Below are 276,865 nucleotides of genomic sequence, written 5' to 3'. Positions count from 1 at the left end.
CCAAGGTGACCACCCTGGAAAGAGAACTGCCGTTTACACACTCGCCCTGAATTTGTCATAAATATATACCATTAACTCCATTATTCAGATGAGGAAACAGAGGCAGTTTCTCCCAGGCTGGTATAACCCTGCACTATTTCTCACCACAGCACATGACTTGGGATCAGCAAATACCACAGAGACCCCCAGCCCACCCAGCTGGCTCTGGGCCTGAGCTGGGGCTGAGGTTCACTGACCCCCAGGAGAGGTCACTAAAGGACCACCTCCAAATCAGAAGCGGCTTAAGTTAGTTTTTTTTTTTTATGAAGGAAAAATAATCACACACAATCAGGAGTAAGAGCTAGGACAGAAAAATTCGTACAATTTAAACAAAATCCCACAAATACCAGTTCTAGAATTGAGATCAGAAAAATGAGAAAAGTAAACAATTTTTAGCTTTAAAAATAGCCTCCTCCTGTAGTGCCTTCTGGGTGGAGATTCTTTATCTTTTCAAATTCTCTATTCTGATCACTGATGCCTTTTTATTAAGCAGCAGATTTTCTAGTCTAAGTTATTTACACAATTTGATAAGAATTTTTTTGGGTGGTGTGATGCTAGAATGAATACATGTTTTCTGCAGAACTCTCAGGAAGCACAAAAAGCCTGAAGAAAATAAAAGCTGCCCTAACCCACCCATGGTTACAATCTGACAGCGTGCCATTCCAAACTCCAAATCGTGTGCCTGCCCGGGTTGGAGGCTGAGGAGTGATCATTGAGATCAGGATGTACTCACCATTTCGCAGCTGCCTTGTCCCCCATGCAACATCTTTCTATGCCATTAACTATTCCACAGCCTGTTTTAATGCCTGATTAACATGCAATTCCTTCTTGAAGCTTAAAAACGCATTTGCAAAGGGAGGAAATCTCTAGTTTCTAGGGTCATTTCTCAGCACAGAAGGTGGCCAACCACTGTAAACCACCCCCAGTCCTTGTCTGGGGCCCTGAAGACTTGCCTTGCAGCTACAGGTGTCCCTTAGCTCCGTCTGAGGGTCACAGGAGGTGGGAACTTCGGCGTAAGGTCTGTCCTCAAGCAGGGGAGGAGGCCCTCCCAAGTCTCGTGGGGGCTGGGTGCTGTCCGGCCTCTGCCAGGTCAGGGCTACAGGCCGGCTGCCAGCTCGTGGGGGTTGGATGCCCGGTGATGCCCACCCACCCACCCCCAGAGGCTGCCCAGGGTGCCTCCCCCAACCAGACCCCCTAAGGGGGAAGCGCCAGCCCAGCTCCCTGCCATCTGCTCACTGTGCCCCTCGGGGCTCTGCTGGCAGCCACGTTACAGATGCCCCAGGGAAGCCAGGAAGCCATCGGCACAGCGAGACAAAGCCTCACGTGGGATTCGGGGAGGCGAGGGCAGGGTTGAGGGAGCAGCGGCAGAAAGGGAACAGTCTGATGCTCCATGCTGGGCTGCCTCAGTTTCCCTTTGTGTCCCATCTGCCCCACCCCAACTGCCATCCAGCTTACCTCTGACTCCCTTCAAATCCACCCCTTCCGTCTCTGCCCACTCCCTGGCTCAGCAGTCACCCCTCATCTGGACCATCTCTTGGCAGCCCCCTGAACGAGCTGTTCTCGCCCCAGGAGGTTGTCGCCATGCAAGCACTTGTGTGGACCCCAAATTGTGGACCCCTTTCTACATCCATTCCCTCAGCATATCCCATCCACCCTGCTTAAACCTCTACCCAGAATCCACTACTTCTAACCCCTCCCCTCCATGGTGACCCACCCGTCAGCTGGACCATTGCAGGGGCCGCCTCCTCATCCCCCTGCTGCTGCCCGTGTCCCCCTGCAGGCACTCCGCTGCTCACTGGCCTCTAATGGCTGTTCATCACAATTAAAACAAAACCCAAAATTCCTACCCTGGCTTACAAGGCCCTTCAGGATCTTGCCCTAGTCTACCCTGCAGCCCTTGTTATGGTATCTACTGCTGTGTAACAAACCACCCCAATACATGTGTGGTGCTTATGTGTCTGCCTGGGGCAGGGCTCGGCAGGGAAGGCCCGTCCCTGTTCCACGTGGTGTCAGGGGGGCCGCTCAACTGGGATAGGTGATGCATTTCCAAGATGGTGCATTCCCATGGCTGGCAACTTGGTGCTGGCTGGTCAGGGAGCCCAGCTGGGGCTGACAACTTGGGTGCCTCAATTCTTCTCCACCAGCTGTTTGGGCTTCCACACAGCATGGTGGCTGAGTTCTAAGAGCAACTATTAAAAAACGAAAAAACAACAACAAGAAACAACCCACACACAGGAAGTAGAAGCTGCCAGTCTCTTAAGGCCTGAGCCCAGCAACTGTCCTAATGTGAATTCCACTGTAGTCTATTGGTCGAGCAATCAAAGAGCCCGGGTTCAAGCAGCCAGGGGCACAGACTCCAGCTCTCCATGGGAAGAGTGTCACATACGTTTTTAAAACACCCCAGACCTCACCTCTGTCTCCATGTGGGCTTTAGCCACATGGGCCTCGCTGCAGCTCCACATGCCTGTCAAGAGCATTCCCACCCGACGGCCTTTGCACTTTCTCTTCCTTCCGAGGATTCCCGAGGGGCCCGCAGTCCTGCTCAGTGACTAGTCGAATGGTCCGCACCTCCTCTCAGCTCCTCTAACCCCGCCTCTCCGCAGCCACAGGGCTCCTTCTCAACACACACCACGTCAGCCTCTTCCCTGCCTATAACCCACCCTGGCTCCCCACTGCCCCCGAGACAACGTCTGCCTTCCTTAGTCCACCCTTCCACACCTTCCTGCCCCATCTCCACGGCCCAGGGGCTCATGCCACCCCTCCCCCACCTGTTCTCCTCTCAAACCCACAAATCCCCATCTTCCAGCTCCACCCCACATTCTGGGCCCTCTGCCTGCAAGGCCCTTCCCCTCATCTATCTGGCAAGTCCTACTCATCCTTTAAGAGCAAAAGCTGCCCCCTCCAGGAAGCACTCCCAGATCTCAGGCTGGATTAAACACCTTTCCGGTGCCTCCACAGGTGCCTACGTGCCTTTGGATCCCTGCAGTGGTCTGCATCTCCCCAGGGCAGAAGCTTCTATCTGGGTCCTAGCCCTGGATGGCCAAATCCTTAGACCTCAGCCTCCTTCCACACCAATTTGTGGGGGAAAAAGTCTTTATTGATAAATAGGTTACAGTGAAATAGAGTGATAGTTTTTAGGGGAATAAAAAAGTAGAATCTCAGTCTCTCTCCACCCCGCCTCTAGCTCTCGGCTTCTGCCTTCTTACTGGCCGCTTTGGATGATGAGGGCTTGGTGGGAATGCCAGGCTTTCTCGGGCCTTTAGGGGCCTCTGCCTTCCTGGCCAGTGGTACAGGCTCCATCTTGGACCCACTGCCCTTGGGAGGAACAGGGGCCTTGGCTTTAGGCCCCTCCCCGGCCCCCTGGGCAGCAGCCTTTTTAGGGACCTTGCTCCCCATCTTCTTTTTGGCTGGGGAAGCAGCAGCATTCTCGCCCTATAAGAAAGCAAACCAGGAGCAAAGGGGACAGAGCTGGGCAGGGCTGGGTGCACAGGTCAGAGCCCACGAGCTTAGGGTTGAAATCCCAGCTCTGGGTCACTTTTGACAAGTGACCTCACCTCTCTAAGGCTCAGCCTCTTATCTATAAAATGGGGATGGTGATCCTCAGAGCGCTGAAGGGCCGGGGAGGAGAGGAAAGGGCTCTGTACTTTGTAGGAAAATAAGTTGCCCCCTTCCTCGGCTGACCCCTCTGGGGCTGGGTGGGGATGCCTGAGCTCTGGTTGCTGGAGACCCGGAGCAGGAAGTCACCCAGGCACCTACCTTGGTGACCGTGGGTTTAGAACTCTGACTCCCAGGCTTTGTTTTCCTGTGGGCCTTGGTATCTGCTTGAAGAGGGGATGGCATGTGAGAAACACCCCTTTCAGGAGGAGCTGCTGCCGGGCAGGAAGGTTCAGGGGTCCCACAGCCCTCGTCCTGCCCAGGGCCCAGTCCTCACTCTGACACTTGCAGGCTGTGTGACCTGGAGCAAGTAGTTCAGCCTCTCTGAGTCTGGGTGCCCTAGTCTGCCAACTGAAGGTAGCAGCCTCTCTCCCACGGACAGTTGGAGGATTAACTGGATGGTGGATGACCAGCCCTCACTCCGTTCACAGCTCCACGCCTGCCCACACCAAAGGCCCCTGACAGGTGTATCTGCCTCTAGCCTTTAACCCATCTTCCACATGGTGGCCAGGATACATTTTTTAAAACACCTTGGGCCCTAGCTGTCCCCTGTTCAGAGTCTTTCTGTGGTTCCTCATCGTCCTCCAGATAAAGTCCAGCCTCCTGCTGCCCCTCACAACCTCCCCTTCCCCTCCCCCAGTGCACACAGACACAACTACTTGTACTTCTTCCACCTTCTTCATGCTTCCAGGTCTTTGCACAAGCTGTTCTGCCTGGGACACCTCCTCCAGGAAGCCTCCCCTGACCCGTCTCAGAGATGACCCCTCCTCCTCTCTCTGCGCCCTTCTCCCCCATACCCACCCCCACCAGCTACCATGCATTCTCTGTCTCTCTGAGTCAAGCCAAGTGCTCAGGGCACACTGGCTAGAAAACCCTCCTCCCCAGAGCTGGCCCCTCCATTCCAACTCATGTCCAGCGGCTGCCAGAAACCCCCTTCCATGCCCTCCTCTCACCCCGTTCACATCCATACCTTGGCTGCTCCTTCCACCTTTGACCTCTGACTTCCCGCCGGGCCCACTGGCAATGGGAGGGGCCTGTGTGGCCTTGTCTGGCTGTTGGGAGGACTTCTTGGCCTCACCCAGTCTTGCCTCTTGGTCCTTGGTCTGCTGGCCTTTCTTGGGGACCTTCTTGGCTGCACCTGGTTTGGAGGGAGCTGTCCTCCCCTCTCCCGGCTTCCTGGATCCTTTTTTCACATCTCCTGGGTTGGGTGGGTTCTTCTTTGACTCAGCTGGTTTCTTGGGGTCCTTTCCCTCAGCTTGACCAGGCCTCCTGGGCGCCGTCATGGTGGACGTCTTCCTGGGCTGGATTTTCCTTTTGTCTTTGGAAACTAACTGCAGGAGGAGAGAACGGCGTGGGATTGAGAGCAGAGGTTCTGGATATCTCACGCCCCTATACCCTACATGAGGCTCAGAGAAGACCCCATCCCAAAGGAGGGGGAGAAGAAGGCGGCCAAGGCCTTGCGGAGAGGACACAAAACGACCTCCTAAATGCCGGCTGCCAGCAATGCATTCCACCCATTCATGCACTGTGAGGAAGGGTGCTGCCATCAGGAGCTAAGGAACCCGAGTCTCCAAAACTCACCCAACCTTCTCCTACCCTCCCTGCACAGGTGGCGGGCACGCACCTCCCACCCCCGCACCTGGAAGCCTCAGAGCCAGGCTTCTGGGAGCAAGTCAGGCACACTGAGCCCTAATGGTATCTCTGAGATGCTAACCTATAATCTCCTTTGACCCCCCCAACACCATCCCACAGACTGCGGCTCGGACTCCCCACCTCCCCGCCTCACACCACCGCGTCCCCAAGTCTCCCTGCCTCTTCGCTTCTGTGTAGCTGGACACGGACATGGATCTCAGATGGCTGAGAGTTCATGGCTTCCTGGGGCCTCAACCCCAGCCCAAGTGCGACTCACCCAAGTCTTCTCCTCCCCCTCTGGCCTCAGTCTCCCCATCTTTACAATGGGGCCATCAGGGAGGGTACAAGCGGCAGGAGGATGCAAGCGTCCCTGGCAAACAGGCAGTCCCTGCCCCTCTAGAGCCCAGCTGATGATGCTGCTCCCCAGCATCCCTGGACCCTCACGGCTCCCCGTTACCCACCAAGACCAGAATCAACCCCCACTCTCTGCACACACACACTCCTGACTCCGTGGTACCCAAGACCACCTTCCCTGCCTCCCAGCCCCTTGGCCCACTTTCCTGTCTCCCAGTCACACGCACTCCCAGTGCCCTCTCTTGCTCCCCTGCACCCCACCCTGTGCCCCTGGCCTCGCCATGGCTGGTGTCCAAGCTCTGACCCACACACACCCAGAGTTCCAGGAGGGGGGATCCCCTGTGCTCAGCCACCTTATTTCCATAGAGATTGGAACGTGGAGGTTGAGAACGTTCCACCGTGTTCCATGGAGACTGTCAGAGGAACTGCTACTTGCTGGGGCACAGCAGTGACAAGACAGACCCCATGTCTGTGTCCCTGAGATTTCCCTGGTGGCAGCTGACAGTCACGATGCTGGGGCTTAATTCTGTGGCCAAATTTGCCCTTAGCTCTGGGTGACCCTCCCCTTTGAAAGAGGAGGATGCAGGGGCTCAGGGAGGCGTCAGCCCTGGTCTGGAGACCTCGGGTCTGGAGCCAGACAGCACGGGGAACAAACCCCATTTCTGTGATCCCATAGAGGCCAAGGTTGGGTCTGTGCCGCCCGTGGTAAGGAATTCCAGGAAGGGGTCACGGGCGCCAAGGACCCAGAAGTGAAACAGCTGAGATGGTCTCTGGTCACTCAACACACCCAACAGGGATGGAGGCGATGCAGCAGGGTGACCGGGGCCATGTGGGTGCTCAGGTTTCCCGGGGAGATGGGGGTCTTGGCAAAGACAGAGGAAGAACGAGAGGAGACAGAAGGAGAGAGGGAAGAGGGCAGGACCAGCACCCAGAGTCTGGGAAGAAAGAGCTGGAATTGGGCTTCAAGCCCTCGGGCAAGTCCACCTGCACCCTGGGGCCCCTCGCCACCCCCCACCCACTCCCAGCGGCTGACTTGGAAGCTGCCAGTGGCTCCCCGGGCCTTGGAGTTGACGGGCCTGACGAGGAGGCCGCGGTGTATGCCTGTGGCCAAGGCCTGCTTCAGCAGGTACTTGAGCCGGAGGACGTCCACCGTCGGGTACTTCTGCAGGATGTAAACCTTGATGGCCGCCACCGAGGTGCCCCGGCGCTGCTCCCCCGCCTGCAGCGCCTCCAGCACCATGCGCAGCACCGGAGGGTGGCGGCGGGGCTCTTGGACGCCGCTCCGGATCAGGCCTACGGACAGACAGCAGGACATCACCCGGGGCCCAGACCTCCCTCAGACCCCGCTGAGGACAAACACGCCTAGTGAAGCACCCACTAGGCGCTGGCCAGGCCCCACTGTGGGTGAGCAAGCGGCCGGGGGATCAAGTACACACCCCTCACCCCCACCCCAGGTCAGTGCCACTGCCCCCTGGCCTGGGAGCAGAGGCGGGGGGCGCTGCTTGGCCACCCGGGGTCTCCCGGTGCCCGCCGTGGGGCTGGGCATGCACCAGCCCTCCACGAAGGCTCATTAAAAGCATTAAAGGGTCCTTTAACAAACAAACCTACACCAGGTCAGTTGTCTAGCTCTAACTACCAGTTTACAGGAAATGCAAGGGCCACGGGCATGAAATCAGTAAAACCCAGACTGTGAGGAACTCTCCAGAACACACGGTCCGGTTTCTCCTACAAACAAGCAAGGAGGAAAAGAAAACGTGGGAAGGGCCCCAGAGAGGAGAGATCCTAAGAATCCCTTTAACCAAATGCAACATGGGGGCCTTGTTCAGACTCAGAACATGATTTGAACAATCCAACTGGAAAAAAAAAAAAAAAGGCAACTAGACAAATGTGAACACTGGAATATTTCATGATATTAAGGATGATATTGTTTCCAGTGTGCTGATGGTACTGCAATTATTTTAAGAGGTTCTTATCTTTTAAAGATAAATACTGAACTGGGACTTCCTCAGTGGCACAGTGGATGAGACTCCATACTCCCAGTATAGGAGGCCTGGGTTCGATCCTTGGTCAGAGAACTAGATTCCATATACATGCCACAACTAAGAGTTTGCATGCCACAACTAAGGAGCCCATGTGCCGCAACTAAGGAGCTGGTGAGCTGCAACAAAGGAGCCTGCCTGCCACAACTAAGACCCAGTGCAGCCAAATAAATAAATAAATAAATAAATAAAAGATAAATACTGAACTGTTTACAGATGAAATGATAAGTCTGGCATTTACTTTGAAATAATGCAGTAGGTGAAACAAGGGTAGCCACAAGCTGTTAGCTGTTCAAGTCGGGTGATGGCTGCCTGGGGTAGGGGCACAGGTCACTGTACCATTCAGTCTAATTTTGTGTCCGTTTAAAAGTTTTCATCATGGGACATCCCTGGTGGTGCAGTGTTTAAGAATCCGCCTGCCAATGCAGGAGATGCGTGTTCGATTCCTGGTCCGGGAAGATCCCACATGCCGCGGAACAACCAAATCCATGTGCCACATCTACTGAGCCTGTGCTCTAGAGCCCGTGAGCCACAACTGCTGAGCCTGCATGCCACAACTACTGAAGCCCACGCACCTAGAGCCCATGCTCCACAATAAGAGAAGCCACCGCAATGAAAAGCCCACACACCACAACAAAGAGTAGCCCCCGCTCACTGCAACTAGAGGAAGCCTGTGCGCAGCAATGAAGACCCAACACAGCCAAAAATAAAATATAAATAAATCAATTTATTTAAAAAAATGTTTTCATCATAAAAAGTAACAAAAGAATTTCACTCCTATGCCTAAGAGAAAAGAAAATATATATCCACACAAAAATGTGTACACAAATGTTCATAGCAGCATTATTTATAATAGCCCAAAAGTAGAAACAACCTCAAAGTCCATAAACTAATGAATGGATAAATAAAACGTGTTATAGCCGTAAAATGCAATGTCATCCAGGCAACAGGAGGAATGAAGTACTTGCCTGAAAACATTATGCAGAATGAAAGCAGCCAGTCACAAAAAATCATATTGTATGAGTTAGTTTATATGAAATGTCCAGAATGGGCAAATCAGAGCCAGAAAGTAGATCAGTGGTTGCCAGGGGCTGGGAGGTGGGCAGGGATGGGGAGTTGACAGCTAATGGGTACAGGTTTTCTTTAGAGGGGATGGAATTGACTAAAATTGACTGTGGAGATAGGTACACAACTGTGAATATACTAAAAGCCATTGTACACTATAAATGGGTGAATTGTATGGTATGTGAATTATTAAGATATCTCGATAAGCTGTTATTTTTAAAAAGTTGCAAAGGAGAGTAGGATCCAGGGGTGAGGAGGGAGACAGTGTGAGAAGTTGTCAGTCACTGTAAAGCACGTAAAAGTTGTTTAAATATGAAACCTGATTTAAACATGGTGATTAGAAATGTTGATTTCCAACCAATCTGCAAAAACTAAAGACTCAAAAAAGGAATCAAGTGGCTAAAATATATATATTTTTAAAAACCATATTTTAAAGTGGGAAAAAAAACCAACCTTGTACATATACAGACTGCTATATCAAAGCCATATGGGAACTACAAACCAAAAAACTACAATAGATACACACACAAAAAAGAAAAAGCAACCCAAACACAACACTAAAGATAGTCATCAAACCACAAGGGAAGAGAACAAAAGAAGGGAAGAAAGAAGAGCAACAAAAACAAATCCAAAACAATTAAGAAAATGGAAATAGGAACACATGTACTGATAACTACCTTAAATGTAAATGGATTAAATGCTCCAACCAAAAGACATAGACTGGCTGAATGGAACAAAAAAAGACCCATTTATATGCTGTCTACGAGAGACCCACTTCAGACCTAGGGACACATACAGGCTGAAAGTGAGGGGATGGAAAAAGATATTCCATGCAAATGGAAAACAAAGAAAGCTGGAATAGCAATACTCATATCAGATAAAATAGACTTTAAAATAAAGACTGTTACAAGAGACAAGGAAGGACACTACATAATGATTAGGGATCAATGCAAGACATAAATATTATAAATATGTATGCACCCAACGTACAAGCACCTCAATATATAAAGCAAATACTAACAGCCATAAAGGGAGAAATTGACAGTAACACAATAATAATGGAGGACTTTAACCCCCCACTGACACCAATGGACAGATCATCCAGACAGAAAATCAATAAGGAAACACAGGCCTTAAATGAAACTTTACACTAGATGGACTTAATTGATATTTATAGAACATTCCATCCAAAAGGAGAATACACATTCTTCTCAGGCGCACATGGAACATTCTCCAGGACTGACCACATGCTGGGCCACAAAGCTAGCCTCAGTAAATTCAAGAAAACTGAAGTCATATCAAGCATCTTTTCTGACCACAATGCTATGAGATTAGAAATAAAAAACACAGGGAAAAAAACCTGTAAAAAACACAAACTCATGGAGGGTAAACAATATGTTACTAAACAACAAATGGATCACTGAAGAAATCAAAGAGGAAATTAAGAGAGACAAATGAAAATAAAAACAACGATACAAGACCTATGGAATACAGCAAAAGCAGTTCTAAGAGGGAAGTTTATAGCAATACAATCTTACCTCAGGAAACAAGAAACATCTCAAATAAACAACCTAACCTTACACCTAAAGCAACTAGAGAAAGAAGAACAAACAAAACCCAAAGTTAACAGAAGGAAAGAAATCAAAGATCAGAGCAGAAATAAATGAAACAGAGATGAAGAAAACAATAGAAAAGATCAATGAAACTAAAGCCTGGTTGAAACTGGTAAACCTTTACTAGACTCATCAGAAAAAAAAGGGACAGGCTTCCCCTTTCAATAAAATTAGAAATGAAAAAGGAGACTACTACAAGCAACTATACACCAATAAAATGGACAACCTGGAAGAAATGGACAAACTCTTAGAAAGGTACAACCTTCCAAGACTGAACCAGGAAGAGATAGAAAATATGAACAGACCAATCATGAGTACTGAAATTGAAACTATGATTTAAAAACTTCCAACAAACAAAAGTCCAGGACCAGATGGCTTCACAGGCAAATTCTATCAAACATTTAGAGAAGAGCTAACACCTATCCTTCTGAAACTCTTTCCAAAAAAATTGCAGAGGGAGGAACACTCCCATTCTACAAGGCCACCATCACCCTGATACCAAAATCAGACAAATATACTACAAAAAAAAGAAAATTACAGGCCAATATCACTGATGAACATTGACACAAAAATCCTCAACAAAATACTACAAACCAAATCCAACAACATGTTAAAAGGATCATACACCATGATCAAGTGGGATTTATCCCAGGGATGCAAGGATTCTTCTATATCTGCAAATCAACCACTATGATATACCACGTCAACAAACTGAAGAATAAAAACCATATGATCATCTCAATAGATGCAGAAAAAGCTTCTGACAAAATTCAACACCCATTTATGATAAAAACTCTTCAAAAAGTGGGCACAGAGGGAACCTACCTCAACATAATAAAGGCCATATATGACAGACCCACAGGAAACATCTCAATGGTGAAAAAATGAAAGCATTTCCTCTAAGATCAGGAACAAGACAAGGAAGTCCACCCTCACGACTATTATTCAACATAATTTTGTTTTTTGTTTTTTGTTTTTTTTTTTTTGCTGTACACGGGCCTCTCACTGCTGTGGCCTCTCCCGTTGCGGAGCACAGGCTCCGGACACACAGGCTCCGCGGCCATGGCTCGCGGGCCCAGCCGCTCCGCGGCATGTGGGATCTTCCGGGATCGGGGCACGAACCCGTGTCCCCTGCATCGGCAGGCGGACTCTCAACCACTGCGCCACCAGGGAAGCCCTCAACATAATTTTGGAAGTCCTAGCTACAGTAATCACAGAAGAAAAAGAAATAAAAGGAATACAAATTGGAAAAGAAGAAGTAAAGCTGTCACTGTTTGCAGATGACATGATACTATACATAGAGAATCTTAAAGATGCCACCAGAAAACTACTAGAGCTCATTAATGAATTTGGTAAAGTTGCAGGATACGAAATTAATGCACAGAAATCTCTTGCATTCCTATACACTAACAATGAAAGATTAGAAAGAGAAATTAAGGAAACAATTCCATTTACCACTGCAACAAAAAGAATAAAATACCTAGGAGTAAACTTACCTAAGGAGGCAAAAGACCTGTACTCAGAAAAGAAAGAAATCAAAGATGACACAAACAGGGGGCCTCCCTGGTGGCGCAGTGGTTGAGAGTCCGCCTGCCGATGCAGGGGATACGGGTTCGTGCCCCGGTCTGGGAGGATCCCATATGCCGCGGAGCGGCTGGGCCCGTGAGCCATGGCCGCTGAGCCTGCGCGTCCGGAGCCTGTGCTCCGCAACGGGAGAGGCCACAACAGTGAGAGGCCCGCATACCGCAAAAAGAAAAAAAAAAAAAAAAAAAGATGACACAAACAGATGTTCTTAGATTGCAAGAATCAACATTGTGAAAATGACTATATTACCCAAAGCAATCTACAGATTCAGTGCAATCCCTACCAAGTTACCAATGGCATTTTTCACAGAACTAGAACAAAAAATTTTACAATTTGTATGGAAACACAAAAGACCCCAAATAGCCAAAGCTATCTTGAGAAAGAAAAACAGAGCTGCAGGAATCTGGCTCCCTGACTTCAGACTATATTAGAAAGCTACAGTAATCAAAACAGTTTCATTGCAGCACTATTTACACATGGAAGCAACCTAAATGTCCATGAACAGAGGACTGTAAAAAGAAGATGTGGGGACCTCCCTGGCAGTCCAGTGGTTAAGTCTCTGTGCTCCCAATGTAGGGGGCACGGGTTCGATCCCTGGTCAGGGAACTAAGATCCTGCATGCTGCAGCCAAAAGAAAAAAAAAAAGATGTGCTACATACATACAATGGAATATTACTCAGCCATAAAAAAGAATGAAATAATGCCATTTGCAGCAACATGGATAGACCTAGAGATTTTCATACTGAGTGAAGTAAATCAGAGAAAGACAAATATCATATGATATCACTTATATGTGGAATCTAAAAAAAGGGTACAAATCAACTGTTTACAAAACAGAAGGGTCACAGATATAGAAAACAAATTTAAGGGCTTCCCTGGTGGTGCAGTGGTTAACCATCTGCCTGCCAACGCAAGGGACATGGGTTTGAGCCCTGTTCTAGGAATATCCCACATGCTGCAGAGCAACTGAGCCTGTGTGCCACAACTACTGAGCCTGCATTCTAGAGCCTGCAAGCCACAACTACTGAAGCCCGCATGCCACAACTACTGAAGCCCATGCACCTAGAGCCTATGCTCTGCAACAAGAGATGCCACCACAATGAGAAGCCCAAGCACTACAACAAAGAGTAGCCCCCGCTGGCTGCAACTAAATAAAGCTCACACGCAGCAACGAAGACCCAACACAGTCAATAATAAATAAATAAATAAATAATTTTTAAAAAGAAAACAAATTTATGGTTACCAGGGGATAAGTGGGGGGAGGGATAAATTGGGAGGTTGGGATTGACATATACACACTACTATATATAAAATAAATAACTTATAAGAACCTGCTGTATAGCACAGGGAACTCTACTCAACAATCTGTAATGGCATATATGGGAAAAGAATCTTAAAAAAAAAAAAGAGTGGATATATGTATATGTATAACTGATTCACTTTGCTGTACACCTGAAACTAACACATTGTAAATCAACTATACTCCAATAAATTTTTTTTAATGAAACCCAATTAAACTTAAAACTTTTGCACAGAAAAAATAAACAAAACAAAAAGACAACCCATGAAATGGGAGAAAATATTTGCAAATGAAGTGACTGACAAGCGATTAATCTCCAAAACATATGAACAGCTCATGCAGTTCAATATCAAAAAAAACAAACAATGTAATCCAATCAAAAAATAGGCAGAAGATCTAACTAGACATTTCTCAAAAGAAATACAGATGACCAAAAAAGTTGAGCATGAAAAGATGCTCAACATCACTAATTATTAGAGAAATACATATCAAAACTACAATGAGGTATCACCTCATACCAGTCAGAATGGCCATCATCAAAAAGTCTACAAACAATAAATGATGGAGAGGGTATGGAGAAAAGGGAACTCTCCTATAGTGTGGGTGGGAATATAAATTGGTACAGCCACTGTGGAGAACAGTATGGAGGTTCCTTAAAAAACTAAACATAGAACTACCATATGATCCAGCAATCCCACTCCCAGGCATATATCCAGAGAAAACCATGATTCAAAAAGATACATGCACCCCAACTGCATCACTATTTATAATAGCCAAGACATGGAAGCAATCAACATGTCCATGGAAGGATGGATGAATAAAGAAGATGTGGTACATATATACAATATATACAATGGAATATTACTCAGCCATGAAAAAGAACGAAATAATGCTATTTGCAGCAACATGGATAGACCTAGAGATGATCATACTAAGTGAAGTCAGTCACACAGAGAAAGACACATATCATATGATATCACTCATATGTGGAAGCTAAAAAAAACAAGGTACAGATGAACTTATTTACAAAACAGAAATAGAGTCACAGATGTAGAAAACAAACTTACAGTTACTGGGGGGAAAGGGAGGAGGGATAAACTGGGAGATTGGGATTGACATTTACACACTACTATATATAAAACATATAACTACTAAGGACATAGTGTATAGCACAGGGAACTCTGCTCAATACTCTGTAATGACCTATATGGGAAAAGAATCTAACAAAGTGTGGATATATGTATACTGTACACCTGAAACCAACACAAAATTGTAAATCAACTATACTCCAATAAAAATTTTAAAAAATAAAAAATAAAATAAAGTGGGGAAAAAACCACCTGAAAACTCTAGATCTCAGCAAAAATTGTAAAGATGCTTAATCAAATTCACCCTCTATTGCCTCCTGGCCAGGAAGAGCCCAGTGTCTGAGAATATTCATTTTGGGGCCAGAGCCTGCAAATCAGTAGAGTCTGAGGTCAGTCAGGACCTCTGGAGTCTCACTCTCCTCTTGCAAATAAAAACTTCCCCATCTCCCGTGGTGGGGAGGGGGCCCTAAGGAGCTCTGAGCCCTCCCAACTGCAGTGTCAGAGGGTTTCTGGAGGGGTCTGGCCTGGTGTGACAGCTCTGAGACAGGCTGGGACCTGGGACCGTCTGCTGCAGTGCTTGCACCTGGACAGACATCTCCTCAAGCAACGACATACAAAGAAACTATAAGGGACTAAAAATAACTGCATGCATGCCCAGTGGGGCAAATTATGGACAGAAACACCAAAAACCCAACTGCTACTTCTGAAGAGCTGGGAGCAAAAGCAGGGCACTGCACATGCCCCCTGCACACAACACCCCCTAAGGGGTGGGCAGACCACCTAAGCACCCCCTCTGGCCCGACCCCTAGACACACTCTCACCCCCACACCATATGAGAGAGCAGTTTGCACGCCTCCCTCAGCAAGCGAGCAAGGGAAGCTGTAACTTGTTTTCGCTCCCCCCTGCTGCAGCAGGGGTCCCAATAAAGCCTTGCCTGAATTTTTTTTTTTTAATTTGTTTTTGGCTGCGTTGGGTCTTCGTTGCTGCGCATGGGCTCTCTCTAGTTGCGGCGAGCGGGGGCTACTCTTCATTGAGGTGCGTGGGCTTCCCACTGCGGTGGCTTCTCTTGTTGCAGAGCACGGGCTCTAGGCACGCGAGCCTCAGGAGTTGTGGCGCATGGGCTCAGTAGTTGTGGCTCGTGGGCTCTAGAGCACAGGCTCAGTAGTTGTGGTGCACGGGCTTAGTTGCTCCGCGGCATGTGGGATCTTCCCGGGTCAGGGCTCGAACCCGTGTCCCCTGCATTGGCAGGCGGATTCTCAACCACGGCGCCACCAGGCAAGTCCCTTTGCCTGAATTTCTTATCTGGCCACTGATCAATTTCTATTGATAAGGAGGCCAAGAAGCCTGTTCAGTAACATACTTTGTGGTGACACCACAAAGGGACAATTGTTCCCTTCCCAGAAGAGGATCTATGCACCTCTGGGACCACTGAACACAGCTTCCCCATGGGTGATAAGTGGCCAGCTGAACCTCTTGTTTCAGTGTCACCACATTTGGTAAGTCTGCCTTCCTGGCCCCTGGGGCCCTCATTCAGGCAACGCTTTCCCCTTACCCTTTGTCCTTTTTCCCTCCCCGCTTTCCCTTTGTCCCTTTTCCTCTCCTGAAATCTCTCTACTTCCCTCTCTGTCCTCTCCTACTTCCGTCCTATCTTTCCGAGAGAGTGGACGTCGGGCAGCTTCAGCATCACTCCTCTCAGCTTGTGAGACCTGCTCCCTCTGGCCGGCAACAGCTCACCTTGACAGGTGACAAGCAGAGGTGGGAGAGGCGAGCCTCACACAGTGCAGATCCTGGTCCCGCAGGCTCTCCTGACTGGAGATTTATGAGAATGATAGAGGTTCAAACTTCAACATGTGGCTGGAAGTACGATCATCCCAATATTCTCAACTTTATTTTCCTGCCGCCAAGAGAAGTCCCGTTGGACAATAAATGCTGGAGAGGGTGTGGAGAGAAGGGAACCCTCCTATACTTTTTGTGGGAATGTAAATTGGTACAGCCACTATGGAGAACAGTAGGGAGGTTCCTTAAAAAATTAAAAAGAGAGCTACCATATGATCCTGCAATCCCACTCCTGGGCATATATCCGGAGAAGAACATGGTCCGAAAGGATACATGCACCCCAGTGTTCATTGCAGCACTGTCTACAACAGCCAAGACATGGAAGCAACCTAAATGTCTATCGACGGAGGAGTAGATAAAGAAGACGTGGTACATATGTACAATGGAATACTACTCAGCCATAAAAAAAGAATGAAATAATGACATTTGCAGCAACATGGATGGACCTAGAGATTGTCATACTGAGTGAAGTAAGTCAGACAGAGAAAGAGAAATATTGCATGATGTCGCTTATATGCGGAATCTAAAAAAAAATGATACTGGACTTCCCTGGTGGCACAGTGGTTAGGAATCCATCTGCCAATGCAGGGGACATGGGTTCGAGCCCTGGTCCGGGAGGATCTTGCGTACCGCCTAGCAACTAGGCCCTGGCACCACAATTACTGAAGCCCGCGCACCTGGAGCCCGTGCTCCACAACAGAAGACACCCGCAGTGAGGGGCCCACATGCCGCAGTGAAGAGTGGCCCCACTCGCCACAACTAGAGTAAGCCCGTGCGTGGCAAGGAAGATTCAACACAGCCAAAAAATAATTAATTAAAGAAATAACTTTAAAAAGAAATGATACAAATGAACTTATTTACAAAACAGAAACAGACTCACAAACTTACAGAATGAATTTATGGTTAGCAGGGCGGAAGGGTTGGGGGAAGGGATAGTTAGGGAGTTTGGGCCTGACATGTACACACCGCAATATTTAAAATGGATAACCAACAAGTATCTACTGTACAGCACAGGGAACTCTGCTCAATATTATAAGATAACCTAAATGGGGAAAGAATTTGAAAAAGAATAGATACATGTATATGTATAACTGAATCAGCTTGCTGTACACCTGAAACTATCACAACACTGTTAATCAACAATACTCCAATAGAAAATTAAAAGTTTAAAAAAGAAAAAAGAGAAGTCCCATTGGAAATGGGCTAAAGCGGCAGTTTTCTCTATACTGGTGTATGCGTGGGTGAGAGTCCCACAGATGATGTACAACTGGCCGATTTCCGGGCTTGATCACTGCAACAGGCAGTGGATAGGGTCTTCCCTCCTACGCTGGCTCTTTCTGGAAGCACGCAGGTTGGTGCGTGAATAGATACCCACAGCGGGCGGGTTGAAAGGGCAATCTCTCTCTTTCTTTTTTTTTTTTTTTTTTTTTTTTGCGTTACGCGGGCCTCTCACCACTGTGGCCTCTCCCGCTGCAGAGCACAGGCTCTGGATGCGCAGGCCCAGTGGCCATGGCTCACGGGCCCAGCCTCTCCGCGACCTGTGGGATCCTCCTGGACCGGGGCACGAACCCGTGTCCCCTGCATCGGCAGGCAGACTCCCAACCACTGCGCCACCAGGGAAGCCCCTCTCTCTTTCTTTTTCAGTCTTTTCTTTCCCTCCTCCCTTCACCTGTCCCTTGGTTCTCAGCCCCGCACTCTCATCCCCTTAATCCTAAAGGTTTCTTGTTTGTGTGTTTAAGTTTTTGTCACTGGTGTCTTTGTATTTTGTAGTCTTGTCTGTCCAACTGCTCTTGCAAGTCTCTGCCGAAGCACAGTGGAGCATTTAAGCCTGAAGTAAAAACACACACAGCCACATCGCCTGAAACTCCAGTCATGGGTTACTTGGTGGGATTTTAAAGAACAACAACAAAAAAAAAAAAAAAAGAGAGAGAGAGGGGCTTGCATTTCTCTCCTCTGCCTTTGCAATGTAACTATTCTGCCTGAGCTCCAAGAATTACCTGATCCATCTGTAGTCCCCTCGTCTGAGGGAAAGAAAGAGGCCCTTTTAATTTCAAGAGGGAAAACTATGAGATCTCTGATTCTGTAGAAATTAACTTGTCTAACTTAAGCTTGTCAGTTTAATTAATACAGACCTGTCTTTAGACTCATCAGCTTTTTTTTTTTTTTTTTTTTTTTTTTTTGCGGTACGCGGGCCTCTCACTGTTGTGGCCTCTCCCGCTGTGGACCACAGGCTCCGGACGCACAGGCTCAGCGACCATGGCTCACGGGCCTAGCCACTCCGCAGCATGTGGGATCTTCCCGGACCGGGGCACGAACCCGTTTCCCCTGCATTGGCAGGTGGACTCTCAACCACTGCGCCACCAGGGAAGCCCCAAGTATAATATTTTATTTGTACCTAGGGTTACTGAAAGTCAATAAGTACATATTGTTTCTGTTTTAAAATCTGTCATCAAGGAGAATGACCTGATGTGATTAAACTTTTAAGTAAATTTAACTATGATAAGAGCTTTACGATAAACTCTATGGGAATAATTGTGTTTTGGAAACGTCCATCTAGAATAGTCCCTCTAAATTTTGGTAACTTAAAACTAAATTAAGTCAAATGATAGGAATCCATCGAGTATCCAGGCCATTTCAAATAAGATGAAATACTGGAACATTAATTGCTAAACAGGTCTCTATTTACCTACTTTTGTCTTCTCGTGAGAGGGAAACTAAAGATGTTTGGGTTTATTAGACACATGTCTTGCACATTAAGGAAAGAAATTGTGTTTTGGGAAGATACATGTTTCTAGATGTTATGGGATATTCCAATCAAGGAATGCTAAAGACAGTTCATGGTTGCTTAAGGAAAGTAGGATGTGTGTTTTCAGAAAAGAAGGTATGAGGGTGGCTTCCTTGGTGGCACAGTGGTTAAGAATCCTCCTGCCAATGCAGGGGACATGGGTTCAAGCCCTGGTCTGGGAAGATCCCACGTGCCGCGGAACAACTAAGCCCGTGCGCCACAACTATTGAGGCTGTGCTCTAGAGCCCATGAGCCACAACTACTGAGCCCGCAGGCCACAACTACTGAAGCCTGCATGCCTAGACCCCGTGCTCTGCAACAAGAGAAGCCACTGCAATTAGAAGCCCATGCACCGCAATGAAGAGTAGCCCCCGCTCGCCGCAACTAGAGAAAGCCCGCACACAGCAACAAATACCCAACGCAGCCAAAAAATAAATAAATGTTTAAAAAAATAAGATATGAGGAACTGAAATATATTTTATTAAAAGGAAAAAGTGACTTTTGTCCTAGGGCTGGTTATTTCTGAATGGAAAGAATAAGGGACAGGATAATATGGCTACACAAAGTTGCAGAAGGTTTGCAGAAAAGGATCATTGGAAAAAGAATTTTGTATGTGGTCAGGACTTTCTAAGGTTGGGTCAAATTTAATTAGGAAAATGGATTTTATTAAGAGCAGGCTGATACAAGACTGGATTTGGTGTCTCTCTCTAGGAGAACAAAATTGTCCTGGAGTGCTGCTTTTGATAAAAGATCCTGTATTTACTTTTGAAATCTTTTTTTCACCTTAGCTTAAGGAGTAAGTAAGTACTCTCACCTTATTCTATGTCCAAAAATCCCCTGTGGGAATAGTCTCACCTCTAGGCCCTCAGGTTCTGACCCCTGTGGCCTTTTCCATTGCGAATCTGTAAGGAGAGGTTTGGCAGCTTCTCAGAGAGCTCTGACAAGTTGAGGGACTAATTTTTCAGGCTGGGGTTGACATTCTCTCTCACCTGGCAGGACATCATGGTTATTCTGGCCCACTGTTGCACCCTGGATTAAAAGGAGCGCATACAGAGAAACGCCAGGGAACATGCAGATGGTCTGGTGGCCACCAATCCACACCACCAAATTTATCAGGTGGGTGGGGATGCAATCCTAGAAATGACCCCCACTGGGACTGTGAAGACTGTGCAGGCCAAGCTAGGATGAGACATTTTATTACTTGTCTATCAGAAGGAAGGAAAGGGTATATGGTGAAGCCTTTCAATTATGATAAGGTCTGAGAGGTTACACAGGAAAAAGATGAAAATGTGGCAGTCTTCCCGAGCCGGGCGACAGAGGCATTCAGGAAGGACACCAGTACAGACTCTGAGTCCACAGAAGGGAGGACACTGTTGACCATGCATTTTATCACCCAGGCTACTCCTGATATCAGGAGAAAATTACAAAAGCTTGAGGCCGGGCCCCTAACCCCATTGTCAATCTTGGTAGAGGAGGCCTTCAAGGTCTGTAACAACCAAGACTTACAGAGGAGACCAATAAGAATAAGAGGCTAATAAAGAAAATGCAGCTTTTGGCTGCTCTGATCCACCCACCACCTCGAGGGGATCCTGGAGGGTCAAGAAGGCTGGACAGACCGCCAAGAAGCTGCCTAGGCCAGAACCAGTGTGCCTTTTGTTGGAAGGGGGCACTGGAAGGGGGAATGTCCTGAGAGCCCTCCTGTGGGATGCCCTAGGGGCTACCCCGCCCCGCCCCAGTTCCTTGCGAATCTCTCAGATAACAGATTCCTGCACACCGACTGAGGGGGCTGGAGCGCCTGCTGGGCTCCAGATCCCACTCGATCCATCCTCATCACTCCAGCGGAGCCTTAGGTCACCCTTGACGTGGCAGGTAGGAGAACTGAATTTCTTGCAGACACTGGAGGCGCCTGTTCTGTTCCGATTTGGCCAGCCGGCCCCCTCTCCAACCGTGACTGTACTGTGACGGGAGTCTATGGACAGCCAAAGGTAAGACAATTTAGGTCTCCCCTTGCCTGTGGAATTGGGTCCTTTATTATTACTCACTCCTTTCTGTATATGCCAGAATGCCCTGTCCCCCTCCTCAGAAGAAATTTGCTAAATAAATTAGGAGCTAGTATATTCTTAGGACAGGGGAGTCCAAGGAGGTAAAGAATTCAAACAGAGAATGCATCTATTTGTAGCCCCAGATGGCCCACCTGCTGGTCATCAAAATGTTCCCCAACACATCCCCCAGGAAATTAGAGAACCGGTAGATCCTGTTTGAGACACCTCGGTGCCAGAAAGGGCAAAACTTGTTCCCCCAGTAAATATATGGTTAAGGCCTGGGGAAAAATACCCCTGGAAAAGACAATATCCTTTAGATGCCACATTCCTGGTTTTGTGCTGCTCGCTAGGGGTGTTGCCTTAGAGATCTGCATGGGCTGGGCTTGTGAAAGAATCAACATGCCTTTGGCTAGAGATTCCAAGATCCTTCCTTGGAAAGGAAAAGAAAAAACATAAAAAGAAATGGCTCGGGTCTTGCCTGGTGGCACAGTGGTTAAGACTCTGCCTGCCAATGCAGGTGACACGGGTTTGAGCCCTGGTCCAGGAAGATCCCACATGCCGCGGAGCAACTAAGCCTGTGCACCACAACTACTGAGCCTGTGCTCTAGAGCCCGTGCGCCACAACTACTGAGCCCGCGTGCCACAGCTGCTGAGCCTGAGTTCTAGAGCCTGCGAGCCACAACTACTGAAGCCCTCACGCCTAGAGCCCGTGCTCCACAACAAGAGACGCCACTGCAATGAGAAATGAGAAGCCCACATACAACAACGAAGAGTAGCCCCTGCTTGCTGCAGCTAGAGAAAGCCTGCGCGCAGCAATGAAGACCCAACACAGCCAAAAGTAAATAAATAAAATTAATTAATTAATAAAAAAAGAAACGGCTGGTTCAAAGCACAAATTCTTATTTTATGGATGTAAAATGTCCAGGTGGCTACAAGATTACCACGGTTTTCAGCTGTGCTCAGACAGTGGTGCTTCACGTAGGTTGTTCAACAGTGTTGTGCCAGCCAACAGGAGGAAAGGCCAGACCCACAGAAGGGTGTTCATTTAGAAGAAGGCAACATTAATGATCCACACAACTTCCTGAATTTGTGTTCTATCGTAGAAAGCCTTATCAGTTCAGTAATTCCAGTTAATCTACCAAGATAATGTAATTATGTTTAATTTTGTAAGGTATACAACAGCGTTCTCCTATTTGGGTGTCACTTTTTCAATCAAGTTTTGATTATGGGGGGAAAAACCCCCACAATATCCTTTAAAACCTGAAGCCCTGAGAGGAAGCGAACCACTGCTCATCAAATTCCTAAAACACAAACTCATTAGGCCCTGCCAGCCCCCTTGCAATACCCCAATCCTCCCCGTTCAGAAGCCTAACAGGGAGTATTGGTCTGTGCAAGGCTTACGAGCAGTGAATGAGGCCGTCATCCCTATTCACCCACTGGTGTCAAACCCATACCCCCTCCGCACCCAAGTGCCAGGGAGCACGCAGTATTTCTCTGGTTTGGACCTCACTGATGCATTTCTCTGTATTCCCCTCAATCCAGACTCTCCATACCTTTATGCCTTTGAGTGGAGGGACCCTGACACCCTGGAGGCTACCCAATACACCTGGACAGTACTTCCACAGGGTTTTCAGGACAGCCCCCATCTTTTTGGAAACACGTTAGCAAGGGAACCGAGGGAATTGAGCCTTGAGAAGGGAGCTCTGCTACAGTATGTTGATGATTTATTGGTAAGTAGTGAGACCAAATAAGACTCAGATAAAAATACTGTTAGGGTCCTAAATTTTCTGGCAAGAAGGGGATATAAAGTATCTTCAACCAATAGAAAGTATCTTCAACCAGCAACAGTTTCAATATTTAGGATTGGGTTAGACCCCAGGGGAACGAGCCCTTGCCATAGATTGAAAAACAGCAATTAATGCATTACTGTCTCCAACCACAAAAAGGCAACTCTGAGGCTTTCTCAGGATGGCCAGGTTCTGTCGTATCTGGATTCCAAATTATAGCCTTATAGAAAACCCCTATGTGAGGGTCTAAAGGGAGAAGAAAGGGAGCCCCTTCAACGGAATAAGGACCACCAGCAGGCCTTTGAGACTCTGAAGACCGGGGTGAATAGAGCAGCAGTGCTGGGGCTTCCAACGTTGCACGAGCCCCTCACCCGACACGTCCATGAGAGGTCCTGACCCAAAGCTGGTGCCGGGTCAGACACCAGTGGCTTACTTCTCAACACAATTGGACTCAGTGGCCCTGGGATGGTCAAGCTGCCGGCAGGCAGTAGCGGCCACATCCCTGTTGGTAAATGAGCTTCCAAGCCCACCCTGGGACAACACTTAGGTGTGCCAACCCCTCATCAGGTACAACTTGTGCTGGAAGTCAAAGGACAACATTGGTTGACTGGAGGAAGGTTAACAAGATATCAGGCCCTCCTACTGGACACCCCCGGCATTATCTTAGAGGTGTGCCAAAGCCTGAACCCAGCAACTCTGCTTCCAGCTGTCTAGAGTGGAGACTTCGTGCCTCAGCGTACAGAGACCATAGAACAAACTTGCTCCAGCAGGTCTGATCTAGATGAACCTCTTGACAGCCCTGAGGTCAAACAGTTTACTGACAGGAGCAGTTTTATAGAAATGGGAACCCAAAAGGCAGGGTATGCCAGTTAGTCTAGATGAACGGAATCGAAGCCAAGGCCCTGCCCCCGACAGACATCGGCCCAGAAAGCTGAACTAATTGCATTAATGAGAGATTTGCAATTAGGGACGGATAAGAAATTAAATATTTTTACTGACTGTAAATATGGGTTCCACGAGCTACATGCTCATGCTGCCATTTGGAAAGATCAATGTTCATCGCTACAAATTCCCCCATAAAATACAAAGATTTGATTCTGGCTCTTTTAGAAGCAGTGCAGCTCCTGACCCAGGTAACAGTAATCCGCTGCAGGGGCCATCAGAGGGATGGATCCCTTGTGAGCCAAGGCAACAGCAAAGCTGATCAAACTGCAAAACAGGCAGCTCAATTGCAAGAACCTGAGCAAATTATGGCCCTAGTGATTGGCCCCCCTGAACTCCCTAGCCTTCTCCTGTATTCCCCACAGGAACAAGAAAATGCTGAGAAATGGGGCTATGAGAAGAGAAGCACAAGCCGGTACAGAAAGGAGGATACGGTTCTAATTCCTGAGGCCCAGAAATGGAAACTCACTAAGAGCTTCCATGGTGCCACCCACTGCGGGAGGGATGACTACGGGACTAGATGCAAAAGGCTTTGTCAGGGAAGGGGCTTAAAAGAACAGTAAAACAAGCAACACCTGCCTGTGATTTATGTGCCCATAATAACCCACAGGCCCATCCAATCTCCCCTTCATTACTCGGGCCAATTCAATGCCGAGGGACATATCGGGGTGGGGGGGAAGACTGATAGTTAGATTTCACCCAAATGCCCCCACGGTCAGGGTATAAATATCTTATGGTGTTTGTCAATACTTTCACAGGATGGGCCGAAGCCTTCCCCATGTGATCTGAAAAGGCTGTGGAAGCCTTTTAAAAGAAGCCCTTTTAAAAGAAGCAGTTCCTCGGTTTAGACTTCCAAAGTCCCTCCACAGTGATAACGGGCCCTGTTTTATAGCCAGAATCACACAGGGGCTCACAATGGCCCTAGGGATAGACTACAAGCTACACACCTCTTGGCACCCCTAGGCTTCAGGGAAGGTAGAGAAAATGAACCATCCTTTAAAGAAAACCTTAGCAAAACTCTGCCAAGAGACTCATGCACCCTGGACCAACTTGCTTCCTATTGCACCCCTCAGGGTCCGTGTAGCCCCAGGAATGGTCTGAGGCTTAGCCCGTCTGAAATGACCTATGGGAGGTCTTTTCTTACTACTGACATTCTACTGGATGAGGAAGTGAACCAGGCCCTGAGATATATTATTAATCTAGGAAAAGTTCAGGAGGCAATCCAGGACTAGGCCCACAAGGCACTGCCAGCCCCCAGTAACACTACAGAGGAAGGAGCACGTCCTTCACAAATAAATCCCGGGGACCAGGTTCTTCTTAGAACTGGAAAGAGGGGTCCCCCAAAGACCAACTATTGCTAAAATGGAAGAGCCCCTATAAAGTAATTTTAACCACCCCTACTGCTGTCAGACTGCATGGGATATCTAGTTGGGTACATTTGTCCAGACTAAAGCTTTTACCTCCAGAAACTCCGCAGGTTCCAACAGAAGAACAATACACCTGTGAGCCAGTGGAAAATCTGAGACACCTATTCAAAGACAGGCACCATTGGGGCTTCCCTGGTGGCGCAGTGGTTGAGAGTCCACCTGCCGATGCAGGGGACATGGGTTCGTGCCCCAGTCCGGGAAGATCCCACATGCCGCGGAGCGGCTGGGCCAGTGAGCCATGGCCGCTGAGCCTGTGCTCCGCAACGGGAGAGGCCACGGCAGTGAGAGGCCCGTGTACCGCAAAAAAAAAAAAAAAAAAAAAAAAAAAAAGACAGGCACCATCAACAGATAAGTAAAATGATGTAGTGGACTGGACTCCTATTTGTCATTTTTGCTATTGTACTCAGCAGGAGCATACACAAGCATCTTGTTAAAAATGTTGTAGAGCTTTATATGCTGAATTATGAACATAAGGGTCTGCTGTCCCCTAATTTTTTTAAATTAATTAATTTATTTATTTTTGGCTGCATTGGGTCCTCATTGCTGCACACAGGCTTTCTCTGGTGGCAGCGAGCAGGGGCTACTCTTTGTTGCAGTGCGCGGACTTCTCATTGCAGTGGCTTCTCTTGTTGCGGAGCACGGGCTCTAGGCGCAAGGGCTTCACTAGCAGCATGTGGGCTCAGTAGTTGTGGCTCACGGGCTCTGTAGTATTGGCATGGGCTTAGTTGCTCCGTGGCATGTGGGATCCTCCTGGACCAGGGCTCAAATCTGTGTCCCCTGCGCTGGCAGGCAGATTCTATTTTTTTTTTTTTTTTTTTTTTTGCGGTATGTGGGCCTCTCACTGTTGTGGCCTCTCCCATTGCGGAGCACAGGCTCCAGATGCACAGGCTCAGCGGCCATGGCTCACGGGCCCAGCCGCTCTGCGGCATGTGGGACCCTCCCGGACCGGGGCACGAACCCCTGTCCCCTGCATCGGCAGGCGGACTCTCAACCACTGCACCACCAGGGAAGCCCTGGCAGACAGATTCTTAACCACTGCGCCACCAGGGAAGCCCTATCCCCTAATTTTTTAAGTACTAACAAGAGTTATGTCCTTCAGGGGCTGTCCTCTCTTAACAACCGTGAGACAGACATTCAGTTCTGCACCCCAGAAGTGTTTGTTTTTCCTCTGCGGACACCCAAACCATCAGATGTTATGGAATTATGGCCAGGCCCCTGTCCTTTTCCAACCAAGCTAGAGCGTATAAATGCACTGATAAAGTTCACTTCATAGGAGAGTGCACTCTAGGGACTATAGGGATAAGAGGGGTTTTTATCTGTAACAGGACCACTGCAGCTCATCAGCGAACCCAGAGAGCACTAGAAATTATCTTAACAGGGGCAGGGCTGGCGATAGGGCTGGCAGCTCCGTGGGGAGGCTTTACCTATCATGAAACAACACTGAGGAATCTCACTAGACAGCTTGGTTATATGATGGAACAGACAAGACAAGCCTTAACGGGACTTAAGATCTCTTGTTTCTTTGGCTAATGTAGTTCTTGACAATCGTCTAGCTCTTGATTACCTTCTGGCAGAACGAAGTAGAGTTTGTGCGATAATTAATACATCCTGCTTCACCTGGACCAATGCGACAGGACAGGTAGAATTTAATATTAAGGAAATATATGCCCAGGCAGAGCAGCTTCACCATTTTGGCAGGGGCGACATCGCCTCCACTGTCTGGTCAACAGTTAAGGAAGCCCTCCCAAAGTTAACCTGCTTACTTCCCTTTCTAGGGCCCTTTAATGGCTATTGTTCTTCTCCTTTAGGGCCCTTGTTTGTTTAACCTTCTGGTTAAGTTTGTGTCTTCCAGTCTCCAACAGTTTCAAGTAAAGACTCATGATGTCTCAAGGAATTCAACCCATTCCAGTGGAGAGTGGCCCAGGTCCATACAGGTCCTTGGAATAGTCAGCGAGGGACTTCTACACCACTAGGGTAGGCTAGGGTCTGCGGCCCCTGTCTAGCAGGAAGAAGGTTCAAAAGGAGAGACCTTTGGCCCCTTACCCTTTAAGAATAAGGGGTGTAGAATCCCTCAGTGGGGAATGAGACAGACTGGGACCTGGGACACTTTGCTGCAGTGCTTGCCCCTGGACAAATGTCTCCTTGATCAATGACATACAAAGAAACTATAAGGGACTTATGTATATGTAGAACTGGTTCACTTTGGTATAAAGCAGAAACTAACACACCATTGTAAAGCAATTATACTCCAATAAAGATGTTTAAAAAAAAGAAAGAAAGAAACCATAAGGGACTAAAAATAACTGCGTGCATGCCCAGTTGGGGCAAATTATAGACAACAAGATACAAAAAGACCAAGGAGCCCAACTGCTTCTTCTGAAGAGCCAGGAGCAAAAGCAGGGTACTGGGCATCATGCCCAGTGCACACAACACCACCACAGAGGTGGGCAAGCCTCCTAGGCCACCCCTCTGGCCTGACCCCTGGACACACCCCTACTCTCACCCCATAGAAGGAAAAAGTTTGCCTCCCACCTGTGTGCGCTAGCTAGCAAGGGAAACTGTTACTTGTTCTCGCTCCGCCCTGCTGCAGCAGGCGTCCTAATGAAGCCTTGCCTGAATTTTTTTGTTTGTTTGTTTGTATTTGGCTGCGTTGGGTCTTCATTGCTGCGTGCGGGCTCTCTCGAGTTGAGGCGAGCGGGGGCTACTCTTCATTGTGGTGCGTGGGCTTCCCACTGCAGTGGCTTCTCTTGTTGCAGAGCACGGGCTCTAGGCATGCAAGCCTCAGTAGTTGTGGCGCATGGGCTCAGTAGTTGTGGCTTGTGGGCTCTAGAGCACAGGCTCAGTAGTTGTGGTGCACGGGCTTAGTTGCTCCGCGGCATGTGAGATCTTCCCGGGTCAGGGCTCGAACCCGTGTCCCCTGAATTGGCTGGCGGATTCTCAACCACGGCGCCACCAGGCAAGTCCCTTTGCCTGAATTTCTTATCTGGCCACTGATCAACTTCTATTGATAAGGAGGCCAAGAACCCTGTTCAGTAACATACTTTGTGGTGACACCACAAAGGGACAATTGTTCCCTTCCCAGAAGAGGATCTATGCACCTCTGGGACCACTGAACACAGCTTCCCCATGGGTGATAAGTGGCCAGCTGAACCTCTTGTTTCAGTGTCACCACATTTGGTAAGTCTGCCTTCCTGGCCCCTGGGGGCCTCATTCAGGCAACGCTTTCCCCTTCCCCTTTGTCCTTTTTCCCTCCCGCTTTCCCTTTGTCCCTTTTCCTCTCCTGAAATCTCTCTACTTCCCTCTCTGTCCTCTCCTACTTCCGTCCTATCTTTCCGAGAGAGTGGACGTCGGGCAGCTTCAGCATCACTCCTCTCAGCTTGTGAGACCTGCTCCCTCTGGCCGGCAACAGCTCACCTTGACAGGTGACAAGCAGAGGTGGGAGAGGCGAGCCTCACACAGTGCAGATTCTGGTCCCGCAGGCTCTCCTGACTGGAGATTTATGAGAATGATAGAGGTTCAAGCCTCAACATGTGGCTGGAAGTACGATCATCCCAATATTCTCAACTTTATTTTCCTGCCGCCAAGAGAAGTCCCGTTGGACAATAAATGCTGGAGAGGGTGTGGAGAGAAGGGAACCCTCCTATACTTTTTGTGGGAATGTAAATTGGTACAGCCACTATGGAGAACAGTAGGGAGGTTCCTTAAAAAATTAAAAAGAGAGCTACCATATGATCCTGCAATCCCACTCCTGGGCATATATCCGGAGAAGAACATGGTCCGAAAGGATACATGCACCCCAGTGTTCATTGCAGCACTGTCTACAACAGCCAAGACATGGAAGCAACCTAAATGTCTATCGACGGAGGAGTAGATAAAGAAGACTTGGTACATATGTACAATGGAATACTACTCAGCCATAAAAAAAGAATGAAGGGCCTCCCTGGTGGCGCAAGTGGTTGAGAGTCCGCCTGCCGATGCAGGGGATACGGGTTCGTGCCCCGGTCTGGGAGGATCCCATATGCCGCGGAGCGGCTGGGCCCGTGAGCCATGGCCGCTGAGCCTGCGCGTCCGGAGCCTGCGCGTCCGGAGCCTGTGCTCCGCAACGGGGGAGGCCACAACAGTGAGAGGCCCGCATACCGCAAAAAAAAAAAAAAAAAAAAAAAAAAAGAATGAAATAATGACATTTGCAGCAACATGGATGGACCTAGAGATTGTCATACTGAGTGAAGTAAGTCAGACAGAGAAAGAGAAATATTGCATGATGTCGCTTATATGCGGAATCTAAAAAAAAATGATACTGGACTTCCCTGGTGGCACAGTGGTTAGGAATCCATCTGCCAATGCAGGGGACATGGGTTCGAGCCCTGGTCCGGGAGGATCTTGCGTACCGCCTAGTAACTAGGCCCTGGCACCACAATTACTGAGGCTCGCGCACCTGGAGCCCGTGCTCCACAACAGAAGACACCCGCAGTGAGGGGCCCACGTGCCGCAGCGAAGAGTGGCCCCACTCGCCACAACTAGAGAAAGCCCATGAGTGTCAAGGAAGATTCAACACAGCCAAAAAATAATTAATTAAAGAAATAACTTTAAAAAGAAATGATACAAATGAACTTATTTACAAAACAGAAACAGACTCACAAACTTAGAGAATGAATTTATGGTTAGCAGGGCGGAAGGGTTGGGGGAAGGGATAGTTAGGGAGTTTGGGCCTGACATGTACACACCGCAATATTTAAAATGGATAACCAACAAGTATCTACTGTACAGCACAGGGAACTCTGCTCAATGTTATAAGATAACCTAAATGGGGAAAGAATTTGAAAAAGAATAGATACATGTATATGTATAACTGAATCAGCTTGCTGTACACCTGAAACTATCACAACACTGTTAATCAACAATACTCCAATAGAAAATTAAAAGTTTAAAAAAGAAAAAAGAGAAGTCCCATTGGAAATGGGCTAAAGCGGCAGTTTTCTCTATACTGGTGTGTGCGTGGGTGAGAGTCCCACAGATGATGTACAACTGGTCGATTTCTGGGCTTGATCACCACAACGGGCAGTGGATAGGGTCTTCCCTCCTACGCTGGCTCTGGAAGCACGCAGACTGGTGCATGAGTAGATACCCACAGGGGGCAGGTTGAAAGGGCAATCTCTCTCTCTCTCTTTTTTTTTTTTTTTTGCGTTACGCGGGCCTCTCACCACTGCGGCCTCTCCCGGTGCAGAGCACAGGCTCTGGACACGCAGGCCCAGTGGCCATGGCTCACGGGCCCAGCCTCTCTGCGGCCTGTGGGATCCTCCTAGACCGGGGCACGAACCCGTGTCCCCTGCATCGGCAGGCAGACTCCCAACCACTGCGCCACCAGGGAAGCCCCTCTCTCTTTCTTTTTCAGTCTTTTCTTTCCCTCCTCCCTTCACCTGTCCCTTGGTTCTCAGCCCCGCACTCTCATCCCCTTAATCCTAAAGGTTTCTTGTTTGTGTGTTTAAGTTTTTGTCACTGGTGTCTTTGTATTTTGTAGTCTTGTCTGTCCAACTGCTCTTGCAAGTCTCTGCCGAAGCACAGTGGAGCATTTAAGCCTGAAGTAAAAACACACACAGCCACATCGCCTGAAACTCCAGTCATGGGTTACTTGGTGGGATTTTAAAGAACAACAACAAAAAAAAAAAAAAAAGAGAGAGAGGGGCTTGCATTTCTCTCCTCTGCCTTTGCAATGTAACTATTCTGCCTGAGCTCCGAGAATTACCTGATCCATCTGTAGTCCCCTAGTCTGAGGGAAAGAAAGAGGCCCTTTTAATTTCAAGAGGGAAAACTATGAGATCTCTGATTCTGTAGAAATTAACTTGTCTAACTTAAGCTTGTCAGTTTAATTAATACAGACCTGTCTTTAGACTCATCAGCTTTTTTTTTTTTTTTTTTTTTTTTTTTTTTGCGGTACGCGGGCCTCTCACTGTTGTGGCCTCTCCCGCTGTGGACCACAGGCTCCAAAGGCACAGGCTCAGCGACCATGGCTCACAGGCCTAGCCACTCCGTGGTATGTGGGATCTTCCCGGACCGGGGCACGAACCCGTGTCCCCTACATCGTCAAGCGGACTCTCAACCACTGCGCCACCAGGGAAGCCCCAAGTATAATATTTTATTTGTACCTAGGGTTACTGAAAGTCAATAAGTACATATTGTTTCTGTTTTAAAATCTGTCATCAAGGAGAATGACCTGATGTGATTAAACTTTTAAGTAAATTTAACTATGATAAGAGCTTTACGATAAACTCTATGGGAATAATTGTGTTTTGGAAACGTCCATCTAGAATAGTCCCTCTAAATTTTGGTAACTTAAAACTAAATTAAGTCAAATGATAGGAATCCATCGAGTATCCAGGCCATTTCAAATAAGATGAAATACTGGAACATTAATTGCTAAACAGGTCTCTATTTACCTACTTTTGTCTTCTCGTGAGAGGGAAACTAAAGATGTTTGGGTTTATTAGACACATGTCTTGCACATTAAGGAAAGAAATTGTGTTTTGGGAAGATACATGTTTCTAGATGTTATGGGATATTCCAATCAAGGAATGCTAAAGACAGTTCATGGTTGCTTAAGGAAAGTAGGATGTGTGTTTTCAGAAAAGAAGGTATGAGGGTGGCTTCCTTGGTGGCACAGTGGTTAAGAATCCTCCTGCCAATGCAGGGGACATGGGTTCAAGCCCTGGTCTGGGAAGATCCCACGTGCCGCGGAACAACTAAGCCCGTGCGCCACAACTATTGAGGCTGTGCTCTAGAGCCCATGAGCCACAACTACTGAGCCCGCAGGCCACAACTACTGAAGCCTGCATGCCTAGACCCCGTGCTCTGCAACAAGAGAAGCCACTGCAATTAGAAGCCCATGCACCGCAATGAAGAGTAGCCCCCGCTCGCCGCAACTAGAGAAAGCCCGCACACAGCAACAAATACCCAACGCAGCCAAAAAATAAATAAATGTTTAAAAAAATAAGATATGAGGAACTGAAATATATTTTATTAAAAGGAAAAAGTGACGTTTGTCCTAGGGCTGGTTATTTCTGAATGGAAAGAATAAGGGACAGGATAATATGGCTACACAAAGTTGCAGAAGGTTTGCAGAAAAGGATCATTGGAAAAAGAATTTTGTATGTGGTCAGGACTTTCTAAGGTTGGGTCAAATTTAATTAGGAAAATGGATTTTATTAAGAGCAGGCTGATACAAGACTGGATTTGGTTTCTCTCTCTAGGAGAACAAAATTGTCCTGGAGTGCTGCTTTTGATAAAAGATCCTGTATTTACTTTTGAAATCTTTTTTTCACCTTAGCTTAAGGAGTAAGTAAGTACTCTCACCTTATTCTATGTCCAAAAATCCCCTGTGGGAATACTCCCACCTCTAGGCCCTCAGGTTCTGACCCCTGTGGCCTTTTCCATTGCGAATCTGTAAGGAGAGGTTTGGCAGCTTCTCAGAGAGCTCTGACAAGTTGAGGGACTAATTTTTCAGGCTGGGGTTGACATTCTTTCTCACCTGGCAGGACATCATGGTTATTCTGGCCCACTGTTGCACCCTGGATTAAAAGGAGCGCATACAGAGAAACGCCAGGGAACATGCAGATGGCCTGGTGGCCACCAATCCACACCACCAAATTTATCAGGTGGGTGGGGATGCAATCCTAGAAATGACCCCCACTGGGACTGTGAAGACTGTGCAGGCCAAGCTAGGATGAGACATTTTATTACTTGTCTATCAGAAGGAAGGAAGGGTATATGGTGAAGCCTTTCAATTATGATAAGGTCTGAGAGGTTACACAGGAAAAAGATGAAAATGTGGCAGTCTTCCCGAGCCGGGCGACAGAGGCATTCAGGAAGGACACCAGTACAGACTCTGAGTCCACAGAAGGGAGGACACTGTTGGTCATGCATTTTATCACCCAGGCTACTCCTGATATCAGGAGAAAATTACAAAAGCTTGAGGCCGGGCCCCTAACCCCATTGTCAATCTTGGTAGAGGAGGCCTTCAAGGTCTATAACAACCAAGACTTACAGAGGAGACCAATAAGAATAAGAGGCTAATAAAGAAAATGCAGCTTTTGGCTGCTCTGATCCACCCACCACCTCGAGGGGATCCTGGAGGGTCAAGAAGGCTGGACAGACCGCCAAGAAGCTGCCTAGGCCAGAACCAGTGTGCCTTTTGTTGGAAGGGGGTACTCGAAGGGGGAATGTCCTGAGAGCCCTCCTGTGGGATGCCCTAGGGGCTACCCCGCCCCGCCCCAGTTCCTTGCAAATCTCTCAGATAACAGATTCCTGCACACAGACTGAGGGGGCCAGAGCGCCTACCCGGCTCCAGATCCCACTCGATCCATCCTCATCACTCCAGCGGAGCCTTAGGTCACCCTTGACGTGGCAGGTAGGAGAACTGAATTTCTTGCAGACACTGGAGGCGCCTGTTCTGTTCCGATTTGGCCAGCCGGCCCCCTCTCCAACCGTGACTGTACTGTGACGGGAGTCGATGGACAGCCAAAGGTAAGGCAATTTAGGTCTCCCCTTGCCTGTGGAATTGGGTCCTTTATTATTACTCACTCCTTTCTGTATATGCCAGAATGCCCTGTCCCCCTCCTCAGAAGAAATTTGCTAAATAAATTAGGAGCTAGTATATTCTTAGGACAGGGGAGTCCAAGGAGGTAAAGAATTCAAACAGAGAATGCATCTATTTGTAGCCCCAGATGGCCCACCTGCTGGTCATCAAAATGTTCCCCAACACATCCCCCAGGAAATTAGAGAACCGGTAGATCCTGTTTGAGACACCTCGGTGCCAGGAAGGGCAAAACTTGTTCCCCCAGTAAATATATGGTTAAGGCCTGGGGAAAAATACCCCTGGAAAAGACAATATCCTTTAGATGCCACATTCCTGGTTTTGTGCTGCTCGCTAGGGGTGTTGCCTTAGAGATCTGCATGGGCTGGGCTTGTGAAAGAATCAACATGCCTTTGGCTAGAGATTCCAAGATCCTTCCTTGGAAAGGAAAAGAAAAAACATAAAAAGAAATGGCTCGGGTCTTGCCTGGTGGCACAGTGGTTAAGACTCTGCCTGCCAATGCAGGTGACACTGGTTTGAGCCCTGGTCCAGGAAGATCCCACATGCCGCGGAGCAACTAAGCCTGTGCACCACAACTACTGAGCCTGTGCTCTAGAGCCCGTGCGCCACAACTACTGAGCCCGCGTGCCACAGCTGCTGAGCCTGAGTTCTAGAGCCTGCGAGCCACAACTACTGAAGCCCGCACGCCTAGAGCCCGTGCTCCACAACGAGACGCCACTGCAATGAGAAATGAGAAGCCCACATACAACAACGAAGAGTAGCCCCTGCTTGCTGCAGCTAGAGAAAGCCTGCGCGCAGCAATGAAGACCCAACACAGCCAAAAGTAAATAAATAAAATTAATTAATTAATAAAAAAAGAAACGGCTGGTTCAAAGCACAAATTCTTATTTTATGGATGTAAAATGTCCAGGTGGCTACAAGATTACCACGGTTTTCAGCTGTGCTCAGACAGTGGTGCTTCACGTAGGTTGTTCAACAGTGTTGTGCCGGCCAACAGGAGGAAAGGCCAGACCCACAGAGGGTGTTCATTTAGAAGAAAGCAACACTAATGATCCACACAACTTCCTGAATTTGTGTTCTATTGTAGAAAGCCTTATCAGTTCAGTAATTCCAGTTAATCTACCAAGATAATGTAATTATGTTTAATTTTGTAAGGTATACAACAGCGTTCTCCTATTTGGGTGTCACTTTTTCAATCAAGTTTTGATTATGGGGGGAAAACCCCCCACAATATCCTTTAAAACCTGAAGCCCTGAGAGGAAGCGAACCACTGCTCATCAAATTCCTAAAACACAAACTCATTAGGCCCTGCCAGCCCCCTTGCAATACCCCAATCCTCCCCGTTCAGAAGCCTAACAGGGAGTATTGGTCTGTGCAAGGCTTACGAGCAGTGAATGAGGCCGTCATCCCTATTCACCCACTGGTGTCAAACCCATACCCCCTCCGCACCCAAGTGCCAGGGAGCACGCAGTATTTCTCTGGTTTGGACCTCACTGATGCATTTCTCTGTATTCCCCTCAATCCAGACTCTCCATACCTTTATGCCTTTGAGTGGAGGGACCCTGACACCCTGGAGGCTACCCAATACACCTGGACAGTACTTCCACAGGGTTTTCAGGACAGCCCCCATCTTTTTGGAAACACGTTAGCAAGGGAACCGAGGGAATTGAGCCTTGAGAAGGGAGCTCTGCTACAGTATGTTGATGATTTATTGGTAAGTAGTGAGACCAAATAAGACTCAGGTAAAAATACCGTTAGGGTCCTAAATTTTCTGGCAAGAAGGGGATATAAAGTATCTTCAACCAATAGAAAGTATCTTCAACCAGCAACAGTTTCAATATTTAGGATTGGGTTGGACCCCAGGGGCACGAGCCCTTGCCATAGATTGAAAAACAGCAATTAATGCATTACCGTCTCCAACCACAAAAAGGCAACTCTGAGGCTTTCTCAGGATGGCCAGGTTCTGTCGTATCTGGATTCCAAATTATAGCCTTATAGCAAAACCCCTATGTGAGGGTCTAAAGGGAGAAGAAAGGGAGCCCCTTCAACGGAATAAGGACCACCAGCAGGCCTTTGAGACTCTGAAGACCGGGGTGAATAGAGCAGCAGTGCTGGGGCTTCCAACGTTGCACGAGCCCCTCACCCGACACGTCCATGAGAGGTCCTGACCCAAAGCTGGTGCCGGGTCAGACACCAGTGGCTTACTTCTCAACACAATTGGACTCAGTGGCCCTGGGATGGTCAAGCTGCGGGCAGGCAGTAGCGGCCACATCCCTGTTGGTAAATGAGCTTCCAAGCCCACCCTGGGACAACACTTAGGTGTGCCAACCCCTCATCAGGTACAACTTGTGCTGGAAGTCAAAGGACATCATTGGTTGACTGGAGGAAGGTTAACAAGATATCAGGCCCTCCTACTGGACACCCCCAGCATTATCTTAGAGGTGTGCCAAAGCCTGAACCCAGCAACTCTGCTTCCAGCTGTCTAGAGTGGAGACTTCGTGCCTCAACGTACAGAGACCATAGAACAAACTTGCTCCAGCAGGTCTGATCTAGATGAACCTCTTGACAGCCCTGAGGTCGAACAGTTTACTGACAGGAGCAGTTTTATAGAAATGGGAACCCAAAAGGCAGGGTATGCCAGTTAGTCTAGATGAACGGAATCGAAGCCAAGGCCCTGCCCCCCACAGACATCGGCCCAGAAAGCTGAACTAATTGCATTAATGAGAGATTTGCAATTAGGGACGGATAAGAAATTAAATATTTTTACTGACTGTAAATATGGGTTCCACGAGCTACATGCTCATGCTGCCATTTGGAAAGATCAATGTTCATCGCTACAAATTCCCCCATAAAATACAAAGATTTGATTCTGGCTCTTTTAGAAGCAGTGCAGCTCCTGACCCAGGTAACAGTAATCCGCTGCAGGGGCCATCAGAGGGATGGATCCCTTGTGAGCCAAGGCAACAGCAAAGCTGATCAAACTGCAAAACAGGCAGCTCAATTGCAAGAACCTGAGCAAATTATGGCCCTAGTGATTGGCCCCCCTGAACTCCCTAGCCTTCTCCAGTATTCCCCACAGGAACAAGAAAATGCTGAGAAATGGGGCTATGAGAAGAGAAGCACAGGCCGGTACAGAAAGGAGGATACGGTTCTAATTCCTGAGGCCCAGAAATGGAAACTCACTAAGAGCTTCCAAGGTGCCACCCACTGCGGGAGGGATGACTACGGGACTAGATGCAAAAGGCTTTGTCAGGGAAGGGGCTTAAAAGAACAGTAAAACAAGCAACACCTGCCTGTGATTTATGTGCCCATAATAACCCACAGGCCCATCCAATCTCCCCTACATTACTCAGGCCAATTCAATGCCGAGGGACATATCAGGGTGGGGGGGGAAGACTGATAGTTAGATTTCACCCAAATGCCCCCACGGTCAGGGTATAAATATCTTATGGTGTTTGTCAACACTTTCACAGGATGGGCCGAAGCCTTCCCCATGTGATCTGAAAAGGCAGTGGAAGCCTGTAAGTCCCTTTTAAAAGAAGCAGTTCCTCGGTTTAGACTTCCAAAGTCCCTCCACAGTGATAACGGGCCCTGTTTTATAGCCAGAATCACACAGGGGCTCACAATGGCCCTAGGGATAGACTACAAGCTACACACCTCTTGGCACCCCTAGGCTTCAGGGAAGGTAGAGAAAATGAACCATCCTTTAAAGAAAACCTTAGCAAAACTCTGCCAAGAGACTCATGCACCCTGGACCAACTTGCTTCCTATTGCACCCCTCAGGGTCCGTGTAGCCCCAGGAATGGTCTGAGGCTTAGCCCGTCTGAAATGACCTATGGGAGGTCTTTTCTTACTACTGACATTCTACTGGATGAGGAAGTGAACCAGGCCCTGAGATATATTATTAATCTAGGAAAAGTTCAGGAGGCAATCCAGGACTAGGCCCACAAGGCACTGCCAGCCCCCAGTAACACTACAGAGGAAGGAGCACGTCCTTCACAAATAAATCCCGGGGACCAGGTTCTTCTTAGAACTGGAAAGAGGGGTCCCCCAAAGACCAACTATTGCTAAAATGGAAGAGCCCCTATAAAGTAATTTTAACCACCCCTACTGCTGTCAGACTGCATGGGATATCTAGTTGGGTACATTTGTCCAGACTAAAGCTTTTACCTCCAGAAACTCCGCAGGTTCCAACAGAAGAACAATACACCTGTGAGCCAGTGGAAAATCTGAGACACCTATTCAAAGACAGGCACCATTGGGGCTTCCCTGGTGGCGCAGTGGTTGAGAGTCCACCTGCCGATGCAGGGGACATGGGTTCGTGCCCCGGTCCGGGAAGATCCCACATGCCGCGGAGCGGCTGGGCCAGTGAGCCATGGCCGCTGAGCCTGTGCTCCGCAACGGGAGAGGCCACGGCAGTGAGAGGCCCGTGTACCGCAAAAAAAAAAAAAAAAAAAAAAAAAAAAAAGACAGGCACCATCAACAGATAAGTAAAATGATGTAGTGGACTGGACTCCTATTTGTCATTTTTGCTATTGTACTCAGCAGGAGCATACACAAGCATCTTGTTAAAAATGTTGTAGAGCTTTATATGCTGAATTATGAACATAAGGGTCTGCTGTCCCCTAATTTTTTTAAATTAATTAATTTATTTATTTTTGGCTGCATTGGGTCCTCATTGCTGCACACAGGCTTTCTCTGGTGGCAGCGAGCAGGGGCTACTCTTTGTTGCGCTGCGTGGGCTTCTCATTGCAGTGGCTTCTCTTGTTGCGGAGCACAGGCTCTAGGCGCACGGGCTTCAGTAGCAGCATGTGGGCTCAGTAGTTGTGGCTCACGGGCTCTGTAGTATTGGCATGGGCTTAGTTGCTCCGTGGCATGTGGGATCCTCCAGGACCAGGGCTCAAATCTGTGTCCCCTGCGCTGGCAGGCAGATTCTTAACCACTGCGCCACCAGGGAAGCCCTATCCCCTAATTTTTTAAGTACTAACAAGAGTTATGTCCTTCAGGGGCTGTCCTCTCTTAACAACCGTGAGACAGACATTCAGTTCTGCACCCCAGAAGTGTTTGTTTTTCCTCTGCGGACACCCAAACCATCAGATGTTATGGAATTATGGCCAGGCCCCTGTCCTTTTCCAACCAAGCTAGAGCGTATAAATGCACTGATAAAGTTCACTTCATAGGAGAGTGCACTCTAGGGACTATAGGGATAAGAGGGGTTTTTATCTGTAACAGGACCACTGCAGCTCATCAGCGAACCCAGAGAGCACTAGAAATTATCTTAACAGGGGCAGGGCTGGCGATAGGGCTGGCAGCTCCGTGGGGAGGCTTTACCTATCATGAAACAACACTGAGGAATCTCACTAGACAGCTTGGTTATATGATGGAACAGACAAGACAAGCCTTAACGGGACTTAAGATCTCTTGTTTCTTTGGCTAATGTAGTTCTTGACAATCATCTAGCTCTTGATTACCTTCTGGCAGAACGAAGTAGAGTTTGTGCGATAATTAATACATCCTGCTGCACCTGGACCAATGCGACAGGACAGGTAGAATTTAATATTAAGGAAATATATGCCCAGGCAGAGCAGCTTCACCATTTTGGCAGGGGCGACATCGCCTCCACTGTCTGGTCAACAGTTAAGGAAGCCCTCCCAAAGTTAACCTGCTTCCTTCCCTTTCTAGGCCCTTTAATGGCTATTGTTCTTCTCCTTTAGGGCCCTTGTTTGTTTAACCTTCTGGTTAAGTTTGTGTCTTCCAGTCTCCAACAGTTTCAAGTAAAGACTCATGATGTCTCAAGGAATTCAACCCATTCCAGTGGAGAGTGGCCCAGGTCCATACAGGTCCTTGGAATAGTCAGCGAGGGACTTCTACACCACTAGGGTAGGCTAGGGTCTGCGGCCCCTGTCTAGCAGGAAGAAGGTTCAAAAGGAGAGACCTTTGGCCCCTTACCCTTTAAGAATAAGGGGTGTAGAATCCCTCAGTGGGGAATGAGACAGACTGGGACCTGGGACACTTTGCTGCAGTGCTTGCCCCTGGACAAATGTCTCCTTGATCAGTGACATACAAAGAAACTATAAGGGACTTATGTATATGTAGAACTGGTTCACTTTGGTATAAAGCAGAAACTAACACACCATTGTAAAGCAATTATACTCCAATAAAGATGTTTAAAAAAAAGAAAGAAAGAAACCATAAGGGACTAAAAATAACTGCGTGCATGCCCAGTTGGGGCAAATTATAGACAACAAGATACAAAAAGACCAAGGAGCCCAACTGCTTCTTCTGAAGAGCCAGGAGCAAAAGCAGGGTACTGGGCATGCCCGGTGCACACAACACCACCACAGAGGTGGGCAAGCCTCCTAGGCCACCCCTCTGGCCTGACCCCTGGACACACCCCTACTCTCACCCCATAGAAGGAAAAAGTTTGCCTCCCACCTGAGTGAGCAAGCTAGCAAGGGAAACTGTTACTTGTTCTCGCTCTGCCCTGCTGCAGCAGGGGTCCCAATGAAGCCTTGCCTGAATTTCTTATCTGGCCTCTGATTAATTTCTATTGATTAAGGAAGCCAAGAACGCTGGTTGGTAACAGATGCGTGGGTGGTGGAGCAGGGAGTCACTGTACCATTCAGTCTACTTTTGTGTCCGCTTGAAAATTTTCATCATAAAAAGTAACAAAAGAATTTCACTCCTAGGTATATACTCAAGAGAAAAGAAAATACAGGTCCACACCGAAATTACACAAATGTTCATAGCAGCATTATTTGTAACAGCCAAAAAGTAGAAACAACCCAAAAGTCCATAAACTAATGAATGGATAAATAAAACGTGTTATAGCCATAAAATGCAATGTCATCCAGGCAACAGGAGGAATGAAGTACTTCCCTGAAAACATTATGCAGAGTGAAAACAGCCAGTCACAAAAAGTCACATATTGTATGAGTCAGTTTATATGAAATGTCCAGAATGGACAGGTCAGAGCCAGAAGGTAGATTGGTGGTTGCCAGGGGCTGGGAGGTGGGCAGGGATGGGGAGTGACAGCTAATGGGTACAGGTTTTCATTTAGAAGGGATGAAAATATTCCAAAATTGAATGTGGAGATGGGTATACAACTGTGAATGTGCTAAAAGCCATTGTATGCTTTAAATGGGTGGATTGTATGCTATGTGAATTATTATCTCAATAAGCTGTTTTTGTTTTTTTTTTAAGTTGCAAAGGAGGGTAGGATCCAGGGGTGAGGAGAGAGACAGTTGTCAGTCACCATGAAGCACATAAAAGTGGTTTAAATATGAAACCTGATTTAAACATGGTGATTAGAAATGTTGATTTCTGACCCATCTGCAAAAACTAAAGGCTCAGAAAAGGAATCACGTGGCTAAAACATATTTTTTTTAAAAACCGCATTTTAAAGTAGAAAAAAACCACCATCCCAAAACTCTAGATCTCAGCAAAACTTGTAAAGAGACTTAATCAAATTCAACCTCCTTTGTTTGGAGCCTAGCGTCTGAGAATATTCGTTTTGCTAATCCGTAGAACCTGAGGTCAGCCAGGACCTCAGGAGAGTCTCACTCTCCCCATCCCCCATCTCCCACGGCGGGGAGGGGCCCTAAGGCGGTCTGAGCCCTCCCAGCTGCAGTGTTAGAGGGTTTCTGGAGGGGCCTAGCCTGGGGTGACAGCTCTAACCGTTGCCCTGTCTCCCCCAAACCATGCCCTGTCCCAAGGAGCCACCCCCAAGCCTCCTTCCTCCCCCCGGCCCTCCAACTGTGTTCAGCTTCTCATTCCACAGTTATTCGATGCCTGCTATATACCAGGATGTCCAGAACAGAACTCACAGCTCCCCAAAAACCTGTCCCCCATCTTCTCTACCGCACAAATGTGTCCACCCCCATACCTACCCAGACACCCAAACAAGTGCCCGGCGGAACATCCTGGAGCCCCTCCCGCTGCCCATAGGCTTCTCTGCCTCCACCCGCGGGGCACAGTCTCCTCCCCCTCTCCAACCCTCTCCTCCATTGCCTTCAGTACAAGGGCCAACACACCTGACCTGGCCTTGGAGGCCCAGTCTGATCAGCCCCTGCCCCCATCACCGCGGTTCCCCCAGCTCTGCCCCAGTCAGCGGGAAGACCGCGCAGCTCCCAAGCACTCCACCAGCACTCTCCCCTCCAGGCCACAGCCTGCGCCATGCTGTTCCCTCGGCCTGGGCGGCCGTGGCCGCCAAGCAGCTTTCATTCATCCTTCAAGGCCTAAACATTATCGAGATTTGGACCCCAGCCAAACTGAGCACCTCTCCCTGTGCTTCCCAGGCAGCTGGGACCCCTCACTTCCTCCAGAGGAGTCTTTGCAAGTACTCAGAACACTGCCCCTGCCCCAGCCCTCCTTCCCCTGGGTGAGGCTTATCCCTCCTTCAGAGTCACCTCCTCTAGGAAGCCTTCCCTGACCTCCCAGAGGGGGTTAGGTGACTCCTCTGGGCTCCTACAGCCCTCTGGGTCCCCACCACTAAAGCACACGCCACATTATCAAATGGCATCTATAATGAGGCAGGCTTGCCTACCAGACTGGGAGCATCTGGAAGGAATGAAATGGGTCTGTTTGCCTCAGTGGACCCCATATCCAGAGAATCCTTGAGACGTTGTTTGTTGATTGAAAACTGGGACGCAGCCCTAAATCCAAAGCCCAGTCAAGCGTCGAACGCTTGCTTCGTTGTTGCTCGGGCCCCTTCAACTAGCTGCAGCTGCAGCTGGGCTGCCAGCCCTCGCCCACAGCAAATGGGCTCCAGCTGGGGAGGCCCCCCTCTGCTCTCTTCCCTGGCCCCCGCTACCTCTGGCATCAGCTCTTCTGCCCCTGGGGTGGGTTCTGGGGCCAGACTGAGAGAGGAGGAGAAGGGTCGGGGAAGAAGGGTTCAGGACACCCAGGGAACGGGCTCGCGCGGATGAGGGAGGAGCCGCTCCCTTTGCTTACCTGGCTTTTCAGACCCAGATGACCTGGACGACCCCAGTGTGGAGGTTGAGGAGGTGTCACTGGAGGCGACGCTCCCAGGAGCCATTTCACAGGCAGATGCAGATAGCCCCCTACCCAGGCGTGAGGCCGCCAGGTCTGCCTGCTCGCCTTACATACCAGCAGGCCCGGCCCCACCACTCCAATTAGCCCCTGATTGGGCTGGAGGCTCTGAGCCCTGATTGGGCAGGAAAGCTGAGAGGGGGCACTGCAGCCCTGCCTTGTGTGCTGATGCCTCAGCCGGGCCACCTGCTCGTATGTGACCTTGGGTGTATCGCTTGACTTCTCTGGGTCTCAGCCCCCATGGCAAAATGATGGGGGGGGCGGGGTCTGAGATGCTTGATCCCTCCTGCGCCCTCTGCTCAGCAGAACCTGGAATGCTGATGGGGAACTGGGCACACCTGGGCTGTGGAGGTAGCTGCTGAGGCCCTCCAATCCCACTGCCCCAGTGTCCACTCCTGTTCCCAGGCCACTGCTGGCCTTGGTGCCTCAGGAAGTAGCAGTTGGGGGCCGACCAGTGGGTTTACCTGGAACAGACACCCCAGGTCAACCTGTGGCCTCCTTTTGTTTTGTTTTATAAGAAAGAATTTTTAAGGGATGAATGAGCAATTTTTAAATTAAATTACTTCCCAAAAGTCTCCATAAATAAGGACAATGTCCTCTCAGAAAATAAACAAAGAATATTAATTCACCAGAAAGGCTGATAAACACAGGAAAATATCTTCGACTTCTTTGACACTCAGGAAATTTTAAATTGAAACAATGATGAGATACTATTTTCTCATCACATTGATAAAAATTGAAGACAAAGCATTGGCAAGGATGCAGGGAGCCAGGCCCTCATTGCCTCTGCCAGGGGCATAAATTGGGTGCAGCCTACTTGGAAAAGGTATTCCCTTGAGCCCAGCACTCCACTTCTCTCTCCTAGGAGTGCATTAGTCGGAAAAGAAATAATTGCTGCATTATTTGGAAAAGGAAAAAAAAAAAAGAAGTTCCAAATGAATCACTCAGGCTCTGGCTGAATTACTCCCTTACTGTAGAATACTCTGCAGCCATTTAAAATGACAAGGTGGATTAAAACAAGGATGAGGTGGTATTTCACACCCATTAGAATGACAAATATTTAAATGCCCATCAATACTGTGTGTCTAGGATGTGAAGAAATGCACAGCCGTCGGGAATGTAAGTTGGTGGCCACGTAGAAAGAATTGAGTAACGTCTAATACAACTAAGACGGATTCGTGCCACATCCCATCTATGTCATTCTGGGTATAAATCTGAGAGGAACTCTTACACTGATACACTGCAATCTCAGCAAAAATTCAAAACAACCTAAATGCCCACCAAGGGGAGATTGGACAAATAAACTGTGATCTGTTCACATGGTGGAATAGTACACAGCAGTGAAAATGAAATAAAACAGAAAGTATCTGTGGAATATGTCCCCACTTCTGAGAAGACAGAACTCGTGTATGTGTGTGTGTGTGTGTGTGTGTGTGTGTAACTGAAGCCACAGAAGAAGGTCTGAAAGGGTTCATTCCAAGGTAATAACAGTGGTTACCTCTGAGGAGGGTATAGGATTTGAAGGGGACAGGTTTAGAACAGACTTGCAGTTTTCTCTCTGTAGTCCTATTGTTGGGATTTTTCCAGGGGACTCTCCATCACCAGAGGTCTGGATTGAGGGAGGCAAAGTGTTCTAAAGTGAAAGTGGATATCACTGCCCTGCCTAGCACCCTTCATGGCTCCCCACTCCCATGGGTGAAAGCTTGACCTCTTCAGTCTGTCTTATGGAGCCTCCTTCCTCCGGAAACCCACAGTCCAGGCTCTTGGAACTGGTTAGGTATTGAGAGCTGGATTTTCCCCTTTGTGTTTCCTCTGTGTGTGTATCTGTTAGATTGATATCACAATGGCCCCAGTTTTTCACCCATGTCCATATCCATGCCCATTTGCAGTATAAGTTTGCAGTTCCTCCCACATGCCTTGAATCTGAGCTCACCTTGTGACTTGCTTTGACCAACCCCGCATGGTGGAAATGATGTCCAGTCCCAGTCCCACGTGAACAAGCCTGCTGGATGCTGAGCATCCCATTGCCCAGTCTCCCCTGTCGCCCAGCCCATAGCTGTCCAAATAGCCAGCCCTCCAGCTGACCACAGATGCTTGAATGAGCCCAGCAGAGATCAGTCAAGCTTGGTCCAGATCACCTGGCTGACCTGCAGAGTCACAAGCAACAATACATGGTGGGTTGTTTGAAGCATGAGATTTGGGGGTTGTTTGTCACACAGCATAAGCTAGCTGATACACTCTTCCTAGAAGGCCCTCCTTTATCTCCACCTACCTTCTCTGGACCATTTCTCACTCATCCTTTTGGCCTCAGTGTAGACATCACTTCCTCGGAAAAGCCCTCCCTGACACCCTAGGATGTTCGGGCCCCCCCCCCCTTGGGTTGCCAGCAGCCCCTCAACTTGCTCTGTGGGAACCTCTAGCACCCCGAGTTAAAACACTGTCTTACCTGTCTCCTTGAGCTCTGGGAGGGAGTGGGGGTGGGCAGGGCTGTGTCTGTCTTGTTCCTGGTAGTGTTCCCTGGTGACCAGCACAGCACCTGGCACGCAGTAGGTTCTCAGCACCCATTTCTGTGGAAGCCCCAGTGCCAGAGCCCAGCTTGGCTGAGTGGAGGGAGGCCTGAAAACCATCTGTGGGAACCATCTAGAGCAGGAGATGAGATGAGGCAAAGAGGCGCATGGAAGCTGGTGCCAATGGGGGCAGCAATTTTGATCACATTTCCAAGAACTGAGAAGTAGAGAAAGACTCAGTGATACAAACATTCCCACGAGCTTCATCTGAAACCCTGCTCCAGGGCTGTGCCAGGACAGAGTTTTGCATTTGGAGGGAAGAAGTTCTAAAATGTGCTGAGTGATTTAAAAATTCTTCTAGAGGATTGCCTTTTCACAGGGAAATGGTAATTGTGAGGATCAGGCTTCTGGAGAGAGGACAGGTTGCTTGGTGTACTCATGAGACGCTTTTACTGAGGCCTGTACGAAATGTAAGTTTTGCCAAAAACTTTTTTTGCCATCTTGTAACATTGAATGGGGTCCTCCTATGTGTGAACTTACAGTTCTGGAGGTTTCAGTTCTAAACTCTTTGAAGCAGTGCCTGTTTTGTGTTAACTCTAACCCCTGTAGCATGAGGACATCTGTGACTTTAGGTCAATAAATGCATAGAGGGCAGGGTAGAAAGAGCTGCCATGTTCAACGTCCACATGTTTTATATTCACTGCTATATTTATACATGAAAAAGCTAAAGTTCAGAGAGGACCTGCACTAGGCCTGCCTAAGTCCAGACCCTGGGCTACAACCTGGAAGCTCTCTGCTTTAGTTAAGAAACCAACCCTGACTCCAAACTAACAGTGGCTTCAACATGAAACCAGGAGACTGTTTGTTCTCTCATGACACCCCTCAAGTCTGGGTTGTGCAGGGCTGGTGAGGCAGCATGGGAGACGCAGGCTCCTTCTTTCTTGATGCTCTGCCATTATCTGCCCACAGATTCTACCTCATGATCCAAGAAGCTGTTGCAGTGCTGGTCATCATGACCACATTCTAGCCACCAGGAAGGAAAGAAGAGAGGACATGGTGGACACCTCCATTCTCTGAAATGCACAACCCAGAGACTGCACGTATCACTTCTGATTATATTCCTTTGGCTAGACCTTAATGTCACCTAAATGCCATCGCAGATGCAGGGGAAGCTGGGAGATGCAGTCTTGTGCTGGGTGGCGAGGTGCCTAGCTAGAACTTGGGCTGATAATACTAAAAGAAAGAAAGGGAATGAATACTGGGGCCACTTAGCACTTGCTTCCCCCTTTCCTGAGACACCTCCATTATTTTAATCTCTCCACACATCTATCTCCCACTATAACAGGAGCCGCTCCTTTGAACTTGGTTCATGTCTCTGGGAAGGGAACTCACATTTACTGAATGCGTATTATGCACCTCATCTCTTGTATCAATAATCTCAGTCCCTTTAGACAATTCTGGGATGATTGATTCTCCCCTTTAAAGCTGAAGGGCCTGAGCCCTAGTGAGGTTCAAGGATTTGGCCTGAGGTCACACAGCTGGGAAGGGCACCCACTGTCTCCCAGGGGCACTTTGGGGTATGTGGAACACATGTCTCTACTAGAGGGCAAGGGGCAGGCTGTCATCAGGCCCTGCTGCCTTGGGGTGGAGGTTCACGCGCTCTCCTCCCAGAGGCAAAATCAGGGTGAGAGAGCTCTGTGGCCCTGACGCTGGCCAGGTCACAGCCCAGAGGCTTGCTCCCTCCAATCCATCTCTGAGTCCCCAGCACGTCCTGGCCTAGGGTCAGCTTCCTGAGATTGGGTTGAGTGAAGGTACGATTGTACACAACAGGCACTCCATAAACCTGTTGGCTTCCTGGAGCCTGGACATGAGCCGGGTAACACCCTCTCCCCCGCCTCAGTCAGCAGCTCTTTGCCTTTATTTATGGCAGCTTCCCCATCAGTGGCTGTCAAATCAATTATAAATTAAGGAAGTAAGGAGGCTTTTCTCTCTACCAGAAAAAGCCAGCGAATGTTCTGGTTTTAGAGTAAATTTTTTCTCTGGATGTGGGGCTGAATCCTCAGAATAAGTTGACTGGGGTGTGGGAGTGAGAGGACAGGGCTGCGTGCAAGGCAGACGAGCTGAAATGCCACTGTCTCTCCCGCTGCCGTGCCTGGCCCGACTCGGCATCTGAAATGGAGGGTAAGACCCGCGGGGGCCCCGTGGGAATCTTCTGTGCGGGTCCCCGCTGTGGGGGGAGGCTGGACTAGCTGGGCGTCACCGACATAGAGTCCATCCCCTGTGGCCCGCTGTTGGTTCTGGCCACACTCTCTCTGGCCCTCCTCCTCTAGAAGCAAGCCCCTGAGGTTTTCTTTGGGCTCCTTCCTGTCCCCACCCTCAGACCATTTGGTTTCTGTGGGGTTAACTCTGCCTTTGGCTGCAGAGGCAAGCAGGTGACCCAGGTCTGGCCAGTCAGAGGATGAATCCCCATCCCAGCCTGATCATAGGCTTAGGGGCTATCAGGTGACCCAGGCCTGGTCAATGAGAGCCCTACCTGGGAACTGTGCTGGAACAGATGAGAAAGAGAAGACAACTTTCTGTAGGCCTTGCAGAGCCTCGAACTGCTGGTGGCCTTTATGCCACCTCTTGAGAACACTCAGCCTTGCATGAAGCCAATAGAGGAAAGTGCAGCCAGAGGGGAGACATAGAAGCCAGATAACACCATCCAAGCACCTGCATCCAGCTGTGCCTGATGCCCTGAGATTTTCATTTATGGGAGCCAATAATTTTTCCCTTTTGCTTCAGTGCTATTGAGTGGGATTTCCTGTCACTTGCAGCCAAAGTAATCCTGACCGACATCACCTACGGAGACAGTTAAGAGGGGCAACAACAGAGATCCCAGCCACTACCTGCTCCAGTCCCTCCATGACACTGGAGATCTTCCTTCTCAGGCTCCTGCCGCCCTTTCCTACCTTGGAGGATGAGGGTAATTTGGGAGCTACATCTCCATCCCATTCCCCTTGGAGATGAGGTCCCTGGTAGGGCCAGCTCTGAGCCAAGGCTCCAGTAATGCCAAAAGTCTCCCACTGTCTGCTGTGTCCAGGAAGCAGGCTGGTTGCATAAAGCCTGAAAGCTCATCAAATCCCATCAAGGTCAGCTTTAAGATTCCTTTTTGCAGATAAGGAGGCTCAGAGAGGTGACAAAACTTGCTTGCAGTTTCACGGGTCACCTGGATCTCTGTGACTCCAAAGTTGGGGCTTTTCTCATTCCTGGGCCTGCTCCCCCCACCTTGTACTCCCAGGGGGCTCTGACGGTTGCCCAAACCAGGCAACCCAGGGTCAAGGGCCAGGTGGACGCTGCCCTGTTCCAATCCATCCTGCAGATAAAGAGCTTGAGAGTGACAAAAACCACCACCATCAACACCAGGTATAGGAGCTGAGCTTTTAATACCCCAATTTGCCTTCATCTCCAGGCAGAGCTGGGGAGAGGTAGAGCTTCCAGCTTTGGTGATGCGGAGGAGCAGGGGCAGTTGCTGAAGCAGCTCAGTTTCGATGCCCCAGCGTCCCAGCCAGTTTCACAGCAACAACTCTCCACAGTGAAGAATGGACTGGAGCCGCCGAAGTCTCGCCCAGCAAGGGACCCGAAATCTGAGACCTGTGAACATGCCCAGGGAAGGTGGGCCCAGCCAGATTTCCCATTTTTTGTTTCTAAGCTCTTTGAGACAAGGGTGACATTGGGGACCCAGCTCCCCATTAAATGTGGGCAGGTAAGCATGGCTTCTAGAAGCTCCATACTGGCCCAGAGATGATGCAGCCTGAGTGCTGGGGAGGAGAACAAGTGGTTTCCGGAAGCTGAGAGAAAGGCCTGTCTCTCCATGGGCCACACTGAAAAGGGGTGGCCCTAGTCCCAGGGCTCCATGCTGGAGGTGAGATCCCCGGGCCTCGGTCCCACACTCTGGACCCCTGATGTTGTTTTTTCAGTCCTGATGACTGCATTTTGCATTTCCTTGAACTGTCCCTCCCGTGGCCCAACACCCAGCCCTGGTCTGGCCTTGATGTCTGGCTCATTTTTATAAACCTGCTGAAGCTGGTTGCTCAGGGCCTTGCCCAATCTCAAAATGGTCACTATCAAGAGGAGATGATCATAGCAATGAATTAATTATATTCATTGATATTATTTATAATGTTAACTACAGTCTGTACAGCTCCTTACCATTTACAAAGTGCTCACACACCCATACGCACATGCACACGCACACACACAATCTCATTTGATCTTCACAGCAGCTGTGTGGGGGATTTGGAATTTCCACTTTATGGGGCAAGAAAGTGAGGCCCAAGGAGGAAAACAACTGCTCAAGGTCATCAGCCAGGGGTGAGCTGCTGCTGCTAACATGGTTTTGAGAGGATAGATAAGCTCTCCCTGGCCATTCATCACTCCATTCATGTCTCCATTCATTCCTTCCTTCAACCATCTAGCATTTATTAAGCACCTACTATGTGCCCCACTCTGTGCTACACGCTTATCCCTAAGCTGGGACACTTTTCCAGAGCAAGAGTTCTCGTGTGCCTGAGAGATGAATTTGGGGGGAAAGCGGGGTACAGATCCCACCGGCCCCTGGGAAATCAGGACTCCAGACTGGGCTGTCCCTGCCAAGTGAGGAGCCTCATTTTTCTCTCATTAATTCTCTTTTTGTTTGTTTGTTTAAACTCAGGGAGCCTGTGTGACCTGGTTCCGACAGGCACGGCTCCTGATGGAGCAGCTAGGGTGGAGGGCGGGGGCTGGGAGACTCCTACAGTTGGCCACAGAGTCCTTAGGCAGGCGCCACCTGGCTGGTCTCTGTCTTGGAGGCAGTGGTGGAGACCTCATCGTCACCCAGTGGGTTCCTGCCACAGCACAGGGTGGTGAGCATGCAGTTCCGGAACTGGAAGAAAGGGCATGAGTCAGTGTCAGGGTCCCCCAAAATGTGGGTGGCAACCGGCATGGTCGGTGAGATTTGCCTCCACCCCCTTCCCGCTTCTGGCCTTCCCAGCCTCCACTCCCCTCTCAAATGGCTCCCTGGAGGAACTTACTAAGCCTTCGCAACCCCACCCGGAAATGCCAGGACCAAACCTCAGGGGGCTTTGTCACTGGTGAGGCTCCATGATGCCCTCTGTGTGCCAAGGGCTATCTGTAAATTATCTCATTTAACCCAAGAGTTTAGGATTTCACCCTTCCTATGGATGAAGAAACTGACGTCCAAAGAAGGGAAGTGACTTGCCCAAGGTCACACAGCTAGAAACTAGCAGAGCTGGGATTTGAACCCAATATGTCTGACTCCATGTTTTCCCCACTGGATCAAGGGATCTGCAGAGGAACCACTGGTCTGTGTTAAAGGACCGCGCTTTATCCTTTCATTCCTCAGAACAAGACTTTTTAGCGCCCTGTCCAGCTGTGTGGAAACTGTCACCTCTTCCCAGGCTTGGGATTTTGACCGTTTGACCTTTAAAGCAGGCCTCTGAAACCATCTGGACTGGTGCTTCTCATTCTTGAGCCAGCATCAGAGCCACCTGGAGGGCTTGTTAGAAATGCAGGTTCCTGGGCCCACCCTGAGCCTATAATCAGAAGGTCTGGGGGTTGGCCCAGGAGTCTGAATTTCTCCCAGATGACTCTGACGCCCCGGAAGACCAACTCTCTGACCATTTTGCAGGTGGAAAGACTGAGGGCCCAGTCAAGAATGTGGCTTGTCCTCCTGTGGCCTTGGGGGACCTGGACCCTCCCGCCCCACCAACAGGCACCTGCTTGTTCATCATGATGTAGATGACGGGGTTGTAGATGGCAGAACTCTTGGCAAAGAACGACGGGATGGTCATGAAGATGGGGCCAAAGTTGGAGCCCTGGTGGGTGAAAATGTAGAACGCCACGCTGGCATAGGGCACCCAGCAGATCAGGAAAGCAACGACCATGATGACGACCATGCGAGTGACCTCCTTCTCGGCCTTCTGTGTGGTGGCCGACTCCTGCTGTTGGGCAGCTGCCTGCGGGGACACAGGGCCTGGTGTCAGACTGAGGCTCCTCTGGAACGGGGGCTGGGCTCAGCCCAGTCAATGTGCATGTCCCCAGCGCCCAGCATAGGACCATACCTCCTTGACTGTGAAGACCAGCTGCCCATAGCAGAAGAAGATGATGACCATGGGGATGGAGAAGTGGACCACGAACATGTAGACGACGAAGGACTCATTGTTGACCTCTGGCGAGGGCGTGTAGTAGTCAACCCCGCAGGAGCACTGCATTCCCTCTGGGATGTACCTGAGGACCCGTGGGGGGATGGGGCGGGAGGGGCAAAGGGAGACCCACATGTGAGGGACTTGGGAACAGGCACAGCTGACCAGAGTCCCCTGCCACCGCCTACTGTAGGGCTGGTCTCACTCTGGGCCTCACTTTCCCTCTCTGTAAAATGGGGATAATAAACCTCTCCTTGGTTGTGCGACTGAGGATCACATTGACTGAGGTAAGCGATTCAAATGCACCTGTGGAAACAGTGTTGTTTCACTGTTCGTTTGGTGCCGTGTTATCCCGGTACCACAGTCTCTCCAAGTCTCTCATTCCAGAGGCACCCCCCCCACCCCTTCTCCGCCCCGCCCAGCCCGGCCTGCCACTCCCTAGCAGCCGGAGGCCAGGCCTCGGGCCACGCAGGGCACAGGTCAGAGGGGAGAAGGGAAAAGCCCTCCCAAGCTCTGTATTTGAGGCGCCCAGGTCTTTCTAGGCCAAAGAGGGGCACACGGGGTAACTAAGGGATACTTGCACTTCCTGGAAACGGGAGGCCCCCGGGGCGTCTGGTTAGGATGTTTGGGTGATTTCAGACTATGGTGACACTGGACCGACCTCGGAAAACCCAGTGTCTGTTAGCTGTGCCTACGAGGATGTAACCGGGCCAGACTGGAGAAGACAGGGAAGGGGGCCAGAGTTTTTTGTCCCTTGCTGAATTGCTCAAATTCAGCAAGGGGCAAAGAACACTGGCCCCAGGAAGACTGAGAGAGGAGGAAAGTGGAGAGAGATGGGACTTTCCCGGAAGCAGAGGGACACGAGGCCACCCACAGAGTCACTAGTCCAATGTCCGGAACCACTGTCCACCGCAACCCCAGCTCATCTCAGCCCATTTGGAGAGAATGGCCTAGAGTCTGGACAGGACTGCTTCCCAGAGGCCACAATGTCACACCTGCACAAGGGAGGCTCTGCCTCTCCAGGTGCTGAGGCCTAAGATCAGAGGAGCTGCTCAACAGGGCACTGGACCAAAGAGGATTGGAATCTGGCCCTGGCTTAGTCGCGGATTAGGGGCACAGCCAAGGTGACGGGTTGGGGCGTCTTGGAGTCTCCTTGACATGGGGACCAGCCCCATAGCAGCGTCAGGGGCTGACCCTCTCTTCCCTGCCCTAAACCTCAACCCCATGACAGTTGCCAGCTCGGGACCTGGAACCAGACAGCTCCCCTGGCTGGAGGACCCTACGAAGAGCCCTGGAGACCCTTCCTTCCCTTCCACTCGGTGCTGTTACCTGGACCAGCCGACGAGGGGGGGCGCGGCACAGGCCAGAGCCATGATCCAGGTGAGGGCGAGGCCCATGATGGCATGGTTCTCCCCGAAGCGGAAGTTGCTCATGGGCTTACACACCACCACGTACCGCTCGATGGCCAGGACCACCAAGGACCACAGGGCAATTTCACCTGCAAGGTAGCCAGCTGTCAGTCAACACGCCACGTGGCTGGACCTGTCTAAGGAGGGGGAGCTCCCCTGAGGGATGGGGAGAGGGCGGCCAGGAAGGCACCTGGGGGCGGACCTGGAGCAAGGCCTTAGGGTGGGGAGGGCCTGGACATTGAAGAGGGGGTGCGGGGCAGAGGGGCCACTATGCCGCGCAGAGTAACTCCCAGGAAAGTTAGTTCAGCTCAAGAGCTCTGGGTTCTTGAGGGACACAGAAATTGGGTCATGGGGTCATGGCTGGACTGGGAGCCCTGTAGGGAGTTTTTATAGAAAAATGTGTCCTTCATGGGGCAGCAGGCAGAGTTCCTGTCAAAAGATATTGCAGAGGGCTTCCCTGGTGGCGCAGTGGTTGAGAGTCCACCTGCCGATGCAGGGGACACGGGCTCGTGCCCCGGTCTGGGAAGATCCCACATGCCACGGAGCGGCTGGGCCCCTGCGCGTCCGGAGCCTGTCCTCCGCAACGGGAGAGGCCACAACAGTGAGAGGCCCGCGTACCGCAAAAAAAAAAAGATATTGCAGAGGCAGCAGAAGCCTGGAGTTGGGAGGCCTTCCCTCCCTCTTGGGCAGCAGCCTCTCCCCTCCAGGGAAACGTAATAACACGAGTTATGTGGGACCCTCTCCTAGGAGCCAAGGAGCTGCATAATGTTTTGCTCAGAGAAGGAGGAGGAAATAATGATGTGATTCAGACATCTGCCCTGCACATCACCCCAGAAACTCAGGAGGGAGGGTGGCCATAGGATTTATCAACCAAACTAGGACATTTCTGAGAGTGAAAGGGACCACTAGTGAGTATTCCAGGACCATAGTTGTAGCAGAGACGTGCCCGCCTGTGTTGCACCCTTCTGGCCTGAGACTGTGTGACTGTGGTCGTTGAAGGTGACAAACACCCAGTGACGGCCAGAGTCCCAGGAATGGGGCAGAGGCAGCAGCCTGGACACAGGTGGGAGAGGGAAGACAGGAGGCAGAGCGTCCTTGTGGCTGGTGCTAGGCTCTCCCTGTCACCCTGGCTCTGTAATAATGACCTCCCGTGTCTCCTGCTTGCCTGAGAGGCCGTGTGTACCCAGGGAATGTTCCTGGATCTGAGCCAGGAGACCTACGCCCTGGTCACTGCCCGGCCATATCCCTAAGTCATTCTTCCCCTCTGCACACTGCAGTTTTCTCATCTGCTAAATGGGATCTATTCTCTGCAGAGAATCAGTTTTTCAGTTAAAGAAAGTATTTTAAACTATGGTTCAAAGCTATACAGATCACCTCACAGGTCTAACGTCTCCCTGTGAATGGACTCATCAACGCAGAAAGCATTCAAGCACGGCAGAGAGGCTGGAGGCGGGCTGGGAGGGAGTCAGCTAGATGCTGGAGAAGGACCGAGCCCATCGCCCAGTACAGGCAGTCCAGTGACTGGAGGACTGGGAGCCCTGAACACAGGGATCTGTCTTGTCCAACTCTATCCCCAGTGCCCAATGTGGGTCTGACCCAGCACAGCTGCTGCGAGGGAAGCAGAATATGTCCTGAAGGGCCTCAGAGACATGGGCTTGAAACTCTGCCCCGCCAGAAATTTGATGTGACCCCAGCAAGGCCCTTGAATTCTCTCATCTGCTTCCTTGCTGGAAAGCAAGACAATGATCCCACTCCAAGTGAGATCAACAGTGTTCAGTGCCCACCCTCAACAAACGGCAGCCTAGCTCATCATCACGAAAGTGTTTGTTGATTAAGTGAGGGCTTTGGGTAATGGCCTCTCAGCCACCATCCCCAAGGCATAGGCTATCCCCAGACACCGCCCCCTCACACCGCAAGCTCCTGGCTCCTGTAGCCCCCGTCACCCGCACCCCAGCTCATACCGCCCAGGGTGGCAAAGAAGCCCTCCAGATTGCATCCCGTGGGCCCGAAGATGAAGTACGCGTGCATAGAGGTGTAGAGGGTGGTGGTGAAGCCACCAAGGACCATGAAGAGGTTGGCCACGGCCAGGTTGAGCAGGATGTAGTTCAGAGGCGTGCGCAGCTTCTTGTGCTGGACCGTGACGTAGAGCGTGAGGAAGTTGATGGGGAAGCCGAGCATGATCAGCAGGAACATGTAGGCGGCCAGCACGGAGAACTGCCACGGCTCAGCCAGGTAGTACTGCGGGTACTCGAAGGGGCTGCGCACCACGCCTGTGTGGTTAGAGAAAGGCACGTAGAAGTTCAGGCCCTCCGTCCCGTTCATGGCTGCGGCCCTTGTAGCTGCCCTGTGGCAGCTCCAACCAGAGGATGTTTCTGAGGCCTGAGCTCAGTCACACAGGGCTCCGGCTGGATGACTCCAGGCTCTGAAACCGGCCCCCCCCCCAGGCCCTTATAAAGTGACCTCCCCTCCCTAAGCTCCTGGCTGAATCAGCACCTGCGCGATTGGGGGCGTTATTAATCATATTAATCTTCACTGCTGCAACTGGGGGCCTAATTGGCTTCCAAGAGGGGCCAAGGTGACTCCAGGTAGAAGGCTGCCGTCAGGGAAGGGAGGTGCTGGGGACCCTGGGAAAGGGCAGGAGGCCCGCCCCCAACTCTCCTGTCCCCGAGGAATCTCTGTCATCTCAGTTGATGGCCTTGGCCTGGCATTGGGACCTCTGACTCCGTACCCACTTCCCTCTGGCTTAGTGCAAGCAAACTTCGTCTTCCTCCCAAATGGACCATGAGCTCCCAGAGGGCAGAGGTGCCGGTTATTCTCTCATCCCCTCACTCAGCCCCTCACCCATTCCTTCCCCACCTAAGTCACCTCCTGGCTCATCCAGTCACCGCATACTGAGTAGCCCATCTGCCAGGTTGTGAGCTTCACAAGGGCAGGGCACTCCCCATGGCAGACACAAGCCTGGCATCACCCAGGAGCTCAAAAAGCGTTTGTTACACTGAATTGGAATTCACTTGCTCACTCGTTCAACAATCACTTATGTGCAGGCCACTGGGGAGCCGAAGCTCGAGGAAAGAGGAGCTTACAGGCTGAGGAGGACTCCCGTGTGGGAAGAACAGCTCCTCGCCCAGGGAGGAAGGCTGCCTACCCGCGGAGATGTCCAGGGAGACAATGTTTTGAGGGAGGGGGGACACTGTGCCAGGTTGCCAAGTGGGGAAGACAGTGTAGACTGAAGACAAAGGCTGGGCAGAGGCCTGAGGCCCATGTGGGATGTGGCCGCACGTGGGCTGGGGCCAGCTCTGGTGGGGCTCAGTGCTGGGGGCTTTATCTAGGGGCAGGGGATAGTGCCTCGGGCAGATCTCGGGGACAGAAAGGTGGCTCAAAAGCCCTCAAAGATGGATTGAAGGGAGCGAAGATGGAGGAGGGGACCAAGATGGGGGTGACCGAAGCAGGGAGGGGACAATGGCCCTAGGGGCTCCTGAAGGAAGGCCCTTGACTGCAGGAGGTGAGCTGTGCCAAACTCATGTCAGGCACCAGATCCCTGCAATGAGTGAGGCAGGCGTGGTCCTGGGCACCCTGCGTGAAGGGGAGGGGGACCCCGGAAACAGGACTGGCTGGACCCTGCAGCACACAGGATGCGACCTGGGATGTCTGGTCAGGCCGGGTTGGGACCGTGGGCCTTGGATGCCGGGTGATAGGCAATGCCGTGAGGGCGGGTCCCAGGACAGCGGGATGAGCTCTGGGGGAAAATGAGGGCCCCCATGTATAGCAGGATGGTGAGGACATCCCCCAGGAGTGAACTGGGAGCCTGGCCTTCGGGTGCTCAATGACCACGGTCCAGCCACACATTTTTATCCAGCACCTACTGTGATCCACACAAGGTGCTCAGTTCTGGGGGACAGAGTGGACAAGAAGGACCAAGCCCCTGCCTGCAGGAAGTATCTTTCTGTGGGAGCGAGGAGGGCCCCACAAACAAACAATGAAACCAGTAACAACAGGGTAAGTTCAGATGGCAACTCACTCCCAGCGCACGGTTGTCTAGAGCAGCCCAGGAAAGCCTCTCTGAGAACTCAAGGGTGGAAGGAGTTCTGGGGGCGGGTAGAGACGCTCAGGGAGAGAGAACAGAAAGTGCAAAGGCCCTGAGGCTGGGAATACAGGCCGGCCAGGGAAGTGTACCAGTCTTCGAGACTTCCATCACTTAAGTTCCCTCATGCCAGTTTATCTTCCCACCTGGGTTTCCTACACCTGTCTGCTCAGAAATGTGCCCCCTTCCCTCCAGCCCACCTGGGGCTCCAGACCCCTGTGGCCCCGGGCAGGGTCAGGACTTGCGCAGGGAAGCCTGATGAAATGTGTGCTGGTGAATGAGCCAGGGGCAGGCGTGGCGGGTGGGGGGGGCGTGGCCTCTCAAAGTGCAAGGCGCTTGGCTCAGTGATTAGGCCTGTCGTTAATGAGGTCAAGGTGAAGAGTTTCTGATGCGGCCCTTGGTAGCCAGACGGAAGGAGAGACAGTGGACACCCTGGGTCAACACCAGCCCACACAGCCCTGCCCAGGCCGGGCTGAGCCCTCGACCCTCGACCTCAGGACTTTGCTTGTTACCTCCTAATGCTTATGACAACCTGGAAGCTTTTAATTCTTATTCTGTTCATGTGTCTTTTGTTCATCTCCTAGGCTGTAACGTTTGAGTCCCTCGGGGTAGGCTGGGGTCTGTCCTGCTCACCACAGGGCCCCAGAGCCCAGCTCCACACACAGCAGGAGCATGTAAATCATTTCCCCTGAACCTGAACGAGCTGGGATTTCTGTTTGGTTCACTGAAGTATTCCCTGGGGTCTGGCACATAATAGGTGCTCAAGAAATGTTTGTGGACTGAGGGGATGGATCTAGGTTACATCAGGAAGTGCTTCTCTTCTCTAAAACTCAGGTTCACCCTCTGTAGGAAAGTCTAATAATCCCACGCTCACAGGGTGAGGAGATGGGGGGTTAAAGGCCATCCCTGAAGTGATGGAGCTCTGTTCTGTAACGCATGATAAAGAATTTAAAAAAAAAAAAAAAAAAGCTCTTTTTGTTCAGAGGAACAGGCTCATGGAGCGAGCAGGAAGGTCACTAGAAGACACCTACTCTGACCCCCTCCTTGCCGCATTTTGCAGGTGGGGAGACCAAGGCCCCTGGTTGGCAGGGAGTCACCCAGGTCATGTGACAAACCTGCCTGGCCACCTCTCCCTCCTGCCCCAAAGACGGCTCTCAGGAAGAGCTTCCGTTCATAATTCACACCACGGTGCCAATGACAAAAGAGGGCTGCGCTGGGGTGCTGGTAAAGGCTTGACTGAGTCGGTCAAGCCTGGGCAGCAGTGGTGGAGACGGCACTGGGCTCAAGCCTGTGGCTCTCGGTTGCCAAGAGAGCCCCGGAAGGCCTGCTTCCCCTCTCAGTTCGCTGGGACTAGAAAACTCTGGGGATCCACGCCCACCTGCATGGTAAACCTGATCTGCTTTCCCCACCAGGGAAAGCGCTCACAGACCTTCAGGCCTGACGATATAGGTCTCACGGTCCTCCCTCGCTGGACTGAGGCTCTGCGGCCACAAGGCCAGGTGTAGCCCAGCCCTCCCCCGTTCCCCGTGCCTCAGTTTCCTGTAGGTGATCAGTGAGCGTTGCTGAAAGCGTTAACCTCTTCTGAACCTCGTTCATTCCACAGCCATGGAGCGCCCCCGCCAGCTCTACGCGTCCGGGCGCCCACCCATCACACGATCATTTCCTATTCAGTAGTCATCAGTGTCAGTGACGGTCTTATGTGTCTCCTGACCAATGGCCCATCTCTCTCTAGAAGGCAGGGCCGGCTCGGCCTGTTCTTGGCTACATCTGAGCTCGCAGCCCAGAGTAGGTGCTCAATAAAGATTTGCCCAGTGAAGGAACATCTGCTCCCAGCCCCGTGAGGAGGCCTCAGTCCCCTCTGACCACTGGGGGAAATGAGGTTCCTCGGCAGAGCCTGAATGGAGGCCAGGCGGCTAGCCCTCCAGCCTGAGCTCTTGTCCCCTGTGTCAGGAGGTTTAGAGAGCGGCGCAGAGCACACGAGGGCCAAGCCCGGGTGTGGGCGAACTTCTGAGCCGCTGCCCCTCTTGGCCAGGCTGAAAACAAGCTGGGAGGAGCCATAAGGAGTGGCGCTGGGGCCGCCAGGGATGGCCACCTCTGCTTCCCCGGGCCAGCCCCTCTGGCACACCAGGGGTAGGGCTCCTACTTGGCTGTGGAGGATTAGGGTTTAGGGGACAGTGCGCAAATAGCTCGTAAGCCTCTGCGTGGAGGTGCTGCTTGGTCAGCAGCACCCCCCTCCTCTTCCCCGCCTCCTCTCACTGGCTTAGCCCCACAGGCTGCGTCACCACAGCTGAGTGAGGCCTTAGACTGAGCTGAGAATGTCAAGGGGGGAGAGGGAAGGAGAGGCCGACTCTCCTCTCCTTCCGGCCTCCTCTCCTCCCGCCCCACTTCCTTCCTCCTTCTTCCTTCCCTCCCACTGCAACATTTGGCCTGAGCTGGGTGCTGGGGACACTGAGATGAATCCTAGACAGTCCCTGTCCTCAAGGAGCTCCCAGGCTTAGGAGGCAGCAGACAAAGGGAAAACTAATAACCGTGAGGGGTGGGAATATGCTCCAGCCCCAGGGCTGTGCCCAGAGGAGCGAGATTTGGACCAGGAGGGAGGGAAGCTCCCCAGCCTAGGCAGGGGGACAGCTGGGTCCAGGTCCAGGGAGCGAAGGGCCGGCTGGTGTAGAGGTGCCGGGGCCACGGGATGGGATGGCAGGGGAGGCAGGAGGGCCTACGAGTCCGGGGGGCCAGCTGGCGGCCAGCAGGGGCCACTAAAGTTACAAGCAGGGGAGGGGCATGGCCGGGTTCCATTCCAGGAGATGTTCTGGAGTCTGGCTGGAGGAGTAACAGGGTGTACTTGGGCATGTGCTGGGCCCAGGGTGACAGCCCTGCCCAGTGGTGGCCTCTCTGCTGGGGCTCCTACCTGCCCTGAGGTCAGGGCTGGCACAAGTGGAAGGTCATCTGGTATCTGCCACCGGCAGCAACCTTGGAGAAGGGGCACCTGCCCACCTGTTCGAGAGCCATGAGGGGCTCCCGGCTTCGGCAGCCTTGCTGGGGGTAGGTGCAGACACCAGTGGGCTGAGGCCGGGCTAGAGCCAGGGCCACCTAAGGTCTGGCCTGGGGCTCTTTCTGGGCCGCCCAATCCCCGCTTCCTTACCTCCTCCTTCCAGGAACTGGGAACAGTGCTGAGGACCTGGAGCCAAGAGGTCAGGATCGAGTCGCAGCCTGAACCACTTCCAAGCTGCACAGCCTCTGGCAGCCACTCCTCTCCCCGGGCCTCAGTCTCCTCTTAGTGAGACAGGCATCTCGAGACCCTGGTGGTGCCTTCCTCACTGTGGCATGGGAGGGGCTGTCAGGGTCATCTGACACAGACTGAGGCTGGAACCTCAGTGTCAGAGCTGGAGGGGCCTCTTGTACAGATGGGAAAACAGCCTTGGAGAGAGGGCTGGACCTGGCCAAGGCCTTGTCCAGGTCGCAACAGGAGAGCAGCAGGACACAGTGCTCACGCACAAGGGCTGTGCCTGCCTGTGTCTCTGTCTCGATTCAATAAATATTTGACGAATGAAAGAAAAGAGAATGTTACTGAGCCTCAGTCTCAGCATCTGTACAATGGACATTCTTGAAGACGGCTGAGGGTTACAGAAGATGATACATGGAAAGTGGTTGGCACCATGTCTGGCGCTCAGTCAGGGCCAGACTTAACGGGAGCTCAGACCCAGGCCTCTGGAGCCCAGCTCCCCTGTGGCAGCAGAACCTGGCACAGCACACCCTCACCTCTGCGTCGTTCGACTGAGAGGATGCACGCCGGAGTCTCAGGCTGGGCCCCTCCCCCGCCTCTAGCCTCCATCTGATCTGTCACTGTGATTGATGCCTGTTAGGTGGCGTGGGGGGGGGGCTGTTTTTTCCCTCTCCTTTCTCCCAGCCATATGCAAGTGCTTTCAGTTCAAGTAATGCGCTAATGGAAATCCTAACACATTAATAAATGTTTAGCGCGAGAGAGAGGATGCATGATCGTAAGTAATTAGACACTCAACGAAGGAGTTCTGTTGGCACAACTGTCTGGCTCCCTTTCTGTATTTTCCTCCACCATCCCCTAAGAGAGATGCAGAGGGAGGCAGTGAGGAGAGGGTGGGCAGGGGTCCAGCTCTGGACTCACCACTGGGTGGCCTCTGCAGCTGCTCCTTTCTCCAGGCCTCAGGGTCTTCATCCCTCCAATGGGGACATTTGTCCCGCTCTGCCCACTTCACAGATGCCCTGTAAAGTATCAATATCTAATCACCAGGGTGGTTTTCCACACATTCCCTGGCAGCCCAGTTCCCTTCTTCCTGCCATCAGGACTTTGTATAAAGCACTGGACTGCTCGCTGCCTCCTGGGCAGGTAGAGCGGAGGGCGAAGGGAGAGGCCTCAGGACAGGACAGGGGCTTCCCAGCCAGGGCACCAGCACCTCCGCTCGCCCCCATGGCGGCAGAACGGAAATCACCCCCCTCCGTCACTGAGCCAGCCTATGAGAACTGAGCCAGCCTAGGAAGCACGGCTGGCACAGAAAAGGTCCCCAATAAATGTCAGCTCCCCTCCACAGCTTCCCATCGGCCCTCAAGCTGCCGAATCAGACACTTGCTGGTGCTCAGGAGAAGGGACCTTGCTGGAACCTCAAACGAAACCCACGCGCTCCAGGAGCTGAAGGAAGGGGAAAGCCTCAGGTCAGCTTGGGGGGCTAGGGGATGGTGGGGAGGAGGGGGGCCTGGCCCCAGCTGGGAAGTAGAGGGTCGACTCCTCAGCAGCCCTCTTTGCCACCTTCTTTAGAGCCAGGTATCTTATTTTCTCGTTGAGATGGAGCCCCATTAAAACCAAAATAAATAAATAAATATTTTTAAAAACCCGTTCCCCTACCATTCCCATATTGCCATTTCGATTAGATTAAATTTTAAGAGCACACAAATGTAATTTCCTCTCAGATCAAATTAGAAACAGGTGCACTTTTGCATAAGGAAATTAAGTTGCAGACAATACGAAGATTTGTGAAAATGCAGGCACGGATGATGAAAATAAGAAGCCCTTTTATTTGTAATTATTGAGGCAATCTGTTCGCAAAGTGTACATGTTAATGGTCTGACAGATCTGTGGACTCCAGCAGGCTGCCGTGAACAACTCAGAGCCGTTCTGAAAGTAACAGATTTTTTTTTTCTTAGAAAATATATGTACATTCTCTTCTCCCTCTCCTGGCAGTATTTACAAGGCATGAAATGCCATAAATAGGAATTCCGTGGTTACACAAGGCCCCTCCCTAGAGTCCAAACTTGATCTGGGCAGAAGACACATTCTGACAGTTTAACTCTTCCTTCGATAGCCCAGCTGCCTGCAAGGCGGCCGGGAGGGGGCAGGTGGTCCCGAGGCTGCCGGTCAGGGGCTGGGGTCATCGATGCGCCTCCGGCAGTAGGGGCAGCAGGTGTGCTGAAGCACCAGCAGCTCGTAGTCCTCTGAGTGGAACATCTGAGGAGAGACGGCCGGGGCCCCAGGCTGCAGCTCTGGGCGCTCAGCAGCCCCAAGCTTGGTGGGGACCACTGACCTTCCAAGGGCAGGTGGCTTGGCAGTGAGTCGGGACTAGAAACACCACATCCAGGCCACCTTTGTCTGAGGACTGGGAGGGAGGGGGAGAAGGTCTGAGGGCCCTTTTTTTCTAAATGAAGTTCAAAGGTGCATCACATTTGCCCAGCCCTCCTGGTTTAAGGGCAGGTACAGAGAGCACAGGGTCAGGGGCAAGTCCACTCCAGACAGCCCATGGAATGCACTTGACAGTGGGGAGGGCCTAAGGATGGCCGAGTCTTTCTCCCAACTCGGAGCCCTGGCCTTGGCCTTGGCCGCTGAGGGACACCTGTGCTCCTCCCAGCTGCCTGGCCTCCCTAAGGGGACATCTGGGAAACGGAAAAGCAGTGGAGACAAGAAACTGGGAACCACACGTGAGCTGCAGGCAGCAGGCAAGGTACCTGGAAGCAGGAGGGGCACATGGTGATGGACGCGTCGGGCAGGAGGGAGCGGAAGTACTGCCACCGCAGGGGCGGGGGCCAGCGCTTGATGAGCACATCCCGCCGGCTCATGGAGCGCAACACCGAGCGGTTCACCACCACGGGCACAAACTCCAAGCCACCTTGCTGTAGGGAAGGCAGGGAGAGGGGCACCAGGGCCCTCACTCAGCCACGGGGACATGTTTACGTGGGTTATGATCCCAGAGGACCCCAGACACTTCCCCCACCGGGTCCCTCAGTAGAACCTGGCCAGGCCACCTCTGTGAAGGCACCTCCTCTCCCCCGAGTGGCCTCGACAGGGAGTGTGCGCAGGAAAGGGACCCAAGACCGCCCTCCCAGCAGGCCTCATGGGCCTCAGCAGCCCGTCACTCAGAGGGGTGCCCTCACCTCGAAGCTCAGCTTGGCTGTGAAGGGGTCATCGTCTCCCATGGAGTCCAGGGTCTCGTCCAGCTTCAGAGTCTGGGAAGCTGCAGGAGCTGGTCAAGGACGGGACCTGAGGCCGAGGGACAGGCCCCACCCTCCCGATGCGTTGAGACCCACGGGAGCTCCCTCCAGGCCTTGCGTGGCGCTCTCCCTACCAGCCGTGGGGAAGCGTGGCAAGGTCTGTGGAGTGGCTTTCCAGATGGAGGGACGGAGGGAATGCAGGCCGGGGTGACGCCGCGGTCACACGAGGCCGGGGCCACACCCAGAGCACAGGTGGGGAAGGAGGAGACAAGGGGCTCTGACGGGCCTCTGCTGCCCCCTCAGACCAGGCACGGCTCACGGAGACCGTGTGAGCGGAGGCCTGTGGGTCTGCTGGTGTGGGAGCGGCAACGATGGGCCTGGCTGGAAACCACGGCCGGCAAACCCACCAGCTCCTGGAGAAACACTCAGCAGCTGCCGGGTGGTCTGCAGGCACCTGAGGTGGCCTCGCAGATCCTGTTTCAGGGAGAAGGCGGAGAGAGCGCCTGCGGATCCCAGGGAGCCGCCCGTCTGCCAGGCTGGCTGGGGCTCCGATGAGGAAGGGCCCCCCGGGGGAAGGGAGGCTGCTGGTGCTGAGTCTGGTGCGGGACGTGGCCCCGCACAGCAGCTCCGACCCAGCCTAAGCATCTGACGTGAGTGTGCAGAGGGCGGGCGTGCACGTAGACACGGTTCCCGCCTCCGTCCTTCAGTAAACAACTGCCTGGGTGTTCCTCAATCCTGCTTCCCCAAACGTGGTCCACAGACCAGCAGCATCGGCCTCGTCTGAAAGCTTATAGAAACACCGGCTCCTAGCCTGCCGAGACCTGCCCACCCAGCTGCTGCGTGCTCACAAGGCCCACCGTGTGCACGCCACGGCTCGGCTGGGACCATGACTGCGGTCCTGGCCACAGGGACACCTGACGTGTGGCCTGTGGCCCAAGTTGTTCCAGGGAGGGCGTGCCCCGGGGTTTATGCTGACACGCTGGGAGAAGCGCCGGGTGTCGCAGGGCTGATGGGATGCAGGCTGGGTACTGCTGGTGGGGACAGGGCAGGTGCGGCCTAAGAATGAAGCTACCAGAGGACAGCAGGCCCCAGAGGACAGGAGGCAGGCTCCCGTCAGCGCTGAGTGAGCATCTGGGTGAGGCTGAGCACCCGTCCATGCTAGGTTTCTCTACACCCTTTTGTTGCTTGGCCTGTCCAAGTTGTGTTTCTGTCCCTTGTCCGTAAAAGCGACCTGACCAGAAGAGCTGGGCCACCGATAAGGCGTCACATGCCGCGTTGGCTGCTCATCAGCCCCACACAGCCAGAAGCAGGGCAGCGCCTTTCAGGAGCCAGGGGTGAGTGGGAGGCCCTCCTGGGGGGAAGGCCAAGGTGGCATCTCCACTTCCACGTGCCACTTCTGGCCTGTGGGCACGTGCTGTCCCCTCCTGCACTGCTGCACCCTGGCCAGCGCTCTGCCCATTTCTGGCCCTGTGCCTGCTCCCACATGGTCCTCGCCATCACACAGGGTGGCCTGCCCTGCCCTGCCCTGGCCTTACCCCCCAAGGCCCCTGCCTCCTGGCGTGCTCCCAGGCCGACGCCCAGCCGACACACACAGGGTCTGGCCGGCACCCAGGATACTGTTGGTCGCGATCTCTTGCCATTTATTCTCACGCTTGTGTCTTGGTGCCTCCAGGTCAATTAGGGAGACAGCTTCTTCATCAGTGATCCCCTCCTCCAGGTAGAATTCAACCAGGTGCAGCACCTCTGCAGGCACAGGCACAGGGAAGGGGAGGGGCTGGGGCTGGAATGCTCTCACCAGGCAGCGCGAGAGGGTGGAAAGGTCCCAGAGCTCCTTCCCCACCCAGCACAGGCCTCTCTGAAAGCTGGCAGGTGCAGCATTGCTGCCTGCCACACATCTGGGGGAAGCAGGCATGTGTGCGTGTACGTGTGTGTGCATGCAGGCATGCATGTGTACGCAACGGTGAGCACAGGGGGCCTTTACCCCTGCTCTGTCCCCCTGGGAGCCGGAGGGACTCCTCTCTGAGGGAAGAAGAGAAGCGTCTCTCTGCGCAGCTACTGGGAAGGGGCTTCTGACCCTCATCAACATGGAAGGAGCTGGGACTTGAGAACCACGTCAGCCTCACAGACGGAGTGCCTGACTTGTGGCGCCTCTTCCCAGGCATTTTCATCAGGCAGCGCTACACACCGGGCTCTAAGGGGTGGGTGCTTCAGGTCGGGGGCAGCACTGGGGTCCTGCCTCTGGGAACCCGGAGTGACTGTGTGTGTCAGGCGGGGTGGGGGTCTCACGATCCCCGATTTCCAAAGGAGGACACAGGTGCCCCACCCACATGCCGGCCGCCCCAACCGCACACGGCACTCACCGTAGGAAGAGGCTGAGAAGACGAAGGGCTGGCGGCAATTGATGCAAACATTGCCCAGGTGGTTTAGCAGTGGGTTGTTGGTGGAGCAGCGGTAGCACAAGGGCACCAGCTCCTACAAAACGCCAGCACCACAATGGCCCGAGGGCCCAGCAGGGGTGGGGTGGGGTCCAGCCCCGTCTCCTCCCCTGGCTTCAGCTCCCTGGGGCCTGGCAGCTGAGAGGAAAGGCCACCTGGGTAGGTGGGGAGGGGGCACTGGAGAGGGCACAGCGCACAGGCTCTGAGCTGCGGCAAAGCAGCGTAAGGGCCTACAGGGACCACAGCGGCCCTGGACACCCCCTTCCCAGGAAGGGCTCAGCAGCGTGGTTCTCCTGGCAGGAATGACAACCACCACGGCCCCTGTTTACCAGCCAGTCGCCGTGCTCCATGGACTGTGCTAAGCACATTACCCATATGCTGGCTCACTTCTCCTCACGGCCTCTCGTGGGAAAGCTATTAGGCGCATCCCCATTTCATAGAGCTGGAAACCGAGGAAATGGGGGAGCTGGGATTTGAACCTAGATCTGTCTGTTGCCAAGTCTCCGCTCTGAGCTTGAAGGAGGGGACTGTGAAAGAGACAGCGGCTGGTTGGGCTGGAGGAAGGTGGGCTGGGGCACTGACTGAGCTGCAGACACTCAGAGTAGATTTGCTGGCGAGTGACAAGCCGGTTCCAGAAGGGGTGGGCTAGGGGAGGGGCTCCTAGGATGAGGTGAAGGCAGGGCCAACCTGGGCACTGGGGTGGAGCAGACCTGGAGCCTCGGGAGAGCTAGGAAGCAAGGGAGGGCAGGGCTGTGGGGCTCAGGGGGCTGGAGGCTGCGGTGAAGAAGAGAGGAGACAGAGAGGGAAGAGGGGAGAGAGTTGGCAAGCCAGGGCTTGGGCGGCGGCGGGGAGGGAGGGAGTGCAAAGCCCCAGGAGCACGGCAGCCTACAAATGAACCCAGGTCGCACCAGGAGGTGTCAGGAGAAGCCTCCTGCCCGAGGGGGCCGCGCCCTCACCTCGCTGTCCTGGAAGGGCTTGGAGCGGATGGTCAGGCTGCCCAGCTCGATGGACTTCTGGAACCTGGCGGGGATCTGCAGGCCCTGCAGCTTGTCATAGGCGTGCCGGGCCAGCTTGTAGGCACCCAGTGCTTTGCTCTGTTTGGCTAGAGTGAAGAGCGTGTTCCTGCCGATGACAACGTTAAGGACAATAGAGGCCACTCCAGGCCCGAGAGCTGGCACTGCCCACCTCTGGAGCGAGCCCCGTGCTGGAACGCAGCTCGTGCTGGTGCCAGGAGAGCACAGGAAGGAGTCTGAGCACTGCCTCGCTCATTCGTGGGATGTAAGTATATTTCTCGGATATCAAGGCCCAGAGAGTTTTCCAGAGATAGAGACAACGTAGTTTCCATTAATATTTTAACCTTGCTTGGGGTTTCTGGGCCTGCTGATGGCTCATTCTGTACCCTGCCTAAGCCAAAACGGCTCTCTCCGCCTCACCTAGCCTGCCAGCCAGGCCCTAGGATGCCTGGCACCAAGTGCCCCCCTGCTCCAGCCCCGCCAATGGAGCCTGGTCCCAGACCGCCTGGAGGCCAGTCCCCCGTGCAGACACTCCTCTGCCTGCACTTCACCAAGGCCATGGCGAGCTCTGAGCACAGCCTCCCTTGCTCCAAGGCCCTCCTTGGAACTCCTAGGCTTTGTGCTCGATCTCAGGTCACCTCAAAGGCCGGCTGTGCCCAGGCCTGGCCTGCCCTTCCTCCCCTCCCCCCACCTATGAATGCCCTTTCCCACTTCTCCCTAACAAGCCTCAGCTAAATGAGGCCCGAGGGCCAAGCCCCTCCCCACTCTCCTTCCACAACTCTCCTGTTCCCCACCCCCCCAGCGGGGCCCCGCCCACCCCAGCAGTCACGTGGAGGTGAATTTCCTTGTCTGTGTCTCCACCGCGCCTGATCAGAGTCAGGGGCTGTGTCGGGAGCTGTTTCCACATCCCCAGTGGACAGCAAGGGTGAAGCTCAGGGCAAGGGTTCAGTCAAACTCTGCTGACTTGAACAGAACTTGCAGCAAAGGCCGGGTGTAGGTCCCGAGAGACCCTTGGTCTGCCGCAGCTTCCCCTGAAATGTAAATGATGGGCCTGAAACCCTTTAGAGAAGCTAGTTCTCATCTCTGAACCCTCTCCTGGGAGGGTTTTTTACTCAAGGAAAGAAGGTAGGGTTGGGTGGGGCTGGGAAGGGGCTTAGAGATAGTGGTGTTTAGAAGAGGACATGGGTTTATTACGACTTTTATCACTTTGAGGACCTTCAGGATTTGGGGTCATTTCCTGGTCGTTTCTGGCAGCACAGGCCCTCAGGCCCCTCCTCAGCTCATGGCCCCTCCGTGGCCCTTACCAGACAGAGAAGGAGAGGCCAGTCACAGGGAGGCCCTCAGGCCGCTGCCCCTCCAGCCTGGCTCGCACGCAGGGGGCCTTCAGCTCCTCCCTCCCCCACCTCAGTTCCCTCCAAGCCCTTCCAGGCGCTGGGTGCTCTCCTGGAACATCCACTCCACGTCTTCCCTGGTTACCTCAGCCTACAGGATGGCTGTCACCTCCTCTAGGCAGCCTTCGCCAACCTTGGCCCCGGCCTTAGCTGCATTCCACCCTGGGACACAGCACACGCCCCACTGAACCAGGCCCTGACACTTGTCACCTCCCCCATTTGATGGCAGTTTGTCGCTACTGCCTGGTCCGGCACCGGGGATGCAGCAGGTGCTCCGTCCACCTGGACTGAATAAACGCTGCCCCCGCCACACACACACCCAGGGAAGTGCCCAAGATTCCAAGCCCGAAGGCCTGGCGTTTCCTTCGTTTCAGTCACACCCTCATCTGTGGGTTCCGGGAGGGCCTGGACAGTGTGTTGGCCAGAGGCCTGCTGCTGGGCCCAGCCCAGAGAGCCCTGAAAACTAATCCTCCCTTGGCGCTCCCTCGGTCTCCCTGGCTGAGCCTCTCGTCCAGACGAACAGCAGCGGCAGGGCGAGCTCTCTCCCTTCCCCGAGTCAGCTGGAGAGAGGGAAACTTCTGCCAGCAAAGTGCTCTGGCCATTAGACAAGAGGGGCAGGACAGAGGGTGGGGTGAGAGAAAGGATACACTTTAGAGATGCCCAGGGGAGTGTCCTTGGTCAGGCTGTGCAGCAGGAACCTGGAGATGTTGAAGAGCGTTTCTGGAAGGTGGAAACTGAACGGCTCCTCCTGCCGTGAGGAAAGCAAACAGGATTGAATTTCTCAGCCGAGCTGCTGCTGGGCCGGGAGAGAGGTAGACACCAGTAACTCCAAGCAACTTCAACAGAACAGCAGACACACCCAATGGGCACCTACTGTGTGCCGGGCGCCTGCAGCCACGGCCTCGGGTGGTCCCCAACCCAACCCCGTGAGGGAAGCACTGTCATCCTCACTGCGCTGACGAGAAAACCGAGGCCTCAAGAGATGAGCTGCCCAAGTCACCAGCTAGAAAGGAGTGGAGCTGGGATTCAAACCCAGGTCTGATCCCAAAGCCCAACAATGTCCTTCTCCCAAGCTCACTGCCTCTGGGGTCAGTAATGATTCCATTTCCCTGAGCTCAAGCTGTCTCCAAGTAGCTCTAAAAGAGGAGACCTTTATGCAATTTAAGACATGACCTCCGTATAAGCACGTCTCTAAAGGCAGGCATTTAACCCTTTGTAGGATGAAATCGCAGGCCTCTTCTCTGCTGTCCAGCAGCAGCCTGACTGTGCGATGCCCACAGGTGTGCCAGGCGCTGAGGCTCCCGGCTGCATCCCTCTGCCCCCAGAGCCTGGCACAGGCCCCGAGAGACAGACACTCAAGACACGTTGAGTTGAATGAACAGGTCTTCTGCACCCAGAGGCTGCCAGATGCTCAAAACAGTCTAGCAGAGGGAAGTTTCTATCAGGAGGAGTCTATAAAAGATTAAGAAAACCCTGTTTTGAAGGAATCTGGCGTGCTGCTTTAGATGACAAGATGAAAGCAGGCCAGCTACCCCCGCCCCTGCCACCAGTGAGCACTTAATGGTAATAAGCTGACGTTTCCTGAAGGATCTTGCTGGGCCACAGTCATCACCAAGCCACCAGCACTCAGGCCCTAACTGGTCTCAGTTTGGGACTCCCTTTACACCACTTCTGTGGTCCAGAACCCAGCATTCTCTCTTTAGTTCTCACTTAAATTTCTATAGCCCCTGTTAGTGCCAAGAACCCAAGAAAACCTGAGAGTGCATCCTTTTCTGGGTGAGAGCCAGGGAGAAGCCTGCCTCTGGTTATACCACACTAGATGTGGAAGCTAAGAAATGTCCCAGAAAGAGGAGAGAGTGTGTGTGTGTGTGTGGGGGGGGGGGGGGGTCCCTCGGGATTCGCACCTCTCCTCTGGGAAGGACGCCATTATCTCAGGAAAGGTCTGATGCTTCCCTTTCCAGCCTGCTCTGAATCAGAGCTGCTCTGCCAGGCCCTGATGCCAAACCCTAAAACACCACACCCAACTCCAGGCCTTTGCTCACGCTGTGACCTCTGCCAGGAATGCCCTTCCTCCTCCTCCTCTTCACCTGTCCCATTCTTACTTATCTCCCACCTCTTGGCTTGGGGGCCACCTCTTCGAGGAAGTCCTCTAAGCGTCTCCTTTGCGGGAACTGCACTGCAGTCGCCTGTTACTAGGCTATGAGCTCCTGGTGGGCAGGGACAACGTCTCCTTCAGCACTGTGCCCGAGGTCTTGGCACAGGGCGTGTCACACAGCGGGCATTTGTTGAATGAAGGAAGGGCCCAGTGAAGAAGCCTGAGCTGGGATGAAGAGCCAGGCCCTGCAGTGGGTGTGAAGCTGCCACAAGCTCACAGCTGCATCAGGGCCTGGGGCAGAGCTCAGCTGTTCCAGAGAGGAGACCCCCAGGCCCCTGCCTCCAGGGGCCCAGGGTGATGAAGAGCAGGGAGAGACGGAGCTGGGTCCCAAAGTGGCTCAGGCAAATTGAGACCGGGCTGGGCCCTGACTTCCACCCTGAGTTTGGGGTCTTTAATCTGGAGGGCTTCTTTCCAGGTAAGCACCTGATAGAGATAAGGGGCCCCAAAAAGACTGTAGGGAAGATGAGGTCCCTCAAGACCACTGGGCCTGGTGCGGGGAAGAGGTGAGATGCAGGGCTAATGGCCCAGGCAGGGAACCTCCCCTCCCCACAAGAGTCATTCTTGCCAGACTTCCCCCAGAGGCAGAGAATGTGCCAGGAGCTCAGCACAAATGAGGGGAAAGAGGCACCAAGGGTGGAAGGCAGGGCCTTTGAGACACCCAAAGGCGACTGCTCAGCCTGCGGGGAGTAGGCCGATGGAAAACTGGTTTGAGGCCTCCGCACAGGGCAGTGGGAAGAGCTGACATTCGTGCAGGGTCACTCTTCCAAGTGCTTCCCAATATTAATTCACTGAATCCTCACAACAACCCCATCAGGTAGGTACTGTTATTATCCTCCTTTTACAGAGAAGGAAGCTGAAGCACAGAGGAAAGTAAACGACTTGCCCAAGGTCACACAGTGGAGCTGGGGCGTGAGGCCAGGGGTCTGCCTTCTCTAAATTAGCGGGGTGGGAGGCTAAGAGCACAGGCTCAAAGTCAGCCTGCCTGGGTTCAAGTCCTGGCTCTGCTACTTACTAGCTGTGGGATCTCTCTGTCCAGCGCCTCAGTTTCTTCATCTGTAAGATGGGGATGACAGCACTTATCTCACTGCATAGTTGAAAGGCTGACACAATAAAGCCCTCAGCACATTGCCTGGTATGTAGCAAGTGCTCAATAAAGGTCATCTATTGATATTACCCTCTGGCTTATGAGCACAGGATAAGCTCACGTTGTTGAGTGATGGAAGGTACACAAAATAGGGAAGCTGATAACAATCTGTCACCTGTTTCCTACTGTCAGGAGGCAGGTTTAAAATGGCTTAATCAGAAGGATCCAGGAGTAACTAAAAAGAACTATTTGGGTCTCTGGAGATCAAGCCAACACTCTTCTTTATAGAGAAGGAAACTGAGGGTCAGAGAGGGGAAGTAAATTGCTCAAGGTCACATAGCAGGTCAGTGGCAGGGCCAAGGAAGAGACCTCAGGCCTTTGGTTAGAGCTAGACCTTCACCCACCTAGAAGAGAGGGCCCCAGGCAATGTCCCCCACTGATCACTTAGAGAAACAGGACTTTGAGTGGCTAATCCAGAGTCTGCCTGAGTCATCCAAACCTGAAGCAAGCAACCAGAAAGGCCCACTCCAGCTCTGGCTTGCTAATTGTGAAGCCCACATGCTGCACCTCAAACAAGTAACCAATCAAGGAAAATCAAAGTTCCAAACTGTCTCCCAGGAGGAGACCAGGATTTCTCAGCAGGTCACCATGCCCTGGGTTTATTCTCCATCCAGAGGTCTGCTGCTCTGTTAAGACATACCCAGGGCTCCCAGCTCAGCTGGGACTGGTGCCCCCGCCAGGACTCATCTCCCGGCCACCTTACCATGTACCGCTGAATGGCGTGGTAGCCGTGGTACAGCTCAGCCAAGTGCTGGAAGTGGTGGAACTTGCCGAGCATCACGTCCTTCTGGGCAGGGTCTGCAGGGCGCAGCGGGAGGGGAGCAGGGCAGGAGGGAGAGGGCATGTCAGACTGTGCAGGTTCGCCCCCGACACCAGACCTGAGCCAGGGAGATGGGAAAGGCGCTCTGCGCAGGAGCTGCACTATCCCGAGGCAGCTGACATCTCGGCGGGGCAGAGCACACGGCAGGACTTCTCTCAGGGTCATTCCCTGGGGGAGGGCCAGCTGTGCAAGAGGGCAGTCACTGGCATCCAGACAAGCCAGAGCCACCTGGCAGGGAGGGTGGACAGACGTCAAGTTCATTCACGCTCACCTCACGGCTCTTCCCTCTGTGTCCTTCCGTATCAAATCACAAACCACTGGCCAGAACAAAAAATGCCACCTTCCGCTAGAGCTTGACAGTTTTCAAACTATAACCACGGCTCTGGGAGGCTCACAGCAGCCTTATGAAGGAAGCAGGGCGGGATGACCCCCACGCTACAGATGGGGCTGCAGAGCTGAGGAAGGACCGTGACTTGTTACGAGTCGCCTAGCTGCTCCAATGCCAGTGTCTTTCCCACTCCTGCAGGCTGGCCTCGGCCCAGTGGAGGGCATCTCTCTGCCCCGTCCGCTTCCAGAACTCCCTCAGTGCATCATGGGAAGTCTTGTGAAAGAAAGCCACATCGAAACTATCTTCCTGCCTGGGATGAGCGAGAATCTGGAGTGTGTTATTGTAAAGTGATCTCTTTTTCACCTTTTCATTTAGTTCAACGTTTTGAAACCACGGCTCAGCCAGGTCCAGTTACGGGTTCCCAGGTAGCCGGGAAAAGATATGTTCTGAATTAGCAACACAGGGCAAAGCCCAGGGCTTTAATTAAAACCTCCCAGCTCTTCCAGTGTTTATCTTGGTGCCAGAGTGGGGCCGGGAAAACAAGCGGCCCTGCTGATGTTTACTTACCTTGAGCTATATCGAGGCACTGCATGGACAGCATCCAGTAATAATAGGCAGCGTCATTAAATCTGCTCTCGACCACGGCATTGTGTGTGAGCTGCTCCAGCACCCTGACTGCTTCCCCCTGCCGCCCGGCCTTGTGGAACGCTGCAGGGGCACAAAAGCACACACCATGGGGGGGAGTTGGGTGGAATTCTGCAGGGCTTGCAAGGGGCTGCTGCAGAAGTAGGACCCTTGTCAGAGCATCTGCAGCACCGCGCTGCTGGGATGCGCCTCTCAGGACGGAGGCTATAAATAACCAAGGCTACATCCTGAAAAAAAGTAGAGAGAGATATATACGCCTTTTTGGCTGGGAAAAGGCAACCCGCTTTGGAAAGGCAAGGCAGACAGAGAAAGCTGAGGGGCCAAACTGCAGGGCAAAGCCCGAGGACAGAAGCACTGCTCACCGTCAGTGAGGTTCTGCCCCCTGCCCTGTTCCAGGACAAAGCCTAGTGACTCCCCAGGTGACACTAACAGGACCTGGCACTCTAACGGCCTCGGTGGTTTTACAGAGGGCTTTTGTCGATGATTCCCTCACAACAGAATCTGTGAATCTGTTGGATCGTCACAACAGACCTAGGAAGACGTTTTTGAATGGGCTCGCAAGGTGGAGGTAAAGTGGCATACCCAAGGTCACAGAACCGAGCCTGACTCAAGCGCTTGGTCGGTCTCCAACTGAGTGCTTTTTGATGACAACCTTGGGAAATCTGGCTTGGTTCTAGCAACCAAACATTTCTGAAAACAAGCAAAAATTTCTCAGTCGTTCTCACATCCACTTAACAGAAATTTCTTGAGTCCCTACTGTGTGGTCAGACCCTCGGGATGTTGGGGGCGGCTGGGGAAGCACTTCTAGCTGTGACACTTGCCCACATGTGGGTGGCTCAGATGATCCAAATCCTCTGCTTTAGGGAAGGAAAAGGTCTGGCCTTTGTTCCATTCTCATCTCCAATCTCTTGTCTGAGTACCAAGTTACTATGGTGATGGATTCTTGGAAGGACAGACTAGACAGATGGATAGGTTGATGTGTTTTGCCCAAACATGCACATACTTCAGCAACTGGGTGCTCTGGAAATGCTGAAGCAATGGAGAACGTGCTGTCCTTCAACGGGGCCTTTCAGCTGAGGAGCTTCCACAGGGAGCCACTCCGAAACGTGTCCGGAGGTGGCACCTGTTCCCACAGAGAAGTGCAAATGGGAGGCTATGGAACGTGACACATCCAACTTCAATTAGAACACTTCTTAGAGAGGCAGCAAACCCTGGTTGGGAGAATCAGCCTCCCCAGTCTGACAGATCCTGGTCCAAGTCTGGCTCTGCCACTCTGTGGCTTTGGGACTTTGCAGGGCACAGTTAGCCTCTGCGTCTCTGTAGGCTGCTGGCGAGGTGCAAGGTTATGTGGTTAAGCGCCCAGTCAGTGCCTGACACACAGAAGGCCATCACATTTAACAATTATTATTCCCACTGAAAGCTCTAGACTTCCTCTCGCTCCTGTGCCCAGCCGTTTTACCACTGGGTGTGCTGAGAAGCAGAGGGCACCCCATTTCCCTGAGCCAGAAGCAGAACCCAAGTTTCTCTTCCGGGTGAGGAAAATGGCAGGTGGGACCATTCTGGCCATTCTGCGGCCACTCTCCTTCCGTCCCCCCCCCCGCCTCAAATTCCCTCTCTGCCACCTCCGAGCTGTGGGACTTCAGACAAATCCCTTTACCTCTTCCAACCTCAGTTTTCTCACCTACAAAATGGTACCTACATCACAGGGCTGCTGTGAGGAATAAACAGGAAGATACACTGGAGCTCACGGTGCTTTGCTCAGAGAGGAGACAGGACCTGCTGAAGGTCCTGAGGCATGTGAGTGGTGGGCCCGGGTGCGTCCCACACAGAGCCCGTGTTCCTCCCACGGCTCCATGGCCTTTCAGCACCAAGCACATCACACCCACCGGAGGAAGTTGTCTATCTTGGGGCCCACGGCAGGAGGGCTGGGCAGCCTACCTGACGCGTGTGTCTTGGCAGTGCTTTCTCCTGCCCCTTCTGCCAGGTGCCAGTCTATGTGGCCTACCTTTCTGGGCCTCCTCAAAACGATCGTTCTCTGCTAGCCACTGAGCGTAGGGCACGTAGATGTCGTCCTTAAACTCGGGATGCTTCTCACCCAAGGCGAAGGCCTAGAGGAAGGAGCAAATGGCTTCTTAATAAAGCAGCCCCCGCGGCCCCCATGAAAACACGGGCACTTGGCTGAATCCATCAGGGATGTCATATTTTGCCAGCCTGACAACTTGGAGGAGGAGAGTGCCTCCCCCCCTCACCACCCCCAGAAACGCAAAAACAAATCAGCTCTTTGAAAACAAAAGGCAATTAACAGCAATATGCAAGCAACTGGATTCAGTAACAACACAGTCTGTTTCTGGACCACAGAAGTGGCACAGAATCGGAAACATTTTATTTTGAGGCTTTGCGTGGGCTCCTGTAGGCTGCAAACAGATTTCTTTTAATTGCAGGCGACACCTAAGGAAACAGAATTGACATTATCATCATTGCTGCTTATTAGCTGTCAAAGATGACCGGGGTCGTGGTGCTGCATGGGACCCGGTGACTGCTTCATCTAAGCCCCAGAACCACCTGTCAGACCAGGAGAACCGGAAATGAGTCACGGGGGAAAATATGTGACAACGGGGAGAAAGTCTGCCTCATGCACAGCCAAGATGCTCTAATTTATGCTGCTTGAGAAATCTGATAAATGAATCTTGAGAAGCCATTATTGCCTCTGTCCCTGGCTCCACCTTTTCTCATCAGTGACCCTGTCCCTCACCAAATGGAGCCACTTAGCGGGGAGACAAGAGTCAGACAGCTCTTACCAGCAAAGGCCTTGCAATGGCTCTGCAGACCAGACCACAGTGGGTGGGTGTGGAGGGTGAGGACCGTGCGCACAGCTCTCATCCCCTCAAGGATGAATTTTAACCCAGGGCACAGGGAGCCAGTAAGCTGGAGGGCGGGACTTAAGCCACAGAGGGGCAGCACACCAGCTGCTCCACCAGCCCCACCACAGCCATCTCTCCCACTGGCCTGGCTAATTCTCTTACCGACCCTCATGACAGAGGAGTCGGGGGGAGGGGGCCGGGAAGAGGAGGAGGAGCTGGCCCTGAAATGGCTCCGGCCGTTTCAGGGAAAATACGGCTGGCATCTTCTGCCAAAATGCCAGCCAGCAGGTTTTAAATGTCACGCAGGTGTGCCTCCCTGTCTGCGATGCTTCAGCCCGTAGTGCTGGTCAGAGGCAGCTCGGACCAACAGCAGGCAGTGGGGGCTGTCACGTTAACTCCCGCATTCTTGGTGTCCATCACTGGGCTGGCACACAGCCAGCAGGCCATAAAGATTTTCTGAATGAATGAATGAATGAGCGAACAAACAGAAAGCGAGTACGGAGAGGCCCTCCAGGATACTCTGGCTCAGCGAATTCACAGGTGAGTCTCGTAACTGCCAGGCCAATGTTCACGCCCACAAGGAGGACAGCTGCTCTCCACCCAAACCCCCCAAATCCCCATGTCCCGGGGCTCAGGGAGGGCCCCCTACGCCCACCTCATCCCAGCGCTGGGTGTCCACGTGCAGGTGAACCAAGGACTTCAGGTCACCAATCTTCAGGTAAGTCTCGGCAGCATAGCCAGGGTTATCCAGCTTCTTGAAGTAGTGGGCGCACATCAGCAGGGGCTCCCGCTCGGCCTTGTCCAGCTTCCGGGCAATGTCGATGAGCCTGGAGCGGTGAGAGCACAGGAAGGAGATGGACTCCTGGGAAGGGAGCCCGATGGAAGGAAGCGAGCGTCCGGGTCTTCCCAGGGCAGGCTCAGTGTTGATTCGTGCTGACGTCCCCAGGCCTCCGTATGGCGCCATGGCCCCTGGTACTTGATGGGAGGTTATTAATTCAGTGAATACTTAATCCAGAAACACTGCTTGGTAAAGGACACCATCTCCCCCACCTCTTGTGCCTTTCACAGGAGTTACCAACCTATCCAGCAAGCTCTGGGGAGAGAAATCAACGTTTACTCATCACCTACGGGCATCAAGCCCAGCGCCATGAGCTTTCCCGTGTGTGATCTCACTGAATCTTCACCGCCCTAAGGGGGTGGGACTGCTATTCCCATTTAACACATGAGGAGACTAGAGGCTAGGGTGAAAGGTGAAGCAACCTGCCCAAGACTCTGCAGCCAGGAAGTGGCAGAGTGCCCTTTCCAGCACCATTTGAGGAATTCTCACAGGAAAGTAGAAGCAGAGGTGGGAGGTGTCTTCTGGGACAGGACCTCTCAAGGAAGAGGCATGTGCGGCTCTGCTCTAAGCTCTGGAAGGAAGGCCTGCAGGGAATCTTGACTGTGCCTCTCCTCCTGGCCAAAGTGTTGACCAGGCTGAGGGGCCATGGGGACCACTGGTTCACCACTTTTCCCCAGTGGTAGCCAGCCCTGCCACTGCTCGTGGGCACATGAGGCTGCATGGAAAGTGCTTGTTCCCTCTGGTCAGGCCAGGGTTTTGAGTAAAACCAGCTCTCCCAAGGGAAAGGGGTTCTACCCAGCTCGCTCTTTGTGAGAAGCAGCTGTAGCAGAGCCCTGTCTCAGAGTCAGGCGAGCTCAGGGAGGCCTGTCAATCTGTACTTAGAATAATAATGGCATCTAAAAATAACACTTCTCAGCAAAGAAAGGACACGTGTTTAGGGAAAGGTAGCACACGCAACCCCTTAGCACCTCCGCCCCCGCCCCACCCATTAACCCTAATGTCCCTGGAGGAGAAACACCTTTTACAGCCAGGCCTGGAAGAAGGACAGAACGTGCTTAATGTCTCCTTTCTGCACTAGTTAAGTATCCCCAGGGTAACCTGATTCATATAAGCTGCAAGTGAAAGTGACAGGCAAAACCAGAGGATTGAGTGGGGGACCTAAAGCTGCCTGGCTCTCTCCCGTACCACACCTTTCATGAACAGAATAACTGGGGGGCAAAATCCGCACCTCTATCTTCAAGAAACATTATCCTTGGACAAGAGAAAGATGGGGTAGTAGGTCACCCACCCAGGTCCCTTTGTGAGGGACCACACCAACCACATGACTTAGCCATCAACCAGCTCCTCCCCCTCCCAGGTCCCAGGCCACTGCTACCTGTTTCTAGAACAGCCAACAGCCTTCAGGGCTCAGACTGAGCCAAACTCAGGAGCCACTCCCTCACCTCTTCTCCTGTGCCAGCTGCAGCAGCCTATACGTGTGTACATGTGTGAGCACAAAGCCCACTCTCCCTGACGGTGGGAGGAGAAAGCCTTCTGCCTGAAGGTCCGATGCTCTAAGAGTCCTAAGACCAAATCCATCCTCTGTCTGGCAGCTCCACCCCAAGCCCCCGTGCTTCTGTTCTCTGCCTTGAGTGAAATCACTGACCACCAGGCCCAGAGCTCAGAATCAGCTCTGCCGGCCCCGCCCCGATGCACCCTGCCTTGGGTCCTGTCAGTTCACCTCCTCCATGTCTCTCTCGTTCTCTCAGCTGCCGCACTGGCCACTTACCTGGTCCTCCTCTAGTTTTCCCTCCATCCCCCACCTGCTGCCTGAGTGGGCTTCCGAGAGCACAGCCCCGACCAGGGGTCCTCACCACCTACTGACAAATCTAAACGCCTCAGTTTGGCTGGCCCCAGAGGCCCTCCCGGTGAGGCCAGCCCCGACGGCCCTGCCGCAGCCTGCGCCCTCCACCCTCGCCTGGACCCGCCAACTTGTCCTGCTTGGGCAGTTCTTCCACCTGCACGATCTTCCCTTCCTACCATCTCTACCTCCTGAAATTCGTCAAATGCCTTTCGTGCAAAGACTACCTCTCAGAAGACGTCCAGGGCTCCTCCTGTGAGAACTCACGTCTCCTTCCCCGACACGCTTGGGGCTTTTCTTGGTCTTTCCAGCGCCTGCCGTCGCACCGGTCATGGGCCCTGAGGTCAGTCTGTAGCTCTGCCCCACAAATGCCCAGCTACCCGGCCTCATACGATCACTGGGTCCCTGAACCTCGGTTTCCTCATGTGAAGGTGGGCATGGAAACACCAACGCGGAGGGTGTTGGGGAGAACCGAAGGCCGGCTCGTAGGGAGGGCTCAGGGAATGGCAGCCCCGGGGCCTGGGGGGCTCCCCACTCAGTCCCCACCACCCTTTCCCCAGGGCCTCGCTGAGCTTCCCAAAGGCAGTGACTGCCTCATTCAGTCTCTGTGTCTCCCAAAACCCAAGTCACCATCACCTTCAGATCAGATACTTAGAGAAACACTAGTTTTTTCCTTGACAGTCAAAACCAAGAGCTGACATGACATGACATGCTGCCAAATGCCTCTTGGGGCAGGGACTGAAAACCTACGTGTCAACCCAGCCGTGGTCGCCGCTGATCTCTATGGCCTTGCCGTGCTCGCCCGCCGAGATGTACATCTCCACGGCGGCTTTGGGCTCGTTGATATTTCGAGCCCAGTCCGCCTGTTTGGTGATTAGCATCTTTGTTTCTTTGGGGTCTCCAGATCCAAGGAAATCCTGAGGAAGCACAACAAACAAAAACATTCCAGATTAGAACTTCCTGCTGCCAGCATTACGTCAGGCTGCCGAAGGCTGCAGCAAGGAAGGGCCCCAGTTGGCTGCAGCGGGCAGTCAGGATGCAGGCGTGAGCCCGCACCCTCGGGGCAGACTGCGGGGCAGGCCCAAGTGCTGGGGAGGAGGGCTCGCAGGCCGCCCCACAGGTGCTCCTGGGGGTACGAGGTCAGTGTCAGGGACTATGGCCCTCAATGTTTCTTGCCCTTCCCACTAATGGACGTTTGTTCTTCAGCTAAACAACACTTTCCCGACTCTCTGGAGTACTGCACACAACCCCGCAGTGTGGGAGGTTTATGATCAGAGTACTTTGTTTTTCTCTCATATAGAGTTTGACGTATGTGTAATGACTCCTTTATAGTGACTTTACACAATTTCAAACAGTCAGACCTAAAATCTTTATTCAGAGAGTAAGGATGATACCACACGCCTCAGAGTGAGGCTGAGTATGTGGTCCCCTGAACTTAAAGGAGGCAAGATGGTTTACAGAGTTCTAGGATGGCCCCTCAGCCATCACCACACTGCAAGTATCACTGGCATCTGTTTTCTGACTCTGTTCACGTTCTGCTGCCTGAACTCAGGGCACTGTCCCCTCCGCTTTGCCCCAGCTGTTTGCCTGGGGCCGACAAGGAACGTGAGTGGTTTTGGTTAATTACTTCTCAACAGGATAGTATCAGACCCTGTCCTGAGATCAGGTCTGCAGGGGTGGGGACAGCAGGAGGCCGTGGGGGATCTGAGGCGGCGGGAAGGGGCTGGGAGAGAACCCATGAAGGAGGAGAGGCCTGTGTTCCGTCCACTGCAACAGGGGCCTCTGAGGGGCCGTGCCCAGCTTCCCCAGGTTGGCCTTAGAATTCGCAAGAAACAGCCTCAGAAAATCACCTCTTTTCAGGATACAGTTACCCACAATATGTGTTGAGGGTTGCCATAGTTGAGACAGCTTTTGGTGTTGACAATTTGAAAGGTGGGGCTTTTCAAAAAGGGAAATTGAGAGTGCTTGGAGCCCAGTTCTGCACTCCTCCTAAGAAGCAGTATGTCTCAGGAATAATGTACCCTGCAGAGGCTGCGCTGTGTCAAGCTCACAAAGCATAAGAAAGCACTCCTTTCTCCACTGTACATTCCTGCCTCTTTTGTCAAAGATAAGGTGACCATATGTGTGTGGGTTTATCTCTGGGCTTTCTACCCTGTTCCATTGATCTATATTTCTGTTTTTGTGCCAGTACCATACTGTCTCGATTACTGTAGCTTTGTAGTATAGTCTGAAGTCAGGGAGCCTGATTCCTCCAGCTCCGTTTTTCGTTCTCAAGATTGTTTTGGCTATTCGGGGTCTTTTGTGTTTCCATATAAATTGTGAAATGTTTTGTTCTAGTTCTGTGAAAAATGCCAGTGGTAGTTTGATAGGGATTGCACTGAATCTATAGATTTCTTTGGGTAGTAGAGTCATTTTCACAATGTACAGTGGAGAAAGGACAGCATCTTCAATAAGTGGTGCTGGGAAAACTGGACAGCTACATGTAAAAGTATGAGATTAGAATACTCCCTAACACCATACACAAAAATAAGCTAAAAATGGATTAAAGACCTAAATATAAGGCCAGAAACTATCAAACTCTTAGAGGAAAATATAGGCAGAACACTCTATGACATAAATCACAGCAAGATCCTTTTTGACCCACCTCCTAGAGAAACGGAAATAAAAACAAAAATAAACAACTGGGACCTAATGAAACTTAAAAGCTTCTGCACAGCAAAGGAAACCATAAACAAGATGAAAAGACAGCCCTCAGAATGGGAGAAAATATTTGCAAATGAAGCAACTGACAAAGGATTAATCTCCAAAATTTATAAGCAGCTCATACAGCTCAATAACAAAAAAACAAACAACCCAATCCAAAAATGGGCAGAAGACCTAAATAGACATTTCTCCAAAGAAGATATATAGATTGCCAACAAACACATGAAAGAATGCTCAACATCATTAATCATCAGAGAAATGCAAATCAAAACTACAGTGAGATATCATCTCACACCGGTCAGAATGGCCATCATCAAAAAATCTAGAAACAATAAATGCTGGAGAGGGTGTGGAGAAAAGGGAACACTCTTGCACTGCTGGTAGGAATGTGAATTGGTACAGTCACTATGGAGAACGGTATGGAGGTTCCTTAAAAAACTACAAATAGAACTACCATATGACCCAGCAATCCCACTACTGGGCATATACCCTGAGAAAACCATAATTCAAAAAAAGTCATGCACCAAAATGTTCATTGCAGCTCTATTTGCAATAGCCAGGAGATGGAAGCAACCTAAGTGTCCATCATCGGATGAATGGATAAAGAAGATGTGGCACATATATACAATGGAATATTACTCAGCCATAAAAATAAACGTAATTGAGTTATTTGTAGTGAGGTGGGTGGGCCTAGAGTCTGTCATACAGAGTGAAGTAAGTCAGAAAGAGAAAAACAAATACCGTATGCTAACACATATATATGGAATCTAAGAAAAAAAAACGTCCTGAAGAACCTAGGGGTAAGATGGGAATAAAGACACAGACCTACTGGAGAATGGGCTTGAAGATATGGGGAGGGGGAAGGGTAAGGTGGGACAAAGTGAGAGAGTGGCAAGGACATATATACACTACCAAACGTAAAATAAATAGCTAGTGGGAAGCAGCTGCATAGCACAGGGAGATCAGCTCAGTGCTTTGTGACCACCTAGAGGGGTGGGATAGGGAGGGTGGGAGGGAGGGAGACGCAAGAGGGAAGAGATATGGGAACGTATGTATAACTGATTCACTTTGTTTTAAAGCAGAAACTAACACACCATTGTAAAGCAATTATACTCCAATAAAGATGTTAAAAAAAAAAAAAGAAAGCACTCCTTTCCCCTGATTAGCACTCACTTGTCAGAAAAGTACAGTCAATGTATGCTAAAGACCCACTTGAACAATTAGCATTCTCTCTTTTCTTCCATTTGCTTTCAGGGTAATTGGGTAGCCCCTAAAATAACATATTAGACTGGCCTAAGACAAGCGATTCTTTTCAGGAGAGGAAGGAGCATCATGACCCTGATGCTGAGGATCCAATAAAAGACAGGCCCGCCTCGCTGGCTTAGAGCTCTCTGCAGTCCACACAGGTGAAGGGGCTGGAAGGCAGCCGCTGACTACCTGCAGAGGCCTGGTTTCGGCTGTTACAGACCCAGCCTTTACTCTTGGCAGCTACAACGTGCACTCTTTATGCCAACACAAAGCCAGAAACTCTTCTTTAACCTGGTTGGCTAAATGAGGTTAGCAGCTGGGGAAACAGGCATCGTGAGAGAACAGGAATGTCCTTCAAAGGGAGTGCTCAGTGGACTCTGGGTGTCTCACTCACTCTGTAGTGAGAAGGGTCAGAGGCTAAGAGCAAGCCATAAATTTGGGTCGTCAGTGTGGAGACCAGGCAGGGACACAGCTCCCGGGCTTGAAGAAGCCTCCTCCAGCCCCACGGTCCAGCTCCCGGAGCTCGGACCTAATAGAAGTTAAATCTAAATGGTTCTTCAAGGCTCAGCAAACTGGGTTTCCAAAGGTTCTCTGGTTCCATGAAGCTAATTTACATGTTATCTGGGGCCACGGCAAAGACTCTGTCCTGGAGTGGGCAGAAAGAGGCTGTGCTGAGTGATGAATGAGACTAAACAGTGTTCTCATGCTTGGTGATTTTGATAAGGATATACTACATAAGAGTTAAGAGCATTATAATTCCCTTTATCTCCATATAAACATGTCACTTTCCCAGAAAGCATACAATTTATTTGTACGTGGGAATGTAATTTAAAAATTTTCCAAAAACCAGATTGAATCTTGGGAAGCAATTTTCAAGTAAACAAAAACATGCCATGTTAATAAGCACTGTATCTTCCCCCACCCCCCGACATAATGTGTATGTACACATTTTCTCAAATTCAGACTGTCGGGGGTCGGGGGGGGGGAATGAAATGGAACCAACCTACTTGGATCCTACTTGGAATTGACATCAAACCTGAAACCGGAAACAGCCCCCAGCGTATTTACCTTCACGGAGAGGCAGACCAGACGGACTGCGTAAATGGGCTGCCTTTCTTGGGTGGAAGAGCGTAGGCGCACAAAGCCCACTGGAAGTGTGAGGAGGGGCTTCAGTGCAGGGCGGGGTGGGGCTAGCGGGGGCCGGTCTGAAGGACAGCCATGCTGTGGTCACGCCTGGCTCCACTCACTCTCCCAGCCTTTCTACAGCTCGGCCTTTGTAAAGGGCTTCCTCGTGGGTTCATTTCTGCAATTCTCAGAACTGAGCTCAGCTGGACTAGGCGACCCTCCAAGAAGGAAATGGAGGCTAGCAAAGTGCAGAGCCTCCCCCAGGTCACCCACAGGGAGGCTGGGACTCACGCCCGCTCTCTGGGCACCACGGCAAGGTGCTGTCTCCTACGCCACAGCTGCCCACCAGGACTTTTCAGAGGATCTGGGAAGCGCTGTTGGTCCAGAAGAACAACCAAGCCTAGCTGTTCCTAAAGCCTGAATTCTACCCTCAGGGATTCGATCCTTTAGTTCAAGGTTTTATCCTTGGTTTAAATGTTGTCACTCCCAGAAAGAGACACCCTGATTTAGGTGTTCTCAGTGTGAACGCACTGTTAAATTGTGTGTGTGTGTGTGTGTGTGTGTGTGTGTGTGTGTGTGTGTGTGTGTGTGTGTGTGTGTGTGTGTGTGTGTGTGTGTGTGTGTGTGTGTGTGGTGGGGTTTGGGGAAAGATACAAAAGTTGAAGAGGGCAAAAAGGGGGCTACCTGAAGCACCCAGATCTGAGGGTTGGGGTGAAGGAACCACCAAGGAAGAGACAGACTGGAGCCCAGGTACTGATGACCAGCAACTCCCAGGCCACATCACAGGGACCCACGGATGGTAGAAGATAAAAGAGCACGCAGCCATCTCCAGGAATAGAAAAGCAGGGGAAAAAATGGGGAGGATTTTCCATCTTGAACTCGTTAGCTAATTACCATTAACAGCCTCTAATTGGTTGTGGCTGATGACTCACTGAACATTCTGAAGCCTCTCTGAGGTTACCCAGAGACAGGTTAACAAAGGCACCCCCATGGAAGGAAAAACTTGGCTGTTCCAGGCACCCACCCTCTTTTCACCTGTGCTAGGCGAACCTGCGCTAGGCGAACATATGTCCTGGTGGTCTGGGGTCCTCAGTGGGACTCCGTCTCACACAAGCCATCAGGAGCTGCTCCAGGAAGACTGCCCTCACGTACCTTTAAAGGACCAGACCTGTTGGGGACTAACCTTAACAGGGGCCCTCCAAATGCAAGAGGATATCTCCCCCAACCCCAGGTGAGCGATGGGGGCACAGTGTGCTCGCAGCGGCGGGCAAGGCCTCTGTCACAGCGCCTCTGAGGCCCAGTGTGAAGCCCAGCACCAAGCAGAGCAGGCACTTTGGAAACCTTGGCTGGAGTGAACCATGCTGGCCTATGTGACAACGGCAGAACCAGCTCATGCCTGAGGACACAGGTTCTCAGTGGCTTCTGACAAAGGTTTGAGAGACTTTGTGGGAAACAGAACCCCGAACCCTTAACAAAGGGACTATGCTGGTTAGGACTCACCGTCCATCCAGCTCTGTCACTGACAAAGCTCTGAACCGTTACACTCTGTCCCTTTTGACATCAGCCTGAAAGGTCAGTTGTAGGTCAGCTTTAACCAGTGGCCTCCGATGGTTCCTCGTTTATCAATGTGCCCACACCCGTTCTGAGGCCACGGCTACCGTCTGTCCGCACCACCTCGGGGGTAGACAGCCTGGAGGCCGCAGGGTCGGGACGGCGGTGGGCAGGCCGTGGCCGGGTTACCTTGGCGTACTCGAACATGCGGAGGTCTGTGTACATGTCGAGCGCGAGGTTCTCGTGCCCGCTCCTCTTGTACAGTTTGGCAGCCTCGTGGAACTTCCCCTGGTAGGAAAACACATCTGCCAGAAACAGGTCATTGTTGGTCTCTCCCCGCTTCTTCCTCTCCTGGAAAAATTAGAAGCACAGGAAACGGCCTCTGCAGCCATGGCAGGAAGCAGCCTTTACAAAAGTTAGATGTTGCTATTTCAAGTTAAGCCCCTGGGCCTTCCTACTGGAACCTACGCTTGGCTCCTGGGCTGTTGTGTCTCTCACCTAGGTTTCTGGTGGGAATGCTTGACAACAAAAGCAGATTTTTTTTCCCAGATGAGTGAAGATCAAAAGAGATGCAAACTTTTGTTTGTTTAATGGAAATTCTTCACGGCTGCTTCCTTATATATTCTTCCAAGGAAACAACTGCAAAGTGAGGATGGTGTGTACCGCCCACTCGTAGGGGGCCCCCAAGCTCTAAGAGCTCCCAAATCCCCAGGCCTGGTTTGGCCAAGTTGTTACTGATGATAATGGTGGACAAGGACAAAGTTTAGGGTTTCTTCCCAAGAAAAAGACCAACAAAACAGGATAGAGAATCTTACTACGTCCCTGTCTCTAGAGAGAAGGCGAGCAACGCCGTGTGTTGAGAACCCACTAGGCGCCGGCTACTCCTCACCCAAGTGTCACACTGTGGGAAGCGGGACTCGGGAGAGGGGCAGGTCGCGACCACACAGAGCTGGCGTTTGGACGCTGTGTGACTCCAGATGCTCTTTGTTCCACGGAATACACCCTTCGGAGACTCGTGATGGCCCCCAACAACACACCTGTGCACACGCACGCACGCAAACACACACACACACACACACACACACACACACACAGGTAGCAGTGCTGAGAATGAGAAGTAACTGGCACTCTCCCCTCCCTCCTGTGTTAGGGAACAGTCAATAGCCTACAGCTCAAGTATTTGTCAACACTCAATAGCACCCAATCTCTCATCCCCAGCAGTCTCCTTTTGCTTGTTTTCTAGCAAGTGTATCACAGTGGAGGAAGATGAAACATTGAATCAAACTCCTAGGCAAGCTGGTGAAAGTTATAATAGCTGCAGGCAATATGCTTCCCCACTGACAGAATTTTTTAACCCCCCCCCAAAAAAAACCAAACTACACATAGCTTAGGCTAATCTGCCAAATAAACTAACTCCTAATAGTATGAAATGAATTAAAATCTTGCAGTGAGATAAAGAAATAGGTTTCACTAGGCGTGGAATTTAGGCCAAATCTGTTCCGGGCCCCAGAACCTCACCATGATCAGTACAAAGGATTCCACACACGCAGTGTGTAAGAGCCACATGGACAGATGCCGTTCCTCCTGCTATCAGCACAGCTGCATCTCACCCATCCAAAAGAAGCGCAGAAAGGAACCCCAGTTCTCTGGAACAATGCTGAATGCCTAGAAGCAAGCAACTAAGGCCTCAGAGCAAACAAAATGGATCCTCACTCAAAGGCACTTTGCTCTTTTTCAAGAGGCAATTCTTACAAGTTTACTTTGCCCAGCTCACAGCACACCAGAAGAGACAGTACATGGGATCTCAGTAAGACAATGATAAGTGGCCAGAGTTGGTCCTCACAGAGGTCGGTTACTTTTACACAGAGAAAAATTATGTTCCATGGCCTCATGTTAAGACCCCTAGATCCAGACCAGCTGATCTACAGACGTGGCCCCTAGTAGTAAGTGGTACTGGGCATCATGGGTAGGTGGCTCTGAAGAAACCCTTCACCATGCAGGTGAGGACTGAACGGAAGACAGAGATGCTCCTTGTGACTGTGCTGGCGGAGGGAGAGGGTGTGCAGGGCAAACGCCTGGAGCAACTTCCGAGAGGGCAACATGGCCCAGAGGAAAGACAGCGGAGCTGGGAAAACAGAACTGGCTTAAATTCCAACCCATCTTTTTGCCCTGAGGACGTGACACAGCCTTTCTGAGCCTTAGTTTCCTTATTTATCAAAGAGAGGTAAGAACAGCAGCTGCCTCATCAAGTCGTTGTGAGGATTTCAAATCGTGTACACGTCAATCACGCATGCGGCATGGAGCAGGCACTCAACAAACGGCAACTATTACTAGGCCAAGCAGGCTGTGAGCTCCCGCAGGCCTCTTCCACTCAGCTCTTTGACCACTGGGCTCAGCCACATGGCTTGGTCCACGACAGGTGTTTGTTATGCTGAACTGAATCGAAGGGAGGAGACATTTGCTGATCTCCTCACTGCTTCCATATGTGAATTCAAATGTATCTCACATTCCCAGAGCCTCACAATAAATCTGTTCAGAAGAAGAAATATGTAAACCTTTTTACGGACAGACAGCCTGAAGATGCACAGGAATGAAAAGTATTTTCTCCCATCACCCAGCAAATGGTGCAGCTACTAGAACCAGCCTCTTTAGGCCCCCATCTGCCTCTGGGTGTGGCTGACGAGGTCCAGGCCAGGACCGGTGGGCTGCGGGGAGGGCTCAGAGCTCCGCAGGCGCCAGCTGGGTCACATGCCTCCCTCCCCAGGGCCCATCCCTGCAGGTGGGTGCAGACCATGTGCATCTGGAAAATGCCTCCTACACTGGCACGTTGTTGGAGCCCTAGAGGGGGGTAGCAAGCTAACACCCACTGCGAGGATGAAATCCGGTTACTGAGAACTGTTTAATCCTCCCAGCAACCCTGTGAGGTAGGTCTCATCCCATTTCACAGACAAGAGACCGAAGCTCTGAGAGATCAGGGACCCACCCGCCTCACCCAGCTAACAAGTGACAGACTGTACTCCCGGCTCCCACGTGCTGGCTCTCCCAACGTGGCACTCTGCTCCCCAGAGCAAGGCTGTGGCCCGGACGCCCAGACACCAGTGGGCTCTGTCCACGTGTCCTCAAGACCCTCGCCTGCTGGAAGAACCGCCTGCAAACCACAGACAGCGCATCTGTGCTTCACTGAGAATCAAGAACGCTTCAGCTTTTACCTCAATGCTGTTGATGAGCTCTAAATACCGGAGGTCTTGTACTCTGGTGAAGGCCTACAGGGGAAGAAATGAAAGAATAAAATCAGCTGCCTTCTGGGCTTCAAAAGTGGTTGATTGGCTGGGGGTGGCAAGTCAAGCTTTAGAAAGTGAGCCAGTGAGGAGGGAAAGAAACAAGCACTGATTAATCACCGTGTGTACTGGGAAGGTCCTGCCACCCAGGGAAGCGTGGCTTTATCCCTGGGATTAGTCCATATGAAGAACAGCAAAGAAGCCCTGGTTGCATCACTCACTTTCGGACTAGGTAAACAAAACTCGGATACTGCGGTCGGTGATGGGGCTGGCTTGGAGGAAGCTCCATGCGAAAGGGAAGACCAGGCTGGTCTGAGCCGCTGAGGCCGCAGCACAGGAGTGGGACTGGGGGGACGTGCTGATGGCGGAGAGGCCACACGTCCACCTCAGTGACCAGGACGGAGCACAGGAGACAGCCTTGCTTCCCGGCAGGGCACACACACAGGGCCTGTGGTGCCGGCACAGGGGGAGGAGAAGCGGGGAAAGCTGAGAAGGAACAAAGATGGCTTCTGGAAGGAAGGGGGAGGTAGGGAATGAATCACTCCAAGTCTCTGGAAGGCAAACTCTTATGTAAATCCTAAAAGTGGAGCTCTTGCGTTGGACTCGCAGTAAAGCCAGAGATGTTAACCCATGGGCTACTAGAAACTTCTAGGCAGCCTTCTGCAAGCAAATTGATGTGAGCTAAGCCCCTTGTGCTGCTTTCAGATTCTGCAAGGGGTTTGGAGGAACACGACCCACCCTGTCAGGCGGATCTTCATGTGGCTCTGCTGCCAGCATCTCCTCCCATTTCATTCCTCCCAGGCGGGCTTCTCTACAGCGTCCCATATGAAATGGGCTGACACATGCCTGGAGGAGGCAGCACGTCCAGGAGGCGTCGAATTTAAAATGCAGATCAACAACCCTGGCCAACTGCTCTCTCTGCTCAGCTGCATGACATCCTCCACCGAAAAAGCCAGGAGATGAGCGGGTCATCCGGCCTCTGGCTGCCTCACAGATGACCAAGATGTGACTTCATCTCTTCATCCTGCAGGGCCAGGCATCCTATCAGGGGCTGGGGACCCGGAGACGAACATGACTTGGCCCTTGTCCCCCTCTGTGATTCAGGGGCCCATATTTTAAAAGGGGAGGCAGGCAGATTAAACAGATCATGAACTCTCCCTGAGCCAAGAGCTATACAATTACGAACTAGACGCCCTGGAGAACACAGATTCACTGTCTGGAAGCGGGCAGGGGCTGGAGGCTGGAGGCTGGACTAAGCAAAGCATCACAGGGTAGGAACCTGACAGATGGGACCTGAAGAGGGGTCCCTTGAAAGGGTCAGGCAGGCATCACATAAGCAGAGGGATGAGGGCTCAAAGCACCCATTTTCCACACAGGGGGGCTTACAAGCTATCGTCTAGATCTGGGCTTCCTGAAAGCAACATGAGGGGGAAGCCTGGGGTGCCTGGCAAGGTGGCAGAGAGGAAAGAAGGAGCATTCTAGGTCTCAGTCCTGGCTCTGAGACCTTTCAGCTGGGGGGCCCTGAACCTAACCCTTGCCCGCCTCCAGGCTGCCAACAACTTCCTTATGGAAAGGGGCAAGCTAGCGAGGTCCTCTCCACGGCCTTCCTAGCTCTGCTCTGCTAGGATTTGAGGACTTGTCACCGTGAGAAACCTGAGTTTCTTCAGCCCTGACACATTCTGCAGAGTGAGGGGTGCCCTGGTCGGCGCGGTCAGAGTCACAAGGCCCGTGGATAACCTCAAGCAGAGGGAAGTGTGGGAACACGGCCGCATCTGCAGTTCTGCTTGGAGCTGCCTTCCCCGGTGTGAAGCAGCTCTCCTCCGCCATCTAGTGGAGACACGGGCCTATCGCCGGGAACCACCCTCCATCCCCGTGTGCCTGAGACTTGGCAAAGCAGAAAAAGAAAGGCTGGGGAATGGGAATTTGGATAAAATGATCAAGTTCTAGTCTATAGTTAAAATCTTGTGGGCTTCACACAATAATCTCTATTCTCGGGGAGCGTTTGGAGGATACAGGGTGGGGAGGAAGGGTTCCAGTTTAGTTTGCGTCAAACGTTTCAAACGTTTGCTGAGCGCCTCATGGTCTATGGCACCGTGCTAGGCAGTGTTGGCTGATGCTAGGGTGAGACTGATGCTTAGTTGCCGGGTGTAAGGAACTGACAATCTCTCAGGAAGACTTCTAATTTCATTCCAGGCTAAAAACAAACAAACAAAACACATTCTAGGAATCCTTTGTCATTCTTCACCCCTCCTGGCATTTCTGGGTGGGGCAGGAGAGGGAAGCTCCCTCCATGGACTTGCTTCCTCCCTCCTCTGAATTCTTAAGAATTCCTAATAGCCCTCCTCTATTATCACTTTTCTGATGCTAACTAGACCTAAAACTATGATACAGATAATTATCATTTCATGGTGATTTTACTTGTTGTAATAATGGTTGGCATTTGCACAACCACTGCCAGTTTTGGAATCCCTCTTACAACGTGGGGGTTACGCCTAATGACACTGTGTCACGCAGGCCTGTCAGTCGGCGTTTTCACCGTCCCGCTGTGGGAGTGGAAGGGCTGAAGCTCCAAGGGAAGCCGCTGGCTGAGGTCATCCAGCCTGTGCAGGCACAGCTGGGCCTCAACCAGGCTGCTGAGTCCTGGCCTGGTCCCCATCCACTCTCTTTTCAGGCCTAGAAGTCCCACCCTAGCACAGGGCAGGCACCACACACTTCTGCAACCACTTGCCCACCAGCCAGGAGTATGGGCTAAATGAGGGCCTGGCTAATTGACTGTGGGGAAGAAAAAGAGGGGAGGGAGGATTAGGGGAGGGGGCTTTGGAAGCTACTCGTTTCCCCACCTCAGGCTCCAGACGAAAACCCATCTCAGAGACGTAGCTGGGCTTTTTCTAATGTGGGGAAAGGGGGCTAATGTTTTCAACCATTTCTGTAGTTTTAACAGACTAAGCCAGGAAACGACACCATGAATCAAGGCCATGAATCATGCGTGCCATGAAGGTATGTGTGGAGTGACATTGCTGTCAGAATCAAAGAACTTGACCATTTCTTCCAATGTACTTAGTGGAGTGCCAAGAAAAACAGCATTGTGTAATAAGTGGCCCTAATACCAGTAAGTGCTTATACCAATGATAAAAGCTACCGTTGACTGAGTGCTGACAATGTGCAGGCTTTGCTGTGCGCTGTGCATGGGTGATCGCTCATAAGGCTGACAGCTACAGTCTATCAGATGCCCCTTCTTCTGTGTCAGGCTTTACAGGCATTATCCATTAGATCCTTATAACTCCATGAGGATGGGGCCTGTCATCACCCTAATTTTACAGATGAGCAACCTCAGAAAGGCTGTTACCTGCTGAGGCTCACGGAGGTGGCTGTGCTGGGATCCCAGCCCAGGTCAGTCTAACTCCAGAGCCCACGACAGTAGGCATCTGCCTCCTCAAGGGAGCCTGCGAGGACCAAATTCCAGCTCACGCTGACTGACGCTTACCTTCTTTGCTGTTTCAAACTCCAATCCTTCTAAAGCTTCCATGGCCAGCTCGCGCCAGTCAGTGTCTGTCACGCCCAAGCAAGCAATCTGGTAGGCTTCTCGGAACATCTTCCTATCCAGGTACTGGTACATCGGAGCAGACTGGAGGATTTCATCAAAAGGAAAGAAGACTGCTTTCAGAGCAACGGAAGAGTCAGATGCACACAAAGCCTGATTCCACGTGTGTGCACCAACTTAATGACGAATGTCACAGAGCAAGGCCACAATGACCCATCAGCACCCTGCTCAGCCTCACCCCGGCCCACCTGATGCCCTTCCATTCGGCCACCCCTTTCACAGCCATCATATTGAACCATCGTATTCAGTAGCACAAACTTCCACCCGCCTCCCCTCTACCACCACCGGCTTTCCCCATCTCCAGGGTGGCCGGATCACAAGATGTCACCCTTGCCTGGAATGCCTTTGCCCCTCCTCGCCCTCTGCAAAGTACCTAACTGGCTTTAAAGGCCCTGTTAAAATGTCACCTCTTCTGTAGAGTCTTCACTGACCCCTCAAGGGAAGGGGTCTGAGCTCCCTCTGCCCCTTGTCCTGAACTCAAGTTGTATTTTTTTTTTTTAGTATTTTTTTTTTTATTTGGTTGCGCTGGCTCTTAGTTGCAGGCTCCTTAGTTGTGGCTCGCGGACTCCTTAGTTGCGGCTCGCAGACTCCTTAGTTGCGGCTCGCCAGCTCCTTAGTTGTGGCAGGCGGGCTCCTTGGTTGTGGCATGCGAACTCTTGGTTGCAGCATGCATGTGGGATCTAGTTCCCTGACCAGGGATTGAACCTGGGCCCCCTGCATTGGAAGCATGGAGTCTTAACCAGTGTGCCACCAGGGAAGTCACTCCGGCTGTATTTTAATTAAAAGTCTGTCCCCATAAGGCTGGTGGCGGGGTCGTACTTAACTCCTTCAGCGGGCCCTCAGTCTATGTTTGCTGAAGGAATGAACAACAGTTACTGTGAGGAAGGGGCCTGGGATGGCCTCTTACGAAGAGGGCGGAAAAACCTGCTTCTCCCAAGAAAGGCTGCCATCTCCTAGTGCCCTGGCCCTGGGAACCTTCCTACCATCCCTCCGTCCAGACAGGGCTGCTTCACCATGATACCTGTGAACAGTTCTTAATCACTCCTTTTTTTAGGTTTACTAAGTGCTTTTGGCTCGGTCCCAACAGCCCTGTGTAGTAGGTATTACTGCCCCCTGATTACTGCCCGGAGACTGAGAGGGCAACTGACCTGCTAAGGACACAGAAGTGGCACATGGAAGCCCTGGGGCTGGACCGGGGGCACGCTGACCAGGTTCTGTGCTCCTCCCTGCCGTGTGTGTGTGTGTGTGTGCATGTGTTCTTTCACACACGAGAACAGGTGTGAGCTGGGCCCGGGCGTCCTCAACAACGAAAGGCCAGTCAGCGTGCTAGAGGGACTGCACCCTTCCTTCTGGCTTCCTGGGCAGCGGAATCGAGCCGCCAGTGCCTCTGCGCTCGTGGTTCCCAAATGGGGATCTGGAAGAGCTGCTGTGTCCGTCTGGGGCCTGTATCTTTGAAATTCCCGACCCCATTTTGTAGCTTTAGAGTGGAAGGAAACTTGTTTCTTTTTAAGCCATTCTCCCCTCTGACAGCAAGACTGCTTCTCAGGGCTCCCCTTTTCTGCCCTGCCCCCCATCTCTCCTCCCTTCAAGGGAGCAGCAGGGCATGAAGCAGGGAGCAGTGGAGCTAGAACCCCGGCCTGGCTCAGCCACATCCTAGCTGTGGGGTTTGGGGTAAACTCATTAGCTTCTGTTACGATGCCCTGCCCAGCCCACTGGCTACCAGTGCTTTGAAAATAGGAAGGTGCCAGGCGAAAGCAAGCCTGCTCCCTCCCCACTGTGCTTTCTCAGCACAGAAACACACCTGCTGCTCCTCTCTGTCTTTCCAGACCTTTCTGGGCTCAGATCAACTGCCACCACCTCACGGAAGCTTTCTCAAACTCCCCAAGAACAACGAACTTTCCTTTCTAAACTCCTTTGGTGAACAACCTCTGTTCCAATTTAGTTGTTCCGTAGGGTTTGCTAGTTAAAGATTGATGATAATAATAGGAATTGGGCCAGACAAAACCTGAAGGATGGGTGCGTTTAGCTCCACCGCAAGGAAAAGTGAGGCCCAAAGAGTGAAAGGAGTGGCTCAAGGTCACAGCTGGTTGAGACGGCAGAGTCAGAACTCAAACCCAGCGCTCCTTCCCCTCGACTGCCCCAGGGTTGAGCCCCGTAAGGGTGGTTCGGGGACTCGGACAAGCACAGGAGAAGCAGCACAGGACAAGTGGTTAACACCCGGGCTTGCCTGGGAGGCACCATCTGAGAATGGGAGTTTAAAAAATATACTGATGGAACAAATGCCCTCTGAGCTCTACTTGATCTCATTGCTGCATTCCAAGCATGAAGTCACCGCCGCCCTGAGAAGCCCGACCAGGGTTCGCCGCCCTACTTGGCAGCCCTGACTAACCAATTCTTGCACAAGATGATGTAAATTTCGAAAGGAAACCAGAAATCCCCAGAGCGGGTCTGCTCTTTCTCCCTCCTCTCTGGGCCAAAGCCACAGGATGGCTGGAGGCAGAGGCGACAGATAAACAGCCTCTGTCTCGAGGCTGCCTTTCCGAACCCTTGGCAGTAGTGACCTGCTGCATCAGCAGGATGGCCTTCGTGCAGCCAAGGGCGCTCTGGCGGCTGAATCTGAAGGGCTTGGCTTCAGAGGAAACCCTGCGCTGCCCTGCCGGCTCCCCTTGGCGGCCAAAGCCAGGGAGCAGCAGGAAACTGCATTTATCTTTGAGGTCACGATGGCAGTCCTGGAGGAAAACTGTCACTCAGCATGGCCTGTCTGGCACGATGGAGGAGGACTGGGTTTCTGGTGGCTGTGGAGCCGGGGCTCGGGATGGGGAGCACCGCGAGGAAACCGGCCAGCAGGGGCGGTTCTTGCCCCTCCTCCTGCCCTGCTTCCACCCACCTCTCTCCCTTTTTTCTCTGGCTTTCTTTTTTTCTCTCTCCTTTTCCTCAGATCTTAATTCTACTACCATTTTTTGAATAACTGCTCTGTGTCAGGCACTATTAATTCCCGAAGCAATAAGTGACAAGGGTATCATCAGCTTAGAGGGAGAAGCGGACGCCAGCCCCAGCCTTTACAAGAAGCCGAGGCAGGGAGCGCGAGTGAAGGTGAGGTGTCTGGAGGGGGCGCAGACGGATGGAGCCCAGCTGAAGGGCAATCTGGAGACACGTCTACAAATCTTTCACACAGACATGACCTCTGATCCAGCAATTTCACTCCTAGGAATTTATACCAAGGAGCTATACCGGGATTGGTGCAAAGACTTAGCTAGAAAGATGCCCACTATCTACAATAGGGAAAATGCTGTAAATAGCAGGACCATCGAACAATAGGCGCTGGTTGAGTAAGTTGTGGATGTCATGTGACAGGACAAAAAGCAATCATTAAAAACAATGGGGGCAGCAGGAAGGGGGTGTGGTTAGAACAGAAGGGCAACCTAACACCAGGGACCTCGTGGGCTGATGGTGGAGGTACCACTCACCGACACAGGTGATAAGTTTGTACTGTGGTTGCAAACTGTGACCAGCGGGAACACCTCGGCAAGTTGTACAAAGGATCTCTGTGTGATTTCTTACAATTACATGTGAATCTACAATCACCTCAGTATTTTTAAATGCTAGAGAAGCACATTTACTAATGTGGAGCCATGTTTCCAGTAGATTGCTGAGTGAAAAAGCCAGAATGCTAGTTGATGGCCAATAATTCATACAAAGTGATGGGTCTGCAGTATGTAAATGTCAGGTTAATTAGAAGATGGAGGTAAGGTGAGGTCATTAAAAGTCTCTCTTATTTATAATCCACATTCTGTAAAGTAAGTACAGTAAACCTGAGGTTTCATCTATAGGAGCAATACTTACAGACAAAAGTCACAAAACAGTATTTACAGTATGGTTCCACTTTTGTTTAAAAATGTTTATATAAAATCATATACTCATAATTGTGTATCACGCATCTATTATATGTACATATAGAAACGGTCTGGGTGCATATATTCTACAATCTTTAACAGTGATTCTTGGGCTTCCCTGGTGGCACGGTGGTTAAGAATCTGCCTGCCGGGCTTCCCTGGTGGCGCAGTGATTGAGAGTCCGCCTGCCGATGCAGGGGACACAGGTTCATGCCCCGGTCCGGGAAGATCCCACATGCTGCGGAGCGGCTGGGCCCGTGAGCCATGGCCACTGAGCCCGCGCATCTGGAGCCTGTGCTCTGCAGCGGGAGAGACCACAGCAGTGAGAGGCCCGCGTACAGCAAAAAAAAAAAAAAAAAAAAAAGAATCTGCCTGCCAATGCAGGGGACATGGGTTCGAGCCCTAGTCCGGGAAGATCCCACATGCTGCAGAGCAACTAAGCCCATGAGCCACAACTACTGAGCCTGCGAGCTACAACTACTGAGCCCGTGAGCCACAACTACGGAAGCCTGTACGCCTAGGGCCCGTGCTCCGCAACAAGAGAAGCCACCACACTGGGAAGCCCACGCACCGCGACGAAGAGTAACGAAGAGTAGCCCCCGCTCGCCACAACTAGAGAAAGCCCGTGCACAGCAACAAAGACCCAATATAGCCAAAAATAAATAAATAAAATAAATTTATTTTTTAAAAAAGAGTGATTCTTGGGAATTTCCTGGTAGTCCAGTGGTCAGGACTTAGTGCTTTCACTGCCAGGGGTCCGGGTTCAATCCCTGGTCGGGGAACTAAGATCCCACAAGCCTCAACGTACAGAGTGAGGATGGGAAATTGAGGGCTAGCCTCTCCTTGGCACTTGTCTCTATTTTAAGACAGCTCTACAGAGGGCGCGATTCCCTTGGGGAGAAGACAGGAAGCTGGGGCCACCGGGGTTAGGCCAGCCCCGACTTGGGTCGTCAATCTCTGCCCTCCTGTCTGTTTCTGCCCTCCCCACCACTCTGTGGCTCTGGACTCCAGCTCCCCCCAACCCCCAACATCTGTTCTGGCCTCCTCCTGGTTTGAGGGACGTGTGCAGACAGTCCCACGCTCCCTTTCTGGCTCAACAGACCTCGGCTCCCACGCCCCGTCCCACCCCTATTCTCTCTCACACGCACACACCACCCCCTCGCACGCCATGCGGACGCCCTGCTGGACTCCCAGCTGGACTCTCAGCTTTGCCAGCTTGTTCCACTCTGTCCCACGCACGGCTCTCAGTAAAACACGCCGTCTGCTGCCAGACAACCTTGCATACCCCTCCCCGCCCCTCCCAGGAAAGGAGGATCAGAAAGAAATGGAGGCTCAGTGAGGTTGAGCTGTTTGCCCAAAGACGCGCAGGCTGCAGAGGGTGGAGCTGGGGTTCAGGTTCAAGTCCAGAGTGCCTTCCATACTGTCGCAGCTGCCACTCTATGGTCTCTCTCCCCTCTCCCCTCCCCAGTCCCTCCCAGGCACCACGAGGAGCCTGGCTTTCCTGGTCTCGTCTGCCCTGCCCCGGCGAAGAGCTGACAGGCTCCCGGGTTACCTGTGGCACCTCCACGGCCGACATAGAAAAGGCGTGGAGGCAGAAGATCCTGGAGCCGTTGTAGCCGACCACGAAGCCCTGCAGCTTCTGCTGGTGCACGGGGAAGGTGCTGGCCTTGATGTGGAGGTAGCCGCCTCCAGAGAAGCAGAGCATGTCCTCACACTGGGTGTTCCAGGCCACACTGTTGGCGTTCGGCTCCTGAGGGACAGGGATGGTGAGGGTGACAGCCCCGGGCGTGGGCACCATTCCTACACGCAGACAAGGACTCCTTTTAAAGCCCGAATCACACTAAGTTGCCAACAGTGGGGTGTAGGGAATGGGGGGAGAAGGGGATCGGACAAAATGGACACAGAGGACAAAAGGACACAGAGGCAAGCTCCTCTTTGCACTGTGTGTGGAGGAATTTTTTAATAAGCAAGCATTATTTTTGAAAAAAATATTATTATCCCCAAGTATGAATCATTACATAGTAAGTGAGAAAATCAGCAAGGTGGGTACTAGTTCTATTAAAGAATGAATATACAAAGCTAGTCATGGAAGAAGGTTTAAAGGGGTATATTCCAAAGAATTAACAGGGATTGTTTGAGGGTGGGTGGAATTGTGGGTAATTTTTATTTTCTACATTTTCTGTTTGTCTGAAATTTTCTTTTGCTCCATGAACATCTATTGTTTTTTATAATAAGAAAAAGAACAGTGAGTTGTTTTTAAAATCAGAAAATAATATATTCTCTCTGCATGACAATTCACACATGTAAAAACTACAGTCTCCCTGGGAGGCACCCCTCCCCCTCACTTCCCCTCCAGAGTTTCCTGCTCAGCTCTGGGGCCCCAGGGACCAGCAGATGTTCATACCTTTCTGCCTAGAATCTGTTACAATGCCTGAATCGTGCATAATGAGCATGGATTACTTTTATAATGAGAAAAAAACAATATAGCTGTTTTTGCTTGCAGGGGGCTGGGGCAGCTGAGAGGAGAAAAAAAGATAGCTGGGAATGTTTGTGTCTCTTGGCAAGCCTGGAGAATTACCTTCCCTGGCTGCCTGCAGAACCCTCAGTGGGGACTGGGAAGGACACACACCCTTCCACTCCTTCAAGGCTCAGGCGCAGATTCACAACTGGGGGCCTGCTAACCTACCTCCAGGGGGTGGGTGTTCAGTCTGGAGAGAAGAGACGTAACACCGAGGGCCCTATTCTGTGCCAGGCACTGAGCTAGGTTCTACGGTACCTTATTGAGCCCAGCAGCAATTCTGTGAGGGGGCAAGTACTAGTTGCATGTTAGAGGTAAGGAGAAATTGAGGCTCAGAGAGGTTCACTAACTTGCTTGAGATCACACAGTAAGTGATGAAGGCAGGACTGGAGGCAGGTCTGTCTGAAGGCACAGCCTGTGCTCTTTCTTTCCTCGAAACCACTCTGCCTCCCGGTGATGGGGGTGAGTTGCTATGGGGGAGTCGTCTTGTGCTAATGGTAGCCAGGTGTCCCCTTCCAAACGACCGAGGCCGCACCCCCCTGCCGTGATGATTCTGCTGCCAAGGACGAGGAGGAGCCCTGATACAGGGTCCTCAATCTGCCATGACACAGGGAAACCTGCAGTGGCTGAGGAAGCCAGTCAGGGGAGGGTTTAGCTCTGGGGGGAACCCGCCTCAGGCAAATGGTCCTGATCGCTTACGAAGCCCTAAAGAGGCAAAGAGCAGCGCCGAGTCCAGCAGAAAGCCAGCGGGCGCCGGGCACGGAGCCTGTGGGTGCTCTCCTCCGGGGACACCCCTCCTCCAGCCACAGGACCGAGCAGTGTGTAAGCAACTACTGTCCCCCGCACACTCCACCTCCTGTTGGCTCTTACAGTATCCTTGGGAAACAGCAGAGGAAGGGCTGCCCCCATCCCTTCCCTTCTTTCGGATGACAAAACCGGTCCCGTTTCCTGACCATGTCTCAGGGCACTCGCAGACACAGGCAGGCCTCCAGCCGGTGAGCAGCAGACTTTTTCAAAAGAATCATCTTCACATTAACCCACCTACTGAGAGCCCACCTATGAGCCCCACTTAGACTGATTATTATTCATTTACTGCTCACAGTAACCTCATAAGAAAGGTGTAACTTGCCCACCTTACCTGTGAGGAAACCAAAGTCCACGAGGCTCGCCCAGCTCCCGCCGCTCGCGTGCAAGGCGCAGGCTGGGCCTGGCCTCTTGGACTCTGTGCTGCCGTGCGGTCCCCACACGCTATACCTCACTGCTCTCCCCGGAGGCCCGCCTGGGAGCCAGAGTGTGAGCCCTTCCTGCAGGGACTGGGAAGCAGGGGGGTCTCTAGGCAAGGACCTCATCCTGGATGCTCTCGGGGGTCACCTGAAATAGCAGCTCCTTGGTGTGGATGTCATACACCAGGCACGTGTCGTTTTCATCCACCACGGCCAGCTTGTCGCGGGAGGCACTCATGTCCAGGCAGCGCACGGCTGTGGCCTGCTTTAGCAGGATGATGGCAAAGAGACTGTCCACAAAGATCTTCAGGATCTGGCAAAATTTCAGAGGGAAACTGTGCGTCCCCAAGGCAACAACATCCTGGAGCACTGCCAGGCCGTTGGAACCCATGTGCTCTACAAGAACAACTCCCACTAACTTCACCAGAGGCTCTGTGCGGAGAAAAGGACCCATCAAAAGAAAGAGAACGGGGCTTTCTCCATAGGAGACCGGGAGTGTGGTCCGTCAGAGGTCGCCAAGGTAATGACAGTCCCTAAGACACGACCAACTCACTTGAGTGTCTGCTTGACTAGGGACTATTAACAACATTACCCAAACTGCAGGGTTAGGAGACACCATCTAACGAGAGCTGAGTCACAAACTACCACGGGAAGAGGCACCTGTAAACACTAACAAGACATCTGGTGTAGCCACAGCAAGATGACGATGATGATGCTGGTGGTGGGGATGATGATAATTTTGATGATGGAGTTGATGATGTACATAGCTATCAGTTACTGACCATTTTTGACAGCCCTGTGAAACATGTGGTATTCTCTTCATTTGTAAAACCTGAGCCTCAGAGAGGTGAAGTGACTTGCCTAGGATCACACAGCTAGTGAGTAGCTACAGATGAACATGACCCCAGGTCCACCTGCCCACAAAGCCTATGCTCTCCAGCCTTGCACTGGAAGTGACAGCTGACAGAGAAAAGGAAGCTGGCTTTCCTTCCCTGTGGTGTTGCTACACTGTGGCCCCTGCCAATCTCAACTTCCATGACTTCCGTCCCCAGGAAAGGCCTGACAAGGCTCAGCCACAAGCCATCTGCTAGACAGCTTGACTCTCAGGCTAACGTAGTTATATTTTTCCTTTCAAATTTCCATGTAACCCACTTAGAACTTTTTTCTTCTGAGCAAAGAACACACACACACACACACACACACACACACACACACACACACACACACACACACACATATCTGCTTAACTTTTCATAACCTAGATTTTCCACATCTATTTGAGAAAAGGGCCCATTTGTCTTAAACATCTAGTAACAGCCTGAGGACTAGCACCCTCTGGGATACAAGCTAGAACACACGCCTTGATCCATTCATTGCTCTGACCGGGACCTGACCTAAGGAACGAGCTCTGCCTTCCTCTCTAGCAAGACACTGAAACTGAATCTCTAACAAGTCTCCCACCTTCTGGGTGACCTTAAATCCTCTAACCCACTCTGTGGCAGCCCAGAGGGTGCAGGGCCGACTCTGTCAGAACTCGGCATGCTATGAGTCGGAGCATCTTTGGCCTGAAGCTGTCCTCATAAAATGGAACTCTGGGATGCCCTCCAATGTGCCTGGGGCGGGGGAGCCCTGTTCCGGCCCAGGGGAACCCACCTCAGGGTCACAACCAGTCTGGTCGCCAGCGTCTGCCTGCAGATAATCAGCCTGATGGGAGACGCGAGGGAGCACTCACCTGTCCGTTCTTCAGGCCGACTAACAGGCCCTCCCTTCCTGGGGGGCCGCCGATCACCTTGATGTAGCGAATGAGAGACTCCATCTGCCACTCCCGCTCCTTCACTCCGCTGAAGGACAGGCACTGCAGCCGCTTCTCCTAGAAAGCAAGTGCGGCTCTGCGTGATATTCAACAGAATAAGCATGCCCAGCCCTCCCAAGGAGGTCTGCTTGCACCTAAGGGGTGAAAAACACCTACATGCTCAGTACCTACTGAAGCCCATCTAGACCCCACGCCTGGCACCACTTCCCCTGCACACAAGTTTTCCCCACGAAGCCCACAGCTCAGCCTCAGTCCTTGAGCAGACCTCCAGGCGGCCACAGCCAGAGGCAGCAACCAAAAACACAGCTTTTTGCACATCCACCCTATAACCTGTGGTCCCCCTAAACTGCCTGAAGTTCTAGGTTTTCAGAGAGATTTTAATAGTATTTTACATCCAGTGATTCCTAAAGGATTTCTCCCATTTTATCACTTCCAACAGGCCTAGTTTCTTGAAACCAAATCCACCTCTAATTCCAAGAAAGATGCTGGGCTGGCTTTCTCTTAAAGTCTTTCCAAACCCTCCTGGCGTTGACCTAGACATTTCTAGGAAGCTCTAAGTTGAGAAATTTTTTTCTGTGAAAAAAGTTCTCAGAAGTAAAATTTCCTTTACGACTGTGAGTTGATATCATAAATTTTTTGTTGTTTAACTGAAAGTTATCACAAATTTTTAGGTGTATATGTTTACCAAAAAATATTGATCTTCTTTTTGTGGGATATCAATGTATGCTTTAAGTCATTAAAATATATATACAACCCCAGTTTAACAAAGTGCTTTGCAATACAAAAAAGTATTTTCCAGTTTATGGCCCATGACTTTCTGGTAGAGTGTGACTCATCTAGATGCCAATAAAATGAAAGCAATGAATAGCCACTGAGCTTGACGGAAAGGGACTTGCTTCCTAGTGACCAATTTTAAAGCTGTGAGTTGGGTACCCCACTCTTGGAGGAAGCATGAAGCGGATGCGGCCCACCCTCCCAGCCACCGCTGCCCACCTGGCAGAGGATGATGTGGTCGGCACACACCACCAGGAGGTTACATTCAAACTTCCTAACAATCTTCTCCTTCACCCGGTACCGCATGTCCAACAAGTCATCTGAATACAACTCGTAGATGAGGATTTTCTCGGGCAGTTGGATAGCTAATCGATTTTTGTAGATGGCAATTTTCTTGACAAGCTCTTTGCATTTAATCCGAACTGTCAAAGGGGAAAAAACAAACAAACAAAAACCCAGCTCTACCAAGAGGCTGTTAAGAAGGTAGAAGGCAGAGAAATTAAAAGTCATCATTTAGTTACTGCTATTGGCAATTAAAGGAGACACTCTCATCAAAATATCCTTACAGAGTGTCTAATATGTACAATCAGCTCTGCTAAACTGAGATCCAAAATTGTATACAATGTTTGTGGTCCAAAGCTTACAACTGGCTATGGAAAGTAAAATTCTTTGTGCTACCGTCACTTGCTGAACATAAATCTAATTCCTCTGCATGGCACTAATGGCCCCTGATGATCGGGAGCCCGTCTGGGTAACGGCCCACACCTCTGGCCACTTCCCACCCACCACCCTTGACAACAGGGAATCAAAGGTAGTTTCTGGTACACACTAGGGTCTCACACTCTTGCTACAGCCCAGGTGGAGAAAATGTCCTCAGGAAGGAAACCGGGCAGCTACCCAAGTAGCTACACCCTCACCATCATAGCTGGAATCCTCAACCAGAGGTGCTGCTCCCAGATGAGGACCAGAGGATGCCACCTGAATCTGCAGGACAACCCTCGACCTGGATCCCTACCCACAGGCCCTCAGCTGTGTGCTGTGGCCAGCACATCTGGATACGAATGCACTTGAAGTCAGTGCATTTAACCAGCATGGCCACTTGGGTGGACAGAGGAGGAGACTGACTACACTAGGCCTGGAACCCTGATCTTCTGACCAAGCCTGTGCAACCCGCTGCGGGCTTATCTCTGGGAGAAGGACTCGCCAGGAGGCGAGTGGAGACAGAGCTGACGGAGCAGCACCCCCGAAGGGACTGTGACCAGAGAGGATACAGGTCCACAGAGACCCATGCAGGTCAGCCCCAACCCCCAGCTCTAATTTGTGATACGTTATCCTCCTTAGCCAGGGAGCCCACGTTCCCCTCAGTATTATCTGCGAAATTCTCTGAGTCTGTGCTTTTTTCTTTTTTCTTTTGTTTTGGAGAGATGGGTTTATTGCTTTCAAAGACATCTACATCCTCTCCACACCCCACCACACAAAAAAAGCAAAAGCTGGTGGCCCAGCATGTTTCCAAAAGACCAAGGAGAAACATTTCCTACCATTTCATTTGCCCTGTCAGGAGCCCTCTCAACCTGCCCCTCTTCCCAGTGTCTGGAGGGCAGAGGGGCCATACCTGCCTTTTACCTTTCTGCTCGGTGATCAGGTGCTGCACGATGACATCAGTCATGCTATCCCTGTAGGCATATCGGTCCTTGTAGAGTCCGTGGACTGTGCTGAAAATAAGCTGGTAGAAGGAAATGGTGCCATCCTGGCAGCCTACCACCTGCAGAGAAAGAGAGTGTCAATTCCCAGCTCTCTGTGGAGAAAGAGTCGACCCTCCCGCTTGTCAGGAACGAGCGTCAGTGATCTGACTGGCTAAACATGGCTGATGTTCGGTGACTACTCTGGCAATGGCCCATCAAGTGAACTCCCCCTTCTTACCACATAGTTGGAATCGGGTTTCACTTTACACGTCCACACCCAGGAGTTCTGCTCCCCAACAGTCCCGAGGCGCACTCCATCCTTGGTGAAAAGGGATACTTGCTTGTCTGACCCCCCCAGCAAAACGTACTCCCCTTTAGTAAAGTAGCTGAGGCAGCAGGGGTCAAAGTTCAGTGACCGATCCTTCCCAATCTGAGGAAAGAGAACACACCGAGGGAAATCTACTTCTCAATTCATAATAATCACAACACAATCAAGGGCTTTTCCCTCCAACTTTTAGAGGGAGCTGGGAAGATTGGGGAGAGCTGGCCAGCATTCTCCCGTGTGTGACTGATTCCATCATGAACGCAGGCCAGTCCTCTGGAGCACCCTACCTCTCCCCTCCACACAGCCAAATCCTCCAGCGTCTTCCCAAGTCCCACCCAGCAGCTCCAGGGGTGCGTCTTAGCTCCTCAGCCAATCTGCACCCGGGATGGTCTTTCTCCCATAGGCTTTCCTCCACACATGGCCTTTACAAGCGTTCAGGATTCCCCTCAGCTTCTTTTCTTTTTCCTTTTCTTTCCTTTTCCTTCCTCCCTCCCTCCCTTCTTTCCTTTCTTTTTTTTGTATTTCACAAGACTAAGTCCATTCAATTTCCTAAAAACTGTCCTTTATTCTGAAACTACACTCATCCTAACTTCTCTTTATAACAACCTTACTGAGGAATTTCACATACCATACAATTCACCCATTTAAAGTGTACAATTCATTGGCTTTTAATATATCTGGAGTTGTGCAACCATCATCACTAATTCTGGAACATTTCCAACACCCCAAAAAGAAACCCTGTACCTGTTAGCGGTCAACCCCATTCCCTCCTCTTTCCATCCCCAGGCAACCACTAGTCTACTTCCTGTCTATAGATTTGCCTATTTTGGACATTTCACATAAATGGAATCATAAAATACGTGACCTTTAGTGACTGGTTCACCCTTGTTGTAGTATGTATCAGTACTTCATTCCTTTCCATTGCTGGATAATATTCCATTGTATGGATATTCCCCATTTTATTTATCCATTCATCAGTTGATGGACATTTGGGTTCTCTCTATTTTTGGCTATTATGAATAATCCTGATACGAATATATGTGTACAAATTTTTGTGTAGACATATGTTTTCATCTTTCTTAGATACACGTACCTAGGAGTAGAATTGCTGGGTCATACAGTAACTTCACGTTTAACCTTTTAGGAACTACCAGACTATTTTAAAGTGGCTGGCTGTACCATTTTATATTCATATCAGTAGTAAATAAGGGTTCCAATTTCTCCATCCTACTGGGTGTGAACTGGTGTCTCGTTGTGAATTTGACTTGCATTTCCCTGGTAGCTAATGATGTTGAACATCTTTTCATGTGCTTGCTGGCCACAAGGATATCTTGCTTGAAGAAACGTCTATTCGGATCCTTTTCCCATTTTTTAACTAGGTTGTCTTATTATTGAGTTGTAGGAGTTTTTTACATATTCCTAGATGCAAATCCCTTGCGATAATCAGATAAGCAATTTGTAAAACTTCTCTCCCACTCTGTGCACTGTTTTTTCACTTCTGATGGCGCCCCCTCTGCTTTCAGAATGAAGGTCGAGCTCCTGAGCTCTGTTCCCAAGATCCTTCTCTCAGCCAAAATGAATTTCTTCTAGTTTCCTGAGTGGCCCATGCTCTTTCAATCCTCCGTGACGACACAGGTGCCAATCTCCACACCACCCCAGCGCTGGCCAAGAGTGCCCTTTCCCTCTTCTTCTCTGCCAGGTGTCATCTCCTCCAGGAAGCATCCCCCAGTCTCCCTGCCCACCCAAGGCCTAATTAAGATCCATCTCCCTGTGCTGGCCTCTCCCACAGCACTTCTCTCACTGCTCTGTAGTTGCACATTTAACCTGACGTCTCCCCACTAAAGCCCACGCTCCTCACTGTCACCTGGGTCCTTTGCTGCCCCTCCCTGAGTGTGCCTTCTGTGACAAAAGGCTATTTTTTATTATCATTATTAAACTAATAATCACTTTATTATAGAAATAACTCTAAAATCCTGGTTTCTCCTTAAGTTTTGCTCAACTTACAGATATTTGTTCAACTTACAAATATTTTCCTATTTATAAACCTAGTAAAAATAAGCAACCAGGGCGTCCCTGGTGGCGCAGTGGTTAGGAATCTGCCTGCCAATGCAGGGGACACGGATTCGAGCCCTGCTCTGGGAGGATCCCACATGCCGCGGAGCAGCTAGGCCCGTGCACCACGACTGCTGAGCCTGAGCTCTGGAGCCTGCGAGCCACAACTGCTGTGCCCACGTGCCACAACTACTGAAGTCCGCATGCCTGGAGCCCGTGCTCTGCAACAGGGGAAGCCACCGCAATGAGAAGCCCATGCACCAAAGGAAGAGTAGCCCCTACTCGCCGCAACTAGAGAAAAGCACGCGCCCAGCAGCAAAGGCCCAACGCAGCCAAAAATATAAATAAATAAATAAATAAATAAATAATAAAAATTTAAAAAATAAGCAACCAACTGAAAAGGAGTCTTTCATTAAACTTTACGGAATTCAATTTTGAACAGACCATAAAATCCCTTAGTCTCATTTACAACTTAGTTAATTCCCTTAAACTAATTTAAACTGCAATTATTAACTTAATATACTCAATTTTCCTTTTTAAGAATTTCAAATGCCTAATAACCAAAAGTTCCCCTCATACTTACATAATGATAGTAGCTCTAATGAGAAAACTAAAAAATCGTATGAGTCATGGCACGGAAGGCTTGCAGCTTCTGGTAATGCTCACTAGTTGCCACTGGACCAACTCTCCTACAGGTAACAAATAACTGTAAACTCTGGACCAACTATAAACTACAACCACCTGGAGGCACTGGAGAGCAACCAGAAGCAGAAAGAGACGTAAGACACAAATGCATCTGGAAGAAGGGAATGGCGTTAGGTGAGTTTCTCATTTTTTTAATGGCTTTTTGCCTGAGGGCAGGCACTGTCAGTGACCTGATGGATAAGCACAGAACTTGGAGCAACCACAGCGGCTTGCAATTGAGGTGGGAAATCCCAGAAAAGAGACAGATGCAGAGGGGGAGCCCCAACCCTGCACATACACTGCTGAATATCAGGAGCCCCTTGAACTACACACGCCACGTGTGGGGCAGATGCCAAGCAGCCTAGCAAAGGCTGAAGAGCTGAACAGAGACTCCAGCTGCTGCCCACATAGGAAAGGTACAATTTAAATGTTGAGTCCAGCAAAGTTAACTACCTGCTTAAGGGAAAAAAAAAAAAAACTACACAATAATCTTAAGAGGAACATGACAGATGTTCCCTATGCTGTATCATTCACAATGTTCAGAATATAACCCAAAATTCCAAAAAGCAGAAAAGTGTGAACCATATTCAAGAGAAAAGACAACCAATAGAGACTGACCCCAAGATGATTCAGAATTTAGAATTAGCAGATGAGAATTTAAAAATAGCTATTTTAGGGAATTCCCTGGCGGTCCAGTGGTTAGGGCTCCGAGCTTCCACTGCAGGAGGAGGCACAGGTTCGATCCTTGGTCAGGGAACAAATATCCCGCATGCCATGTGGCACAGCCAAAAAAAAAGCCATTATAACTATGGTCAAGAATATAAAGGAAAATATACTTGTAATGAATGAACACATACAAAAGAAGAGCTAAATAGAAATTCTAGAGCTGAAAAATACAATAACTGAAACAAAAATTCACTGGATGGGCTTAAGAGAAATATTACAGATGACAGAAGAGTCAGTGAAGTTGAAGACTGAGAAACAGAAATCCTCCAATCTCAAGATCAGAGGAGAAAAAAAAGATTTAAAAAATGAACAGGACCTCCGTGACCTGGAGAACAATATCAAAAGGTCTAACATGTATAACTGGAATCCCAGAAGGACAGGAGAGAATAGGGAAGAAAAGTTATTTGAAGAAATAATAACCAAAAAATTTTCTATATTTGGTGAAATAATAAAGACATAGATGTACAGAATCAAGAAGCTCAGTGACCTCCCCCACAATCCCAAGCCAGAAAATATAATAAATCTCTTTAACATTCCAATATTGCTTAGGTACTTAATAAAAATTTCTTTTATCTTTCAATTTAAAATTTGAAGAATAAGGGAGTTCGCTTCCACTGCCACGGGCCTGGGTTCAATCCCTGCTCGGGGAACTAAGATCCTGCAAGCTGTGCAGCATGGCCAAAAAAAAATTGGAAGAATAAAATTGATTACTAGATTATGTCTTTTAAATGGTCATCGTAAGACAAATCTGATAGAGATTCTAATAGGGATTCTAGTACCAGTCTGCCTGGGTTCCAGTCCAGGCTTGACCACTAACTAAACTGTGTGTCTTTGGGCAATTACTGAACCTCTCTGTGCCTCAATTTTCTTAGATGTAAAGCGGTGATAATAGTATCTACCTCACAGAGTTGTTATAAAGATGAAAAGAATTAACCTTATAAAGAGTTTATACAATGCCTGAAACTCAATAAATGTTAGCTATTGTCATTATTAAGCCATATCCCCTTAAACATTACAAACACTTAAAATGCCGAAAGTACACATTATACCTAAGCCTAACACAAAAGTATAGATTTGATCTACTTCATCACCGTATATTTAATTCTAAATCTTCCCAGATTTAGAACACACTTACCCACTGAGGAAACAATTTTACTGTCCCAAACAAGTTATCTCAGCAGAGTGAGGTTGCTTATCATTCAAAACTCAGGGCCACAACATGAGCTCTGGAGCTGCATACATGCAAGATACCTCCCATGGCCTGGCCCCCACGTTGAGCTCTTCTTTGTGGTCACTATAGCAATGAGACCCCATTCCTTCCCTGTGTAGTGTGGATTTTTGTTCCCATGAACTTCCAATACCCACACCCGATGTCCACTACACAGTAGATATGCAATAAATATTTGTTGAATGATGATGTACACACATTAAGTGGAGGAATAGATAGGGCCAGGGCTAGATGCAAGATGATAAAAATGAGGGTTTGGGGAAATCAGCCATGGGAAACTGAGAAAACACTCCTTATTTTTTCTTTACTTAATTACAAAAGAAATGACCAACAGTAAGATGAGGTAGAAGAAATGGCCCCAAAGGTAGGCCACACATACCTGATACCTTTCCCTCCTAGCATGACATTTTTTGAGGAGTAAGGATGTTGTTAAACAAAAGCTCCATTGAACAGGCTGTAATTCTCACCTGCTTGTATGCGGTTCAAGCCACCCCCACTACCTTCGCTCTAATCCTCAGTGTCTTCTGCCTACTAACAGATTTTCCTACTACCAGGCTCTATCTTAATCCATCCGGCACAGAAACAAGGAAATCTTCTGAAATGGGAATCTGACCAGGTCACTCCCTACCTGGATCTATGGCTCCTGAATACTTACAGTAGATGATGTTCTAACTCCTTATTCTCACTAGTCAGGTCCTTTACAATCATGTCCCCATCTTCCTTTCTACCTCCATCTTTGTCCACAAGTCTGGGGATCCAGTCACCCTGAACAATCACTGTCGCCGGAACTGTCACATATTTTCATTCCTCCCTGCCTTTGCAGATGCTACTTCCTCTGCCTGAAACACCATTCCCACTGCCCTCCGCCTAGCGAACTCCTGCTTGTCCTGCTCAGAGCTCACCTCTACAAACTCTCCGGTCTCCACCAAGCAGTGCTGCCATCTTTTTTTGTGTCCCTATAGCTGTCTATCTGTGCAATTCTCTCTCATGCCACGGATCACACTGCACGAGGACTGCTGGTTATCCCCACCAGCCTGTGAGCTCTCGCAGAGCAGAGGCACTGACTTACACAGCACTATGTCAGCAGCTCCTAATAGGTGAAGGGCTGGCCTAGCGGCTGCTCATAACTGTTCACAAGGTGAATAAATCAAATACAGAAAGGTAGGGTCATGACTAGAACCAAGACTTTACAGACCAAGCTGCGTTTCAATCCCAGGTGCCATCATCTACTAGCAGTGAGAGACCTTGGACATAATATTTATTTCACTGCTCTAAGTATTATCTACTCGTTTCTGAAAAATTGATCAAAGTACCTACTTCAAAAGGATTTGTAAGAATTAAATGAGATGAAGTATGCATAGCACTGAGCACCGAAGCTGGTATCACAGTAGATGCTCAATAAACAGGAGCTAACAAAAATAATGTACATTATTAATACAATCTTCAAACATGAAAATACACTAAAACAGGCATGACTGAAACTGTTTCTCCCATCGGGCTTGTACAGAGCTACATACCTGTTTTCCACTCAGCTGGTAGAAGGAAAGTTTCTGTCCCCAATCAGCTACAGCCAGGATGTCATTATGTTCCTCTCTAATCAACAGAAGACAAAAAAGGTTACGTGGGGCCATGGCCTGCTCAGGAGTGTAGCCCTCATCAGCATCTACATCTCAGTGTAGCCTGAGAGTTTAACAAACAACAGGAAAAAGAAAGCCCTGGCCAGGCTGTCAGGTTGCCAAATGTTGGACAAGAGTACAGAGGCCAAAAGTTGTAACGTGGGCCTACCCATCAATCAGTCCAATGGGAAGGGACCAGGTCAGATTCAGCCCTCCCGGGATCTGTTATTTCACTGAATGCCCTACCACTCAGGTGCTCGTGGTGCCAAGACACGGCCACAATGAAGAGGTGAAACCTCTCACTTCAGTTTCCTAGGAGCAAAGCTAAGGAACAGCAAGGTTGCGGATCCAAGAGTGCTTCTCTCTTACACACTATAAAACATGGGCAGATGGTGGAGAGATATGTCTTCTGCACTGGGAAGGCATGGATCATCTGATTTTTTTAATGGACAGAGGGGAACTTGGCTTGCCTCTCCTCAAGAGGGAAACTAACACCTAAAACTAGGTTCTCTCACAGTTGGGGTTTTTGCACAGATGAAAAGGTTCACTGGACCTAATTTAAAAAAAAAAAAAAAAAGACCAACAACTGTCTTTGAAACTGAGTGCCTATCAGGATCAGTGTCTGGGAACTGGGGCTGTAGGACCAGCACAGGAGAAACCTCCTCAGCTAAGGCTGGGGATCAGGCTACTCAGGAATCTATTTCAAGAGACAGACGTTCCCAGCCCTTGAGTTCTGGTCTTAACCCACCTAACGTTGCCTCCTCTTTGTTTACTCATTCCAGCTTTTTGAGCCCAGGGCCTTGTGGTCATCTGGCAGCACCATGAGATATGCAGGCAAAGCATGGTGCAGCCCTATCTGCAAAACCCAGCCAAGAGTGGCAAAACAGCACTAATTCGTAACTAAGGGAAAAAAGACAAAGATGGAGAGGGATGGAGCGGACCCACAGGTGAACTTTCTGTGAATGGCACTGAAATCCAAACACATCCAGAGGCCCAGGCTACAGTGAGCCCTCTTGGGGAGACCACATACAGCTCTGGGCCAGGTTCAGCCCCACAAGCTGGATGGGTGGTTTTCAACCTTCTTTTCCCCTTTTTTCCTCCTGGCAGTGGGACTCCTTACCAAAACAAACACTTGTGCTCACAATTAAAGGGTCTGCTCTGGCTGAAGCACAGATAGGGACCTGAAACCCACCCTTTCCTCCCTTCCTTGTCCCCCACCTCCCATCTTCTTTTTCCAAGGAAACCCAGGCACCACAGAACACAGTTTGAAAAGTCCTAAGCTCGATCACTTTTGCCCAACCAGAATATCCTGGCTCCCGCACTCCAGCCTGCAGTGTTTTCCCTACAGGTAACCTCGACTGAGAGAAGGAAGGACGGCTGGACAGTGAGGATTTGGCATGAGGACTGTGGGTAAGATGGGGGTCTCCTCTCTGATACGTGTCCTGGCAAATACAAGGTGAGGTGCGGCGTGGAAACAGGCTGAGAAAGTGTCCAGTAAGAGAGGAAGTGTTCACTGAACCCCTGGGCGGCCATGCCAAGGGCACATGAGGCAGGCACTAAAAATCATGTTTCTCAAAGGACCTCTAATGTTACCGGAAAGAGTTCACTCTATGATGTTAAGCGGAAAAAAAGGAAGTAGGATATGATTTGGTTCTTTATATGAATACACTAAAAGCCTGAGGGGAAATACACTAAAATGCTCACAGTGGTTTCCTCAGGGGATGGGGTTTTATAGAAAAGTCAAACTTTCTCCCTTAGACTTTTCAGTATTTCCTAAAGTCTCTCAAAGAAGAATTTTATAACTCACAAGTTTTGAGGGAGTATCCCCCCTGCTGGAGGAGCCTTCACCAGCAACACCCCCGCCCCCGTCCCTTTTAGAAAGGAGCTTCGGAGCAGCACCTGCCCCAGCAGGTCTACGCTGGGGGCTAGACCCTTCCAAGGAGGGTTCTCGCTCCTCGGGACACACTCACAAGCTGTCGTCCCTGGGACGGTCATCCTCTTCCTCTGGCTCTTCCTCCTCTGCCTCACTACCCTGACTACTGTACACTGCTGACTTCAGAGTGGAAGGGATTTCCCGAAAATATCTGTTGACAATGACTTCCTCGGCATCCTCGTTCTCTCTGTTCATCCAAAAACTCTCCCATCGGCTGCAGACAGTAAGCGGCTGTTCACAATCACATTGCCTAGAACTACACTAAAGCTGTAATTTCAAAACCTGTCAAGGAGCCCCTGAACCCCACCCGGAAAAGGACAGCAACCAGGTACACTGGGTGTCCTGCTTCTCATGAATTAAAAATGGTACCCTGAAGCCACAAAGTCATCTGTGGCCACAAAAATCAAACGGCAGGAACTCTGGGGTAGGCTAATGGCCTCTGAAGGCATTAGACATACATGGTACAGCCCTGGGCTGGACAAAATTATTCAGGAAGAAGCATAATAATCTGATGTAAGAAAAGCAATGAAATTAAACTACCTTCTAAATCAAGTAGGCACCACCTGTAAAATGACATTGGGCTGGTAAACATTAAGTTCTTTACCTTCAGAGGACTCTGTGGGGGATATTGGTGGTTTAATAATATTACAGAATTATACAAAGAGGATGTAAAGCTATTAGTCCACCGTCGAAGTCACATGAGCACAGTAAGGAAGACGTGTGTAAGGTTAGAGAAGGTAGATGCCAACTGTTTGTGGAACTATAGGCTTTGGGGACATTTATACTTAACTTTGATGTTTTTTTGACAAGGGCAGCAAAATAGGCTCATGAAAAAGTAAAAAAGGCTCAAGAAAAAGCACATCTTCTGCTCAGACTTGGAGGGAAGAACTGAAAGGCGGAAAAGACCAAAATAAAGCCACAGCAGAGAGGTGAGCTACTGATTCCTAAGGAAATGGCTCTCCTGTGTCACATGCGTACATGATCTCTCTCCCTCTCTCTCTCACGCACACACACACTGAGCTGGTCTAGATAGCTCATCTGCTCAGCTCCATTTCTGGGATTCATTCCAAAACTCAAGATGGGCTCTTTAAAAATTCCATTCACATGGAATAGGTTCCAAAACAGATCAGTCACATGGGGTGAGAAGCCTCTGAATCACGGAGCCCTCAGGAGGAAAGAACTCAGCCTGCTGAGGAAGGCCTTCTCCACAGAGTTTCTGGCCTAGGAGGAGGACAACTGTGTGGTCACCTTGAAGGGTTCCAGCAGATGGACCACAGCGGGGAGAGGGAGCCCCCTGGCCGCTCAATCTTCACCTTCTCCTCGCCGTTTCTGTTCCGTATGCTGATGATCCCGTTGAACATCCCCAGAGCCAGGTACTGACCGTCATTTGTCCAGCTGTTCAAACAACCAACAAAGGGCATGGGGAGGGGAAAGGAGCACACAGAAAGTCAAAGCTGTGCAGATGATACCTTGGTTGAAACAATCTGATGAAGCGGCAATGGCTGGACTCATCCTGACCCTGATGTAAAACTCAGAGGGTCGAACTGAGAGTCCCATCTCTTCCCGGAGCGGAGGGTGAGACGTGAAGGTGGGAGCACCTTCTTGGTGCCCACAGTCTCTGTCTACACTGCCACAACGGCCCTCAGCTTCGCCTGCACTGCGGGGTCAGCCTCCATTCCCTGCTCGCCATTTCAACCTCCTCCCACTTCCAGTGCACCTGAAGAACAGAATCTGCGTCTTGGTTGTTGCTAGCCTCTAGAACAGGTGCCTAACAAATGCTGAATGGAAAAAAGGCTACACTCGGAAGCTGCGCAGCAAGACCCGCCACCATCTGAGAGCGTCTACCGTGTGCAGGCACCGCGCTGCTTGCTTTAAACTCATTAGCTCGTGTGCATTTCACAACAGCCCCATCAAGTCAGCATCTTAATCCCCGTTTGTCAAATAAGGAACCTCCTGAGGTCAAAGAGCCTGTCAGCCACTGAATGTGGATTCGAATCCAGATCTAATATCAAAGCCCGAGCTTTCTCCAGCGCATGTGCTGCCTGGACCAGGACAGCCTCAGGTCCCCAGAGCCTCCCCTGAGCACGGTTTGAGGCTGGGGAGGCCTGCTGCTAGACAACTGCACAAAAGCAACCTGCAGTTCTCTTTTGCTTGCCAATCAAAAGCACAGGTTCTTCCCATCAAGGAGACCACGAGAGAAGAGAAGAGGAAACATGGGGCCCAAACCAACTAGGTAGCACAAGACCTTCTCTACTGTGTGAACTAACCAGACTTTGAGGGTCTGTTTGAAGAGCGGGGAACAAAAAACTGCCTTCAGAGCTGCCCTTAACTTACCTGCAGCAGGTGATCTTGCTGCTAGATTTGTGCTTAGAGACAGACTTCTGTTCAGGAGACCATAAGCCTTCAACACAAAATAATATAAAAGAAGAGAGATTGGTTGGGACATTACTCAGCAACAAAAAGGAACAAACTATTGATACATACTACAATTTAGATGGATCTCCAGGGTTTTATGCCGAGTTTAAAAAGCCAGTCTCAAAAGGTCATATGCTATATGATTCCATCTTATATAAAGATGGGGAACAGATGAATGGTTACCAGGTACAAGGGGTTAGTGATAACAGGAGATGGGGGAGATGAGGGTAAAGGAGTATCTTTGTGGTGATGGTAATCTACACAGGGGATGAAATGACAGAACTATATACACACATTGTGCCAGGCCCCATCTCTTGATTTTTGATACCGTACAACAGTTACATAAGCTGTATCCACTGGGGAAACAGGAAGAAGGGTACATAAGACCTCTCAACTATCTTTGCAACTTACTGTGAATCTATAATTATTTCAAAAGAACAAAGAGAGGAAGATATATTGGTGAATTGATAGCCAACTTTTCAGGAGTTTAAGTCAAAGAAATGACGTTTCACTGTTCATAATTACTACACTGTAACCAGAGTACAACTTAGCATTCAAAGTAACGAATGACGCTTTCTGAGAATCCAGTCTCTCCTGACCCTATCTGGGCCGTGCCATGTCCCTGGCACACTGGTCACCTTCGGCTTGCTACCTCCTGCCGGTGACTCAGTGGCCCACAACAGGTGTAGGTCTAGGCAACATAAGCAAATTCTACTCTTTGCCTGAGCCATAAAGCACGGCCAAGGAGGTAACCCTAGGGCAGAAACGCATTTACACAGCAAGGTGCAACATCAAACAATGTGCTTACCCTCTTCCCTGCCCAGAATGCCTCCCCTGGCATTTCAGCCTATGCACACCTTACCTGCGGTCCACCAAGGCCCCCTCAGAGCCTCCAGCTGGAGGAGACCACACCCTCCAGGCCCCGTGAGGCAGCGCTGCCCAGAGCAGACTCGAGATGCAATCACACGGCCTAGGTCCAAGCCCTGGGTCCATCCCTTACCCGCTGGGTGACCTCAAGCGAGTCACTGGACTGCTCTAAGCCCAAGTTCTGTGCCTCAGTGGAGTGGGGATGAGAATAATACCTGACCTTGGGGTCGTCACAGAGCTCACACAGGAATTTGTTTCAACTCTCAGCACAGTGCCTAGCGTATCACAAACATTCAACAAATATTATTCCTTAATAGTATATTTTTACAAATTCTTCCTCCCTACCTGCCCCCGATCACAAGCTCTTTGAGGGCAGGAATTCTATTTTGTCTTTTTCACGCCAAAAGTAAGCACCCAGACCAATGCCGCACATGGAGAAAATGCTAACTTTTTAATGAATGACAGTCCCTTCCCCTTTTATTTATACAACGTGCTTTCAATTACAGCCTCTCTTTGGAACCTCAGAACTCTATCAGTGGATGGACTGGGGATGCATTCATCTTAGGTCAGGAGGGAAACAAAGGGATTAGATCTCTCACTCCTTGACTTCAACAATGGCTGTTCTGTTGTAACCACTATCTCTTAGCAAGGAAGACGGAACTTCTGAGCTGTAAGCCAGAATCGACCTTGAAAAGAGAACATGCAAGCCTCTGCTCGCCTTCCTGCCTCTTCACTGACGTCTCACTGCTTCTCCTCTGTGCCAGGACCACACCAGTGCCGTGTGTGGGGTGGGTGAACTCCTCGGGGCATTCAGCCCCTCAGGGAGGACAGCCACAGCCACTGAACAACTAATGGGGACACGCTGCACAAGAAGCACAGCGAAGCTTTCCACACGGACACGGACACTGGGGGACCCGGAGGTGGGGACAACTGAACTGTCCCTGCCAGGGTGAGGCGGGGAAGGCTTCCCAGAGGTGGCAACACCAACGTAACGCCTGTGCTCTCCCACCCCTCTGACCATCTCCCTCCCAGGGCCCTTCTTGCTGTCTCGCAGACTTCTTACCAGACTCAGGGCCATCACTCACTCTCTTGGATTCTACACAACTTAAAGAACAAGTGCCAGCCTCCCTTCAGCCATTAAAGGTGGGGAGAACGGCATTAACTCTCTCAGGACAAAACCACCACATTCCGGATAGATTTCAGCACTTTCTGCCAATTTTCAGTTATTCCCAGACAAGACACTGGGGATCAGAACCTACCAAAGTCACTGGAGGAACAGGACGCCAGCTGGTGGGTAACAGGGTTGTAGGAGACACACTGGATAGAATCATTGTGCCTGGGAAGTAAACAAGTTTAGATGATTATGCAGCAAACCACAAATGCTTCAGTGGCTACAGCTCAAGATTTTAATGATGGGTCCACAGCCTCTCTGACTCTGCACCGTGAACTCTGATGCAAGTGACCAATTAAAAGCACAGGGATGAGTTCTCCCCTCCTGAGCTACCCCCCACCATCTTCCTCTTTCAAACATTACCCACCCACCAGACTGGCCTAGCTTAAATGCCACCTCCTCCAAGACTAGCGTGCTGCACACCTCTGGTGTGCCAGCTGGTAAGAGAATGATGTAAAACACCTCGTCTAGTGCCAGGTGCATAAGAAGTGCCATATTAAGGGCCATAACACTTATTGCTTTGTGGAGGCCTGGAAATACATTCATTAATACAGGATGGAGGTACAATGAAAATACTAGACCAATATCTGGAAACATCTGAGATTACAATGAAAGCTGAGTGAGTCATGTACCACAAGGGGCGTCTCAGCCTGAGTTGTTTTTTGCTTTTTGTTTTTAATTAATTAATTAATTAATTAATTTTTATTTTTGGCTGCATTGGGTCTTCATTGCTGCACGCGGGCTTGCTCTAGTTGCAGTGAGCGGGGGCTACTCTTTGTTGCGGTGCACGGGCTTCTCATCACAGTGGCTTCTCTTGTTGTGGAGCACGGGCTCTAGGCGTACAGGCTTCAGTAGTTGTGGCACGTGGGCTCAGCAGTAATGGCTCATGGGCTCTGGAGTGCAGGCTCAGTAGTTGTGGCACACGGGCTTAGTTGCTCTGCGGCATGTGGGACCTTCCCGGACCAGGGCTCGAACCCATGTCCCCTGAATAGGCAGGTAGATTCTTAACCACTGTGCCACCAGGGAAGTCCCTCAACCTGAGTTTTATTCCTCCACTTCTGGGTAATACTTTACTTACAACCTCATTCATTCATTCATTTATTCATTCATTCAAATGTTGATTTGTTGATTTATACATCGGTGTTCACAGCAGCATTGTTCTGAATAGCCAAGAGGTGGAAGTAATCCAAATGTCCGTCGACAACAGATGAATGGATAAACAAAATATGCTCTGTACGTACACCAGCATATTATTCAGCATTAAAACGTAAGGGAATTCTGACACAGGAACCTTGAGGACATTATGCTCAGTGAAATAAACCAGTTACAAAAGGACAAACACCACAGGATTCCACTTATATAAGGTACCCAGAGTAGTCAAATTCATAGAGACAGAAAGTAGAATGGTGGTGCCTAGGGCTGGGGGAGGGGGAATGGAAGTGGTTGCTTAATGGGGATGGAGCTTCCGTTTTGCAAAATGAAAAATAGCCCTGGAGACGGGCTGCACAACAACATGGATGTACTTAGCACTACCGAACTCTACACTTAAAAATGCTTAGGATGATATGTTATGTGTATTTTACCACAATTAAAAAGAAAAACGGGCTTCCCTGGTGGTACAGTGGTTGAGAATCTGCCTGCCAATGCAGGGGACACGGGTTCGAGCCCTGGTCTGGGAAGATCCCACATGCCGCGGAGCAACTAGGCCCGTGAGCCACAATTACTGAGCCTGTGCGTCTGGAGCCTGTGCTCCGCAACAAGAGAGGCCGCGATAGTGAGAGGCCCGCGCACTGCAATGAAGAGTGGCCCCCACTTGCCGCAAGCAGAGAAAGTCCTCGTACAGAAACGAAGACGCAACACAGCCCAAATTAATTAACTAATTAATTAATTAATTAATTATTAAAAAAAAGAAAAACGATCATTTGTTGAGTACCTACTACAGGCCAGGCATTGCACCAGGCACCAGTGACACAGCATGAGCAAAACAGACGCAGTGTCTGTCCTCATGGAGCTTACAGGCTGATGGGAGATGTCAATCAGCCACCAGAATAAGTGTAAAACTACAGCTGTGAGGGACTTCCCTGGCTGTCCAGTGGTTAAGACTCCATGCTCTCACTGCTCAGGGTACAGGTTCAGTCCTTGGTCGGGGAACTAAGATCCCACATGCCGCACATTACGGCCAAAAGAAAAAAAAAAACTACAGCTGTGAGAAGCGCCATGAAGGAGACCCAATCAAGGCTCCAGGGGCAGGAAAGGCTTCACAGAAGCAGCAACATCTGAGATGTGCAGAGTGAGTAGGGGTTAACCAGGCAGAGGGACGGGAAGAACAGGAGAGCCTCTGCACTGAGAGGGGCCTGGAGCACACTGAACCCAAGTCTCAGGGTGTCAACAGTGGCTGGATGTGAGGCTCTTGAAAAAGGACAGGTCGGGGTGGGGTGGAATGTATGATATCAGATTAACTAAACTGGGCTACACGAAAACACCTGGCCCAGTGCTGGCCAAGCCAGCAGTGCTCAGGAACTGTTCCCTCACTTACTCATTCCCCAACCTTCCCAGCGCACAGCCCCACAACTTCACTTGAAGTTCAACTGCAGAGAAAAAAGTCCTCCCTGATAGCTTTGCTAAGGGGCTTTTGCTACAGTAGCTCAGTAAGAGGCAAACTAATAATACCGTACACCTAAACGGTTACTTACGTGTACTTCAGAATGCCTTCCAATTTTGACGTCCAGATAATAACACTTTTGTCAGCTGATCCAGAAGCAAAGCGCTTGCCTAAAAGTGTTTTTAGAAAGAATAAATTTTCACATTCATTTAGGCCAGCATTTTGCAGAGTATTTCTTAGAAAACGACTTCTTTAAGGTCCCTAGTAAGTGTCAGCTGCTTCTCTACCCCTTCTTCTTATCTGTACTGAGTGGCAGTACTTTGGAGTCAGGAAGTTTGAGCTCACATCCTGCTCCGTCTGGCACTAACAAAGATGTACTGAGGGCCTAGCACATGCCAGCATCATGTTCTGTGCTCAGAATCAAGTAGTGATTAAAACATACACGCTGCCTACCTTCATAGAGTTTGTCTGGTGGGAAAAGTAGGCATTAGATTAAATTAATCCAATTCAAATATGACGTGGTGAGAAAAAAAAGCAGGCCCTACGAAAGAGAATACCTGGGGACCCAAGTTTGGTGAGGGAGGTTTCTGTGAGAATGGTAACTTTCATTGAGACCTAAAGGTTGAGCAAAGCTTAGCCAGGTGCAACGAGAGGAGAGAGACCCATCCATATGGGTCAAACAGATGTGCAAAGGCCCTGAGGCAGGAAAAACCTGCATGTGTGAGGAGCTAAGAGGCAGCCGGCATGGAACATCAAGGGCAAAGGGTGAGGTGGGTGGGGGAGGGATCTCTAGGGGCTTCGGGGCCACGGTAAGATCCTGCTCTCTATCCCAAAGAAAGGCTTTAAGCAAGAGTGACAGATGAGATTCTCATTTTCACACTGCTTGGGCCATGTGACAAAGCTGCAAATACGAAATAATAGAAGCTGCTCTTATTTCTTATTTCTGTCACTGCTCCCTTACACTGGCAGGCAGCAGGTGATGAAGAGTGCGGGCTAAGGGCTCAGAGTCAGAGCTGGAATCCCCAGTGACGTCACCCACCAGCTGCAGGACCAGGAACAAGCTACTGAACATCTCTAGGCCTTCATTTCCTCATTTGAAAAGTGGACGCAACAACAGTATTTACCTCATAGTTGTTGTGAAGATTAAATGAGATTAAAGTGCTTAGGTCTGTGCCTGGCCTAGAATCAATGCTAAACAAAAGTAGCTATTATTATTATTTCCTTACATTGCCTTGTGTTGCTTTCCTTGAAGAAAAACTAGTTCTTAATACACCTTTGTATCATAGTTGCTCATTAAATACTTATTAAATTTAAGGGGGAAATCGGAAACAAGCAAAATCATCATTTTTTAAAGAGCAAAACCAAATTCAGTGTATCCTCACTTCTAGATCCAAGGGGAAAAGACTTCCTTATCATTCCATGAGTGTCACGGGGGGCAGCATGATACACCAGAAAGAACAAGGGCTCTGCAGTCAGAGGATCCAGGTCAGGCCCAGCTCTGCCACCGTCACCCGTAATCGCTCCAAGCCTGTTTTCTGATCCGTGAGAGGAGCTGCGATCCCTTCCCTGCCTCCGTCAGAGGGCTGCTGGGAGATCAAACGTGACGATGTGTGTGGCAGGACTCTGCAAAACGCGGACAAGTGCCCCTGATGGCAGGTCTCACTCTAAGATCCTCAAGGGCCTTGATGGTGCTGCAAGCCAAAGACGCCCTAGGCTTATCAACTCTGAGGCCTCACAGGTCTCCCCACAGTACTACTCTGAACTCAAACTCAAACACGCACATAAAAAAATATGACTACCGTGGCATAGCACTCCTGACGACCAGGCAAGAACTAGCGTTGTCTTTGCCACTAACTCGCCGTAGGACCTCAGCCAGTCGTGTACGACTTCTCTAAATCTTTATGTAGGTGTAACATGAAGAGATTGGGCTAGATCAGACTAACACTGTGTGCCCCAAATTGTGTGTATACATGAAGTATGTGCATTTTTCTAGAGAGGGGTCTATGGCTTTCATCAGATTCTCAAAGAAGTCTGCCATCTAAAAGAAATTAAAAACCTGGAGGCTGAATGATCTCCATGGTTCATTTAAGCCCTGTACCAGCGATTCTGCGGCTTCTCGGCAGTGGTCACAGAGGGCCATCTCTAATCCTACATCCACTTGACACATGAGGAAATCGAGACTCAGACGGGGCAAGAACCGCCTCAGACTCACAGCAGTTTTCGGGATGGAGCCGTCTCCTCCCAAAGCCCACGCTCTTCCCACTGATGCTGTGCTGTGCGTGGCACGGATTTACTTTTAACTCTCAATGTCCGTTTCACGCAGCCGGTGTGACCATCACCTCTCCTCTTTCTCACCCCACCTGGTGCCCTAACGCCAATGACCCTTCAACCCCACTAGAACCTCCCTCACCCCTTGTGGTCCTCTCACCCCTCATTACCCAGCAACAAGGTTGCTCACCCCTCATTACTCAAGGTCAATGTATATAATCATTCCTTTGCATACCTCCTCTGCCCTTGCCCTCTCACTGCATCTTCAGAGGTGCTTGTAAACCTACCACTCTGGTTAAATCCAACTCTCCACCTCCTCTGTCCCTGTATCTGTGCAGCTCAAAGTGATGGAGAAAAAGACACAATCGCACCACTGATCTCACTTTCAATTCATGATCACCAGCTTTGGGTGGGCCCTTCGTGTAGCTAGGGTCTCACTATACCTGCCGGGGCCATTCACTCAGCCCCTCAACTAGGTGGTGTTTTACTTCTTTTCCTTTTTCTTCAACTCTCGGACACCTCCTTCCCTATCCTCACTCTCAGATGTTGCTGCTTCCTGTTTCACTGAAAGAACGGGAGAGCATTCTGTTAAGGCTCCTACTACGACATGCCCCCGCTGCCAGCACTTGCAGTGACACCCTCCACTTCCCACCATGCTCACCTCTGCCCTGGACCCCCTCTCCTCTTCCCACTCAGCAACTCTGCTCCAGCAATTCCGCCCCCCACCTTACAGCGTCAACTTTCCTCAAACTCAACACGTCTGAAACTGAACTCCGGATCTTCTGCTGTAAGTTTCTCGGCCTGTAGCCTTCCCCATCTCAGTGCAGGGCAACTCCATCCTTTCAGTCATTCAGGTCAAAAACCATGGAGCCACCCCCGACTCCTTTCTTCACGCCCCACGTTCTGTCAGGCAATCGTACTGGCTCCACCTTCCAACTGTATCCAGACTCTGACCACTCCTCCCCACTTCCTCTGCTCCTACAGGGTCTGAGCTGCCATCACCAGTGGCTGACGCTTCTTCACTCGTCTTTCTGCCCAATGCTCAGCCCTTGCAGGCTGTTCCCAGTACAGCATCTGGAGGGATCCTTTAAAAATATAAATCCCATCAGATTTCTCCTCTGCTCAGAACTCTTTAGTGGTTCCCTGTTTTCAGTGAGAATCAAAGCCAAAGTCCTACGAGAGCCAACATAATCCAGCCAGCCCACACCTGCTACCTCTCTATCCTCTTCCCCTACTGCTCCCCACCGATTCCCTCTGTCCCAGCCCCAGGAAGGCACACCCCACCTGAGGGCCTCTGCAATGGCCCTTCCCTCTGTGAGGAGCTCTCTTTCCCCAGATGCTCAGTCGTTATTTCCCCGCCTCGCCACCTTCAAGTCTTTGCTTGCCTGTCCCCATCTCAATGAGCCACCGTGACTACCCTGTTCAACACTGTACCCAACGCCCTGCCCACCCAGCACTCTCAATCCCCCTTATTCTGTCCTACTTTTTCATCTTCCTAACGCTTACCACCTTCCGCCGTACTGTTCAATTTACTTATTTACCACGTTTATGGTATGCCTTCCCTCGTACTCTCTCTCCTTCCCCCACACCCCCCCACATAGATAAAAGCCCCATAAGGGAGGGATCTTTGTCTTGCTCTCTGAAGTATCTCAAGCAGCTAGAACAACGCCTGACACGCAGATGGGCCTCAATAAATACTAGAATGACTGAATTGAATTGAATGACTGAACTGAAGTCTAAGAGACTAACTATCTTCCGAAACTGCAAGCTGTACTTGAGCCCACTCAACACGACGAAGGCACAGCCAAGGAGAGAAATGAGAGGCTGTGAGGCCGTTACAGACACTAAATCCAAAGCAGCCTCTTACCATCCTTCGCATATGCCACACAGTACACAGTATCTTTGTGTCCCTTTAGGGGCTGAAGTAACGTGCCATCAGACGTGTCGTAAACCTGGCAAAAAAGAGACAAAAGTACAGATTACCCGCGTGGCATCCATTAGTCAGAATCCCTGCAGGTTGCTGATGCTATTTTTGTTGTCAAAACAACACATTTGTCAATATTCTAAATTTGCACCGAGTAAAAACTGAACCAAGAAACCAGAAAGAATGTGACTTAAAGTTGGGAAACCCAAGAAGGAGAGGCTCTGATTCTGCCCATTACATGGCCGGAAGTGTGCCATTAATGCTCGAGAAACAAAAGTTCACTCCGTGAAACTTCTCTACACAGTTCACTCCCCTTGCATGTATTTCGATATAGGACCAAACAAGCTAGGCCCTCCCGAATAGAGCCGGCACGAGCTAGCCCTGCCCTACTACCAACATCACAGAGACATGTTTCATACTTGCTACCGAGAGTTGGAAGTCACAGACCTGAACTCTGGGTTTGCATATTGTAGGGAGTGTTATAAAACCCATCTGTAACGTGCATTTAGGATTTTATAGCTGTGTAACGTCTATAAATATGGGGAGATTTAAAAAACACACCATCTGAGAAATAAAAGCAAAACCCTCCAGATACGGTCAGTGTTGGAAAAGATAACCTATGGGAAAAACCTAAAAGGATTTGGATTGTTTACCCTGGACAGAAGAAGTCTGCTGAACAATTTACCCACGGCTTTCAGATTATGTAGTTACCATGCACAGAATGGAGATCAGGCCGTCTGCATATCTCGAGACAACAGAGCAAGAGGAAGCGGACTTACGCAGGAGGAAGGGGAGATCATGCAAAGGGTTTTAGGTCAAACATAAAGAGTTCTCTGAAAGTTACTTTTATACACTGGGACAGGTTCCAGAGACAGCTTACGTTCTTTGAAAATATGAAAAATAGGACAGCATCCATATGGAATTGTTTAGGAAGGCCAGTGCCTAAAAGCTGGGGTCAGGCTGTCTGGCTTCTCACGGAGGGAGCCCCTTCAGGCCTGTTGTTTGAATTTTTCAGGGGGACAAAATGTGAACTGACAACAGCTCACTTTCAAAGGCATTTTAATTATTTTGAACTCTTTTGTGGGTGTCTCAAAGTAAAAAGGGAAAGATTAATGACTCCAAAGGAGGTACAGTTCACAGGTTCCTATCTGATAGACAGTTTACCTACCTGTTTTAAACAGCCCATTTCCTTTCCTATTAAAAAATAATGACTGGTTTTTCCACCTTGCCTTTTTTATCTTAAAAAAAGGGTCAAATTTCAGAGCACTTACAAGAGGCAGAGGAAAAAAAGCACTTAAAAAGGAAACTCAGACAAAATCCTACCAGTAATCTGTTTCCTGCAGCCAAAATCAGTTGGGTTCCGTCGGGCTTAAATGCGAGGTCATATACACTAAACAGGAGACAAGACAAGACAAAAGGACAATTAGGAACCAAAATGATGAGGTCTGCTAATGGCCAGGAAAGCAAACTTTATTTCCATTACGAAGCACTGATTGTGTATGAGGGAGAAAAATAATGGCTAAGAAGTGCATTTGGTTGCAAATTCCATTCAACTACCACACCTTCGATCACAATTCACTTGGCAGTTAGCTGTTGTGTCCCAATTTCCACCTGTCCAGAAGCCAGACACCAGACATGATTCAAAGAGTAAACAGTGGAGGGCACTACCTCATCTAATAATACCATAAAGGCTACACGAACTGAGAGAACGTGTGAGGGTTAGCAAATCCACAGGTCTCTGAAAAAGTTGGTCATTTATTAAAATATCATTACTGGACTTCCCTGGTGGTCCAGTGGTTAAGACTCCACGCTTCCAATGCAGGGGGCACGGGTTCGATCCCTGGGTGGGGAAGTTCCACATGCTGCGAGGCACGGCCAAAAAAAAAAAACACATTACTCTTTCCAATTAATCAGATACTGATCAAGTGGCTCTGAGGTGCTAGGAGCTAACAGATACAAGATGAGTAAATCACAGACCCTCCCTGCCCTCAAGGAAATTACCATCCTGAGGAAAGGTGATGCTCAGACACCCACAAAGAATCACATGTCATCAATTGTAAAGCACACCTTTTTTTCACATTTGAACATTTCTGATGTTGGGATGTGTCTTATAATTAATGATGTGTCAGTTTAACAGGCAGGATTTTTTGCTTTCTTAGTCGTATGTAAAATAATGATATTTTACAATCAGTGACCTCTTAGACTGGATGAAATATAGAACAATACTGTGATAGAGGCTTTAGGAGATACATTAAAGCATATACTGTAGGATTCCCAGAAGTGGACACAGTGTTCGGATTTGGAGAGGATCAGATAAAGCTTCATGAAGAATTCTGAGACATGCAGGAGGAGACTGGGTAGGCGCAGCATTTCAGGCACAGAAAACAGAACAAGCAAAGACAAGACAGTGGGAATAGCAAATACCTAAATAACCTAATTTGACTGAAACATTTGGCTATGTGCAAGGCAATAGGGAGCGATAAGGCTGGAAAAAACAGGCTGGAGCCGTATTACAAAGATTCTCAAAGGCCCCCAGGCAGAGGATTTCATTAGTTCAGGTGACCCTAGGAAGAATGTGTCGGACAGCACTGCCAAGATGGCCTATTGTCAAAGTTGAACCCAGGATAAATTAACCTGGCGCCTGTGAGTGATCGAAAAATACACACCCTGTAGTATTCCCTGGCAATCCAGGGGTTAAGACTCCACAATTTCATTGCCGAAGGCGCGGGCTTGATCCCAGGTCAGGGAAATAAGATCCCGAAAGCCACGTGGTGCGGCCAAAAAAAAAAAACACACCCTGGTAACTACTTGGAGCATTTACCACAGACACCCGATGCTGAGCTCTTCAAATGCATTATTTTATGCTGTCCTCACAACCATTCTATGAGGTAAGAATTACTACTCAATTTTGTGGTTGAGGACACCATGGTTCAGAGAGGTAAAGTATCTTGCCCAACATCACACAGCAAGTGAAAGGGCCAGAATTTTAACTCAGGTCTGACTTTACAGTCTGTGCTATATGGCCTTCCACTCTCCTGAATTACTGTCAAGTATAACAAATCTATGCCACCCTCAATACTTTAACAACAGTGACTAATATTTATTAAGCACATTTATTTACATGTGTGCAAAGTACAGTTTAAATGCTTTACATGTGTTAACTCACTTAATTTTCACAACAAGCTTATATCTGTTTTGCAGATGAGAAAACTAAGGCACAGAGAAGTTAACTAACTTGCCTGAAAATAAATTGCTACTGAGTAGAGGTGGAGCCAGAATTCAAACGCAGGCAGTCTGACTCTGCAGCCCAAGCTCTAACCACTACGCTTGTGGCCTCCATTCTAATTATTATTTGCATATGCCATAGTTGACCAAATAATTAGCAAGAGTCTCCATGTTTCATCAGCAGGAAAAAAAAAAAAGTGTTTTCATCTACTCAAGGCATCACACATAGAATTCAGAGTTCTTATATAGGCTCCATTGACCTCAGAAGCTTCCTTTAATAAAAATAATTCTTCACATATATTCAAGAGTTAAGAGTTGTTGAAGAGTGTAAATTTACATGATCTCATTTGACCTTATGCTAACATAATGCCTCAGACAGGCCAGGCATTATTGGTCCATTTTTACTGATGAGGAAACTGAAGTACACAGGAGAGTCACCTGTCTGCTGTCACACAGCTGGCTGATGGAGAAGCTGGAACACGACGATTGCTACCCCTCTCCAGTTGGGCATCCCTCGTGATAGAAGCAAACACAAACCCTGAGTCCTTCAACTTCCTCGCTGTTACATGGTAACAGACCTGAGCCCTCCCGTCTCTCGGGCTTTCTTTCTCAGAACCTAGGGGACAACGTACTGGGTGCATTTCACACTGCGGAGAAGCAGGGCGTGAGAGGGAAAAGCCGGGGGGAGCTGGGGCCAGAAGGGCTGACCTTCGGCCTGAGCTGTGGTCCTCACCTACTCAGCAAGGCTAGGGAGCTGCCCTCCCGCCTCGCAGGGTGCACAAGCACCACCTCCTGTGGGGAGCTGGTGAGGCACGAGGTTTGGGAGGGGTCTGCACCTCTCTTCCACAGTCATCCTGGTCGTGTGGCTCCCTTCCTGCCTTGTACATATCTGAGCCCATCAAAGTGGTTCCCGTGTGGCTTCTTCTTCACTAGGATCATTTTGGGCTGAATTATTAGCAAATCATTTCTGAGCATCTCACTTGAGCCAAGTCTTTAGCTACCTTCCTTTCAGATGTGAAAATTCATTTTCTCCGCATTTCTTGAAGTTTGCTTTTCTAAAGTATAACATACATGTCTGATTTACCCCAATCAAAATTCTTATTGTACTTAGAATCTGTACAATTCAATTTAAGAATTATATAACCTTCTGTATTTACACTGTTTCAGATACTATCTTATCCCCTTAATTACAGTCATATGCAATTTCAGGGTAATGACCCTATTTTAGACATTTGTGGACCCATAGTACATGGCATTGTCCTAGACACAAAATGAGTATAACTGACAAACTGACAAGATTTTTATCTGGAACCCCTTGGGCTTTACTTACATCATAAGATCACAGAAACTTTCCCAAACTATTGGGAAAGACCCTAGACCCTGTCATATAGTCCAACTCCCCTACCAGGGCAGGAATTCCCTATTGATGGATCCAGCCTCTGCTTGAACACTTCCAGGGCTGGGGAGCTCACCCATCTGCAGACAGTACGGTAGGATGGCTCTCTCTCCCCACCTGTCCCCTTTTATGAAAAACGGACATTGTCAGATGCCATTGCAGAGAGACAGAGGGTGAGTCCTGCAAACTGTCCTCTGCCAACCCTGTGCCCACCCCACTGTAAACTGAAGTCTCAGGGTGCCTCTCCAAATCCTGCACAACCTGATCCAGCCCCCACTTACTTGATTTGAATCTTAAGCAAATTGTTACCTCATCAAGTCTCAGTTTCTTCATCTGTAAATGGGGTAACAATTCCAACCTCACAGGCTGCTGTGGAGATTAAACAAGATAAGGCATGTAAACACTGTCTGGCCCACAGCTGCTGTGGATGACGGGCAGAGCAGATGGCAGCCTGCCTGGAATAAGGCATCATGGTTGAGGAGAACCTAGAGCACTGCTTTGAAGGGAGACAAGAAGGAGCTCAGAGAAGAATAAGAGAACATTTGGGAAGGGCCTCTGGACAGGAAAATGGCGTTTTCAGCTGAACTGAAAAGCATACATTTAAATCTTAGCAAAAGGGGGCAGGGTGGGGCAGGGGAAGGACCACCTAATTAAGTGCACAATTTGACATGGAAGGTAATGGGGAGTCACTCTGGGTTGATGAGAGGCGTGGTAACGGATCACAGCAACAGGACTCAAAAAAGAGAATTCCTGCTGCTACACAAAGGTTAGACGGAAGCAAAAGAGCAGACCAGCAGGCGGAGCTGGTTCAGTGTGGAGGAAGAATCTTTGACATCTGGGGTTTTGGAGGTCTACTATTTATTTTTAGAGTTTTTTGTTTTGTCTCATTCTGGGCTATCCGCTTGCATATGTAGCTGCCATCAGTATTGCTGGTCTCTAGAACCCCTAAAGCCCCTACACTAGAATAGCTGTAATGGGCCAAAAACCAAATGACCAGTCTTCATTCATCATTCATTCACTCACCTCTTCATTCATTCATGAATACCTCTATCCGTGAAATAATCATAACAACCACTGTCTAGCCTCTAGAATAAGGCTTGGAAATGAGTAAGACATAGCCATTGCTTTTAAGGGGTTTATAGACTTCTGGGATCAACAGTTTCCCATAAACTCTTGCACTAGACAGACTCTAAGTACCACAAGAGAGGAATGAACAAAATCCTATGCCAGGGGTTGAAAACTGGGAGCCAATCAGGCTATATTTGGCCAGCAAATGTTTTGTTTGGCCCATATGGTATTTTATTTTGGTTTTGTTTTTTTTTGTTTGTTTTTTTGTTTGTTTGTTTGTTTTTTTACAGATTAGGTGCCAACATTTAAAAATTAGGACATTTCACATAAAAACCCAGCTCCCTGGCTTCTGGTGTAAACAGGAAGCTCTGAGCCACGCTGGGCCAAATTCCTGCAGGCTGGTAATTGGCAGAAGCAGAGCAGCTGCTGTCCCTTTCAGTCGGAGCAGGCGCTCTCCAGTCTGCCACAGTCCTTGCCACTTCTTAGTATCTGACAGCAAAATCAAATGCTCAGCTGCTAGCTATCAGCAGCTTGTGCTATGAATACTTTTGTAACAGTTAAGAGAAAAGTTAAAAAAAAAATTTTTTTTTTTTACTCAAATCTCTATTAAAAGTAGAAGTGAGGGCTTCCCTGATGGCGCAGTGGTTACGAATCTGCCTGCCAAGGCCGGGGACACGGGTTTGAGACCTGGTCTGGGAAGGTCCCACATGCCACGGAGTAACTAAACCCGTGTGCCACAACTACTGAGCCTGTGCTCTAGAGCCTGCAAGCCACAGCTACTGAAGGCCGCACACCTGGAGCCCGTGCTCCACAACAAAGCCACAGCAATGAGAAGCCCTCGCACCGCAAGGAAGAGTAGCCCCTGCTCGCTGCAACTAGAGAAAGCCCACGCGCAGCAACAAACACCCAACTCAGCCAAAAATAAATAAATAAATTTATTTTTTTAAAAAAAAGTAGAAGTGAAAGATACAGCTGTAGGGCTATACGTTTCAAGAAGAGTGCAATATAGAAAAGAAGAATACTCCTAGGGAAAACAAACAATTCCTTGTGTTCAAGGTGCAAATAAGCATCTCCCATTTACGTTGCCTGCCTGATTCCTGCAGGCATTTGAGTTTGCAGCCTCTATAACACCAGGAATAATTAATGCAGTGGCTAAGAGCATTGGCTCTGGAGTGAGGAAGAAAGCTGGCTCCACCACTTACTCACCGTGTGACCCTGGCAAATTATTTACCCACTCTGTGCTTCAGTCGCCTCATATGTAAAACAGAAATAAGTGTAGTACCTACGTCAGGTACTGTTGTGAGGTGACAATGAGATAAAAGATATGAAGTTCTTAGCCAGTGCCTGGCACAAAGTAAGCATTAGCTATTACTGGTGCAAAGTACAAAGAGAGCGACCATCTCCAAACGGAGGCTTAAGGATGTTTAGGATTTCACCGTGAGGAGATGAAGGCCTCACACAGAGAGGCCGAAGAAAAGACAGAGAGGGAATGGCTCTGTTCCAGTAGCCAAAGCAGAGGCTTCACAATTAAGCTGAAAAGATCATGCAGGAAGTTTTGAAAGTCAGGCTGAGGAGAACTGCCCAATAAGTCAGTATGCCCCCAAATGTGTTGTTATATGATGGATCTGGGGGACAAAAATGGAATAGGACATTAAACAACGTTGAATCATAAAGTGAGAAAGTCATTCTCTTTCGATCCTCTTTCAAACCTTCTAACAAAACACAGGAGAAATTCTTGCTCTGATGCTATTCAACTCAAGCACCTCTCCAACCACACTTGCTAAATCTCTAGCTCTAGAGACACTACACCTGAGGCTCAGAGGTTCCCTAGCAACAGTATCTAGCTACAACTTGTTAACGCCGTTTTGTTTCTCCCTGCTTTAAGTTCTACAGTTATCTTACATTTACAGCAATTGCTACTGGTTTTCATATACGGTGTAATAAAGTTTCCCTGTAGAATGTAAAAGCATGTTTAAAGGAAAATAAGTGAGACAATTTAGAGAAAAGGTCAAGTAAACAAGAGTATTAGGTAACACGCGGATGCGGCCTAAGTTGTGAAGCTGGAAAACACTGATGAGCCCAGGATGGATTCTGAGTAAAGGAACGACAAGGTCAGACTGTGATTATGTGTAAAGCTGCCTCCTCAGGCCACTACCTCACGCGTGGTACATCCCCTTGCTCCCTCTCCAGGCCTCAGTTTCTCCATCCGCAAAGTGGTGGGAAGGCGACCCTGCAGTCGCCCAGAGACGGGACTCAGGGCCCTCAGCCCAGCCCGCAGGCCCGTTACCCTTGGCAACCACCAGGGTTCACGCCATAGCGCCCGCCATCCCCGCTGGGGCTCAGCCTCCCGCTCCTCCCGGGCTGCCCCGCTCCTCACCACTGCTCGGCTTTATCTCTCCACGTCAACACGGCCCTCATAGCGGTTTCCCTCACGCCTCGGGCCCCTCCTCCCCGCCTCAGCAACAGGCCTAACTCCGCGAGCCACTTTGTCTCCCCGCGCTACCCCGGCAACGCACATGCGCAGTGAGCTACGCGCGAGGCAGAGCGTTCCGAGTGCGCATGTCTACAAGGGAGGGCTAGAAAGAAGGAACGGGAGGCTAGAAGGCGTCCTCATATCTAGGACGCTCGCGATTGGTCGGAACGGGAAGGGGGCGGTGCGTCTTCCTCGACAAAGGACTTGATTGGCTGAGCCGCGGAAATGGCGGCTGTGGTCAAGGGGGGAGGCTGGAAGGCTGCTGAGCAGTCGGACAGACTCACTGCTTCCATCTTTTCGTTCCATCCTAGAGTTCCGAGCTGAAAAAGCTTCTTTTTCGCCTCTTACTCCGCTCCAGACCCAGAGCGACGCACCCTCTCGGCTTATTACTGCAGCCGGAGCCTGCTTGAGGGACACGTCTGGGATGGAGAGTCCGAGCCTGGGGGACTGCGGAGCTGCCCCCTCTGTCATCGCCAACCAGCGCCTAGTCCCCGACCGGCCGTGTGACCTCCGGCAAGTTATTGTCCCCTTTCGGGCCTCAGTTCACCACCTGTAAAATGGGAGCGGGAGAGTAGAAGGTGGGTGGGCCTTTCTTACCTAGGGTGGATGGACACTTGGAGGCCGGCAGGGTTAGTTCCTAAGAAAACAGGGGCTGGAGTACTGAGTACTTGTGTATGTGCGGTGTGGGGCTAAGATGATTTACCTACTTTTTTTTCCCCCAAAAAAATGTGATTCTCGGAACTACCTTGAAAGAGGTATTACCTCCTTTTTACAGATGGAGAAAGAGACTGACAGGTTAAGTAACTTGCCCTTGGACCTCATAGGTAGTAAATGGCAGAGCTAGGATTTGAACCCAGTCTGTTGATTTTAAAGTTCGTGCTGTTTTCACCAGGATTCAGTTTCCTTATCGCCAAAATTGTGAACAGTATAATTTCTTAAGATCCACCCAGATCCCCCAAATTATTTAACCCCGTATTGCATCAGAAGACTTTGATTCTAATTCTAGTCAGTCACTGGCTCATGCTTTCCCTATTTGTAGAAAAGAAGTTGTTAGACATGTCTAGAGATGTCTCATCCAATTTTGAAAATGTAAATATGATTTAGTGATTAGGATACACTCTACTGAAGTTTTTCAACAATAGTAGAGGGGGAGAAGTATTAGAGCAAGATTTATTAGACCTAGGTCCTGGAATCAGTTCTGCAAATAACTTAATCTTCCTGTCACTCAATTTTATCAATAAAATGAGAGTAATCCTTATCCTACCTACCTCAAAGGTTATCGGATCAAGAATGAAAGAGAGTTTGAAAATTCTTTATCAAATGTTCTTTACCTTTTAGAGGGTTACAACCTCTGATGAAAGTAATAGACACTGTCCCCCCACCGCCCCCAAAATGCACATATATATAAAAATTTTACCTCACTTATTTCGGGGGGAGGAGGGTGTCTCACTGACTCATTTAAGCTGTTCTGTTGATCCCCAGGTTAAGAGCTCAGCTATTGGTTCATGTTTTTAAACTTATGCCAAGTGTCACCAGAAATTTCTATAACAGAGCTATTCAATGATTAACAAAAAAAAATTTTTTTTTCTAGCAAGTAGCTTGAGCTTTTCATTGTGCAGAGATTTCCAACCCTTTTTAACCATGTTGGAGGACAGGAAGATATTGGAGAGGAGGAAGATACTCTCATAGAATGACTGAGCCATACTGATTTTAATCTCTCCCATAGTCCAAATAGTCCATGTGGTTCCTTCTCTGTTAGTTATGGACTGAAATTGAATAAGCAGAGTGAAATTAATTTTAAATGAGCTAATCACTTGGAGTTTGTTTTTTTTCAGGGAGGAAGACGTTGCTCTGGGATCAGAAAGAGTGGGAGAAGATGAGAAACAAATGGTGATAAAAAGCAGCAGTGAGTGTAATCCCCCGCTACAAGAACCCATTGCTTCTGCTCAATTTGGTTGTAGCACAATGACAGAGTGCCATAAGCCTGTACCATGTGGATGGGAAAGAGTTGTGAAGCAAAGGTTATCTGGGAAAACAGCAGGAAGATACGACGTATATTTCATCAGGTGAGCATGCAAGATGGTAAAGGTAGTACAGCCAAATAATTTTGTCTAGACAGGTGGTAGGAAAGCATAGCAGGAGTTTTGGCTTTTTTCTGTTTTTACCATAAAACCATTACAGATTCTGTTCCTTCACTGTCACTGGTTACTTACATCAGGTGATTTGGGGACAAATACTTACATTTTCTTCTTCTGTGAATGGCTACTGGTAAGGTTGCACTTAAGCTATATTTGTAAAATTATGTTCTGTTGTCACAGAGGAAACTATTTTAAAGTATCACTTTTTAAATTTTAAATGACAAATGCCCACAGCAAAGTTTGGAAATGATTAATAAAAAATCCGAAATGTGGTCCAGTTTTTTTTTAAGTCACTTTTACTAACTAGCAATAAGTTTTCTTTAATATCATTTTCTAGCCCACAGGGACTGAAGTTCCGATCCAAAAGTTCACTTGCTAATTATCTTCACAAAAGTGGAGAGACTTCTCTTAAGCCAGAAGATTTTGATTTTACTGTACCTCATAAAAGGAGCATCAAGTCAGGATGTAAAGACCAAAGCATGGTAGCTCTGCCATCCCAACTGCAAAACGAAAGTAGCAATTCAAACCGGAGCCTCAGGACACGAAGCAGGTGGAAAAAAGATGTGGTTTCTTTGCCAAGTGCTAGTTTGGAATTGCAAGATAGCAGAGAACTCTCTAACCTTACTTCCATTCATTGGCTTTTGAAAGAAGATGATGGTGTTAATGATGCTGACTCCAGAAAGGTTAGAAAGTCCAAAAGAAAGGTGACTGTTCTGAAAGGGATTCAAATTAAGAAATCTAAAACAGGGTGCCGGAGGAATCTTCCAGATCCTGTTCAAAGTAATGGAAAAAGAGCATCTGTGTATAATAAGGCAGCAGATGCTGAAAGCGAGCCTCTTGCACAAGAAAGTCAGCTTGAGAGAACTTGCTGCGTCTCTGATGCCAGAGCAAGCGACAAGACCCTCACTGTTACCAGCGAAGAGGAGAGGCTTGGTAAAGAAAAATCATTGTGTTCAGGATCAGATTTTGAACAGACCACTTCTGGCATCATAAACAAATTACATTCAACCGAAGAAGCAGGACACAACAAGAAGTGTGAGGGTACCTTTTTAGAATCTGAGAAAATAAGAACCAAAGTAGAAGTTGGGGAGAGGAAGGAGCATTTGCATATTGACATTTCAAAAGGTGGCTCTGAAATGGACAACAGCTCACAAACGGAGAAAGACTCTACTTCTGCGAAAATACTTCAAGGTATTCAGTGCACTAAAGTGCTGTTAAACATGTGATGAGGATTTTGCACTTCATGCCTGTACCCAGTTAGCATGTGGGAATAGAATGGAGAAGTAGGGCCAAATGTCAGATACATTCTACCAGTTGGTCCTAGTGCCTTGTGTAACCGATATTTAAGCCCCTTTGTATGGCAAAGAAACAATCAGCTGGCTACTGCCCCCAACAGAGGACAACTGTGCCATTAACTGTTGCTACCATCCTGGTACAACACCTGGGACTCTCTTCAGCAGTGCTCTCCCTTCTTCCCTTTTTTCCAGCCAATAATCTTACAACTTTAGGGGAAATAAAAAGGTTTCACTTGTGAAAAGATTTGGGGAAGACTCCTCTTATACATAAACTGGTTGAGAATAGTCAGTATCTTCTCTTTGCACCCCTCCTGTTACTTATTACTGATGTGTGACTTCCAATTTAATTTTGTATATATCATAGTCATTTTTATCTTTGATTGTAATGCTTCTCTAAAATGCTTTAGAGCTCTAAATAATTCAAAACTGTAATCACATAGTTCATCTATTTTTTGTAATATGCTCTTAATACAGAGTTTAGAGCTTAGCAGTTTTGCCTTTATAATACCTCAGTGAATAAGAGAGGAAAGAAAGGAGACCTTTCAGCAACCCTATATTAGTTATTCATTATGCCATTATGGTATGATGAATAACTCCTTTAAAGAAGAATAGTAATTTTACTTAAAGTCCTATGGAGAGACAGCGTGGACAAATTAGTAGAGCAGGTGGTTAGAGTTGGTTCCTGCTCTTGGTCCCACTCATGATTTTATTATGTCTTTGCTGTGCCTGGAATTTCTCTACCTTGAACAGAAGATGACCACATACACCTAGGAACTACGTAAAAATTCTCCAATGTGTCCTTTAAAGACCTTGAGCTTCCTAAAGCCTTGAGGTTTATGTAGATTTATTGCTAGTAAAATGGGCAAATAAAATATCAAAAACACCCTTTTGTGACTAAAATGGAAGTATGCTAGTCATCCTGTGCATAAAGAAGTCTAGTTCTCAAACATAAGTACGTTTACTGTAGGTGATAGGTATCCAGTGGAGTAGTAAAGACTTTCCCAGTGCCTTAGTTAGAAATTGCCACGTAAATTGAGCTTAGTCTCCTAGTAATAAAAGAGGCTAGTCGGTAATTATCTATAGGAACCCACAGAAGAAGTTATCAAGTAGGTAGTAAGAGCAGTTTCCTTTGTTCTGATTCTTTTTTAGTTTCCACTGGGCTTTGCCTATTCAAACTAGAATAGCAAAAAACACTAGACTGATTATCTGGAGATGTGGATACTTGTCCCAATCTATAGTCAATCCCACTATTGTTTTCAGATAGTTGCTTAATTTCTAAGCCTTAGAGTCTTCATCTGTAAAACACGGGTAATAACCCTCACCAGTCCTGTTTTTCACATCATGAATATTGTAACGTAAAATGAGAAGTGAAAAAGATGGCTTCACGCTAGACAAATACAAGGTATTATTAACTGACATTCAAATTTAGAGGGTATGGCTATAGGGAGTATTAAATGTGATGATTTTAGAAACTTGAAAGCCTAATAGTGTTGGTCAAAGAGTCTGTTAAACTAAACTTCCCAGCAGATAGTGGCCTTAGGTGTTCTAAGGTCCAAATCTTAGGCTTTCCTGCAGGTTCTGTTTTATCTGTATCCTTTTTGTTTGTTTGTTTTTTGTTTTTTTTTAGTAAAAGTATTCACTGCAGAATATTTGGAAAATATGGAAAATTAAAAGAAAAGAAAAATTAGCAACAACCATTATACCATTATGCCATTTTGGTTTATTCTAATATCTATCACATTTTTTTCTTTATTAAATTGGGATCATATGTTGAATATTGCTTTTTTCACTTAAAAATTAATGACATGGGAAAAATTCATGAGGTAGTCTCAAAATATTTTAATAACCACATTGTACAAATGTCATACTTTAAAATATTCTATATTATTTCCAATTTTTCAATGTAGTGAACTCTGTACAAAAATCATAGAGAACTAGTATAATAGTGGTTAAAGGCATGGACTCAGGAACCAGACTGCCTGGATTAGAATTTCAGCTCTTGACACTTACTAGCTGTGGGACCTTGGGCAAGTTACCTAGCATCTCTGTACCTCAATTTCCTTATTTGTAAAGTGGAGGCAAAATAGTACCTACCTTGCTCATAGGTCATTAGTAGGATTAAACTGGTGAATTTTTGTGAAGTGCTTAGAATAGTGCTAAACTGAACGTTTTGTAGTAGTAGTGTGTTGTTGTTGTTTGCAGCCCTGAATATCTCTTTAGGCTAAACCATAGATCCTGTAAACAATGTTCACTCTTTCCTTTTCAGAAGACGCCATCCCACAGACACAAATAGAAAAAAGGAAAACAAGCCTGTATTTTTCCAGCAAATATAACAAAGAAGGTATCCCTTTTCCAATCAGAAAAGCAGACTTTAAACCTATTTCAAGGGTTCCCCTCTAATACAGTGTGTTTGTTTAGTTCTTAGTCCCCCACGACGCAAGGCCTTTAAGAAATGGACACCTCCTCGGTCACCTTTTAATCTTGTCCAAGAAACACTTTTCCATGATCCGTGGAAGCTCCTCATCGCGACTATATTCCTCAACCGGACCTCAGGTTTGTGGATTCTTTTCATCTTTGTCTTAGTAGAGACAGTGTGATGAGGAGAACTGATCAGGAAACCTGGTCTCAAGTGTGATTTTGACCTCAGGTAAGGCCTTCTTCTTTCAGTCAGTCCTCAAACTCTTCACCTATAGACTAGATGACATCCAGCAGCCTTTTTAGCATTAAAGAGCAGATTTTCATTTATGTTCTACTTCCAAATTGCTTTTAGTCATCAATGAAAATCCGTTACTTAACCTTCCTCCTCTCTGTGTCATGTATAAAAGCATTTCTTTTTCATTGGATGCTTTCTTTCATGTCACTGGCACCTTATGTTCTGTATGCTTTTACACTAGTTATATGAAGATCTGATGATTTAAAAACCAATATCATACAGGGCCAGGTTTTGGCATAATTTGGACTGTTAACCAAATTGGTTGATGGTGTTGGGCTTTGACTCTGAGAGTGGTTGCTGATTTAGGTAATGTCTTCTCATCAGTGGTTTAAGAAGAAAGAAAAAAACTCTCTATATGAGATTTCTAGTTAAAGAAGTACATGAGCCTAAAATCAGCCCATCTGGAGGCTTGTAGTCATGTAGTTACTTTTATTTCCTAGGCAAAATGGCAATCCCTGTGCTTTGGCAGTTTCTGGAGAAGTATCCTTCAGCTGAGGTAGCGAGAACTGCAGACTGGAGAGATGTTTCAGAACTTCTTAAACCTCTTGGTCTCTACGATCTTCGAGCAAAAACCATTATCAAGTTCTCAGGTACTTTCCCATATACCCAAAGGGAAAAACATAAATTGTGCCTATTTAAGAGAGCCACACCTGACAGTTTAATGTCCTCAGTTGCGACATTAATAGAGGTCATTCAGCTCAAGCACTGAAGGCATTTGAAGATAGTTCGCTTGCCCCAAAGTGCAGTCTCCCGCTGACCCAGGTGATAAATCCTTGCCCAGCACCAGGTCAGGCCGTGTGGGCAGGATTAGAGGAAGAAGTCAGTGAAGCAGAAAGTCCAGTTGACCTCAGGGACATTACCCCTGCCTCGTTAGCTCAGCACAAAACAATAACGGTTAGTCAGTGGCAGACAAGCAGGTCAGACGGGGGTGGTGGCTGCAGGAATTCAGAAGAAAGCAGCCACAAGTCAGGCTGTTAGGAGAGATTCTTCCCCGTCCTTTTCTCTTGTTCCTCCTTTTCAGGGAAAGTATTTTCCTAGAGGCTGACCTGATATGTGGGGTGTTGTATTCTCAGATGAATATCTGACAAAGCAGTGGAGGTATCCAATTGAGCTTCACGGGATTGGCAAATATGGCAACGACTCTTACCGAATTTTTTGTGTCAATGAGTGGAAGCAGGTAAGGCCCGTCTCCGGCACATTTTGTCTCTGAGGCAAAGTAAGTCCACCACTATGGTTAAAACGATTTCTTGGACACACAGTCACAACCAGCTTTGTTCCAGGCTTGAGGGGCACTGGTGGCTTGGGGTTATTGACAGCAGGAGAGGGTCCATAGATTTCCCCAAGTCCACAAAGACTCCCTGGTCTCTGACTGACCTCCACTGGTTTGCCACTTCTAGCCCTCTTCCTGTCATTTCCATTCACGTACTGTCTCTAGGCCTAATGTGGTTTTCCTCCTGTCACAGTCATACTCGCCTTCAAAAGCACACCACTGAAGGGAAGCGGGCAGGTGCAGGATTGGAGTGCATGCTTGTGGGGTTTCTTCTCGTGGTCTCAGACTATTTTTGTGGGAGGTGGGTCCTACTTCGGCTGCCCATTCTATTGAGTATGCCCAGCCCATGGGCATCTGGGTGGCATCCTGGCAGCTGATAGGCACTGCCACATAGCCTGTACACTGCCCTTTTAGTCTGTGACTTGCCCTAAAGCATTTAGCTGGGAGGTCTGGCCAAGTCCATTCCTGCTTCACCATTTACTGTGACCTGAGCAGTCCATTTAACTGTCAGGGTCTATAACCTCCTGGAAAATGGCATATTAATACTTGACTCATGTTATCACCACCCTCCACACTGAGTCCCATTGAAGATCAGTACCAAATTGGAAAGTACTTTGTAAACTGTAAAGGATTGCTTTGATGTAAGGTATAATTTTAACTATTCATGAATCTCATTAGGGTAAAGGTTATCATTTTCAGGTATATTGTCATAAGGTACTGTTCCCCCACCATATCTTTAAAAAGCCAATTTTAAAAATGTATTTCTGACTAACTTACGTAAGGCCTCTGTCTCCTAATGTGTTGTATTTCTTCCAGGTACACCCTGAAGACCACAAGTTAAATAAATATCATGACTGGCTTTGGGAAAATCACAAAAAATTAAGTCTATCTTAAAACTCTTTGACGTTTTCAAGCTTGTTTTTATGCATTGCTTTGCACTTCAATACCTAAAAGCTCCACTAAGCACAACCGCCTTTCCAGGTGTATAGATTCTAATCAGCCCAACTAGAAACCTAATGTGTGTGTTCTTTTTTTTTTTTTTTTTTTTTTTTTTTTGCGGTACGTGGGCCCCTTACTGCTGTGGCCTCTCCCGCTGCAGAGCACAGGCTCCGGACGTGCAGGCCCAGCGGCCATGGCTCACGGGCCCAGCCGCTCCGCGGTATGTGGGATCCTCCCAGACCGGGGCACGAGCCCATGTCCCCTGCATCGGCAGGCGGACTCCCAACCACTGCGCCACCAGGGAAGCCCTAATGTATGTCTTCTTAATGTGTGTACCACCAGAAGATCTTCGCTTCTGAATGTGCAATGACATGTTCTGAGATTTAAAAAAAAAATAAATTGTTATTTGACAGCAATCCTAAAAATGTATATGACTTTTCCAATAATGAAATGTGATTTGAAGTTTAAAAAAACTTTCCTCAGTTATTAATAATATGAAGCAAATTTCTATCAACCTTGCCTGAGGGAAGATTAGACCTCCCGTTGTCCTTCTGTAGAAAATATCACACAATTGTTATATGAAGAAGCAAAGAGTTTTCAGCCACACATGTCAGAAAAGATATGATAGGGTAAATTAGGCAGTTAATTAATAAAGTATATTAAAAAACACTAATCTCCAAAGAAAAATAAGATTATTTTGTCATGATGTGACCTTGATGACTGTCTGCTGGCTTTTAGGAATTGGAGATTTGACCATTTGATAACCTAATGTGCATATCTGCCTGTAGTTCTGTTGCAGAGTGTTGGCTTCTGACTCAACGCATTTACCTTGATCCCTATGTGAAAACCTGAGCATTTACCCATCTCCCATCTTCCAGCTGGAGGACAGGGCCTTTTAAGTGTTATGCCATTTTTAAAACAGGTATTATAATGGTATAGCTCAAATACTGAAAGATTTACTTTAGAAGGAAGTCACAAAACAAACAAAAATCTAAGTTATTAAATCTCGATTATCCATTGTCATTTTAAGGCATAATTTGGAAATTAAGTTGATTGAATAAATGAAAAACAAATTGTTAGGGAAACTACCTTTGATGTAGGGTAGAGTGTGAACAGAACCAGGATACAGTGTGCTGCAGAGCTAGTTGGTGGTTTCCACTATAGTGAGTGAGATTCATTTTTTAGAGAAGGATGGATTTTGACCATCCTTCAAAATCCAGGAACAGGAAAACTGACCACACACATGCACACTTCCAAGGCAGACATCCACTTCATAACCTCCCATCACGTTTTTATTTAACAGATATCAGAGTAGCATTCACTAAGTGCAAAGCTCTGTGCCAGGGAGGGGCACAAAGATGAAAAGGCTCTGTAGAGACCCTCATGGGAGAGAGAAAGGGACAAGCAATAATGACAGGTAACAAAAGGGGTAAGGTGTGGGGACAGGGTGCCCAACACTGCAGCGAAGAGTCCAGAGGGGCCCTTGCAGCCCTGGCCATACCTGGGGTCAGAGGGTAGGGCAGGCAGCAAGCTCAGGGCATCAGGTGTGGCGTGGCGGTGGGACCTGCTGTCCAGTCCCGGCCCAGCATCTCCGTCAAGACTGTGGGCCTGCGGGTGCAGCAGGGGAGCTGTGCAGCAGCCAGGCAGGGCTTTTCCCCTTTCCTGCAGGTGAGGTTGCCTGGCCTCTGTATCTGTTTCCTCATCTGTTGAGAACGGATCAGTGGTACCTACCTCACACAATTATGATTATTAAGTTAATGTATGAAATTGCTTAAATGGAGCCTGGCTTACAAAAATGCTACATTAATGAGGCCCATAGGGATGGTCTGAGTGACGACCTCAGTTGTTGAGAGGGTCACAAAAATAACGCATTTCAGTAATGTTGGTACCTTATGCAGAGTAAGCAGTCAAGTGTTTGGGTCTTTTCTAACTTCTTTATTTGAGACAAAATCCACATAGCATAAAATTGATTTAACCATTTTTTAAAGTGTACAATGGTTTTTAGCACATTCACAGTGTTGTGCAACCATCATCACTAACTCCAGGTTATTTCCATCACCCCAAAAAGAAACCCCTTACCTGTTAGCAGTCAAACCCGACGATCCCTCCCTCCCCCAGCCTCTGGCAACCACTCGTCTGCTTTCTGTGTCTATAGATTTGCCAGTTCTGGGCATTTCTTACAAATGGAATCATATAATCTGTGGCCTTTTGTGTCTGGCTTCTTTCACTCAGCATATTTTGAAGGTCCGTACGTATTGCAGTATTACCGACCCAGGTTCTTAGACTCTTTAATCAACAGAAATTGATAAGAGGCCAGATGAGAAACTCAGGCAAGGCTTTATTGGGACTAGTGCTGCGGCAGGACGGAGTGAAAACAAATAACAAGTTCCCTTGCTTGCTTCTTGGGTGGAGGGGGGTGAGCAGGTCCCTTAAATGGGGCAAGGGTAGAGGCTGACCCATGGGTCGGGCTGGAGGGGGGGCTTAGGTGGTCTGCCCAGCCCCCTCGTGGTGCTGTGTGCAGGGGGCATGCGCAGTACCCTGCTTTTGCTCCCCACACCTCAGAAGCGGCAGTTGGGTTTTGGTCTTTTTGTATCTTGTTGTTCATAATTGGCCACAACTGCACATATGTACAGTTATTTTTCATCCCTTATATAGTTTCTTACTCGAGGAGACACTTGTCCAGGTGTAAGCGCTGCAGCAAAGGGTCCCAGGTCCCAGCCTGTCTCAGCAGCATGTGTCAATACCTCATTCTTTTTTTTTTTTTTTTTTTTTGCGGTACGCGGGCCTCTCACTGCTGTGGCCTCTCCCGTTGCGGAGCACAGGCTACGGACGCGCAGGCTCAGCGGCCATGGCTCACGGGCCCAGCCGCTCCGTGGCATGTGGGATCTTCCCGGACCGGGGCACGAACCTGTGTCCCCTGCATCGGCAGGCGGACTCTCAACCACTGCGCCACCAGGGAAGTCCCCCTCATTCCTTTTTATGACTAAATAATATAACGTCGTTTGGATAGACCACCTTTTGTCTATCCATTCATCAGTCAATGGACATTTCAAATACTATTAATACTCCAGTTTTCGGGTTCTATAATTCCAAACCATGGCACCCTGTCTTTCAGGGACAAAGCATACCAAAAACACTGCCTCTATTTGGCCACGACTCTTTCGGGTTCCCTCTGGAGGAGGGAGCGCCTGTTCTTTGGGTGAGAACACAGCTCTAAACATGTAGAGACCTGCTGAAGACCCTACGGCTTACAGGAAAACCCGGGATTTATTACTCCAGATTCAAGGGCCACTGGGCCAACCTAAGAAATCCTGTCTTTTGCGGAGCCGGATGCTCTGCACCATTTCCTCGCGACCCCTCCCAGGACCCTCGAAGGGAGCAAGACTGTCGGGGTCTCCCGCTCGGGCGGATCCTCTCCCCGCGGGCCTCCGGCCACGTGGCGACACCCAGCCAATCAGCGCGGGGCGTCCGTAGTCTCGGCAACAGTTGCGTCCGAGCTCTGCAAGTCACGGGTCTCTTGTAAACTTCGTATTACTGTTTTTCTGGTACCCCATACCCCCGCGCAAGCAAGCACACACAGACACACACACACGCGCACATTCACACACTCTCTTCAGCACCCGCTCCCGACGCCGCGACCATGGACCATTCTGAAGCGTACGAGGCTGTATTCCGGACTCTGCTCCGTAAGTTCACCCTAAGCTCCCGGGAATCGGCTCCAGCTCCTGGAAGCCCTCAACCCCCGGGTGGACGGGTGCAAGTGGGGTGAGGACTAGGACAGGGACGGATATCTCATTGTGTCGTCCTCTCTCTGGGTGCGGCGTTGCCAGGGAGTCGGGGGCAGGTCGTGCATGTTTCTCAGATTTCCTTGCCCGGGCCGGAGGAGCAGGCCGACTTGCTTTGGCTTGGAACCAGCGGCCCAACCCATGGACCCGGGAAAGGGGTCCAGGCCCTCTGGCTGGCCCTACTTCTTCGCTAGACATTAGTGTGTTCAGTACGGGAGAAGAGGCATGGAGAAGACCATCAGTCTTCAAAATTTTGGTGATAGCCTGCTGTCTTTGACAAGCGCTGCAACTTCAGAGGTGAAAGCCAGATAAATGGATACTTACAGAAGAAGGGATGAATACTGGGTCCAGGGGTGACACCCAGGAGTAAGAGGTCTGCTAAGTGCAGAGGATGGGGAGGAATAGTTCCAAGGTCCTGGAGAGCTCTTTACACTGGAGCTTCAATTAAGGATACAAGGAGTTATCCAAGCCAAAAGGGGGAGGAATGGTATTCCAGACCAAGGGAACAGCATGCACAGAGGCACAGAGACATGGAGTCTTCAGAAAACTGCTGGTAGATTGAGTGTTGCTGTAGATGAGAGGCAGGAGGGGTCAGAAGGGACAAGATCAGGAGAGATCTTGTGAGCCAGGAGATGGGGAAGCCACTGAGAATGACAGGATTGGATTGGGAGTGTCAGCAAATGCAGAATCTGAATTGGCAAACTCACAATGTTGGGAGTGGGGTGATCTGGGACTGTCCCAAATTCCCAGGCCAAAGACACTGGGAGGTGAGGGAAAGGTGCCAGGCTAGAGGGGGCTGATTGGAAGGGGAACTTGGAAAGAGTTCAGTCTTGGTTGAGTTGGAGATCCTTGTAGGCCGTACAAGTTGAGATGCTTTAGGAGCAACTGTATGTAGAAAGTTGGAGCTAATTCCAAGTCATAAATATTGGTATGGGTGTCCTCTGCATATGGAGGGCCACAGAAATGAGAGTGGAGGAGAGTGTTTGGGGGGGGGGGAAAGAGTGCCCAAGTGTAAGCCTGGAGGCTATCCACATTTTAGGAGTGGGTAGGAAAGAGAGGCCAAGAACAAGTGGCCAGAGAGGTAGGATGGAACTTAGGGAGAGATTTGTATCAGGAGCCAAGAGAAAAGGAGAGAATTTCAAGGAAGTATTGAATTGTCTCCAGACACCTGAAGGGCTGTCCCAGAAAAGAGGGAACAAATGTGTTTTCTGGGGCATCAGTGGGAGAGGACTAGGACCAAGGGTCATAGAAATTCCAGGGAAACAAATTCTGGGTCAATATAAAGGAGTCTTTTCTAGCAGTTAGAATTAGGCACTCACAATGTTAAGTAGAGAACACCCTGTCACTGGAGGTATACAAGCAGGCCAAGTCCTCAGGGGCATTGTAGAAAGAGTTCCCTGACCTGGGCAGGCAATGGGACTAGTTGGCCGCTGAGAGCTCGCCTCCTTAATCCCTGGGGAACATTTTCACACAGGCTCTACCCACAACCACATGGTGACCTCTTTTATTCTAAGAGCCCACCTCACTTTTCTATCAACGGACAGAGGACCCCAGAGACCACTAGAATGCAAGCTCCATGGCATGATGGGCCTGCAGCCTTCGCTCTCGAAGGGGCGGAGCGTGGGGGGAGGTTAGGGAGGAAACGGGGCCCCAGCAAGGTAGCTTTGCAGGCCATTGTGAAAGAGGGTCGTTTATTCTAAGAGCAGGAGAAGCCATTTCAGTGAAGCCATTGCAGGGTTTCAGAGGGGGAAGGGACGCCTCTGGCTAAAGGCAGATCATGGATTTGGGGTCTGGAGGGGGCACAAGTGGAAGAGGCAAGACCAGTGAGGAGCGTATTTTGAATGCGTTCCCACGGTCTGCAGGGCACAGTTTAAACCCCTGAACCTGGCGCCGGAGGTCACTCCAACCGTATTTTCTTCCATTAACCTCCTCCTTTGCACACAATGTGCTTCCAATTTGTGAAACAGTTTAGTGACCCTCAAGTCCCTAAACCCCACCCCGATCGATCCCCATGCTGGCCCCTCTATCCCTTGAAACCCGACTTATTCTGAAAGCACACTCAATGTCCCCTCCTGCATCATGACCTCCCAGATCCCTCGGTCAGCGTCTCTCCCCTGCCTGAAACCACCTTGTAAGCCCTCTGGTTACCTCACCTTGTTCTGTGCCAGCACACTGCCTGTTGGGCACCCAGCCAGTACCAAGCACTGGTTAACTTTCAGTAAATGCTGGTTTGATGAATGACTAAATTTTCAGTCGTACCGAACATCTTGTCCTCAAAGAAATGATAAATGGGTTGTTGAGAAGTACTTCCTTCTGTCCACATTGATGTATACAGACTTTAATTATTTTCTGACTATGAAAGGAATACATGGGCCTTGTAAAGGGACTTAACAAATGTACTGACTGTTCACTTTGTGCCAGGCTGGGTACTGGGGATGCACAGGAAGTAAGACACAGTTCTTGCCACTGGGAAACTCACAGGCTGTTGGGAAAGAAAAGTATCTTCATCCAGAAAAATATGGTAAATGCTATGAGGGGGCTAAGCACAGGGGCTACGGGGACCAAGAGGGGGATGAGGGAGAGGCTGGGATGCTTCAGGCGACAGTAATGCCTGAGCTGAGCCTCAAAGTCTAAGTAGGGAATAATCAAGTGAACAGGGGAGAGACAGAAGCGTGTTTCAAAGACAGGAAAGAGCATGGTTTGGGGCGGGGGGGCAGGAGGAGGGAACTACGGAACCACAGTCAGCTTAGTTTGGGTACAAATACGAGGTGAGGCAGAAGGAATGAGAGAAGGAGCTGGAGAAATTGGAGGGGTTGGCAGGGGTGGGGGGGACAGGTGGGGCTAAGTTAAGGAGATTGAACTTTATTCTAGAGGCAGCTGGGAGCAATAGAAGGGTTTTAAGCAGGAGAGGTTTGGTTTTAGAAGGAAAATGATGGTGACAATATTTTTAATAATAATGCTGTATCCCTTCTGAATTTTAGAACATTCCCACACCTGTTATTCATTTCATCTTCATAATAGCTTCGGGAGGTTGCTAGAGGAGAGTTTATATCATTTTAGGCATAAAAGAATTGAGACTCAGCAGGATTAGGTGACAGCCTGGGGTAATATCCAGTAATGGCTAGGGGTTGAGCTCTGGGGCCAGACAAACCAAAGTTCATGTCCCAGCTCTGCTATTAATCAACTGTGTGACCTTGGGCCTCTCTGGGCCTCAGTGTCCTTATCTGTAAAAATGGGTGTAAATCATGATGCCAACCTGTTAGGTCTGTCCACTTGTCATTCACTCACTCACCAAATATCTACTGAGTTTCCATTATATGTTGGCACCGTGGGGGTGCTGGGACTCCAGCAGGGAACAAGAGAGATGAGATCTCGGTTCACAGTGTATTGGAAAAAAATAAACCAAATAATTGCACTAGGGGTTTCAAATGCAACTGTCTGCCTGAACCAAGCCCTTACTGAATGAAATGAGCTGCGTGTGAGACGATAGGGAATGGTGAGGTCTATGGCAAGCTGCAGAGCGCATGCCCCAGCCTAACGCGGTGCAAACTGGAAAAGTTTAAGCAAACAAGTATGTCAAGCCAAACAGGACCCTAAGCCTCATTCAGTATGAGGGCTGCCAGTTTGCAACCCTTGATTTACATACTTATGATAAGTGGTCTGAAGGAAAAGTACAGAGATAACATGAGGATATAACACAGCCTGAAGCTGGAGAGGGAACATTTGGTCTGACACGTGGAGAATGAGGAGGAGCGAGGAGGCGATGGATGGGGAAGGGAGCGTTCCTGGCAGAGGGAGCAGCGTGTGCGGAACCCTTAGGCAGGATGGGGCTTGGATCATTCAGGGAACAGAGAGAACGCCAAGACGTCTGGACAGGGTAAGGAGGGACAGGCAAGTGATGAGGCAGGAAAGGTTGGCGGAGGAGGGTCATGGGACTTTATTTTGAGGACTATGGAAAGTCATGGAAATATTTCAAAATGGGGGGAGGGTAAGTATATAAAAAAAATAAGAACAGTGCACTTACTATGAACAAACTAGACTGATTCTAAACATCTCCACCACTCGATAAGGTAGGTACCATCATTATCCCCATTTTACAGATGAAAAAATTGAGACCCTGAAAGGATAAGTGATCATGCCCCCGGTAAGCAGCAGGGCTGGAACTCAGACCAGAGGGTTCTGGCTGCAAAGCCTCTGCGCTTTATGGCACTAGGCTGCCTCAGTTGATCAGACGAGATCAGAATGGCATTTTAAAAGATCATTCTGATTGCCAAGGAGTACTGGGGGCGGGGGGAGTGGGGTGGAGTAATATTAGAATCTAAGAAGTTTCATGAGAAAGCATATAAATCTCTTAGCATAGTGCCTGCCGTTGGGATTGCCCAGTCACATTAGATGTAATTATTTTCATCATGATAGCAAGGCAACAATAACGCCAGGCCTGGAACCCAGGTGCCCTGATGCCCAGCCTGGTGCTGAAGCATTTCTCCTTCCTGACTCCTTTGGTCCTCTTCCTGAAAGGAACTCACCTTTTAACCCTCTTCCAGGGTTCTACCAGTCTAAGTCCTTGGTTGATGATAAAAGTGCCAGCAAGGAGCTCGTGTTCAACCCTGAAGCGGTCATCGCCCACTGCTTCAAGCAGTTCAAGCAGGAAGACTTCTACCTGCCTCAGAGCCCCTGGAGGATCATCATCTTGCCTTGAAAGGAGGCTCTGATGCCCGTCAATCCCACCCCCCAACCCCAGGCTCCCCCCAAGCACACCCCCAGCTCCAAAGCCCTGGAAGTTGGGGACATCCAAGGACAGCCAGAGGGCCCAAGGGCCTGGCTGACCCAGAGGCTGAGGGTTCGGCAGGACCTGGAGTCATTTGGCAGCATACAGAGGTGGCTGCGGAACAAGTCCAGACTCACGCCTTTGGAGGCCAAGGTCCTACACGAGAGCCACAAGGAGCATGAGGCCCGGCTGATGGACCAACTGGCCACTACCAGAGACACCAAGGTGAGCAGCCCCATTTGCCAGATGCAGACACTTCGGGTGTTAGGGGCATGCTGCCGTTTCACTCCCTTGAATTAGGCAGGATGGGGATCTTTTACCCCCACCCCCACCCACCATCCCCCTCCCAGTCCCAGGGGAGCAAACAGAAGTCCTGAAAAGGTGTATTTGTTATCTATTGCTGCATAACAAATACCCCCAAGGTGACTTAGAGCAACAGATGTTCCTTATGTCACTGCTTCTGAGAATGAGGAAGCTGGGGGTAGCTTAGCTGGATGGCACTGGCTCAAGCTCTCACCTCAAGATGCTGGCCTGGGCCACAGACACCTGAAGGCTTGACTGGGCAGGATGACCCGCTTCCAAGCTGGCTGCTGGCAGGAGGCCTCAGTTCCTGGCCACGTGGGCCTCTCCCAGGGCTGCTCGAGTGTCCTAACCACATGGCAGCCGGCTTCCCCCAGAGCAAACGGTCCAAGAGAGCAAGGAGGAGGCTGCAATGCCTTTTATGACCTCATCTCAGGAGGTCTCAGTTTCAAAAGTTTCACACCATCACTTCCACCATGGTCTGTTTGTCGTGCCCTGGAGCCCGTGTGCCACAACTAGATAGAGAAAACCCTCATGCCGCAACTAGAGAGAAGCTTGCGCGCTGCAATGAAAGATCCCGCATGCCCCAGTGAAGATTCCACGTGCCACAACTAAGACCTGATGCAGCCAAAAAAATAAAGAAAAAAAAACCTTTAGGGCTTCCCTGGTGGCACAGTGGTTGGGGGTCCGCCTGCCGATGCAGTGGGCGCAGGTTCGTGCCCCGGTCTGGGGGGATCCCACATGCCACGGAGCGGCTGGGCCCGTGGGCCATGGCTGCTGGGCCTGCGCGTCTGGAGCCTGTGCTCTGCAATGGGAGAGGCCACAACGGTGAGAGGCCCACGTACTGAAAAAAAAAAAAAAAAACCTTTAAAAAATTAAATAAATAAAAAATTCATTCTCGGACTTCCCTGGTGGTCCAGTGGTTAAGACTCCATGCTCCCAATGCAGGGGGCACAGGTTCGATCCCTGGTTGGGGAACTAAGATCCCACATGCCTTATGGCACAGCCCAAAATAAAATGCTTTCTCATACTCAAAATAGCTATTTAATCATTTCTTCATAATATATACTAAGGTAAGCAATGACCTCCATTAACAGCTGATTCTGATTTTAGAAGCTTTAAAAAGATAGACTTTTTCTTTCCTTACAAAGAAATAAGGCCAAAAGTGGCTGTATGCCCCCCAGGCCTCTTCTATACCTTCAATACCTTGCTCCGTCATCCTTAACACGTGGCTTCCACTTCAAAGTCACAGGTGGCTGCACCTAATTTAAATTCCCACACAGCCAGACAGTTGAAGGTAATGTTTCAACAGGACACCTCTAGGGCCTAGTGTATGCATGATACAGCTGTGTGTGCACTTCCGTGTAAGGGGCTGTGCACACACAACCGCACGTGCTGACCATTCAGATGCTCTTCCGGGGATCACTTTGGCCACGTGTGATTTTTCCTCCCAAGCCGGACTTCAGAACCTGCATTCTTTGCCGTCGCCCCTCACGGGGGCCTGGGGGGAGAGGTGGATGAGGCTCTACATCTGCCTTGGGCCAGGAGATGAGGAGGAGTGAGTGCCAGCCTCTGCTCTCTCCACAGCTCACCATCCCCTCCATCCAGTACACAGACCAGTGCCGCCTGGTGCACAGCGGGAATAAGCACTTTGATGAGCACTGCCTCCCGTCCACCATCCACGGGGAGATGGAGGCGGTCATCAACAGGTCGCGCACCGACACCTTTCTGGTCTACCTGCAATGCTGGAAGCTCTGCAAATCCTACAACCTCCCGCTGACCGAGGACGTCCTCGTGAGAGGTAAGGGCCTCGGGGCTGGTCCTCTGGAAGGTGCCAAGGGGGCCCACAGCCAGGGCGAGGATGGCGTCCACCTGAGGTCTGTCCTTCTCCAGCCGACACACATCCAAGCACGCCACTGCGGCCTGTGGTGGGGACATTGCGGGGCCGGGCGGGGTGGGGGTTTGTGGTGGAGGGAGGAACAGCCCCGCCTGGTTCGCTGTTAGATGGGATTTTACGGCCCTGCAGGGCTGCAGGCTTCATAGGCCTGGAGGTCTGGGTTCCCCAGACTAGAGCAGGAAGCGCCAGGACAGGAGTTCCAGGTGAGGGAGCCAGAGGCTGGGCACAAAGAAAGGATCCCGATTTCAGAGAGGGAGCCTGGCTGGAAGTGGTAACTGCTATGACGCATTGTGTGTTCCAAACCACTTGTCTAGGCCAGGCCTGTTTCTTGGTGCTTCTACCACACGGAGGGAAGAAGGCACCGGGAGACAGGTTCTGCTGAGGCCCTTTGCTCTCTGCTCAGACAACAGGTCTCCACCCTGAGATTTCCTACTGGTTCTGCCCTCTGCGTGGGGGAAGGATTGTGTTTTCACACATGCAAGCAGAGCTGAACCCTCCACATCTCTGGGTGTGTGCTTCTGTGACATGGGATAGGGGAGTGTCCCCATAACCCCCTGGTGACCATGTAGCAATGCCGGCATCCCAAATTTATGAATTTATTTATTTAATGGGCAGGTCACTGTCTGTGCTTTAAAAACACAGAGTGGGGGCCTCCCTGGTGGCGCAGTGGTTGAGAGTCCGCCTGCCGATGCAGGGGATACGGGTTCGTGCCCCGGTCTGGGAGGATCCCATATGCCGCGGAGCGGCTGGGCCCGTGAGCCATGGCCGCTGGGCCTGTGCGTCCGGAGCCTGTGCTCCACAACGGGAGAGGCCACAACAGTGAGAGGCCCGCGTACCGCAAAAAGAAAAAAAAAAAAAAAAACACAGAGTGAGCTGCACTTGAGGGCAGAGGTGTTCCCATAGGAGCTCTGCAGGAAGGAGCTGCGGCCATACTGGGCATGTGGCTTTCTCAGAAAAGGGGGCCCCCAGAGAGTAGTGTGACCTTACCTGAGAACAAGAGTTAACAGTCACAATTGATCGTTTCCATCTTTTCCCCCAGATGGAGGGAAACACGTGCTAAACGTCCAGGGCCTTGGGTCTTGTATTAGTTTGCTAGAAGTGCCGTTAACAGAATACCACAGGGCTTAAACAGCAGAAGTGTATTTTCTCACAGGTCTGGAGGCTAGAAGTCCAAGGTCAAGGTGCCAGCAGGGTTGGTTTCCTCTGAGGTCTCTCTCCTTAGCCTGCAGATGGCCACCCTCTGGCTATCTCTGCACATGGTCTTTTCCGTGTACACGTGCACCCCTGCTGTCGCTCTGTGTGTCCAGATGTCCTCTTCTGAGGATACCAGTCAGATTGGATTCAGGCCCACCCTAATGGCCTCATTTTAGCTTAATCACCTCTTGAAAGGCCCTATTTCCAAATACAAATTCTGAGATTCTGGGACTTAGGGCTTCAGTATATGAATTTGGGGGGACACAAGTCAGCCCATAACAGGTCTATACGAGGGGAAGTGGCCAAGGGCCTTCAGGAACACAGGCCAACCAGCCTAAACGGTCATTGTCTGCTGCACATGCTGCCCCCCACCCTTGCTTGGGCGGCCACTTGCTGCCCGCCTGGGCTGGGAGGGCAGAGACAGCAGGAGACCCCACTGCTCTGGACACCAACTTTTCACCACATCATCGTTCCTTCCTCCTCCCTCGGGGAGCCTTGTCTTCCTGGATCACTTACATCCCCTGGTGTTGGCTAGCGGTGGAGCTGCAGCTGTGTCTTCTGAAATCCCAGCATGCTTGCCAGGCACCCGAAGGCTCCTGTGGGCTAGGTCTTTCCCCTGGACGTCCCGCTGGGTCTGTCCCCACCAGAGGATCGAACCTCTACTGATTCTCTCCACCACTGGCTTTTGCTGGCTCCTGGGTCCGCACACAGGTGAGCTTCACCTGTCTGCAGGATCCCACCACCCACGGGCATAGGGGAGCATCTGTGGGTGGGCTTCCTTTTGCCTCTGATTGGTCTAGATGGAAAAGACACTGGTCCATCTCTGACTACTGTCCTGGCCACTGTCTGTTGGCTGTCCTTATGACAGAGGCGTGATCTGCTGTGGCCCAAGAAGCACAAACACGGGGATTTCCAGGTCTGTGTTCAAGGCTAGAGCTTGTGTTCAAGGTCTCAAGCTTATGGGCCGGAACTCCAGAACATCGAGGCATTTCCCGTCCCCACTGAATATAGCTTTATTATTTTTCTCCCCCTGATTTTATAGATAATCCATGCTCACTTATATTTTTTGAAAACATAAAAATAAAAATCCCCCCAGCCTGAGTTGACCAGCAATAATATTTTAGTGACTGTCCTTTCACAAGGACAGTCTTTCTTTACTATTTACACAAAATTATTTATGTAAATCACTTTTTAAAGTCATGTGTGTATATATATATTTTTTTAATGTAGTTTTCAAAAATCATTTAAACCTTTAAACATTAAAAAATGTTGACACTGCACGTCTCCTCCTTCCCTCCCCTCCCTTCTCAGCTCCGCAATCCCTGCCCTCCCCACCCCAATAACCAGCATTAACAACCTGGAGAACAACCCTCCATCACTGTGTCCCGAACACGAGATGTTTGTGTGTTACTACCTTAGGACAAGCCCTGCTCAGCAGTTGCAGGAGGGTGGAGCCCCAGCCCAGTGCTTCTTATGTTCCTCACGAGGAGAAAACTGCCATCGACTGGGTCTAAGTTAATCTAGTGAAGTCTTGGGTGAGCCCTCCCTTCCTCCTCCTGGGACTTCTGACCAGGACGCCCCTGCAGAGTGGGGTGTGGGGCAGCGGTCCGTCCTAACTGCCCCCAGGCCTCGGGGCCACTGCTGCCCTAGCTGTGAGCAGGCACCCTCACCTGCGGTCCTGTGAGCGGTACTGCGCCAGCCGCGCTTCCCGACAGCGTGCTGCGGTGATGCACACACCACCGCAGGGGAGGCTGGGAGAGGGCCTGGGGGACGCTCTGCACTACTGTTTGCAGTGTGCTGTGAATCTACAATGATTTAACGGTAAAAAATTTTAAATGTATATAAGAAAAATCTTTTCAAACAAAAATGTGAATTTGTTAAAACAACCCCCCCGTTCTGCCCCAAAGGCTTGGTATGAGGAGGGGTCTTGGGCTGACAGGCCGTATTTCTTTTTCTGCTCACAGCCCTGATGTACCCGGGGGACAAGATCATTTTCCAGAAGGACCAGGTGCTTCCAATCCGGCAACCGGGAGGCTACTACTCGGACCTGAAGATCTTCAGTCCGAACCTGGCCCTGCTCCGATCCCAGGGCGTTTCCAAACCTGTGGCTCAGAAGCCTGACAAGCTGAGTGTCGGCCCCCTCCTCCCCTGCCTGCGCTCCTGCCCCACTGCTGCCCCTTTGCTTGGGGGGCTGGGGGTCACGTTGTGCCAGTGTCTGTGTCCTAACCTGGCATGTCCAACCCAACTGATCACCATGGACTGGACATGTGTCCCTGGGCACATGTCTCTGCAGCTGCCTTACCTCGTTCCCACGCAGCCACCCTCCTGACCACATCCTGTGTGACCTCAAGCTCTCTGGAAAAGGTTAAAAAGAGGGACTTCTTAGAGAAATGGGGGAGTAGACTTCACAAATTATGGGCTGGGTGTCAGGGCCCCTGCAGAGGACAGTGACGGCAGCCCCTTCTCTGCCCTGCCTTCTCTGGCAAAAGGTGGGCTTGCAGCCCCCCAGGAGGAGAACAGAACTCTGCACTGGGGCCTCCCCCTGACCCTCAGATCCCAAGTCCTCTCTAAGAAAACGTCCTCCTTTGTCAGGAGGTGACCCGAGGGCAGGCTATGAACCAGCATCGGTGGTGACTGCAGACTGGAGAATGGCACCATCCCTGCAGAGGTGGGGAGGAGGGGGCAGCTGACCAGATACCATGAGGCGGGGAGGGGCCCAAGACGGAACCACACCGTAGGTCGCTGCCAGCTGCCTGCTAGGGTAGTCTGGCCAGAACAGCGGGGGTGGGATGCAGCAGAGCCGAGTGGAAATCCAACAGGCCAGCAGGTAAATGGACAGGTTACCTTACTCACTGAGCCTCAGTATGTTCATCTGTAAAATGGGCACAACAGCTATACCACACACAGTGAGGACCAATGAGAAATGCAAGTAAGCTTCTTAGCAGTTAGCACTCGAGCACTGATTGTTGTTGTTGTTGTAGCCTGCCCCGTCATGGCGTTCTCCAGTGCAGGAGTGGGCTAGATCTGCAGGTGGGGCTGTCCACAGCCCTGGTTGGGAAGAGCTGAGCACGAGCCGGGCAGGTGGTGGCCTAGAGAGTCCTTTCTGATCCCCTAGTGACTGCCTTCCAGCCCCTGAGTGGCTGCCACCAGTTCCTGAGCCATGAACCCAGGGAACCTGAGAAAGTGACTTTTGTCCTGCTTAGGTGGGCCACAGTTATAAAGGATAGAGGTCCCCCGGGGCAGGGGTGCACTGGTTTCATTGTCTTCTTTGAATGCATTGTGAAAGATTCTGGAGCCAGATGAAGGCTTGCTGGGAAAGTGTGCCGTGGTGATTAGTGATGTCTGCCAGGCCTGAGGTTTGGGGAGTTAGCTTTCACCACCCTTGTCCTCAAGGCTGGATTCAGCTCTGGAAGGCAAGTGGGAGTCAGGGGCCCAAAAGGACTCAGATTACTGAGCATGTCTCATAACCATCTGCGAGGTCTCTGTGCTGGGAAATGAGAAACCCAAGGCTCCACAAGGGGAGTGACTTTCCCCAAGTCACCCAGCCAGCCAGGCCTTGAGCCCAGGGCTGTCATCCTGTCTGCCTGACCAATAGGGGCCCAGAGGTCTAGACACCCCAGTGCACTGTGTGTTCCACTGGAGCATGGGGGACAGAGTCAGGGCCCCACCCAGGTAGAAGAAGTTCTCCTTTCAGAGCTCTGGTCTGGACTCAGAAGTGGACCCCCTGTCACACTGACCTACTCCCCAGAGCCCCACTGACCTGGATTTCCTGTCTCCTGACAAGATACCTCTCTCTCTCCTCCACTAGGAACATGCTGAAGAAAATCAAGAAAGTCAGCTTTAAGAAGTTTGAGGAATTCACCAGGTCTGTAGTGATCATCTAACTCTGGGAGGGGGGCGGGTAGGAGGAAGGTGCCCAGGACTCGCATGTTGCAGGGTACATGGTAGCACAGCATCTGGGACTCAGTGCCCAGGAGCTGAGGGGCATAAAACGACACTTAGGAGTGCTAGGCAGACACTGCTCTCCAGATGTTAACTCACGTAAATCCTCTCAACAACCCTATGAAGTTACTCTTAGCATTCGCATTTTGCAAAAGAGGAAACTGAGGTACAGGAAGTTTGAATATCTTGCTCAAAGTCGCATCTCTATTAAGTGGTGGAGCAGGGATTCGGACCCAGCCGTGCTGGCTCCAGAGGCTGCATTCCGAGCAGCACATTAAAATGCCTCTGCAGAGCAGGCGGTGTGCACTTAAGAGTTTGGGTTTAGAGCCAGCAGACTGGCAGTCAAGCCTGTGCCCTGCCACTTGCTGGCTTGTGTGGCCTTGGGGAAATAACTCAGCCTCCTTAGGCCTCTGGGTCCTCGCTGGTGAGGCAGATGGGACAACAGAGCCCACCGCACAGCACTGTCGGGAGGACTGAGTACTAGAGTGCTTAGCATGGTGCTGCACCTCCACTCTGCTCACAGCGGGCGGGCTCCGCTGGGAAGCAGCCCCAGCCGCCACCTGTCTCCATGACAACTGTCCCGGTGTCTTCTCTTTCTCCAGGAAGCTGAAGGCGAAGAGGCCGAGTGGTCCGCAGCTAACCCATCCCAATTTCTTCTGGCCGGGTCACCTCCTGGACAAGCTGAAGCTCTACCTGCCCACTGTGACCATGGACCGGAGCCTGGCGCTCTTCAGTTGTGTCCAACGCCGGTCCCAGGCCTACTCAGCCACCTACCATCCCGACCACTGGTGGCCCATTAAGGACATGAACTACATGACCTATGCCTATTACGATGCCCCCAAGATCTACCACATCAACTAGACTGGCCCAAGTGTCGCCAAACCTAGCCATCCTGGGGCCGGGACCAGTGTAGCTAGCAGCCCAGAGCTGTAGACACAGGGACGGTATCAAAGAAGCAAACAAGAGAAGTCATTTCAGTGGGAAGGCCCGGGCCAGCTCTCTCCAGACTCAAAGTGTGCAGTGTCTCAGAGAGTGGATGTGTCCAGGGCAAGATGTGGGTTTTGAGCATTTCCCTCTCCTGACCTCTGTCTTTTTGAAATAAACCACGTTGGAGTTTTTCTCATGTCACCTGTGATCCAGCTGATGTGATTTCCTGCTCAGAAGCTGTGGCCAGAGGGATGTTGGCAAGCTGGGGTCTCGAGCCTGGGAAAAAAAACCCACATTGCCTGGGGTTTTGATGGGGATGCCTGCATGGCACCTCCAGCCTCTCATCCTGGATCTCAGGGCCCACCAGGAAGCAGCAGGCAATGTGGGCACCCCTGTGCCCTCCTCTTGAAATAAGTGTCCCTCATCCCCCAGAGAATGAGCCATGTGGGTCACTACTTCCAAAACTCTTGGGCCTTTCACAAGGACAAGCACGCTGGTTCATGAGCCCTTCTCCTGATTCACACACCTGACCCCCCCCATCAAGACCTTTTTCTTCACAACACACACCCTGTGGGCTGCTGTTAGCACAGTGCCTCCGTGCTCAGCATCCCAGTTGGCTTCCACAGCCCACAGGGCAAACAGGATTCGTGAGGTGTGGTGCAGTCTCAACCCTACGGCTCGCCAGCTGCGTGATCTCGGAGAAGACATTCCCTTCACGTTTCACGTTTCACGTCTCTGGGTCTCTTCAAACTCCCCTTCACAGTCAAAATCTCACGAAGGAGTTGTCAACACTCGCTCCCTTCCCTTCTCACCCATCACGAAGTCAACAACACCATCCACTTCAGCTTCTGTCTCCATCTGGCCCTGAAACTACTCTACCACAGATCACTGATAGATGACATGACATCCCTACTGTGTTCGGGTTCTGGAATCAAGGGCCGTTTTTTTTTTTTTTCCTCTCTTGAAATTTGATTTTCACAATAATCTTTTTTTTTTTTTTTTTTTTTTCGGTACGCGGGCCTCTCACTGTTGTGGCCTCTCCCGTTGCGGAGCACAGGCTCCAGATGCGCAGGCTTAGCGGCCATGGCTCACGGGTCTAGCCGCTCCGCGCGGCATGTGGGACCTTCCCGGACCAGCGCACGAACCCGCGTCCCCTGCATCGGCAGGCGGACTCTCAACCACTGCGCCACCAGGGAAGCCCCCACAATAATCTTAAAAACAAAAGCTAAAATAAAACAAAGAACAATTAAAAACGAGGCAGTCTCGCCTAATGGTTAGAAGTGTGGATTTTTTTGGGGGGGGCGTCAAATCTCCATACTTCACTCTCTACATATGTAAAATGGGGAAACTAATAGAACTACCTCATGGAACTGTGCGAGGCCCACTGAACGAGAGCTGTTACAGTCGCATTGCTATTTACTCTATAAATTCACGTGAGAGAATTATGAAAATATCGCTGTTTTGTTCCCTCCTGGCCACTAAGAGGCGCACTTCGGAAGAAGAAAGGCGAGAGGCAGTAATCTAAAAGCTGGCTTATCCTCCGGAGGGGCGGCTTCAATTCCTGGCGGAAGTGGATGCCTCCTCACCAGGTCTTAGAAGCTCAAAAAAATTCCAAATTTTACGTAGTCCCAACGGCAGGCATGAAAATTTTTAGCGCTACTCCTAGATATTAACATCTAGGAAAACACAAGTATCCTCGATTTTTTCACTATTATTTCTGTAACGTGTCTATAGTATCTTTGAAGGACCAGAAGCCGGAAGTGCTCTCCTTTTCCCTGCCAGGACCCAAAGGTGAAATCCCATCAGCCTCGCGCGCTACCTTCCCCTCTCTTCCTCGGCGCTGCCTACGGAGGTGGCAGCCATCTCCTACTCGGTGAGTGTTAATCGTTGGCCATCCTTGTCTCTGCGGTCTCCATCTGGCCCCATCGCCCCCTGCCGAGGAGGCCCGTCTTTCCGAGCACTCGTCTGGGTGGGCATGGCTCTTGTCGGTTGGCTGGACCACGTACAGGAACAGAGCGAAGCGGCCCGGAGGGTGATGGAGCTTCGCTTCCCAGGGCCGCTTGCTCTCCTACGGAGGCCGCCTGGGGTCAGAGCTGCGGACAGCTTGTTGGAGTCCTGGGGGCGCAGGGCGCCGGTTGGGGCTAGACTAAGGGGGCTCCTGGGGGCCGTGGCGCGACTGAGGGGGTTCCGGCCTTACGGCCCTGGGACACCTCGCTCAGCGATGTCTGCCCACGTTGTATTCTTCTGTGTTCGCTGCTCCACGCTCCCTCCTTTCCAGTTTCTGGCCCTGGGGTTGCGTCTGTGGCGGGACTGCCAAAGAAACAAAAAACGGCCAAGAAAAACAAAAAAATCGAGCTGCGAGTCGAATAATTCAATTAACCGAAATTTTGGTAGCGGGTCAGGATCTCTGGGAATGTGAAACCGCATCCTGGTCTTCGAGGAAATCATTGGGGGTCGGGGGAAGTTCATTTATTGGACACATTTTTTGAGTAACTGCTGTGTGCTCAACAAAGAAATTGGTGGCCGTGAAGAGAACAAAAGGGTGCTGCGGTAGAAAAGATAAGGTAGCCGCAAAGGCCACCTTGAGGAACGTAACTTTTTAAAGGTGGTATTCGGATGATGGTCAGGTGGAACAGAACGTTCCAAGGCTTAGAGGCATTTTAGAAGCACATGACGGTTTTGTGTATCTTTTGAGGGTGTCATAGAGCAGCAGCACCCTAGGGGAATTACAGGTTTCTCTTTACTGCACATCTCTTGTGATCCGGGCACTGCAGGTGTTCAGTGTGCAATATCTCCATTTAAAAGGTGAGAAAACTGAGATTCAGGTTCATGAAGATTGCTCAAAGCCTGCAGTTGGGCCATCTCAGGGCCGGGACCCTTTGTAGAATGGGATTTGCTGCCCCTTTGCAGAATTTCCCTTTGTGGTTAATTTGTTTTCGGTCAGTTGTCAGCATTCTTTATTGGCTTCGACTGGGCAAGGTGACCCCTGACCTCCCAGGATCGCGTCTGGAGAGTGGCTAGTATTCTGCCAGCTTCGGAGTCGGGAGGGAAAGCAAGCCTGGCAGAGGTACCCATTCCATTCCCAGTTTGCTCAGTAGCTGGTGATTGGAAGATACTCTGCAACAGAGCTCAAGCCCCAGGCAGGGTGGGAAAGCCTCCTTCCAAGGCTTTTTTTTTTTTTTTTTTTTTGCGGTACGAGGGCCTCTCACTGTTGTGGCCTCTCCCGTCGCAGAGCACAGGCTCCGGACGCGCAGGCTCAGCGGCCATGGCTCACGGGCCCAGCCGCTCCGCGGCATGTGGGATCTTCCCGGACCGGGGCACGAACCCGAACCCGTGTCCCCGGCATTGGCAGGCGGACTCTTAACCACCGCGCCACCAGGGAAGCCCCCAAGACTCATCTTTGACGTGATCTCTTGCCTCTCTCTTGAAGGCATCATGGCTGCCCTCAGACCCCTCGTGAAGCCCAAGATCGTCAAAAAGAGGACCAAGAAGTTCATCCGGCACCAGTCAGACCGTTATGTCAAAATTAAGGTATGTGGTCCATGACGGAAGTGTGTGTTGGGGGTGAAGAAAGGGGTTCCTAAACAGGCTGTTGGGTTTCTCACATCCCCAACTCAGATGACCTTTGGTAGGTGAACTGGTCTGTGGCTGGTGGTAGAGTTCTCTAGAATCCTGGGTGTCTCTGCCTTATTGGCACCCAGTCTCTTGATGTGTAAATTGAAATTTAAATGGCAAGGGACACTTGCCTGTTTTGAGGTGTCTAGAGGCTTATATTTGTTATATTTCAGGTGGCCTTATGACAATATGAGAGACAGATTACACTTACTTCATAGGTGAGAAAACTTAGGTGTTGATTGCGATGTTAAAAGCCATGCTTTTCATCTTACTTTATGTGTGGTCTCCTCACATCCCATGGGTATGTAGTCTGCTTTTCCTTTCCTTGGAAGGAGTGGGAATTTGGATCTGTATTCCTGCTGGTCAGATGCAGGAGCTCTTATTTTTTTCCGCCAGAAAAAATGTAGTGAAATCCTGTTCCCTGAAGACAACTACTGTTCGGCACGTTTCCTTTTCATCTGGTCCCTTTTTTCTCCGAATGGCGTCTGTCTTCACAGACACTAACCGTGTGTTTTCTTTCAGCGGAACTGGCGGAAACCCAGAGGCATTGACAACAGGGTGCGCAGGAGATTCAAGGGCCAGATCTTGATGCCCAACATCGGTTACGGGAGCAACAAGAAAACAAAGCACATGCTGCCCAGCGGCTTCCGGAAGTTCCTGGTCCACAACGTCAAGGAGCTTGAAGTGCTGCTGATGTGCAACAAGTGAGCTGGGTCCCACCTCTGGGTTCAGGTGTCAGAAGCCTGCATGTGTGAGCCGTTTGGGCAGGGACTCTGGACCTTCTGGAATGCATTTGGAGGAGTGGTGTGTCCTCGGGGGCTTGGGTGATACTTGTTGGGGACTTCAGAGTGCTTCCTTTGCTGGAGAGATGTGGGTTGGGAGCTGTCCTGAAAAGTGTAGAGACCCAGGACCGGAAGGGAGTAAGTGGCTTTGCTTGAGCTTGACAGCGCGGCTCCTGCTGTAGCCTCTGGCAGTGGTTTTCAGAACATTACTTAGGCGGTGGGGGCGGGGGGATGAAATGTAGCCTCAGACCTAAGGGACACTTTACACTGTGGCCACAGGTATCTTCAGGAGGCTCCAGGAGTGGAGGAATTGCTGCCTCCTTTTGGGCTCTGATCTGAAGTGGAGAAATGGGGGGAGGCTGCAGGCAGAGAGGACCGCTTACACAGTTACAGGGGCGCAAGAGGGCACGGGGGTTCACAGCATTATTTTAGCATTTTGAGAAATTCAGTTGGCGAGCTCTGTGTGTAAGAGACTTTTGGTCTGCTTAGGGCCAGACTAGGGCAGTGGGGTGAGAAAAGATTTCTCATGGGTAGTGATTTAGACACAATTTTAATCTGGACTGGGGGGAATGGGAATGTTTGGTTAAGCAGAGGACAGTTTGTTTTCTTCCCTTCCTGTTAAACAGGAGCTAAACAACCTGCATTTTCTTGGGGAGTTAGAAAGGACATGGAGAGAGTGACCAGTAACATCTGTGTGTACGTATGTGTACAAAGGTCTTTTACCTGTAGTAATTGTAGATGCAAGTAATCAACAACCATTATTCTCACTTTTGGTTGAGTTTCTCTAGGTCAGAAATCTAGCCAGGCGTTGAAATGCTGCAGATAACTCTTTAGAAAGGATGAGCATAGGAATTAATGTTGGATGCCCAAACTGCAGTAAGCAGGTTGATAGAGAATTGTGACAGAAAGATGCAGTCTTTTGTGTAGCAAAGATGATTGCTGTGCAGATGTAGTTGGAAGTCTTTTTTAATAGCAGCTTGGCAGTTTTATCAAGAGGCACAGAAATACTCTGGATCTAATTTAATTCACAAGTTCCATTTCTGGGCATTTATCCTGAAATAATTGAAAAGTAGGGGAACTGTAAGCTGATCATTGCAGCAGTAACTGCACTACGTATAATTGGTGAATGGTGGGGTTACAAGCGCCGGCTGGAATGTGTGTACGTTAAAAACAGTTGTCATGGGGCTTCCCTGGTGGCGCAGTGGTTGAGAGTCCTCCTGCCGATGCAGGGGACACGGGTTTGTGCCCCGGTCCGGGAAGATCCCACATGCTGCGGAGCGGCTGGGCCCGTGAGCCATGGCCGCTGAGGCTGCGCGTCCAGAGCCTATGCTCCGCAACGGGAGAGGCCACAACAGTGAGAGGCCCGCGTACCACAAAAAAAAAAAACAGTTGTCATGTATGGAAAATGCCCAAGCAGAGGGGAAAGTATTTGAAGTATGTGCAGTGTGATTGTGATTATTAAATACACATGGATGAGGACTTGGGGAGTTTTTGAAAAATGAAAAAAGTGTGGTGCAACTTAAGTCTCCTTGGAAATAAAGATTGGGGAAATGTTTTAAGATATTGGACTTGAGTGGACTTCTTTACATAAAACAAAAGAAGTTCTCTGGATTGGTTTGTCTCTTGCTTTGAAGCTGTTTTCCTGCAGAGTTCTTAAAAAGAACTGTGCCCACTGCCTTATTTAATCACGCCCTAGTCTTACTCCTCTTTGCTGAAATTCCTCCTGGGGTAGAGTGTCTTCTTAATTCACTGTTGGTGGCTTCATAAATCACTTCCTTACTGAAATGTGCTCATTAGCCCAATTTGTTGTCTAACTGGGGTGCGGTGTGGCTGTGAAGGAATGAATAGAACGGTACCTGGCACCAGCTCAGGAAATGTTAGGTGTTATCATTCACTGGGTGAGTTTAGGCATTGTTACTTTTCAAGTTGAATTTGTCTGCAGCAAACAGGTAAAATGTTTATGGTCTGGGCTGGGGAGCCCTTGGCTTAATCAGGCTGTTGGGTTTTGCTGTTGGTTGCTTTGCAGAAAGTACCTAAGTCCAAGCTCCCCGAGACTGCCTTGAGCTGGGCAGGTTGGTGCAAAGGACTGACTGAGGGAGAGAACCTTTGAACCTGGAGTCTGGGGCTGAGCCATCCTGGCCTGTGTGTGACTTGGGAATTTACCTCCACTTTGTGGGCCTTGGGCCTTGGTTTCCTCGTCTGTAAAATGGAGGTGCTACCTGGATTACAAGGCCGTTGGGAGGGTTAAACGAGAGGGATCACTACCAGGGAACACTTGAGAGCCGTGTTGCTAGTGCCGTGGAATTAGGGGAGTTAGCAGCCCCCCCTCTCTTCAGTGCTGTAGCTCTGGAAGCAGAGTGACCAGGGCTGTCGCCTTCCGGGTGGAACACATAAGTGCGTTTTCCAGGATGGCCTCCTTACTACCGATTCTCTTCCAGGTCTTACTGTGCTGAGATTGCACACAACGTCTCCTCCAAGAACCGCAAAGCCATTGTGGAGAGAGCAGCCCAGCTGGCCATCAGAGTCACCAATCCTAACGCCAGGCTGCGCAGCGAAGAAAATGAATAGACAGCTCGTGTGCACGTTTTGTTTAATAAAACCGTACAACGGCCATCTGGCATTTCCCCCTTGGTTTTACTCTTCAGTTTGTTCGACAGCTTGTCACAGAGATTTGCTCTTTTGCCTGTTCGTGCTCTGTGGAACCTTCTGTTTGGAAGGCGTTTGTAAAGGATATGTGATCCCTCCTTCATGGGACCCAGGCCTCAGGTGCCCAGAGCAGCCTTGGTCAGCTCCAGGTGGGCTCAGGAAGATAGGGCCCTCGGACCACGGTAGGTTCCGAGACCCCTGGTTGAAGGACCTTGCATCTTGGAGCACGTAGTCGTTTTTAGCCTCACTTTATAAAGTGAGGCATTACCCCGTGTGGTTCTTGTGAAGATTGAGGACAGTCAAGTTTCCTTTTCAACTATAGTCCTAGGCCTTAGTCAGCGGTACCTAGAATTCAGCTGTTTTATGAGGCTAAGAGGCCATTTTTCCAAGACCTGGTACTAACTGGCAGCAGAGGTCCCATGGAGCAGGGCACGTGGCGCTCTATAGCACAAGACTGGATTGAAGGCCCTTAGTTCAGTAGATAGATGTCTTACAGATCGGCTCCTGTTCAAAACTCAGTCGGAAACATTTGAGTAAATTGTTGGTCGTTGTGTGACTTTGTTGAATTGACGTGGGAAGCATTCTGATAGTCTTTTGACGACTGAGTGGAGGAATTGTGCAGAGAAAACAGTAACAGCTTAGGATCTGTCCTTTATTAACCGGGGATAGCAGAAAATTCTTTGGCCTGTCGCTTAATGTTTCTGTGTCCTTGATACTAAAAACTAGACGTGTCCACAAACCACCTGGTTACACCTCAATGGGGGGACATGAAAGGTGGTTTGTACTTTTTCATTTGTGCTTTCCTGTCTCAGTTTGCTACCTAAGAGTTTGGGGATTAGAAAAAAAAACATTACATCTAACTCCCTACCCCACTCCCCTGCAAAAATAATACACATTCCTGATTTATCACTGCCAATGAGAAATAAAGCATTTTGGATTCTAAAGTGTGAACAGCTCAGGGAGGTACCTGAGTTTTTAAGATGCCCAGCCAAAGCACTCATTTTTGGCACATCAGATCAGGTGAAGAAAACGTGGGAGTGATGTGAGTGACACATCCGGGACAGCGGGGAGGAAAGGCATCCAGCTGCCTCCTAAGCTTTCTGCAGCTGTGAGCACAAGTACTTCTAAATACTAAGTACTCGGTGAGGCTGGGACCCCCAGTTTGAAGGAGCCAGGCTGACCTGTGTGAAGTCACATCCATCTTCCGTGGAAGCTTTGGAAGAACTACCACACCCGCTTTCAATAGGTGTCCTGAGTTAAAAGGGCCCAACTGCTGGCAGCCTTGCAGCTCTGACTGCGGTCCCTGGAAAAGGTGCCTGACCAGGAGAGGGGGGGCCCCAGTGAGATGGATAAGGGGCAAAAGTTAGAGGCCTGTGGTGCTGGGAGGGTGAGGCTCCGGCTTCAGTGGGCCTCCTTGTGAGTTGGGTTCCCCAGGGGGTGGGGGGGGAAGCACTAGCTGAGCTCCATGGAGTCCGTGCTGGGGGCTGAAGCAGGATCCTTCTGGATGCTTTCAAAGAGGGCAGCCAGCTCGGGGTTGGATCGAATTTGGGACGAGAAGTCAGCCATGATGGGGCTCTTCCCCACTTCGGGGATGGTCAGCAGGGAGGCCACTGCCCTCATCGCGGAGCGCTTCAGTTCATCTTGCTTCTCAAACTCCTGTTTCACAGAACCAGCTTTGACCTAAGGTGGGAAGCAATGAACAACGAGCCATCCTTTATTGAACACGGCCTTGCATTTCCCTGGTCACCTGTCATCCTGCCCAGCTCACGCGCCATCTCCTATCTTTATTTACTGCGCTTAAAGCAGGCTCTTGGCACCACTGGACTTCATGAGTGGGTCGCTGTGACAGCCTTCTAGCTGGCCTCTTACCCCGGTCACGTCCTTGCCTCTGCCACCCATTCTGCAGACGAGCTGGGGAGTAGACTTCCAAAGCTGCCTCACCTGCTTTCCACTGCTTTATCCCCTACCTCTCCCGCTTATTCACAGAATCTCAGGAATTTCCCCACTGCTTGTGGAATAAAGTCCAGATTCCTTCTGCTCTGCTCTCAGGACACTCAGCCCAGACAACACTCAGGCTCTTCCCCGAAGAGGCTCAGGTAGAGAGGAAAAGCTTGGCATTGGGGCTGGACAGTCCTGGGTTCAAATGGCTCTGCCCCCTAAGAGCTGTGACCCCTCTTTAAGCTCCAATCTAAAATACTCTTTCTTTTTGGTTAATTCCTACTCTTCCAAAACTCAAATTAGTCTTGCATTCAGCAGGCATTTACTAGGTGTGACAGGCTCTGTTCTCAACGTGACGGCTTTCCGTGAGCCTTCTGCCCCAGATCCTCCCCGGACCTTGAGGCACTCCAGGCTAACTGCCCTATACCAGTCAGTCAGTGACTTCTATCTTGCTAACGGTCTGACTCAGTTTCCCAATTAGGATGTGAGAGGAGGGAGTCCACCATGTTCAATGTTGCATCCCTAGTACCCTGCACAAGGCCCAACACCCAGGAAGTGTTTAATGAGTGAAAGACAGAGCTAGGTTTGAATCCCAGCTCTGTAATTTACTGTGTAGCCTCAGTCACTAACTTAACCTCTCTGAACCTTTGTTTCCCTGTGTGTATAATGCTAAGAATAAGTACTCTGTAGGGCAATGATAATGATCAAATAAAGCACTTCATACACCACCCGTACTGCAGGAGATTCTCAGTAAACAGTAACCATGAACGATCTGCAGAGAACCCAGCAGGTGCGCCCAGGGCTGGGCAGGGGGCTTACCTTAGCGGTACAGGTGGCCCTGAGGGGCTCGATGAGCCGGTCCACCCTCTGCAGGACAGGCACAGGACACAGGGTAGCCAGTCGGGCGAGCATGATGAAGGTCAGCATCTGCCCAGGAGGAAGGAGACAGCTCTTGGTGAAATGGCCCAGGAGCAAAAGGAGCAGGCCCTGGGGAAGAGCAGAGGTCTGGAGCTCAAGCCCGAGCTCTAGCAGCCAGGCTGCCTGCCTGCCACACTGACCTGTGTGTACTGGCACTCACCAAATACTCGCTGACGAAATTAAGGAATGTTTTTGTGCATTTTCCCGGGAAAGACAGATTTACAACAGTGGTTCTCTCTAGGTGGAGTGGAACTTTTGGGTGATTACTACTCACTTCCCCATTCACTTTTAGATTGTCTAAACCCTTTAAGACAAGCATAATTCCTTTTGATTATTTTACACTGGTTTTTCGTTACAAAAATGATTCATGTTCGTTATATGTATTTTAAAAACCTACAAGGATAGAAGTAAAACCTGTCTCCCTCACAGGTAATAAAAAAATGGCCCAAACTTCTACAACTCACTTATCACCTAACAGTGGGTCTTGGCCACCTTCCATGCCAGCACAGAGATCCCTCTCCGTCCTTGTAATGCTGCCAGGATCCCATCCATGGCTGGAGGTACCCGGTTTACTGAGCCAGCTCCCCATGAGTGGACATTTTGGTAGCTGCCAGTCTTTCCCAACTCCGAGAAAGCTGTGGAGAACCGTCTCTTACATAAAACTCTGAATGTATTTTTAGGAGTCAGTCCATGAAGTCAGTTCATGGAGTGTCTAAGAATTCTAAATTTTAAAATGTTTCTAAGGTATGGGGATATATGTATTTGTATAGCTGATTCACTTTGTTATAAAGCAGAAACTAACACACCATTGTAAAGAAATTATACTCCAATAAAGATGTTTTTAAAAATTCCAAAAAAAAAAAAATATATATATATATATAAAATGTTTCTAAATTCTACATTTTTCTAGTTCTGGTCAAACCATCCTCCCAAGAGCTTGCCCAGTGTAGACTCCCACCAAAGGTGTGAGACGTGGGTTCTTTTTCTTATTGTTAAAGAACAAAGCAGCTGTTTTCACGGGGGCGCCTGGGGCAGGGGTGGGGGACAAACAAGAAGTGGGCCCTGTGGCGCCTAGCTGTCCTCCCGCTGCGGGGTGGGCCTGGGTCCAGCAGGCGGCTCGTCCTACCCGGATGTCGTAGTGGTCCTTCAGGCCGTCCTCCACGTGGTTCAGGAACTCGCAGATATCCAGCTGGCCCAGGCAGCTCTCAAGCAGCGAGTACATGCACTCGAAGGCTGCCTTCCGCACATCCAGCCCATCGTCCACAGTGTGCTTAAAGGGCCCCATCTCCACCTGCAGGAGGGAGGGATGACAGCGGGCAAGGGGCTGTGACCCCAGGGCATAAGGACACCTTCCCAGGTTCCTGCTGCACCCCTCCCCCCCGTTGTTCAGTACTGCGTCCCATCCCCAAATCATGCCTTAGACCCTTAAGCCTCCATGCCTTTGCTCAGCCCATGATGCCTTTTGATAATAATAGTAACAATAATTAAAATTACAACGATTAGAATCTACTGAGCAGTTATGATGTGCCAGGCACTGTGCTGAGGGCTTGAGAGATGACATTTTACTCATTCAACAGTCCCAGGAAGACAGTGTTACTATTAACTCCATTTAATATATGAGGAAACTAAGACTCAGCAAGGTTAACTAACTTGCCCAAGGACACTAGCCCAAGCTAGTAAATAGCTCAATCAGAATTAAAACCCCAGGTCTCTGAAGTTATAACCAGAAGGCTCTGCTCTTAATGGTAACTCCTTCTTACCCCTCAAAGCCCAGCTCAAATGTCCCCTCCTTTTGGAAAACTTTCCCAACCCCTCTAAACAGAGTCACATCCTCAGCGATGCCAGGTGGTTCAGCCCTTCTCATATCGTGCAATGACTTGGCTGTTAAATCACTTTTAGTCTCTGCCTCTTAAATCCTAACTTCACCAAGTGCTCTAAGTAACTTAAATAATCCGCACAGAGGGTATCCCTCCCTCTCCTTCAGGAGGCCATGAGCTCCCTGGTGCCTCAGGTCTGGTCCTGGCACCTGGACGCAGGGCTGGTGCTCCACGAACACCTGCTGAATGTCGAGTGATAACGAGTTGCTGACATTTACTGAGCACCGACTGTGTGCCAGGAGCAGTTCTGAGCACTTGTAGGATTTAACTCATTAAAAATCTTCTCAACAACCCTAATAATGTGGACACGGTTATTTCCCGCCCTTTGCCCGTGAGGAGAAACTGAGGTTCAGAGAGGATCGGGTTGCCCCGGCCAGGGTCACACAGCTGGGAAGTGGAGGGGCAAACTTGACCCTGTGGGCCGGACCTGCTCTGACGAGCTTGACCCTAACCCTCGCCCCAGCCGCAGCAGTCAGACCCACGGGCTCCCGGCTCTGTCCTCCCACGGCTTCACCTCTCGGATGAGGTCCCGGCGGATCTTCGTCTCCTGGTAGAGGAGGGGCAGGATGTCGTCCAGCAGGTCGCGGACCAGTGACGGCTTGTTGTGCACGGCGGAGTTGAAGAAAGCCAGGGTGGCCCGGCGCACATTCAGGTCTGGGTCCTGCAGGCTCTCCATGAACTCTCCTGGCAGAAAGACCAGAGGTGCTGAGGGGCAGCACAGCCAAACACAAACCACCCTCACCCCACCGTGCTTATCTGGTTAACGGGAGCCGTGCAGACCTGGCTGGACGGGGACAAATGTGCTCTGAGCATCTACTCTGCGCAACAAACCTGCGAAGTCCAGATAAGAATGTGGACTTGAGTCTGGCCTGGGTTCAGATCCAGACTTGACCACATCCTAACTGTGGCTCCTTGGACAGCCTCAATGTCCTCAACTGTAAAATGGGTGTAACAGCAGTACCTACACTGCAGGACTGGTTTTAGGATTAAAAATGTGGTGATGTCTACAAAGCACACAGCAGAGCACCAAGTGAGGACTCTATAAATGTTAACTTGATTTTATTTCAGATGAGAATGTTGAAGATCAGAGAGGTGAAGAGACTTACACAAAATCACACAGCATTTCTTTTAGTATAGGTTAGACTTTTTAATAACTGTGTTAATGTTTTATATATTCAATAAATAAATAAAATCAAGAATGGGAGGGATCCCTAAAAAAAAAACAACTGTATTTCAAATGATCAATATAACCACCCAGGTTATGAAGGAGAAAACAACTCACCTAAGTAACTTCCAAAGCATTGTGACAAGATGCCCTCAGGCTAAAGACAAAAGAATTATAAACGAATACTGATTTTTCACAGATAAGGGTTAGCAATTCTCATGACTACCTTCTGTGTATTCCAGGATTAAGTGAATAAATACCTCAGGAGCTGGGTGTCTCCTGTAACAGAAGGGTATATGGAAAGGGAGAAGGCTAGCATGAACCCTGTGGTGTTGGACTGGAATATATATGTGTGTCTGACTACATACATACAGTCATACATACTTAGATTTCCTGATTCTGTCTGCTGAGAGGGCCTAGAAGTAATGGCACCCCAGTAGCAATGAGCACACCTAGTGCTCAGATCTTGGATTCTGAATACTATTGTCCACTAAAAGGAATCAGGCTCCTTGGAGAAATGGTTGATTCCAGGGCTGGGGCAGGAAAGGTTCAAGATGGGTGGGGAGCACCTTATCCTGCCAAAAGGTAAGGAGATGCTCAAAGAATGATGAAAACATATCAACAGAACATAAGAAGCAGCTTGAAGGGCTCCCACTGGCTAAATGTGAGACCATCTTGGGAATCAAAATAAATTAAAGACAGTAATAGATTATAACCCATTGAGTGAAATACAAATCCCTGAGTCTATAATGATATGAACAAATAAATGAATAAATAAATGGGGGAAGGGCTTCCCTGGTGGCGCAGTGGTTGAGAGTCCGCCTGCGGATGCAGGGGACACGGGTTCGTGCCCCAGTCTGGGAAGATCCCACATGCCGTGGAGCAATGAAGCCCATGCGCCCCAACTACCGAGCCTGCACTCTAGAGCCCACAAGCCACAACTACTGAGTCCACGTGCCACAACTACTGAAGCCCACACACCTAGAGCCCGTGCTCCACAACGAGAAGCCACCACAATGAGAGGCCCACGCACCGTAAAGAAGAGTAGCCCCCGCTCGCTGCAACTAGGGAAAGCCCACGCACAACAACGAAGACCCGATGCAGCCAAAGATAAGCAAATAAATAAATTTATAAATAACAAAACAATACAAATGAACTTATCTACAAAACAGGAACAGACTTACAGATATCGAAAGCAAATGTATGGTTACCAAGGGGCTGGTGGGGAAGGATAAACTGGGAGATTGGGATGGACGTATACCCACTCCTATATATAAAATAGATAACTAATAAGAACCTGCTGTAGAGCACAGGGAACTCTACTCAATACTCTGTAATGGCCTATCTGGGAAAGAATCTTTAAAAAGAGTGGGTGGAGGTGTATGTATAACTGATTCACTTTGCTGTGCCCCTGAAAGGAACACAGCATTGTAAATCAACTATACTCCAATAAAAATTTTTTTAAAAAAGAAAAATCAGCTCAAGCCCAAGAACAGGGTGGAGGTGACCAAACGGGGCAGAGGGGCGGGGGCACTCACCAACGAAGGTCTTCAGGATGGGGTCGATGGGGTGGGGCTGGTCCGAGATGAGGAACTTGACAGCTGTGATGACAGTGCAGCGGGTGTGTGGCTGACCTGCAGGACGGGAGGAGGCGCTTGGGGTGGGCACGGCGGGTCCCGGACACCCACAGACTGGAGGGCGCTGAGGCTCCCCTCGCCTCCGTGGGAGACAGAACCACGTCCCCTCCCCACGCGAAACGCCCCGCCCAGCTCTGGGGAAGCGGATGCTACCACTTTCCTTGGCAGCCCACAATCTCCCCTGAATTCTTCCTACTTCAGCTAAGAGGGTAAAACTGCCAGCTCTCAGGCAGCCACGCCAAGGACAGGAACGGACAACAAGAACCCAAGACAGGGCTCAACCGAAGAAAGATCTCTCTGCCCAGGCCTTGGGGCTGCGTTCTATTTTTCAGACACATCATCTCAATTAATCCTCAGGATTAATTAATCCTAGTCATTGGTTGATGATAATAAAAAATCATATAGGGCTTCCCTGGTGGCACAGTGGTTGAGAGTCCGCCTGCCGATGCAGGGGACGCGGGTTCGTGCCCTGGTCCGGGAAGATCCCACATGCCATGGAGCGGCTGGGCTCGTGAGCCATGGCCGCTGAGCCTGCGCATCCGGAGCCTGTGCTCTGCAGCAGGAGAGGCCACAACAGTGAGAGGCCCCCGTACTGCAAAAAAAAAAAAAAGAAAAAGAAAGAAAGAAAAAAAAGAGAAAAATCATATAACATTAGTAACAATAATTAATAAAAATTCTTCTTCATCTCCGTTTTACACATGAGGAGAGACCGGAAAGGTTAAATTCACGTCTAAGGTCACACAGCAGGTCCAGAATTCACCAGCTGCTTCTAAGCCCTCTCTGTGGGCTTCTCCAAAGAGGGAGCAGTTGTGCTTCAAGCAGCCTGACCTCACTTAATTCTGCTTTTCTGCTTGCTTTCTGAGTACAGAAGCTGCAGAAAGGGAAAGGAGTACACTTCCCATTAGGGTGAAGGAGATTAATCGGCAGCTTCCACCCCTCCGGCACACAGCACTGAATGGGTTAAGGCTGTTTCCATCCAAGACTTCAAGCGTCAACAGAAAGTTTACAATTTTTTTTTTTTTGGTTTTTGTTTTTGTTTTTGCGGTACGCTGGCCTCTCACTGTTGTGGCCTCTCCCGTTGTGGAGCACAGGCTCCGGACGCGCAGGCTCAGCGGCCATGGCTCTCGGGCCCAGCCGCTCCACGGCATGTGGGATCTTCCCGGACCGGGGCACGAACCCGCGTCTCCGGCATCGGCAGGCGGACTCTCAAGCACTGCGCCACCAGGGAAGCCCCAGAAAGTTTACAATTTGATGCTAGGGTATGAGTGAGTGAGTTACTGACTTCAGACTTGTAGTTTCTTCCTCTTTCTCTTTCCATCCTGACTGGCTCCTAAGAAGATTCAGGGTGGCTGATAAAGATAATACACATAGAAGAGGATTAATTGAATTAAGAAAAATGAGGCCAAGGACAAAGTGAGATGGAAACCAGAGTGAGGGGCATGCAGCGAGAGGCAACTAGAAAGTCCTATGAACTTGCTAGAAGCAGGCCGCTGATTCGGCTCTAAGCATCCCAGCAGCCGGCAGTAAATAGGAAATGTGACTGGTTAGCTGGTTCAACAGTGGGCACGAGGTCTAAACAAATCTGAGCTTAGAAAAGGCAGGGCTGCCCCTCATCCCAAGTCTCTTGCTTCCCAAGGTTCCTCGTGAAGAGCCCTGTGCAGTGTTAACAGGTGAGGGCCTCACGTGGCTGTCCTGCCCACACAGCGGTGAGGGCCCAGAGCTGCTGCCTGTATACCAGCAACCCAGGAAGGGTTTAACCGGAATCACTGACACAGCAACGACAGTGGATGCTAGCAGTACTAATTAGGTACCACCCACGATACCAAGCACTTCGGCTGCATTATGTCAACTAACACAGCACTGACCCTATGGGGACCAGGTGACCAGCTCAAGGCCTGGAGGCCTTTCGCCCTCAGGGGCTTTCACTTGCCTAAGAGCCCACAGTCCACTTGCCCGCTTTCTTCCCCCCCGAGCTGCAGAACACCCTGACGTGCCCTAACCCCGGAACGTAAGACCTGCCTTCCTCACCCCTTCTCCGGCCCTCTCCACACCCCGGGGACTGGCATCCAATCCTAGTCCACGTTTACGTTTGCTCCTGCCCCCTGCTAGCCCGAGACAGCTGCATTCTGCAGGCTGCCGTTTCTGGCCCCTCAGAGAACTGCCTTTACTAACCCTCACCTGGAGCACAAGGCTGCTGTCCACAACAAGTGGCACCGTGAACAGTTTATTTGTTGGAGGAACACATCAAGGATTCTGTCCCCTCCATCCCAGCGGGTCCCACAGGAAGAGGCCTTTAAGTCTCAGGAAACACTGTTTTTAACGGCTCCTCTGCCTTGAAGCTTGTCAACACTGTGACTCTCAGACCCGATTACCTGAACAAGTTCACCCTATGTGGACCTCTGCCCACCTCCGATCTGGGCTGCCTTTGCCCACCCCTGTGCCCCTACCTGCAGCAAGTTGCTTCCGGAACCGGGGCAGGAGGAAAGGAGGGTTCACGAGGACCAGCTTCCCGAGGCACTCGGCCACCACCCCCCGGGTGCCCTCCTCGGCACCCTCGCAGCGCTGGAACAGCAGGGCCCAGATGTCCTCGGCGTAGGGCTTCAGGCTGTCGGGCTGGGCAGCCCCCAGGGCCTCCCGGAGCGAGTGTAGCAGCAGGTACCGCCGCCGGGGCTCGGCCTCCATCTGGCCCAGCAGGAAGGGCAGGAAGTCAGGCAGGTTCCCCGCGCCCGCGCGGCCCAGCGCGTAGGAGGCAGCCGCCCTCACGTCCTCGCTGGGCGAGCCCAAGGCTTCCAGGAGCACCGCCTTCAGCTCCCGCTGGAGGCCCGGCCCAGCCACCTGGCCCACCTCGGCCAGCGACAGGAACGCCAGGACCTTGACCCCTGGGCTAGAGCTGGGCGACCTGGCATCGCAGACCAGGCGGTTGGCCGTGTCCGCCACCTCCTGGGGACAGGCCACCGCGAGGGCCGCCATGCACCGAGCCAGCGAGTGGAACACCTGCTTGTGCAGGCCGGGCCCGCCGTCCGCCACCTGCTCGTAAACGGGCGCCGTGAGCAGGCCGACGAGCTCGGCATAGTCCACGCACGGCGGCTGGGTCCCCACCAGGGCCTGTAGGAAGCCTTCGGCGGCCGCTAGCACACCGGCCGGCAGGAGGGGCGAGCGCAGCAAACGCAGCAACTCTGCCAGCACAGGGCCGCTGACCTCGGCCAACAAGGCTGGCTGGGCACGGGTCACGGTGGCGAGGAAGTCCACAGCCAGCTGGGCCACGTGCATGTCGCTCTCACTGACAAGGGAGGGCAGCTCGGCCAGCACGGCCCGCACGGCAGATGGCGGGAGGCCGAGGCCCTGACTCTGCGCCAGGGCGGCCAGGGCGGCCAGGGCGGCCAGACGCAGCGCCCGCTGGTTCTTCCGCAGGAACGAGGCCAGAATGGGCAGCGCCTCGGCTAGGATGGGCTGCAGGTCGACCCGCAGCGGGGACACGGCCACCAGCGTCAGCGCCTTGACGGCAGACAGCCGGGTGATCTCATTCCGCAGGCGGTCCAGGAGGAGCAGGAGCGACTGCTCCAGGTTATCCCCGAGCCGGTCACCCAGGTGGCCCACGAGGTGGCCCACGCAGGAGATGGCCCGCTCCTTCACCTCCTGGTCCAGGTCGGTGGCACGAAGCCGTGCCAGGGTGGCCGCGGACATCTCTCCAATGTAGGGCTCGGGGTCCAGCGTCCGAGGCCCATCCAGCGGCCACAGGGCCCTCACCAGCTCCTGGAGCACCAGCAGGGCCTCAGCTGCGATCTTGTAGAAAGGGTCAGCCACACAGGCCAACACAGGTGGCAGGAGAGCGGGCAGGTGGGGGTGGAAGGCCTCAGCCGGCTCTGTGCCCAGCAGCCCCTGCAGGAAAGCCAGGGCATCCATCCGGATGGTGGAGGAGCTGGAGCGGTCCGCCAGCGAGAAGACGATGCCTGGGGGTGGGGGGTGGGAGGCAAGGTTACCTACCAGGCCACAGACCCTGACCCAACTCAGCCCTCCCTGGATGCAGGGGTGGAGCACCCTCAGGCGTCTGAGCTGGACCCAGGCACCTGGGCTCTCATGCAGCAGATACTATGAGGTCAGGGCTTGGCCGGGGCCAGGGCTGAGGACACAGGCCAGGAAACCTATTTAAACAGGACATAGGGCCTGCACCCCGGCCCTGTTTTCACTGCTGGCAGTGGGGAGCCACTGTAGGTTGCTGAACAGGGGCACTCTCAGGGATTGGGGGCTGGGGGCTGGGTTCAGGAAGAAGCCCAGAACAGCAGACACGGGGTTCCAGTCCATCCTACCTGCTACCAGCACGGGCATGTGCTCTGCCAGGCTGCCCGGGAGGACGCCTGCCAGCTCGGTGAGGAGGCTGAAGCAACCCTGGCGGGCCCTGACACTCCGATCTTTCAGCTGCCTCTGCAGGGCCTTAATCACAAGAGGCACCTGTGGATGGAGGGGGGGAGGTCAGTGACTACCCAGGAACCTCCACACCCCACCCACTACTGGGGGACTCTGCCCGGGCACCTGCCCATGGAGCACCCCCAGAGTGGAGAGGATCATTCCACCCCAAGCTTCCCATCACTTGCTCTGTACCAGGCACCTGATTCCACACTCACCTTCTGAGGTGGGTACTAGTCCTGTGCCCAGCTGACAGACGGGAAACAGGCACAGAGTTGAAGTAACTTGCTCAAGGTCACGGGGCAGTGTGGTTCTCACTCCTACACTTGGTGAGGGTGAAGCGCCGGGGCCCTCTTCCCTCCTCCAGCTACATTCCCTCCCCAGTGAGCTCATCCACTTCCGAGCTGAGGATTCCCCTGAAGCAATGACTCCTAGATCTACATCTCTGACACGAGACTTGTGTGCCGACTGCCCGCCAGACATCTCTACTCCGGCATCCAACGAGGGCTTCGAACATAAATGTCCAGAACAGAACTCTAGACATGCCCCTGCTCCACCCTCCACCATCTCAGGGACTGCACTATTTTTAGCCAGAGCCCGGAACTCACATGACACCTCCCTGTCCCTTGCCTTTCACATCCATCTGCAAACCCCAAAACTATCTCTCAAGTCCGACCTCCTGTCCCCCTGCCCCCTGCCCAAGGCACCAAGCCCTTTCACCTGCACAGCTGCAGTGGCCTCCAGCCCGTTACAATCCATTCCCCACACAGCAGCCAGAGTGAGCTTTTTCAAATGTGAGTGGAATCCCATAATTCCTCTCCCGTGACGTCTACCCTCTTAGAATAAAACTGAACCCCCTTGCTGTGGCCTGGAACCCTACTCGTGCTGTTGGCTATCTGCCCGAGACTGTGTGGTCCAGGGGCAGGGACTTCATCTGTCTCGCCCCCTGTTGTGCCCCGCCACTTCATACGCAGGGCCGGGCACACAGCAGGTGCTCAGTACGCACAATCCAGTGGGTGGAGAGATGGGGGGCGGTGGGAGGGTGGGGAGATGGAGGAGGGAAGGGTTGTGAGCAGGAGGGAGGGGCAGGGGGAGGGGCAGGCAGGCACACCTGTCCTCGCAGCATCTGGAGGTTGCTGCCCGACTGGGTGGGCTCCTCCACGGCCTGCAGCCATCCCTTCGGGGGCCGCGTCTGCCGCAGCAGCACGATGTAAGCCCCGAACACGTCGGCCCTGACGTTCTCCTCGCGTTCCCTGAAGCGGCGGATGAGCACGGGCGCCAGGGTGCAGTGGAAGTTGGGCAGCTGGTCGGGCCGAGAGCTGATCAGGGCCGCCAGGCACTTGGCCGCTGCCCGGCGCACCTTCCAGCTCACGTCATCATCGTCGCTGTACTCGTCCTCGCTCTCTGGGGCGGGAACCAGACACCCATGGAGCCCTGCGCACCACCCAGGGCGGTCTCCCAGGACTGAGGGGGCAGTGAGGAGGGCTCCGCCGGGGCCTCACCTTTCCATGGTCACTACCGGTTAATGAACACCTGCTGTGTGCTAGGGGTGGCGTCAAGCAGGGAACCAGCTGGAGGTACGCCAGGGTCCTCCCGCTGCCTCCAGACTCTTGGTTGTTTTGACTACACCAGGGAAAAACTGACTCCCAAGCTTCCAGTGAGGATTTAGGGAATCCATTTGGGGCACAAGACCCATCCTTTGGTTTCAGGACTGGCTGCGTGATGTTTCATTTACTGGGATTTCAGAAGGGAAAGGTGATAGCTCCCCTGCCCCAGACAGGGTCCTGATTCCGGCTTCCAAGCAGGACTAACAGTAAGGAAAAGCTGTGTTTGTGCGGCTCTCCCACTCTCCAAGCTCCCCCAAGAGGTCAGAGCTCAAGTCTTCACCATGCCTCAAGAATGAAGATGTCTTGAGCCCCCTTTTACAGATGATACATATAAGGCTCAGAGAGGATGAAGACGCTCCTGAGGACACACAGCTAGAAACAGCAGAGATGAATGAGGCCCACAAAGCCAACTCATACACCTGGGGAGACACACATGAGGCTCAGAGGGGGACGGTCCTCCCTAGGGACACCCCCAGGCACAGGCTCAAAGGCCAGCATGTTCCTACCCACACTGCTCTGCAGAGAACTCAGACTCTCAGAGCACTGCATCTGGACAAGCCATAGTGGGCCAGATGGATGGTCCCCCAGATGTGTCTTGTCAGCTTAGCAGATGTGTCCCCTCTGATGGACCCTTGTTTGTTATCTCCACCCTATGTCACCCGTGAAGAAACATCCAGAGCTCCCTGTTACTAACAAGAAAATGCCCAATCTCCTTGGCCGGGCATTTGAGCCCAAAATGCTTGTCTGATCTCATCTCCTACCACCGCATCTCGCTCTGAGTACCCATCAGGACCTAAGGTCTTCACCTCCATCAATGCCTCCAGGGCCCAGGGCCTTCCCTCTGAGTGACAGACAGGCCCACAGGCACAGAAGGAAAGCAGCCATTGAGTCCATCCCCCATCCAGGTATCTCGCCCTGTCAGTGCCAATCATTCCACCACTAGAGCTTCACTCTGCTGGGTTAAAGCAATGGTTCTTGGAAGCCGTAACTAAAAGGGTACAGAGATGGCAGCACGAGGTGGGTGAGTCTAGCAAACATGGCTCCAGGTCCCAGCTACGCCACTTCCTAGCTGTGTTACGTCAGGCAAATCTCTCCTCATTAAGTCTCAGTCTCCTTGTCTGAAATATGGGGATGATAATAAATACCCGGTTTCTTAGGGTCATTATAAGGAACATGAAATAAGAGAGTACTTACGGGACTTCCCTGCTAGTACAGTGGTTAAGAATCCACCTTCCAAAGCGGGGGACGTGGATTCGATCCCTGGTCGGGGAACTAAGATCTCACATGCCGTAGGGCAACTAAGCCCGCGTGCCACAACTAGAGAAAAGCCCGCCCGTGCGCTACAACTAGAGAGAAGCCCGCACGCCACAGCGAAAGATCCCGCGTGTCACAACTAAGACCTGACACAGCCAAAAATAAACAAATAAATATTTTTTAAAAATAGCACAGAGGACATGAGGAGATGCTCAATAAACAACAGCAATTACTACTGTCTTGTGATCTCTGCAATCAGAGTGTGTGTGCACCACAGAGGATCCAGATTTCCAAGGGCAGGGCTGGGGCCTGAGGAAGAGCTGAGATCAGGATGGGGCCACCAAATGTGGCCCCTGTCTTTGGCTGGGGGATTCCCGGGAAGGCTGCACCCATTTCCACCCACCAGCCCAAGGACAAGTTGACCACTCACCCTGCTCACTGAACTCACTGTCCTCCGTCTCCATCTGCTCCTCTTCCCCGTCACTGTCGTAGTTATAGTTGGGGTCGTGCTTTATGTACTGGAGGCAGAGGCTGGTCACGCTGGGCACGTGGGGGCCCATCTCCTTGGGGCACCTGTGGGGTGGGATGCGGGAGGCTCTGCTGGACCCAGGCAGGACAGGGTTGGGGATGGGGCCCAGTGGTGAGTCCTGAGACCTGACTGCTTTGAGGCCAGCATCCTGGCCCCACGCCATCCCCACCAACTTCTCAAAGAAACCCCGGGGCCCCCGTTTTCCAGCACCCCTGTTACACCTACTTCCTCAGGAAGGCCTCAAAGGCCTGGAGGCAGGACTCCCGAAGCTCATCATCATCCAGGTTGCAGAACTCCTCCACCAGGGGCACCAGTCGGTCCAGATGGGCCCCTGCAGGGCCAGGTGGGTCAGTGACGCAAGGTGAGGAGGCCAGACCATCTCCGGGGCTCCCCCAGCCCACAGCATTCAGCCTGTGCCTGCACCTGCAGCCCTGGCCACTGCAAAGTTACTCAGAGGCTTCAGAGTCAAGCAGATGTGGGTTCTAGCCCTGACTCAGCGCCCTATAAGCTATGGGACCTTGGGCACATCGCAACGTTCTTTAACCTCAGACCACTCATCTTCACGGTAGAGATAACAATGCCTACCAGCCAGAGAGTTTGTCAAGATTAACTATAAGATTCAGATAAACATCTCCACCCAGGTCCTGGCACGAAGCAGGCACTCAATAAGTAGCATCTGTTGTTGAAACTATTACTCATGTTCTTGCCTTATTTCCTGCACTAGGTTGTAGACCTGGGCAAGGAAAGTGGGGAGGCAGGCACTGCCCTTACAAACCAGGCAAGAGGGGCCCCCCCACTGCCCCCCGGGCTTTATATGGATTCTACCCTAGCTCTTCTCCAGCCGTATCCTTCCCCACCCTGAACCCTGTCCCGTCCTGTGCAGTTCTCTTGCCCAGGTCCATGCTCCCGAGGGTGGCTGCTGTCTGGGGGGATGTGGACAGAGTATGGACTGCAGGCTGGGGCCTCCATGTGTGCTTTTAAGGTCCCCTGCAGTGAGAGAGCCAGAGGGGAGGGAGGGCAGACCGTGGCCACTCTACTACACTGCCCTGTTCTAGCCCGAACTAACTCCAAGGTGTTTGAGAATAAATTCAAAACTGATTGCAGGATTCCACTTCTACAAAACTCATCTCTGGTGACAGAAAGCAGGTCAGTGGTTGCCTAGGGTGGGGCAGAGGGTGGATGGACTGCAAAGAGGCACAAGGAAACTTTTGGGGGCGATGGAAATGTTCTGCATCTTGATTGCGGTGGTAGTTTCACAAGTGCGCGAAAAGGTCAAAACACACTGAATTGTACACTTTAAGTGGTGCAGTTTACTGTACATACATCATCCCTTTGGAGGCATGACTTGTAATTACCCTCGCGAGCCTCTGGGTAGGGCTCAGAAGCAGGCTGAGCTCCGGGCCCACCTGGCTGCCTCTCGAGCCCACTCTTCCTCTTCAGGCGCTTCAGCACCGCCCCCGCCCCTCCCCACCTCAACCACGCCCCCTACCCGAAGAGGTGGCTCACCCGGGCCCCACCCCCTCAGCCCAGGTCCCGCCCCTCTCCCGGGATCCCCGTGGGGCCCCGCCCCCTTACCGAGGCGGTGGCCTGCCTGGCGGCCAACGCTGCCCAGGCACTGGATCAGGGTGCGGATCGCCGCGGGGCTGGCGGGCGCGCGTGGGCCGGGCAGCCGGTCCAGCAGGTGGTCCGCAAGCTCGACAAAGAGGTCGGTGCTGCAGGCGGCCGCCAGGTGGCCGAGCGCCCCAACGGCCCGCTTGCGCACGGCCAGGCGCGGACTGCTCAGCTGCGGCAGCAGACAGTGCAGGAGGCTGGCGTGGAAGGCGCCCAGCGGGGCGCCCAGCCTGGAGCGCCGGAAGGAAGGTGTGTCGTGCGAGGCCCACCCGGCGGGCAGCCTGGGCCAGGCACTTCCCATTTCCCCATGGGCTCCTGGCCGCCTCCCCCATTATGACAACCCGAGGGCCCTCACTCTCCCCATCACTGAGGCCAGAGTGATCGGAAGTGTGCCTCTGCCTAACTCCTTCAGTGGCTCCCCAGTGCCCTTTAGATAAGCTGAGCTCCAGGCTCAAGGCAAGAGGGAACACCAGAGAATGGTTTCTGCACAGATAGAACGCAGCCCCTGCAGCAGCTTCTATCCCACCTTCAAACCAGGCCTGTGCTTTTCCTGTCCCATGTGTGTCCTGAAACCTTTTCTTCTCTCACTCCACACCAACACATTGACCTCACCCTCCCATATCTCTCTGTCCAGCCCAGACCTCTCTCCTGGGTTTCATTTATTTATGTGTTCACCTACTATGTGACAGGGCCTGGGCTGGAAACTCGGGAGAGCAAGACGGACTCTGGCCCTCAGTCCTGCCCTATGGAGTTTTTGGTTGAGTGGGTACCTCCCAGGCACCTCAAATTCAACATGTTCCAAACGGAAACCATCACGCCCCCCACCCCCGACACTGCTCCTGGAGCGCACCTACACGGCCAGTGGCCCTGTGTCTGTGCCCACAGCTAGGAAAGCCAGACCCCTGGGTGTCAGCCTCGAGTCTTTGCCTCTCATCCACTCCAAGCGCTGTGGAGTCCACCTCCTAAATACAACCTGAATTCACCTGCCTGCAGAAGCCTTCTAAGCAGTCTCCCTGCCCATTCAACCCCCTCCCATCTTCCGTGCACTCTGCACATAGAAAGAGCAGTCTAAAACACACAAATACACCCAGGGCATTCCTCATGCCTGCTTGAGGAATGAACCCCTCCGTGAGCCCCTCACACTTTCAGTAGAATCTTTAGTCAACTGCCCCACCCTCCCAGCCCTCATCTCTCCACACCAGCCCCTCCTCATGACACCCCATGACTGCCTTGCACAACCCCCAGGACCTCATGTCTCTCTGGTCTTTGCCCTCTGGGCCGAAGGCAGGTCCCCCATCCAAGGTCCCCCTTATGCTCATCCACGCTTGGCCAAGTCCTGCCCACCCTTGAAGGCTCAGCTGGCTGGACCCTCTCTAGGAAGGTTCCCCACCCCCCAGCTAGGTTAAGGGCTCCTCCTCTGAGCTCCTATGGGCCCTGCTCTTAGCTGTATTGTTGTTCTTACTCTATTCACAGATTTATGTGTCTGTGAGCTTTTCCTTAGGGGCCGCCAAGACCCAGCCAACTCCATGTTCCCAGAACTAGTCCGGCACCTGACATTTTTCCAGTAGGTGATCAAATCTTGAGAGGCTGAATGAATGAATACTTTAAAAATGTGTAGTGCAATGTAAAACAAAGGCCCAGCTATACTAATCCAAGAGAAGAAAAAAAAGAGAAAGAAGGGCCGAGGGAGAGGATGAACACACATGGGCTCCAGCTATGGAGAGACCTGAATTCAACTCCTAGGTTCTGCCATTTACTCACTGTGACTGCAAACAGGCCACATCACCTCTCAGAGCCCATAAAATGGTGACAAACGAGTTCTCCTGGGACACTGCTGGTACGATTCAAGAGCCCTAGCGCAGGGCCTGGTGTACAGTAAGCTCTGGCTCTGTGAATTTGAGACCCTCCCTGCCCCCCTGTCCTCCGTGCCCAGGGTGGCCTCCCGCACCTGCTCAGCATGTCAGAGAGGATGTCCAGGGCTTCCAGCTGCACAGCCACGTCCTCCTGCTGGGCGATGGCACTGGTGAGCTGGCCTGTGATCTTCCGGCACACACTGGTGGCCAGGCCGGAGCCTGCACAGGGCACAAGGTAGGTGCGGTGAGGCCCAGAGCTGGCCTCCACCTGTGGTCGGCCTTTGCTCTGGTTGTGTTCCTGAGCCCACATCCCCCAAATCCTACTGACCAGGGAAGCCAGGGCTGGTGTGGTCCAAGGTTTGACGCGGAGTCACACCAAACTAAAGGAAACAGCTGGGGAGCGAAAGAGCCAAGGGCGGACCTGCTGGCGGCTCACCCCACACCTGACCCCTCTGCCCTCTGCCTTCCAATGGGGAGGTGGGAAAAGTTAAGCACTTCTTTCCTAGACTCCTTTGCTGCTTGGAGAGGCCAGGTGACCATGTGCTGGCCAGTGAGATACAGGTCAAAGTCTTCTGGGGAAACGTGCTTTTCTTATAAAGGGCAAGAGACATGGGCAGAGACTTCAGCTCTGTCCTAATTGAGCTGCTGAGTGAATGGCTGTAAAAATGGAGTGGCTGATCCCTTCAGAGTTATGTGAGAAAAGCAACCCCCTTCTTCATCAAGCTGCCATTAGTTAGACTTTGTTACTTGCAGCTAAAAGCATCCCTGAAACAGAGCCATGAAGTTTAACAGATCTGGGTCTGAAGTCTCTGCCACTTATTAGCTGGCTGACCTTGGGTAAGTCCTTTCACCTCGCTGAGCCTCAGGTTCTTCAGTCATAAACTAGGACAAATAGCAATAGCACCGAGTCCCTAAGACCTGAGTACCTGTGGCTGCAGGGGGGAGCTCCGACAGGACGGTCTTGAGGCCGATGCCAGCGATGTCTCGGAGTTGCTCCTTGTCTGACCGCATGTTGGCACAGAGGGCATCCACGATGGTCTCCACCTGGTACTCCTTCACTTTGCCCACCAGAGGACCCAAGCTGAGTATGGAGGGAAGGAGGAGGTCCAAAAGCCAAGGCTCAGCCCGAGTCGGGCTGCCCCTTATATCCCCTCACGTCTGTGGGGCCACATGTGCTGAGGAAAAGGCCCCAGATCAACAGGGGACTTCCTATTTTGCCAGAAAGAGAGGTACCCTCTGGGTATGCCAACATCACTCCTGGCACCTCCCAAACCTGCATCTCCTCTTGGGTTTTACATCTCAGTATATGGTCAAACCATAGAACCCAGTAACCTCAGCTGGAAACCAAGGAATGCCCAAGAGTAGGGTTCTCAAACTTGCGCGTGTATCAGAATCCCCTAAAGGACTTGTTAAAACACAGACTGTGGGACTTCCCTGGTGGCACAGTGGTTAAGAATCCACCTGCCAATGCAGGGGACACGGTTCGAGCCCTGGTCCGGGAAGATCCCACACGCCGCGGAGCAACTAAGCCCGTGCGCCACAACTATCAAGCCTGCGCTCTAGAGCCTGCGAGCCACAACTACTGAGCCCGTGCTCCACAACAAGAGAAGCTACTGCAATGAGAAGCCCACGCGCCGTAAACGAAGAGTAGCCCCTGCTCGCCACAGCTAGAAAAAAAAGCCCGCATGAAGCAACGAAGACCCAACGCAACCAAAAAAAAAAAAAACACACACACACACACACACACCACAGACTGTTGGGCCCCACCCCAGATTTTCAGACTTAAGGGGTCAAGGTGGGGCTTGAGAATTTACATTTCTGGCAAGTTCGCAGTAGGTGCTGATGGTCCAGGGACCACACTTTGATAACTTCTGCCTTAGGGGCTTGCTTCTCCAAGTGTGGTCACAGGTCAGCATCATCAGCACTACCTGGAGATGCAGAGGTGCAGCAGCTCAGGTCCTACCCGAGAGCTACGGAACTGGAATCTGTGCCTCAACAAAACCCCCAGGTGATGCGAATGCACGTGAAAGTTTAAAAACTGTACCAGACACACTGCTTCTCAGCCTTATCTGTGCATTGCCATCACCTGGGGCCTTTTAAGAAATTGTTACCCAGGTGCCAGCCCCAGAGTGCCTCGGTTAATTGGTTTCAGGTGTGACCTGGAGCTGGGGAGTTTTTTAAATTCCCCAGGTGATTCTAACATGCAGCAAGGCTGAGAACCTCTGACCTAAAAGAGTGGTTCTCAGATGACAGTGCACATTAGAATGCAGATCCCCGGGTGCTACATCCTCATCTGCCTGCCCCAGCCCCCTCCTGAATTAGAATCCCTGGGTGGGGAGCACACAGTTTAAACAAGGGTCCCAGGTGGCCGCAGTGCACACCACTTTGCAAACTCTTGACTTCTTTCTCTAAGTAATCACAGGTCTTTCCACTCTACCTTTTATAGCGCTGGTTCTCAGTAGGGGTGATTCTGCCCTGAGGGGCGTTTTGGATATTTACTGGGGGGGCCTTCTATTAGTTATGCTCATCATAACTAATGAGATAGCACTTCTGGCTTTTATTGAGGGGACGAGGGGAGGTCGGGGATGATAGAAAGACAATATTGCAAAACCATGTTCCATGTCCTGCTGGAGTTTCTAACATCCCACTGGGCATTCATACAGGTAAAAAGCCTTTCTATAATTATCTGAGTCCAAAACCTGATTTCATTTTACATATAAACACAAAGTACTTTTCTGCACTATTTTAATATATTAAAATATTAATATTTTAATATACTCTAAAATTTCCAAAAATGTAGTTATCAGGTAACTCGAAGGAAGACTGTACTTTATTTTCCTGGGAAACTTTACCAGGACATGGTCACCATTTCAGAAAATCTCGTAAGAACAATGCCGCCTGTGCAGAGTCCCCAGCTTCCCACCTGTCTCCACCTGCTTCCTGCCTCGGCGAGCCTACCTCAGGTGCAGGCTTCTCATGACTTCATTACACGTCTACCGTCAACGTGCCTGAGTATTTACACGGTGAAACACATACTATTTTACCAACAACAACGTTCCTCCTATTTCTCCTTTATGCTCCGGTTTAAGGCATTATATAAACTGTTTTGTAATCATGTGTAAAGGCAGGTTCTATTATGCATGAATTTCATTTCGTGATAAGAAAAGAGTATTTCAGACTACGTGTTATAAAAAGGGGTTATTGCTTCTGCTAGTAGGAAACCAGTCCACCTGATCTCAATTCCACCGTTAGAGGGATGGTCCCAGACCACAAACCTGAGCACGCCTTGTTCCTGCATGAAACTCTTTACTGAATTCCTCTGTGCTTGGGATCAAGTTGAAATTCACTACCCACCCAGAACACCTGGATCCAGCCCACAGAGTACTGTTTGAGAGGCAGTGCCCCAATTCTGTTGACCTCCGCCATTCCTCAGTCCCCTGCTTACCCCGCCACACACACACATGCCCTGCACATACCCCATCTTGCTTTTTTCAGCTCTGGGGGTTAACTGGCAAAGGTCTCAGAACCACACCTCATGATGCCTACGGCAAACGCGCCCACCCCCGCCGCGTTCTTTCACCCCCACCACTCCTGTGCATGCCAGCCTGACCTTCCAGCTGCCAGCACCTGCATCTGTGCCTGAGGGTTGTCCCTGGTTGGAGATGCCAAGGAATGCATAACCCTCCACCTGCCCCAGGAGCAGCCCTCAACCAAGGAAAGCTGGCAGGTGGGAACACTCCAAGGTGCGTGTCCTACACTGTGTGCCAGGGATCCCCAGCAGGGGTAAGCTCCACTCACCCACAGGAGAAACTTGCTTGATGCTTTACTGCTTTTCTTCCTTCCCTACCTCACTTCTCTACCCCCCTACCTAGTTTCCTGGGATCTCTTTCCTAGTAAACTTACACTTGAATCCTTGCCACGGGGTGTACTTCTGGGGGAGCCTAGACCAAGTCACTGTCCAGCTCCACTGGGGCTCCAAGAGCTGCTCAGCAATTCTTCTCTCAGAGGCTGTACCGCAAAGGGTCAGGGACCCTCCCATCACCACCAGGGTCGACACTCACCACTTGACCGCCAGGTTCTGCACCTCCCCGTTCTTGTCCTCCAGAAGCCTGAGAAGCATCTTTACCACCTTGCGCTCGCTGTCCTCATCCAGCTGGATGGAGTCCTTCTGCAGCTCTGACATCAGGTCACTGGTGGCCATGAACCTGGGCAGGGAGGATGGAGGAGGATTGCCGAGCAGCTCCTAGGCCCCGGTGATTTGGGCAATACCTCAGAGTTCCCCAGAAGCAGACCTTGATACAAAGGGTCAGGGGCAGTCAGGGGCAATAGATTATCTGGGCCGTGGGCACAGTTGGGCTACCATAAGGCGACACGTGTGTGAGATACCGACTGGCCCAAGGTGGCAGACTCAGACACAGCATCCCAGCTAAAGGCTTAGGACCTCCAAAGCACGTGGCTCCTGATTCTGCCATTTATGCAAATGTGAACTTCACCTCTCTGAGCCTTATTTAACCTGTCTGAAAAGTGGGGATGAGAACGGTACCTGCCTTGTGGGGCTGTATGGAAGATAAAAGAAGACAATGTATGGGGTGTGCTTAGCATACAGTGGGCACTCAGTAAGTGTCCCCCCATGATTATAATGTCACGTCATTCGCGTCTCATTCGGGCTAGGTCGAACACAAACCTTGCAACCAAGTCAGGTATCAGCAGGAAGCCTCTCTACCTGACAGGTAGAGGGGGACTAGCCCCACCCAGCCCACCCCACCTCAAAGAATCACTCAGCCCTGCCCTCACACCAGCGGGTTCGGGTCTCAAACCGTAGCCAGCATCAGAATCACCTGCAGGGCCTGCTAAATGCTGCTGGGCCCCAGGGTTTCTGAATCAGAAAGTCTGAGCTGGGGCCCCAAATTATGCATTTCTACCAAGTTCCCGGATGAGGCTGAGGGGCGGGGACCACACTCTGAGAACTAACGCCCCAGGCCAGGTTGACGGGCAACGGGCATATCTTAGACATAGATGGCAATGGCTGAGCAGTCCCCAGCCACAGCTCGCAGACCCAGGGTGGGCATCAGTGTCAAGGACCACCCACTCACAGCTGGGCAGATCCGTGTGGCCGGATGCCCTGTCCCCGGCATTTGAAACTGCAGTGGAGTCTGAGCTGGAAGGTCACGGAGAGCTGGGGCTGCTGTAGCAACATGGAGCACCATTCCTGCCAAGGTCAGGAGGGGAGAGCCGTCTTAAACTGGCCGCCCTCGGCTGTGTCCACCTGGCAAATGTTTTTCGAAAATTTGAATTATTTATTGACATTTAAAAATTAGAAGAGTTGACATAAAAGTACTGATTTCCAGATTCTCTTGAAAACAGAATATTTTAATACATCTGGGCCAACAGTCTCTGGTGACTAGAACTGGCTCGAGGCAGTGGCGGCTGCCCTCTGTAGGTAGATGCACACTCCCCAGGTCAGCAGGTTCTCCCCAGGCCCACTGCACCCGTTTATTGGCTCCTGCAGGCACCTGACAGCAGAGAGGAGAGATGCTGTGAAGTCCGCATCAGAGAGTGGCGGCCCCAAAGAAAGCGTCCAGCTTTTGCTCCCCAACCAGGCCTCTTCACACCAGCCTTGCTTTCTAGCTTGAGCGAGTCCACCAAGAACCCGCTCCCGCCGCCCCACCAAGCCTGCTATGGCAAAGTCGGTCACAGTGGGATTCCAGCCTCATCTTTGCAGGCTCAGACCTGCTGCTGGATGTCACAGTGGCCCCTAGGGCCCCTTAGGCAGGAGGGCACTTGTCGGTGTCATAGCTGTTTATTTTTAACAGCTGGGATAAGCCTCAAGCCTGAGAGAAGAAAGGAGGCTGGGTTGGAGGCAAGGAGCGGGTGGCAGGACTGACCATGCCCACCTGCGGGCCTGGCCACCTCAGGACAAGCAGCCAAAGTAAGATGAAGGATGAGGTTTGGATCTGAGCCAGGACAAGGCCAGGGGTAGCCACATGCACTCCTAAGTCTGTCCAGCTGAAGGGATGTTCAGAGAAGGCAGGCAGGGCCCTGAAGCTGAGTTTCTGCTGCAGTCCATGGAGACCCAGCTCAGCCTGGCAACCCAAGGAATGTACTCCTTTGCCCAAGATGGGCCTCCTGTCTCTCTCTTTCTTCTCCACCTACTGAACTCCCATTCACCTGTCAAGGGCCCAGCTCAAATGTCCTAGTCTCAGGGAAGACGCCTCTCATCACCCTGCCCTATCCTCCACGCACAATCTCCAAACACACTTGGTCCCCCTGCATAGGACCCTCTCATATACTCTGCATCCCTCCATGATAGCATCTCTCACACTGCGCTGCAAGCTTGGATACCAGTGTCTCCCCTGTTAAACTGTGAACTCACAGAGGCCTGTCAGTTCATCTCTGGGACTCCAGGCCCAGCAAACAACAGGTTCAAAGAGGCCCTGAGGGGGCAGGGTAAGGGCAGAAGGGGAAGGAGGGTTAGGACCAGCCCCTAACAGGGCTCAGAGCCAACCAGCTGTGTGGAAGTCCAAACTCAGAAACTAATTCTTCTGAAATACTCCCCAGCACTTGTGACACGCGAGTTCCTGCAAACACTCAGCTCTCACATATATGTGTATATGTGTGTGGTGGTCGTAAAGGGGGCGTATACAGGAAAGGGTATCATTTGGTAAATAAGAGCGTGGGCACCGAAGTTTGGCTTTAAGTAAATATACTGGCCATATACTTATCACCTGGGTGACCTTGAACAACTGACTTCTCTCTCAGCCTCAATTTTTCCATTTATAAAATGGGAATTTTCTTTGCCCCACTTCGTAACACCTTTGGAAGGTTTTAACAGGACAAGCAGCTTTTGGCATGAGTCAGATGAGGCAACTAGGCTCAGAGAGGTTGCATGAACCACCCAGTATCACACAGCAAGTTGGGAAAAGAATCAGCACACTGGTCAGGTCTCCTGGCTCCTCAACCAATACTACTATGTTTTCAAGAAATGATGTAGGAATTCCTGCAAGACCCCTCAATTTACCCATTTCACTGTGGAAATCTGAGTGCGAGAAGAGCAGCCGCCTGCCCACAGAGTGCGGGCCCAGAACAACAGGGATCGAAGGCTTCCTCCACCTGCCTGGGACCCCGACTTGCAGGCACCGTCCACCTCCAGGAGCTAGAGGACACAGTCTCAGTTTCATTCCAGAGAAACCCTAGAGGCGACTCAACTGAAATACTCAGCCACATGGGTGCCTGGACAGCTGGTCAGCGGGATCCAGCCCCCCTGGTATTTGGACTTTAAAAATAGACACCATCCTCATATGCTTGGGGTGGTTTTAAGTGTTCTCAGGGCCGCTGGCAGAGCAGACTGGAAGGGCTTCTCAGGCTCCAGTTGGCAGGGCCAATTCCCTCTCCTGGAGCCTGGACCTGAGGGCCCAGACAGTGGTGCAAATCCCCTTGTCAAATGGCTGGCTGTGTGACCTTGGGCAAGTCACTTCACCTCTCCAAGCCTCTGGAGAACAGGAAGAACAATCACTACCACCCAGGCAGACAGGAAGACTGAATGAGATTACACTGGACAGCAGGGAGCCTGGGACACAGAAAACATTCACTGAGCACCAACTGTGTACCCAGAACATGCTCTGGACACAAAAGGAGAGTGCACAGTCCAGAGGTCCAGGAGCTCTGGGTCTCCAGACTTAAAAAATTATGCAGCATGGGCTTCCCTGGTGGCGCAGTGGTTGAGAATCTGCCTGCTAATGCAGGGGACACAGGTTCGAACCCTGGTCTGGGAGGATCCCACATGCCGCAGAGCAACTAGGCCCGTGAGCCACAACTACTGAGCCTGCGCGTCTGGAGCCTGTGCTCCGCAACAAGAGAGGCCGCGATAGTGAGTGGCCCCCGCTTGCCACAACTAGAGAAAGCCCTCGCACAGAAATGAAGACCCAACACAGTGAAAATTAATTAATTAATTAATTTTTTAAAAAAGTTATGCAGCAGAAATATGGGCCAGGGGAGATGCCTAACCCTGCCTGGGTATCAGGAGGCATCCCAAAGAGGTGACAACTGAGTAGAAGCTAGCCTGGTGAAGGGGGCAGACAAAGAACTTCCAGGTAAAGGCCCAGACAGGGGAGGGGACTGGCAGATTTCTGATGAGCCCAAAATCACAACAGTGAATCTATTAAGTGCTTACCTGGTGCCAGGCACTAATCTAAGCATCCCGCATGTATTAACTCATTTCATCTTCACACCAACCCTCGAGGTGGGTTCTGTTATTATCCTCATTTCACAGAAACAGAAGCTGAGGCTCAGAGGGGTGAAGCAGCTTATCCGCAGTCACACAACCAGTAAGCGGCCGGAGGCAGGATCTGAACCCAGGACTGTGGCTCAGAGGCTCTACTAAAGCGGGGGCTCTTGAGCAGTGTTGAGGAATAAATTGCCGAAGGCAGGGGTCAGACCAGGAGGGCAGGGCCTGGGTATCCTCACCTGTCAGGGGGCCTTGCTGAGATCTCATCCTCTGTGTTAAGACTGACCTGGCTGTGCACCTCGATTCTCCACTTCCTAGCTTTGTGACTGCACCTGGGCCCTTCTCGCCTCTGAGCCTCACTCTCCCTATCTGTAAAATGGAGGGGGGGGGGGTAAAGTGACAGAATGTTCAACGGGCTATATCCTCTCTGAGGACTCCTTTCAGCTCAGAGGGTCCAAAACTGGCTGTGTGATTATGGACCAATCCTTTTCCCTCTCTGGGCCTCAGTTTCCCCTGAGGAGGAGGGGACTGGGTCAGAAAGGGAGTGGCCCTCAAAACCTATAAGCCCCCACCAGAACCATCACCTACCTCTGTCTGCTACGCCACTCAGCCCAGCCCCCTCCCTCAGGTGGTGTCAGAGCAAAGCCGGGAGGCGGGGAAAGGGTGTCCCTATGAAGTGCGGGGAGGAGGCCTGGGGTGATGTTCAGAAGAGACCAGAGCTGAGGGTACGAGTGAAAAAGTCAGCCCTGGGGTTTGTAGTCCTGGGAGGGGAGCGGGTTTCAATGCAGAGAAAAAGAGGCACGCGCTGGGATCCCCAAGGCGAGGCCGAGGGCTTCAGTGGGGGTTGAAGAGGAGGGCCAGGGCCCATCAAATGCGGGGAGAGATGTGGGCTGGCCATAAGTGGAGAGAGGAGAGGCAGAGGAAGCGTGCAGAGGGGCAAGCTGCGGCTCAGACGCGGGACGGCAGGCAGGGGCTGAAGTTTGCACGGTGGGAGACGCAGCTGGGCTGGAGTCCCGGAGAGGACAGGGCAAGCAACCCGCGGAGAACGCAGCCCGAGCTTCCGCCGGGCGCAAAGGCGGGGAGGGGGCGTCTCGTGGGGAGGAGTGGAGCCCGCTGCGGGGAGCAGAGACGGGGGCTGCAGGGTCCCGGGGGAGGGCCGGCGCTCCGGGAGGGGAAGGCCGGGGGTTCAGGGCGGGGCGGAGAGGCGGGGACCGGGCAGCGGGCGCACCTGAAGTCCTTGTCGCTGGACGTCATCTTCTCCAGGAGGCTGGAGATGTGGAAAGCGGCGGTGCTCATGGTGGCTGCGCCGCGGGGCCGCCGACGGGAAGGAAGATGGCGGCGCGGCCCCCTCCCCCGCCGCACGCGGGCTGCGCTCAGCTAACAGAAATAGCCGCCCCCGCCCCGCCCCGCCCCGCCCCGCGGCGCAGCGCTCGCCTCTGCCTTGGCCGCCGCTGCGGGAGGCGGGAGGGGCCCGCCAGGAGCTCTGTGGTCTCGGCCCGGCGCCAGCTCTGCAGACGGCCCATCACTGGCTTGCACACTCCCACAGACGGGAAGCTCACCACCTATCACCGGACAGCCTCTCCCTATGATTCCTGTGGGCCTCAACCCTGCTCGCGAGACATAGGCATGGTAACAGAGAGTCTCAGGTTCGAACCGCACCTCCGTCAGTTCTGCTACTGTGAGGCCTTAGCCAAGTTACTTGACCTCTCTAAGCCTCAGCTTTCTCATCTGTAGGCATTCAAGGAACAGGAGCTGCTATTGTAGGTCAAGCCAACCAAAGCACTTTCCACCCCCACCCTGCTCCCCATGCGGCCCACCCCTAAGCCAGACAGGATATGGAGTATACCCTATCGCCCCAGGCCTCCTGCCTGCCACCTCCAACCCTCAGGACATCACGGCCAGTTTCCTCATTTTATAGCTACACAGCTGATGCCCAGAGAGGCAAAGGGACTTGCTGTAGGTCACACGGCCAGTGAATCTGGGATGGAATCAGGACTGACCCCAGACTGGGCAACAGTTCTTACCCAGAATGAAGCTGTGCACAGTTCCTCCCCAGGTAGGCACAAGCTCAGGGTGGAAGAATCTGTAGGAGGACGAGGAGAGTGGCAGAACTTCTCCAAACAGCCAGGAGGCTGCTGGCTCTTGGGAAAGTGAGTCGCATGTGCAAGACAACCCTGGGTTCAAATCCCTGCCAGGCTGCTTCCTGGCTGTGTGGACTTGGGATAATGACACAACCTCTCTGAGCTATGTTCTTCTCACCCATAAGATAGGGATAAAATTAATCTTTATTTTATAACACACTTCTTGGGTACCAGTTACTATGGGTTCCTGGGCTCTAGAGTAGCACTGTGCAACAGAACTTTCTGCAGTGTCGGAGATTTTATACATCTGCACTGTCCATTATGGTGGCCATCAGTCACATGTGGCTATTGAGCACTTGAAATGTGGCTTAAATGAAATGTGACTTAGTATGATTGAGGAATGGAATACTTAATTCTATTTACTTTTAATTAACTTTAAAGAGCCATCTACAGCTAGTGGCTACCATAGTGGACAATGCATTTCTGGACAGGGACACAGCAGGGGACTAGACACAGACAGCCTCTGCCCCTTGGGGACCATACATTCTAATGGAGGATGTGAGCATTAAGGAAGTCAGTGATTAGATAAGGAAAATAAGAGCTATACAGAAAAGGGGGTGAGGGCACAGAGAGTGCCTGGGTGTGGAGGGGCAACTTTAGCCATGTTACTCAGGGAGGGCCTTTTTTGAGGAAGAGACATTTGGGCTAAGACCTGAACAGAGGAAAAGGAGGCAGCTGGGCAAAGTTTTGCAGGAAGAGCTCCTCAGACAGAGGGAACAGCAAGTGCAAAGGTCCTGAGGTGGGAACAAGTATAGGAGGAAGTGAGGTCAGAGAGGTGGGCAGGAGCCAGATCATTCGCAGCCTTTCAGACCAAGCTGAGGAGTTAGTTAGGATTTTATGTCAAATCTCTAGGGAGCCACTGGAGGGCATTAAGCAAGGAGGTGACATGATTGGTGTTTTGGAAAGACCCCTGTGACTGCTGAGCAGTCGTGCAGTCAAGTGTGATGGGGGCTGCATTAGGGGAGTAGTGGTGAAGGTGGGAAGAAATGGACAGATTTGGACATGTTATAGAAATAGAATAAATAATGACACAGGCACTTTAGAAAACAGTTTGGCAGTTTCTTATAAAGTATGCTTATCGTATGACCCAGCAATTACACTCATAGGTATTTATCCAAGAAAAATGAAAGCATATATTCACACTAATACTTGTACATAAATGTTCATAGCAGCTTTATTTATAATCACCAAAAACAGGTGGGATAAGTATTTGTAAAGACTTTTTTCCTGGAGAGTAGGCCTTTGTTATGGAGAACACTCTGGGTGTATTTCGCAGAGGTTACTCTTTGCCTCCCCTTCTCAGAACTCAGAGGGGAGCTCTCTTCATTATGAGAACTTAGTGAGGTGCCTGGAGGTAAAACCCACAAAAGTGTGGGGGGCTCCCTTAAGCCTGTGGCCCCAGGAGCTTCTCACTCTCCCGCTAGTTCCCAGTCAGCCTCCCTCAATTTGTCAAAGTTGCCGTAAAAGTGTTCCTACCAGCTTATGGCTCCAGTGGCTTTTGCTATAGGGAAGCAGATCTCCCTTCGACATCACTTCTCGGTTGGGTCTAAGAAAAGTTGTTGATTTTCAGTTTGTTCAGCCTTGTCTTGTTGCAAGGGTGGGAATGATGGCTTCTAAGCGCTTTGTGTGTTGGTGTTAAAACTGGAAGTCCTGTCCTCAATCGTGAAGTCTTCTTTATATGTGGTATATTTATATATGGTATATTTTGCAAACATTTTATCCCAGTTTGTCCGTTGTCTTTGACTTTATGATGATTTTTGCCATGCAATTAAAAAATGTTATTCTGCTGTATGGTAGGAGATATGGATCTAATTTTATTTTTTCCAAATGGTTACCCAATTGCCTCAGCATCATTTATTAAAATGTCCACAAATATAAAGGTTTATAGCACAAAGTAATTTCCTTTTGGTGATGTATCAGCTCTGTATCTTGATGATGGTGGTGGTTATATGAATCTATACATGAGCTAAAATACATAGAAACTGTGCGTACAAATGAATGCATGTAAAAAATGGTGAAAATGGAGTAAGGCTGATAGTCTAGTTAATGGTACTGTATCAGTGTCAATTTCCTGCCTTTGCTATTGTAGTACAGTTATATAAGATGTCACCATTGGGAGAACCTGGGTGAAGGGTACATGGGACTCTATGTATATTTTTGCCACTTTATTTGAGTTGATAATTTGTATCAAAATTAGAAGTTTAAAAAAATTCACCTTTGCTACAGCGAGCTGAGATGGCTAGATTAAATTTTTTTAAGTCCAATTTGTTAAAGTGGCAAGTCTGCTCCATTTATATTCATTGTGATTACTGATATGGTTGGTCAACTTTTATCCTCACTTATATTCTTTTTTTTTAAAGGTTTAAAAATGTTTTTTTTAGATTGAAATCTACCATACATACGTCAAAGTGCAAAAATCCTAAGAGTACAGCTTGATTGTTGATCACCAATTGAACATACCCATGAGACCACCCAGATCAAGAAATAGAACCTTATCAAATTCCCAGAAATCCCCGTCCTGCACATTCCAATTACTACTCCCACTCTCCTCTCCAAACAAAATCACCATTGTGAGTTTTAAAATCATAGATTAGGTTTGCTTGTTTTGACTTTCATATGAATGATATCATAGTACATGTTTTTGTGAGTCTGGCTTCTCTTGCTCAATTTTATGCTTTATCCTCACTTATATTCTATTTTGTGTAATTTACCCTGCTTTTTCTTTGCCACTTCCTGCTTCTTATTGGATTGGTCATATATTCTTTATTTTATATAAATTTATTTATTTATTTTTGGCTGCATTAGGTCTTTGCTGCTGTGCAGGGGCTTTTCTCTAGTTGAGGCAAATGGGGGATACTCTTCGTTGCGGTGCACGGGCTTCTCATTGCGGTGGCTTCTCTTGTTGTGGAGCATGGGCTCTAGGCACGCAGGCTTCAGTAGTTGTGCCACAGGGGCTCAGTAGTTGTGGCACGTGGCCTTAGTTGCTACGTGGCACGTGGGATCTTCCTGGACCAGGGATCAAACCCGTGTCCCCTGCATTGGCAGGCGGATTCTTAACCACTGCACCACCAGGAAGTCCCAGATTGGTCATATATTCTTTTTTTATTTTTATTTTTTTGCGGTTCGCGGGCCTCTCACTGTTGTGCCCTCTCCCGCTGCAGAGCACAGGCTCTGAACGCCCATGGGCCCAGCCACTCTGTGGCATGTGGGATCGTCCCGGACGGGGGCATGAACCTGTGTCCCCTGCATCAGCAGGCAGACTCTCAACCACTGCGCCACCAGGGAAGCCCCCGGTCATATTATCCCTCCTTTTATCCCCCTTTTATGGAAATTGTAAATTCCATTTCATTGACTTAGGAGTTACCGTTAACATTCTAATAGGTAGACTTGATTTAATCCAAATTTAGTTTATAAGTTAATTATAATTACATTTAGGGCTTCCCTGGTAGCACAGTGGTTAAGAATCCGCCTGCCAATGCAGGGGACACAGGTTCAAGCCCTGGTCCAGGAAGATCCCACATGCCGCGGGGCAACTAAGCCTGTTCACCACAACTACTGAGCCTGCGCTCTAGAGCCCGCAAGTCACAACTACTGAACCCACGTGCCACAACAACTGAAGCCCGTGTGCTTAGAGCCCATGCTCCACAACAAGAGAAGCCACCGCATGAGAAGCCCACGCACCGCAACAAAGAGTAGCCCCCGCTCGCCACAACTAGAGAAAACCCGCATGCAGCAACGAAGACCCCTAATGCAGCCAAAAATAAATTAATTAATTTTTAAAAATTACATTTAGGGCTTCCCTGGTGACGCAGTGGTTGAGAGTCCGCCTGCCGATGCAGGGGACACGGGTTCGTGCCCCGGTCCGGGAGGATCCCACATGCCGCGGAGCGGCTAGGCCTGTGAGCCATGGCCGCTGAGCCTGCGCGTCCGGAGCCTGTGCTCCACAACAGGAGAGGCCACGGCAGTGAGAGGCCCGCGTACCACAAAAAAAAAAAAAAAGAAAGAAAGAAAATTACATTTAAATTTATTAAAAATAATTTAAACTTGTAATTTAAATCATTTGTAATTTAATTTAATTTGTAAGTTAATCAATACCTCTACCCTCCTCCTGAATAATATGAGGATCTTAGAATGCTTTAATATTTCCAGTCTGATATGTATTATTGTTTAATATGAATTTGGATTCTACCTTGCGTTTATGCATCTCAAGTTGTTTATTATTATTTTAGAGAGCACTTACTCAGATTTACCTATGTTTACCAATTTCTTTGCTAACGATTCCTTCTTTGATTCTTTACTTCCACGTTCAATTTCTTTTTTCCTCATCTAGGGAATGAGGAAAGTTCTTTGAGCAAGAATCTGGGAATGATAAACTTTGTCAGTTTTTTGCCTGACAATGTCTTTCTTAAGCCTTTGCTCTTAAATATTTAGGTGGATTTAGGATTTTAAGTTGATGTTTTCTTTCAGCACTTTGAAGACATTGTTCCTTGTTTTCTGGCTTATCCTGTTGCTGTTTAGCTTCCTGCTCTCACTATAACTAAACTGCCCAAGATCATCTTATAGTCAAATATTGCTACTGTGACTCCTGTCACACACCGACGTTCCATCTAGTTGGATTGAGGAGAAGAGAAAAGGGGAAATTTGCCAGATGTGTTTTAAAGAAAGTTCTCAGAAGCTGATACTTCACTTACAACCCATTGGCCACCCATAGCTATTAGGGCACTGGGAAATGTAGTCTTGATCCTGGTGGCCATGTGCCCGCTATACCCCTAGGATGGGGGGCAGGACTGGTTCATTCCTGGACCCTCCCCCCAGGAGGTGCCCCACAGGGGTCTGAAGATGGAATTTGTTGGCAAATGCTTCTCCTCACTCATACATGGCCAGGGCTTGAGGTGTTGCCTGAGGAGAAGGCCCAGGCAGCAGAACCACTCCCTTCCCCCCCAGAAACAGCCCCTGCCCCAGGAGTCATCCCACTCGGCCATGTGAGAGGGTGGGCTGCTCCCTCTGGGTCCCACTTCTTCTGTCTGGACCTCAGCAGGGGCTTCTGCCCATCTCCTGGTATTCCAAGTTGTGAGATGCCAGTCCACCTCAGAGGGGCACTAAAGGAATCCTTTGGCCTCCTCCTGGAGAACTAAAAAAGGAACACTTGCTTAGTACTCTCAGGTGCTGTCAGTGTGGGGCAGGTGATTTCTCCATTTGACCTATGAAGAAGCTGAGACTAAAAGAGGTTAAGTGATTTGGCTGAGGTCACACAGCTAGAGCCAGCACTCAAATTGGGGTCTCCCAGCTATTTAAAATACTGAACCACTTGAGGGCTATTCATAATACTAAACCACTTCTTTCTGGGATGGAGAAAGATTTTTGTGGCTTGAAGCAAACAAGTTTGAACTCTTGTTCTATCACATCTTTTAGGAGTGAACGAGGCAGGCAGGTTGCTGGGAGAGAGTGACAGCCCCCCAGCCTGTGGGGGGAGCCAGGGATCCAAGCAGTGAGTATTCCTGTCAGCATTTACCAAAGACCCAGGCCGTGTGCTAAGCACAGGGGGTTATAGAGGAAAGCTGATCAGGGATGTGGTTAAGAACAGCTACTTAGTGAGAAGACAGAGCTGAATTTGAGTCACCTCTAGCTGTGGGACCTCGGGCAAGTGACTCAGTCCCTCTGAGCCTCAGTTTCCACATCTACAAAATGGAAATAATAGCACCCACCCAATAAGGCAAAGCTCTTGGCAGAATGCCTGGCACATGGCAAACCTGCAGTGAACGGTAGCTATTGGTTGTTTTTATTATCGTTACACCTTGTAGGGGAGACATATGCTGATGTATGATGATCGAGGGAAGAATTGTGGGGACACAGAGGAGAGGGATGGGACGTGTGAGCCAGGCCTTGAGGAGCAGTACATCCTCCAGGCAGAGAACCGGGCCAGCGTTCCAGACACGAATGCCTGTATACTCACAACCTCAGGCTCCATCCTCAGGTGCCCTGGGTCTGCCCCTCACGCCTACAGGACAGATGCGTCCTGTGACATCTGCCCAGGCTTGAGTCCGGTCAGACATCACTCACAGGTGAGTCACTGCCCGAGCTCTTAGGAGAATTCCCAGGCTGAAGGCTCTGGGTCCTTCCAGCACAGGTGAGCCCGTTTCAAACATTTGGGTCTTGCATCTCAAGATGCTCTCAAGAGCCTTTTAAAAAATCTCCCTCCCTCCCTACTTCCTTCCTCCCTTCTTTTCTCCCTCCCTCTCTTCCTTCCATTCTTTTTATTCATCATAAAGGTTAACAACTCACACATTTATTTACAGAGATTTGTGACACCTCCTCAAGAACAGAAATATACTTGCAAACCAGACAGCACTAGAACAGGATGACCAAGGCTGATACAATCCAAAGCGGGAGATTCCACAACAGCAGTTCCAGCCAGGAGTCTCCTGGAGTCTGGTCGCTAAATACTGGCTTCAAGCAAAGCAATGGAAACCACAGTCCAGGCACTACGGTAGGACAAGACCGCCTCTCTCCAGATGTGGAATGTAAGTCCGGTAACACTGCATGCCCCAAGACTTTTTTTAATGGAAATATCCTAACGTACACAGAAGTAGGAAGAACAATATAATGAATTCCGACGGACGAATCACCCAGCTTCCGCTACTGTCAATGTTGGTCAGTCGTGCTTCCTCTCTCCCCCTCCCCCATTTTTCCCGAGGCTGGAGTGCTTAAAGCAAATACCAAACGCAATGTCCTGTCACTAGTAATCGCTTCAGCCTGCCACACCAACGGATGGTATTGTTTTTACATAACTGCTGTGCCAACGTCACACCCAACAAAAATAACAAAAACCCATAAATAATCTAATATTTAGTCCATATTCAGGTTGCCCAGATGGTGTCAAAGATGTCTGTTGGCAATTAGTTTGTTAGAAGAGTGTTCACGAAATTCATTTGGCTCTGAATTCCACAGCTGTGGCACTTCACGTGTTTTGCTTCCTGGATGGGCTATAAGGGGCAGGGAGACAGGAATGCGTCCTACCCCTTCTTAAAACCTCCAGCTGTGGGGCTTCCCTGGTGGCGCAGTGGTTGAGAGTCTGCCTGCCGATGCAGGGGACACGGGTTTGAGCCCTGGTCTGGGAGGATCCCACATGCCGCAGAGCGGCTAGGTCCGTGAGCCACAACTACTGAGCCTGCGCGTCTGGAGCCTGTGCTCCACAACAAGAGAGTCCACGATAGTGAGAGGCCCGTGCACCGTGATGAAGAGTGGCCCCCGCTTGCCACAACTAGAGAAAGCCCTCGCAAAGAAACGAAGACTCAACACAGCCAAAATAAAGAAATAAATTAATACTACTTATAAAAAAAAAAACCCTCCAGCTGTGTGCTGGACACAAGCTAGCTCACACGAGGCCCTCAAGATGAGGCCGGGTTCCCTGTCAACCTCTGTACCGGGTCCAGCAGCCCTGGGTGGGGTGGGCCCTACCTGTGTACCATGGAATATTACTCAGCAATGAGAAGGAACAGGCTGCTGATACTCACAACCTGGATGAATCTACAGAGAATTAACGCTGAGTGAAAAAAGCCGATCACAAAAGGTTACAAACGGTATGGTTCCCTTTCTGTAACTTTCTTGAAATAAAATTATAGAGATAGACAAGAGATTAGTGGTTGCCAGGGATCAGGGAGGGGAGGATTGAGAAGGAAAGTAGGTGTGGCTATAAAAGGGCAGCATGAGGGGTCCTTGTGGTGATGGAAATGTTCTGTATTTTGATGGTATCAATGTCAGTATGGTGCTTGGGAAATTGTACTATAGTTTTTCAAGATGTTCCCATTGGGTGAAGCTTGGGAAAGAGTACATGGGGGTCTCTGTGTTCTTTCTTAAAACTGCATGTGGTGATCTCAAATAATTATCTCAAATATATTATCTCAAAAAGTTTAATTTTAAGAAAGTGTGGTCAAGCAGAGGTAGTTACCCCTAGAAACCAAAGGGAATATTTTCTGGACCTATTTGTTCCCCTCCAAGAGATTTCCAGGGATAGTTTGCATTGCTGCCCTCCAGTGCTTGTCAGACTGGGTTCCCTGGAGCCTTCGGGTTCTCAGTGGGCGCTCCAGTGGCTGCCTGCAGGGTGATGCTGAGCAGGTGCTTCTATCAATAGCCCCAAGATCCCCACTTGAACTAGAAAGAAGTCCACTCTGATCTGCTAGAACGTCTTCAATTTTATTTGTTAAAAGGATCTTTCTGCTTAAAAAAAGAAAAAGGAAGTTTGAAAGCCACTTAAATTGAGCCTGAGCCCTCATTTTGCATTTGTCAGAATGAGCGAGGGTTGACCTTTTCCCCGCCACACCCCCTTTTAAAAAAAAATTTAACTTTAGTCCTTGTTCTTTAGAAGAGGCATTGAGACACTGACATCTGAGAGTCAGAGGACTTTCAGGATGGCCAGGTCCAACTTCTGCCTTCAGCTGCAGAGGTTTTCCTTAGACCCAACTGTTGAAACCACTGAGGTCCAGAGGCCCGGCGTGAGTCAGGCTTAATCTAGATTTAGGAATATTTTAAACTCCATCTCAAATTGCATCAGATACAGCCATTGTTTCCCAAAGAATATGGAGTGGTAAAGAGTCCAATCTAGGCCAGAGGCTACCTCTTCAAACATGGATTTAAATGACACATACAGGGGCTTCTAAATGAGGTTAGGTTGGAGTTTCTCCATGGAGGGGTGAAAAAAGTCCTGCCTTTGAAGTCAAGGAAACCGGGATTCAAGTCCTGACTTAGCCACATCCCAGTTATGTCACCTTGAGCAATCATTCACCCCTCTGATTCTCTTTTCTCATCCATGAAATGGGCGATAGTCCCTGATTTAGAGCATTCATTTAATAAATGTTTTAATATGGTTAAGACAGGCCCTGCCCTCAGAGGCATCTATTTGCTGAGTAAGCAAAAACTCATGTCAAGAACCAGGCTCCAGGGTGCTCATAGTAGGGGCACATTCTTTGCCCTCTACACCCACAGGGCATCATTCTCAGACCCAAGAAGTCTCTGGGGAGTTCCCATCAGCCTGAGGGATCCCAGGGCCTCATCACAAGAGTGTCAAGCCCTGGGGAGGGCCGAGTGTGTCCAGGCACTGCCCCGAGTATTTCATACAAATAATCTCACCACGGATTGGGACTTCTGTCTCCCCATTTTTTTTTTTTTTTTTTTTTTTTGCGGTACGCAGGCCTCTCACCGTTGTGGCCTCTCCCGTTGCGGAGCACAGGCTCAGCGGCCATGGCTCACGGGCCCAGCCGCTCCGCGGCATGTGGGATCTTCCCGGACCGGGGCACGAACCCGTGTCCCCTGCATCGGCAGGCGGACTCTCAACCACTGCGCCACCAGGGAAGCCCTGTCTCCCCATTTTTATGGATGTGGAGACTGAGGCCAAGCTGTGTCACTGTTGCCTCCAGAATTCACATGTCTGCTGAGGCAGGGGCCCCCCCTGGCTGTCAGTTCTAGAATGCAGGGAAGCCAGATGCCACACTCAGCTGCTGAGCTGGCTCCCTGGGACTGTCAGCTGTGGCCACAGGATGGTGGGAGTTTGCCCCATGAATCACCCCCCACACACACACACACACGCAGGGCAGTGAGGTCACCTCAGGATGGAGCTGAGCTGGACCTGCCTTGCGCCTCTGGCAGCTCTGTCGTGGCCCTGGAGATCCGCCCATGGCAGAGACGTAGGAAACGCCCTGAGATTGTGCCTCCACCCTGTGCCAGATGCTGCAGGAGGTGAACTCCTATTTGCTCAGAGAGGGGAAGTACCCTAACCTGGGACTAGAAGGAGGCAAACACAAGGTCATGACTGGCTCTTATGAGCACCTACTATGTGCCCGTCATTGAAACCTTTAAGTGGTAGGAAGTATTATTTAGACCAGTGGTTCTTAAACGTGAACAAGCATCAGAATCACCACGGGGTGCGGGTGGGGGGCTGTTAAAATACAAATTGCGGTCCCACCTCCAGAGTTTCTGATTCATTAGGACTAGGGTGGGACTCGAGAATTTGCATTTCTAAAGTTTCCAGGTGATGCTGATACTGCTGGTCCAGGACCCACACTTTGAGAATAGCTAATTAGTTCAACTTCCTTTCCCTTGCTTAATGGTGGTTCTCAAGTTTCTTCTTCTAGGGATGGAGGTCTCATTGCCTATTCTGTCAACCTATTTCATTTCTACATAGTTTTTACTGTGAAGATATGACTTGTGTGTGTGTGCTTATGTTGCAATGAAAACTAACCCTCTTGGCTCTCCTCTGTGGCTCATTCTCTCTGCCTCTGGACTGCATGATCTCATCAAAAAGGAGCAATTGGAGGGGAGAGGAGACTTGCAATTAGACCAAAGGTCTCCCTCACCTGCACAGCCCATAGCCACCAAGCCCTGTCCATTCTACCCTCTAAATCAACAGTGTCCAATAGAAATATATTGTGAGCTCTATGTACAAAATTAAAAAAATTTTCCAGTAGCATCATTAAAAATAGCAAAAAGAAGCAGGTGAAACTAATTTTAATAATATACTTTAACCCAACTATATTCAAATATTATCTTTTTAACAGGTGATCAATACAAAAATTATTAAGGAGCTATTGTGTATTTTTTCGTGCCAAGACTTGGAAATCCAGTGTGTATTTTACACTTACAGTACACCTCAATTCTGACCAGCACATTTCAAGGGCTCCATAACCACATGTGGCTGGTGGCTACTGTTCTGGACAGCGCAGTGACCCTGTTCCTAGTCCTCATCTGCCCTGCCACGGCTCATGCTTACCAGGTTCCTGCCCCTCATGTCTTGCCTGCCAATCCAGAGTACGGCAGCCAAATCATTGCCTGAAACGTAAGATTTGATCGTGTCCCTATCACCCTCATGATAAGGTCCGGCCTCCTTGGTCTGGCTTCTGACGCCTCTCTTGCTTTCCCTTCTCCCGTCCTCCAGCCCCCAAGCCCCCCACTCTCCTGCTGTACTGAATTATTCTCAGATCCTCGACACACTAGTGCCTGTTACCTCTAAACCTTTCCACACTCCATTCCCTCTGCCTCGAATACCCTTGGAACGCATCTTGGGCTACGCTTTCAGGTCACTCATTCATTCAACAAAATTTATTGAGCACCTACTATGTGTTGACACTGTCCCAGATCCTGGAACAAACAAATACATAAGAAGGAAGCATGACTAACAAGAAAATATATGGTGTGTCAGACAGTGAGCAGTAAAGCAGGATGCGAGGGAAAGGTGGTGCAGGCGGTTACTACTGTATACAGGATGTCAGGGAAGGCTTCCTGGAGAAGGTGACATTTGAGTAGAGAGACCTGAAAAAGTGAGGGAAGGAGCCAGGTGGCTGTCTAGGGAAAAGCATTCTAGGCAGAGGGAACAGCCAGTGCAAAGGCCCTGAGGAGGAAGCCTGAGTGGAGTGTTTGGGGCACATTCCTGGGTGGCTGGGGCGGAGTGAGAGAGGAAGTCATAGAAATCAAGATCAGAGAGAGCAAGGAGTGAGTGGCACATCATACAGGGCTGTGTAAATACGGGAGTGAGTGAGGTGTGAACCCTCGGAGGGTGCTGAGCAGAGGAGGGACATGAGCTGACTTGAGTTTTAACCAGATCCCTCTGGTTGCCATGATGGCAACAGACAGGAGCATAGAGACTAGTGATGTGGTGGCCAGACCAGGGTGGTTGCCAAGCAGATGGAACGAAGAGGCTGGATTCAGAATATGTTGAAGGTGGGGACAACAGGGTTTTCCAGATAGGTCAGAACCAGAGTATGAGAGAGCAAAGGGTCAAGGATGACTCAAAGGACGACTCCTGAGCTTAGATGACTCCTCTTCCAGGAAGCCCTCCTGGGAAACCACAGCTCCCTGGGCCTTGCCCTCATGGGGACTGTCGTGGCCTGTCTCCCTCAGGGTGCTCCCCAGGGCAGTGTAGGACTTGTTTACTGTCCTGCTTCCAGAGTGTTTGAGAGGTGAGTGAGTCCCGGCCTCAGCTTTGAGAGGTCAGTCCCCACCCCCTACTCTGTTGGGATCCACAAGGCAGTGGATGTTCTAGCCTTTGCCCAGTTTCCTCACCAGGAGAGGGCACTGCCAGTCCCACCCACAGGACTCCCCCCCACCCCAGCCCTGAGCCCCAGGGCCTCCTCTTCTGCTGCGGGCCCCACCTCATTCCTCTGGGGGAGCATCCGGTTGGCCCACATGGCTGGGCCCTGAGTCGCCCTCAGCCAGCGGGGTGGGGAGCATCTGGGACACGCCACCTCCTCCCCGCCCAGAGCCTGGCACAAGTCAGGGTGGTACGACTGCCCCCACGTAACTACCCCTGAGGTCAGAGGGCATGGCCCCGGCCCGGGGCGGGTTGGGAGCTGCAGCCACTCCATCTGCCCTCCTGGCACATCCGGGGAGGAGTCAAGTCAGACAGGAAGGCCTGACGCCTACAGCACCGCGGGAAGGAGGGCCCCCCGGCTGAGCGTGGGCGCGTGGGCGGGTGAGCGTGGGGCCCAGGGCGACGTCACGTCCCGCCCCTGCCTGTCACGGGGGCGGCCCCGCCTCTCTGCCCTCCTCCCGGCCCCGCCCCGCCCACCTCAGGAGTCCGAGCGCCGCTTAGCCTCCAGCCCACACCGGCCTCGGGAACACAGGTAAGGGGCACGCGGAGCGTGAGAGGCGGGGTGGGGGTGATTTTTAAGAGAACTGGGGAGAAACAGGCTCTTCAACAGGCCTGACATTTTGTGGTTACCTGTGGGCCTGGGTTTGAGTCCTAGTTCAGTGGCTTCCCAGCTGGGTGAGCGCCTGTGTCTCCATCTCTGGAAAATCAGGGGAGGGTGAAGTTCTTCAGGGGTGCTGTGAGCCTCCAGCCGGCCCGTGCCCCGCCCCCGCAGGTGACCCACTGCGGTTCTGTCGCTGACTTCCTGCGGGGCCTTCAGAAAACCCTACGACCTCAGCTTTCCCATTCGTGAGGTGAAGGGTCCCCCTAGCTTCGTTCGGAAGGCTTCTCCCACTCTGCCCTCGAGGGACTTACAGCTTTGGAGGGTTTTTCCTCACAGACGCCCGGCCTCTGCGCTTTGACCGGCGAGTGAAGGCAGCCGCCCTCCTGTTCCCCCCAGAAGCTGCCCTGGCCCCGGGCTCAAAGGCATCTCTGGGGAAAAAGTGCTGAACAGAGAGCTGGGGGCGGGGGGAGACCCGCTAAAGTCAGAGGCTCACGGGGTGGAGGGTGCGGCCTAGAGGGAGTCCCCAGGCACCCCGGTCCCCCAGGCCGTCATCCCGAGTCTGGAGGACTCACCTGTGCTCAGAGCATCCCGGCTTCTCTCCTCAGAGGCAGCCTTTTGGCCGGAAGCCAACCCATTTTCCTTTTATGGAGGACAAGAAAGATTATGGGCTTGTGCTTATCATTTTGACCTGGTTTGTTTAGAAACTGAGAGAAAAGTGAAGTCAGGAGTGTGTGTTTGTCCCGTTCGGAGTCCAAGCCAAGCGGATCTGTAATAACGAACCCCTCTCCTGTCTCTGGATCTCCCAGAACTTGGTGCATCCCTCTAAAAGGCTAGGGTCCCTGGGCTTCCCTGGTGGCGCAGTGGTTGGGAGTCCGCCTGCCGATGCAGGGGACACGGGTTCGTGCCCCAGTCCGGGAAGATCCCACATGCTGCGGAGCGGCTGGGCCCGTGAGCCATGGCCGCTGAGCCTGCGCGTCCGAAGCCTGTGCTCCGCAGCGGGAGAGGGCACAACGGTGAGAGGCCTGCGTACCGCAAAAAAAGAAAAAAAAAAAAAAAAAAAAAAAGGCTAGGGTCCCTGTGCCTTGAACTCCTCACCAGGCCATCTTCTTAGGGAGAGAGCTCTCACACGCTGGCCGCATGCCAGGACCAGGGACCGCTAATTTCACTCTCATAACAGCTGTATGTGGGAAGTTGTCTTTTTTTAAAAGAAAATAACCTTATGGAGATATCATTCACATGCCATAAAGTTCACCCTTTTAAAGTGTACAAGCCTGTGGTTTTCAGTTTATTCACCAAGTTGTGAACCATCACCACTGTCCAATTTAGAACATTTTTATCCTCCCCAAATAAACCCCATACCCTTTAGCAGTCACTCACCATATCCCCTTCTCCCTGGCAACCGCTAATCCACTTTCTGTCTCTATGGATCTGATCATTCTGGACAATTCATGTAAATGCAGTCATACAATAGGGGATCTCTTCTGACTGGCTTCTTTCACTTAGCATAATGTTTTCAAGGTCTATGCATGTTTTAGCGTGTGTCAGCACTTCATTCCTCGTTTTGGGTGAATAATATTGTACTGTATGATTATATCACATCTTGTTTATCCATCCATCAGTTGATGGACATTTGGGTTGTTTCCACTTTCTGGCTATTATGAATAACGCTGCTGTGAACATTCATGTACAAGTCTTTGTGTGGACACAGGTTGTCAGTTCTCTTGGATATAATACCGAGGACTTGCTAGGTCTTATGGTGAAACTATGTTTAACATTGTAAGGAGCTCCAACTGTTCTCCAAAGCGGCTGCACCATTTTACATTCCCACTGACAATACGTTAAGTCTCCAAATTTTCCACGTCCTCTTCAGAACTTGTTATTGTCTGCATTTCTTATTTTAGCCATCCTAGCGCATATGAAGTGGTATCTCATTGTGGTTTTGATTTGCATTTCCGTAATGACTAATGATGCTGAGCAACTTTCCATGGGCTACTGACCATTTGTATATCTTCTTTTTGTTTGTTTGTTTGGTTGGTTTTTTTGCAGTACGCGGGCCTCTCACTGCTGTGGCCTCTCCCGCTGCGGAGCACAGGCTCCGGACACGCAGGCTCGGCGGCCATGGCTCACGGGTCCAGCCGCTCCGCGGCATGTGGGATCTTCCCGGACCGGGGCACGAACCCGTGTCCCCTGCATGGGCAGGCGGACTCTCAACCACTGCGCCACCAGGGAAGCCCTGTACATCTTCTTTAGAGAAATGTCTGTTGAAATCCTTTGGCCATTTTAAAATTGGGATGTCATATTATTGTTGAGTTGTAGGCGTGCCCATTCCAGGGGAAGATTCTGAGGCTCCCAGAATGGGTGAGACTTGCAGTGATCTCACAGTCAGTGGTGGGTAGAGCTGGGAACTGAGTCCAGGTCTGTCTGATATTCAAGAGCCAGAAAGCTCTTTCTCTTTCACTGGGTGCCTCCTTTCTGGTTTTTGCTATTGTCAATTGTGTGTGTGTGTGAGAGAGAGAGAGACAGAGACAGAGAGAGAGAGAGGGAATGTGAGAGACCAAGAGAAAAAGATGAGACAGAGACAGAGGGAAACTGGCATGAGAGGCTGAGAAAGAGGAGCCTGGCCTGGCACTGGCTGTTCAACAAGACACCCACCTTGGAGAGTCAGAGCCAGGGAAAATTCTTTGCAGAGGTTTTGGTTTCTTCCCTCCTCAAACATTTTGGGGGCCTCAAAAAAGTTTATTGAGGAGCATACTCCCTCCTGGTTTTTCTTCGTCTCTAAATCCGAAACAAATCTGATTAGACCCCCAAACCTAAACAGGGAATAGCATCCCCTAGTGTCTAGCTGGGTCTAAGAATCTGGAGCAGTGTTCGTCACACTTTTTGGTGTCACTCTCTGCTCAAGAAAAATGTTTAGGCACCCACAACGTTTTATATATATATATATATATATATATATATATATATATATATATATATATATGGATTTAGAAATTATATACAAGTACTGTGACCATTAACTAATGTCTCAAGGCCCAGTATATATTCGGAGTGAATTTCATCACTAACGGTAGTGGATAGAAGTCCACCTTTCAAGGTTTCTTACTATGATTTCAGTCAGCAATAATGTGTATGTGAGATGCCATTCTTTATTGTTTTCAACGTTAGGGTAGCTGTGGTAGGACTTGAACTAGGAGCAGTGGTGGGTTTGTCCTACACTTTTCCTGTCGCTGGCTTGTACCTTCTTGATTAGCGTTATCTCCATCCACGGTTTCTTGGCAGGGACTTTTAGAAGCCACTTGTCCACACTACAGGGATTGATTCAGTTAAAGCTGTGTTGTTTGATCCTCACCTCCACCTAACCCGCCACCAGGACACTACAGTATACAGCAGTAGGCTGAATGTAAAGGAACAGGAGACATGGGCATAGCAAACCTGTCTGCATTGTGGGCTGCCTTTGGCCTCTGGGGACCCCAGTTAATGGACATGGCATTGGGTGTCTGACATATGGCCAAGGGTGCACATCAGGGTTGAGCTATATACTCTTAACTATTTTTAGCTAAAACTTAAGTAGAAATAATGAACTAATATTTTCCTCCTGTGCTTTGGAGATTATTATTTGAGAGACTAATAGGTTCTGAACTAAGGACATCTAAGCCCACCTCTGCCACACCTTCGCTTGCCACCTCTCATGGCAGGGTGCTCATGACCACTCAAAGCAGCTCTCATTTTTAGAAAATTCCTTTACATATTGAGCTGGCATCTGCCCTGGTGACTCCCCAAGGTCCCAACCCCTCCCTCTGGGCTCACAGCCCCACCTGGTCGTCCTGTCCTGGAGGAGCCCTGCAGAGACCTGGGGACAATGACCAAGTCTGTTCCTGTAGTGCTCATCCCTAGGCTGAGCACCCTGCTCCTCCGGCCACTTCACTTGGATGTGGTCTCCGTACCACTCACATCCCCTGGATTATCTTGGTTTGTCCAGATTCTGTTCTGTTCAAGACCTAGGATTGAGCCTAGGATAGGAGCTGGTGAGGTATAGGTCACCTTCCTCACTGTACACTCTGTGCTTCTGTTAATATGACCTAAGGCTGTGTTAGCTCTGCTTTGTTGCTCTATCCTCCTTCTTCACAGACTGGATTTTGTCCCTTTTACCTTCTTCTTTTGGTGCCATCCCCACTTCTCAGGCCCTAGCTACATCCTTGGATGTGCTGTGGCCGTAGGGTTCACCCAGATTCGTGTCAGGTCCGTCCAGCTTGTGGGCAGCTGGCTGAGCAGTTTGGGTGGTTATCCCACCATTAAATTGCCTGGATAGACTTGAGACAAACGGCTGAGGAGGTGGGAACGGTGGCGTCTTCATTCTTTTCCTCAGATCCGAGTTCATATCGTTTGCTACGGGGCCTGTGGGGAAGCCCCTTTCCCTCTCTGGGCCTCAGCTTTGATCTCCTGGCTGTAACTCTGTGGAATTCAGACTTGGGGAAAGAGAGAGAGGGCCAAGCCTGGAGAGTGGGGTGAGGTGGGAGGTGAGGCTGAGGCAGGAGGTGTAGCGGGCTGAAGAAGAAGAGGGATGGGAGCAAGCGGAGGATCTTCTAAAGGGAAGGGGGAGCTGCTAAGACACTGCTGGCGTAACATTATTTCTCTAAGCTCTTAAATCCAGCACTTTATGGCTTCTTTTTGTGAAGCACTTTCTCTAAGCCAGGGGCTAGAATGTAGTAGCAAGAAGAACGTGATTCCTAATCCCAGGGAGCCCAGAATCTAAGTCCATTTTATCTGAATCCTCACAGCGATGCTGCAAGATAGTGCCACAATCCCTATTTTACAGACAGGGAAACTGAGGCTCAGAGTGTAAAGTTATTTGCCCAAAGTCACCGAGCTGGGAAGTAAAGTGATGAGGCACGATTTGGAGTGGGCTCTGTCAGACCCCACTGCTGGAGTGACTTAATCAAGATACCGCTCAGTACAGAGTGTTGGCTAACAGCATGTCATTTTACTATGTACTGTCCTGTCCACAGCCCCAGGTGAGCCCCAAAGCCCTTGGTGAGTGACACTATTCTTTGTCTCATAGATGAGAAAAAGGACCTAGAGGAGGGAAGCGACGTGCCCAGGGCTTGGTGGCAGGGCCCGGCCAAGCCCTCCGTCTCACAGCAGCTAACTCTGTTTCCTCCCAGCCCCTGCCCTGAGGGTGCCCAGAAGACTTCCCACCCATACCTTGGGATCTGGAACTCTGAAAAGACGGTTTCTGTTCCATGCCTCTGGCTTCCCAGGGTCTGTTTCTGATTCATTCCCCTCCCCAACTGTCCTGCTTGACGGGTGGAGGAACTCTGGACCCGGGAATCTGGCAGTGTCCAGAGGGGGCAGTGAGAGTGCCCAGGCCTGGATTCTAGGACAAAAAGACGGGCCCCAGGCACAGCAGGGATTGAAGCAGATGGCATTTCCCAAAGCTGTACCAGAAGACATTGAACCACATTCTGGGGAAAAGGACTATGCTCTTATGTAGTTTGGGGAAGGATTGGATTAACTAGAGTGAAAGAGCTTTCTATCCTGCAGGCCTTCTCAGAGCCTTTAATGTACAACTTGCACTTCGTGCAGCTCCAAGGGGGGGACCTATGGAAAGCAGTGTTGCCCAAACTTCTTTGAACATAAAATCCACTCTTTTCTTGGAGCATTTCAAAGGCCCCACAAGATACTCTATGTATCTTACTGTTAGGACATGCTCTTCTGGGCCCTCCCATGGGTCACATCAACCCTGAGCGCCTTTGCTGATTGAGTGGATGAACCCTGACTGCTTTAACAGGACCAGAGCTTTAGTATCCTAGAATGTCAGAACTGGAAGAACCTTGCAGGGTGCAGCCCAGCTTCTCCATGTGTGGGAACTGAAGCCCAGGGCAGTCCAGCAACATGTTTGGAGGAGGGAGGCCAGAGGCAGACAAGCCTGTTGGGAGACTGTTGTAACACTCAGGGGAGAGTTTCTGGCGGCCTCAGTGGACCACACTGTGCCTAGCATGTGGTGCCTTTGTTAACAGTACAGATTTCCCTGAGCCACACCCTAACCCTAACCTTGCTCTGAACACCAGACCCTCTGAGTGAGAGAGTCCTGGGCATCTGCCCTGTCAACAGTGCTCCCAAGGACATCTGACCATTATCCAAATTTGAGAGACATTGAGCATGGGAAAGGAAGGGAAAACTCTCATTTATTAAGTTGCCAGTATTCTAGGCTTGTTGTGGGCACGATATCCTTTTATCCCGCAACGCTCTGGAGGATAGATATTAACACACCATTTTATAGAAGCTGAGTGGAGCCTGGCAGCAAAGGAACAGGGACAGGAACACAGTTATGACCAAGTCCCAAACCCTCAGTCCCCTTGTAGCATCTCTTGGGAGGGAGGCAGTGGGAGTAGAGAGCCCAGCTCCTCTTGAAGGGAAGGTGGGACAGGCTTGGCCTTTGGCTGGCTGTGGAGGGAGGAGCCGTGTCATCCTTCCTGCGTTTGGAGCTTGGGGGCCCAGAAGGGTGGTGGAGTCAGAAGAGTTAGGAAGGAAGACGGTCAGCATCTGAGGGCTCCGGGCTGAGGCACGCACTGCGGTGGAGAGACTGTGATAAGCAGAGCGATCGCCCCCAAAGGTGCCTGTGTCCTGATCTCTGCAAACTGCGACTCTGGTAGGTTATGCAGCAGGGGGGAATGAAGATTGCACATGGAATTAAAGTTGCTCATCTGCTGGCTGTCACATACGGGATGATCCTGGGTGATCTGGGTGGGGCCAGTGTCATCACAAGGGTCCTTAAATGTGGAAAAGGGTGGCAGAAGAGGTCAGAACAGTGTAGTGTGAGGACTTGACCTGACATTGCTGGCTTTGAAAATGGAAGAAGGGGCCACAAACCAAGGGATGTGGGTGGCCTCTAGAAGCTGGACAATGCAAGGAAATGAAGAAGGACGGGGAGGGAAAGGGGAAGGAGAAAAAGCAGCAGCAAGGAAACGGATTTCCCCTAGAGCAGGAAGGAAGGCAGCCCTGCTGACACCTTGATCTTAGCCCAGTGAACCAGTGTTGGACTTCTAACCTACAGAACTGTGAGATGCTATACAGGTGTTGCTTTAAGCCACTAAGTTTGTGGGAATTCGTTACAGAAGAAAGAGAAAACCAGTGAGGAGCTGAACCAGCTCCAAGATGGTCTCTGTCCTCAGCAAGTGTACAGGCCTCTAGGGCAAGATCTTCAGGACAACTGGCTTGGGCAGTTACAGTGCTGGGGAAACCTGGGAGCTCCCCAGCCCAGCCTGGAGTTGAAACAAAACACCTCAGATGGGGTGGGGGGCCTCAGGGGCCCTGCCCGTCCCGCCCTGGGGGCTGGAGTGAAATCTGTGGACCCTGGCCTGCCCAGCAAGCCCCGCTTCGCTCTGCCTACACTTTCAGAGCCCCTCCCCCCGCATTCATCTCATCTCAAATACTTTGGTTGCAAGTAACAGAAACCACCACAGGCTACCATAACAGGACTTTCTTGGGAGGATATGGAGGTCTCACAGAGCAGAGGGAACTTCTGAGGAGCCAGACAGCAGAGAAGACGGTGCCCAGGAGCAGAAACAAGAGGGCCCTGTCTCAGGGGAGACCAGCGCCCACAGATTGAGGGCTTTGTGTCACTCACGTCACAAGTCCGATTCCCGGGAGGGAGACGCTGATGGTCTAGCCTGGGTGGAGGGCAGTCACCCCTCCGGAGTTCCCATAGGGTTGTCCTGGAGCAGTGTCTGCCTGACCAGGATGTGCTTGGAATTAGGGCGCATGCTTGTTTGGGGTGGCTTGGGAAGCTGGAGATTATCCAGGGCTCTGACTTTCGCCTTTGCTGCAATCACCAGAAGGGGCCTCGACGCCAGGTGGGCAACATCGGTAAGTGTCCACCCCTCTGCCAGCTCTGTCCCCCTCTTCGCTGCTGTTTCTGTTCCCAGGGCCTCCCATCCCACTTCCTGCCCTGGACATGTTTAACTGAGCTGGTCCAGCATTGGTGGCCCTCAGGGGTGAAGTTTCAGTCCACCCGTGGGGAAAGTTGGCCGTTAGCCAAGCATTTAAGGCCCTGGATGATTCCCCAGCCTCACGGGGTTCCTACCCCTTCACCAGCCCACTGCCACCCACCCCCTCCACTAAACCTTCACCCCACTTTGGCCACATGTTAAAATCCAACTCAATCTCAGTAAGCCCCCTCCTCCAAGGTGGGACACCCGAGAAAGATAGGCAGCCCCCGAATCAGGAGACAGGGTACTGGAGCCAGCCTTGCCCCTGCAGCGCTGTGCGATCCTGTGCAAGTTCCTCTCCATTGCTCAGTTTCCCCTTCCGTAAACTAGGACACCGATCGCCACCCTGCTTCCTGCCTGGTTAGCGTGAGGATCCAGTGAGCTGAGCAGGGAAAGCTCTGTGAGGCTGTGATGGCCTGGTGTCCCCTACTATCCCTCCCACCTCGGACCCAGGCCCTTGTAATAGCAGGAGCTTAGGAAATCTGGGCTGAACTGAAGTGGAAATCCAGTTTAGCAAAGTCTGTCCTGGCACCACCCGTGACTCAGCAGGGCTGGGCTTTTTGGAGAAAAGCGCTAAGCATTGCATTTCCTTGTAGGAACAGCCTCAGATGGTGGGGGCGGGGGGGGGCACCTGAAACAGGGAGGCCTACGGGCCTCTAACCAGGGCCAGGGAACGGGGGTTCTCTGTTAGGGCAGGGGATGGATTCGAGTCCATCTGTAAGCTGGGAGACCTTGGACAAGTCACTTGTCTCTGTGAACCTCAGTTTCTTTCTGTGTAAAATAAGATTCGCAAGGGTGAAATAAGATCGCGGGGATTGCGCCACGTGCTCTTTCCTCTCTCTGCTTTCTTCTGTCTTCACTTCTCCTGTCTGAATTCCATGCTCCATATTGGCTCAAAGGAGGTCACATGCTGTGAACCTGAGCTTTCAGAAGCCTCTCACGGCAGTCCCTCTGCCTGATGTCCCACCACTAGTGCGCTGTCCTGTTGTCTTAAGCAGTGCCCTACACACTGATCTTAGAGTTTTAAATTTTTACAGTTCTGTTTATCCTTTCTTACAGCAGAAATATGGGTGGAGGAGGATGAGGCAAGGACATTAAAAGGAGAAACAGGGCTACCTCAGGTCCTGCCTCCGTGATAGTTCTGTTTCCCCTCCTGATGGATCAGTGTGCTGAAAAACTGCCCAAGGAGGTTCCCTGGGCTCTGGGGACACTTGCTCAGGGCTCCAGAACTAAATAGAAGCCAAGTCAGCATCATTTGCATAACACTGGATGACTGTAGTGGCTTCTTTCCTGGTGCTAATGACAGAGGCCTGGGAAGAGGTGCCAGCATCAACAAGGACTGAGCAACTACCCTTGCTCAACCACTTACTAGCTCTCTGGCCCTGGGCAAGTTTCCTTGCGTCTCTGTGCCTCAATGTTTTTACCTGTAAAATGGGCACAACCACAGTGAGCCCTGATAGAGTTGTGGTGAGGCATATGTGAGGAGCATGTGTCATGTGCTCAGATCCTTGCCTGGTAGATAGGAAGCACTTATTTGTTATTGTCTTCATCATCATCAGTATCATCATTCTTGCTTTCTGCCAGGCCCTGTGCAGGGCACAGGTGACACAGAGATGAAGCAGCCATGGTCCCTACCCAGGCTGGTTAGTGATCTAGTGGAGGAGACTCACCCTGGGTGTGTCAGACCCTCTGCGGGGCCCTGATTGGAGATCTGAAGGTGAACAAGGAACAGTGGCCCCAGCGGTTGTGCAGCAAGGCTCCTCCCTCAAGAAGGAAGAGTCTGAAACAAGGCACAGCTGATGAAGGCTCAGGAGAGCAATGTGCCCTCTGGGCCTCCCCCAGATCCCGTCCTTCTTTAGAGTTGCTTCGTGCCAACTGTCTCCCATGTGGGCCAACGCCCCTCACCTCTGTGTCTTTGCACATGGCTCCTCTGGCCCTTCCAAGCTCACCTGCAGCGTTCCCTCCTTCAGGAACTTTCCCTGACTGACCCTGGTCTGATTTGGCCCCTTGGCTCCCATGGGACTACCCTCTGGGTCTACCATGAAATTCCTTGAGGACAGGGCTGCAAATTGTTCACCACGGTATCCCCAGTGCTAGCACACAGTAGGTGCTCAATTAATGTATGAAGGTAGGGGAGGGAAGGTGTATCAGTCAGAATTGTGTTCAGCCACAAATGCCGAGAATCCTGACTATAGAGGTTTAAACAAAATGGAGTTTATTTTTCTTAAATAACAAGAAAGCAGGCAGCTGCTGTCAAGGGCTCATCAGCTCAGTGACCCTGCATTTGCTTTGGCTTTTCCTCATGGTCACAAGATGGCCACTGTAGCTCCTGCCGTCACATTCATGTTCAAGAAAGAAAGGATAGGCAAGACACAGCACCAACACTGTTGGCCTCTTTGGTCAGGAGAAGCAAAACTCCTTCCCAGAACCCCATCAGGTTTCTCACTTCTTTTTGGCCAAAACTGGATCACATGGCCACTCCTAGCTGGGAAAACAAGTATCTACTTGATATGGAAGAGCAAAATTCAGTTTTGCTCGCAAGAAAGAAGTCCAGGGGTGACGGAGTGGGGAGAAGGAATAAGGGAGTGGGGGTAAGGAGGGTGGGTACTGGTTAGACAACCAGCAGAGGGCTTCATGAAAGAGGTGGTATTTGCGCAGTGCCTGGAAAGTCAGGTACAATTTTGGTAACCAGGAAGAATGGCATGGGTGGAAGTCTGGAGGCTTGAAAATGCTGAGTGTCACCAGTGACTGCCATGTGACCGAGACAGCTAGAGCAGGAAAGAGGTAGGACGAGCTTGGTGAACTGTCGGCGTATTTGCTGTCAGCCAGCAGCTCTCTTGACCCCATACGGCTCTAAGTCTCTTCCTCCGCTCCACCTGAAATTCCACCATGAGAGATGATCTCAGCCAGTGAGACATACTGAACAAAGAGCACTTTTCAAAATATAAATATGCCCTGAAGGCTTGTGGTCATCAGTCATTCATACCTGGATATCGATTCATTTTATTGGCTAGTGACCTCCTAATGCTTAACTGAATTCTGCCCTGAGAAATAGGATTTTTTTTTCTAGAAAGGGGTAATGGAGCCTGGGCCCTAGGAGATGGGAGATGGGTGGGGCTGGGTCTGGACCCCGAATGTCTGTGGGTCATAGGAGGTCTGTAGAAGAGGGAACTCACACTCACCAAGCCCTCCTATGGGCAGGCACTGGCCATCTTTCTTCTCTAAGGTGCTGCCATCACCAGTTCACAATTGAGGTAACTAGAGCTTGGAGAAGGGGCCTGTCCTGCCAAGGTCATCTCATGCACAGGTGACGGAAGTGGGGTTGGACCCTGGTCAGTCTCACCCCAAAGCATATGCTGTCTTGTTGCCGTGCCCCATCATAATAATGATCATCATCTTAGCTGGCATTTGTTCAACCCTTGCTCTATACCAGGCATTGTTCTGAGTGCTTTATGGATCTTAAGTCATGCCATTTTCACGACAATACTATGAGGTAAACATTATCATTGTCCCCATTTTACAGATGGGAAACCTGAGGCACACAAGAGGTTAAGTGACTGGCTCAGAATCCCACAGCTAGAAGTGTCAGATCGGATTCACAGCCAGGCAATCCAGCTCTGAGGCACAGGGAAGGATGCTGCCTTGTCAAGGTCTTGTGGTGGATTAAGAGTAGATTCTCTACTAAAAACAAACAAAACCCCCGCAAACTCATAGATACAGAGAAGAGGTTGGTGGTTGCCAGAGATGGGGGGTTGGGGGTGGGCGAAATTGGTGAAGGGGGTCAAAAGGTACAAACTTCTAGTTACACAATAAAAAAGTCCTGGGCATGTAATATACAGCATGGTGACTATAGTTCATAATGCTGTACTGCATATTTCAAAGTTGCTAAGAGAACAGACCTTAAAAGTTGTCATCACAAGAAAAAAAATTTTGTAACTATGTATGGTGAGAGATGCTAACTAGACTACTGTGATGATCATTTTGTAACATATACAAATATTGACTCATCATGTTGTACCCTTGAAACTAATATAATGTTATATGAGCATTATACCTCAATAAAAATGTTTAATTAAATTAAAATTTAAAAAAAAGAGTAGATTCTGTAGACCAGTGGTTCCCAAGTAGGGGTGATTTTTGCCTCCAGGAGACGTTTGGAAATGTCTGGTGACATTTTTGATTGTCACAACAACTGGGGGGGTGTTACCTGCATCCAGTGGGGAGGCCGCTAAACACCTTACAACGCATACAGCGGCAAAGGATCATTGGTCCCAAACGTGGAGAGCGTTGAGGTTGGGAACCGAGGTCTAAACTTGTTAGGAGTCAATCTACCTCCTCTTGGAGTTAAGGCCTTAGTCTCAGAGCTGGGAGGAGAAGAAATGGCGGGGGGTGCTTCAGAACGAAGCCTGCACAGCGTGGCTGAGATGCTGTAACAGAGACCGAATCCCTGGGATTACATAAGAGATAAGCTCATTTCCTGTGCACATAGCTGACCAGAGACAAGTACAGGTGCGCAGACGGCTTTGTGTGTGAGGCCTTTCAGGGCCCAGGTTCCTTTGCCTTGTTTCTCAGGGATTCCCTGGGGTGTTGGCTCAGTTTGCGTGATTGAAGTTATTCTCCACCCCATGTCTGCATTCCAGCATACAAAAAGCAGGAAAGAGGAAGTAGAAGGCACAGAAGTTTATAAGCCCAGAGCTGGGAATCGGTTGTTAAACACAACCATTATTAAATTAAATTCTATAAATGTATAAATAACTAATTTATGTTTAAAAAAAGGTTAATAAGTACTCAAAATATATCACTTCCTAATTTATTTTACTACGTTCTGCCCATTACCTAGGCTCTTGAGATTTTCACATCTGTTTTATCTGTATTGTGGAATCACTGCGTAATGCTGTGTTCCACTGCCCATGCCTTCCCAACTTTGCAGTCCATGACATCACAGTGGTATCAGTCACAGAGATCAGTAAACTCTACAAATCAGAGCTTGAAGGTTTGCTTTGTTGATTGTCTAAATTTAAGAAAGTGATCAAACAACTGTTAATAATGGAGATTAAACCTCAAACCTGTAGGCATTACATTACACCTGTTGCCATTATGCTGTGAATAACACAAAAAGTTGAGAAAATATTCTTCCAGAATTTGTAAAGTATGATTTGATTCAGCAAAGAAGTTGCTTATATCACTGACAAACTATGACGACAAAGGCATTTGTTGTTTCCCTTTCATCTTACTTGTTAACATGAAAGAAGTTATCAGCCAACATTCACGTCGGCAGTGCTCTTGTTCATCCATGATGTGAGCAGCTTCTTTTCTGAATTTGGTAGTAATTGAGCATTTATTTGTAGTTTGATTTTGTGACACTATTGTTGGTGATAGATTTATAAAAACAGATAGTAGATTTTGCAAGAAATTTCAAATCACACTGAAGCTAGAGGTGTATGAAATTCACAATAAAGAGGACTGTATTTTTATTTTTTGTAACTCTGTGCTATACATTCTTTTTAAAATTTTATTTATTATTATTTTTTATTGAAGTATAGTTGATTTACAATGTTTCAGGTGTACAGCAAAGTGATTCAGTTATACGTATACATATATAAGTATTCTTTTTCAGATTCTTTTCTATTACAGGTTATTACAAGATATCGAATATAGTTCCCTGTGCTAATCATTAGGTCCTTGTTGTTTATCTATTTTATGTATAGTGGTGTGTATCTGTTAATCCCAAATTCCTCATTTATCCCCCCATACATTCTTTACATCAGTAAAATTTACAGCAGACATATCTGTGTGTGTGTATACTTTTTCCCCCAGAACCCTAGAACATCTGTCAGCTCACCACCACGCAGATCCCCTTCATTCACGGTCTGTTGGCAGGAATGTGAGTCACATGGTCCCAAGGCCACGTCTAGCTTCAAGGGATGCTGGGAGATACAGTCTCTAGCTGGGGGCCATGTCCCCAGCTAAAATCAAGGCAGCCCAACCGTGGCAGCCCCGTGTATTTTCCCCAGAGGAGGGCACCAGCTCACTGAGGTTAGCCGTTTAGATTTTCCAAGGCCACACTTAAGGCCTTCTCATGGCCTCATCTGAAGGCTGGCTTTGAGTTACCACTAGCTCCCACTCAGAATTTCAGGAAAGCACAGAGTATGGTGTCCTGAAGGGACAGCTTCCCAAACCTCATTCTGCACCTTCAAGTGCCTGCTTCCTGCCCTTGCTTTACCGATTGCATCTATGATCCTGACAGCCATACCAGCAGGGCTTGACTTTGAGCAGTTTTGTGCTTCAGACCAATGTTTGGGGTACCTTAAACAGAATGTGGGTTCTGGAGTCCCAATTCATGCAAATCTCTTCATCTCTTTGAGCCTCAGTTTCCTCCTCTATAAAATGGGGATGATAAAGTTTACCTTGCTTGGGCTTCCCTGGTGGCACAGTGGTTGGGAGTCCGCTGCCGATGCAGGGGACTTGGGTTCGTGCCCCGGTCCAGGAAGATCCCACATGCGGCGGAGCTGCTGGGCCCGTGAGCCATGGCCGCTGAGCCTGCACATCCGGAGCCTGTGCTCCGCAGCGGGAGAGGCCACAACAGTGAGAGGCCCGCGTACCGCAAAAAAAAAAAAAAAAAAATTTACTTTGCAGGGTTATTGTAAGAGTCAAATGAAACAATCTTTGGGGAAGTTTTGTTGTCTAGAAACTACAATTCAGGTGTGAAGTAATTAATTCCAATTCCTAACAGACTGGTTTGTGATCAGGCTCAGATGGAATTACAGACACATAAGCCCTGTGTACAACTGTTAAGTACTGTACTGGTATAAGGTGGCATATTACATTTTTAAGTAATGAAAAATTATTGGTTATTTTATTATAACAAAAGAAATACTGACATAGAAAACAAACTCACAGTTACCAAAGGGGAAATGGGGGGAGAGATAAATTAGAAGTATGGGATTAACAGATGCACACCACCATATATAAAATAGATAAATAACAAGGATTTACTGTATAGCACAGAGAACTATACTCAATATCTTGTAATAAACTATAATGGAAAAACAAAAAACAAGGAAAAGAAAAAAAGCAAAACTGCTAAAAATTTAGAAAATGCAAAGTAAAAATAAGAAACTAAAAATACCCATAATGCTACCACTCAGAGATAACTACTATTTATATTTTGTTATAGCTCCAACAATAATTAACTCGTGGTCGTGTTTGTTATATTTGGACCCCCACCTACACCCTCCAACTCCCTTATTCAAATAATCAGATTATTTTGAAGCATGTCCCAGACATCATATAATTTCATCATAAACATTGCAGTATTTATCTCTAAATTTAAGAATACTTTAAATAAATATAACCTCAATATAAATATCACACCTAAAAAAATAAATTCTCTAATGGAGGATGTTGATAACAGGGGAGGCTATGCACATTTAGGAGCATGGGATATATGGGCAACCTTTGTACCTTCCACTCAATTTTGCTGTGAACCTAGAACTGCTGTAAAAACTAAAGTCTCTTTTTTAAAAAATAAGCTCTTAATAGTATCAAAAGGTGATCATTATTCAAATTTCCCTAACTGTGTATTTCTTTTTTCATAAATTGTTCTTGTACCTTTGAATATTGGATATTTATATTTTTCTTATTTATTTGCCAAGCTCTTTATATATTAAAGATATTAACTAAGGTAATATTAATTACTATTGTTATTCCTCCAGGGGAGGCCATGGAGACTTCAGGATCACTTCAAGACCACAGTCGAGTCCACGGAGAATCAGAAGATCTAGACTGTATGTTTGCTCTCTCTGACCCTCTGGGCAAAGCCACATGGGAGGTGAAGTCCAGCAGTAGGTGGAACCGAAGACCCTGCTCAGCTCATGTGGCACAATGAATGGCCCAAGTTACGGTTGAAACCTCTAGAGAAGTAGTGACTTTACACACACGCACATATGTGTGCTTGGTCCAGTCTGTCCCCCAGTACTCTCTAGCTGTGTGGACCCTCAGTTGCTCCCCAAATCTCAGAGGCTCTGGGGGCTTGGACTGGCACTAGGGAGAGTCCTCAGAAGGTGGGAAGGGTCCTGCATGGCCCCAGAATGGGGAATGGGAAGGTTTAGGGCTTGATCGGATCCCACCTCCCCTGTAATTTACAGAGAATTTTAAATTGGCAACTGCTCTACACAGTGTAATGGTCTCTTGGGAAGGATGGAGGGCTTAGAAGCCCCTCTCTGGGCTCCACATTCAGAGAAAAGTCTGCCTTTGGCCTTCCTAGAGCCTCTGGGGCCTCTGAGAGCCCTGGTCTCCTGCACCTCCCATTGGCCCTAGGGGTTTGGGAAGAGTGTCCCAGTGAATCCAGCCACTCATGGCTCCCCACATCCAAGTAGACCCCTGGGGAGGCCTGGGTGGTCTCTGGGGTGGGAAGGGCAGGGAACACTCATCCTTGCCTATGTGTGCCTCCCAGATGGAGAGACGGATTTCCACAAGGAAGACCAGGAGGCTGAGCTCTATTCTCAAGAACAAGATGAGAGAGGCAAGTCTTCGTCCTCTTCATCCTCCTCCTCAGGTAAAGCAATGATTTCATTAAATAAATCTATATTAAAATGTTAAAGACAAGCATTTACATGGAAAAACCAATCTCCTGGACTTCTCTGGTGGCACAGTGGTTAAGAATCCGCCTGCCAATGCAGGGGACACGGGTTCAAGCCCTGGTCTGGGAAGATCCCACATGCCACGGAGCATCTAAGCCCACAAGCTACAACTACTGAAGCCCGCGCCTAGAGATCATGCTCTGCAACAAGAGAAGCCACCGCAATGAGAAGCCTGCACACCGCAACGAAGAGTAGACCCCGCTCGCCGCAGCTAGAGAAAGCCCGTGCACAGCAACAAAAAGCCAACGCAGCCAAAAAAATAAATTAAAAAAAAAGAAAAAAATTAAGAAAAAAAGAAAAACCAGTCTCCTGAACCTCCCACCTCGGTACTACAGCTCTGTTTTTTCATGTTCCCTTCCAGAGCCCGCCTCTCTGTACATGTAACTTGTACACAGTTATAACTACCATATAGGGACTTCCCTGGTGGTCCAGTGGTTTAGAATCCATGCTTCCACTGCAGGGGGCACGTGTTCAAGGCCTGGTCAGGGAACTAAGATCCCATATGCCACGTAGTGTGGCCAAAAAAAAAAACCAAAAAATTACCGTATAGACAATTTTATCCTTGGTTTACAATTTTTTTTGCTATCTTATCCTAAGCATTTTGCCATGTTATTCCATAATATCTTAGTGGCTATTTTTCATGCTTCCCAAGTAGCCCCTCAAGTGACTGCAATTCATGTAAAGGAATGTTTAAGTTTCGTAGGAGCACTTTGGAATCAGGGACAGTGCATGTGTCCATTCAAGCAGCCTGCAGGTTCATACCCCTTCTTTGCCACTAAGTAGCTAAGCATCCTTGGGTAAATTGCTTAACCCTGTATGCCCTGGGGTCCTCATGCATAAGATGGGGATGATAACAAAAGTTATTATCTCATAGGATACCTGTGAGGATTACATTCTACATGTGCAAAGGCTTAGCACCTATCAGATAGTAATAGCTCTAAAAATAACTGCTATTGTTAAGATTTTCCCCCTTCCCCGCCCCAGTTTGTCATGCTCATGAGCATCCTTGCACAAAAGCCTTTACTTCTTGAATTTTTCATACAAATCAAGTCCTACATACCTACTCCCACAAGCACTTTAATGGGTTTAGAGGGATGAACATCTCTAATTGGACTTTGATTACAAATTGCCACATTATTCTGTGACAAGAAGCGGGATGTCTCTCTACTTTTATTCTTTGAACTCAAAAGGTAAGGCTGAATTTATAGCAGCAGCAACATCACAGCTAGCATTTACTGAGCACTTACTATGTGCCAGGTAGCGTTCCAAGCACTTTATGTGGAATAACTCAGTTAATTCTCATAGCAATCCATGAGGAAGGCATTGTTGTTATTCCCATTTTACAGGTGAGGAAACCGAGGCCAGTGAGGTTTAGTACTAGAAGAGCTTCCAGAGGCAGGAGGGCTACAACAGGGTATTCTGTCCCTTTGTTTGTCCTCCCTTAGTGGGAAGGGACGTTCTGTCTTCTGATTCTGATTGACCCTCAGGGGTTGCTGCTCCCCCACAAATGTTCTCCCCCAAGTGTGGCCATAAGTTCCTTCTGGTCTCCAGAGTACATACACATGGGACTGGGTGTAGTTAACAAAACTGAACACTAAGAGAAAGCAGCAGGAAAATAAACATGGAGTCCTAGAAGCATCGAGACAGACTGACATTCAGGATCCTGGTCTCTGGTCCTACCCTGGTTGGCCTGCTGCTGGAACTCAGACCCTGCCCATTCTTCAGGCTCAGACGGTGACCATTAGTCCTCGGGCCCCAAGCCTGAGTGCCTCCCAGCAGCGCCCCACCTTCCTCCATGTGAGGGCCCTAACTCAGAGTCTGGCATGCAGCACCACCCTCCCTACATAGCTTTTTGTTCTTAATGTATCCTGTTTGGGTTTTTAAAATTATTTATTTATTTATTTGGTTATGCTGGATCTTCGTTGCGGCTCGCGGGCTCCTTAGTTGCGGCTTGCCGGCTCCTTAGTTGTGGCATGTGAACTCTTAGTCACGGCATGCACGTGGGATCCAGTTCCCTGACCAGGGATCGAACCCAGGCACCCCTCATTGGGAGCACGGAGTCCCAACCACTGCGCCACTAGGGAAGTCCCTATCCTGTTATTTTTAAATTAAAACGTTTTTTTATTACAAAAGATTACACATGGGCACATTGTAGAAAATATGGAACATACAAAGAAGTAGAAAGAAGGAAAAAAATCATCCTTTGCTCTGTTAGATAACCACTAAACACATATTAGTGTATCTCCTTACATTTATTCAATAAATATTTATTGAGCATCAACTTTGTGCCAGGCTCAGTGATGGATACTGGGGACACCAGAAACAAATGTGATTCTTTCTGCCAGAGTTAATTTTTGAAACAATTGAATTAGCACACAGAAAAATTATCCTCATTCTTGACAGCATACAATTCTACAATACCTTTTATTAAAAATTATATATTATGCATAGGGAACTATATTCAATATCCTATAATAAACCATAATGGAAAAGAAAAAAATCAATCCTTGAACAAGATTTAAAAATTATATCTTATGAATACATCATGGAGAAAGCTAAAATATTCATGTGAATGTTAATAGAGATTGTCCCTGTTGGATAGAATTTGGAGTAATTTTTGCTTTCTTATTTTCTGTATTGTTTGATATTTTGCAAAAAATGATGAAAAAGCCTTTTGGGGACATTGATATTTGTAAAATACAGAAAAGAAGAAAATAGAAGCCACTCAAAATCCCATCTCTTGAGATAAATACCACTGTTGTTATCTTGATGTACTTCCTGATACCTTTTTCTGTGCCTAGTTGAGATCACATACGCACTGATTTTTTTTTCACACTGATTTTTAAGCACAGTTAACTTGGTTTCCTATAATTAAAAAATTTATCCATGATAGACCAGGAGGTCCCCAGGCCCACTGAGGGACATCAGGACTGCTGGGGCCCTCTTGGTCATCCTGAGGAAAAGGGAGTCCTCTGGACCTGAAGCCAGAAACTCCTAGGCCTGAATCCACAGAGTGCTGACCAATCCAAGAGTGCAAACAACGCGGTCATTCTTCAAGGCTTAATCAAACTCCTGCTCCAGGCGGGGCGGCCTTAGGACAGTGATACCCAGGCCTCGTCCTTCAGGAGCTCAAGGTGGTTGGAGGGATGAGCACCACCAGGGACCCTCATGCCCACTGTGTCAAGCACAGACAGTTGATGCTATAGAAACCCCAGAGGAGGGTGAGCAAGATGCGTGTGAGCTGGGGCAGCTGGAAAAGCGCTTTTACAGGAGGTGTGACATCAGCTTAAGCTTCAGGATAAGGGAGCAAGTGGGAAGGGCATTCCAGATGGGAGACGGAGCACCAGCAAACCCAGAGTCAGCGTGACGTTGGTGGCATCACAGAGTTGATGCAGCCCCCATACTGGGCAGGAGGGAAAGCACCTCAGTAACACGATACTTCATAGGACCTTGTCTTATCTTAGTGAAAGCCGTATTGAACATAGTAAGTGATTTGTCTGAGGTCACACAGAAAGTTCATGGCAGTTCCTGTCCCCTAACCCTCAAAGCAGAATTCTTCCCCCAGACCACACTCCTCACATAAACTAAATTTTGAGAACCGACACCAGAATGAGGTACTCCAGGCTCGATCCAGGCTGAGGTTCTCCCACAGCTTGTGTTTGTTCCGTGCAAAGAGCAGCAATGAAGACTAGCACCCCTGAGTAACTGGAAAACGTTGGCAGAGACGGGGGCTGGTCTCCCCTGCAGGGGCAGCTGCAGTAGGCAGTAGGCCTCACCATTTCTCCTTTGCCCACTTGGCTGATGGTTGAATTTCTCAGTGGGCCTGAGCGTGCCCGTGTGAAGATTTTTTTTTTAAATAAATAAATACATTTATTTATTTATTTATTTTTGGCTGCGTTGGGTCTTTGTTGCTGCACTCGGGCTTTCTCTAGTTGCGGCGAGTGAGGGCTACTCTTCATTGCAGTGCACAGGCTCTAGGTGTGAGGGCTTCCGTAGTGACACACGGGCTCAGTAGTTGTGGCTCACGGGCTCTAGAGCACAGACTCAGTAGTTGTGGCGCATGGGCTTAGTTGCTCTGCAGCGTGTGAGATCTTCCCAGAGCAGGGCTTGAACCTGTGTCCCCTGCATTGGCAGGCAGATTCTTAACCACTGCGCCACCAGGGAAGTCCCCCGTGTGAAGATTTGTTCCTTGCAGCGTTATTTATAGTAGGGCAACAATAGAAACAATAGAAACAACCTAACGTCCAACAACAGCAACATAGAGCAACAGTGACGCTCCACCCTGTCCTGGTCAGAGCTCTGGTCTTCATACATCTCTAAAGTGAAAAAGAGAAATTCAAATCATAGAATTTGTTTGATCTCATATACACTTTGTAAAAATTCACACATACATGATTGTAAACAAGACTGGAAGGAAAAATATCAAAATGTTAATAGTGGTTATCTCTGGATGGTTAAATTATGGGTGATTTTCATTTTCTTGTTTTTTTGAATTGACTTATACCATAGATATTTTACAATAATCTTGTTTTATTTTTATAACCAGAAGAATATAATTTTGTTTTTTTTTAAAAAATGTTAATAAATGTTAGCCTAAATTGATTGTGGGAAGAAAAGAACTTGGGGGAAAGAGCCTGGATTAATGCCTAGTACAGATCCTGGCACACACAAGGTGTTTAATAAATGCTCTCATGACTCTGGAGCTGAGCTCTGGGTTCTGTTTCTGGAGATAAAAATGATTAGAAATGCAGGACTTGGTGACAGACCTGGGTTTGAACCCTGGAATTTCTGCTTCCTGACTGTGTGACTTTCAGCGAATAACTTAACTTTTGTGAGCCTCAGTTTCCTTATCTGTAAAATGGGGAGGGAGAGGTATTAATACCTTCTTCACAGCATTTCCAAGAGGATAAATGAAATATTAACTATAAATTACTTAGTTCAGTGTTGGTACATAGTAAGTGCTCAATAAATGGCGACTCTTATTACTGACTTTGAACGAGGCCCAGGTCCTCTCAGGCCCCCAATTCTTCTTTAGTCAGCTGAACACAGTCACCTTGGGGCGTGTGAGGAGCGTCAGAGCAGCAGGAAAGCTCTTGTACAGCTGTCTTGCCACTTGAAGAGCTCCCACCTCACCCCCAGCGCAAGGACTGTGTTACTTTTTAAGGCTTCCGATGCCAGGAGAGGGAAGCCACTCTGGGGTGCTGTAACTGGGGGGAGCTGACTAACAGGCTTTGTCTACACCCAGGTGCTGAGCATGGGGAGCCTGAAGTTTTGAAGGATGAGCTTCAACTCTATGAAGGTGATTGTCCAGTGGCTTTGGGGGAAACAGAATTAAACAAAGGACACGAAGCCTTAGAGCTTTGTTGGGAGGAAACAAGGTGATGAGGGTGTTTCATGAGCTGAAAGTCCTGGGCAGACATAGGAGATATGGCAAGGTGAGTGGTTATAACATGGGCAGATGGAGGTGGGGGCAGGCATTTTCTGCCACAGTCAGACTGTCTTGGAATCTCTTCTGATCTATAACCCTGACTTGCAGGTTGACTGTGACCAGTCACTCAGCCTTTTTGGGCCTCAGCTTTCCAACCAGCAAGATGGAACTTAATCAGTACCCTCTCTCTTGGAATACTGGGTTGTTTAAGAATGCAAGGGAAAATTAAGGACCTGATTTCTACAAAACTCAAATTACGGAGTAATTGTCTCTAAGCATCATGATTTTTTCAGCAAGCAGATATAAATATTATGGCACTTAGCTTGGTAGCACTTTGATGAGATGGAGGAATTTGTAGGAATGAACCAGTTTGCCAAAAAGCCTCATAAATGAACACTGCCAGATAAGAAAACCTGTTTAACTTTGTTTAATCCAACATTTACATAATCTGTTTAGTCTCCTAATGCCAGATAATAACCCAAGAACTACAATGGGAAACACATATACATTCAAAGAAATGGAAATGAAATATCTTAATATTCTGCATCAAGGTATTACCAGTGGCTGCCACTGGGTGGTAGCATTGTGAGTAATCGTCATACTATTTTCTTTCATCTGAATTTTCTGATTTTCTTTTTTTTTTTTAAACAAAAACAGGTACTATCTAATTTTAAAAAATGTTGTTAATTAAGTAGTGTAAGAAAGTTTTCACTGAGTGTAAAATGAGAGAGAAACTGTTACATATACATACATTTTAAATGTTTTTTTCTCATCAAAAAGTAAGTCATGTTTATGTAGAAAAAGTAAATATCGTCATGTATTTGTGAATTAATTCCCCCAAGTAATGAATTCCCCGCCCCGCCTCCCCCATCCCGAGACACCAGAGGTACTTGGTAATTACACTGCCAGGGTCTCATTTCATGCCGTTCTTGGTTTGCCTTCTGTACCCTTGGTGCTGGCCTCTGGTCACTTGCAGACACTGGTTCCCGTTTGCACATTAGCCTAAAGACAGTTCAGCATACTGAGTGTTTATTGCCATGAGCTGAGTGCCCCCTTCAGGTGTTTGTGTCCTGGGGCTGATCTGGAGGGCGGAAGTGTACAGAGTGGGGACTCCTACCTGCCCTTGAGGGGAGGAAGGTGACAGGTTAGGAGAGAAGTCACTGGGAATAGAGTAGGCGCCAAGAACCAGAGGGTGGGGACTTCCCTGGTGGTTCAGTGGGAAACACTCCGTGTTCCCAATGCAGGGGGCCCAGGTTCCATCCCTGGTTGGGGAACTAGATCCCCCATGCATGCCACAACTAAAGTTCCTGCATGCTGCAACTAAGACGCAGCGCAGCCTAAGTAAATAAATATTAAAAAAAAAAAAAAAAAAGAACCAGAGTGTGAATGAGGTGGGAGGGCCACCCAGGCCAGATTAAAGGGAAGGCTGCACCTCAGGGCAGGTACAGTGCTCAATTCACCCTAGGCAGCCCAGACAGGAGCTCCACACTGGGGTCAGGGTCCGGGGCCCCCATGGTACAACCCAGCTTGACTTCCACAAGCTCAGGGCCTGGTGGGGCTGGAGCCACGTGACTAAGTGTCCTCACCTGCATCTGGATAGGAATGAACAGGCACAGATTGCAAACTGGTGGCCTGTGTGTACAGATGTATATTATCTGGCTCACAGAGTATCTTTATTATTATTATTGTTCTTAATATATTTCATCACGTCTACAACTAACAGTTTTTCACATCTGGAGATCTGTGAAATCAGGGTGCCTCTTAAAATCACTGGCAACTTGCAGTTATAATTGGCAGTAGTTTTCCTTCCATAAAATGATGTCATTCTCACAAACCATGATATCTTTGATTCGATGGAATATGAAGTGCCAGCTTTTTTTATAGTCAAGAAGTTTATATAAAAACCTGGATTTCTGGCTTCTCATGGGAAATTAGAAGACCTGTAACATGGGGCAGGCATTGCTGCGGCAGCTTTCGGGGACTGCGGGGTGGTGCCTGCCCCTTTAGATGAAAGAGGAACTCTCCAGTTTGCTCCAGTGCCCCCTGCAGATCAATGGAAAGTCTCTGGGTGAGAGAGCTCCACTTCCCTGCAGTGTAACTTCTCCCCACCCAGAGGATATGAATATGCAGTCACTGATTTCCCTTCTGTGCAGGTGCCCCCGGGGACGTGGTGCCGTTTGAGGAATCAGGTGAGTGTCTGTTAGGGGAGAGGGGTCGTTGGTACTGGTGTTGAATGAGGTCTGGGCACCGTCTTTCCCCCAAAAGAGGCAGGTGCTGTCAGGTGCACGGCTGTGAGAGATGGGACTCCAACTCTGCTTGGGGCCTGGGGCTCTGACCTGGGCTCAGCAAGCAGGCGGGGCTGGCTGTGGCATGAGACAGGGGGCCAGTGGAGGTTAGAAAGGGGGTCCAGGCAAGAACAAAGGGATTATTAATAACCATCTATAGATAGAAAGATCCCCTGGGGGCTGGAGAATTCAACAGGGGCGTTTTCAGAGGTCACCTGTGGCACTCGTTAAGGACCCAAGCTGGCCTGGGCACTAATGTTGAGTTTCTAATTTACAGGACTCCGAAGGAGAGGCTCTAACCCAGAGAGTGGTAAATATGCAAGCTCTGAGAGGAGAGCGGGAGGCGGCCTGGATTCCAGGGGGTGGGGGCCTGGATTCCAGGGGGTGGGACGGGACCACAGGCAGCCTGGTGGGGAGGGAGATCAGTCCTAGCAGCAAGGCCGTCACCAGCCAGAGTGTCACCGTGATCCAGGAAAGGGCCCTCCGGGCTCAGGGGACATGGAACAGAACAGACACAGGCCTGTGGAGGAGGAGGGTATCAGTGGGGGTCCAAGGACAGCCACCCCACCTTCAAGCTTTGCCCTGACCAGTCCTGCAGTGAGTGCCCTCTGACCCAGGAAACAGAACCTGGGAGAGCCATTCTCAGTGAGGCAGGGGAGTGAGAATCCCACAAGCTATCCCATGTCAGAGTTAAACCCTCGTCTCTCTCTTGTTCCCAAGGAGAAGTGGAGGCCTCTCAGTTAAGAAGACTAAATATAAAGAAGGATGGTAAGGAAATTGGGGTTCCAGGGCTGCTGCTTTTGTCTGGTCCAGATTTCTCTGGGTAGAAAGTCAGCTGGTGGCCTGGAACGACAGTAATCATGGCCCACCTCTGCTGCGGGCCCTGCAGTTTGCAAAATCCTCAGCTTAGAATCACCTTGAGAAGGTGGTACCATGATTCCTGTTTTTCAGATATAGAAACTGAGGCTCAAGGACGGGGAGTGGTCTTACAGCTAGTGAGTGACACAACTTGGGCTTGGATCCTGGCCCTGTGCTGTTTCTGCTGTACGCCAAGTCACTAGCATGATAAATGCCCTCCAGGCCTTATGGCCATAATGGGGAGCTGGGAACAGGCTGGGCCGAGGAAGCTGTGAGGTTAGATTAGACTGGACTCTAGGGAAGGAGTGATGAGAAAGAGAGGGACTGCCTCGACTCCAGGCCTGGAATCGTGGGGGCTTCGGGGAGGAGGGTAAGGGTGGGAAGGGAGACCATGTTTTTCGGAGGGGGGTTTTGGGGTGTTTTTTTTTTTTTGGCCGCAGTGCGAGGCATGTGGAATCTTCTTAGTTCGCCGACCAGGGACTGAACTCGGGCCCCAGCAGTGAAAGCCTGGAATCCTAACCACTATGCCACCAGGGGACTCCCGAGACCATAGTTTTTGTTTTGTTTTGTTTTGTTTTTTATATATAAATTTATGTATTTATTTTTGGCTGCGTTGGGTATTCGCGTGCAGGCCTTCTCTAGTTGTGGCGAGCGGGGGCTCCTCTTCGTTGCGGTGCGTGGGCTTCTCACTGCAGTGGCTTCTCTTGTTGCAGAGCACGGGCTCTAGAGTGCAGGCTCAGTAGTTGCGGGGCGCGGGCTTAGCTGCCCCGCGGCATGTGGGACCTTAGTTCCCCGACCAGGGATCGAACCCACGTCCCCTGCATTGGCAGGCGGATTCTTTACCACGGGACCACCAGGGAAGCCCTCTAGAAATATTTTGAGTTGTTCAAAAGCCCGCCTTTAGGGAGTGGGAGGCCTGGGTCCGAGCCCCTGGCTCTGCCTCCATCCAGCTACATGAGCCGGGACGTGCTGTCGAGCTGTCCTGGGCTATGAAGTGAGCCTCATCCCACTAAAACCGAGATTCCCAAAGCGCAGGCCATGTCCAGGTTGCTTCAGGACATGGCATTATACCCCCAAGTGAGAAAGTGACTGCCCTTTCCCCTCTCTTTCTCTGCTTGGAGCCCCCGGGCCTTTAGTGCCACCCTGACCCTTGCTCGCTGCCCTCCAGACACAGAGGTCAGGACTGTGCGCAGAGCCGTCTGCAGGCAGCGGGCGGGTAGACCTTCACCGTCTTGCTTTATGGGCCTTGTGTTTGTTTTTAAGACATGGGATCCTAGTTTTCCACTTAGTGTTGTGACATGAAGTTTCCTTTTCAAGTAAATCTATTTAAGGAAAAATAAGAATCTGCTTAAAGAAAAACTTTAAGTAAATAGTACAAGTGGTCCTTGGGTAGCATGAAATTGTGAAGGTCATAAGCAGTGCTACGTAGAAAGGGCAAAACCCACAAAGGTGGTGTGTGGATGGCTGAAATCAGAAAAAGCAGACAAGGGTGATCCCCTAGGTCCCTCCTGGCTCCAATACACCTTGGAGTCCTTATCCTGGCCTGATCTCTTCAGCCCCCAAAACTTCTAGTTCCCTAAAACTTGAAGTTCTCTTCCCAGAAATTCACTCACCCTGTGCTCACCTGGTGGAACCCTTCACTGTCCTGGGTCTGTGCCTTGGTCCCACCTTCTTACCTGTCTCATGGCACGTCAATGTGTGCACACATGCGCACGCACGCGCACGCACACACACACACACACACACACAATCTTCCCTTTCATCCAACTTCTACTGCCTTGGCTGTTTTTAAGGCTTACCTCAAACTCTCTTTCTTCCGTTAAGCCTTCCTGGACTGCCCAGACATGATGAGTCCTGAATGCTTATGACATCTTACACCTGCATTCAGTTCCACAGTGTGGGTATCTTATAGTGTAATTACCGTTCCCCACTTGATAGATGTTTAGGTTATTTCTAATTTTTTGCTCTTTCAAACTAAGCTGCCCTACCCATCCAGCCCTCTGTTTGGTCTTACATTTCTCTGCTGTCTCTCTCTTTTTAAAAACACTTTCTAAGTATTGACTCATAAGAAAATGGGGGGAAGATCCAGGGAGAAATTCTCTGCTAGGAATTCATTTTGCATTTCTGAAGATTTGGGTGAGGAAAGAGTTTTCACCCCCACTCTGTCACATCTCTGAACAGACCTAAGCCTGATGCTTTCTTAAACGTTAAGTCTAGTTCTGCATGACGTCTTTTTTCCCCTAAAGGACAAATTGATTTCAGAGCCAAGAATGTTCTAGACATACTCTCTTGATTTTCCCCCCAGAAAAAAAAAATAACAAAAACAAAACCAGAAATACCCTCCTCACTTCTGTTCACTTGCCTTCCACATGCCACCAGTGATAGGTAGTCTCACTCTGCCTTTTACCATTTACAAAACACGTTCCCCTCTAAGACCCCCATCCATCCCTCCGTCAGTAGTGTAGAGGTTGCTCTCCTTGATTTATCAATGAGAACGCTGAGGCTCAAGGGAGTCAGGACACTTGTCCAAAGTTCACAGCACGTCAGTGGCCAAACTGGACTAAAGTAGGACACATTCCCAGCAGCCTTGGCCACTCAGAGAGCCTGCCTCGTTCCAGGGAACCATCTCTGAATTGTCCTCTCTTTTTTCTTTTTCTTTCTTTCTTTCTTTTAAAAACCTTTTTGGCATCTCCCCTATCACAACCCTCTGCCTGGGTCAAGGCCCCTGTGTTCTCTCCCCTGATGACTCCCGCAGCGCCTGGCAAAGGGCAGGGGGGCCTCCTTCACAAACCATCCCTGAATTCCTGCCCAGGGCATGGACCCTGCCTCCCAGCTACTCTCTCTACCTCCATTAACTACTAGGAAGAGCCTGCAATGCTGCTTCTGGGCACCAGGGCTACGGAAACGCACACACAAGGGCACAGACACATTCATGTGCGGTGATGTTTGGTGCAGAAAATCAGTCCCTTCTAGCTTCCTCAATGGGAGACTAGTTACATAAATTAGGGTAAGTTTATGCCATGGAACACTATGCAGCCATCAGAAAGAACAGGGCAGGGGCTTCCCTGGTGTGCAGTGGTTAAGAATCCGCCTGCCAATGCAGGGGACACAGGTTCGAGCCCCGGTCCAGGAAGATCCCACATGCCGCGGAGCAACTAAGCCTGTGCACCACAACTACTGAGCCTGTGCTCTAGAGCCTGCGAGCCACAACTACTGAGCCCGCACACCTAGAGCCCGTGCTCTGCAACAAGAGAAGCCACCGCAATGAGAAGCCTGCACACCATAACGAAGAGTAGGCCCCGCTCGCCGCAACTAGAGAAAGCCCGCACGCAGCAACGAAGACCCAACACAGCCAAAAATAAATACATAAATAAATTTATATATATATAAAAAAGAACAGGGCAGATCTGTATATGCTTGGAGATAGAAAGGATGGCCCCAATCTATCAAAGAGGAAAACAAACCATAGAGCACCAGGTACACAAACTGATCCTGCTTTTGGTTTTTTTGAATGTGCATGTATATACTTGGAAAAGTTTTGTCAATCACTGCTTGCTTTTAAGGAGTTGGATTAGGAAGGGAGAGTGGAGCAATGTGAAACTTTTAAATTAGGCACGTGCATTTTTTACAATTGTATTTAGCATCATTCGACAAATAAGGCGTCAGACACCTCTGCATGCCTGGCGCCGCTTTAGATGATGGGCAAAATCCCCAACCACCATCCTACAGAGTGGGTCAGAGAATAAACACAGCAATGAAAATCCAGCAAGTTGAGTGGTGATAAGTGTTAGAAAAATAATAAAGTGAGGTGAGGGCTGAAACAGGTGGGGCTTGGGGTGCTGTTTTAGTTGGGCTGGTCAGGAGCAGATTCTCTGAATAAAGCTCCCTTTGAGCAGAGACAGGAATATTTTAGTTAATTAAAAAGAGAGAAAGGAACAAACAGTAATCATCACCTCTGCCTTTACAGATGAGTTTTTCCATTTCGTCCTCCTCTGCTTTGCCATTGGGGCCTTGCTGGTGTGTTATCACTATTATAAAGGTGAGTGTGGGGGGGGTGAGAACGGGGGGGGCGGGGGTCCAGACTTGCAGGCTGACGATTCTCTCCTTCGCTGCCCCTGTAGACTGGTTCATATCCCTTGGGGTCGGGCTGCTCACCTTCGCCTCCTTGGAGACCATTGGCATCTACTTTGGCCTGGGTAAGACCCTCGCACACAGACTCTGGGAGGGCAGTGGCTGGGCTGGCCACAGAGGCTCGCCAAGGGCCGGAAAGCCATGACCTAAACTTTCTGTAAAGATTTCTTTATGCTCGTGTTTGCTTCCTGACCGCTTTCAAGGTCAATGTGAGGTCGTTGGCAAAACCCCATGGAAAAAATGGGCAGCTCCATGAAAATACAACAAAGACAGTTTAAAGTGGCAAACAAACAGAATTAGCCAGATACTGAAAACAAGGCAGTTAATGGAGTAAGGTACTGAATTTGCCGAGCTTCCTGGCATTGTTATTGCTGCTCATGGTTGTTTTTAATAATAAGAACTCAATACCATTATCTGAGCTTAACCTGCAGCCTGAAATTCCACCATCAGAGCTTTGTTTGTACGGGTTAGGCCTTTGTTCAAGGACAGGCAGGGGGAGGTCTGGCCCCGGATCCCTCGAGGGGACACAAAGCTCCATCACCTTTCTCTCCTCCGTTCTTGACAGTGTACCGGATCCACAGCGTCCTGCGTGGCTTCATTCCCCTCTTTCAGAAGTTGAGGCTGATAGGTAACTTTTACATTCTTCTATGTTCACTTTCTTTCCCTACCAGGGTCTTCTGTTGCAAATGAGGCTTAGCATACTGGAAAGAGCACAGGGCCTGGAGTCATGGGCTTGGGTTCAAGTCCTGCCTCCTTCAATTTACCATTTCTGGGGTTCTAGAGCCTCTTTTGGCCTCAGTTTCCTCAACTGGAAAATGAGTGTAATAATACCTACAGCACAAAGGTGTTGTGAAAATCCAGTAAGGAATGGATGTAAAAGTCCTTAAGTCTGAACCATTGTAGGAAGGTGGAGGAGACCTGGGTATTCCTCATTCTCTCATAGAACTTTGCGTCTCTCCAAACAGTATCTTCTTTGTGATTTTATTTGCCCAACCGGGGGTGAGAGGGAGTTTCAGTTATCTTACACTTGGCTGATGAGGAAACTCATTAGTCAGTTATACTCATCAGAGAGGTAGAGTGACTTGCCCAGAATCACACAGCTAGAGTGGCTGGGCAAGGCTAAAGGAGATCCTCTTTCTTGACCAGCAGCTCTATGTCTACCATTAAATCACAAAACTGAGAGGCCAGGGGCTGTGTGCTTCCGTGCCTTGAACTTTTGTCTCCTTTAATCCATCTCATGCATCAAGGGGAAATTTGTTTCAATGGCTGTGGGTCATGACTGCCTTATCCCAGCTATGAGGGCTATTTGGGCATCTGGGGTAATGGTGGGGAGGAGGCCTGGCTGCCTTCAGAATCCCATGCCATCCTGTGGGCTTTGCCTTCCAGGCTTCAGGAAGACCGACTGAGGCCAGTGCCAGGTGGGCAGCCAGGCCAGGCCCCGCGTGACCACCACTGCATCCTTTCAGCCCACGAGGACAGAGTGGCGTCCTGGGAGACGCGCAGGCGGGCCAAACTAGAGCAATAAAGAGAGCGCTTTGACTTCCATGTGGTCTGAACATTGGCACCAGCTGGGCCAAGGTGTCCCTCGGGCAGTGTTGGCACGCAACCCAGCTGCCAGGATGGCAGGAGAGGGAGGATGCGGGCCTGTGCCCTTCACGGGGCCTGGATCAGCGGGAGGATCCTGGGACATCACTCCTCTCAGGAGACAGTAAGAGACCCCTGGGCCCTGCAAGCTGTAATCTGTCTGGGCTTGTGAATTCTCTCAAGTCCCCAGGCCATCCCGGGACAGACAGATGGTCCACTGCCCTGAGGCAGGGAAGTACCACGTCAGGCCCCTGGGGTGAACCTGATACAGGTGAGATTTTGGGGAACTAAATCCACAGCATCCAGGTCTTCCGATTACCTAGTGCCAGCCCTGCTGTCCTTGGACTCCATTAAGATTCAAATAAACATTCTGTTCCCTGGACTAAAAGGAGTCAGCTAAATATTCCTTTCAGTTTCTTGAGTGTGAGAATACATTGGAGGTCTTCTTTGACCCCATCTAGTCAGAGGGGGCACCTTATCCTACTGGACAAAGTATAAAAGGGAATAAATGCAAAAAGCCCCTCATTTTAGGTCCAAGACTTCAATTGCCCAGGTTTGGAGTAGGAGACAGGGTTTTGCAAACGTTCTTGTGAAAAAGATCTGGAGCTGTTATGTATTCTCAGCTCAACAAATACCAAAGAAGTGAGATAAGAGCACAAAAAAATCCATTGCAAACTCGGGTTGCGTTAGTGGAGGTATAGAGTCTAGACTGAAGGAGGTGATAGTAGGTTCTCTCTCGTACACAGCCAGACCACGCCGATAGAATATGTTCTAGATTCATATATCAAGAGTGACAGTGACAAACTAGAGAATACACAGAAGAAGAAACTAGAGTGGGGATGTAAAGAATAATTGAAGAAGTGACAACTCTTCGACTTGCCGAAGAAAAAAATGGGGACCTTTACTGAGCTCATGGACTCTGGAAGACACTTTCTCAAGTGCTTGTGATTGTCCAGGTCCATTATGTGGTTTAATTCTTACAACAGCCTTGAGATGTGTACATCATCCTCATTTTGCAGATGGAGAAACAGAGACTCGAGGAGTTGTAGTAACTTGTCCAGTTCCCACAGCAAGTCAGTGGCAGAGCTGTGAGTGGAACCCAAGCCTGTGTTCTCCTTACAGAGCTTGGCTAGTCCAGTCCCCCACCCCAGGCGGAGCATCCCTGAGGCAGCTGCAGTTTTTTCTCAGTATTTCCCAGATTTGGGAGTTCTCAGAGTTACAGAATTGTTTTTTAATTTTAAAAAAATTTAGTTTATTTATTTATTTTTGGTTGGCATTGGGTCTTTGTTGCTGTGCACGGGCTTTCTCTAGTTGCAGTGAGGGGGCTTCTCATTGCGGTGGCTTCTCTTGTTACGGAGCACGGGCTCTAGGCATGCGGGCTTCAGTAGTTGTAGCACGCGGGCTCAGTAGTTGTGGCTCGCAGGCCTAGTTGCTCCGCAGCATGTGGAATCTTCCCAGACCAGGGCTCGAACCAGTGTCCCCTGCATTGGCAGGCGGATTATTAACCACTGCGCCACCAGGGAAGTGCCCCAGAATATTTTTATAAAGTGAGAAAAGGAGGGCTGCCAACTCCTTATCTTGCCAATTAAGGAAATAAAAATAGCAAAAAAATCAACTGTCAGCATCATTTTATAACAGAAAGGATAGTCCCGCCTCAAAAAAGCAGAGAAATTGTCATCAGAAACAAAATGGGGCTTAAAATGAAAAAATGAAGCTTTATGGAAATCTTACTATGTGTCCTTTGCCCTCAAGTCACCGTGGTCTGGTGAAAATTTTATCTTTTGGAAACTGTAAGACTAAAGAACTCCTCAGGACTTTTACATTCTCTCATTTTTGGGGTTTTCCAACTCAGCTCCCACACCTCAAGGGATGAAAGGCTTGCTACCTCCCAGAGCACCTTGTACTGCAAGAATTTTTCTGCTCTGTGCTAAGACGCCTCTGTCAAAGAAGCTTAAGGCCTCCTTTCAAGAGAATAAATGACCCACGAGTAGGGAATGTTCCTGATGGTCATGGCTATGTTATCTCAACATTCAGCTCTCAGCTCAGCCCTGACAGCAGCACCTGGGGCCCAGCCCTCCAACTTTGTCCCTCGTTTTCAAGATTGTTTTGGCTGTTCTGGGTCCCTTGCATTTCTACACAAGTTTTAGGATCAGCTTGTCCACTTCTGCAAAGAAGCCGGTAGGAACTCTGCTGGGATTGCATTGCACCTGAATAGCAGTGTGAAGAGGATTGTGCTTCTTCTTAGTGATGTATTACCTTCTTTTACATTTTGTTAGAAAAAAAATTGCCCCAAATCCCAGAACCAAAATCCACCACAGATGGTATTTTGGTGTGCTTCCTGTGATTCTTTTTAGTGCATGAGTTCATTTATTTTTATTTTGGGCCCTTTTCTCTTTCATATATAATAAGCATTTTTCTGTTACTACATACTCTCCCTAAGCATCATTTCCAGCCACTGGGTATTTCATGCTTTACAGAATAATCCCTCTATACTTACATGATAATATCAGCAGCTAACATTTGTTCAGTACTTGTTCTGTGCTGGTTGTGGAGCCAAGTACTTTGCATACACCGTGTCATTTCATCCTCATCACAACCCTAAGAAGTAGCACCTGTCCACGATCCCCATTGTACAGACAGGAAAACTAAGACATGCAAAGTTAGTTTCTGAGGTTTGGATTTCAAGCACTTGTGTATAACTTACTTTCCTCAAAAGGGAGCCTGGAGTGCACAGATAAGATATTTATCAAATGAACAAACAGCATGCAGCGTTTCACAATAGAAACATGAACTTGCTGACTTGACGGCAGTGTGGTTAGCCTTCCCTGTCCCAGCCTCAGTTTCCTCATCTGTACAATGGGGATCACAGCAGTGCCCACCTTAGAGTGTGTGGCAAGGGTTATGTGAGATGATTGCATTTCTGGCACAGAGTAGAGGTACTTGATTTGGGCAGAGGCACATATTAGGGCCCTCAGGGGCAGGCAGGCAAACAAAGCCCGGGGTAGAACAGTGAGGAGCAGGGGAGAGAGGGCCGAAGGAGCCGATACCTGACCTAAGGGTGACTGCCTGTGAAGACGTGAGTTCGAACTGCTGCTGGTATCCTTGGGCTTTCTGGGCCCAGGTGTCAAAGGAGGGGCTCAGGTGGGTCAGGTTGTAGGGGCCCCTTGTGTGCCGGGAGAGAAAGCCCCCCACCTCCAGATCTCAGTGGAGGGTCTGCCTGCCCTAGTGTGCTCCCTCCCTGGGGCCCCAGCCCCCAGCACTGCCCTTGGAACCCCTCACTGCTTCTCTGCCAAGCTAGAGCTCAAGGCCAGTGCCAGTGGGGTCTGGTTACACCTCAGGTGTCAGGCAGATTCCTGGAGCCCCAGTCCAACAAGTGATCTGAAAATAAAGCATTGAATCCTGAGTCCAGGAAGGCAGGGTTGCAAAGTGGGCGGTGGAGCAGGGCTTGGATGGGGTGGGCTTCTATCTCTGGTTGCCCTGGACACTGTGCACTGGGTTTCTGCTGTGACCACAGCAGAGGAGGACATGGGTATGAGGGTCTTTCGAGGCCATCCAAGCCAGCTTGCACTGGGAGGAAAAAAGGGAAACCCAGCAGTGCTGTGGCAGTTGTCTCCTTCTCCTGACACGGCCCCAGGAATCCTCCGTCTATGCCAGAGGCAGGACCAGAGATGGAGCCAGGGGATGCTGCTGACTGAGCCTGGGAAGCTGGGGAAAGTGCTTGACGTGGAGGCTGGGCTTTGCGGGGAAGATGTAGGGAAGGGCTTTGCAGGCAGAGGGCCCAGGGTGGGCAAAGGCATGGAGGAGTGAAAAGACAGCATGTCTTGGGGGCAACAGGTATCAGTCCAGCATGGCTGGGTAGGAGTGAGGATTAGTGGGCAAGATATCACACAGGGCAAATGGCCTGCTTCCCCCCGGAGAACCTTGAGAGCTGGGGTAAGGAGCTGGGCTTTAGCCTGAGGACAGTGGGGAGCCATGGAAGGTGTTTGAGCAGAGGAGTGGCATGGTGAGATTGCATTTTAGAAAGATCACTCTGGTGGCTCTGTGGGGGCCATGCAAATGAGCATGACCTCCAACTACGGGGAACATAATGAACCAAGGGCTGCTGTGCTCTGTGTTTGAACCGAGGCCGTGCTTCCCGTGGGATGCTCCTCGCCGTTGACTCAGAAGGCACACTAAGCAGGCCCTTTCCTGGGAGACACAGGACTCCTCTGACAGTTGACTTCGGCTTGAGGACTCCCTGGCACCTGTCGAACTCTCCTTAGAGTATCCAGCAGACAAAACCCTTCCACCTGACCCTCCTTCCCTGTCTTCTTCCCCTGGGGCTAGATTTGCATCATCCCAGCCTTCCCCTCCCTCCCTTTTTCTCTCCCATAGGTGTTTTCCCTAAGGACATCCTTCCAGATTTCATCTCATCCTGTGCTAACTTCTCGGAGGGCCCAGACTAACGGGATGAGACTAGAGGTGGGGCGATAGGAGCAGAGAGGAAGGGTAAATTTGGAGACATTAAGGTCTAATCCATAGTATGGCTGGAAGTGTGCGCCTACCGCAGCCCCCTGGCCTTTTCCCATGGCTGGTGTTCTTAACATGCAGCACAGCAGTCCTCTATCTATGTCCATATTGGTCTTCTCAACTAGGCTCTGAGTTTGTTCAATAAATAAATGAATGAATGATTAAGCAAGTGAATGAATGAATGAAGTGAAGGGAAAAAAGGAGTCTAGGATGATTTGGAGCTCCAGTTTGGGTCACTTGGTTGTAGCCAGTATTTGGTGTTTGCCCGGTGTTTTTTCTGCCACTGCAATTTTCCTTTGAAGACTACACCTCTTTTGTGCATCAGAGGAGACTATCAAGAGTGAAAAGACAACCCGTAGGACAGAAAGTTTTTGCAAGTCATCTGATAAGGGTTTAACATCCAGACTATATATATATAAAAAAAAAACTCCTACAACTCAACAACAAAATAAACCACCCAATTCAAAAATGAGAGAAAAAAAAGCAACGGAATTGAATGGACATTTCTCCAAAGAAGATGTTTTTAAAATAGCCAGTAAGCACAAGAAGGCAGGTTTTCAGTGGATTGGATGAGGCCTACTCACATTAGGGAGGGCAATCTGCTTTGCTCAGTATCATTTGTCATTAGGGAAATGAAAATCAAAACCACAATGAGATACCACTTCACACCCATTAGAATGGCTATTACGTTAAAAAAAAAAGGGAAAATAACAAGTCTTGGTGAGGCTGTGGAGAAATTGAAACACTTGTGCCCTGCTGGTGGGAATATAAAAAAAAAATGGTGCAACCACTCTGGAGAACAGTTTATCAGTTTCTCGAAAAGTTAAACATAGAACCCAGCAATCCCACTCCTAGATATATACTCAAAAGAATTGAAAACAGGGACTCAAACAGGTATTTACACACCCATGTTCACAGCAGCATTATTCACAGCAGCTAAAATGGGGAAGCAACTCAAGTGTCCATCAACGGATGAGTGAATGGATAAACAAAATGTGCTCTACACACACAATTGAATATTGTTCAGCCATAAAAAGGCATGAAATTCTGACACCCGCTACAACATGGATGGACCTTAAGGACACTATGTCAAGTGAAATAAACCAGTCATTAAAGGACAAATATTGTATGAGATATGAGATCCACTTACATGAGATACTGGAATAGGCAAATTCACAGAGACAAAAAGTATCACGGAAGTTACCAGAGACTGGGGGAGGGTGAGAGAGGCGGTTATTGCATGATGGGTACAGAGTTTGTTTGGAGTGATGAGAAAGTTCTGGAAATGGATAGTGATGATGATTATAAGACACTTTGAATTTAGAAGTGCCACTGAATTATACACGTAAAAATGGTTAAATGGTAAATTTTATGTTATGTGTATTTTACCACCAAAAAACCCCCTACAGAAACCTGCACCTAATGGATTCTGGGAGGGTCAACCGCACACTTGCTCTGGCGGTGGGTTCTGAGGGGCTTTAGCCAGTCGGCACATCCCAGTCACTGATTCAGGGCTGGGCATGTGGCAGAGGCACTGGTTGTCCCCCAGCATCTTTTCTTCCTTTTTCCCTTTCTGGGTCTCTCTGACACAGCCACAGAGGCTGTAAACCAACTAATCCAGACTCAGCACTCAACAGAACCCAGTCACAAGGTGACGAGTCTCCCCACGTGGACCCCAACCATCTCTCCCCTCCTTTTGCGCATGTGCTGCTCCCGCCATTGGGGGGTGGGGCGGGGCAGGGGGGTGTCTGTTTCCTCAACCCCTGACTCTCAGATGGAATTGTGACTTACCTTGATCAATGGAATGGAGAAGTGACATGTGACTACCCCAGGCCAAACCTTTAAGAGGCCTGGCAGCTTCTGCTTTTCCTAGTGGAATTCAGGCTCTGTGTAAGAAATCTGACTGTCCTAAGCCCCCTTGCAGTGAGAAAGCCCAAGCTGGCCATTGGGGGAAGCCAGGCAGAGAGAGGTCTGGCCAGTCCGCAGCTTTGCAGCCACCCCAGCTGAGGTGCCAGACAAGCAAGTGAAAAAGCGTCTTCGACTTTCCAACCCCAGCAGACACCATGTGAAGCAGAAGAACCGCCCAGCTCAGTTCAGACCATCTTGAAAAATGATGAAAACAATAAATTGTGTTTTAAGCCACCAACTTTGCGATGTTTTGTTACACTGCAACAGATCATTGAAACAGAGATCTTTGCTGGATATGTTAGGGTTCTCCAGAGAAACAGAACCAGGAGGAGATACATAAAGAGATTTATTGTAAAGAATTGGCTTGTGTGATTATGGAGGTGGAGAAGTCCCATGATGTGAAGTCTGCAAGCTGGAGCCCCAGGAGAGCTGGTGGTGTAGTTCCAGTCTAAGGGCAGGAGAGGACTGATGTCCAGCTCAAGCAGTCAGGCAGAGGGAGGGTGAATACTTCCTTCCTCCACCTTTTTGTTCTATTCAGGCCTTCAGGGCATAGGATGAGGCCACACTCTTTTCCAAAGTGGTTGATGAATTAAACTCTGGCATGTCCAGTAGCACAGTCACCTCACTCACACTCACCTTTTAATTTGGGCCAATGTGTCAGGCATATAATGTTATCTTGTTGTGTTTTAATTTGCATTTCCCTGCTTACTTGATGTTGAGCACTTTTTTTTTTGTATATATATATATTTTTTATTTTTTGCTTTATAACAAATTTAATCAGTTATACATATACATATGTTCCCATATTCCCTCCCCTTTGCGTCTCCCTCCCACCCTCCCTATCCCACCCCTCCAGGCGGTCACAAAGCACCGAGCTGATCTCCCTGTGCTATGCGGCTGCTTCCCACTAGCTATCTACCTTACGTTTGGTAGTGTATATATGTCCATGCCGCTCTTGCACTTTGTCACAGCTTTTAAAAACATATTTAGTATCCATTTGAATCTACTCATTTAGGAAGAACTAGATCAAGTCTTTAAGTCCATTTTTTCCCTATTCGGTTGTCTGCCTTTTTTTCTATTGATTTGTAAGAATTTTGGATACATTTTGGATACTATCCTCGGTTTAGTATTTGATATCTAGTATGTTATGTTTTAATTTTCTTCTCTTACTCCATGGCTTGTCTTTTCACTTGTTATGATGTTAAAATCTCTAATCTTATACTCAACAATCTCTTGCCTCTGATGGGATAAATAAGCAATGTGTTAGACTGATCTTGGGATTTAAAATGATGTTTTGGGAGAAGCTGATTTGTGAACTAAGTTCCCACCTCTCCATTCTTTGGCCATTAAATAAACCTTGTGCTGTTCCAATCTAAAAAATAATAAAATGAAATGAAATGATGCTTTGGAACACAGTATCACTTCTGTGATATTCCTGCCTAAATGCATAAGCTGAATTTGATCATGAAGAAATAAATGACAAACCCAGGTCAGGGACATTTTACAAAATAACTGATCCAGACTCTTCAAAAGTGTCAATGTCATACAAAACAAAGAAAGACAGAGGAGTTGTTACAGATTAATGGAGGCTAAAGAGATATCATAAATGAATGTAAACATGATCTTGAATTGTCTTTGGTTACAGAGGACCTGACTGGGACAATTGGCAAAATCTGAATAAGGTCTGCAGCTAAAACATTATTAATGTGTCACTATTAAGACACTATTAATGTAGCAATGTTAGTTTTCTGGTTTTGATAATTGTACTGTGGTTATGTAAGAGAATGTCCTTCTTTTTAGTAAACACATACTGAAGGATGTCTCCAACTTGCTTTCAAATTCGGGGGGGGAAAGGTACTTACAAGAGAAGAATAAACTAAATATGGTAATATGTTAACATTTGGGAATACAGTGGAAGAGATATAGGATTTTTTGGTCCTATTCTAGCAATTTTTCTATAAGTCTGAAATTATGTCAAAATAAAAAGCTTTTAAAAAATCTGTTTACCATAATAGCTGCTGAGAGCAGAGATTGGCAAAGTGCAGGAACTACAGATTTCTGCTACAAACACAAACAACCCAAAAGAAAATGGTTACAAAATTTAATGACACTCCAAATAAGAGGAAATCCAACTGGGCAGTAAACATAGGAAAATGTGCTTGATCTGATTAATTACCAGGAAATATAAATTAAAATGACAATGAGATACCACTACACGTTCACCAGATTGGAAAAATTCGCGTCTGCCCATATCAACTGTAGCCCCATGGAGCACCGGGAACGAACATCCGATGTCAGGTGGGAACATTTATTTGTTCAACCACTTCAGAAAATCGTTCGGCATCATCTAGTAAAGTCGGAGATACACATTCTGTTGCTGGGCAATTTCACTCTGTGACAGCAGCACTGTTCAAAATAGTCCCAAACTAGAAACAGCCCAACGTCCACCAACAGGAGAATGAACTGTAGCACAGTCACATAGTGGAATGTTACCCAGCAATGGATGAATGCACTCCACCTGTACACAACAACACGGGTGGAACTTATAATATTGAGTAAAACCACGCCGTTTTATTTATATGAAGTCCCCAGACAAACCCAGAGCTATATTGTTTAGGGCACATGTACAGGTAATCAAACCATGAAGGAAAGCGAAAAAGCGATTCCCGAAGCATTGGGAGAGGTTTATCTGTAGAGGGAGGAGTGTGATGGGGGAAGGGTGTTTGAATGTGTCCCAGGTGCTGGCAATGCTGTATCTTTACCTAGGTGGTGGCTACCCGGGGTTTACTTCATAACTGTTTTTCAAGCTGTGAGTATATCTTGGATACTTTTCTGCATATTATATTGCACAATAAAAATGACTGAAGTCAAGTATTAAAAACAAAAAATCTTTGTTCTTCGCTCAACTGAAAGTGCTATTACAGGGCATGGACGCAAGAGGGGGCTCTAACTGGTGAGCCTCGGGAAAGCGAGGTTTCCTGGCAACGGAGAAAGACATTGAGCGGGTCGCTTCTTGAGAGTGGGTAAGCAGTGTGTTCTGGCTCCTGTACCTGCCAGGTGGGCCCGAGGTCCGCTTCTGGCACATGAAGCGTCTCTGTTGGTTCTGAGAGCGTCCTTGACCTTTCCTGATGAGAAGGGCTCTTCTTCCAAAGGTAAGGGAGGGTCGGCAGAGCCTGGGAGGCTGCGCCCTCGCATCGCGGAGCTCTTTGCCTGCTAGTCAGGTAGTGATATCCGAGGGCCTCGACTGAGGGACCTTCTCCAGAAAACTCCAAACACGTCGTAGTGTTTCCCTCAAAAGAAAAGAAAAACAAAAAACAAAAAAACAAAATACCAAACTGAAAAAATTAAGAAGGGGCTTTGCCAACAGCCTTCGAAGGCACGACGTCACAAAAAAAGACGGCTTTTCAAGATTTGGGTTGTGGTTGGAGGTTTTCTGGATTGTTGACAAAACAGAAAGTTGTTGGTTTTTTTTTTTTTTTTTCAGAACGTTTTAAAATAAATTGTAGGGCCTCCCTGGTGGTGCAGTGGTTGAGAGTCCGCCTGCCGATGCAGGGGATACGGGTTCGTGCCCCGGTCTGGGAGGATCCCATATGCCGCGGAGCGGCTGGGCCCGTGAGCCATGGCCGCTGGGCCTGCGCATCCGGAGCCTGTGCTCCGCAACGGGGGAGGCCACAACAGTGAGAGGCCCGCATACCACAAAAAAAAAAAAAAAAAATAAAAAAAAAAAAAATAAATTGTAGATAGGTACATTTGAAGCTAAGTGGGGGTGGGTGATAGTGACACCTACACCCAGAATACATTGTTTTTGGGTTTTTTTTTTGTTTTTTTTTTTGTGGTACACAGGCCTCTCCCTGTTGTGGCCTCTCTCGTTGCGGAGCACAGGCTCCGGACGCACAGGCTCAGCGGCCATGGCTCACGGGCCCAGCCGCTCCGCGGCATGTGGGATCTTCCCGGACCGGGGCACGAACCCGCGTCCCCTGCATCAGCAGGCGGACTCTCAACCACTGCGCCACCAGGGAAGCCCCTCAGCATACATTGTTAAGAAGAGCTTTCCCATACTTTGTCTCACTTGATTTCGCAGTCACTCTGGTATCACTCACTCCATTATGTAGATGAAGAAACTGAAGCCCAAAGATGTTAAATGGTGAGAAGTCCAGAACTTTCCTCCCAACCCAGTTTACAAAAGAATAAATATTTACTAGTTTATTTTTCAAGGGGAGAGGCTGTTAATTGTCTCTAATAACGTAATTAAAATTAAAACAGCAGGAAGATAACTTATTTTCTCCATTAAATTAGCAAAACTATTTTAAATCATAATCCCTCACACTGGAGAGGCTGTTTGGAAACTGGCAGTCTTTCTAATACTTAGTTGCAGTGGAAACCAGTGGCCATTCTTTGGAAGAGCAGCCTGGCAACACCTAGCAGGAGCCATAAAAATGTTTCTGCCCTTCGATCCAGCAGCCCCCCTTCTGAGAACCTATCTGAATAACATAATTTGAAATTTGGGAAAAGTGTATGTGCAAATATTGGTGGCAGCATTATTTATGATGGCAAAAAATTGAAAACACAGGGGAGGAGTTAGGTGGCCAAGAGAACAATCATAATTAACACTAGTGCCTCCATTTTTAAAATTATTTTTTTTTTACAGTACATGGGCCTCTCACTACCGTGGCCTCTCCTGTTGCGGAGCACAGGCTCCGGACGCACACGCTCAGCGGCCATGGCTCACGGGCCCAGCCGCTTCAAGGCATGTGGGATCTTCCCGGACCGGGGCACGAACCCGTGTCCCCTGCAAAGGCAGGCGGACTCTCAACCACTGCGCCACCAGGGAATCCCTTAAAATGATAATTCTGGGGCCTCCCTGGTGGCGCAAGTGGTTGAGAGTCCGCCTGCCGATGCAGGGGATACGGGTTCGTGCCCCGGTCTGGGAGGATCCCATATGCCGCGGAGCGGCTGGGCCCGTGAGCCATGGCCGCTGAGCCTGCGCGTCCGGAGCCTGCGCGTCTGGAGCCTGTGCTCCGTGACGGGGGAGGCCACAACAGTGAGAGGCCCGCATACCGCAAAAGGAAAAAAAAAAAAAAAAAAAAAAAAAAATGATAATTCTGAAGACTGATGAGCCATCATGGGAAATACTACTATGTAATATTTTAAAAAAAACAAAAACAAAAATGCAGCTACAAAATGGCCTGGACACTAGTCAAGTTTGTAAATACATAACATCCCATTGGTGTGGGGTAGAAGTAAAGTGGGGGAAAGAAAAGAACAATAGGGAGGTAGGATTGCTTTTTTCTTTTCTTTTTTAAAAATTTATTATTTATTTATTTATTTTTGGCTGCATCGGGTCTTTGTTGATGCGCGCGGGCTTTCTCTAGTTGCGGCGAGTGGGGCTACTCTTCGTTGTGGTGCACGGGCTTCTCACTGCAGTGACCTCTCTCGTTGTGGAGCACAGGCTCTCGGCGTGTGGGTGTCAGCAGTTGTGGCATGTGGGCTTAGTAGCTGTGGCACCCGAGCTCTAGAGCGCAGGCTCAGTAGTTGTGGTGCATGGGCCTAGTTGCTCCTGCGGCATGTGGGATCCTCCCGGGCCAGAGCTCGAACCCGTGTCCCCTGCACTGGCAGGCGGATTCCCAACCACTGCGCCACCAGGGAAGCCCTTTTTTTTTTTTTTAATTTAATTTATTGGAGTATAGTTGATTTACAACGTTCTGTTAGTTTCTGCTGTACAGCAAAGTGGTTCAGTTATATATGTATTCTTTTTCATATCTTTTCCCTTATTGGAAAAAGATATTGAATATAGTTTGTGTGCTGTCCAGTAGGACCTTGTTGTTTATCCATTCTATATACAATAGTTTGCATCTGCTAATCCCAACCTCCCAGTCCATCCCCCCACCCCTACCCCAGGGAATGCTTTTTTCCTGTTCTGTTTTTTTCATAACTTTTTTCTCCCCATTCACTTCCACTCAGAGTTTACTTTTTCTTTTCCATTTTTTTTATGGAGTATTTTTCTCATATCAGTTGGCAATGTAATGCTTACTTACTCCAGGAAAGTCAGAAAATGGAAGAACCATTGAAATATTCCACCCACAAACAATCTCTAGAAACACTTTAGAGCTGTAGTTCTCAAACTTGTGGTTTTAACCCAGTTTGCTGGGCCCCACGGGGAATTTCTGATTCAGTAGCTGGGGGTGGGGCTCAAGAATTTACATTTTTAACAAGTTTCTAGGTGATGCTGATGTTGCTGGTCCCCAAACCACACTTTGAGGACCACTGTCTTAGTGTGTAGCCTTATAAAGTCTTTCTATGTGTCACACATCTAGATGCCTCACCAAAAAACTATGAACATTTAGGTGGTTTTTCTAGGAGCATTCTTGTCGCTAAATCTTTGGTGCATCCTTAATTATTAATTATCTGATTAATTAAGATTGTCATCATTATGAATTCATTATCTTAATTGTTAAAATTATTAGAATTGTTTCCAAATCCAGAAGTGGAATCATTGGGTCAAAAGACCTGTGTGTTTTCATGGTTTTAATATACATTGTCAAACTGCCACCATAGAATCTAATGTTTGCTGTGTGCTGTGCAAATGTGCCATTTCATTTAATCTCTAAAATTCATTAATTCATTCAGCATATATTCATTGAATGCTATTTTGTGCCAGGTATTTTAGGGACTCAAAGATGAACAAGACACAGCAATCCCATGAGCTAGAGACTATTACTATTCCCATTGTATAGACGAGGAAACTGAGACCCATGAGATGACTCGCCTATGAAGACACAGAGGGTAGTCGTACCTTGGGGCTGCTTCATCATTTGCACAAAAAGGTCACTGTCGGCTCTAGGCAGCCTCATGCTGCATTGTTCCTCATGGAAGGGAATATTTTAATTTGGGGTGGCAACACTTTTTCTTTTTTTTTCTTTCCATCATGCCCTGGAAAAATCAAATGAGGAAACATCCTGGCATACAGCTTAGGAAATAAAGCTCATCCAAAAGCTGCCAGGAATAAAAGCTAACAAAACTTTCTCAACTGAGTTTGATTTTCTACTCTTAAGAAATTAGGTAGAATTTGCCCCCTCTGATTCCAAAATTAGACTTGTTAGGAAAACTAACAAAAAGCATGATGGATGTGTTTGGACATGTAGCAATTCAGTGAGATCTTGTTTTTCACTTTCCTAAGTGAACTCTATTTACAGCTGTTGATTGGGTAGCTTAGTGGTTAAGTGCAAATGCTTTGGTTTGACAAAGCAGAAAGTTTTATAATAAGTAAACTATTTTTTTAACTCTTTAAGCTTCAGGTTCCTCATCTGCCGAATGGATCTAAGAATACTTTCTTCAGAGATCTCTATGTAAGAGCCAAAGGATTCAGGGGTAGTGGTCACCATCTGTCCCCCTTTTAATTCATGAATCTGACCCAGGCAAAAACCAGGTGGTTCCTGGAGGCTGACACTGAACTACTGCAAACCCAACCACATAGTAGCCCCAACTGCAGTTGCTTGAAGCTATTAACATAGCTTCAAGTTCATGGTATCCAACCATTGATCTGGCTTGTACATTCTTTTACATCCCTAACGGGAAAAAGGACGAGAAACTGTTCACTTTTATGTGGGGCAGACAACAGTACACATTTACTATCCAGCTCAGCCTATGTTAACTCTCCTGCCCTCTGTCCTAATACAGTCAGAAGGGACTGGACCATGTGGACATTCTGCAAAACAGCACATTGTTCCACTCTATTGGTGAAATAGTGTGAAGAGGACTCGAAGAACAAGACATGGTTCCAGAGGGTAGTAGATAAACCATACAAGAATTCAAGGACTCTAAGATGGTTAGTTAACACTTCTAAGTTTCAGGGGCTCATCACATCAATAGTTTGGGGGGTTCAGTGGTCTGGAGCATGCTGGGACAACCTCTCCAAACTAAAGGACGGACATCTGATTGCATCTTGTACCTCTCACCATCCAGAAGGAAGCACAGCGTGCTGGTAGACCTCTGCAGGCTGGGGTCGGTGAACCTGATACTTGGGAATTTTTTTTTTTTTTGTCTGCATTGGGTCTTCTTTGCGGTGCGCGGGCTTCTCATTGAGATGGCTTCTCTTGTTGCAGACCACAGGCTCTAGGCGCATGGGCTCAGTAGTTGTGGCACACGGGCCTAGTAGTTCCGCAGCATGTGTGATCTTCCCAGACCAGGGATCGAACCCGCATCCCCTGCATCGGCAGGTGGATTCTTAACCACTGCACCACCAGGGAAGTCCTGATACTTGGAAATTTTGATCCAACCTATTTTCTGAGTGACATGGAAGGCTGCCATCTTTCAGCAGGTCCCAGGCAGAAAAGAGCTCTGCAGAAGAGCCAGGCTGTCCTGCAAGCAGTTCTGCCTCTTGGGCCATAGAACCTGGGAGACCCTATAGTATTAGAGGGAAAAGGTGCCACATTTTTATGGCAAGCCCTGATGGGAACATCACAACCCAGATCCCTGGAGTTCTGGAGCAAGGCCATTCACTCTGCAGCAGAGAATTACCACCATTTGAGAAAGTCCTCCTGGGCTGGGCCCTGGCAGAGACGGAGCACCTGACCATGGAACATGAAGTGACCCTGCAGCCCAAACAGCCCCTCACAAGCTGGGATCTGTCAGACCTACCATGTCATGAGGTCAGGTGGGTGTGACAACAATCCAAAGTCAGATGGCACATCTCGGATGGGGCACAAGTAGGGCAGAGGGTACAAGTAAGCTGCACAGGCAGATGGCCGAGGCCCCCATGTCATCCACCAGCACTGCACCAACACATCCCCTTCATCTCACACCTGTGGCTGCATGGGACCTCCATGGCCACCTGATAAGGAGGGAAAGGACCAAGATTGATCCACAGATGGATCTGTTTGGTATGTGGGTAGAAGCTGAAAATGGAGGATGGCCACACTGCAGCTTCATTCCAAAGTGACCCTGAAAGACAATAAATAAGGTGGAATCTTCCCAATGGGCAGGGCTTTGGGCAGTGTATGTGGGCATCTGCTCCGTGGACAAGAGAAGTGGTCTGAGGTAAGAATAAATACAGACCTCATGGGCAGTGGGGAAAGAAGGAAGGATAAATATTAGAAGACTGGGGACAAAGAGGCCTGGGAAAGAGGGATGTGTGTGAACCCACAGGGATGGACACAAAGTGTGAAGGTCTTTGCACCACATGTTGGTGTCCATGGAAAGCATTCATCATTGAAGAGGTACTAATCAACCAAGCAGAAAGAGTGATTCAGCTAGGTCAGCAGTCGGCTTCTGTAACTGGTCACCCCAGTGTTGGCACAATAGCCGCATGAATGGAGGGTATGTGGCAGGGGGTAGAAGCTCTGCATTCACTAAGAATGACCTGGCTACTGCCACTGCCAAATGTCCCCTTTTCCAGCAACAAAGATTCACATGGAGCTGCCAACAGGGCACCACCCTTCAAGGAGCCCACCAGTCCCTTGGTAGCATGTTGATTACATTGGACATCTTCTACCAAGAAGCAATTTGTCTTGGGTGGGACTGACACATATTTTGGGTATGAGATTACCTTTCCTGGTTACACGTTCTCGGCCAATCTAAAGATTTGCAGAGTGTTTGATCCACTGCCATTTGGTCTCAGAAAACATCACATTAGACCAAGGGACTCACTTTACAGCACAGAAGGGACAGCAGGAGACGTATGACCATGGGACCCACTGGACTTATCACACACCACATTGCCCAGGAACTGCTGATTTGGGGGAGGCTTTGGACTTATGAAGAATTTGGGGCTAAAACGTACATCCAAGGCAGTCAAACTGGGCCCCCAAAAGATAACAGGTTTTGGGTCTCTCCCCAACCCAGAAGTATTATCTCATTTCTACCCCACAGACCTGTAAGAAGGAGGTACTTTAGTTCTTAATACTCTCTGACTTGAATCCTTTCTTCCACACATGCAATAAATTCTTCCTGAAAGCTAATGTACCACCAGGCTCCCTTGAGGACCATTGGCCAAAAGCTGCTTCCCGCAGACATCCCTGGCCTGCCTGGAGGCTTTCTTGGTCAATACCTGGCAAGACTTCCAGCCCTGTTGGGCCAAAGGCTCTGTCATTTCTTCCCCTTCCAAACATCTGAGCAGACCAAGATGCTAGCTTTCTAGAGTCACAGGCAAGACATCCTGGTAGGAGGTAGGCTCACATTCAACTTCTCTTCTTCTCCCAGGAGGAGTTTAACTCTTTTCAATCCAGCCGTCTCTAGAAAACTCTATTCTGTGCCCCAAAGGCATGGTCAGCAGAATACTGAAGAATGGTAAGGTTCCTCTCAGTAACGACCACTTTCCTCTTGTCTCCCAACTGGATCTGGCTTTCCCGAGAGGTGGTGATGATGTTATTTTGGAGGCGCCGGCTGCACTCAGGCCGCCTTGGAGTGCACTGTGTGGCCCCTGGCCTCTGGCTGAACTGACTTGTCCTCTGTGAAGACCATGTTCTCACAGGCAATAGGGGTGAGGGAAGCAGTCAGGAACCTGAAAACCCGCCCTTCCCCTTCATAACCCCCTCCCCACTCCCCACTCTGTTCTGTGGATGCTGTTGTGAAGTTTGTATATTAAAGAACTGTTGGGCTTCCCTGGTGGTGCAGTGGTTAAGAATCCGCCTGCCAATGCAGGAGACACGGGTTCGAGCCCTGGTCTGGGAAGATACCACATGCCGCAGAGCACCTAAGCCCGTGCGCCACAACTACTGAGCCTGCACTCTAGAGCCCGTGAGCCACAACTACTGAAGCCCGCGGGCCTAGAGCCCGTGCTCCGCAACAAGAGAAGCCACCACAATGAGAAGGCCGCGCACCACAATGAAGAGTAGCCCCTGCTCACCGCAGCTAGAGAAAGCCTACGTGTAGAAACAAAGACCCAACGCAGCCAAAAAAAATAAATAAATTTATTTTTAAAAAAGAATTATATTAAAATGTTTGATAGGGCTTCCCTGGTGGCGCAGTAGTTGAGAGTCCACCTGCTGATGCAGGGGACACGGGTTCGTGTCGCGGTCCGGGAGGATCCCACATGCCACAGAGTGGCTGGGCCCGTGAGCCTGTGCGTCCGGAGCCTGTGCTCCGCAACAGAAGAGGCCACAACAATGAGAGTCCCGCGTACCGGAAAAAAAAAAAAAAGTTTGATAGGTCTAAAAAGAAAACATTTTAGGTAGAAAAAAGAGATGCAACTGAGGCACCAACTTGTGAAAAGATACTCTGTGTGGATGGAGCATCCTTTTCCACGATTCACCTTAAACCAAAACCGTGAATGGGTGCTGCCTACAGTACATAGAAGAAGCAGACCTAGGGATCAGCAGGTGGAAGTAAGAGTTACCCCTTTCCTTGTACTGCGAATGAGCCACTGGAAGAATCTGGGCTTCCCATCCTCACAGCTCTAGGCTCTGTAGGTCTTGAGGTCCGGGTTCCCAGCAGGGGGATGCTGCCACCAGGATACACAAGAATCCCACTAAACTTTCAGCTATAGCGGCTACCTGATTGCTTCAGGCTCCTTGTGCCAAGAGACCAGCAAGCAAGAAGAGGAGTCACACTCCTGGCAGGTGAATTGACTGTGACATCAGCAGGAGACAGGGCTGCTGTTACACAGCAGGACAGAGACAAATACATTCGACACTCCAGGTGACCCTCTTGAGTGTTTCTTGGTTCTTCTTTGACCAATTTTGATGGTAAATAGACAGATGCAGCAGCCGTAACTAAGACGAGCATGGTGACCAGGGTCTCAGACGTCTCAGGGATGAAGGTCTGGGCTGTCTGGCCAGGTACACCACCTTGACCATCAGAGGAGCCAGCTGATGGTTAGGGGGTCTAGAACAGGTAGTAAGGAGGGAGATAATGACTATACCAGCTGGAGTGTGAGAGCTGTAGCTAAGTCCACTAACTGTAAGTTTCCCCAGAAAAAGAGATGGATCAGAATCCTGGAGATGTTCTCAGATGGTGTTAACTTAAGAAGCAGGAGATCCAGATGGTATGGAACTGTACTGAATGCTGTGGTGTGCATCCTGATCTCCCATGGGACCGAGGCACCAGCCATCAGGAGTCTTGCCCTTTAACGGATGGGACTGTCTTTTTTTTTTTTAAATTAAAAAATATTTATTTATTTGTTTGTTTGTTTTGGCTGCTCTGGGTCTTAGTTGCGGCACATGGGATCTTCACTGCAGCATGCGGGCTCTTAGTTGCGGCGTGTGGGATCTAGTTCCCCAACCAGGGATCGAACCTGGGCCTTCTGCATTGGGAGTTCAGAGTCTTATGAATGGGGCTGCCTTGTCTACATTTAGGACCCCTGCTTGGGGGCAGCCCCAGCCAATGAGTAGCCTAATCAGGGGTACAAGGGCCTGACCCCCCACCATCAATTCAGGACAGTTCTGAAGGTCTAGCCCACTCCCTTGCAGGTGGTGTTCCTGAGAGCGCTCTGCAGTAAAGCTGCTGCGTGCAAACCTCCTCCTCAGACTCTGTTTCCCAGGGAACCTGGCCCAACACACTGTGCACATCCTCAACCACACTAGTTAATATCAAACTGTCGCCAAGATGGTTGTACCAACTTACATTCCTACCAACAACGCCTGAGAGTTCCATTTGCTCAACATCCTTGCCAGATCCTGGTATTGTTAGGCTTTTTATTTATAGCCAGTCTGGTGGGTGTGAAATGGAATTTCATTGTGGTTTGAATTTACATTTCCCTGATGACTAAGGACGTTGAGCACCTTTTCATGGGTTTACCGGCAATTTGGATTTTCACTTTTTGGGAACAGCCCCAGCTCCTTTGCCAGTTCTGGTTTCACAGACCCCCTCATTTAGTGCTACCTACTAAGGGGGGGAGTGCAGGACTAAGCCCAAGGCGGACTTAAATGGCTTTCCTGAAGGCCAGCAATCTCCATGGATCCTTCATCCTCTTCTGACTTGACATCTGAGCAGTGTGAGATTTGGTGGACCATTCCCTCCTCCCATCACCTTCTGCTCTTGGCTTCCCTGACAGTGAACAAACCTAGCGTTCTCTGCCTCTCTGGCCGCCCGCTCTCTGTCCCCTCTGCAGGCTCGACCTCCTGCAAAGGCTTAACTATGAATTGTTGGGGTTCCTCAGGGAGTAGTCCTTGGCCCTGTTTTCATCTTACTCTGGCCTTCTCTCTCTTTTCCAAATCCCCTCTCCACCCTTCTCCACTCTGCTCTCTGTTTTTGGGTTTTTTTTGGCCGCGCCATGAGGCATGTGGGGTCTTAGTTCCCTGACCAGGGATCAGACCTGCACCCCCTGCATTGTAAGTGCAGAGTCTTAACCTCTGGACTGCCAGAGAAGTCCCCTCCGCTTGGCTCTCTGCCTCAGGAAGCCGATTATATGGATACCTTGAGTGGGCTTGCTTGTTCTTTAATTTTGGATTGGGTTTTAGTTATTGCTGCATAACAAATTATATCACAATTTAGAGGCTTAAAAATGCCACCATTTTATTATCTCTCATGATTCTGTGGGTTGACTGGGATCATCTGGGGTCAGTTCTGCTCCACCTGACGTCACATAGGGGTAGTCCACTGGGGACTCAACTGGAACATCCAAGATGGCGCTCCCATGTCTAGCAGCTTGGTGGGGATGGCTAGAAGTCTGGCCTCAGCAGGACTGGGAAGTCTGAAACTCTGTCTCTTGCCAAGGCATTTCAGGGCCTCCCCATCTCCCTAAGGCCTTTCCCTCCCACAGTCCTTCTGGTACAAGGGAGCCAGACATCTTATATAGCAGCTCAGGGTTCCTCAAACTGCAAAAGCTGAAACTGCCAGGTCCCCTTAATTCATGGGTCCCTAGTTGGCACTGCATCGCTCTGCGGCCTCTGTTGGTTAAATAGGTCACTGGACCAGGCCAAATATAGCATGGGAAGGGACTGCACAAAGGCACGAACACCGGGCAGCATGATTCCTTTGGGACCATCTTTGGAGACTAGCCACCACAGTCTCCTATCTCGTCCTCAAGCTCCCTCTCTTGTGCAGAATGAATGTTTTCCCCCACTTTCCATAACCCCCAAAGTCTCATCCTATTTCAGCCTCAAGGGCAGGCGAGAAGTCTGGTTTCTCATCCAATTGTTGATGAGGCACTTGGGCAAGGCTCCTCTTGATCTGAAGACTTGTGGACTAGAGAGAAGTTATCTGCCCTCACGTACCCAACATATAAAGATGAGACAGGAACTGCAGCACCACAATGTACACTCCCATTCAAAAGGGAAGACAGAACAGTTACAGGTCCATCACAATTCTGAAATTCTTCTGGGTACAATTCTCCATGCTCTAGTGCTAGGGAATGTATGTTGATCGGGGCCCAGGTCTGCTCCCTGGGAATGGTTCTATCTGGCTCTTGGCCTCTGAGTCATCCTTGTTTTACTTAAGAAATGGTTCATGTTTGCCTGATTCCTGTCCTTAGGCAGTTGAGAGTCACAGAGGCTACATTTTGTTTCATAATGTTTCTGTTCCTTTCTTAAAAAAAATTTTTTTTTTACCTTTTGACACCCTTCACCCATAAAAGTACATGTGTGTATATATGTATACGTACCTTATATATATATTTTTAAATTTATTTATTTATTTTTGGCTGCGTTGGGTTTTATTGTTGCTGAGTAGGGGCTGCTCTTCGTTGCAGTGCAAGGGCTTCTCATTGCGCTGTCTTGTCTTAGCTGTGGAGCACAGGCTCTAGGCACGCAGGCTTCAGTAGTAGTTGTGGCTCACGGGCTCTAGAGCACAGTCTCAGTAGTTGTGGTGCACGGGCTTAGTTGCTCCGCCGCATATGCGATCTTCCCTGACCAGGGCTCGAACCCGTGTCCCCTGCAATGGCAGGCGGATTCTTAACCACTGCACCACCAGGGAAGTCCCTGTATTTTTATTTTACATATACACACACATACAATTGGCCCTCCATATGCACATGTTCTGCATCTGCAGATTCAACCATCCACAAACCGAAAATATTTGGAAAAAAATTCCAGGAAGTTCCAAAAAGCAAAAGTTGAATTTGCTGCACTCCAACAATTTTTTTTTTTCCTGCAAAAAGCTTTATTGTTTCCATTTGGTCTGCGGTGTGGGAGAGGGCTCCAGGCTGGTTAAAAAGCTGCCTAGTGGCAGCAGGCAGAAGCCCTGGCACCAGGGGGTTGTCAGAGGGGTCGTCAAAGTCCGCTGGGCTCCAGAGGCTTCTAGTCGTTGTGGAGGGTGATCCTTTCAAAGAGATACTCGTCCAGCCCAACCTGGGAGCCGGCCAGCCTGCGGAGGTTAGTCAGGTGGTCGCCCTTCTTCCTGATGAGTTTCACCTCCTCATCCAGGAAGTGGCTCTCCAGGAAGTCACAGAGATGGGGGGGCAGAACTCAGAGCATGCACATCCAAGAGGGCTCGGTTCAGGTTCTTCTCCAGGACTGTGGCGACTTCCACAGTGTTCAGGTTCTACCCCACTCATCTTGGGACGGCTTCTGTGTGTCCTGGAAGCGTGTATGGAAGCCACGCCGGTTTTGCATCTGCAAGAGACCCTCTGCAGCCTCGCGTTTCTCCCGCACCACCTTGCCCAAGGAGTGGTCCACGCCCTCCAGAGCCACGTGGTCTCGGTGGAAATAGAAGCCCAGAGCTGGGTGTGGGAGGCGCGCAGGCGCGCATTGACCGGGTGGTCGATGGCGGCCTCCACCGCAGGGAGATAATCCTGAGGAATGTGGGAGCTCTGCTGATCCTCAATAAGGAGAGAAACTCCGAATATGGTGTTGGTTGGTCCCTGAAGCCGAGGCTGGCTGAGAGGTTGGTGCCTAAGGTTGTGGCTGGGAAAAAAGTTGGAGGGTGGTTGGAGGCTGGAAGAAGGGTTGTCCCTGGCGGTGTGCTGTCCAAACACTGTAGAAGCTAGAGACCGATTCCCGGGACTGCCGGGGCACTGCCCCTCCAACAAGCATTTACACAGCATTTACGTTGTATTTACAACTACTTATGTAGCATTTACGTTTTATTAGGTATCATAAATAATCCAGAGAGGATTTAAAGTGTACGGGAGGATGTGCCTAGGTTATATACAAATAGTAGGCCATCGCGTATATAAGGGACTTGAGTATCTGTGGATTTTGGTATCCACGGGGGTCCTAGAATGAATCCCCCATGGATACTTAGGTACAACTATATACATATAATGTCTCTGTTCCTCTCAGTCCAAATTAGTAAAATGAAAGCTTTTGTGCATTTCCCGTGTATCAAATGACCTGCTCCATTAGACAAAAGCCACACTTAACATTTCTTTCTGAAACAGACCCTTTGGGCCACATGCAAGCGCTAAGGGATACGCCTTCAGAGATTCTTAGAAGCCTGTTGTCTAGCTGAAAGGCTCTACCTATGCGGTACCCTGAAATGCATCTGAGTTCTCAAGAAAGTCTCTTGTATCTGCATCCTTCATCTGATCTTGACCCGGAGGCCACGTTTCACGGGAAGCACCCTGTATTTGATCTTTGCCACCAGGTTCCTTCCCTCCCCCAGGTTCTTATTTCCTTTGAGACTCTTTATTGGGCTATAGATGTTGGGAGTGAGAAATGGTCTCATTTTCCAACCTAACAAGCTTGAGGCAAGGAGCGTTTCCTATAGATTCCTCTGGAATACGGAACAGCTCTTTCTTTAGCTCATCCTCTATCCATCCCTCAGCTAAAATGAACCAGTTGATTCTTTCAACATTCTGCCTTGAAATCTCCTCAGCCAAAGCAACAAGGCTATGAACTGTACTTTCTGTTTTCCACGATATTACAGGGAACAGTTTTACTAAATTTTTCTGTCAGTACGTAAGTCGCGTCCCCTTTGGTCAGCCTCCCATAACAATTTCTCACATTCTTCCACATTCCAATAACAATCTCTTCAAGGCCCCCTAGCCTCTGCCCATTGCCCTGTTCCTAAGCCAATGTCCCATGTTTTCAGTGCTGTTTATTGGAGCCCCGCCTTGGATAGCAATTCCTGTATGGGCTGTCTATGGCTGAATAGCAATTACTCCAAAGTCTAAAACAGCGACAGTTTATGATCTCCCAGTTCTGTGGACGGACCGGCTCAGCTCCACAAGATGTTGGCTGGGGCGGTGATCCTCCAGACCCTCCTCCAAGACGGCTCACTCACATGGCTGCACCTTGGTGGGGACAGCTCAGAAGCTGGGCTCAGCTGGGGCCCTAGGACACTGGGCCTCTCTTCTGTCACTCCTTAGCTTTTTTTTTTTTTTTTTTTTTGTGGTACGCAGGCCTCTCATTGCTGTGGCCTCTCCCGTGGCGGAGCACAGGCTCCGGACGCGCAGGCTTAGCGGCCATTGCTCCCGGGCCCAGCCGCTCTGCGGCATGTGGGATCTTCCCGGACCGGGGCACGAACCCGTGTCCCCTGCTTCGGCAGGCGGACTCCCAGCCACTGCGCCACCAGGGAAGCCCTGTGTGGCTTCTTAATGCTCAATGTCATATCAGTGAGATTCATTTTTGTCTGGCAGGTAGCAGTAAGTAGTCCCTTTGTTGTGCTCTGTGGTATCCATCGTATGAATACAGCACAGTTTATTTATCTGTTCTCCTCGGCATGGATATTCGGGTTGCATCCAGTTTGGGGCTATTATGAACAGAGCTGCTAGGACCATTCTTGTACGTGTCCTTGGATGGACTTAAGCACTCGTTTGTCTTGGGAATGTATGCAGGAGTAGAACTGCTGTATGATATGGTAGGTGTAAGTTTAGCCTTACTAGAAACTTCCAGTTTTCAACAGTGTCTGCTCCATTTTACTTTCCCACCAGCTATGGATGAGAACTCCTGTTAGCAGATTGAGAGAGAATTCACATACCGTAAAATCCCCTCTTTTAAAGTGTATAATTCGGTAGTTTTAGGATACTCACAGTTGTACAACCATCACAATGATTCCAGAACATTTCATCACCCCCAAAAAAGCCCCATGTTCATTAGCAATCTCTCCCATTCCTCCCTTCTCCCCTCCCGACCCCAGCCCCTGGCAACCACTAATCTACTTTTTTGTCTCTATTTGCCTATTCTGGATATTTATGTAAATGGAACCTTACAGTATGTGGCCTTCTGTTTCAGGCTTCTCTCACTTAGCATAATGTTTTCAAGGTTCATCCATGTTGTGGCATGTATCAATACTTTTTATTGCTAAATAATATTCTATTATACAGTGATACCACATTTTATCCATTCATCAGTTGATGGATATTTGACTTGTTTCTACCTTTTGGCTATTATAAACAATGCTGCTATGAACATTCTCTTGGGTAGGCACCGAGGAGTGGGATTGCTGGGTCTACCTGGGTTTTATAGGGTTCAGGGGAAAGACTCCCTGGTGAAGGAATTTCCAGCATGAAAATAGTCCACCTGTACAGGTGGGCCTCATCTTCTACTCTGCAGCAGACCATTCTCAGCTGGGAGGCATCCAGAATCTCTTCATGATCAATGGCAAAGTTAAAATCTAGATATCTTGGAGGTAGTGTGTAAACATCCTCCCAGGGTTATAAAAGAAGACAGATCTGAAGTCACAGTTCACCATTTCCTAGTGTGAACTTGGGTGAGATACTTCTCTCAGCCTCAGTGTTCTTATCTGCATAATGGACACAAATAACTCCTATTTCACAGGTAGCTCGGCTTCTGGCACTTGGGTGCTAACCAGCATGAGAGGCATGGACCCAGTAAGGGCGAGTCCCTTCCCCCTTTTCCTTCCTTCAGTCAGTTCTTCATGTTCCTGAAAAACGTGCTACTCAGAGCAAAAAAATAACTTTAGGCAGGAACAGTGGCTCTAGACCCTGTGCATTCAAAGCACATGGGGAGTCTTTTTTAACGTATCAGTGGCCAGACCTACCCGCAGAGGTTCTGATTTAATTCATCTGGGTTAGTGAGCGGGCATTTGTTTTTTTTCAAAACTCCCCAGGTGATTGTAAGGTGCATCCAGGGCTGAGAACTACTATATGAAAGGAATTACCTGTGTTTGAGAGGCTGGGAATAGGGATATGGTGGCCAGCCATCCCAGTTTGCCAAGAACTGCCCCAGTTTCAACGCTGAAAATCCTGCATGCCAAGAAACTCCCTCAGTCCTGGGTAAACTGGGCTACCGTTAAGGAAATGATGCACAAATGTTGATTTGTGGTACTTATATTTAGGATTTTCTTTCAACTGTCAGGTCTGAAGCCAAAGTACTTTTGAACTTAGGGAATAAAGAGCAGAAAGCTGCCAACTGTACCCCAGCACAGAGTTTGAAATGCACAGGAGACGGAGGACTTGTGGGGGAAGGAGTTATTTAGGGCAGCACCTCTCAAACCTTGGTGTGCATGAGACTCATTGCAGTGTCCTGTAAAATGCAGCTTCTGACCAGCAGATCTGGGGTGGGCCTGACACTGTCTGTTTCTAACAAGCTCCCAGGTGATTCCGATGCTGCTGGCCCAGGGACCATGCGTGGAGGAGCGAGAGTCTGGAGAGATGTAACTTCTCTCTTACAACGAACATAACCTTGAGGGAATTCCTTCTTCTTTCAGACCTTTTGATCTATCAGCTATAAAATGGGGATAGTGATACCCGCATCACAGGTAACACCCAGGAGGTTTCACAATAATTTAGAAGCGTGTTGTTGGGAAGACTCAGTGTGCCTGGCGGGCAGTGGGGGCTGACTGGATGTAAGTCCTCTTTGCATCCTCATCTCCACCCAGCTGCAGCCTCTCGTGCTTGCAGGGCTCTGATTAGTTTCTCAACGGTGAGCAGAGTCCTTCACGGAGAGTGGGCACCTCAAGAACGGTTGCTGACGTGTTCAGAGAGTTGCTGAGCAGAGGCAGATGACTGCAAGCCAGCGCCAGGGTGTGTGGCCAGCTAAACCTTTAATCTAACCATTTGTATGCCCTGTGGAGGAAAACCTCATTTCATTTAGAGATGATGTTGGAGTCAACAGTTTTTATATCAAGGCAAAAAAAAAATTAAGAGAAAAAAATGCTACAGGGAGAAATTTTTTTCTTTTTTCCTTTTTTTAAATTGAGCTGGTACTGTGGGCAATACCATTCCTCCCCCCCCCTTTTTTTTTGCGGTACGTGGGCCTCTCACTGTTGTGGCCTCTCCCATTGCGCAGCACAGGCTCCGGACGCGCAGGCCCAGCGGCCATGGCTCACGGGCCCAGTCGCTCCGTGGCATGTGGGATCCTCCCGGACCGGGGCATGAACCCATGTCCCCTGCATCAGCAGGTGGACTCTCAACCACTGCGCCACCAGGGAAGCCCCCCGCTTTTTAAAAATTAATTAATTTACTTTTGGCTGCGTTGGGTCTTTGTTGTTGCACGCGGGCTTTCTCCAGTTACTGTGAGCAGGGGCTACTCTTCGTTGCGGTGCATGGGCTCTAGGCACGCGGGCTTCAGTAGTTGTGGCTCACAGGCTCAGTAGTTGTGGCTCATGGGCTCTAGAGCACAGGCTCAGTAGCTGTGGCACACGGGCTTAGTTGCTCCACGGCATGTGGGATCTTCCTGGACCAGGGCTCAAACCCGTGTCCCCTGCATTGGCAGGCGGATTCTTAACCACTGCATCACCAGGGAAGTCCCGAAATTTCTTTTCTTAATTACTGTTGTCAGAAAGCTGATGTTGGAGGAACTGTTAGAGAAGGAAAGGACGAGACTCATAAATAGCCCTAGAAGCACAGGCTTTGGAATCAGAAGTTCCTGGGTTTGAATCCTGGCTCTATCAGACACTGTGCTGCAGGACCTTGGGTAAATTGCTACCCCTCTCTGACCCTCAGTTACGTCATCTGTGAAATGGAGATGAGGATCCCTGCCTAGTTAGCTGGTGCCGCTTCCCTCCAAACACAGGTATCTGTTACTCATCGGGCCTCTCACTGTCAGCTGCTGGGTGTCAGGGTTCCTCTGGGGAGCCAGGACCATTGAAGCAGGAGGGCCATGGGAGCGAGGCTGCAGGCTGGCAGCCTGGGGCCAAAGGGCTCTGCAGGTCCTTCTTTGTGTTGTTCAATTTGAGCCAACATTAAACCTTAAGGGACTCTTAATAAAATCCTGGAGTTATAGCTCTTTCAGAAAATGCATTGGATCTTAAAACACTGCAGCCCTTTCCAGCCACAATTTTGCACTCTCCCGATTGCCACAAGCCTTACTCCTTGGAGTACTGACAGCTGCTGACTTCCCCATGCCTGCTGGGCCCCTGAGGAACTTTGCTTTTGCATCTCCTTGCCTTCCCTCTACAATCTGAGGTGCCCGATGGTGGCAAGCTCTTCTGGTGTCCTTATGGTGTGCCAGACACTGCCTCGAGCACTTTTAACACGTTTATCCTCCTGCCCGGCCTATGAGGTAGATGTTATTTTTAGCCTCCATTCCATGAGTGAGGAAACAGGCACAGAGATGCTGGACCCCAAGGTCACACAGCTGGGAAGTGGCAGTGCTAGGGGATCCTGGCTCCTGAGCGTGTGTGCTGTTAGCCACTACACACACTACGTCTACCAGAGACGCTGAGTGCTTGCTTCTATTTGTTTTTCTCAAACTATTGTTTGTTTTTCTGATAATATAACAGATACATGCTCATAAAAAAATAAACAGGAACATTTAAAGAAACAAGTAAAAAATGTCTCAAATTTTCACTCCCTGCCCCTCCCCAGAAGTAGTATTTGGGCGTCATGTTAGCAGATGGTCACAAATACGTGTTATACAAAATGGGATAATATCATCTGCATGTAATAAAAAGCTACAGTGATGAGAGAATTATCTAGAGCTCACAGCACTGGGAGCCATTCAGCTGGGTTCAGGTCTCCCAGCCTGTCCTCTGCCTGTGTGACCCTGGGCAGTTCAGCGAAATTTCCATTTTCCCTTCTGCAAAATGGGAACCTCACAGAACAGGCCTAAAAATTCAGTGAGATGATAGAGGAGAAATGCTTAGCATGGTTCTTGGCAGCCAGTGAGTGCTCCCTAAAAATTCAGTTGTGATTAGGATTATTCATGGCTGATGGATGCTCCTTAGGTCGTGAGCCACAGGCCACAGACGAGCCACACTCCGGCCACGGAGAGAAGCAAAGGGTGAAGGCTGCACACAGTCTGAGGATTGAGGGGAGGCAGCCAGCGTGAAAGCAAGGCCTGTGGTCATGACCTGGAGGCCCAGGAGCAGTTTAGAAAGTGAGGTGGGTGGGGGCCAGGATATGGATTGTGTACTGGGGTGATGGGTGAAGGCCGGAGAAGCCGCTGGACTGGCCCTGTGATGGGAGGACCCTCTTCCGTGGACTGAGTGCACTGGGCCCCCGGGTTTGGATAATAACCGACGTGCGGAAGGTCGCCCTGCAGTCTCCTCCCTCCAAGTAAATAGGTGTTGCTATTCTAAGCAGGCCTGTGATAAAAATATACTTGCTTTGCTTTGGAAGGATTTTTTTTGTTTTTTTAAGCCGTGAAAATAACAGGGCAGTAGGCTGACTATTTTAGGTTGGGGCCTTTGGCTGGCTTTCAAAGTCACAGCCCAAATGAGATCTATTTACGAAACAGGTCGCATTGCACACTTCGCACGCGTTGATCGTCCGGTAGAACAAGCGCGGCTGGAGGCATCTAAGAGACTCTGGGGCCCACACCCGAGCAGCAGAGTTGGAGGAAATCGCTGGCACTCTTTATGCCGGACTGTAACAGCGAGCCCAGCGTCTCTCTCTGGGCCTCTGAGCCCTTCCCCACATCCCCTCCCCTCCCCTCCCCCACCCGCGAGTTCTCAGGGGGCGGAGCCAGCAGTCTGCCTCTCTCTCCACTTGGAGTACGGGGAATGCTCCCCACTTTCTCTGTAAATCAGCACGGTAGGCGGCAGCGTCGGAGCCAGGGAGGAGCCTGCTATCCTGTTGGGGCCTGCCATCTGGAACTGGGCTGAAATTTTCCACCCTCAGTGGACCAAAGGGTGCCTCTGGACACTCTGTAGGGGATGGCCTGAGATGGAGTAGAAATAACCTGAGCAGACTTAAATTTGAATCTTGGCCCTGGCCCTTGCAGCTGTGTGACCCTGGAAAGGTAACTTTACCTCTGTGATCCCTTTTTTTCTTATTAGTGAGATGGAGATAATAAAGCAAATCTTACAGGACTATAGGGAAGATTAAAGAAGATAATGCATTTAAAAGTATCTAGCATATATAGAGTGGCCACCAAATCTGGAAACACATAGGAATTTTCAGAATAAGTGGTTTATTGATTATACATAATACAGTTCTCTATATTTCCCGACTTTAGGGTCACCCCATGGTGATAATAATTGCTAACACTTACATGGTACTTACCATGTGCCAGACACTGTTGTAGATGCTTTACATATATCAACTCATTAATTCTTCAAAACAACCCTATGAAGTAGGCATTACATCATCCCCATTTTATAGATGAGGAAACCGAGGCTCAAAGTTAAACCACTTACTTAGGGTCATACAGCTAAAAAATGGCAGAACCAAGAATCAGACACAGGCAGTTAACCATTACACTTTAGTTAACCATTTGCTAGAGTTGCTTTTTCAAGTACCACTGATGTCTTGACACTCAGATAATGCTAATAGGTAAAAATAATGACAAGGACAATTATGATAATCATAGGGTCCCAACACTGCAAAGAATCTTAAGAGGTCACCCAGAGACTGTGATCTTAACCTTCTGCTTTTCTCAGTCAAGAATACACTGAGGGCTTCCCTGTGGCGCAGTGGTTGAGAGTCCGCCTGCCGATGCAGGGGACACGAGTTCGTGCCCCGGTCTGGGAAGATCCCACATGCCGCAGAGCTGCTGGGCCCGTGAGCCATGGCCGCTGAGCCTGCGCGTCCAGAGCCTGTGCTCCACAACGGGAGAGGCCACAACAGTGAGAGGCCCGCATACCGCAAAAAAAAAAAAAAAAAAAAAAAAAAGAATACACTGAATATGTTCTACTTCTAGGACTCTATTCTAGAGAAATCATCTGAAGTATGGAAAAAGCTATTTGAAAAGGTAGAGGGAATTCCCTGGCAGTCCAGTGGTTAGGACTCAGTGCTTTCACAAGCCGCTTGGCTTGGCCCCCCTCCCAAAAAAAAGTATAGAAAAGGGATATTTATTGGATCACTGCTAAATGTCAAGCTCTTTGCAAGCTTATCTCGTTTAATTCTCTCCATAACCTCCCGAGGTCAGCGTTCTTAGCGCCATTTACTGGCAAGGAAACCAAGGTTCTGTGAGGTTAGGCCTTGTCCAAGGTCACACAGGCTGTAAGTGACAGGGTGGGGCTTCCATGTGAGGTGATCCAGTTCTAAAGGCCCTGGGCTCATGGATCCCCATGGTTGCTTGTGAAGCAGAGCGCCCCAGCTGCTGCTTAAAGCCAGCTCCCACTCATCTGCTAGATGTGGGAGGTGGGAGAGGGGCTTGCACTGCAGGGTCTCTAAGATTTCTCTAAGTGCTAAGCTTTTGTGAATCTTTTTATTGCTGTAAGTAAACCTCAGGAAGGATAAATACAGAAATGAGTAAGAATTGTACAAAAAATACTAGACACCCTTCATTTCCCTCTTCAGCTTTGGGACTTTAATCCAAGATTAATCTTTGTTTTGGATTTTCATCGTGGGTATATTGGTGTTTTCTTAATTAAGGTTAGCTACTTGTAGGGGCTTCCCTGGTGGCGCAGTGGTTGAGAGTCCACCTGCCGATGCAGGGGACACGGGTTCGTGCCCCGGTCTGGGAGGATCCTACATGCCACGGAGCGGCTGGGCCCGTGAGCCATGGCCGCTGGGCCTGCACGTCCGGAGCCTGTGCTCCGCAGCGGGAGAGACCACAGCAGTGAGAGGCCCGCGTACTGCAAAAAAAAAAAAAAAAGATTAGCTACTTGCTATGTTTGAGTACCTATTTATTCAGTGAACAAATATAGTGTAATGATTAAAAATGCAGGTTCTATATATGGGAGTTCCTTATAGTAGTATTGTGAATTTTCTCTTTGTTTGAAATTATATCAAAATAAATAGTTATCTTCTTAAAAATAGAGGGGGATAGAGTTGGACTGCTTGGATTCTGCCCAGAGCTCATCCGCCGTTAGCAACGTGTCCTTGCCTAAGTTCCCTTGCGTGTGAAACAGGATGATCCTGGTACCCATCTCAGATTCAGTCATACGATTTGCTGCCATATGCCTTACGGCATTATGCCTGAGACATAGTTAGCTCTCAATCACTGTTAGCTATTGCTGTTGCTATTAATTTACTTTCTATGTTGAACGACTTGCTTTGGAGTTGTTTGCCTTCTGAAATGGTTTCTGAAGAAAACCATTGGCTTTCCTGATAGAGCAAATGTGGACTGGACACCAACATTACGAGGAGTGGTCCGAGGAGAAAGATAAAACCAAAGTTGCCCAGAACCATAATGAGGAAATGAACTATGAGAAAACAGTTTCTAGAATTTTAAGTGTGCAAGCCGTATTTGAGGCTGAGAAAAGGGCTGCACACACAGGGCTGATTTCTACGAATCTGGTGTCAGAAGCTTCTAGTTAAGGTTGACCTCTGGTACCATCTCTAAGTCTTTCCCTTCCGGAGAGGTAGGTGAAGGGGTATAGGTGGAAGCTGAATACCAGAGGATCCCAATAAAAAAAGCCCCTCATTTCCCACCTACTCAAAGTTAGGAGGCCAATGCCTACTTATAAAGGGTGCAGGTAGTGCTAATAATGTAATAATAACAATAATTCCCAAGTTCTCACGACGTGCTGGACCTAGCCTGGTGAAGATGGCCAGTTAGGCTCTCCAGTACCAAACTGTAAGTCCACAAGCACCTCGGACGTTGGCCAGGTGAAGCAGGCTGTCTGAGGGCACAGAGCTGCTGAGGGCCAAAAGATGCTGGGTGGCTTCTCCCTCGGTGGTCCTTCGGTTCACAGACCCTCTCCCTCTGGAAGTGTGTGCATAGCCTCCAGTGATTTCCATGTTCTAGGAGATTTCTTTTCAGAAAAAGAAAGAGAAATGACCTTAACTGACTGTCAATATTGCCAGAGAGGAAATCAACAGGTAATCACATGAGCATCTATTAGGACTCTATTACAAGTAATGGGAAAACTAACTCAATGGTTTTAAGATCAAAACAAGGGAATATCACGCTGCATGGAACTGAAAAGCTCAGGTCTGGTTGGTTTCAGTGCTCAGCAGAGGCCAGCAGGGCCCTGCAGGACTCCGGGCTCAGCTCTGTAAAGGTAGCTGAGACATCTCCAGCCTTCCCTCGCCTCAGGGTTCAAATACAGGGAAAAACTCAGAAGATGTATATGGGAGCTTCCTCAAAAATCCTGAGATTCACTTTGATAGGATCCAGTTGGGTCATATGTCCATCCCTGAACCAATCACAGTGACCAGGCTGAGTCAAGTGCTCTGGGAAAGGTCAAGCTCCATACACACTATCATGTTTGAGTTGCTTGCATGTGGCTGTATTTCATTTGTTCCTCCCCCTCCCCCAACTGCACAGTAAGCCCCTTGAGGGCATGGACCACTCTGGGCATCTCTACATCTCCAGTGGCTAGCTCAGCATGTGGCCCCCATCACGCTCAGTAAACAATCATTGAAATAAACTGCACTGTAGGTAATGGAGAGTGAACTGGAGAACTGAGATGATTGTCCACATGATTTATGCAAAACAAAGCAACACAAGCACACCCGTGGTCCTGATTATCTGGCTTTCATTCTCCCTTTAGAGTCAGCCAACCCAAGCCAATGAAGAAATTGTACCCATTTTAGACTCTGGATAATGGTGACAGTGAAACAACCTGAAATTAAAGTTTTAGTCATCCAGTAAGTCTTGCTCCTTTAGATTTGCCTCAAAGCTGGAGCCACAGTTTCTCTTCTGTCTTAATGAATAGTGAAATTGGTGAATATTAAGCACCAATTGTGTGCTCAGTGCTACACGCTGGGGGATCAGGGTAGTAGAATATTACAAAAATAAATAATTAGGTCCTTGTTCTGGAGATTGAGAGAGACCCGAGACACTTCCATTTTTTGAAGCTCCTGTTATTTATAGTTTTAAATGTAGAAATGCCAAAGCAGATATTAAAAAATGGCAATGATGTGTTTTAAATGCTCATATTTAACAAATTGCTTTATTGAATATAATGAATACGATGCTTTTAAATCATAATCCCGTTACAAGCATAATACAAACTAATGATGCTCTTCACAAGATAATCACAATTTATTTTAAAACTTAAATCATAGTTGTAGCTGATTGTACTTTTCAAAGATGGCTGCAACAATATCTCCCATTGCATATGAGTTTCTATCACCTTGTCAGTCCCTCTGCAAGAGATGGAGTCTGTGTTCCCTGCTGTTGAATCTGGGAAGGCTTGTGAATACTTCAACCAGTGCAGTACACCATACGTGACCCTGGGTGACCAGGTCATAAAAGATGGTGCAGCTTCTGCATCTATTGCTGGTGCTCTGAGCTGCCAGGTAGGAATTCCGACTACCCTCAGGCCGCCATGCTGGAAAGGCAGGAGATGCTCAGGCAGACTGTCCTGGCCAACATCCACCACCCACCCACTCCCCGACACACACACACGCACACACACGCCTTCCAGACATCCCCATGGACGTACCAGACATAGGAGTAAGGGAAACATCTTGGAAGTGGACCCTCCAGCCCCAGCTGGTCCAGCCCTCAGCCATTCAGATCACCTCTAGCCACTGGAGTCCTTTGTCCTGAGGTCCCAGAAATTGTGGGACAAGCCATCCCTGCTAGGCCCTGTCTGCATTCCTACGCCACAGAATCTGTAAGCATAACAAAGCAGATCACGTTTACACCCCTAAGTTCACAGTGGCTTGTTACACAGTGGGGCGACTGGAATGATAAACCAGCATGATGCACTGGCAATTTTTAAGACCCCTCCAGGGCCATATAACCCTGCTGGCCTCTCTCCAGGGTCACCTACATAATTTCTGGGGCCCAGTGCAAAGTGAAAGTGTGGGCCTCTCGTTCATGAAGCAGGAAAAGTTGCCATTAAAGGTACTAAAATGTAGAACTTTTTCCTTTCTCTAGACCTGTCACTGCGTTCTGTATCTGCTATTAAACACCGGGCTCCCTGAGGTGTGGGGATGCTCACAGCGTGAGTGCAGACCCCAAGAGAGGCCCACGTGGGCCTCCTGGCTGCAGGAGTCCATTCCAGGGCTGGAGGACAAGGATGGCAAAGGTCGCTGGGTGGGGTTGGAGACCTGGAGGCTGGTCAGGAGGGAAGTGCCAGAAAGGAAGGGAAGCAGGTGTCCAAGAACCCCTGGGAGGCAGGAGACACGACCATGTGTGAGCGGAGGCCCCACAGCCCTGGCTGCAGGGTCCATTGTCTCATCAGATTCACTTACCGAAACACAGATTCAGAGATGAAATTATCAAGAATTTCAAGATGGGGCTTCCCTGGTGGTGCAGTGGTTGAGAATCTGCCTGCCAATGCAGGGCACACGGGTTCGTGCCCCGGTCCGGGAGGATCCCACATGCCGCGGAGCGACTGGGCCCGTGAGCCATGGCCGCTGAGCCTGCGTGTCTGGAGCCTGTGCTCCACAACAGGAGAGGCCACAACAGTGAGAGGCCCGCGTACTGCAAAAAAAAAAAAAAAAAAAGAAAAAGAAAAAGAATTTCAAGATTAAAAAAAAAAAAGAATTTCATGATAGAGACCACAGAGCATTAAACCCCAAGTGCTGGGCCTTCTGAGTGCAAGGAGCCCTGTGTGACTTCCCCAATCTCATGCCCATGCCGTCCACCCTGCCCCTCATAAACACAAGATAAGATGCTTTAATAAGGATGTCAGCCTCGCCCAAGCCCTGTGAGGTGGGCCTTTATTATCCCCGTGCACAGATAAGAAAACCTCTCAGAAGGGTGTATCGGCTTGTTTGCCTGGCCCAGAGTCACACAGCTAAAAGGATAAGGAGATGGAAATTCAGTGTCTGGTTCCAGACCTCAGGCCTTTTCTGCCAGTTGAAGCAGTGAGAGCCTGAGAAAAGGCAGCCCGATGAGGTGTGGGGCTGAAGCAGGAAGTGCACAAAAATGCAGAGAAAGGACAGAACGCTGAAGGTTGCAGGTGCCAGAGGCGGCTTTGTGGAGACGGGGCCCTGGAGCTGGGATGGAGAGGAGGGAAGAGCGTTTCCAGCAGAGGGAACAGCACGAGCTGCTTCGCCATGTGCTCTGGTTTCCACAGGCCTGAAAGGAGAATGGTGGCCGGTCCTGTGACAGGAGACATCAGGCAGAGGCAGAATTTCAACAGGAAGGATGATGCCCTTTACCAAACGTCATAAAGGGCACTGAGGCCTGGGCTTGGGAAAGCCTTCTGGAGGGCGCGCTCAGTGACAAGGAGACTGTGGGGCTTCGTGGAAGGACGGGTGAGAAAATTGAGCCTGAGTCTAGACCATTTTTGGATAAATTTGACCCTAAAAGGGAAGAAAGAATTACGGTGGTAACTGGAAGGGGGAAAGGGACATTTGAAAGTACAGGTGTTTTCCTTTTCCAAGACCTGGCAGACTTGTCCATTGAGGGCAGAAAGCAGGAAGTCAGGAAGAGGTGTGGGAGAGGGGATGAGGGGCAGTGCTCCCTGATCACCCACTGTGTGCCAGGGTACCTACTGCGTGCCACCTTCCCATTTCCTTTCTTCCCAGTAACCCTTGAAGGCAAGTGTTTCTACTCCTACATCACCTGAGGGAGGTGGTGGGAGAGGCCCTTGGAGGCTGTGCGACGGCCATGCTCAAAAGGCAGGTGGACCCCCCAGCAGACACTGTAGGTGTGGCTGTGTAGTCAGGGCACCTTTTATCTCCAGGCCCTGTAGCTGAGGAGCTAGAGTAGAAAAGTATGTGGTCCTGGGAAGTGTGGAGAAGCTGGTCAGGCATCCAGGGGCCCAGGCATCCCAGAGGGCACTGCCTCAGGCCTAGCCCTAGAGTCCTGGGTGATTGGTGTCCTGGTGAGGGTCACGCTGAGTTTGTGGGTGGGGGGGAGTGTGAACAATGGAGAAGGTGGTGGGGCTGCCGGACACACTGTTGACCCCCTCCATCTCTTATTCTCCCATTTCCAGTGTGGACCATTCCATTTGACCTCCAGACCTGTTTTTTTAATTAAATTTTTGAGTGGGTAACATGCTCACATGGTTCAACAATTTGAAACTATAAAACGTTTAAGAAAAAAGATAAGAAAACTAAACGAGTAAAAATAAGATATACAAAAGAGGGGCTTCCCTGGTGGCACAGTGGTTAAGAATCCGCGTGCCAATGCAGGGGACACAGGTTCGAGCCCTGATCAGGGAAGATCCCACATGCCGCGGAGCAACTAAGCCCGTGCGCCACAACTACTGAGCCTGCGCTCTAGAGCCCGCGAGCCATAACTACTGAGCCCGCATGCCACAACTACTGAAGCCCGCGCGCTTGGAGCCCATGATCTGCAACAAGAGAAGCCACCACAATGAGAAGCCCATGCACCGCAATGAAGAGTAGCCCCCGCTCGCCGCAGCTAGAGAAAGCCCACGCACAGCAACGAAGACCCAACACAGCCCAAAATGAATAAAAGAAAATAAATTAAAAAAAAAAAGATATACAAAAGAAACCAAAGATTAAATTAAAAAGAAAAAACAAAAAAGTAACAAAAAAAGAAAAAGAAGGAAATAAAAATTATAAAAAGTTAGGCAGTGAAAACAATTTTTTCCGCTCTGGTACTTCATCTACTGGGATCCCACCCTCCCCCTAGCCTGTGATCACCAGTGGTAGTATTTTGTGTGTCCTTCCCAGGTAATTTAAGCCTTTACCAGCAAATGTCTTCCTTTTCACAAAAAGTGGCATACAGCTCATGCTGTTTTGTCCCTTGGTTCTTTTTCTTTTTCTTTCATTCAACCGTATTTCTTGGACATCTTTCCATACACACATCATTTCACACGTTTACAAGTCCCTCTGTAGGATAAATTCCCAGAAGGAGAATTTCTGGGGCAAAAGGTTTACGCATTTGTAATTCTGATATTGCCAGACTGACTTACGTAGAGATTGTTGCAGTTTATAAGCCCCAAGTAATCTCTGAGGGCGCCCAGGCCTTGATTGTTGCTGGCTTCCAAGGTGACTGCACTAGGCTTTCCTGCATGTGACTCCACAGCGTGTACTGTGGTTGACCCCCCGAGGAGGCAGCTCCTTACCTCCCCGTTACAGACTGCCCTGTTATGGCCTGAGGGAGGCTGACTCTGGCCAGACATCCTTTGCCCTCCAGGTCTCCCCTTCACCATTCCGTCTGGGCACTCCGCCCCACTCGAGGGCTGCTTGCGGTTTCCCAAACGTAAGTCACACCTCTACGCTTTGGCCCACATCGTTCCCACCTCCTGCCCTGCCCACCCTCCACTCTCAGTCTGGAAAATTCTGACTCTTCCTTTAAGACTCAGCTTCAAGGTTGCCTCTGCAGAGGCCTCCCTGACCCTCCCAGGCAGAACTGGTCATTGCCCCCTTCCCCTGGGCGCCCTCCCACAGAACGCGGGCAGCTCCTTGCCATTCGAGCACATTTGGACCAGCCGGTGGGGTAACTGTCTGTTTACATGGCTCTGTCTCTCCAGCACCCAGCCCAGGCTGGGCGCACACGTCCAACTCATCTGTGACTAAAATTAAACTCGCTGGAGAGGTAGGATGGCATGGAAAGGGCACAGGCGTGGGAGTCAGGCTGCTGTGACTCCATCCTCTGTCCAGTCCCCACTGAGCCAGCCCCAGCTCCCCCTCCTTGGCTGTGTTCTGACCACACTGGCCTACACTCCTTTCCCACTCATGGCCCTTCACGTGCTATTCCAGCTGCTTAGAATTCTCTTCTCCCGGCTCTTTCTCACCTCCAGTGCCTAGCTTAACTATCACCTCCTCCTGAGAAAGGCCTTCCTTGGCCCCTGAGTCTAAAGGCACACCGCCCCCCATTCCTTCATTCTCTGGTCATTCCCTTCAGGGATTTACTACAATCCTGAGTCTCACTTTGATATGTTGGTTTACCTGTTCGCTGCTTGTCTGCCCCGCTGTGACCCTAAAGGCCTTGAGGGCAGAGACTGTGGCTTATTCGCTGCTATGGGCCCAGAGCTAACATGGGGCCTGGCACATAGTAGGCACAACAGAAATCTTCAGCAACTGGATGAGGAATGAACAGAGGAACGGGTCCTGACCCCCACTCCACCACTTCCCAGCTTTGTCCGTAGATTAATTACCCTCTCTGAGGGGCTCCTCATTTGAAGATCAGGCCTTTTAAGTTGTGATGTGTATTGAAGATTATGAGAAATGCCTGATTACATGAAGAGGCTCCATAAATGGTAGCTGTTATTTGTGAAGTTTTTCTTTCTTCTGAAAAATGCACCCTTTTTGGCCAGGTTTGGAGACCTTATCGCCCATCTTTCAAAAGAATTCTGTAATGAGGTGTAACAAATGTATAGAAAACTACATACAGCCATTTCTACATACATATGTATATCTACACACTCATGTAACCACGTCCCAAATTAAGAAGTAGAACATTCCAACACCCAGGAAAGTTTCCAGGTTAGCCTCCTCTCATCCCTTTCCCCCCACCAATGGACCCCTCCCATTCTTTCTCTGTTCTCTTTGACCTGAGCTCATGGCATGTCCATTCTTCAAGCCGTTTCTGACTCATTCCTTTCCCCACTTCCGTTCGTCTTCTGAGACCTTTCCTAGTAACTCTAGCTCTCCTGACTTCTCCTATCACCAAACCAGAGGTCTGCAAAGTAGGGGACATGCAACCCAGTGGAGTGCAAGATGGCCTAGCAGTTCCACTCCTAGGTATATGCCTGAAAAAAACTGAAAACACTTACTCAAACAAGTACATGTACACGCATGCTCATAGCAGCACTATGCACAAGAGCTGAAAGATAGAAACAGCCTAAAAGTGTCCATTGATGGATAATGGATAAACAAACTGTGGTATATACTTACATACTCAGCCATAAAAAGGAATGAAGTACTGCTATGTGCAACCACGGGGATTAACTTTGAAAACATTATGCCAAGTGAAAGAAACCAGAGCAAAAGGCTATGTATTACAGGATTCCATTTATATGAAATATCCAGAACAGAGAAATCCATAGTGATAGAACACATAGTGGTGGTGGTCAGGGGCTGGGTGGGGATGGGACGGGGAGAAACTGCTTAAAGGGTAAGGGGCTTTACTTTGGAGTGATGGAAATATTTTGGAAGGAGAGGTGGTGGTTGTATAACATTGTGAATGTACTAAATGCTACTGAGTTGTTCACTTTAAAATGGCTGATTCCGGGACTTCCCTGGTG

General features: G+C 49.7%; 9 protein-coding genes and 1 non-coding gene across 18 annotated transcripts; 6 read left to right on the top strand and 4 right to left on the bottom strand.

Moving 5' to 3' along the window:
• Window positions 1–3,219: 3,219 nt before the first annotated feature.
• LOC132497981 (histone H1.8) lies at window positions 3,220–7,225 on the bottom strand. The gene is made up of 5 exons (XM_060111507.1): window positions 7,123–7,225; window positions 6,713–6,972; window positions 4,664–5,024; window positions 3,796–3,860; window positions 3,220–3,471 (listed from the first exon to the last, which is right to left on the bottom strand). The coding sequence occupies exons 1-5, from the start codon at window positions 7,223–7,225 to the stop codon at window positions 3,220–3,222; spliced, it is 1,041 nt and encodes a 346-aa protein (XP_059967490.1).
• A 14,679-nt stretch (window positions 7,226–21,904) lies between these two features.
• On the top strand, window positions 21,905–22,226 carry LOC132497264 (small ribosomal subunit protein eS27-like). The gene has a single exon (XM_060110323.1). The coding sequence runs from the start codon at window positions 21,938–21,940 to the stop codon at window positions 22,094–22,096; it is 159 nt and encodes a 52-aa protein (XP_059966306.1). The 5' UTR covers window positions 21,905–21,937; the 3' UTR covers window positions 22,097–22,226.
• Window positions 22,227–50,124: 27,898 nt separating this feature from the next.
• RHO (rhodopsin) lies at window positions 50,125–55,245 on the bottom strand. Its single transcript, XM_060110400.1, has 5 exons — window positions 54,885–55,245; window positions 52,844–53,012; window positions 51,434–51,599; window positions 51,089–51,328; window positions 50,125–50,235 (listed from the first exon to the last, which is right to left on the bottom strand). Exons 1-5 carry the CDS (start codon window positions 55,243–55,245, stop codon window positions 50,125–50,127), a joined length of 1,047 nt encoding a protein of 348 aa, XP_059966383.1.
• Window positions 55,246–62,027: 6,782 nt separating this feature from the next.
• IFT122 (intraflagellar transport 122) lies at window positions 62,028–132,357 on the bottom strand. 4 transcript variants are annotated; one of them, XM_060111598.1, is made up of 30 exons: window positions 132,211–132,357; window positions 129,075–129,134; window positions 125,468–125,534; window positions 124,088–124,172; window positions 120,044–120,122; window positions 117,439–117,515; window positions 115,232–115,298; window positions 114,146–114,292; window positions 110,866–110,941; window positions 104,572–104,763; window positions 104,275–104,413; window positions 102,871–103,073; window positions 101,797–101,934; window positions 100,213–100,377; window positions 97,876–98,073; window positions 92,314–92,454; window positions 88,761–88,814; window positions 85,741–85,902; window positions 79,675–79,841; window positions 76,902–77,073; window positions 75,391–75,493; window positions 73,308–73,448; window positions 72,296–72,390; window positions 68,941–69,041; window positions 66,846–67,011; window positions 65,815–65,926; window positions 65,072–65,197; window positions 63,398–63,477; window positions 62,972–63,136; window positions 62,484–62,625 (listed from the first exon to the last, which is right to left on the bottom strand). In XM_060111598.1, the coding sequence occupies exons 2-30, from the start codon at window positions 129,077–129,079 to the stop codon at window positions 62,521–62,523; spliced, it is 3,528 nt and encodes a 1,175-aa protein (XP_059967581.1). In that variant the 5' UTR covers window positions 129,080–129,134; window positions 132,211–132,357; the 3' UTR covers window positions 62,484–62,520. The 4 variants fall into 4 exon arrangements, 3 of the variants coding, with proteins under 3 accessions (XP_059967580.1, XP_059967581.1, XP_059967579.1); XM_060111597.1 differs by lacking the exons at window positions 62,484–62,625; window positions 129,075–129,134 and adding an exon at window positions 62,028–62,477; XM_060111596.1 differs by lacking the exon at window positions 129,075–129,134.
• Window positions 132,358–132,531: 174 nt separating this feature from the next.
• On the top strand, window positions 132,532–141,128 carry MBD4 (methyl-CpG binding domain 4, DNA glycosylase). Of its 2 annotated transcripts, none has more exons than XM_060109600.1 (8): window positions 132,532–132,819; window positions 134,142–134,372; window positions 134,782–135,635; window positions 138,009–138,080; window positions 138,158–138,292; window positions 138,893–139,042; window positions 139,526–139,629; window positions 140,539–141,128. In XM_060109600.1, the coding sequence occupies exons 1-8, from the start codon at window positions 132,731–132,733 to the stop codon at window positions 140,614–140,616; spliced, it is 1,713 nt and encodes a 570-aa protein (XP_059965583.1). In that variant the 5' UTR covers window positions 132,532–132,730; the 3' UTR covers window positions 140,617–141,128. The 2 variants fall into 2 exon arrangements, with proteins under 2 accessions (XP_059965583.1, XP_059965582.1); XM_060109599.1 differs by having other exon boundaries at window positions 138,006–138,080; window positions 140,539–141,127.
• A 3,088-nt stretch (window positions 141,129–144,216) lies between these two features.
• On the top strand, window positions 144,217–157,624 carry EFCAB12 (EF-hand calcium binding domain 12). Its single transcript, XM_060110728.1, is given in 6 exon segments — window positions 144,217–144,347; window positions 148,991–149,439; window positions 151,102–151,315; window positions 154,570–154,729; window positions 156,414–156,470; window positions 157,150–157,624. Coding segments are annotated over 6 exon segments (1,257 nt in total). The 5' UTR covers window positions 144,217–144,301; the 3' UTR covers window positions 157,481–157,624.
• Window positions 157,625–159,239: 1,615 nt separating this feature from the next.
• RPL32 (ribosomal protein L32) lies at window positions 159,240–164,495 on the top strand. Its single transcript, XM_060111173.1, has 4 exons — window positions 159,240–159,347; window positions 160,905–161,005; window positions 161,612–161,793; window positions 164,310–164,495. The coding sequence occupies exons 2-4, from the start codon at window positions 160,910–160,912 to the stop codon at window positions 164,437–164,439; spliced, it is 408 nt and encodes a 135-aa protein (XP_059967156.1). The 5' UTR covers window positions 159,240–159,347; window positions 160,905–160,909; the 3' UTR covers window positions 164,440–164,495.
• LOC132498068 (small nucleolar RNA SNORA7) lies at window positions 160,463–160,602 on the top strand. The gene has a single exon (XR_009533687.1). It is a non-coding gene; the product is annotated as a small nucleolar RNA SNORA7 (small nucleolar RNA).
• On the bottom strand, window positions 164,448–192,886 carry CAND2 (cullin associated and neddylation dissociated 2 (putative)). Of its 4 annotated transcripts, XM_060111170.1 has the most exons (16): window positions 192,763–192,838; window positions 188,404–188,519; window positions 187,372–187,515; window positions 184,237–184,391; window positions 183,406–183,529; window positions 181,422–181,687; window positions 180,072–180,177; window positions 179,748–179,890; window positions 177,568–177,860; window positions 176,360–176,501; window positions 174,500–176,002; window positions 171,954–172,049; window positions 169,765–169,934; window positions 168,500–168,664; window positions 167,275–167,382; window positions 164,448–166,197 (listed from the first exon to the last, which is right to left on the bottom strand). In XM_060111170.1, exons 2-16 carry the CDS (start codon window positions 188,505–188,507, stop codon window positions 165,970–165,972), a joined length of 3,747 nt encoding a protein of 1,248 aa, XP_059967153.1. In that variant the 5' UTR covers window positions 188,508–188,519; window positions 192,763–192,838; the 3' UTR covers window positions 164,448–165,969. The 4 variants fall into 4 exon arrangements, with proteins under 4 accessions (XP_059967153.1, XP_059967152.1, XP_059967154.1 ...); XM_060111169.1 differs by lacking the exon at window positions 188,404–188,519 and having other exon boundaries at window positions 167,275–167,442; window positions 192,763–192,886; XM_060111171.1 differs by lacking the exon at window positions 188,404–188,519 and having other exon boundaries at window positions 192,763–192,886.
• A 13,008-nt stretch (window positions 192,887–205,894) lies between these two features.
• TMEM40 (transmembrane protein 40) lies at window positions 205,895–237,232 on the top strand. Of its 2 annotated transcripts, none has more exons than XM_060109819.1 (11): window positions 205,895–206,286; window positions 222,059–222,187; window positions 222,799–222,900; window positions 228,231–228,284; window positions 230,567–230,602; window positions 230,976–231,008; window positions 231,419–231,466; window positions 235,524–235,595; window positions 235,678–235,752; window positions 236,253–236,315; window positions 237,074–237,232. In XM_060109819.1, exons 2-11 carry the CDS (start codon window positions 222,067–222,069, stop codon window positions 237,091–237,093), a joined length of 624 nt encoding a protein of 207 aa, XP_059965802.1. In that variant the 5' UTR covers window positions 205,895–206,286; window positions 222,059–222,066; the 3' UTR covers window positions 237,094–237,232. The 2 variants fall into 2 exon arrangements, with proteins under 2 accessions (XP_059965802.1, XP_059965803.1); XM_060109820.1 differs by having other exon boundaries at window positions 205,914–206,286; window positions 222,059–222,130.
• The last annotated feature ends 39,633 nt before the right edge of the window (window positions 237,233–276,865 follow it).

The sequence above is a fragment of the Mesoplodon densirostris genome, chromosome 10 (assembly GCF_025265405.1).
Source record: "Mesoplodon densirostris isolate mMesDen1 chromosome 10, mMesDen1 primary haplotype, whole genome shotgun sequence".
NCBI lineage: Eukaryota > Metazoa > Chordata > Mammalia > Artiodactyla > Ziphiidae > Mesoplodon > Mesoplodon densirostris.
This window is presented reverse-complemented; position numbering and strand designations above follow the sequence as displayed.

What these genes read in the sequence shown, in the direction of transcription:
- MBD4 (XM_060109599.1), top strand. Translation starts at nt 132,731, where the DNA reads ATGGAGAGTCCGAGCCTGGGGGACTGCGGAGCTGCCCCCTCTGTCATC. An exon ending in CAGCAAATATAACAAAGAAG is followed by an intron (nt 138,081 to 138,157) that starts GTATCCCTTTTC and finishes GTGTTTGTTTAG; the next exon opens with TTCTTAGTCCCCCACGACGC. An exon ending in ATTCCTCAACCGGACCTCAG is followed by an intron (nt 138,293 to 138,892) that starts GTTTGTGGATTC and finishes TTTATTTCCTAG; the next exon opens with GCAAAATGGCAATCCCTGTG.
- TMEM40 (XM_060109819.1), top strand. Translation starts at nt 222,067, where the DNA reads ATGGAGACTTCAGGATCACTTCAAGACCACAGTCGAGTCCACGGAGAA. An exon ending in CTCTTCATCCTCCTCCTCAG is followed by an intron (nt 222,901 to 228,230) that starts GTAAAGCAATGA and finishes GTCTACACCCAG; the next exon opens with GTGCTGAGCATGGGGAGCCT. An exon ending in TGGCATCTACTTTGGCCTGG is followed by an intron (nt 235,753 to 236,252) that starts GTAAGACCCTCG and finishes CGTTCTTGACAG; the next exon opens with TGTACCGGATCCACAGCGTC.
- RPL32 (XM_060111173.1), top strand. Translation starts at nt 160,910, where the DNA reads ATGGCTGCCCTCAGACCCCTCGTGAAGCCCAAGATCGTCAAAAAGAGG. An exon ending in ACCGTTATGTCAAAATTAAG is followed by an intron (nt 161,006 to 161,611) that starts GTATGTGGTCCA and finishes GTTTTCTTTCAG; the next exon opens with CGGAACTGGCGGAAACCCAG. An exon ending in GTGCTGCTGATGTGCAACAA is followed by an intron (nt 161,794 to 164,309) that starts GTGAGCTGGGTC and finishes ATTCTCTTCCAG; the next exon opens with GTCTTACTGTGCTGAGATTG.
- IFT122 (XM_060111596.1), bottom strand. Translation starts at nt 132,251, where the DNA reads ATGAGGGCCGTGTTGACGTGGAGAGATAAAGCCGAGCAGTG. An exon ending in ATCTGCTGGAACCCTTCAAG is followed by an intron (nt 110,942 to 114,145) that starts GTGACCACACAG and finishes TCTGTTGATTAG; the next exon opens with AGAGGAACATAATGACATCC. An exon ending in CGGCCGTGGAGGTGCCACAG is followed by an intron (nt 92,455 to 97,875) that starts GTAACCCGGGAG and finishes GAAATCCTCCAG; the next exon opens with TCTGCTCCGATGTACCAGTA.
- RHO (XM_060110400.1), bottom strand. Translation starts at nt 55,245, where the DNA reads ATGAACGGGACGGAGGGCCTGAACTTCTACGTGCCTTTCTCTAACCAC. An exon ending in CTTCTTTGCCACCCTGGGCG is followed by an intron (nt 53,013 to 54,884) that starts GTATGAGCTGGG and finishes GCTACCTTGCAG; the next exon opens with GTGAAATTGCCCTGTGGTCC. An exon ending in CCCCTCGTCGGCTGGTCCAG is followed by an intron (nt 51,600 to 52,843) that starts GTAACAGCACCG and finishes ACGGGTCCTCAG; the next exon opens with GTACATCCCAGAGGGAATGC.
- CAND2 (XM_060111169.1), bottom strand. Translation starts at nt 192,830, where the DNA reads ATGAGCACCGCCGCTTTCCACATCTCCAGCCTCCTGGAGAAGATGACG. An exon ending in CCGGAAGCAACTTGCTGCAG is followed by an intron (nt 172,050 to 174,499) that starts GTAGGGGCACAG and finishes CCCGTCCTGCAG; the next exon opens with GTCAGCCACACACCCGCTGC. An exon ending in GCCGGGACCTCATCCGAGAG is followed by an intron (nt 168,665 to 169,764) that starts GTGAAGCCGTGG and finishes TCCCTCCTGCAG; the next exon opens with GTGGAGATGGGGCCCTTTAA.
- LOC132497981 (XM_060111507.1), bottom strand. Translation starts at nt 7,225, where the DNA reads ATGCCCAGCCCCACGGCGGGCACCGGGAGACCCCGGGTGGCCAAGCAG. An exon ending in AGGTGGAAGGAGCAGCCAAG is followed by an intron (nt 3,861 to 4,663) that starts GTATGGATGTGA and finishes CCCCTCTTCAAG; the next exon opens with CAGATACCAAGGCCCACAGG. An exon ending in CTAAACCCACGGTCACCAAG is followed by an intron (nt 3,472 to 3,795) that starts GTAGGTGCCTGG and finishes GCTTTCTTATAG; the next exon opens with GGCGAGAATGCTGCTGCTTC.
- LOC132497264 (XM_060110323.1), top strand. Translation starts at nt 21,938, where the DNA reads ATGGATGTAAAATGTCCAGGTGGCTACAAGATTACCACGGTTTTCAGC.